We start from the raw sequence: 236,533 nt of genomic DNA on the forward strand, positions 1-236,533 counted from the left end.
ATGCAAGCTTCAAACAGGTGGAAACTATGCATTAACAGCAGGGCACAAGGCACAGTGATCAAGCTTGGCTATTTGAATGGTTAAAGGGATCAAATTTGGAGATCTTCCTGTTTTCTTACTTGTCATGTTTCATCTTTGATCCTCGTTTAAGAGATTGAATTAGAAATAGTCCTTGAGGTTTCGTAGTACACACGGTCTGTTGTAAACTGCATCAATGAACTGAATGATACTTTTAATGACCAACAAAGTGACTTTTTTTCTGGGGAGAGGGAGTATCAGTGGTGAGCTACATGGTTTTGGTTGGTGAAACTGTAACCCTAAAGCATACTCTGTGGTCCCCAAGACTTGGCTCTCCACAACCTGCCCATAATGCTCTCTGGAATTAGGTAAGCAAGATGAGAGAGTGCGCATTTCCATTCCAACATAGGGATATTTCTGTCTGGTTTACATACTCTTAAGTGATAGGGTTCTGCATGTGTCAGACATGCAGCAGATTTAACGACTGAGACTTTTTCTCCTTTCGTGGATGATCTTGTGTCACATAAATGTCTTTGTATTTTAGTGTCAGGGAAATGCGTTTAAGTGCTCCAAGATATTACCCACGTGAAGGGCGTTATATGGTATTGTTGTTATTGTTGTTATTGTTGTTTAAAGAGGTAAACTTAATAAACTTAATAGTAAAGTCCATTTGACATGCTGAATCCAGTTGCTCCTTTTCTTATTTGCCATTTTACACATTGTGTCTGAAAGATCAAGAACAAAATTCCACAGTTGAAACTATTTTGACAGGTTTGATATTGCCATTCCTATTGTTGTGAACTATTCTGGAATTAAAATCTGTTGGTGAGTCAGTCCCATAGAATTCAGGCAATTGCCAAGTAAAGGGTAAGGAAAAGTTTGGAGTATATTTCTTACATTGTGTTGTGAGGACCTGGAATGCACTACCTAGACTGACTCTTGGTTGAGGCAGGATCTGTATTAGCTTTAAAGAAGGAATTAGGTAGATAATAGTTGCTAAGATGTCTCAAAGTGTTTCACAAGATATACTTTAAAGTGAATTGACCTTTTTTGTGGGTGAAATGCAGCAGCCAATTGCGCACAGCAATGTCCCACAAACAGTTGAAGAATGAGTGACCAAATTATTATTATTGTTTTTTAAGGGATTATTACCCCTGGAAAACGGGTTTTGCCCCGCACAGTAATCGAACTCGGGTCCTCTCACTTGCGAGGTGAGTGCTCTAACCAATACACTACAGAAAAAATATAAAGGGGAAAGAACAGGAGAATGGGACTTAGCGGATGTCTCTGTCAGAGATCCAACACAGGCACGATAATCATAACAATAATCTTTGCATTTGATATAGTGCCTTATTTCGTCATTGAGATGGGGGCTGAATGGCTTCATTCTGTGCTGTAACTTTCTATGGTTCGAATTCCAGCTGGCGTTGCCCATAGTAGTATTGGCGATGTCAGCTGCTAATGGAATTTCTTCATTATAATCATAGCACCACCTAGAATTTCAGCCCCTAGCAGAGCTTGGGATGGCTAGTGCACTGTAAATGGCCTTGGTATTTGAGTGGATTAACGAAAGGTCAGTAATGAAACAAATCTAAGGTTAAGCACTGGCAATGGTCAGGCCAACATGAGAATTTGTTCCCATACAATTTTGCCAGAAATGTAGATGTAATGTAGAGGGAGAGGGAGCAGGAGGAGTAAACACCAGATCTGCCCAGCGTCCCTTATTTCTTGGATACAGTACTCTCTTTATCTCTGCAGGAAGAATGTGCACAACTCTATTCGTTCCAAGTTTTGCAATCGATCTCAATGCTTTGCATCCAGAGAAAATCACACTGATGGCAAAACTCTGACCCTGGCAGGCGTAGCCATGGACCCTACTAATGACTTGGCTCTAACTGGCAGGAAATGCCTGAGGCTCTCTAGTCTCAGTGGACTACCTCTGAAAGAAATAGTTTCACAAACACAAAGTCTTAAGTGCACATTGCAGGCTTTTCTCCTACTCTGCTCACTGCCCTTAAAGCGACAGCACTCGCATACCGTTGTTCTGCCTTCGTTCTCTACAACTCCATCCGTCGCAGAGTCCATCTGACTCACCTCCTCCTTCCCCTCATTCAAAGTATATTTCAAAACATACCTCTCTAACTGTGCTTTTGATCATCTTTCCCTCCCCCAGTTCAAGTGCCCATCCAGCACTATGAAGTACTTTGAGATGTCCTCCCGACATGAAAGGAGCTGTAAAAATGTAAACCGTATTGTATGTGAACTAACTCTATTCAGTGACCTAAGAGTGTGGCCCAGGCTATAGAAGCAAATAGAGAGGAAAGCAACAAGGATGATCCTAATTGTTAGAGGGAATGAGGTTCAGATGAAGAAGGCCCTTCGGTCCTTTTGATCTCATCCACCCACAGGGTCTCCAGCCTTGAAAAGAGAGAACCAAAATGATACCTTATAAAGCCCTGCAAGATGTTACATGGAATTTTGGAAATAAAAGTAGAACAATACTTTCATGGCAACATGATAAGAGGGCACAGGTTGTCAAGGGCAATTTCATAACAGACACAAGAAAATAACTTTTTACACAGAGGGTAGTTAACAACGACAACAACAAATTACATTTGCATAGCGCCTTTCATTGTTATTCCCGGAAAGCGATCCAACAATCGACTAATAACCTGGTTCCTACTTAATGCTGAGTAAACAGAAGCTTGTGGAATAAGGAAACTTGACTGCGGTTCGACCCAGCCTGGGAACCTCGAAGTTGAACCTTGAATTTGAACCGGTTTCCATTGTCCAGGGCGTGTGAAGTAGTAAATGTGTGGTGGGGAAACATTCACCTCCACAACTCTTTACTAAAGAGGGTGCTTCCAGCCAACCTTAAATTATCTGCACATGGTGCACTTCACCTGACAGGAAATCAAATGTGTATCTCGGATCAGGAAGTTTAGTCACGGATGCGTATTTTACAGAGATCGTAACAGTTGCATTTTTTCCCCCCCAAAAAAGACAGATTGTGAAACAATTACCGTAACAAGGAATTCTTCACTCATTTCTGGCCAGGCTCGCTATTTGGTTGCCTGTCTGTTAATTGTATTGTATTAATTGAAGGGGTGTTTTCAGCTGCAGGTTTGACCTGAAGGAGAGAAAGTTAGAATGATCGACGATAGCCTTTGGGTTCAGCAGCAGAAAGAGAATTGCTTTTATCCCATTCGGCCCCACAAAATACATAGTCACTACACTTTACGGATTTTCCTCTGAAGCGCTTTGAGATGTCCTCTCGAGCTGAAAAACAACAGCAACTTTATGCACCTCTCATTCAGGGTAGCGTCTCAGAGCGCTTGACAGTGGAGGAAAATTACGCTAAACTGGGAGGAGGGGGAGGTAACCGTAGGTACGGTCAAAGAGAAACCATTTGAAAAGACAAAGTTTGTTGGATAGTAAAAGCGCTATATCAAATGCAAGGATTATTTACAGTACCTCCACTCTGGCTTAACTTGTCACTACTGTGAAAATCATCATGCTGTCAATATCCCGGCTGCATTTATTTATGTATTTATACATATGCCTAAATCGCCACTCCTGATGACTCATCACTGAGCCCATTGCCCTTGGAGTGATGAGTTATCAGGAGTTTCCTGTATTTATATAACTGCACACGCCTCTGTTTACATAGCAATAAATAGGAACCGGTTGTTAGTGGATTGGCAGATAGCTTTCCGGGTGTAATAATCCCTTTTTGAAAAAAATATAATAATTTGGTCACTCAATCCATGGCTGTTTGTGGGACACTGCTGTGAGCAATTGGCTGCCGTGTATTGCTTCCAACAAAGTGTACAGTCAATTCACTTTACAATATATTCTGTGAAGTGCTTTGAGACGTCTGGACGACGTGATAAGGCTCTATATTAAATGCAAGGATCATTATTATTATGATAATCTTATAGCGATAGGACAAGCATACCACGGGTTCATACTGAATGGACTCAGGGTCTGCAAGGTAACTGCAACCTGCTCTGAACCGATGGTTGGGGTGGGAGAGCATCTCTCACTTGGTCAACCACAAACCACCTATGGTATAACTTTTTAAAACTCTTAACAGAGTTTAACAACTTCAGCTTAGCTCAAGTGGGCTGCTGCACAGTCTTTAGGCATTTAATATTATAAGTTTGATATTTAATACTGAGAGGCAGCTGTGCCCCCCCCCCCCCCCCCCCCGACCCCATCCTCGCCCTCCCCTCCTCAAAGTACTCACTAAGTTATAAAAAGGTTCAGCTGAAGTGTGTCTGGGCAGCGCTCCACTTCACTTAAGGAAAGTACACACATAGCAATGTGATCACAAGATCACAAGGTTGGTTTGGATGAAGAAGGCCTTTCAGCCCATCTGATCCCATCCTTCCAGAACATCCATCCTACTACCATCTTCCCATGAACGCATCAAACTGCTTTTCAATTAGTCCAATGTCCTGGCCTCAACCAACCTTCCTGGCAACCTGTTCCATTCTTTGATTAACCTCTGAGGAAAGCAAACATTTCTGGTGTCTGTTCTGAAATTGCCCTTTACAACTCGACCCTTAATTCCTCTTCTACTGTTGTTTTGTTTATCGTGTGAAGGACGCTATATGAATGCAAGTTGTTGTATTCATCTGGTCTTCATTTTTCAAACCCATTTAAAATTTGTACACCTTTATGAGGTCCCCTCTGAGTCATCTTCTCCCAAGACTAAAGAGCCCTAGCTTGTCTAATTGTTGCACAAAGCTCATTCCTGTGGACCACCCTAGTTGCTCTCCTCTGCAGCACCTCTGGGGCTGGGCAGCCCCTTATGTAGTGTGACAGGAACTGTATGCGGTATGTAAAGTGTAGTCTGACCAGAGAGCATTGTACAACCTGAGTATGATGTCTGGGGATCTAAACTCAACTGATTCAGCAATATAACCAGGCATATCTTGTTTATTGCTGCTCACATTGTTTTGACACAGTGTTTGACACAAGTTAACTAACACCTTTATATCTCTTTCAGCATTCCCCTTGCCAAATTCTATCCCATCCATGGAGTACTTGCGTTTCCTATTTGTGCATCCTCTATGTAGCACTTTGCATTTATTTGTAGTAAACTTCATTTGCCAGTGATCAGTCCATGTTCTCTTTGTAGTAGGTGCCTCCGATTCCACAGTACCCCCAACTTGGTGTCATCTGCAAATGTAACCATCTGCAGATTTAACCATCGTGCCCTGGCTGGGTCTGCGAATCCAGAGGAATGGATGGAGTCCCAGTAGAGATCTCTGAGGCACACCGCTTTATACCTCTCTTCATTTTGCTCCAGATCCCCTAACAAAGACCATCTGTTTCCTTTGTTTAAACCAATTCTGAATACATGGTAACGCCATACACCACTCAAACGATAATTTATGTACAGTATACTGAGAACAAGAGTGGAGCTTCCATCATGGAGCCTGAGTCAATCAAGAAATATTCAATAAAGAAAAACCTAGAAACACACCACCGATGGAACACGGACTTACCTAGACTAGTGTAAATGTTAGGGGGGCTTGCTTTTGATGGGCTGTAGTTTGGCCGGCACTGACCTAGCCACTAATCAACGTCGATCCAAAATAATAATTTGACACTGCGCCTTGAAATTGGGAGGACGTTTCAAGTATATCAATTATCAATTTTCTGTGAATCTTTCCTACTTTCAGTGAAGTTCAGATCAGATGGTTATTACTCAGAAATTCTGCGCTGGTCAGGATGAGAGTTATACAATCTTTGAATGTGATATAGCATCTTGTTATGTCATTCAGATGGCACAAAACACTTCACAGGATTTAATGTAAAGTGTAGAGACTGAATTTTGTGGGCGAACGCAACAATTTTACAAACAGTAATGTCTCCTAAACAGCCATGAAGTGAATTATGCCAACAACAACTTGCATTTGTATAGCAAACCTTCAAGGATTATTGCAAGGATGCAAGGATTATTGTTGTTAATATTATTATTACTATTATGCATCTCAAAGTGTTGAATGATCAATTTTAGCTGGTCAGCGCTTGGGAACAGAACCCTTTTCCAGTGTGTAGACTCTGTAGCTTTGACTCCAGCTTTATAAAGTATACTCTGTAATGTAACCCACTTCCCTACGTGGTATTCCACAAGTGAAGCAGGCAGGAGAGTCACTTGGGAAAATGTATCTGGACTAAGTGCACAGTTCACAGATCCTGGCAGAGAATCAACCCATTGCCATCAGCGGTAGAACAGTCTACGGAGAATAAGAGGAACAACATCAATTTGACAATAAAATTGATGGTGCGCACATGTTCAAGATTACAGACCTTTAGAGTAAATCTCCAGCCGAAATTGCCAAGCGTTTTAAATTCTGACAAGTCATAGATTCCTCACCACAATTGAAATGATTAAACAATGGGCTTAAAAGGAGAGGCATTCTTCAGCTCGCAAAGCAGCAGGAGTGGATTCGTGTTGTGAATCTATTGCTGTTAATCTGCCGAATGAACCAATTTGATGTCTGAAAAATATAATATTTTCTTTTAGAACAAGTCTTTCGGATGAGACTTTAAACCGAGGTCCCGTCTGCCTGTTCAGGTGGATGTTAAAGATCCAACGCGCTATTCGAAAAGAGTAGGGAGTTTCTCCGGGTGTCCAGTCCAACAATCAGATAAAATTGCTCATTGACTTCAAGGCTGTTTGTGGAACATCACTGCGTGCAAATTGATTGCCTTGTTTGCCAAGAAAATACATTTACAGTAAAATTCTGTGAAGGCCATTGAGATGTCCACTTGACGTAAAAGGCGCTATATCAAATTCAAGGATTATTATTATTGTTATACCAGTGTCCTAAGAGAGAGACCTTTCCACCTCTCAGGATTTTCATGTCAAGCTTATTCATCTTGGATGGAAAATTTCTCATGCTCTTAGCCTTTTTTGTGCTTTTCAATGCTGTCTCTTGCATGAAATAAGTTTAGCCACTTTGTAAAGAATATCTTAATTCTTGTATTTGATACAGAGCCTTATCATGTCTTCGAAACATCTCAAAGCACTTCACCGAATGTACTGTAAAGTGGAGAGACTGTGTATTTTATAAGGAAACGTAGAACTGCAATGACTCACAAACAGCTATGAAGTCAATGACCAATTTAACTGGGGGATTGTTGGCCAGGACGTCAGGAGAAACTCCTTTCCGTTTTTGAGTTCCATCGTGGAATATTTAACGTCCACCTGGACAGGCACGTGGGATCTCAAGTTTAACGCCTCATGTGATGCATGACACCTCTGACATTGCAGTACTGCTTCCTTGCACTGCACTGGAGCATCAGTTTAGAATGTGAGTGCAAAGTCTTGAACCCACAACCTTCTGAGGCGAGGCTCTCAGAGGTGAAAGCGCCTTCGACTGAGTCAGGCTGACAACTTAGCAAAAGAAGTGGCAGCGTTTAATTTTTCTTAAGTTTTCAATGGAAACAAATTGATCCCAAACCTTTGCTTATCTGGCAATGAGGGACCTCTGAACCCTAACGCCTTCTCTTGCAACTCACAAAATACAGATCCTATTGTTCATGATGACAGATTATTCTGTAGCACCGTGATACCCGATATTATGATTAGTACAATATAGTGAAAGCCAAGAAACGTGAACTCAAAGAACCGGCTCAAATGCTTGAACTTTGTTCTATTTCTCATTGACGTTCCAGAAAGGCAGCTGTGCAGCTCAGACAGCTACAGATGTTTGGTGTGGCTGCTTTTGCAGTTCAGGTTTTGACTCCCAGCCAGAGGTTCGTGAAGTTTCAGTTCCAGATTGGCCTCTGCCATGAACCCGGTTACCTCGATTGGCGAAGTTTCTTCCCTCCTCATCAGAGACAATTGACTCCATTCTTGAGTCATCTCGATGACTAGCGTGGGAGATGTTCAAAACACAGACTCTTCACAGCATATTTTGTATGACAGTGGTAGCATGCTCGCCTCTGAGTCAGAGGTTGTGGGTTCAAGCCCCACCTCGGGACTTGGAATTGCATTGTCTAAGCTGACACTCCAATGCAGTGCTGTGGGTGTTTTGCATTGTCGGAGGTAACGTTCTTCGGTTGAGAATTTAAACCGAGCTCCCGTCTGCCTGTTCAGGTGAATGTTAAAGATCACATGGCACTATTCGAAAAGAGAAGGAAGTTTCTTCCACTATCCCCTAAATAAAAAAAACTGGTGACTCACTCCATAGCTGTTTGTAGGACATTGCTCTGGGCAACTGGCTAACACATTTCGTCCACAAAATACAAAGTCAATCCGCTTTACAGTATATCGGTAAAGTGCTTTGAGAGATCTCAATGATGTGATAAGGCACTATATCAAATGAAAGATTTTTAATACTGACAATAGAAGCGAGGCTGAATCCTGCATGCTTTCTCTACCTCCCCCTTCAGCCCCTCTCACTCACTCAGCTTAATGTGACACTCATCAGCTTCACTGACTTCATGTAAATTGTGTAGTTTAATAGTTTCCTCTCTACGTTGCTGGCAAAAGTCAGTCTTTTTGACATGAAACCAATGTCGCCCACTTGACTTAAGTGGTTCTCCTGTTTATTGGTTCCCTGGTTTAATAGTATATTGTACAAGCTGTTTGCTGTAGGTAACATTCTCTTTGCGAAGCTCTTGAGTGGGTGTGATTTGGTGATCAAGGTCAGCAATGTACACATCAGATGTGCCTGTTGATTTCCTATTGACATCTCCCACAGAATGGCGTTCTGTCCATTGCGTCACAATTAATCAAAGGCGATCTTACGTGGCATGGGATGAAAATGTGTGTAATTGTGACTAATGACGAGGAATTTTTGGGGAATAAACAAAATGCGGGAGGGGAGGTTTGCACATCTGGATGGGCTGGGGAATCTGACGTCACATGTGGATGATTTTAGTGTGATACTGTAGGTTTGGATGCGCAAAATTCTGATTTATGCTTCTTTACTAATTCTTTGGACCTCTTGCTCTCAGCAGCGCAGGATTCTGATACTCTGTGATATGCCGTTCAATGTTTGATCCTGTTAGTTGTAACCTTCTTTTTTTCCTATTTATCCTCCATGCTCACCTGCCCACACAGTAGAGGGTTGTTCTACAATTCATCCATCAGTAGTGTGAACAATGGGGAGCCCTTGGCCAGACCAATGACTTACTAGATTTGATCAAGAAGAGTTGGGAGCTCAAGGAAGGTGATGGTAATCCTTCAGGTCAATGCCCGCCACCTCCGCTCAGCAAACACATGCCTGCTGTGGTTCCCTCGCCCCTTCCTTGCCACTATCAGTGGCCGAGACATAAACCACAATCTCCGAACATCCCTGTCACTATCATTCCACCTCGCTCCCTTTTTATCTATCTTTAAATCCCATCTGAAAGCCTCCCTTTTCAATCGCTCCTAGGTGTCAGTCTCTACTGTGAATTCAGAGTTTTGACATGAGGTCTGAACTCACAATCTTCTGACTCAGAGGCGAGAGTGCTACAACTGAGCCATACTGACAGACTCGGCTGCTCCCTCTTGAAGTCATTGAAAGTTTGGTCTGTGGTGTCCTAACATCTCCGCAGTCCTAATTCTCACAGACCCAACTGTCACCACTCTCTCCAAGTCCATTCCACTTCAGTTGATCTCAACAGACTTCAGTTAATCTGAGGAGTCCTGTAGCTCAGTGGTTAGAACATTCGCCTCGCAAGCGAAACCTTGGGCAAATTTCCTTACTCCGCATGCCTGATAATAATTCCTCAAGAAAAAAAACAAAATAATTTGGTCACTCAATCCAAGACTGGGGACCTTTTCATAATAATAATCATCATCATCCTTGCATTTGATACAGCACCTTATCACATCATTGAGACATCTCAAAGCACTTCATAGAATATGCAGTAAAGTGAATTGCGGGCTTGACAGGGTTCATCCTTGGTCCCTGTCCTGCACTGTGGCCTTTTGGTTCCTGACCTGCAGAACATCTCTCAAATTGAAGAAAGTGATATTCTCCAACAATTTTGTAGCGCCTGTTCTTATATTTTTTAAAAAGTCTCTGTAAAAGCATGCTTTTACACTTACATAGAACGTTCCATTGAATGACTCGTGAACGAGAGCAAGGCTGAGTTTATGGCTCGGCGAGACTAAGCGATCACCAAAGGAGGCCTTGAGTTAAAACTCATTGGACCATCACTGAACAAGGTAAACCACGAAGCAGAAATAAGTTTCACAGCGCAAAAATTTGAGCAGCCAACCATATGTGTGTCTTGGCAGGGGAGGGAGGGAGGGAGAGAGGTGGGTGGGGAGGGCAGGATGGGAATCGTTTCCTGGGGCTGTTGGCCACAAACTCATCATGTGCATAGCAGAAGTGACCACACATGTGCTCTAAAAATTGTTCAAGTGTGGTTTTTGCATTGAGCTTTGGGTTCAGGTCCTGGTTAAGTCAATTGCTTAAAATGCGTCGGAGGTGGCAGATACTTTGCAAGACTTTCTGCAAATGAAAGCCATATCCTCACAGCAATCCAGCAACTACAGGGATTCTTGGGGACAATGTGATGANTTTTTTTTACTGTCAAGTTAAGGTTTTTTTCCCCTTCTTGAACATGTTAAGCCTACCAGCTTGACAATGGGGTGTCAGCCTGGCTTGATTGGTAACATTCTTGCCTCTGGGTCAGACGGTTGTGGTGTCAATAATAATAATAAATGATAATAACGCCCTGCATCTGGACATCAGCGCATCGTAGAGAGCTCCATCCAGGCTGACAGTCTGGATGGAAGGTTTTAGGTGTTATTCTTTGGATGAGACTTTGAATTTAAACTGGCTGCCTGTTCAGATCCCATTTGAAACTTGAAGGGAGTTTCTCCAACCGTCCTGGCCAATAATCCTCCAGATAAACTGGTTGCGGCAAACACTGGCCTGCTTCATGTGCCTCGCCTGTTCCACCACAACTTTGATGGATGAGCTTTCAGCTACTTTGCCCCCTGCTCTCTGGAACTCCCTTCTGGAGTTTCTCTGTCTCGACCACTCCCTCCCCACTTTTAAAGCCCATCTCAAGATCTATCCCTTTGACTGCACTTTCAGTCATCTTTCCTTTGAGGCCACCTCCCAACTGTGAAATGTGCTGTATAAATGTAAACTGCATTATATTGACTGCGGGACATGACATTGTTCTGCTGCAAATTGGTGTGCCTGAAAACACAGTCACTACACTTGACAATAATTCATTTTGAAGCAATTGGTGCCATATCAAAAGCAAGGATCTTTATTATCATTTAGATTTTCTTGAAGGAGATGGGGCGAGAGGAGGTGGGGGGAAGGTTGGTTAAAGGGAAAGTTTTCACACCCCACCTGACCATCTAAGAGTGTTGTCACTTAGTGGCGCAGGAGGTTGGAGTTTACTCTGCAGGCTCTGTGGCAATGTTATTTGGGGCGCTGGGAGATTGCTGATCTCATCTGAAGTATAATTGTCCACTTTAGCTGACACACAGGAGAGCCTGAGATTCAGCAGTTGTGCAGCTGTTGAAATTTAAGAAGCCGCTTGGAAACCACACGCCAAATTAAGTTAAGTGTCTCTCAGTTGGAGCTCCTTTTCCCCTTTTCATAAAATCCAATGCAGTTTATGGTTAGAGTGCTTCAACGGTTTAGAAGAGTTTTTCCAAAGGCCTGCGTTGGGGAGGGGGGGCTAGACAGAGAAAATGGACAGTGATTAATGTCATTCTATTTTGGAGGCTCTGCATTTGAGCAGATGAGATCTTCTTTCACTTAAATAGTTAAGGCCTGTTGTAGCATTCATGTATGGCTTATGATTGATGATTGAATCATGGCATTGCAGATAGGGTGTGTGTCTCTAATTCCACTTGGGTGTACAGTGCTGACTTGAAAAACAAAAAAAACAAGCAAATTCCGCCCCTCACTCCTACTCACTGGTTAAGGTTATCGAAAAGCAACAGATTTGCAATTCCTTCCTGATTGACTTTGTATCCTCCGAGGCCCAAAGGTTGGCAGCAGAAGTGTTTAATTGAGTACTAATGATTAGTCTTGCCTTGAAGAAGCTATTTAAGTCAGCCGGGTTAGCTAACTGTCAACATGCTATACTGATGGAGCCTTGCTTTTAATTCGTATTGGAAACATAATAATTCTAAACATTGATTCCAGCAAGGTGACTGATCACTTGAATTTGTTAATAAATAATAAGCCATGAATGCCTCTCACCTCGGGAGGACATCTCAAAGTGCTTCACAAAATTTACTGTAAAGCGTGATGACTGTGGTGAATGTGGCAAACAGTTTGCGGACAGCAAAGTCCCACAAATAAGATGAATCATCAGTATTATCTGTAGCATTGTTGGGCAGGATCACAATTTTGAGTTGATTTTTGAAATGTGTTCCAGGGTCCTGACCTCTACAGGCCTTCGTTGTAACCCTTTTCAGTCATTAATTACCCTCTGAGTAAAGAAAATCTTCCTGGTATCAGTCCTGAGATTGCCCTTTACAGCTCCAAACCTGTGTCCTCCAGTTCTATTGTCTTAGTACATTACTGTTTATTAGTTACAATGGGCTGAGTTCAATGAAAGAACGGTAAAAAGAAAATCTACCTGGCTCTAGATTTACTCTATTTTCATTACATTTCAGATTGGTCTGCATTTTTACAAATTCTTAACATCAGCCTTCAGTTTTTTTTTAAGATTTTTTTTGTTAACTATGACAGTGGGGATTCACCGAGCAGGGAGAAAGGGAGAGGGAACGTAAGGGTGTTGACCACAGGCACGGCCAAAGGGATCATTTTTAAAGGCAGGAAGAGAAACCCTGGGTAATGGGATTTGAAGAAGTCGTGTAGAGTATTGGTTAGAGCACTTGCCTCGCAAGCGAGAAGACCTGGGTTTGATTCCTGACCAGGTTAAAACCTTACACAAGTTTCCTTACTCCACACACACACCTCTAGCAGTAATTAGGAACCTGGTTGTTAGTCAATTGGAGGTTATAATCCCTCAAAATCTTTTTTTTTTTAAATGTGGTCACTCCTTCCACTGCTGTTTGTGCGACATTACTCTATGCAATTAGCTGCCGCGATTCACCCACAAAATTCAGTCAATCCAGTTTGCAATATATTCTGTGAAGCACTTTGAGACCTTTCAATGATATGGTAAAGCGCTATATGAATTGCAAGGATTATTATTATTATGAGCGCATGTCAATGATTGCGAGAGGGGTTCGGTTTAGAGCCCTGGTGTTCTTGTTTATCTGCAGCTATTGGATGGGAACTGGTGAAAAAAGAAACCATTTGTAATGCAATAACATTTAGAAAAATGAGTTCAACGGGAATCCCTACTTCAGGGCTATCATCCACAAGGGTATGAACTGTTCGGGGATATCCAGCTGTTTCTCCACACAAACGATCTCCAGTCCAGTCTTTGCAATGATCTTCCTTAAAATCTCGATCTCCCGGATCATGCTGCTGTCCATTTGGTCGAGGATGCAGCCCTTTCTAGCAACATTATCTTTAATGATCACAACCCCATTGTCCTTCAGACTGTTCTTGCATTTTGCTAAGAACTCCATCAGGTCTCTGTCAGTCAGGTGTCCTGCAATGAAGATAGAATTTGAACTTTATTAGCAAACCTTTACAGTACTCTTTGTAAAGTGTAGTGACTTTTTTGTAGGTAAATTCACCTGTCAGATACACAGCACTACACTTTAAAGTATCTCCTGTGAAGTACGGTGAGATGTCCTCCTTATATGAAAGCACTATATCAAATGTAAGGATTATTATTAATAGGAAATGTGACAGCCACATGCATCAACAAAGAGCTCCAAACAGCCATGAGATGTGTGACCAATTAAGTTGGAGGATTGTTGGCCCGGACACCAGGAGAAACTCCCTTCTCTTTTCAGTGGTCTCATGGAAAAAATAACGTCCAACATCAAAAACCTGGATAACATTCCCTTGCTTTATCCCACATGGCAGCAGAAGTGAATCCCAGCTCTGGCTGGGCAAGGCTAACCAAAAAAGCAGTAACAAACCTTTAAACCTGTGTACTGTGCACTGCATGCTCTTGCACCTCCCTATCTATCCGATTTGCTTACCCCCCACTGCCTCCGCTCGGCCGGCTCTGGCCACTTGTTTGTCCCTTGCTCACTCCGCTCCACCACTAGAGGCCGTACTTTCAGCCACTATGCCCTGAAGCTCTGGAACTCCCTCCCTCAATCCCTACGCCTTGCCCCCGTCTCCCTTCTTTCAAATCCCTCCTTTAAACCTTCCTTTTGATCGTGCTCACAGTCACCTGCCCCCTCCCTCTCCCCCTGGTTTGGGGTCAGATTCGGCCACTGTCAAACACTCCAGGACGCTACCCCACGTGAAGGGAGCTATATAAATGCAAGTTGTTATTGCTGTACTGTGGAATCCAAGAGCAGGTTCGAAGCAGTGTGATGTCATTTGAGCTCCTCCACTTGTCACGACACCTACAAATACACAAAGATATTCCTGACCACGGCAGAGTATTTTGATGTTGTATGATTGGGAGATGTCAGGTTTTGAAGCTTTCAAAGTAGTATGGATCCTCAGTGTTGGGTTTTGTGGCCAGATTGATTGCTTGAATTGCAAAATTACATGACTTTAAACCACCACGTAAGAGGCTTTTGGAGGTAAGGACGAGGAGTGAGGAGAACAATCACGTGCGGTAACCTAAGCTGATTGTCTCCTCTCTTCACCTACAAGATGCTGAGGCCAATTTACACTGTCAACATAAATAAGAAGTGACGCCAATCAGCGTAGAGAAACGTGATCTCAAAATGTCTTAGTTTGTAAGCCGCCATTAGTCGCTTGTGCTGCTTTCAACAAGAACATTTATTGAATGATTTTATTGATATTTACCAGGCCGAATAAAACATAAAACCTGCCCTATAAATGGGTAGTGTTGAATCTGTGGGACACTGCTGCCTCTTTTGCCCACAAAATTTACAAGTAATTCACTTTACAGTACATTCTTTGAAGTACTTTGAGAAGTTACTATGACGTGAAAAGGCACTATATGCAAATGCAAGGATTATTATAATTATTATAATTGCGTTGACTTGACTGCTGGGCAATCCGACTGGGACTCACCGGTTACCCACTGGATCCAGATAACATCGTACATCCCAGTGGCGGGAGTGAATTCCTGTAAGGTAGAACAGTGGTAGTTCTTCACCTGGCTCGCCCCCATTCCCAGGTAAGAAGGAGCTGCAAACAAGAAGTTGTCAATCATGTCCACCATGTCCACCGAGGAGAAGACGGGCAGGAGGACCTGTCGGGAGACTCTTCCGATCCCGCAGCCACAGTCCAGGGCGAATTCTGTGTCAGCCTTTCCTGGGCCCTGACAGAATTGAAGACACAATGATGGCCATTGCGGATATCACTGCACAATCATCACTGATGTGCAGCACCTTACCTGTACTGCATCTTCCAACTCTTCCCAACACTATATAAATATAGTGGTTGGACTTTCAGCTCCTTCCCTCCTCCCACCCCCAACACACTTTCTGGAACTCCATTCGCAGACTGACTTTGCTTTGCCCCCTCCCTCGCCTCCTTTGAGGTCCATCTCAAGACCTTCCTCTTTGACTGTGTCTTTGGTTATCTTCCCCCCCGGCCCTGTCTTTCAAATTCCAACCTCCAGCGTGGGTACAAACTCTCAACGACCCAGTGCTTCGTGACGTCCCCCGCTATGAAAAGCACTATATAAATCCAATCTTGTTGTTATTTACTGATCGCAGAGCATGGACTACTAATGTGCAACACCTTAGCTGCACCAACAGCACTAATGTACAACACTTTGCCTGTACTGACACACACCACATAGCTACTTATATTGACAGAGCACTGCACTTACTGAATGTCAATAAACTATTTTGGACACGACACCTGAAAGGACCCATTATGGGAACAACTGACATGAATGTGCACATGGTTGAACCACATTGAATTTGCCCCAGCGTAACCACAAGGATAATTTTCTAAATGTCGAATAACCATCAGAAAGCCAAATGTGCTGCAAGTCCTGGTCAATGACAAACGCTGAGTTAACAGGCGAGTCTGCACTGTACATCCCAACCAACTCAGCATGACTCTGACACAATTTCCTGTCATTATCGAGTGAGTGGTCACTTTATACAGTGTCAATATCTGCAGCTCCTGGACTCCGCTACTGTCATTTGGGTAGTGGAGGTTGCAGAAATACCTTCCTAATGACTTCTCGTCTGTAAAGCATTGTCTTGCACGAAGTTATCAGATCTTCTTGGGTGAGCAGAAAAATGTTTTTCTGCAATTCTTGAAAGTGTAATCCATATCTAGCCCATATTACACTGACCTGGAAGAGGCTGATGACAACATTGGGAGCTCAATAGTGGAAAAGTCTTCCATTCGTCAACATTGGCATTGCCTAACTTGTGCACAAAATTCAGAATCATTTGAAAAGTAAATGAAATGCACTAGCTCCCGCAATGAGACCTAGAGCTAAGTGACACTTTCTTCTACGTTAAGAGCAGTATTGATTTTAACGTAGGGTCCAGACATTTAGCGCCAATACAATGAATGTTGGCTACCTGGCTGTAAACCATTGCATTGGACTTACTCCTACAAACTTCTTCAGGAATGCCCTGGAGGCCTCCACGTCTAAGCTGTTCAGTTCCACAAAGTCTCCCATCATCCCCTCCTCTGTCGCTGGTACCTCTTCATAGAAACGTTTCGCTTTGGCGTAAAACTGCATTTCACCCCGAATCACTTCACTGGTCAAAGTGAACAGTTTCACTGGAAAAAGGAATTAGGAAAAAAAATACAAATAAAAATACAGTCTAACCTATTTACCAAGTTAGTCACTTAACATTTTCATTCTTTGTTCCTTGCTGTCTTGCTATCTTTCCCACCCTCTCTATCTTTCACTTTTCCTTTCTCATTCTCTCCCTTTCAGTCTCCTTGTTGTCTCTTTTCTTGAATGAGGTGAGGGAAGGAGTCAGATGGACTATCACAAGCCTGTGTTCTGGTCTCTCTAAATCTCTATAACAAATTCTCTATAATTATGTTTTCCTTTGAAAATGCTTAGAAAATGAAGCCCCACATCAGGACTTTGAGCTCACAATCTAGACTGACACTGCAGTGCAGCACGACAGTGGAGCTCTGCAGAATTTGCTTCCTTCAGATGAGATGGTAAACTGAGGATCAGATTGTTCAGGTGGATGTTAAAGATCCCGTGACACTATTGGAAAAGAGAAGAGAGTTTCACCCTTTGTGCTGGCCAACAATCTTTCAGATAAATTGATTATTTCTCACCTGGTCCTCACCTTCAAGGCCCTCCACGGCCTTGCTCCCCACTACCTCTGTGACCCCCTAACCCCCTACCATCCTGCCCACTCTCTCCGCTCAGTGGGCTCTGGCCTCCTTCACGTCCCCCGCCTTGCCCGCCCCACCATTGGCTGGCTGGCCTTCTGCCACTCTGCCCCACCCTTTGGAACTGCATCCTGCAGTCCCTCTGCCTCACCTCTTCCTGGCCTCCCTCAAGACCAATCTCAAGATCCTCCTCTTCGATCACCCTGCTTCCCCCCTTGCTCTCCACCATCCCCAATCCCGACCCCCAGCTCGGGTTCGAAACACTGACTGTCCAGCACCTTGGGATGTCCTCCCAACGTGAAAGGCGCTATACAAATGTAATTTTGTTGTTGTGTTTACATCCCGACTGTTTGGGACCTTGTGGTATGTAAATTACCTGCTATATTTGCCTAAAAAATATATAGTCGTTACACTTGACAGCAATTACTCATGACACATTTTGACATTGTTATAGGCGCTACATCAAGTGCACAGATTATTATTTTCCTCAGTATACTGGGTGCTGGTAAGCAATCCAATGATTACTGGACTTTTCACTGAAATAAAAATGAACCTGACCTTTAAAAAGGAGATGGGAAAGTTGAGTGCTTGGCAAGTTGGTTGGCATTGATTCATCGCTCGGGTTCTCCAGCTCTGCATGGTTGTTTTTCCAAGGAAAGTGTTTTATAAACTCATTTTTGAACCCTTTGCTTTACTCTCCCCATGTGAGCAGACAGAATCTGCCATCGAAATGGAAGTGCTCCATCAATCCACACAGCAAAACCACATGAGGCTGCCCAGTGGTGCTGGCCTGCAAAGTAGATCTTCTTGTGTAATGTTTCAGTTTTTGGATCTTTATTGAACACACTTCTTTACTGCATTATTTTCCGTTGTGCCTCTTATTGCAGAACATCACAGTCAATTCAGTGTAAGTGAGTTGTTCCACAGGGCAATAGCTCAAAAGAACCTTAACGTAGCTAGCTGATGGGACAGGGTGTTGGTGCTTAAGTGTTTACCAAGTAAACTAATAATTCTTTTGTTTGATATAGAGCCTTCTAAAGTCATCAAAATGTCTCAAAGCGCTTCAAAGGATTTATTGTAAAGAGTAGTGATTATGTATTTGTAGGCAAACACAACAGTCAATTGCACATATCAATGCCCCACAAACAGCCATGAAGTGAACGACCAAGGAATTGCTGGTCAGGACACCAAGAGAAACTTCCTTCTCTTTTTGAATCGTGCTGTGGGATCTTTAACATCCACCTGGGGGACAGGACCTCACTTTAACATTTCATCTAAAGAACAGTACCGTCCATAACACTCCCCAGCACTGAACTGAAGTGTCATCCTAGACTACGAGTTCAAAGTCCTGATTTGGGACTTAAACCCACAGGATTTGCTAGTTCCTATACCCCAGGGCAGCCCATGTAACATCTGAAGGCTATGGTCATGGGCATGAACGTAGATGGTGTGTGCAACCACAATAATGGCATCACTGTCAGTGGAGTGGATTCCCGTAGCGTAGTGGTTAGAGTACTCGGTTCACAAGTAACAGGATCCAAGCTCGATTTCCAAGCAATCAAGACCTTAGGTTAGTGAGCTTACTTATGCATTTGGATCACCAAAGTCCCACAAACAGCAATCGGGTGAGTGATACATTATTTTGGAGCATTAGGACACTGGGAAAAACTGATTTCTTAAATAATGTCACAAGTATTTTTAAGAGCCACCTGAAAAAGAGGCAGACCTCAGTTTAACATCTTATTCAAAGGACAGTACTGTACCTCTGACAAAGCATTATTCACCGAGTAATGCACAACCTTAACAATTAATTCATGTCCTATGTAGCCCTTAAACCCACAATCTTTAGACCAAGAAATGAGTCTTTACCAACTGAGCCAAGCTGACAAAAACATTTCTGTGATGATTTTGTTGGCCATCTAAAAAAAGTTGACCACCTTTTTAAAGACAAATGGAGAGGTGGCAAGGAGGAGGATAGAAGTAGGGAATTCCAGAGGTGAAGGACATTATGACTGAAGGATCGGCCACCGATAGTGGTGCAGAGGGGTTGGGAAAGGGTTGTGTTTCCCAGTAATCCACAAACTTGATTCCCTTCTGCACACCTTCTTCGTAACCAGTTTTCGAAGCTGACTATCTTGTTCATTTTTTCCACAATCCCAGATTATACATGTGTGAGTGAATTGCCTTGAGCAGGAGCTGTATTTAATGCTGAGTTTTTTGAGACTATAAGTCTATTATCCTCACAGGTTAGATAACAACAACAAAAAAATTACATTTATAGAGTGCCTTTCATGTCGGGAGGACATCCCAAAGCACTGAAGTTAGGTGTCAGGGATAGATAAGAAAAATGCAGGAGCTTTAAGAATCCCAGTTACTATCTTTAACTGTGGAATTACTCTGTCTCTTCTGCAGATTCCTGCTAGTTTAATATTTTAAATAAGAGGTGTTGCAGAATTAATGTTTGGAAACTATTCTAACAACAACAACTTACACTTGTAAGAACGGTCAAAGAGGAAAGTCATCGGTTGTGATCTAAAAGAGGGGAAAGAGTGGGCAAGGTGGAGGGATTGAGGGAGATAATTCAAAGCATTGTGGCATAGTGGCTGAAAGAGTGGCTGCCGATGGTGAAGCCAAGGGGCTGATCAACCAGGGAGAGCGGATGTGTATCTCCTTAACCTTGAGATATGATGATGGCATTGAAGCATCTTCACTGCATCTTTCACTGTGCTATACAGAGTGCACTCAATGACCGAAACATGTGCTCAAGGCATTGCCTTGGATTGTCAGCCAGCCAAGTGTGTGGGATGCATTCACATTTCAGTCACTGGGCATATACGCAGCTCATAATGGCTCCCAGATTTTGCTTGTGAGTACCTACGATTGCCAACAATAAATATTTTGCTCTTGTCTTGTCAAAAATCATGGAAAAATAGCATCACTAACTCAATGGTAATAGCAGCATTGTACGAGTTACCGTGAGTGAAGCAAGAACATTAATGTACGACAGCTGAAAAACAGTTGTGATGACATTCACAGAAGGATTTAACACCTGATTGTGATGTATCAGCAAAGAAAAAGATATACATTATGTCAAATGCAATACTCTTCTTCTGGGATTTAATTTGGTCAGCCGGGTGCCTGACACATGCAGAAATCCATTACCATGCTTAAGAGTATCCGAACCAGATTAAGAATTCCACATATGTGTACCACCAACACATGGAAATTTCCTTGTGTCTGGAAAGGAATGTGCCCGCTCTCCCCAGAGGAACGGACTCTTCTGCAGATACCTGCTAGTTTAATATTTTAAATAAGAGGTGTTGCAGAACTAATGTTTGGAAAGTATGCTAACAATAACAACTGCACTGATATAGCACTCTTCAGGTGGAGCAGAATCACAGAGCACTTAGCAGTAGCGGAGCCTGATGCCGAATGGGGAGAGGGAGAAGCTGAACGTAAGCACATTCAGAGAGGAAAGTCTTTGGTCGTGATCTAAGAGGGGGAATGAGAGGGCAAGGCGGAGGGATTGAGGGAGAGAGTTCCAAAGCATCGGGGGTGTAGTGGGTGAAACAGTGGCCAGCAATGGTGGAGTGGAAGGGTTTAACACCTGATTGCGATGAACCAGCAAAGAAAACGGTATTCGTTATGTCAATTACCGTCCCTCTGGGTTTTATTTTTGGTCGGCCGGGTATCTGACACATGGAGAAATCCATCACCATGTTTAAGAGAATCCAAACCAGATTAAGAAGTCCACATATGCGTAGCACCAACACATGGAAGTTTCCTTGCGTGTAGAACGGAATGTGCCCGCTCTCCCCAGCGGAACCTACTTTGCTTACTTGATTCTGGAGAGAATTGGGCTCAGGTTGGCGAGAGCCAAGGCTTGGGGAACCCCACACTGTGGTATTGGGCAAATGCTGGAATTCAACCAGTTGAACTGAATATTATCATTAAAAGCAGTGTCTGGCAGCCTTCCCGTTGCTTGCCTAGCTAAAAATATCCTGCTCCTTAGGGCTTTGGCTTTCAGGGTTAACTGGAGCCAAGTGGGAAAAATCTCTGTTCCCAGTTTGCTTCACGTAACATCCAAAGAAGTGAGTGGGTACATGGCTGTGATACAACATACTACAATAACTCTGTGCTAAGAGACATAGTCAATAGAGCAGTTTGGGATATGATACAGTTATAGTGTCTGCTTTTTGTGGATCTTAAAGCTCAGTGCTGCTATCTATTTGTACACCCTCTATTTTATCTGCCTAGTGATCTATGATGCTGAAATATTGGTGCCTTGAGAGATTCAGGCAATGTTCATTTCAAAAACATGTATATCCATTTGTGATCTAGCACTACCAATATGGCAAAAAGTCTCACAGAAATTTACAGTGCAGAAATAAGCCATTTGGCCCATAAGGGATAAAAATTCCACCCAGGTCTAGATTTAAATTCTTAGCTTTTCAGAGCATCTAGAATTTGTCAAATCTTTAAATACAGACTTAATTTTGAAATCGCTTTTCTGAATCTTCTTTTAAGACTTGCAGAAAAATATCTTCAAAACTAAGAGTAAATGTAATAAGTCTTATCCTATATCTTACCTAATCCTTGCCTTTGATATAGTATCTTTCACATCGGGAGAACATCTAAAAGTGTTTCACAGAATCCACTGCAAATGTAGGGATTGTGCATTTTGCAGGCAAACACAACAACCAATTTGCACACACAGCAATGACTCACAAACAGTCATGAAGTGAATTGACCAATTTTATTTGGGGGATTTTGGAAGAAACTTCCTTCTCTTTTCAAATAGTACTATGGGATCTTTAGCACCCATCCGAACAGGCAGACGGGGCTTCTATTTAACATCTCAACCAAAGCACGGCACCTCCAACAATGTAGTGCTTTCCATCACTGCACTGGATTGTTGGCTTAAACTGTGAGTTCAAAGTCCTAAAGTGTGGCATTTTTACTCACAATTTTCTGATTCAGAGGCGACAGTGCTATCAAATGAGCCAGGCTGACAGACTGAATTCATAGTCACTTTACAGTATATTCTGTGAAGCGCTTTGAGACGTCTCGAAGACGTGATAAAGCGCTATATCACATGCAAGGATTATTATTTTCCAAATTTTGTCAGCCTGGTGCAGTGGTAGCACTCTCATCTCTGAATCAGAAGGTTGTGGATTCAAGCCCCACATTGGGACTTGGAAACACATAGTCTAAGATGACACTCCATTGCGGTGCTGGGGATGTGCTGAATCGTCAGAGGTGACGTCCTTCAGATGAAACGTTAAACCGAGGTCCAGTCTGCACATTCAAGTGGACGTTAAAGATCACATGGCATTATTTGAAAAGAGAAGGGCGTTTCACCCTGTGTGCTGGTCAACAATCCCCCAAATAAAATAGATCACTCACTCCACGGAAGTTTGTAGGACACTGCTGTGCGCAATTGGCTGCCTCATTGGGCGCGCAAAATACACAGTCAATCCACTTTACAATCTAGCGTGTGAAGCGCTTTGAGACGTCTCAATGACATGAAAGGTGCTGCATCAAATGCAAGGATTATTATTATTATCAAGTGGAATTTCCCCCCCATAGCCATATATGCCTGTGCTTGCTCTCCCAATCAATTCCCCTGCACTTCCATTATCATTTCAAAATAATTTTCCCTGCAGTATTTGTTCCATTTTGTAAAAAAAGAGAATTCTGTTATCAGAAACACATTTGACCTTATTGTGAATATTATTATTATTTCTGGATAAGCTTACAATAAAACGGAAACTCTGCATTCCCTAATCAGCTCACCCCCATGGATGTAACCAGACCCCGAAGGTCCCCAGTCGGGAACTCACCCAAAGGCAGGTTCTCCAGCAAAAAGAGGTAGCTCTCAAAGAAGTCACTCCTGATGGTTTTGTGGAGATCGAAAGACATGCTGTAGCGGCACAACTCGTCGTATGTCGCACCCCATCGCGACTTGAAAGCGTAATGGGCTCCTTTCCACTCCTCTGTGGTTTCCCCCATGTTGTGCCTGACTTTCCCAGATCGCAGATGCACTCTCTCTCTCTCTGTGTGTGTGTGTGTCTGTCTGTCTCTGTCTGTGCACCCGGGTTCCCAGCACCTTGTCCAGGCAATCACACAGCCCAGCTCAGCCCAGCACAGTACAGCTCAGCCCAGTACAGCCCAGCACAGCTCAGCCCAGCTCAGCCCAGTACAGCTCAGCCCAGTACAGCCCAGCACAGCTCAGCCCAGCTCAGCACAGCCCAGTACAGCTCAGCCCAGTACAGCCCAGCACAGCCCAGCTCAGCACAGCCCAGTACAGCTCAGCCCAGTACAGCTCAGCACAGCTCAGCCCAGCACAGCTCAGCCCAGCACAGCTCAGCACAACCCAGCTCAGCACAGCCCAGTACAGCCCAGCACAGCTTAGCCCAGCACAGCTCAGCACAGCTCAGCCCAGCACAGCTCAGCCCAGCTCAGCTCAGCACAAGCTCAGCACAGCTCAGCCCAGCACAGCCCAGCCCAGCACAGCCCAGCCCAGCCCAGCCCAGCCAGCACAGCCCAGCACAGCTCAGCCCAGCCCAGCTCAGCACAGCACAGCACAGCGCCTCTCTGCTCTGCCGCTGCAGTGCGGAGCGCCGATGTTGACCACCAGCCTGTTCTCCCCCCCACGCAGGTGCTGAAACCTCTCCTGCCTCTCGCCTCGCGATTTATCCACTCCCGAATCGCANTTTTTTTAGCCCGGGCTTTTTTTTACGCTTCATGCAATGCAATGAATGGCACTTGTGTGGTTCTGCGTTGCATTTGATCCCAAGTGCAGGGCAGGATTAAAGGAATTGTCGCTCGTGGCGACTATCCTACGTCCAGGAGCATTAAAAACAGATTTCTACAGATGAAGCATTGCTTCACGTACAGTATTTGTTTCAGGGATGATTGAAATAACATGAAATAATATGATTGAGTGACTCCTTTTTTTTTAATAGAGGAGAAATACAGTAGATATCCGACATCTGGAGTGCACAGAGGCATTTGGAAATCTCAACTGATAAGGTATTCTGAGAATGAAAATGAAGTGTTTGACAAAGTGATGGGCAAGAAGTGGCAAGAAAAGGCAGAGCGAGGGAGAAAAGATATTTCAGTGTAGTTCTCCATATGCTGTTACATTTTAGAGTGAATAGAATGGATCAGTCCTTTTCTCTATGAGTCAGTACATCCGTAATGTCATCCTAGACCTCTTTCTACAATACAATACAAAATTACATGTGTATTAGCGCCTTTCACATCAGGAGGACGTCCCAAGGCGCTGATAGGGCTTGTGATCTAGATAATTGCAACCAGCGAAAAACCATCATTGACACCATTTCAGACTGGGAGTTCCATGTATGTCAACCACACGTCGAAATTTCCCATTTGTCGAGAGTGGAAAGCCCACTCTCTCTCTCTCTGGAGGGTTGATTCCTGTTGACATAGTTTGGAGAGTTTTGGACGTAGGTTGGCAAGAGCCAAGGCTTGGGGTCCCCAGATTGCGTATTGGGGTACTACTGGAGTTTAACCCACTAAAATTGCATAGCTTTCCATTGTGAACACTGTCTGGTAAGCTTCCTGTTGTTTGTCCTACTGGACCCAACCTACCCGTTAGGGTTTTGTGACTCTTTGTGAGTCCAGATCACATATTTGGCCAGTATGCTTGGTCAACCTTTGATCTGAAAGTCTCTCCACTTCTTCAGTGGAGAGATCTTGCTCTCTGCCTGATCTTCCCCTGAAAACTATATGACCCAAATAAAAGGGAAGACATTATCATGCATAAAGGTTATGGGTAGGTTGGAGTCCTGTAGCTCAGTAGTTAGAGCACTCGCTTTCAAGCGAGAGACCTGAGTTCAATTCCAGCCAGGACGAAACCTTGGGCAAGTTTCCTTACTCCACATGCCTAATAATAATCCCTCCAAAACCAAAAACAATAATAAATTGGTCATTTTCAATCTATGACTGTTTGTGGGACATTGCTGTGCGCAATTGGCTGCCACGTTCGCCCACAAGTATAGTCAATTCAATTTACAGTGTGTTCTGTGAAGCACTTTGGGACGTCCTCCTGACGTGAAAAGCGCTATATCAAATGCAAGGATTATTATTATTATTATTATAAAACATTGCTAGAATGTAGAATACTTCAGCACAAATGGTAGTACAGTAAAGTACCTAATATAATATAAAAAACAATTTGATGAATATTTGAGAAAAAATATTAAAGGGATTGGGGAAAGAGGATAGGATTGCTAAATCAAATGCAAGGATTATTATTATTATGTGCAGCGCGCCAAGACGGAACTTCGCCTGCATGAAGGGGAGCTGTACAAGTGCAAGGTGTTGTTGCACCTGCCAAAGGATGGGTGGGGGGTGGGTGGGGTGATCTGGAGCTGGGTGGAGGATGGGATTACCAGAAATTAAAATATTGTTTGTAGCCCAAAAACAATCAAATACTAGGCACAAAAGTAGCCAAATATTATGTCTTGCCTCCTATGGGTAGCAGAGTGGTCAATTTACGTTAGTGCTTCTGAAACTCATAATAATAATCCTTGCATTTGATATAGTGCCTTATCGTGTCATTGAGAAGTCTCAAAGCGCTTCACATCATATATTGTAATGTGAGTTGACTGTATACATTGGGGGCAAAACATAGCAACCAAATTGCGCACAAACAGTCGTCGACTGAATGACCAAATTATTGTGTAAGGAAAGGTCTTCAAGAAAAAAAAATGTTTGGCACGTTTCAATAAGAAAAATCAGGCACCCATCCAAAGCCGTTTTCCACGCACAGAAACAACAACAACAACAAAAAAGCCCAACTGGGCGTGAAACCCGATCACCCAATCACCCCCATTCTCGTCCGACCTCCACACAAAGGAGATCCTTTTCAATTTCAAATTCAAGATCCTGGTCCTCACCTTCAAAGCCCCCCATGGCCTTAGCTTCCCTTTACCCTTGCGACTTCCTAACCCCCCCCCCCCCCCGCACCGCCCTGCCCGCTCCCTCCGCTCGGCGGGCTCCGGGCCTGCTTCACGTTCCCCGCCTTGCCCGCCCCACCCTTTGCGGGCGGGCGGGCGGGACTTCTGCCACTCTGCCCCCACCCTGTGGCAGTCCCTCCGCCTCGTCCCCTCCCTCACCACCTTCAAGACCCATCTCAAGACCCTCCTCTTCCACAGTGCCTTCGGTCACCCTCCTTCCCCCCACCACCACCCCACCCCACCCACCCACCCCACTCCAACCTCCCTGAACCCGATCCCCACCCCCCTCCCACCCCCACAGCTCGGGTCCGAAACACTGACTGCCTCTGAGCCGTCCTCCCGACGCGAAAGGCGCTCTAACGCAAACGTCGTTCTGTCGGTGGAGGCGAGAAGGTGGTGGTGGCGGCGGTGGCGGTGAGCAGAGAGCAGTGGCGGCCGGGAGCCGGGCAGGGGGCGCTGTGGGTGGAGCAGCGCCGCTCCTCTCGGGTCTCGCGTCTCGGTCGGCGCCGCGCAGTATTGTGGGACGTGTACACTTGCCCGTAGTAACGGGCGGCGCCGACACAACAAAGCCAGTGCCCGGCCCCCGGCCCCCGGCCCTGCCCTGTGCTCAGCCCCGGCCCCCCCCCCACCCCAGCACCGACCCCGCAGACATGCAGACCGAGGACGCCCGCTATTTGAAGAGGTCGGTGTCGCGGCGCTGAGTGACTCCTGTGGGTTTGGGGGTGAGGGGTTGTTGTGGGGAGGGGGGGTGGGGGGAGAGAGGGTGTTGTTGTCATGTCAACGGGAACCCCCACCAGGACTCGTTGCTGTCTGTCTGCGAGTCCCTTTGGCTGCTGATAGCTAATAGGCTCTTGCTTTCTGCCTTTCATCCCCTCTCCATCTCTCCTCTCTCACCATCACTATCTCTCCTCCTTCCTTCCATCACTCCCATCTTTCCTCCTCGCTCTCCCTCTTCCTCCCTTTTTGTTGCAGTTGTTGTTCCATCACTCCTCCTCCCTCTCTATCCCCCTCTCTATCCTCCCCACTCTCCATCACTCCACCTCCCTTTTTGTTGCAGTTGTTGTTCCATCACTCCTCCTCCCTCTCTATCCCCCTCTCTATCTTCCCCACTCTCCATCACTCCACCTCTCCTCTCTAGCCATCTCTCTATCTCTCCTCCCTCTCCCATCACTCCATCTCTGCCCCTACTCCATCACTCCATCTCTCCCCACCCATCACTCCCCACCCCCATCACTTCATCTCTCTATCTCTCCCCTTTCTCCCTCAACCTCTCCCTCCACCTCATCTCTATTTCTCCTCATTCTTCTTTTCATTGATCCTCCTCTCCACCCATCCCGCACCCACATGGTTTTGCTGTTACTTGTTCAGTTCCTTGCACCAAGCCTGGAGGTTTGCACTAAGATGCACTTTCACCTCTCTTTCCCTTCCAGACACACGCCTTTCCCTCCATCCCTTCCCTCTCCACCTGTCAATTCACTCCTCCTGAAGACTCATGCTGGATACAGTTCCTGCAAGCACCACATTCCCTCTGGTACTTCACTCCAACACTCCGGTGGAAAGTGTTGCTTTATCAGATTTACTGTCCTTCAAAAGAGACTTCAAATTGTCTGGCTGCCCACCCTATGTGGACATTATTAGCATCACATAACCTTGTGTGAAAATCAAATGATTTCTCCCTCTGTCTTGGCCTCTGTAGTCGGTCATTCACACCATGGCTGTGGGATCTTGCTTTGCTCAAATGGCTGCTCCATTTGCCTGCACATGAGTGAATAAATAGAACAGCAATTACTTTTTAAAGTGCTTTGTTACAGTTTGACATTGAAGATTCTGTAGAAATCGCAACCCAATGGCCAATCTTAATGTGTGAGCCCAAACTGAGTGTCAGTATCTGTAAATATTCAACAGCTGGAAGGCATCCTATCTGATGATCGCGTAGTGATCTGCAGTGACAACTCTGATCTGCAGTTTCTGCCTCTTCCTGCCTCCAAAGCTGTGGTACTGATCCTGCTCTTGGTAATATCAGCTATCTCAGCACAGCCTCAGTACATTCAAGTGAGCCCATGGTATAGAAATGGTGCCTGTGATCTTGTTTCTCACTAGACTATGTTGTAAAATTTAGAGGTTTACTATTATAATGTATAATTTTGTCTGTGAAACCAGGTACTGTACCCATGCAGTATTTAAAGGCCAGGATTGTTGACTGTTTCTCAGCACTTATTTTATTGATGGTGTTGTTCATGGATATTGCGATTATAGTTTCACATCTTTGAGACTCTTTTGAGCATCACAAGAAATGGGTTGAATGTACCAAAGAGATGCAGATGCTGATGTAGACGTTCAAACCTAGTAACACAGACATGGATCATCTTACACTGCAGTGATCCCGTCCGTGCCTTATATTTTATAGTTGTTGCAGAAAGTGGCAATATTTTCCATTTACTGGTGAAAAAGAAGGAAAAGCTGGGTAAGGATGACAATTCCCTCAGCTGAATTTCTTGTTAAATATCTCTTACCCATCTATTTAATCATCATATTAATGTGGAGTTCCTTAGCATAGTGATCAGCACGCTTGGCTCCCAAGCAAGAGGTCCGGGTTCAATTTCTGGACAGCGTGAAACCCTAGACAAATTTCCATACTCCACACACCTCTATTTATCTTGCAGTAAGTAGGAACCCGGTTGTTAGTTGATTATTATCCGAGCATAATAATCTCTCCAAAAAAAAAATTTGGTCATTCAATGCATGACTGTTTGTGGGACGCTGCTGTGCGCAATTGGCTGGCATCTTTTCCCCACAAAATATACAGTCAATTTATTTTACAATATATTCTGTGAAGTACTTTGAGACGTACAACTTGATAAAGCGCAATAGCAAATGCAAGGATTATTATTATTATTACATAATGTTACAGCCAATGCAAGGAGAGACTCCAAATCAACCTGCAGTCAACTTAATCTTATTAGCACAATTTTCCTGTTTGCTTTTCGTTTGAAAATGTTTTTTTAATTGGTCAGCGAGATTAGGCCTGCTCACACCCATTAACTGAATTAGAACGAATGCGTTCCACTTAGGGAAAGAGGGCTGTCTGCTCGGACAAGCCTCAATACGCTCCAACTCTTCTAGGCCCCAAATTGTCAAAAGACGATGCAGACCTGAAACCCGTCTTCACAACCACCCGAGCAAGTCTGGCTCTCCAGCAGGGCATGCCCGAACCAAGTGGTCAAGTGCTCAAGTGAACTCAGCATTCCAGTATATCCACTTCCCTTTTAAAAATGGGTTTACTTTGCCCTCTCTTCTTTTCCCTCCTTCCACTCCCATCCCCTCACCAAAGCTCAAAGCTTTTCCTTTTTTGAGTTATGGTAACCTTTCATTTCTGGTGCATTTGTAACCAAGGAGCAAATGTTGTACCTTATGCCACGTCTTTTATAGTAATTGTTACTAGTGAAGAAACCAATGATAATGTGTTCCTGTCTGCCTGCTCTCCAAAAAAGAAACAACAACAGCTTCCATTTGTTCCAATCATTGCTGTTGTGCCTTGTTGATTGCTCTGATACCTTGGTTCCTGCCTGGGCTTATATAATTATACAATTTTACAGTGCAGAAGGAGGCCATTCCTTTCTGGGGATAACAATCCCTTCAGGAAAAAAATATTTTTGACACTCAGTCCACTCTGGGACACTGCTGTGTGCAATTAGCTGCTGCATTTTGCCCACAAAACATACAATCTATTCATTTTACAGTATATCCTGTGAAGCACTTTGAGAGTTTCAACGATGTGATAAGATGCTATATCAAATGCAAAATTTATTATTATTACTCCCCCCATCCTCGTCTCCTAAGATCTTGTGCTAGTTCTCAGAAAGAACGAACCACTCCCTTTCTTGTTCCCTGTAACCTTTTATATTTTTCCTTTTCAAATATTTGTCTGATTTCCTTTTAAAGCTGTTGCCTGCTTTTTTAATGCCATTTTTAATAGGGCATTCCATGTCATAATATCCCTCTGTTTAAATAAAAAATTTTCAAGCTCTGCTCTTGTTTTTTTAGTAATGATCTTAAATTTATGCCCTTATTTTCACCTGTAGCCTTTCTTCCTTTTGTTCTGTTTCTTCCATTGTTATTTTTGGCAACATTTTCCCAGATGCCTTTTTAATCGTTTCTGGTCACTAGATTCTTTCCCCCTGCTGTTTCCAATTACTACAGCATCTGTGTCCCTTCTCCTCGTCTCCTAAGATCTTTTCCTGGCTCAAGTTCACTCACCATGTCATCTCCAATACCTGTCCAGGTAGAGAGGGAAATAAATGAACAGGAAAAGAGGGGGAAGGGGAGGAAATTACAAAATAATCTGGATCTGAAACACACTTTCATAAAAAAACCTTCCATTTTAATGTGTGTGGGCAAAGTGATTCCTAATGAAAACAGTGCTTGAGAATTACCTTGCCAGATTTGGGAGTGGAATTATGATTTATTGGCAATATTCTGCTTTAAGTATTTGAGTTACATTGGCTTATTTCCAGGATGATCAAGTTCCAAACACGAACAAAAATGCAGTGAGAGTAATGATGGGCAAGTAATAGACATGAGTTCAGCTTCATGAAGACCTTGAACACAGATTTGCTTTGACTACAGTAATGGATGAAACACGGCCTTAATTGGCTTAATAATGTATACCAGATATATAGCTTAATCTCTGTCCAAGAACTGAGAAATTCATATTGCTGCAGTTTGGTGCCATATTTTTGACATTTGGGGCAATTTGTGCACTCTTCAATGTGTTTCTCATCTGTCTAAAAGAGGACATATGAAAAGTTAATACTCAGCTACTTCTACAACTTTTTTTCAATTAATAAAAGTACTTCATATGTGTAAAGGAGCTAATACATTTCGTGGTTCAAAATATTAAACAGACTTATGCTTTCCTCTCCAGGTGGGTAACATCTGAGCAATTCTATTACTGTTTTTTGATGTGCTCCCAGCTATCGAATGTTTTATATGTGGCAAGAATATATACTCCAGGTATCCTCACCTTCCTCATCCTCACCTTCGAATTCAAGATCCTCATCCTCACCTACAAGGCCATTCACGGCCTTGCTCCCTCCTACCTCTCCGACCTACTGTCCCCCTACCTACCTGCCCGTACCCTCCGTTCCTCTGGCTCCGGTCTGCTCCACATCCCCTGCCCCAACCGCCCTACCATCGGTGGCCGGGCCTTCAGCCTCTCAGCCCCGAGGCTCTGGAACTCTATCCCCCAGCGCCTTCGTCTTGCCTCCTCCCTTTCCTCCTTCAAGGCCCGTCTCAAGACCTTTCTCTTTGACCGTGCCTTCAGCTCCCCTCTCGACTCTCTACCCCCTCCTCGCTCCCTCCCTTCCCTCCACTCACCCTGACCATTTCCCCCTTGCTCGGGTCCTGACCCAACTGTACAGCGCCTTGGGATGTCCTTCCGACGTGAAAGGCGCTCTATAAATGGAATCTTGTTGTTGTTGTTGTACTGGAATCAATGCATTTGGAAAGTAGTACTGATGTTGGATAATGGAATTAAGAAATAAACCAGTTATTTCTGTTCAGAATCTGTCCATTCCCTTTTAAGAAACTCAATCTAGGTAATACTTTTAATGTTGCCTTCCAATGCATTAACTGCACCAAAATACTACTACAACAACAAATTATATTTGTAGAGTGCCTTTTACGTCAGGAGGACGTCTCAAGGCGCTGGACAGTCGGGGGTCTGGGCCTGAGCTGGTGGTTGAGATCAGGAGGGGTGGAGGGAGGTTAGGGTTAGGAGGGTGACTGAAGGCATGGTGGAAGATGAGGGTCTTGAGATGGGTGCTGAAGGAGGCAAGGGATGAGGCGAGGGGGAGTAACTGGGATGGAGTTCTACTTTGATCTAGAACTAATATGATTCCAGAATGGTGGCAAATGAATTCCACTGATCTTTAACTCTGGTCACATATTCTATGTAATCAGGGCAGGTTTTGCATGATTTGTTCAGGAATGTGTTTTGTTATATTTTTTCTAACAACTGCAATAACTTGCAGTTGGAGTCCTGTAGCTCAGTGGTTAGAGCACTCGCTTTGCAAGCGAGAGACCTGAGTTCAATTCCCGGCAGGGCGAAAACTTGGGCAAGTTTCCTTACTCCACACGCCTAATAATAATCCCTCCAAAAACCCAAAACAATAATAAATTGGTCATTTTCAATCTACGACTGTTTGTGGGACATTGCTGTGCGCAATTGGCTGCCGCGTTCGCCCACAAATATACAGTCAATTCACTTTACAGTGTGTTCTGTGAAGCGCTTTGGGACGTCCTCCCGACGTGAAAAGCGCTATATCAAATGCAAGGATTATTATTATTATTATTTGTTTAGTGCCCTTCATACAGGAGAGCATATTGGGCAGTGGAAAATGAAATGCATTATTTTGAATGATAGCTCAGTGTTTTACAAGCAATTATCTTTTACCACGGATTTGTGGAGATTGGAAAGATCACTGAAAAGTAGTAGGCTTACAAGACCAACCATCAAGCTTGTCCCTACGAGAAATTGTAAGAGAATGGAATGTTTTCTTAACTTTATGCGGTTTGTGTGTGTTGAGTTCTGTCTAAACAACTACCCAACTGTCTTTTCCCTCTAGGCAGAACGGGAGAGGGGAAAGATATGCACAGAGTTGGGAAGAAATTGCCTTGTATCGTAAGAACACAAATGAGAGGACATTTTATCCATTAAGTTCATTCTGTTCAGGCAATAAATAACAACAACAACTTGCATTATATTGCAACTTTACACGGGTAGCTTCTTGGAGCACTTAACAGCAGCGTGGGCTTGAAGTCAAGCCAGAAAGGTGGTGAGAGAGAGGTGACCGAAAGCAAGGTTGAAGAGTGTGGTTTGAGAGTGTTATTAACTATACATTAACTTGTCCGATTGTGTTTTTCCATTTGCTTGGCTGAAGCTTAAGCCAGTTTTCAATCTACCCAGCACAATTACCACTACTACCTTTAGACGACTTATGGAATTTTGTCTTATGCTTTCAATCCAAGTAAATTATATCCACTGGATCCAATTACATCCTCATTTAGTTGCTTAGGTCCTCAAAACATTCTGCAGATTTGTGAGAGGTTGATCTATTGCTTCTAAATTTGGTACTTCTTAACCGCCTCTAAGCTCTTCAGATGAGTGTTGATAATATTTAGTATAATACTCTCAAACATTTCTTCAAGCTATAGATATTTGATTCCTTTGAAAAGAAAATATTTGTTTTCTACCAGTCAAATTATTTCATTTGTAGTTTGATCTCAACTCAGCTTAGCACTGTTCCAAGTGATACATTTAACATAAAGCCAGAAGAAATGTTCAGCAGATCTATCGGTATCTGAAGGAGAAAGATAGTCTAAAGCTTCAGGTTGTGACCTGCTTTTGTGATTTCTCCTTTGATCTCTTGTCAAAACAAATTCATTTCATACAACCACAACTTTTGATACAAATTCAAAAATAATTCCTTCCTCTCGACGTATCACCTGGGGAAAATATTCATTAATGGAATGAATATCGCAAACAGTTAAATTATCCCAGAAATCCCAATTAATTGCACTATGTGAATATAGTCCAATTTTGTTTAATTTGCTTTGACTGCATTCCAGGAGATCTTGCAGTTCAGTACACTTTTAGGACTTGAGAGAAGAGTTCCAATTTGCGAAAGGTCCCAAAATAAATCCTGAGCACTTGAGCTCTCTGTTATCCTGCACGCTCGGTTACAACATACTGCTTCTTATCCGCTTGTAGAGCACTATTTTGAAACCTGGATAAAGTCACTCTCCCCTGGATTTTCTTAGTATTACCCTAACAAAAAATGAAACACTTTCTTCTGATTGAAAAAAAATCTGCATTGCGCATAGAAATGCTCATAACAAATCTGAACTTTAGGTCCTTGAAAAAGGAAAACCTGCTAAGAGGTAGATGTGGAGTCCTGTAGGGTGTTGGTTGGAGAACTCACCTTGAGTGCAAGCGAGAGGACTCGTGCTTGATTCCTGGGCAGGGCAAAACCTTAGGCAAGTTTCCTTACTTCACATGCCTCTGTTTACCTAGCAACAAGTAGGAACCTGGTTGCTAGTCGATTGGCAGATCGCTTCCCAGGGATAATAAACCCTTCAAAAATAAAATAATAATTGGTCACTCAATCCATGACTATTTGGGCACACTGCTTGTTGTAATTGGCTGCTGTGTTTCCTCCACAAAATATGCAGTCAATTCACTTTACATTCTGTGAAGCACTTTTAAGACGTTTCAACAACAACAACAAGATTCCATTTATAGAGCGCCTTTCACGTCAGGAGGACGTCCCAAGGCGCTGTACCGTTGGGTCAGGACCCGAGCAGGGGGGAAATGGTCAGGGTGAAGGGAGGGAGCGAGGAGGGGTAGAGAGTCGAGAGGGGAGCTGAAGGCACGGTTAAAGAGAAAGGTCTTGAGACCGGCCTTGAAGGAGGAAAGGGAGGAAGCGGCAAAGGCACTGGGGGATAGAGTTCCAGAGCTTAGAGGCTGATTGGCTGAAGGCCCGGCCACCGATGGTAGGGCGGTTGGGGCGGGGGATGTGGAGCAGACCGGAGCCAGAGGAACGGAGGGTACGGGCAGGTAGGTAGGGGGATAGTAGGTCGGAGAGGTAGGAGGGAGCAAGGACGTGAATGGCCTTGTAGGTGAGGATGAGGATCTTGAATTCGATCCTCTGGGGGATGGGGAGCCAGTGGAGGCGAGCGAGGGTGGGAGTGATGTGGTCGCGGTGACTGGTGCGGGACAGTACACGAGCTGCAGAGTTCTGAATGACCTGCAGTGTGGAGGGAGGTGGCGGGAAGGCCGGCGAGGAGAGAGTTCCCATAGTCCAGCCTTGAGGTGATAAAGGTGTGGACCAGAGTTTCAGCAGCGTGAGGGGTGAGGTAGTGCCGTAGTCTGGCGATATTTCGGAGGTGATGGAAGGCGGTGCCAGTTGTGGCGCGGATATGAGGAAGAAAGGACAGCTCAGGGTCGAACAGAACACCGAGGTTCCTGACCGGCTTTGAGAGGTGGAGAGTGCAGCCTTGGATGCTGATGCTGTCAGCGCCAGAGGTGCGGAGGCGCTGACGTGAGCCAATCAGGAGGGCCTCAGTTTTGCGCACGTTGAGCTGGAGAAAGTTATATCTCGTCCAGGACTCAATGTCAGACAGGTAGGCTGTCAGGACATCGGTGGTCGTGGAGTTGAGGGTAGAGGAGGAAAGGTAGAGTTGGCTGTCATCCGCATACATGTGGAAGTTAACCCCATGTCTGCGGATGATGTTACCAAGGGGGAGCACATAGAGGGTGAAGAGGAGGGGACCGAGGACAGAGCCCTGAGGGACACCGCACGAGACAGTGCGGGGGGTGGAGGAAAAGCCATTTGTGGAAACAAAATGAAGACGGTGGGAGAGGTAGGACCTAAACCACTCAAGGACAGGGCCTTGAAGGTTGAGGTGGGAGGACAATGACGTGATAAGGAGCTATATCAAATGCAAGGATTATTGTGATTCTAACTTCAATCATCTGTTGTTCCTGTACGGTGGGTCCATTTCTTTTGTGTTGCAAAGATTTCTACGATCAGCAGGGCGTGTGAGCCTATTGAGAACTTTCAGCATTGATTATGAAGTGCTATAGTTCATTTTCAAATGGTTACACTATGCTGTACTCAAATGATACTTAGTTCTAGGATATCACTAATCATGCGTATCATGAGGCCTTAATTGTAACCCCCTACTTACTTGTTATGTTTTGAAAAAACATTTCTCTTGTTTTTGTACTGCAAATGTTATTCATCTGTGCAGAAAAAAGTTTAAAAGGAATTGAAACCAGAATAAGCAATTGATTTAATGAAGCTAGGTTTCTACAGCATACTATTAATGAGAGAATATTACCATGTGTATGGTAGACATTGAGCAGGGAGGAGCGACTCTGGATGAGCAAGAAATGCCCAAATCCAGGTTGAACTGTCAGATCACTAGCTATTAGCTAATGGTTTTAATGGAGGAAGACCTTTCTCTTCGACCCTGGTCACCTCCCGCCGGCTTGGTGTTGTGCTCCGCCACTGACAAGTACTCTGGGATACTATCCTGCTTGAAGGGTGTTATATAAATGCAAGTTGTTGTTTCAAATAGAAAATCTTTCTTGAAACCCTATAGCATTGTCTAAGGAGCATTTAGCTTTGTTTAAAATTCCTTGTACATTTCAGATAATGTTTCCTTTCACTGTAGGAGGCAACTATTCCAGTAACTAATATTGCCCCTCACCCTCCCTCATCACTTTTTGCGTTTGTTTTTAGGAAGAATACTAAACTGTATTTCCTTTGTGTGACTCCCCAAAATACTGAGATTATTCTTGGCATCTTGGTAATCATTTTCTGAGCATAGTTTTTAAAATAAGACAGAACAAAATAATACATTAGCGTTGACTTGGATGGTGCTACAATAATCAAACTGAACAAATTGGTTATGGCTATATGTGGAGAGGCATATGTATTGCATATATATTGCAGGTGTTTTGGAAATGTTAGTATATCAAAGATTTTTAAAAAGGGTTTGAGCCATTCATGGTTGATTTGGAAGTTACTCTTCATGCTGTGTTTTCCTGATTAAAATCTCTTCAGTACAGTAGTAAATGTCTTCAGTATATTGCATTAGTAGGCCAATTCACTGGGGACTGCAGGGTACAGCCTGTTTGGAGCTCCAGTCCAATAAGGAACTTGCAGCAAAGATGATGCTGCAGCTATCACTGAGCATTCAGCTGAGAGCTTGTTCACGCAGGATGTTGATTGTGGGCTAAGAATCCGGCCGCAGGTCTGAAATGGAATACAGGTTGAGGTATGTTTTGTGGCGGATCATTTACTGTCAAAAATGTCTCACTGGGGTGCGCAAGCACATTTCTGCAATATCAGGAAGGGTAGCAAAGGTGATTTTTTTGTAAAAACTGTTATCTGTAAAGCATCAGACTAAAAAAAACTGGATTCTCAGTCATATAAGGAGTCCTTGATATATTACTACTCGATGAATTTCCATGTCACTGTAAAATGTGCCAGTAACATTTGATGTTTGCTGCCACCCTCATCCACAGGCCCTTTGTTCCTCAATGACAAGGTCATTTTTCTTTATAGCTTTAACTCTCTGTAATCCAAGGCTCATACCAGGGGAAAAAAGGCTTTGTCAGGCTAACCTTGCAACCATTTGCAGTTGTAGTTCATTCTTTGTAACGGATGGGCTTCTCATCACTGAATTATTTTGTTTCTGTTTTTATTGAAGAAACATTTGCCCACAATAAGGGATAATTAATTCAAGGCACCAGAGCTAAGGCCTTTTAAACTAAGATTGCAGCCAAATAAAATTCATTGGGACATTTCTGTGGAAATTAGTCCCTTTGCCTCGCTTCCTCCTTCGAGGCCTGTTTCAAGACCTTCCTCTTCAACCATGCCTTCGGTCATCCTCCTACCCCCACCCTCCCTGCCTTCCACCCTTTCTAAATCACAATCCCCAGCTCGGGTACAAATCTTGACTGTCCAGCACCTTAGGAAATCCTAATGTGAAAGGCGCTATACAAATGTAATTTGTTGTATGTCGCTTGTGAATGAGAAACTCTACATTCCTTAGAGTATGTGCTGAGCATCGACTCTTAAAATCTACCTGATCTAGACTTAGCGCCTCTCTTGTCGGGAGAACGTCCCAATGAGCCTGACAATTCCGTCTGGGCACTGGAGCTGAGGGCGGAGTGTGTGTGTGTGTGTGTGTGTGCGTGCATGTGTGTATGTTGGGGGGGGGGGGGGGGTGCGGGGGGAGTGGGATAAAGAGGTACTAAATTGTCGTGGAATTCCACCTTATCAGTGCCTTCCTGGTCTGCTTTCTAAACCAAGGGTCTGCTACCTCATCCATTGTACTACAAAACGGAATCAGATACCGGACGGTAGCTGGAGTTTTCCCAGCTACACTATCAATTGGTCCATGGCACCTTTGATCCATCCATCCGTACATCCCAAATGTACAGACATTCTAAATAGCATGGAAAAAGCTTTTATTTTCAACAATAAAACCCGCATATATCATGTAAAGTAGGATTGCAAAGTGCTTGCCAAATATAGTGGTGGTCATGGAGCAGCAAATAGAAGATTTAAGGTCGTTGACCAAAGACACATTTGGAGAGGTATGGTTTTAGGAGGTATCGTTCTCATTCTGGTAGACCACACCCGATTTGTGTAAGGTCTTATAATCCCGATAGACCCCATTAATGCCCTGCCTTCTTCGTCCACTTCCCCCTTCTTATTTGACATCTTAACTGCCTTTTACCTTTTCCAGCTGGTAAGTCGGCAACCTTCCCCATTTATAGTATCCAGCTGCTGGTTCTAAAGATCCTTCAAGAATGGCAGGGAAACTAATTTTTATTTTTTTTAAAACTAAAGCTGTGATGATTGAGACTTCTTTTAAGTAATGACTGTGAAATCCCAGCATGCATAAGGCAGTAAAATGGCTCCTGTACACTGAATTAATAGCTGACTAGCTGAAGCATTTATAGGGCTGGAGGAAGCACTTTGTCAACAATGTGTTGTGATTCCTATGTTTTTGACTGTTTGCTGTCCATTACTTGAGGTGAAGTCGAAACTATAACAGAATAAAAATTTTAGAAGCTTGTTGTTTTTAAATCTTGAGGGTGTGTGTAATCGTGTCGCTGACAAGTATCCTATTCAGTGTCCTAAGCGTATCAGCCTAGCTCAATTGGTAACCAAGGGTCAGAAGGTTGTGGGTTCAAGTCCTAAATCAGGACTTGGAACTCATATAATCTAGACTGATATAGTTCAATGCAGTGTTGGGGCTGTGCTACATTTTTAGACGCCTCATCCTTTGGATGAGATGGTAAACCAAGGTTCCTGTTCAGGTGGACCATCCAGCATTGTGAATGCACTGTGACAACAACAATAACAAATTACATTTGTACAACACCTTTCACATCAGGAGGATGTGTCAAGGCGCTGGACACCATAAACCATGATCTGTTATACCGAACAGGAAGCATTAGTTTGGGAAACTACCTTTCATTGTAGGTATGGTGAAGGTTATCACTTAAACCATGATCTGTTATACCGAACAGGAAGCATTAGTTTGGGAAACTACCTTTCATTGTAGGTATGGTGAAGGTTATCACTTAAAACTATAACCAGCCAGGTATTAATCAACTTACTGTGCATTTTCTAGCCTTTTCCATTTGATCAGAATTGTAGAAATTGCAATAAAGGAGGAAGCCATCAAGCTACAGTAAAAAAATGGCTACATTTTTACTCTTTGATTTATTCCAGGCAAGAAACCAACTGAAACAATCATTGATGGAAGTTTGATGTGATTTGATGTCCAATAAACTCAATAAGATTACCACAGTACTTTGTAATCGCTCCCGTTTATCTTTCATTTCAGAGCCTTGGGAGGTCTTCGCAACGTGAAGTGTGCTTTATAAATGTAAATTGTTGGGAGTTTATTAGCAATATTATTTCCTGGTAACGAACAGCAAGCTAATTATGTCCTTACAATGTTGGGCAATATTGAGCTTTTTGTACACCAAATATTTGATTTAGTTCTCTATGATTTAAATTGCTAATAATAATCCTTGCATTTGATATGGTGCCTTATCACGTCATTGAGACATCTCAAAGCGCTTCACAGAATATATTGCAAAGTGAATTGACTGTGTATTTTGTAGGCGAAAAGCGGCAGCCAATTGTGCATAGGCAGTGTCCCACAAACAGTTGTGAATTGAGTAAACACANTTTTTTAAGGGATCTTTTTATAATGCCACTTTTTAAATTTCTTCTTAGAAAAGTGAAAGGAGGGAACATCGATGTCCATCCAACAGAGAAGGCTCTGGTGGTACACTATGAGGTGGAAGCTACAATTTTGGGTGAGATGGGTGATGCCATGCTGGGAGAGCGAAAGGAGTGTCAGAAAATGTGAGTAAAGGCCATGATGGTTGTCTGTTTGCTCTAGTACCTACAGTATTTCTTCACCATTTATTTTATTAACTGAGGGACAAACAGGAATGCTGTTTTTTTACTATATCGAACAAGTCCCTCAAAAAAGAGGAAAATGTCAAATGAAGTGCAAAGTGAATGGTGGTTTCTCCATATCCTGTCAATTTAAAGTCCATAAGTAAAGAAAGATAATCTTCTTTCCAATGAAAATTCTCCTGGATTCTAGGATGAAATTCATTATCCGTGCTTAACACAGAACAGTACTTTTTTTTCCTGTTTTCCTCTCCAGAAATGCATGCCTTGTGTTCATGGGATGTTGTTAGTACTGATTCTTAGTGTAGATGGAAATCATAGAATCCTACAGCTCACAAGGAGGCCATTTGGCCCATTGTGCTTGTGCTGCCTCTTTGAAAGAGCTATCCAATTAGTCCCACTCTTTTCCGATAGTATATATCCAATTCCCTTTTGATAAAATGATCAGAAAATGCCATCAGAACATGACAATTAACATTGTCCTCTGGGATCATGGAAACTTCATTTTTGAAAAGCGCGAGATGAAGAATTGATGTCTATTTTAGCATAACCTTTTGCTAGTTGGGGAGAAATTAAGCATGTAGGGCAGATCGTGCCTGATCTCTGGAAGGAGCAGGCTTGATGGAGTAATGGCTTTGTTTGCTATTTTGCTTTTCTTTCTGAAGGAGGACTTTTTTTTGCCAATAATGGGATCCAGTTGCTGATATTTGCAAATCAGAGGCTTGATGATCTTTTTTGTCTTACATTTTGAGACCATGATCTTAAATCTAAGACTAAGCAAAATTTGGGAAAAAAATAAAAATTTAGTCATAATTTTGAAACAAGTTTTTGGCAGTTTTATTAAAAAGAACTGCAGTTAACCACAATTTAAAAATGCACATAAGATTTTTCCAAAATGCTGCACAGATGTAAATATTAAGATAGTGGTCTTGAGGCTAAGATCATCACGAATTTCAGGTCTCAGATTTGTTGTGTTAATTGTAACTTTGAGTTTATGGATCTCGGAAACCCGTTGATTACTCGATTTTTGCTTTAACCATTTGATAAAGTGAAATTATTTTTGTACTGTCGCTCACTGTTTTGATACTAAGTGATTGTGTTGACTCTGTACAGTGCTTTGATGAGCTGTTTATATTCAGTGAAGTTTTTTTTAGAAAAAACCTCAATATAAATACTCTTTGAAAACTCACAAAGTTGAGTGTTAATGCATGTATGACCGACAGCAGATGTGGCTCTTGTGTTTGATGTGGCCAGAGCCCCAAATCAAACTTAAACATTGTGGTCACAGCATCTACTCTTGTGGGCTGCATCATATCTGGTCCCTGACCCGTAGCAGTTTCAGGGAAATATGCTTAAATTGCAAGCAGGGCCCATGTTCATTGTAACTCTTGTACTCTATTGGAATTGTATGTTCTTTTTTAAGGGACCTTTTTTGGTGGAAGCATTAAATATAGGCATCTGCCTACAAAATGCACAGTCACTGCACTATTAGTAAATACTATGAAGTACTTTGAAACGTCTCAATAATGTGAAAGGTGCTAGATTTTTAATATCTAGTAATTTGTTTTGTGCTGCCGTGTTTTGCCCATAAATTGGCTGCCGTGTTTTGCCCATAAATACAGTCTCTCCACTTTACTGTGAAATATATTCTGTGAGGTGCTTTGAGAAATATATTTTTGGAAGGCTTTGAAATGTCTTAAATAAATAAATAAATAAAATAAATGCAAGGATTATTATTATAGATCTAATGTAATTATTACTTTGTTGTTGCTGTTGCCAGCTGGATACCACAATCTATTATATACAGTATTAATATATATATTTTTAAAAGAATATATACAAAAGCTTTGTTCATTGCTGAAAGACCGCTTTCCAGATATTCTGCTTTACTTCTTGCTACTGGCATGCCTGGCTTCTGACATAGGTTTCTGGTAACATTTGGTAAGAGTGAAGGAAGTTGGCTGGCTCCGTTAATGTTCTAATACAGAATAACCCTCCGGGCTAACAAACGCAGCGCGTACAGACATTTCTTTATTAATGCTAATTGAGTTGAAGTGGTATCACAAAGGAGACATTGTCTTCCCCTGCCATCAGATTTATTAGGTCTGAAAGATCAAGGACTTCCTTAAGGAGTTTGAGCCACAGTGACCAGGACGAACCCGATTTTAATTTTAACAGTACATATGTTCTTAACCGAGTTGATTTTGAACATAATAATGAATCTGATTTCTGGAAGTCAGAGTTCTTCTTTGTTTTTGTACCTTTTTGCCTCAGCTAATTGTGTTAAAGTAAAGGGCTTCTCTTTAATATTAGGTTGTCCAATTAACCTAGTGGCTGCGGGCTTGACTGGCAGCCATTGGGGGCTGGTTAGCTTTTCAAATCCACATTCCAGACCAAGCAATTTTTTATTAAATGAAAGCTGCCTCTGATCAGTGTGATACAATGGGGTTGAAGTCCATTTCAGTGTAGTAATTGTGTGCCACCCTACATCCTGGGGCAATGTTATCTTTTTGGACAAGTATTAATATATAATATTATATATTATATAAGTATTCATGTTCAAATTTATGAAATTTTGTGAATGTTTAGAAGGTGTTACCTAGGCTTTCCGGGGGTAATAATCCCTCCAACAACAACAAAAAATTATAAATTTGGTCACTCAGTCCACGACTGTTTCTGGGACACTGCTGTGAGCAATTGACTGCTGCAATTCGCCCACAAAATATACAGTAGATTTACTTTACACTATATTCTGTGAAGCCCTTTGAGACATCTCAATGGATTATTATTATTACATTCTCGTTGCCTGGTGTCCAGCAAGATAATTTGACAAGTGGTTGGTTGTAAGTCTGTTCCTGGCCTAGACCAGCTGAAAATAAGCCAATGGAGCATGCTTTGAAATCATCTGAGGCCAATTGGTCTTAAAAGTTGAGACTTGTGTGCCTAAGAGAAAGAAAAAATGATGTAAATAAAAAAACTTTTAGGAAAGAGGATTTTTTTTACAAATTAATATAGATTAGAGTATTTTAGAAATATTTAAATAGGAATGAGTCAGGGTAAGGAAGGTAGGACAAGCAGAAGGGAAATCTTTGAAATGCAAGCTATTTTGTGCTATAGGTTTAATATTAATAAATAGTCCTAGTTTTGGGGTAGCAGCTTGTATCGATGTCTCAGTGCGATTCACAGTTTTTTGTAAAGCCATTGATTGTATTTATGGATACAGTAATGTATTACAATAATATAATGCCACTTTTGACATTTAAATTAAAACATTCTTATTTGTTTAACCTAAGTGTTTAACATCCCAGAGTGCTAACTAAATGTTGTTCTGAAATTTCCCTATGTCTTGTGGTAGGTCTGTCAATAGAGTTCAATTCAAATCAGTATGATTATACCAAGTTTTCACAACTCATTGAACTTTGAGAGGGGATGTATTTCGAACAGTTAACATATGTTATAATGGGCTAGCTTTAACGTTGCTCTATTATGCTGTGTAAATTGGGAAGGGATGTAATGAAGAGTTGAAATTACCATGTCACCAAGTTTAAGCCTGTTTCCTTTTGCTAAATTGTACAGGACCTGTCCCTACTATCTTCTTCTACTCGAAAGATATTCAGCGTTGAGAATTTAGATTATTTTTGGCAATTGGCTATTTCATGAAATGTTCTGGTTCCTACACTGTTTTTTTAAAAACAATGATGCGCTGCCTTTAATTACCATTGTGGAATATTTGATAATAAACAATAATCCCCAGATTTGCTAGCACGTCAGAAGGACATCTCATCTCAAATTGCTTCACAGGATTTCTGCAAAGTATAGTGTAGTTATAGGCAAACACAGCAGCTAATTTGCACGCAGCAATGTCCCACAAAAAGCCAAGAAGTGAATGAACATTTGGGGGACTGTTTGTCAGAACACAGGAGTAACTCCTCTTATTAGTAGTGCCGTGGAATCTTTAACATTTACCTGAGCAGGTAGATGGGGCCTCAGTTAAGTCTTATCTTATCAGCGCACCCCCAGCACTGCATTGGAGTGTCAGCCGAGATGGTATGATTTCCCTTGTTCATTACTATCTGACATGGGTGGTTGTTAAATAGGCTTAACAACTTTACAGTTGTGGTTTTGTTCTCCTTTCCAGCACATCACTCACCCCAGGTTTTTCCTGGAGGGAGGGAGAGTATGAGAGGGAAAATGGATGAAACATGATTCAGTATTACAATGATTTAACACTGAGACGTTAAGCACTCTTGAGATGCTACCCTGGGTGGAGGGCACCAGATAAGTGCAAGCTGTTGTTGTTTTTGATTTATGTGGTCTCCTGTAGCGTATTGCTTAAAGCACTTGCCTCACAAGCAAGAGGAACCGGGTTCAATTCCTGGGTGGGTTGGAACCTTAGGCAGGTTTCCTTTTCCCCCATCTATCTCGCACAAATACTGCCGAAATCCTCATTCAAACACTTGGGAAATAATAATAATTTGGTCACTCAATTCACGACTGTTTGTGAGACACTGTTGTGTGGAATTAGCTGCTGTGTTTCACCCACACAATATACAGTTATTTCACTTTACAGTACATTCTGTGAAACATTTTGAGACTTGACAAAATGACAAGGTGCTATATCAAATGCAAGGATTATTATTATTTCTTGACTGAGATTATGATCTCAGATGGACTATATTGGGAAGGTAGAGAACAGAATTGACGTGCTTCGCCAGTGAAAGGAATAAAAAGTTGGAGGTTGAGCAAACTCAACCCGCTGTCATGCAACACTGCCTTACAGCAAGGAATGAGACAGCGTTGTTGTGAGATTTGCAACTCCAGCTCTGGGAATTGTGCTTGGCGTGAGGAAATAGTATAAAATAATTGTAGTAAATTTTTAGTAAATGTGGGAGTAGGGGGGTTGGGGGGGCAGGAGTGGGAAGGTGGAAGTAGAGCATTTTTTGTGGGGATTGTGACTTTTTTTCCCAAAAATCACATGCTAAGATATCTGGACAAGGACACCCATGCATAACAGCAAAGGCAGTGTACCCAGATGACCCAGCACCAAAACCCAGCACTTCACAAGAGCGTGAGTCTGGGTGGGAATGGAACGGCATTGCATCTCACACACATACACAAACACATACGCACGCACACACACACACATACTCACACACCTCTTAGTGCAGGAAAATCTTTCAAAGAATCTTTTAGAATCCTTCAGGGGTTCAGAAGGAAATGAACTGTTGACCAACCACAAGGGGCCTTTAAGTAAAAGCTTAACTCGCTGTTGACAGATGAACACAGGGAGTTCTTTCACAGTTGGTTGATACTGTATTTGTAAATCTGTGTAACTTATTTTGCTGAAACATTCTGTCCACATCAGGGTGATTAATCATAAGAGAAAGAAGTCTTATGGGGCTAATCTAATACCATTAATCTCTCATCATCTCTCAGCACCTAATCAAATAGACCAGGTACCCTCCACCTATAAGCAGTCCTATAAACTGAAACCTCTTGACCTTGACCATTTTGTGGTTTACACAGTGGGAAATGTTTGTATACAAAATGTAAAATGTAGAACCATTCTACAGTTTCAATAAATAACACTAATAAAGTGCTGTAAACCTTCTCATGTTTTTAAGTTTACTTTAGACTTTGTCTGCAACATATATAGGAGTTATTTGCAGGTGGAAGAGAAATCTAATATTGTGCAGAATATCTTGTTCCTTGTCAGTTCTGATATTTGAGGAAAAGTCGAACATTTGATAGCAGTTTCAAATCTGAAACAATGGATTATTTTCTAATTTCATTCCACAGCAGCATGGACCTAATAAAATCCCCTCATTGGGAACTGGTTTACTTTGTTATTGATCATCCTGAAATAGGTACTAAGTTCATTTTTTCTGAGTAGTCACTTCAAATTTGACACTTTGAAGGTGAGAGGCGGTCACTGGTGTTTGCAAATCTTTTAATGATTAATAATAATCCTTGCATTTGATATAGCACCTTATCACGTCGTTGAAACATCTCAAAGTGTTTCACAGAATATATTGTAAAGTGGATTGTTTGTGCATTTTGTGCTTGTGAAGATTGTTCACTGAGGACATGTGAACTTAAGCCAGTTGCTGAATGCAGAATAGAATTCAAATAGGGTTGAATGAATTCACGAGATTGTCTATGGGGAAGAAACTGAGTGAGAGATTGAAATGGAATCCTGAGCTGATGTATGGACGTGGATGAACAGTACAGTGCAGAATGCAATTTGGATAAAAACAGGCTAGCAAAGAGCATATGCTTTGAGTAGAATGTCCTCTGCACAACTACATAATCCACATTACACAATGAGCTCATGCCATCTACCGTAAGATGTAGTAAGTGGCCATATGATGGGATGGTAACCCTAGGTTTGAGGTCCTGACCACCTTCATATGTTGGCAATCATCAAGGCCTTCAGTCTCGCATTTACCCACTCAGAGTACAGTAGCTAGTTGTTGGGATGCTATTTGACTTCAAAGGTACAATTTTTTTTATTTGTAATTTTTGAAAACCTCAATTAAGATGCAGGGATGTTTGGTGTATTTTAACAGGTGGTATAAAATTATGCTTTGACGTAAATGGCAAGCTGAGTTGAATATCCTGAAAGTTAGAAAAACATGTTTAAGTGCATCCTGGTTGTGTAATAGAAAAGAATTCTTTCCGTTGGATAAGCAAACATTTTCCATTCAATTTCAGTGCTTCATTCTTGTGATGTTCTCTGAAGACTTTAGTTTGATAACTATATCTTGAAGACCAAATTATTTTCACCATTATTCTTCCTCCAACATGAAGTATCAAAGATGCATCTAGACATGCACTTACAAGAGGTCATAACTGCGATATAGTAATTTTCAGGGATTACTCTTATAGATAATCAACTTAAAATACAAGACGTTTTGATTTGCTAATCACTGATATGCCAATCGGTACAGGAGAACACAGCACAATGGAGATCATTTCAAAAATGACTAATTTTTAAACTAATACTCAACACTTTCACAAGGTCACGAGAGAAGTATAGACAAAAAACATGCTTTGGTCCATTTGATCTCATCATTCCAGAATACGAGCTCTACTGCCTTTCCATTGAATTCAAGACAATGAATGATATTAAGGGAATTGATGTGGGGATTGAAGGGAATCTGTAACATTGGTGTAAGTGGAATCAGTCTATTGGTGTTGTTTAAAGTGTATTCCTTGACATTCTTTTATTTTCACTCTTTCAAAATATCTTTTTACTTCAGGGAAGGTGGATTGCTATTGTACATAAATATCTTGTCGGTAATGATCCTTAATGAAACTAGAATTATTCACTACTGAGAACCAAACTATGGCAATAGCAAACCCCCCTCCCCCAAATGTTGTAGTTCTCTAAGTATGTTAAGAGAAAGCACAACTCACAAGCTGCCTGCAGGTTCTACTGTCAACTTGGTGAACCTTACCAATGTTCAATATATTGCCCCTTTTTCCTGATCAAAAAAAGCTGAGTAAAATGTGATGCACTGTTTCAGTATTCGCCTGAAGAGCCTGAATTCTAACACAGACATTGGGTCTCTGGCACGGAAGGTGGTTGAGGAATGCAAACTCATCCATCCGAGTAAACTTGCCGAGGTGGAGCAGCTTCTTTATTATCTTCAGAATCGCAGGGAGAGTCCTCCAGGAAGAGGTAAGAACCAGTCTGCACGACTGTTGATTTATTATCAGATCAGTGGTTCAGGTAATTAACCGGCTCACATTCTGCACTGACATTAACATAAGAAACACAATACTACTGTATTATTAGACAGTGATTTGCAAAATATTGCAACTTCTGCTTTTTATTCAATAGAAGAGATTTAAAATCTAGCTTGTTATATCAATATGTGGAAGCCACAATGCTGTTCTTAAAGATTGATAGATCTTAACATCATCTTTGTTCATATCAGCTTCTGTTTGTGTGAAATGTGAGTGCTCGTGGAAACTGGCTCGGAACAGTAACTAATCTTGAAGAAATCACTAAGCTTAACTGGCGTTTAGCTCACTCATATACATTTATTTATTCTAAGGACCTAATCTCTTAGTGCTTAGATTTTTAAGTCTGTCTGTACGTGCCCATTTCCACATTGTCTTTCTTTCACTTCTCCCTTTTCTCTCCTAATTCTTTGGCTGGCTGAATGGATGAACAAGTAGCCTACTTTAAGACTTTTTTTTCAAACTTGCTAGTAGGTATGAGTGTTTGTTGATGGCATATGGTATCCTACTGTACCTCCTAATAGAGAGGCTTATTGCTTCTGCTCAACACTGACTACTGAACTGAAATTGTAAACTGATATAGGATGTCATTAGATGGCTAACTTCACCAAGATGCGTTAATGTTCCAAGACACCCATGAGCCACTCTCTGAGAAGCTCAGCTATAAAGCAAATTGAAAACTGTGTGTACTGGTTTTAAGGCAGGGTGGTCCAACTGGCAGACCGCGGCTTGCATCCAGCCAGGGAGATGATTGCATCCGGCCCATGAACCATTTCTGCACCTAGTACCCGCAGCTCCGTTACCTGTGTTCCCCAACCCCTGTTGTCCGAGCTGTCTGTTATCATTGTAACTAAAATATAGTGAAATTAAGTAATAGTCACACAATTTAAAAACTAGGATTGCTGCATGATTCTTACTGACTATGTTTCTGGAAGTTTATGTGGTCCATGGACGTTTCTCAAATCTGTCATCCAGTCCTCAATAGCCAAAAGGTTGAACCACCCTGTTATAAAGCGTTGCAAACTGAGGCCCCAATTACTACTTGCAACCAGAATAATTTGAAAAACAAAATACTGACTGTTGGAAAAGGATTGTGAGGCGATGTGATGTAGTTAAGCGTTTTTCCTTATTTTAAGATGTTTACAAGAAGGAATCTTTTAGCTTTGAAACTATGTATTTTGTTTTAAGTGGGGAGAAGGACTGAATGGAACATTAAGAAGGAACTTGGAGGTTTGTATAATTCCTTTCAAAAGTAGTTTAGTTTTTAAGCCTGTGCTTTAGCTCCTCTCTTTAATATTTCCAAACTGCAGCTGAAGCAGACTGACTAGACGCTATTTAGTTTTGCACGCATGGCAGCTGCCTGATCGATTTACATAATTGTGCTTTTACATGAGCTGCTGTTTGTTTGAAGTAACTGGCTGACTTACTAAGACAAGGTGGCACATTCAGCATGAAACACTGTGGAAAGTGGCCTGGTATTTCTCAATGTGTAATGATGGCGCAGGTAATGATTGTAATTCACTTTAGTATTTCCACCGTACCTTAAGGCAAACGAGTAAAAACCGATGGCCATTGCAGTGAATACGAGTTCACATGACTTCAAACTGCACATGGAAATGTGTGTTGTCAGAAACGTTGCTTGCTGGTCGTAATCAATTAATATGTTTAGCTTGAAGTACTTGAATGTAATTTATAACGCATAGGTCCAAATTAATTTATCAAGTGATTGACACTCCTCACCCTCATTATAATGCTCTTATATTGCTGCAGTAATTGGATTCCCAGCTTACTATGTTGTGCACTATGCAAGATTGGGCACTTTTGCTGCATTAAGCACAACGTGCTTGTTTACCAGGGACCATGTCTACAAAAAGGATAGCAGTTACTCATAGTTTGAGCCGTTGGGTTATATATGCTTGTAAGGAAGAGGGTCAGTCAGTTGGGGGGCAGGGTGGGAATTCATTTCAGATATCCATTTCTTTCACCCCAAGAAGCACTGAATTTTGTTTTTCAATTTCAGAAAAGAAAGAAAAGAAGTCAAGCAAACCCAAGGACCCACCTCCATTTGAAGGAATGGAAGTAAGTCAATAAAATAACAATTTGGTCACTGAATCCACGATGGCTGTGTGCTATGCAATTGTTTGTCGAGCTAGAACTCTTTTATATTTGGAAACTCAGCTGAAATGAGTTTTATTTGTTACTCTGGAACTCCTTATCATGCGTATTAAGAGTATTAGTTTCTACCAAAACTAGCAGAAACATCTTATGTCCTGTTATCTGTACCTGGAGAACACAGTTTTAGAATATAAAAAACTAACACATTACAGGCACTGCAGGAACTATAGGAATTTAACCAGATAAAACGATAATTTGAGGCACTGGTGATTTTCCCACTGTTTATTCATCTAGAATCTCTGTGCTTGTTAAGCTATTGACTTGCAGGGTTATCAGAATTTCAGTGGGACGAATCCCAATCCTTAGTGACATGCCTATCGCTCAAGATCCCACTGAAGAACCAATACTATGGAATATTTTCTTGGAGATCCTTTCTCAATTCACCATGTGTGTCATGTTGGACTCTGTTCAACTCCAGAGAGTCCAGATACCTCACCTACCCCAACTTTGGAAGTAAGAGCAGCGTTCCCTTTGAATGTCTGTTTGGTAAAACAATGGACTTTTTTAGCCAGACAGATACGACTGGGTCAATCTTTGATGAGTTTTTGGCACATAAAGCCAGAAAAAATAATTGCCGAACACTCAGAGAGCCTAATGAGGAAAATCAGCCATGCTGCTGGATGTATTAATTTAATTAATAGCTATTAGTTTGGAGTGAATCAAAATTGACTGCATTTTATACCTGGCATCAGCGTCTTTGTGGTCTGTTACCAATTGGCAATACCTATGCTGGTAAAACTTTGCAAAGCATGTGTGAGAGGGTTGTATCCTATTTAGGCATTGCTGTAAAAATTATAATGTATTGTTAAATACAACTGACTAATCATGTTAAATAACTTAACACTTTGGTCGGATGCGAAGAGAAAGCTTTTAAATTGACATCTTCGTAAAAACAGTGCTGGAATCAAATGCATGCAGAACGCAGTGTAAGGAATACAGTGCAAAACAGATGAGATATTAATGATTGCAAATCAGTTCCAAATTGAGGTTTAATTTTAAACCAGATTATAAACCACCACAACTAATTTCCTGCATAACACTAATGAACACCAGTGGCTGCTAATATGTTCTTTGATCTGAAACTCTGCTATGGCTTCTCCTCTCAGACCAGTGCCAGTACTTACTTTCTTCAATTAGCAAACTGAGCCACTTTTGGCTAGCACAAGCACATTAGCAACTCTCCGAATTCAAACACTGGATTGGTGACAAAAGTTTGCTGGACTGGTAACAAAGTCCAAACTTTGGCTGTAATATGGGCCATTTTCGTATCATACAATATTTTTTTCTCTAATTTTCTCCCCACATCTCTTCCCGGGGTGGCACCGACTCTCGCTGATATGTGGCTCCATGCATGTCTGCTGCCCACCATCCGCTTGTTCAAGTGGCCATTCTTTGTGTGTGAACCGTTGTGTGTGATGAGTGTATGAGACTATTCTGACATGGAAGGCAGCACAGTCAAGAGCAGTGCTGTACTGAACCATTGATTACATGTGTATTTTCAGGTGAGGTCATTCCGATTAAGAGCCGAAACCCTGGTTGATTTTAATTCAATGATTACCCTCACCCCCACCCCTCCAGCTCAATAGTCCTCAAGCTAATTGTACCGTCCCACCTCCCTTGTTGAAATTGGGTAACTTGGCATAGTGTGGGAATTGAACCGTTGGCCTGCATGGCTCAGTGCAATGCTGTTCATATTAGATTGTGTATCTACTCACTGGAGTTTTTGAGAAGCTTCTTGTGCTGTATATGAAATTATGCTGAAATTAGTCACGAGTGTATTTCTGAATTACAAGCTAGTCACAAACTTATCAAATAACTCAATGACTCAACGATCATTGAACATGGCTTGAGTTACATTTCCTGAAGTGTTAACTGGGTTGTCCTGCATGATTCTTGTGCTCCTTTCCACAGATTGATGAGATAGCAAATATCAATGATATCGATGACTACATAGAACTGTTGTATGAGGATATTCCTGACAAAGTGCGAGGTTCAGCACTCATTCTGCAGCTGGCACGCAATCCTGACAATTTGGAAGAATTGTTACAAAATGGTAAGATTAAAAATTCCCCGACCCTCTTAAAATTTCATCCCCATTGCCAACTTGTGTTGCCTTTACTCTCAACCTTCCTCCTTCTCTGCAAGGAGCTAAATTGCTTCTCATTGTCATGTCATCCTTTGTCTCCTCTCTTCATGCTTTATCTATCTGCAATGTTCCACCTTTTGTAAATGAAATACGATTACTTTGCTTTTTCCACAATATTTCTCCCAGAAACATTTAAGTGCTCTGAGGCACTGCCCCGTTGAAGGGAGATGTAGAAATGCAAATCGTTGTTAAAGCAAAAGGATTTCAGTTGATCACATCAGACCTTAACCCCTTGCATGTTAATGGGTTCAATCAAGCCCTGTACCACTTGGAATTTTTTTGAATTTTCACTCAACCAGTGACTTCTTCTCAAATCCATTCAAACAAGAGACCTGCAAGGAGCTGTCAGTACATTGTACGTCAGTCCATAAGCATTCTGTCTCCTCCAGAACACAGGAAAATGCGAGCATTCTCCAGCTGTGTTTGGCATTTATTTTTACAGTGAAATTTTTTGTATCTATATACTTATGTGATATTTTGACTGTTTTTCTAACAATTCCCAGAGCTTTTGCACAAGTTGATTGTTGCTTTACCTTCATTGGTTTTGATTTGATTTGCTTCTCAACATGCTCGGGGCAGCTGGACTGTAGTTTAAGTCGAATAAAAGTTTCTAACATTTTCCAGATGCAAATAATGTTTTGAATACTAATAATAGTGCCCATCTGATAAACAAAATTAATCCAAGTGTTTAATGCGTGCTGGAGGATTGAGTTTTCCCACTGTGATTAATACAAATTAAAATGTATTTTTACAGAGACTGCACTGGGAGCTTTGGCCAGAGTGTTGAGGGAAGATTGGAAACAAAGTGCGGAGCTTGCTACAAACATTATATACATATTTTTCTGCTTCTCAAGGTGAGATGAACTTTGAAAGTATGACCTGCTTTGCTGTGTACCACCAGAGAGCCCTTTTGCTACTTCATATCTTTTGGATTAGAGCATTAGCCTGGCTCAGTGCTCAGGTAGTAGCATTCTCACATCTGATTTAGAAGGTTGTCGGTTCAAGCCCAAATTGTTGAGTTTATAGTCCAGGCTGACAGTCCAATGTTCTTCTGATCTGATGTTCCGTCTGCTTGTTTAGGTGGATCCAGCATCTTATGACGTGAAAAGCGCAATATAAATGCAATTTGTTGTTGTTCAAAAAGAGAAGTGAATTTCTCCCAGTGTCCAGGCCAACAATCCCTCCAATACAGAATAGGTCATTAACTTCATGGGATGTTTGTGGGATTAACTTAATTGGCTGCTGTGTTTGCCAACAAATACGGTACAATCATGAAGCGTTACAGAAAAACTCTTCAAAGTGATTAATACAAGGATTATTATTGCAGGAAATACATCATACTTATTTTTTGATGAATGTCAATTTTAGTTGAATTGCATCAGAAGATTGTGTTTAAGCCCCAAGTTGATATTTGAGCTCATTGTCTAGGTTGCCCCAACAGTGCAGTGCTGGGGGAATGATGTCCATCTGTTCAAGATGTCAAGGATTACTTGACACTATTTAAAAAGAAAGGTAGTTTCTCTCAGTGTCCTGGCCAGCAATCCTCTTGCTTTCTTGTTTGTGGGACTTTGATAGTGTAATTGGCTTCGGTGTTTGCTTCCATAATAGTCTTGTTAGTAATTACTTGTGAAGATCTTTCAAGACAGTTTGACCTAATAAATCCTGTAAAACTGCATATTCTTTCTTTCTAATTCCAAATCATATAAAGTTGATGAATGTCAAGAATTGTTCCAGTATTACAATATTGGTGACATGAAACTTAGTATGTTTGTTAGAGGAGTACTCCAGAATGAAGCTCTGAAGCGGCCCATCAGTACCTGCAATTTGTATATCTCTTCCTATCTTGTTTCTTGCAGTTTTACTCAGTTTCATGGATTAATTACTCACTACAAAATTGGTGCGCTGTGTATGAACATTATTGACCATGAGCTGAAGAGACATGAACTATGGCAAGATGAACTGCAGAAGAAGAAGAAAGCCGATATCCTTTGTCATGTGGAAGAAAGTACAATCAATTCAACAAGCTACAGTTTCAGCTAGTTTCCCGTCCTTCGGATGAGACGTTAAACTGAGTTCCCGTCTGCCTGTTCAGGTGGATGTTAAAGATCGCACAGCACTATTCAAACAGAGAAGGGAGTTTCTCCCGGTGTCCTGGCCAACAATCCCCCAAATAAAATTGGTCATTCATTTCATGGCTGTTTTGTGGGATGTTGCTCTGTGTAATTGGGCTGCCGCGTTTCACCCAAAAAATACACAGTCAATCCAGTTTCACAGTAAATCCTGCGAAGCGCTTCAAGACATTCTTCCGACTTGATAAGGCGCTATACAAATGTAAGGATTATATTATAAATTCTGCTAAAAGTCACCAATATTTTCATCCTTGTGGGCTCTTGTGAACTACGAGCTGTTGTGTTTCTGTCTTGTATAAAATATTCAAAGTTGCAAATTAAATTAGGTCAGACTAGACTACGCCATTACCTCACCCCTCACGCTGCTGAAACCCTGGTCCACGCCTTTGTCACCTCAAGGCTGGACAATGGGAACTCTCTCCTCGCCGGCCTTCCCGCCACCTCCCTCCACAAGCTGCAGGTCATTCAGAACTCTGCAGCTCGTGTACTGTCCCGCACCAGGCTTCGGGACCACATCACTCCCACCCTCGCTCGCCTCCACTGGCTCCCCATCCCCCAGAGGATTGATTTCAAGATCCTCATCCTCACCTACAAGGCCATTCACGGCCTTGCTCCCTCCTATCTCTCCAACCTACTATCCCCCTACCTACCTGCCCGTACCCTCCGTTCCTCTGGCTCCGGTCTGCTCCACGTCCCCCGCCCCAACCGCCCTACCATCGGTGGTCGGGCCTTCAGCCTCTCAGCCCCCAGGCTCTGGAACTCCATCCCCCAGTGCCTTCGCCGCCTCCTCCCTTTCCTCCTTCAAGGCCGGTCTCAAAACCTTTCTCTTTGACCGTGCCTTCAGCTCCCCTCTCGACTCTCTTCCCCCTCCTCGCTCCCTCCCTTCCCTCCCCTCACCCTGACCATTTCCCCCCTGCTCGGGTCATGACCCAACTGTGCAGCGCCTTGGGACGTCCTCCTGACGTGAAAGGCGCTTTATAAATGGAATCTTGTTGTTGTTGTTGTTGTAGGTCAGCAGGTGCCACACTTTGAAAGCACTTTCTCATGTAGTTACGTTTTGAGAACTTGGCTTTGCTATTTTTTGGTAGAATTCGTAGTTATTTCGGTAAACACAGTTCGGCCTTGGCATAACTAATAAACTAATATCCTGTGCATGTTTTCTCACACTCCTGTGGACAGCTATCTACAGATGATACAACAAGAATTAATGGATGTAAAGTGCTATGAGCAGTTGATATACATTAGTGTTTTTTTCTCAAATGTACACAAATCTGAATGTAATTCAAATGCTTTAATTAATGGAAATTGTTTTATTTGTAAGTAATATTTTCCACATTTAAGATGGAAAAATGTACTTAATGGCAGTGGTTGAATCCAATTGCTTTCAGAACCTCTAGATTCCTTGACTTTTAGTTGTTCACCTGACGATGAGGCTGAAAACCAAATGCTGAAGAAAGAGTATGAGAAGACGTGCAAGAAATACCAAGGTTTAGTCATCAAACAGGAGCAACTGTTGAGAGGTAAGCATTGCCGGTATGTTTAGATGTTCTGCAAAACGTGAGTGCATTGCATCTGTTTCCCTTTCCTCCAATGTTGTCTACTTATGAGGCTCAGAATTCCACCTAGTCTTAACATGCATATAAAGACAATTTTCTCTTAAAATGTAAGATTGTGCAGAATTAAGGATAAGTCTTAAATTCAGTTTTAATTTAGAAACCAGTCTTTTTCTGCAGAAAAGCAGCTTTGAAATTTGTGAAGTTAAGAATTTAGAATGAATCTGACTGACTGACTAATGTTGCTGACTTGTACATTTCTATGGGAGCTATCTTTTTTAAAAAACTGAATCAAGCCTCATTTGCCACTTAAGCATGGATGTATGCAGTTCTGTTATATTAATTATAGCAATAAGCATGTTTATTTATGATCCAGCATTAGTACCAGCATGTTAGTTTATTAAAGAAACCTTGTGTTTCCTCTTTTTTTAACTTGTGCGTACTCTCCATCAGTGGCGTTCTATCTGCTATTGAATCTGGCTGAAGACACAAGGACTGAACTGAAAATGAGGAACAAGAACATTGTCCACATGCTCGTGAAGTCCTTGGACCGAGAGAACTCTGAGCTGCTGATCTTGGTGGTGTCATTCCTGAAGAAACTCAGTGTCTTTGTGGAAAATAAAAATGACATGGTAGGCTAACTCTCCTCGGAAGCTCTCCTATAGCAATTCCTAACATTAAAACCAAGCATTTTATGTAGGATTACACTGAATTTGTAATGCGTTCGTGAAGTTAAGCTAACATGAATATCAAATATGTTATTTACACTTCTAGGCTCCTAAAGAAGCGAATCTCGTATGGTCTTCAGTTTGCTGTGAGCTTGGTTATGATTTTCAGTAGTTTTAAAACAGAATTACGAGGTTATGATAATTCTTTTGGGTAAATGAATGCACTTCACCTTATATTAGCGAAATTGTGTATCAATTTGTGGCCTTCTCTTGGCTGCTCGAAGGATGGTATGATGAAGTGGGAAGATTTAACAAACAAAATTTAATGGGCCATTGTACAGATCATAGTTAGGAAAACTTTATTTAAAAAAAAATTCGCTGATTTTTTCCTTTAATGCTCTCCCTTTTACATCTCTTATAAAGACAAATGTGGTTTGATGGTTTCTCAAAACCTCCCAAACCTCACCCAAGTGTTGACTTCATGAGTATCACATATAATTGGGCATTGAGTGTTGGGAGGGGTAGGCCTATTGACTGAGCGTATGTCATTGTGTGGGTGCATATTCCAGTGCTGTATTCCCAAACAGATAATCAAATATGGGATCTACCTGGTTTGCCCAATACAATGGTTCAGGACTACATTACATAGTGTATTTATTCACTGGGCTTTAGGGCATTCTGCGTAGAATATTTTATTCTACATTATTCAATACATTATTTAGTGCTACATGTATGGAGTGTGCGGGCAGAGGTTGTGAAGGGGAGAGTTACAGCTCCAGATCAGCTTCTAGACAACTGGGGCCCACTGGACCTTTTCCTGTCTCAAGCAGACATACTAGTTTTCAGGATTAAGAGCTTTTGTACAGGACTGTAACATTTTTCCTGTGTACATGGAGAATAATGTCACCTTCATTTCTTGGACATTATTTAAATGCAAGTGAAATGTTATAGTTTTTAGTGCGCAGGGGGGAGGACATATCATGTTAATGTAACTCATAAATTTTCCAGCCATTTCAAACTTTTTTCTAATCAGCTTTGGAAGTTTTTGAAAAGTCACACCTGGAAGTAATCCCTACGTGTGTACCTCAAACATTCATCAAAGCTGAACCGTGAACAGTTGTTTCAAATCTTGCCACTTCACTCAATGCAGGTTTGTTTAGTGTTGAATTATGGCGAACTTCTTAACTGTTTACAAGCCATGATTTGTGCATTTCACCATGACCCTCCAAAGGAGCCATGCTGTTTGCTTGTATTTTGGACCGAAATTTGGTCAAAAATGATTAATGGCTGCGGATATCGATAAGGCATTTTTGCTTGAAAGCATGAGTTGAAAATAAAACCTTGGGGAAAATGTTAATTCTGTACAAATAGTTTTTAATGAAGTTGCTCATTTTAGGTTTCATGCATTTAACTGCATGTTGGTGTCAAGGGAAGTCTTTATTCGTTTTGTTCGTTGGCACGTTGGCAACCGAGCTGGCTGTACTTTGACTGAAAGCTGATTAATCAGCTTCATATTTTATAATTAACAATAGTGGAGCCTCATGTGCAGTGCTTGCCAAATGGAGCATATATACTGGGCATAACTAGGAGATGAGAGACGAGAGATTTAAGTTTTTCACTGTGCCGGAGTTTAATTTCAGGCCACTGAGGATTGTAAAACAAATGGGAGTTTCTATTATGCTTCCCATATGTTTTATGTTAACCAAAGTTTTAAATGCAGTTTACTTATTAAACATTAATAACCTTGAGCATTAAAAGTACATTAAGAGTAATTGTCACATGCTTTCTAATTTTTTGTTCCTGGGGGGCATTAAAATGTAAAACATTTTATTACACATTTGGATTACACAGGACTATTTTGAACACCCTAAATGTTTTGCAATGATGTGCTGAATCTTAACTCAAATGTAATTAAATCCAGCTTTTCCTCAATGGGTCTTGTCATTAGCCTAATGATTTTGCACCAAGAAAAACCTGTAAAGGCATTAAACACTGTTTAGCGCTGAAATTGAGTTGTAGGAGAAGTGATTTGGACACGCAGATGTTTCAGGTTAGACCCAGATGATCTGTACATGGACCCTAGCATGTGGGGCATCCTTGCAAGTTCTGAATTTGCTTTTCAATGCACCTGTGAACTCGTGATGCAGAATTCACTGCTGTAGATTGAGATTGAACAAAGTAAAAACTTGTAATTGAATTAAAGTGGGGAATGGTGAATAGCTGAGTACTGGCAATTTACTGCATTCAGCCTCAGGCTTACCGATTTAAAAACAACTGCTTTCCTTTAAACTCTTATTGGTCCATAAGTTTAACTAGGTAAATTCCCAATTTTTTTATATATGCATCAGCAAATATTGTTCTGCAGGTAAATAAGTGCATTACTCTAGACCCACGGGTTTAATACAGCACACGAAAATGAAAGTTACAGTATGTTCAATTTTAACCCATCTTAGTCAAAAGTTGGTTTTAATAGAGTAGTTTTTAATGTGGTGAATGTATGTACAGCATTCCTTTAAGAATGGAGCAGAATTACAAAGCCAGTCTGTTTCTCTGCAGTGTGTATTTGTTGGAGAAGATTCCGCAGGTTGTTCTGACTCAGAACAGCTGCCTTGCAATCTTTTTCTATCTGGTCCTGAGTTAGATTTGCACATAGTGTATAACAATGCAGTAAATTAAAAATTACATCTGGTGCGAATTTGGTTCTGGCTATTGAACAGAGTATGTGACAGTAGTGTTTTTCTCCAGGTCAGAGCTATTCAGCTATAAAAGAAGCTGCTTTTGTCGTGCACATTTAAGATGACAATGAAAAGAGCTAATTCATGTTACTGAAAGAATGATGGCAATGTAATGATGAATGAACTTGCAGGTTTGGTTTCTTTACCTGTCCAGCAAAGTATAAATCAGAACCTTGGCGGGACAGTTCAGAAGTATATTTTTTAGAGTTGGCATTTGAGTGTTTCACATTTTAATTAATTCAGCGGAAGGTACAAGGATTATCACTACTTGTGGCATTCTTGCAAGAGATACAACCCTTGAGCAGGAAGAGAGCTGCTAGCATACACTTTGAAATTAGTGCTTGATGTAAATTGCACTGTCCATTTCCCACTAACTAGTCAGCACCATGTATTTGCCCTTTGAACAAGCTGGAGAATTATTTTTATTTGCTTTGTTCTACGCATTAGGCCTTTCGGAAAAGTTATGTTTGGATTTTATTTGGTATAAAAAAAACATTTTGCTTCTGAGTATTTTTGAAAATATTGAATAAATAGAAGATGATAAAGGATAAGTAAAGTACGGCTGGAGTGTGGTCTTGCATTGATGTTTGTGGAATACCCAGTGCGAATTCCTGTTGTCATGCAGTTCATTTAGTTCTTAAAAACTGAGTGCTATTTAATAATAATAAACCTTGCATGTGATATAGCACTTTTCACGTCTTCTAGACATCCCAAAGCACTTCACAGAATATACTGTAAAGTGAATTGACTGTATATTTGTGGGCGAACGCGGCAGCCAATTGCGCACAGCAATGTCCCACAAACAGTCGTAGATTGAGAATGACCAATTTATTATTGTTTTTGTTATTTTGGAGGGATTATTATTATTAGACGTATGGAGTAAGGAAACTTGCCCAAGGTTTCGCCCTCTGCCTGGAATTGAACTCAGGTCTCTCACTTGCAAAGCGAGTGCTCTAACCACTGAGCTACAGGACTCGTGCGTTACTTTCTCAGTTCTTCTGAAGTGCATGTCGCCCTCTATCAGTTCTTGACTTTTTAATTTCTTTCAGTATTTCTCTTATACCTCGACCAAATGACGAGGGCTGGGACTGTCGGCAGTGTTGGCTAACAATACAACCAATCTCAACCCTGCCCATGCACACAAGCCGTTTTTCCTAGTGTTCATCTGAAGCCCATTAAAGTTCCCCAGCTACAAAGCTAGAATAAGCCACTTAAGAGTTCTAGCAGTGAACAGGATTTGAACCTGGGACCTTCGTAGACTGTATGTCTCCACTCTTAAGCGATGGCTGGACCAATTGAGTCATCGAGGAAGTCCACTATTGATTATACTTGTCTGTTTTTATTTTATGCAATTAAAAATGCTGCCTCTTAATAAACTATTATTTTGCAATCCATTGAAATATCCTGGTTATAAACAATTTTGATAACAAATGTATTAGTTCTTGTTTGTGAATTTTGACTATGATTTAAGATAACCCTCAGGGAAGGTGTGTGCTCTGGGAGGATTTTTAGGGGAAAAGATTTTTCCCCTAACGTATGCTTGCTCTACACTTTTGCTTTTGAGGAAAAGCAAATTCAGATGTACTTTAGCTGCTCATTTATTGTTACCAAATCCTGGCATCATTTAACAAGTATATTGTACAATATACAGTGTATTTTTTTCACAATCATAAAAAAGCGTTTGATCTTTCTCCTGCAAAGACTTGATCAAACTCCTGTTGTGAAAACTATATTTTTAGCCACCTTAACCCTCGCCACAGAACATTTGCTTTTCAGGTGTCTGAATCCTCAACTGTTTGTGTGGCACTGAATTAGATGATGTGGCGCTTTTTAACCCTTTGAAGGCTGTAGGAAAATAAACCTACAATCGCAGTGAGTAAAGAAATGCAAGGTGCCAGGTGTTTTCCTTTAGTCTGCACAATGACTGTTCAGAATTCTCAGTCATTTACACAGATGTATGACAAAGTATTTATTTCTTGAACTCTGCAATGAAACTCTTGAGTACTTTGAGGATTGTATTACACCACCATTTTCTTGGCTTTGCAAGATCAAAATTCTATCACTCCTAGCAGGAGAACAAATGTGAAGTGGGAAGCCTGGCTTATACTTGCCACTCTTCATCTCATTAATTGGTAGCTGTCAAACTAATGTGCGCAGAACTCTGATAATGGGTCTTTATTTAAAAGTAAATAGTGGTGAACCCCACTACTTGGTGAACCCTCCTCCTCGGTTGTTGAGGGAATGTGCGCCATTGCTGAGCCACGCCACTCAATGCGCAGAAAAGATTTCCAGTCTTATTAATATTGTACTTTTTTTCCCCTAGAGAATCTTATCCATAAGAAAACTATGTTCATTATCTTGGTCCTGTTTACCCACAGGTGGAGCTGAACATCATTGACAAGTTGGCCAAGTTGGTGCCTTGCGAACATGAAGACCTTTTGAACATTGCCCTTCGCTTACTGCTGAACCTGTCATTTGACACCGGCCTTAGGAACAAGATGGTACAAGTGGGGCTGCTGCCCAAACTGACAGCTTTATTAGGTACTGTTTTGTTTTAAAAGTGATAAGTGACAGACTATCTTTTTAACTTTACATCTGAACTTTAAAATTGTGTTAAATTTGATCTGCACTCTTAAAGTAGAATGGATTTTCCTTTAAAGGGACTATTTTTGAAATGCAGTATTTGACAACATAAGCAAAATAATGATGGGACATTCTAGCTTGATTACAGAGGTTCTGGCCATTCTGCTGAGTCTTCGAAGGAGGACCTTATACAGCTACATAAAATTTCAAATGGGATTGAAAAAGTAAATCCAGAACAATGTATTAGACAGCAGAAGTTTAGAGTTGTAAAAGGCAATTTCAGTTCAGACACCAGGGTATTTTTCTTTTCTCAGAGGCTAATTAGGGCTGCCAAGAAGTATAGTTGAGGCCAGGGCATTGGACTCAAAGTAGCTTGATGGGAAGAATGTAGAGTGGGTTTTGTTTTGTTTCAACCCGCCCCCCCTTTTGTTGTACGCCACTATCACATCTTTAACCCATCAACTAACACATTCTCTCCTTTGTCTTTTTTGTCGTCTTTGTCTTCCTTGTCCTAACTCCCCCTCTCAACTTGTCCTTAAAAACCACTCCCTCCCAACATGCCCCAGTTCTGACGAAGGGTTGTGGACCCAAAACGTTGATTCATCTTCCTTTCTCCATAGATGCTGACTGATCTGCTGAGTTTTCCCAGCTCTCTCTGTTTTCGTCAAACATTTATTCCTCTTTGCAATAATCTGAAAGCAGGGTGATACTGCTGGAGAATAGTGCCAACCGATAAAGCTAATGTTTTTGGGACATTTTGTTATTTTAACCCATTGAAAATTGTGGAATATAGAAAATGAGCAAATCTTTTGTTGCAGTTTTCAATAATATTGTGTGGAAGTGAAAAATAACTTTGTGAATGCGAAGTTCAGGGCAAATCTTGCAGTGTTTGTTTGACAAGATTGAAGTGTTGATTTTTAAACTCTGTCTCTCTCCTTCAGTAAGATATGCTGGCAAGTTCTTGCTGTAGCCTGCTTGTTGACGCAAGTACTAGCTGAAATTGACCAATTTCCCAATGGGATTGAACAGTGCCCTCTCGTGGCAAACCACGCATACCACTGCTTCATTCCTGTGGGTATTACTTCACTCGCTAAAGACCAGCTGTCACAGATTGCGTAATATGTTAATTGCTGGACTGTTGAGTGCATCATAACCACAAGCCTGACTATTAAAACCAGTATAGTTTTTGGCACGTGAAATGAAACTAAAATTATAACCTTCCTGGCGATGGCGTTGTGAACATTTCCAGACCTAGGGGTAGCTAATTGGAAGCTGTGACAAATACTTTTAGTTCACTATAGGTTCAAGCTTTATTTTTGTCACAAGGGTGCCAATTTGCTGACTTGACATTGGCTTTAAAAGGAAGATTCATAAGCTTGACTAATTGGAACTCGAGTCAGTAAACAAGGACTCATTTGTTGCAGTTCATACTACACGAGCCACTAACCCGTCTTTAGCTCATTTCAAGGCAAAAGAGCGTTTTAGGCTCAGTAACTAAAGCCTCTAATTGGAGTGATCAAGGCCATGACTAATGGGGCAGGTTTAAATGGCTGCAATGTGAGTGCTGCTGTATGATGGCAGCCGGTTTGGGAATAGGATTTTGATGCATTCGGATACTGTTGGAAATACTTTAGCAACTTTAACTCCCGCTTTACAAGGTCAAAGGGATATTTTTTGAGATTCATTGCTTTGACCCACTGGTCTCCACGATGCATTGAATTGAGCTCATGGCTCAGTGAAATAGCTGCTGGTAACTGCTGTCCACTCCACGGACTTAAGTAGGTAGAAACCCATTGTCTAGTGTGAAACAGCTGTACAGATCTAAATAGTACCAGTGTCCAGCCATGGTTTATGCTGATCCCAGCTAGGACGTAAGAGCAGCTATACTTTTGCTTCTCTATCCCTGAGCCAGGACTTCAAATATTAATCACTTTTTGATAAAGTAATGGAGAAGGTGGATGAAGGTAGTACAGTTGATGTAGTTTATATGGATTTTCCAAAGGAGTTTGATAAAGTGCCACATAAGAGACTTGTAAGCAAAATAGAAGCCCACAGTATTAAAGGGACAGTGGCACCATGGATACAGAACTGGCTCGGAGACAGAAAGCAGAGAGTGGTGGTGAAAGGTTGTTTTTCTGACTGGAGGGAACTATGCAGTGGTGTCCCCCAGGGGTCGGTATTGGAACCACTGCTGTTTTTGATCTATGTAAATGACCTGCACTTGGCTATAGAGAGTACAATTTCCAAGTTTGCAGATTGCAGATACTAAGCTAGGAAAAGTAGTAAACAGTGAGGAGGATAGTAGCAGACTATGAGAGGACATAGACAGACTGGTAAAATGGGCAGATATGTGGCAGATGAAGTTTAATGTGGAGAAATGTGAAGTGATGCATTTGGGAGGAAGAATGAGGAGAGGCAATATAAGCTGATGGTGCAATCTTAAAGGGGGTGAAGGAGCAGAGACCTGGGGGTTCATATAAGTAAATCTTTGAAGGTGACAGGACAGGTAGATAAAGCTGTTTAAAAAAGCATACAGGATACTAGGCTTTATAAGTAGGGGCATAAAATACAAAAGTCAGGAAGTTATGACAAACCTTTTAAAACACTGGTTAGGCCTCAGCCAGAGTACTGGGTTCAGTACTGGAAACCACACTTTAGGAAGGATGTCAAGGCATTGGGGAAGGTGCGAAGGAGATTTACCAGGATGGTACCAGGAATGAATGACTTCAGTTATCAGGAGAGACTAGAGAAGCTGGGATTATTATCCTTGGAGCAGAGAAGGTTAAGAGGAGACTTAATAAAAGTTTTCAAAATTATGAGGGGATTCGATAGGATGAACAAGGAGAAACTATTTCCACTGGCTGGTGGGTCAGTAACCCGAGAACACTGATTTAAAATAGTTGTGAAAGAAATAGAGGGGAGGGGAGGAGAAATTTTTTCACGCATTGAGTTGTTCGGATCTGGAATACATTACCTGAAATGATGGTGGAAGCCTATTTGATAACAAATTTTAAGAGAGAAGTAGATAATTAATTGGGGAGGACAAGCTTGCAAGGCTATGGGGAGAGAGCAGGGAATTGATTTGGATAGCTCTTTTCAAGGAACCGGCGCATACACAATGGGCCGAATGCCCTCGTTCTGCGCTATATGATTCTGTGATCCCTACATTAACTTGGCAGCAGTGCAGTACTTCTGGAAAGTGTGCAGACCTCTGTGGAGAATTGGATTGGGCTCAGTTCTGTTGCTTCACAGTCACCTAGGTGGATAACAATCCTTGTCTGGCCTCCCACATAAAGAATGGAAAGTTAAACGTCTCTGAGCCAATCCCCTGCAATCTCCACATGCACCAAAATGAAAGAGGGACATCTCAGTTCTCCACTACATGTACCTCGCCCAAGCCGATCGATACTGGTGTAAGTGCAGCCAGCAGGGCATACTTCACATAGCTCTAGGCAAAGATCATAAAAGCCAAGGATACCATAATTGGTCTTGCTCTTCCTTTCGACCCTCTGGATCCAACCCCATTCACATTCAGCTACTGCCAACTGGGCAATGATCCCTTGCCATTTGTGTGTTCAGGCAGGACACATTCTTAGTAGAGAGAAGCTGAATCCCATGGAAGAGCTCTGGGTGCTATATAAATACAAGCTGTTGTTGTTTGATGAGCTAAAGTTCAGCACCCAGTCTCTTCATCTTACCAGGAACGTGGGCCAAACATCTTCCAGGCAGATCAGATGGTACATAGGCTGTTGTGCCTGTTGTAAGACAGCAGCAGGAGATATGGGCCTCCTTTCTATGTGCTCACTCTCTCAATCCTGCACTTCAGCATCCTCCACCAGTGTTCCATGTAATTGCAAAGGACTAATGATCAACCAATTCCCCAAAGTCTACCTCTTTTCCAAACTACTTGGGCACTACAGTCCACCCAGATCCTTTGGCTCCCCTCAGTAACCAAATCAGCCTAAGAATGACCACAGCCTTGCCAATGAGCAATGATGCCCTAATATACTGAACAGTTACGACCAAAGTCCTCACCTTTGGGTGGCATGCTGAAGAAGTGAAAAAGTACTGTATAAATTTCCAGTGTTGGAAATTTCCCATCATTAGCTTTTCTGTGACTTTAGAAACATGACAGTCAATTGACGCAGGGTTCATGCCTTTGGTTGTGTTCTTAAACAGTCACTCCACTATATAGTATATCCTGTGAAGCGCTTCGAGACGTCTCATTAATGTGATAAGGTGCTATATTAAATGCAAGGGTTATCATTATTATTCTGCTTTTCCTAACACCTAACGAGCAATATAACATTTGCAGCCTCATCCCATTGCCCTCAAGAAGCCTAAAAATTCTACCTAGTCTGAACCTTCCAGACCATTTTGTCTTAAAAATTTAAGATTGCCCAACATTGTGAACAAATCTTAAATTCAGTCTTAATTTGGTATCTGGCTTTTCTCTGAGCTTTAAGAAAAAAGGGCTTCTGGGATGAGACACAATTTGAGAATTGAGCTCAGTTCTGTGCTGTCTTAAATTCTAACACAGAATGGTTACACGCTCAAAGTAAGTGGAATTTCAGGCCTCTAATCCTACAGTGTGCTGCTGTATAACCAGGACACAATTTTCTACACAGTTCCAGCCCATTTTATGACCTAATTAGAGCTCAAGTTTTATCTGCATTTTTCTCTAAATTACAGTGAATTTGACAATTAGATTAAAGACCCATTTTATTGTCGGTTTTTAGATACTAGATGAGCTAAACTCATATAATCTGGTTGACAAAGTCAAGTCCACATCAAGGGGTCATGGTCTCAAGCTCAGGAGAGGGAAGGTGAACAGACAGTTTAAGTTTAACAGCCTATGCACAGGATGATGAGTCTGGAGATTAGTTCAAGGAAGCCAGTAGAAATGAGTACTGTTGATGATTTTAAGAGTGAATTAGATGGGTATGGGATAGGGAGAGTGGGAGGAGAGAGAGTTAACAAGTGGTATTTTATAAAATGCAACTAGGTAGCTTTTCGGTTCTGCCTGTTTATGATATGATTTGTTTCTGGCTGAGTGGCTAGTTTTTAATAGTCTTTTAATCTATTAATATCTAATAATTTCACCTATTTGCTTCCTGACTCATTGCTATTGCCTGCCTACCAACTGTTTTCTATAACACTCAGCAGGTTACCAAAGTCTTCACCTCCTATATCAAACCTGCAGTGTTTAATGCAGCAGTTGACCATCATGTCTAAACTGAATTGATGGTTGCATGTGATATTAGGCATTGGTCTTCCCACTGTGAGCACATTTTATAAAGGCCACGAGCATTTGTTTCTCAAGTGTGTTATTGCATATCTGTGTCTTCTGCACCTCAATATTATTTTCTTTTTCATAGAGTGGGTATGTTACAGTACAGCAACTTGCACTAATATAGTGCCTTCCATATAGGGTAAATGTCTCAAGGGCTTCATAAAAAGGCGATGGGGAGGAAACAAGGAGGAATTTAGGAGGATTGACCGGGGGGCAGCCCCGATGGTGTAGTGGATAGAGTTGAAGTTTACAGACTGGGAGCTTGCTGATTTTAATCCATACTGTTTGCTGGTCTCAGTTGTAAATGGTTCAGTATAGGGCATCTATTGTCAGTTGGCATTAATGCTCGGCGAAATCTGTGACACAACCATCCTAACCTTGTGACTGAAGAAGGCTGCAGAAAGGCTGTGCTATGGGGGGGAGGGGGGGAAATCAGACTTTTATTTTAAAAAAGCATCAAATGTTATAACTCTAATCTAGTCCATTACTGGATGTGGTGTTAAAATCTGTCAATTCCTAAGGATCAATATCTGTTTATCTAGGATACTACTAGTCTATCTAATTTAGTTCATGTAAGTATTGCCAAAATGGGTTTAAGTGCCTCACCAGACGTATGGGGATAATTAATCTTGCAGATTACTATAAAAGAGACCCTTATTGCTACTGTAGTTCTTCTTTAGTTTTAATAGACCATTGCTTGTTATTTTTAGGGTCCAATCTTTTACTATTCGGCTTATAAACAATCATACATTTTTCCTGCAAATGAAGTGAGGTAATAGCAGGGGTCAGATGTGGCAAAAACCCTAACTAAAACCATCTGCCACAGCCGGTGGGGGTGCAGTAAAGTTGTTTCGGGATTGCTTGAAGTTATTGATGGCAGTAAAATTTATGCTTCCTCCTGTTTTCTCAATTAAATGGAGATGCATTTTTTTTCTCCTGGTGTTGGGCTGGGCACAGATGGTTTCAATAGATTGTGTGCAAATATTGCCTGAGTCTCTCTCTTTCTCTCTCCACAGTCACAGATTACTTAAAAAGCATACGTTTTACTAATAGGCTGTTAATATGAAGTGTGTATGAAACCAGCATTTAAACCAGAGTATCCCTTTCCAATGACTTAACTCATCCAATTCAGTATGGACTTGCTAACTATGTTCAGTGAACCTCAGTTGAATTGGAAACTGCAATCAAATAAATGACTTGAGAGTGAGAATTAATTTAAAATAGTGCTTTTTAAATAGTCTTTCACGTAATAAAATCCCATCTTGCTTTATTTACACCCAAAGCACATTGTGCTAAACTTTAAAAAAAAGTGAAAATAGTTCTAGGAGGAGAGAAAGTGAAGCTATCTTATTGCCCAGTTATTGCCCAGTTGCTGATTTCTCCCCAGTAGAGGGGTGGGTATCTATTGTAGTACATGTTAGAAATAATAATAATAATCTTGCATTTGCAATAGTGCCTTATCATGTTGTTGCCATCTCAAAGTACTTCACAGAATATACTGTAAAATGAGTTGATTGTATATTTTGTGAGCAAAAATGAATTATCAGTATGAATATAAAAATAACATATCAATATAAATACAAAAATAAAATGTAAACGTCAGTGTTGATAATGTGACTGTCCTACTGATTTCTCATTGAGCAACAATATCTTTTGGATACATATGTAAAGCTCAAGTGTAAAAGTATAACAAGAATGCCAGTAAGCACATATTGCACATGGTTTTTTTTAGGTTTTTAGTGGAATAGATCAGAAACAACTCCGACAAGTAAGCAAATGGCTTTGTTTTGATTTGCTTATACATGAAAATTCATTGTTTTAAATGTTATACCTTTTAGTTTTATCACTCTTACTTTCGATGAACCAAGCTAGGTTGACCTAGACACTGATCTTTCAACAACAACAGCAACTGCATTTATATAACACTCTTTATGTAGCATAGAATCTTAGGGCACTTTACACAGACCAGGTTGGAGGCCGAATAAGGGAGATGGGAGAGGTGTGCTATGCTAGAGGCCATCTGCCCAGCTCCTTTTAACCTAATGGTTGTCTTCATGCACACAAACTTAAAACACCACAGAATACTCTGCACACCAATTTTGCTGTTTGTATTCTGTTCCTAATGTATGCTAGAATGGATGGGATAAATACAGCACTGAGATGGAAGGCCTTTTACTTGCAGACCAATAATTCAAAATAAATTGGCAAATAACCTTAATCAACAGCAATCATCTGCATAATTACTGATTCTGACCTCTCGCACTGTAAATTCCTATTATTCTATGATTCCTCATGCTTGTGTGTTCGGCTGGCCACTGTTAACTGCTGGTTATGGTGTGCTAGGTCAGTGTGTTTTTTAAGCCCAATTGTTCCATCAAAGCTTGAAAACAGCAACCTGGGTTATGAGCTGTGTAAAGTGGTCCAAGATGCTATCTCACATAAAGGGTGTTTTATAAATGCAAGTTGCTGTTGTTGTTGAAAGATCAACATCTGGTTCAACCAAGCTTGGTTCATCGAGAGTAAGAGAGCGATAAAACTGAAAAAGATAAAATTGAAAACAATGAATATTCGTCTGTTAATAAATCAAGCCAAAGACTACTTAATGAATGGCAGTTCATTAAGAATTGTCAATGAACATGAGGCTGTTCTTTGGCAATTCTTAAAGTATTCAACTTGGCAGGCAAGAAACACGCTCTTCTCGCTAAGTGTAACTCCTTTGGCTATAAGCATGTAAATTAGAAAATCTAAGCACTGCTTTCAGTGGAGCACTGGAGGAATTGGGGAGTCCAGTCTGATCACTGAAACATCATGTTTTAGTACCGACCCTTGAAAGCATGAACACAGCACCCTGTGTTATGAGCTGGTTAGGTTTAACACGATTATTCTTGTGGAGAAGAGTTGATGGCACGAGAGTTTTAAAGCTGCGCATCTGTATTTTTAATTGGAAACAGAGAACCTAGATTTAAATATTTCAACTATTACACTTTATTTGTGGATTGACTGAAACCTGCCTTAATTGAAATGAAGAAACTTTCTTGTGGGAGGGTGAATAAGAGCTGATTGAGGAGACAGACAATTCTGTTTTGAAAGGTGACCCTTCAGCACATAAACACTTCATCTCAATCAGCTTGCCATCTGTGATTCCTGAGGTGAAGCCTTTTTTGGTCATGCCCGTCTCCGTCCATTGATGACCCAAATAAAACTTGATTGTATGCTTTTGATTTGTTGAATCTTTGCAGCCTGCATTTTTGATGCTGTGAAATAACCTGGTGTTTCAACACACGGTGCTGAAATTGAATGCAAAACCTTAACGTTTTGCAGGGGGTTCTAAACAAAAATGATGAATTGAGTTTGAAAACAGGACAAAGGCAATTTGTCTTCCTCCCCACCCTTCCTATAGAATGATTCTTCGTGATTTCAGTGAGTGAGTGGAAGCAGAGATTGCCTTATACTGCTCGTCCAGTATTGTATTGCACTGAGATCGCTATCTTTTACTACCTCAGTTCAGGAGATAGCAAACACAATGAGTTTTTCTGATGGGGAGAGTTCTGTATTTCTGTCTGATCCACTGTTGAGTGTTGAAGGTACATACTGTATTTTAATCTTTGGTTTTACAGTGGTGTACAAATAGATGTGGTTTACAAAGGCCCTATTATAAGTTGTATTGTAAATTTCAGTAAAAAATTTTAAAAATTGCACTTCATGTGATTTCTTGCAATGAAAAATGCATTTTCACTAAATTATATGATAATAAAAATAGTTGCATTTAACATAACGCATGTTGGGAGGACATCTCAAAGTGCTTCACAGGAATATTGTAAAGTGTAGTTATTGTGTATTTTGTAGGTCAATGGGATGCCTTTTAAATGTGTCTGTTTGCACATCTCTATTGGGGTGAAGGAAAGTTCAGATTTTTTTGAAGTCCAGATGAAGTTGTGACATAATTAATACTAATCACATTTGATATATTGCCTGATCATGCCATCAAGATGTTTCCAAGTGCTTCACAGGATTTTACTGTGAAGTGTAGTGACTGTAATTCAGTTTTATGCTTATTGAGTGCACATAAGGAATGTTTGTAATATGTGAATTGGATAAGTGTGGCTTATTTAGATGTAATTAGCACGCTCTTTATTGCATGGTTCTAAATCATGTAAATGACATTACAAGTTGTATACTTTCCTGGCCATTCGCCTGGTTTCTGCGGTCACTGGCGAGTCTGTAGATTGGATGTTGTTGCCAATTCTTTGGCTCTATTTGCGCAACTGATTGCCGCGTTTCGCCCACAGAATACACAGTCAATCCACATTACAGTATATCCTGTGAAGCGGTTTGAGATGTATCAATAACATGATGTGGTGCTATATCAAATGCAAATGTTAATATTTGTGGGCGTTCGCCCACAAATATACAGTCAATTCACTTTACAGTATATTCTGTGAAGCGCTTTGGGACGTCCTCCTGACGTGAAAAGCGCTATATCAAATGCAAGGATTATTATTATTATTAATATTATCTGTTCCACACGGGTAATAATAATAATAATCCTTGCATTTGATATAGTGCTTTTCAGTTCTTCTAGACGTCTCCAAGCTCTTCACCGAATATGCTGTAAAGTGAATTGACTATATTTGTGGGCAAAATGTGGCAGCCAATTGCGCACAGCAGTGTCCCACAAACAGTCGTGGATTGAAAATGAACAATTTATTATTGTTTTTATTTTTTGGAGGGATTATTATTAGGCGTGTGGAGTAAGGAAACTTGCCCTGGAATTGAACCCAGGTGTCTCGCTTGCAAGGCGAGTGCTCTTAACCACTGAGCTACAGGACTCCTAAACAGGGTATTCACTAAGATGTAGGAATCCATGTAGAGATGGGAGCAATGATTCATTCAGGAGTACACACTACACGTTAATTGGAATGCAAGATTATTCCAGCTGCAGTGAACACTTGAGCAGACATGGCATGAAGGACAAGTGTCAACTGATTAACACTGTATTTCTGTTTCTTTGCCATGTGTTAACATTGAGTCAAATGTCCATTGCTAATCCCTGGGGATTGAACAACGCTGTTTTCTTCTATACCAAGACCTCATCCCTTGAAACAAAACCCAGAAAATGCTTCAAGTGCACTGCAAGTCGATCAGTATCTGAGGGAGAAACTAGGTTAAAGTTTGGTGTGCAACACTGGGTTTTGATGAAGAATGGCCTTCGAAATGCTAACTTGACTTTTTCTTTTACCTGCTGTGCATTTTGGTTTGGATTTCCAGCAACTGCAGCTTTTCTAAGGTGTACAAGCACATTTAGCTGGGACAAAGGAAACGTTTCTAACAGGATATTTGTAATGAGGTTTGACTATAATAAATCGTATGTAATATTCATTCTGACCTTTTCATTGTAGCCAGTATTCAACATTTTCTCTTTGTTCGGTTTCCAATTATTATTCACTTTTCTCTCATTTCAATCTCGTTTCCTTTTTTTCTCCTCTTTTATGCAGTATTTCGTCCACAAAACGTGCAGTCAATTCACTTCACAGTATATTCTGTGAAGTGATTTGATGTCTCGAAGACGTGAAAAGGTGCTATATCAAATGCAAGGACTTATTATTTGGAGTCTGAGATAGCTGCAGTATAGCTAATATATAGCTAACTATATTCTTTGGACTTTTTTGCCAACTGTACATTGCATCCAATCTTGATATCAAAGCTCATAGAATAAGCACTGTCGGGGGCTGGGGGTGGTGGGGGATTTGTCTCTTCATTTTCTTACTTGAGAATCCTATGAAACTAAAGGTGGGAGCACTGAGGTCATTCAGGAGCCTGAATTTCACATGCATCACATTGCTTTGTGAATAAAACATAATCCAGTTTGCTTTGTTCTTAGAGAGATAGTTGGATTGGTGCGCTTTGGATACCAGTGTGAAATCAGTATGGAAAGTTCATAAGGATATTGTAGTGACAACATTATATTGGTATTTGTCCTTTACAGCAGCTGAATGGATGCCTGCAGATCTTAGCAGGGCCGTATTTCTTTGAGAACTGGCTCTCCTCTATAAACTTTAACAGGACTTTAGCAGGCACTGGGGAGAACTGCAATGGTCCATTACAATGACTTAATACAGTATAAATATATTCTGGGTGCATTCTGCACTTTTCACATGAAGGTTAGTGATGTACTCTTTTTAGGAGAGTGTTTTATGGGCCTGATTAGTTTTGCAGAATGTTTGAAAAAGCTTGCTTCTCCTAAGGGTTAAATGAAACCAAATGTAGCAGATCAGGGTTTAATGTAGCAGAAGTAGTTATTTTTATATAAAACAAAAGGTGGAAGGACTGATTCCCATCATGTTCCACCGCCCTCACAAGTTTTTGGTGGAGTGTTAAGTTTGGCATTGAATCTGATAAAGAATGGAACTGGAGAGTCAAACTAGACAGGACCATAATAAAATTTGTATTTGTAAGTAACTATTTGGATACAAGTTTTGCTGGGAGGGATAAAAAAAATAATTTGATCACTTAATTTAGAACTATAAATTATTCCAAAACGATTAGTGGGCAGAGGGACACTTCTGTTCGCAATTGGCTGCCCCGTTTCGCCCACAAAAATATACAGTCAATTCACTTTATAGAATATTCTGTGAAGCGCTTTGAGACACTTTGATATAGTGCCTTAGTGATAAGGCACTATATCAAATGCAAGGATTATTATTATAGATGTAGGAACTCTTGTGTTGAGTTGGATAGATAGCTTCAGCAAAGAAGACCTTTTTCAAATATAAATGCTTAATTTGTTGATGTCTATGGGTGTAGGGAAGGCAGGACCTTTAATGTGGGAGATATTTAATCTTATCTCTTCTATTTCAGGAATTGAAAACCACAGGCAGATAATCATGTGTATTCTGTATCACATCACCATGGATGACCGCTTCAAATCCATGTTTGCATACACTGACTGCATCCCACAGGTACAGAATCTATCTGCATGAGTGATTCAATCAGACACTTTGGCTGTTGCGTGGCTCGCAGTGGTTGGAGAATAATGCATCAAAAATACATCTTGATCCAGAATGTTTGAAAGGAGAGCAGCTTTGCGGAAGAAATTCCTGCCAGGAGTTTTTTTTAAGCTCCCTCGGTTATTTCAGGCTTAGTGGGGAAAAAAAGTTGTATGTTTCTAAGTTTTTCTGTCAAATATAACAGACGATGTTACAAAGTGCAAGTGGGGAATGCAAAACGTTTGTGGTCTTGGAACTTTACCCAAAGGGTATTTATTTATCAGCACTGATCAAAAGTAATACCCATACAGTGATGTAATGGTGTTATTTAAAGCCAGATGCATTATAATAGAGTATCTACTCCTCTGCTGGATATCTAGGTTTTATAGAACTATTGTTTCAACGCTTCCTTTTGATCTTTCCTTTCTCTCTCGCTAATGGAATGCTGCTGAAAGTCCTCTCTTACAGCACCCTTTGCTCTTTGAAGTCATTATCTGCCGAACTTCATAAACCAGTCGATCAGATCAAACGGTAGGCCCGGGAGTCATTGGTCAGTGTAGAGATTTTGGAGGAAAGCAAGTTTTCTGGCGTAATCATTCAAAGATGTTGGAGGGGAAGGTGTGTGGATGTGGGGAGTGCAGGGTTGGCCTCTGGTTGCTGGTAAATAAGTGAAGTCAGGTGCCAGAGAGTCTAGACGGAGTGATTTCAGCCTGGGACTGTGGTATCTGATACTCAATATGGGAATTGTCTGAAGGAATACCACTGCTTCTTCACTCCAGATTCAACATCTAAGTACCTTCCTGCTAAATCAGTGACTGACGACAATAACCACATTTTAGACTGGGAGCGCTTTCTTTTTGGTATAATTTACTGCTAGTGTCGTGCTTAGTCTCTCCCTGATAATAATAGGAATAATCAGCAGAGTTTTAGTAGTGTTTGCAGGTAAGTTGTGGCCTTGTCTTTGCATTAATTTGCAGCTGATTTGTAGAAATATAAAGAATGCAGAATCTTACTCCAGAGTTGGTTTGAAGTGCAAACACCCAAACGCTTGTCAGAGTTGAATTCTGGCCAACAGAGGAGATTCACGTCAGAACAGAACAATTTCTCCGGTAAAAAGAAAATTTATTTGGAGAATCTGAGAACAAAAACTGCATAAATCACTCCTCTTGTTTAACTGTTAATCTGTAATCACAATTCAGGTTGAATGTTTGCTTTATTGCCTGATGCTGCTCTCTCTATTTTTTTCAAACAAATCCTGTCTGCTGCTTTCTTCGTAGAATCGTAGAATGTTCACAGCAATTGAAGGAGACTATTCGTCCCATCTTTCATCTGCTGGCACGCAAAACAGTTGTATTCTCTTAATTCAAAACATTGAAGGTGGTTTATGTTTTTGCCCCTGCCAGTTTTCCTAGGCTGTTTGCAGTCGCATGTGCTTCTCCGGAGAATCCAACTGAGCCACAGATAATTCCCTGAGAGCCCAGCGTGTCACTCAGCGGTTAGCTAGTAGGATGTAAAGAATGGGTAACAAAGCCGATCAGGGATCTATTTCTGTCATCCCAGGAAATCCCTCCTCCACATTCCCAACCCTGGAAGGGAATTTCGTTTGTTACTTCCACATGGCTTTGTGCCCACTAGTCCAAGTAGAAGAGATAACGGCCAAGATCCCCAAGCTTGACAGTGCCATCTAATGGGTTTAGTTAGAACTCTATATATTTTTCCATAGTTTGAACCTATCAGGCTCAGTTCAAATGGCCCCCAGCACCCAGGTCCCAGGATGAATAGTTTGTTCACAATCAAACTAAGCTAGCATATGAAGATTTGTACAATATCAACAAAAGATTTATACTTTTGTCAAAACTGCTTGTTTGTTCTCTGAATTTTCGAGTATGATTGTACATGTAGAACATCCTGAAAGATCCATCAGGCTTGTACAGCTGGTTAGTTCCTGTGAATGGCTTCCTAGTGTAACACAGTAACCTAGGAGAGATGCAGTAACATTTGAAAGCAATTGCAGAGCTTGACGTCTGAGTGCTGCTCTTTTGACAGCTAATGAAGATGTTGTTTGAATGTTCAGAAGAGCACATCGATATGGAATTAATATCCTTCAGTATCAACTTGGCTTCCAACAAGAGAAACGCACAACTGATCTGCAAAGGTAAGAAACCCATCTGTCTGACACCCTCAGAACAATCTGGTCACATAGCGGCAGATTATCACATTTGTAATCCAAGTGGAAGAGATTTGTATTTGTGAAATACTTCACTATTCTTAAATGTCTTTTTAAAAATATAAGGAGTAATACTTTTATATAGTGTTATGCATCCTGTGGCATGGACATTAGGACTGAGGTAGATGTGCTGACTGTTCAATGCTGCCTTTTCTTTGCCTCCATACTTCCATGGGATGCACGTGGCACGGTGATTCACTGAACACATGACATGATTGCCTAAGCTGTGCAATAACACAAACTGTACTACGGGTGAAGGCTGAGAGATGCACCTGAATATCACAAGACTTTTTTTTTGCCCTGTGGCAGTTGCAAAAATAAGCATTGATGTTTCGAGCCAAAATCGCTGCCATTGCGTGATGACACCATACAATTCCTCACATATCCTGTTGCTGTGGTAGCAATTTGTTTTACTGAAATAAAAGCAAATTTATAGAGGAAGCAACTGATCTAACTCCAAAAAGGCTTCTGGCAAGTGCAGCCCACAGAAATGTGGCTGCTTTTCATTGCAGGTGGAAGCAGGCTTCCAGGGCAACTCACAATATTAAAAAGTGGTGTGTGTTTATATATATATATATATATATATATATAATATATACACGCACACACATTTGTTCTGAAGTTCTCAATCCCATGTTGGAACTTGCAGTAAAATTGTAATGGTCACACGCAGGCGTGAAAAATGCTGCAATTGCGTTTCAGCTGCCACGTATTTGAGAATAATTTGAGAAAGACGTGTCTGTTCACTTGAGCTGATAAAAGGAAGAATAACAGATTTGAACACTTGCAAGCAACTTGCAGAGTCTTTTCAATCTACTGTACTTCACTGAATGTTTGAAGTCCAGAGGAGCACTTAACGTTGATTAACCTCCTGTTTGTATATCACCCAGACCTTTGGATGTCTGTCTTGGTTGTCGCAAGTAATATCTGGTTTTGCCAGAAAACTACAAAGACCCTTTATTTCAGGTGTGACTATTTTAAATTTACCAATGTTTGTTCTGCCTGATTTATAAAGGATTTTTATTTGAAGTCAAAAGAGGGTTACTATGTTGTCACCAAAAGTTAACAGGTGCTTGCTTATAAGTGAAGATTTTAAAGTTGACACCAAGTAAAACATTCCTGTTGGGGAGTGATCAATAAAGTAGATACCCCCCAACACACCCACTGTTTCACCTGAAAATTGGCAAATGGCCAACCTGCTTCTGGATGTCTGAAGTAGTGCAATCTAAACCTTTTAAAATGTCTGTTCCTTAGAGCTGTTTAAACCCAGGAAAGTAGATTACTACCTGGGTATAAGTTGAATTCACTCCACCATCGAACATTCCCGAAGTGGAGTTACCTCGAATTAGCTCTTGGCTGTTTCAAAGCTTTAATCCTCGCAAAAGTTAATGGAGCTTTAGATGGCTTTCTTCCACAATTCTCCCCTCCCCCCTCCCCACAACAGACAGCTTTTAATGTAGGAGGAAGCAGTGCCAGATAATTTATTAAAGGCAGAATTCCTTGATTTGGGGAATTAATTGAAACATAAGAGGTTTCCTTCGAAGAGGACTTGGAACAAAATGTCCTCCCTCTAGTATATTTTCCTTTTAATGTGGTAACAATGTTTGTGTCTTTCTGATTTGTATGACAGCAACCGTTTGAAGTGGTGAGGTTGACTAGAGGAATCTAGTATTTATGGTGATCGTGTTTATAATGCTATTTATAATCTAGTAAATTTGAAGCATGGGCTCATTCAATTTAACTTCAACACTATTGAACACAAACACAGATTAACAGGAACAGATTAGATTAGGTGACTAGCTTAGATTAGTATCTTTTTCCCAGACGGCTCAATTGACCATTCGATTGCCTTGCTAATGATTGGAGATGCTATTCGCTCCTTTGGTCATGCAGTGGAAAGTTGTGGTCTCCTCAAGGATAGGATCTGATTGAGAAAGTGAACTAACTGGATGTTAACACTAAACCAGCTGGACTGATGTAACTTAATTTTTATCAAATGTTAAATATGCCCATTTGTATTTAACATTTGAACCGGCCTCCCGTTATTAAATTATATTGACAAAATTAATTACAATTTGTATTAATAATAATTTAATGAAATTAATTACAAACCAGAAACATTCTTACTTTATGTGCTTGCTTGTGGCAAAATCCCACTTGTATTCTTCAGGTGCAAACTCTATGCCAGGTGCGTGCATCCACGACTAACCAGGTCTTCAGGCAACCACACTAGTTGAGTGTGATTTTCTGCGTTGTGCAGAGGGGCATTCAGTATTGCTTTCAATGGAAGTTCCTGAAAACTGCAGGTTGCAAATGCCAACTAGCGTTATCGGTTATTGAAAACTGCTGTGAACCCAGTGTAATTTTTTCAAGAAACCTAAGGTTGTTAGAATATCTCCCCCACGTCCCCCCTAAAACAAACCACCCATATCACTGTGGCAGCTGCTGCTGTAATATAATAGATGGGTGAGCTTATTAAACACATTTGTGGATTTAACACTCACATTTTCTTGGTAGTTCACCTATAACCTATATTATTAACTTATCGCACCAGTAATTTTATAATGTTCCACCAAACACCTTTTGCCTTTAAATTTCCAGTATGGAGGTTCTTTTTTGCTAATCCTTGCTGATATTTCTTTGCGGTTCACATGATTTGGGACACAAGGAGTTACCATGTTACCTGGTGTCTGCTTTTGGAGGAACATGTGGAGTTCTCAAACACTGGTGTCACAGCCCTAACTGAGTTTAAACGCACCAATACTAGACTACTTTTCAACAATAATCTATGGAGTAACTTTCGATTTTTCGGGTTTATATTTTTTAAGTCCTTTATATTCTCTGAATATACATACTTTTCATGCTTATAATCTTTGTTGAATTTTTACTATTGTACTGAAGCAATGTGCAGTTTCGTTTTGTAAACAAATGTGATATCTCATTCCAAGGTAACTTCATATTTTTAAATAGTTTCCATGTTAACTTTCCTTAAGTGTGTATTTTTCCAATTTTTTTTTAAATTGACCAAATGAACGTTTGTAATCCCTTGATTTAAAATGTAGTTATTCCTGTTTACTTACAATAGCAAATAATTGACGTGGAACATGCTTAATCAGGAAACTGCTGAAATCGGTACATGCCTAATCATATTATTTTGCTGAGAAAATTGACTCAAGATGGCTAACTTTGAACATTATACATTTTAGGAAATGGGCTGAGAATGCTAATGAAAAGAGCCTTCAAATTCAAAGATTCACTACTGATGAAAATGATCAGGAACATTTCTCAGCACGAAGGTCAAACCAAAAATTTATTCATTGTAAGTATGGGGGAACGTATTTACTTGCAAGTAATCAGGAGCTCGTGTAGGGCTGTGTTTTTATTCCGTGTGCACGCATATGTGGTTAACTAAAACTAACTTGATAACGAGTGGTTGTTGCAACATCTCTTCCTTCCCTTCCCCCACCCTCAAGATGATCAGCATGCAAATGGATTGCTTTTTAAACCAGTACAATTAGTCTTTCACGGTCTGCACAATTTAGGAGACTGGCAGTCGCAATCTCCTATGGTATGAATTGTTAGTGTCTGTGCCCTGCTCCTTTTAGATCATGATAAACTTATATATGGAACATTCCAAGAGTTCTTCAACTGAAATGATCAAATAAGGTATTCAGTAGAGCACAGGTTCACAATAAGATTCTAATTTTGGAAAGAATTGAGATCCTGCAACAGCAAAATGTGCCTCATTAATAGTATCTAAGTCCCCAGGTTTGTGCTTCTTTATGTTTAAGCCACATTTAATCAGGCTCAAAGGATTCAAAGAACATGATTTGTTAATGTTAAGAATGCTAGAATTCTTAAGCATTTATCTGTAGATAAATGCAAAAGGTGCGTCAATATTGCTGATGTACTGTACGTAATATTAGTAATAATCCTTGTATTTGATGTAGCACCTGTAACGTTTAGCGTCTAAAAGTGATTCACTAGTAAGTACTGTTAAGTGTAGTGACGATTTGTAGGTGTACGTGCAGCCAATTTACACATAGCAAAGTCTTCAAATATTATTTTAATTTCAATGTCCTGTGATCGAGTGGATATCATTTGCCTGCAATGCAGCATGTTTTTCCTGTGTTATTTATTAACAAAGGGGAAATATATCCAGGTCTCTGGTAAACATTTTGCGATTCCAATCTAGCTCAGTCCTTTATATTTGAGATTACTGAATCCACTTGTTATTAACAAAAGTTTTCTTATTTAGTTTTATTGTTGCCTGCCATCTATGTTAATTTCTTTACAAACCTCCATTTCGAATGTGCAGATCCTTACCTTGTGCAACGCCCTCCAGCAACAAAAATGTATCCAATGTTTTAAAAATTAGTCCAATGATAATTACATCACCACACATCAGTATATTCCATTAAACATCCCCTTAAGGAAGAAATTATGTTCAATTTACTTTTGACGTTTATTTTTCAAATTATTTTTTCTATGTTTCCATTTCTATTGAAATTAGATTTCCAGTTTTAATCAATTCCTCTCACCAGTTTAAATACTTGTATTTCCTCAAGAATATTGGGGTCTGACAATTTATCTTGGTATCATTTCCAGGCCAGCTAATATTACTGTGGTCTTAACCAGACGCGTGTAGCCCACTCAACATCCGTCAATGGGTCACAGTGAAGGGAGTTATCAACAGCTTGTTTGTCTTGTAACTAGATTTGTTGGTAAACTCTGGTGATTTGATCTGTTTCATGCTTTGGCTTGTCTGGGAAGTCACTGATGAATATCAGGAACTTATTGGGCTCCAGGACACTAATACTGGACGCTGTTTTATTTTGCATTCATTCTTAGCATTGCGACCACCCTTCAAATAAGTTTAATCAGGAAACCAGATCAGCAGTTCAGCAATTTACTATTGATGTCGTAAGTGACAAGTTTACAAACTCAGTATCTGATGGAGGGCTATCAAATGTCTGGTTTATATCAGGGGCACCAGGCAACTCTTCCCAGATGGATGCATTGCATCAAGCTCTTTTGGTCGCTTGTGAAATGCAGTGGTTGTAACCCAAATTGTCCCAGAGAGAGAGAGAGGCCCTCTGCTGCTTACTTCTCGCTTCACGGCCACTCATTGATCGTTTATTATTATTATTTCTCCTATTTTCCCAGCAATGAGGATGAGCGAGTGAAAATTGGCTAATCAGAAATTGGTCTGGATCAGATCTGGATCCTCAGGATCATCTTCACCAACAGTGCAATACAAAGTTACATTTATATAGGGCCTATCACATCAGGAGGACATCCCGAGTCACTTACTTGTCTCTGTACCTCATGTTACCTGACATTGGCTCAAACTGATGTGATATTAGGGAGACAGTCACAGTTGAATTTAGCATATAATAATAATAATAATAATCCTTGCATTTGATATAGCGCTTTTCACGTCGGGAGGACGTCCCAAAGTGCTTTATATAGCATTAAAGCCATTTGCCACTTCTCTGCCAAGTGTTCTTTCCATGTGTAAACACTGCGTCATCCAGACAACTGCTCAAATATTTAAAGCAGAGAACCTAGGATCAGTAATCTCTGTTGACTATCTGTTGGGAGCAGGAGATTATCATTTGAATTGGTGGAAAAAAGAAAAGATGTATTTTCCGATCCCAAAATAAGTTCCCACGAGTTTTCCCCACCAGGAGATCTTTAACGTAAACCTCCAGTCTGAATAAACCAGAGTTTAATATGGTCAGAACAATAGATACTTCTGTAGAACTCTTAACTTAAAAGTTTTTTGAACTTTATTATGGACCTGCCATTGTTACAGCATAAAGTGCTTAAGACACTGTGGTGTCTTGTCTTAGTTTTTCAGAAGTACTTAGTCTAAGTAGACCAATTGTTTCAAAGACAGTGTAGTATAAACACATTTGCTTCCCTGTCCCTGTTTTTCACCTTTCTCCCTCCGCCGCCCACCAATTTGTGCATTTGCCTTTAAGCCAAAAACTCATTGCTGTAAGAATCTGTACTCATAAAGCAAGATTGGAAAGTTATCTGTTAATCTTGCAGTCATAAATTGTAGAAACATGACCTGAGTTATGAAGAGCTAAGCAGTAAAACCTTCAGTGTAACTCAGTGCTTCAGATTACCACCTGAAACAATGTGGTCCACACACTCGTCCAGCAATCAACAAGGAAAGTAACTGGCATTTAATCACAAACTATAAAAGGGAATGTTACACAAGCTGATGTAAAAGAAAGATGCAGTTATTAAAAATCTGAGAGGTTCCTGTGATATAATTAAGTTGTCTGTGTTTTTGTTAAAAGAATATAAAGATGGGTAGCTCTATTCTGTTTGGCTGTGATCATGAGTAGACCATATTATCTGGATACATGCGAGTTTCGGGCCACACTGGGTGCCCAGACCTGCACATTATGAAATCTTGATATTGTGCTTAGACAATCTGATTCTACAAAGTTCTGAAATTTGCTGATGGTGGTTATGGCTTTGTTTTTAAAATTCCATTTACCTGAAGTTGCAACATAACTTACGTTTATATTTTGTTTCATGTTTATTTGTGTGGCTGTGTGCATATTGGCTGCTGTGTTTACCCACAAAACAGTCACTACACCTTACAGTATATCCTGTGAAGGGTTTTGAGACATCCTTTTGATGTGAAAGGTGCTGTACCAAATGCAAGTATTACTATTATTTATTATTATTATAATTGTATAGCACCCTTCATGTAGGATAATGTCTCAGAGCGCTGTTTAAAACTCATAGGTTCACAAACTTCAGTTTTGACTTGAACTTGTGTCCAGTAAGTAGATTTGCATTCCGACACCACATTTCATAAAATAAATTTATAAAATGTTAGGAATTATAAGATGTGGTTGTCTAAATTGACATCTCGTTTCATAAATGTGATCAATGGAGCACTTTGTTACTCAAAAGAATTAAGGGTTCTTCTGGTTAATTTCTTTTTTATTGTCACTGCATTTTCAAATACTTATCATAAATGATCTTTTTTTTCTTTCAGGACTATGTTGGGGACCTGGCAGCGCAGATCACTAAAGATGAAAATGAAGAGTTTGTTATTGAGTGTCTTGGAACACTTGCTAATCTTACAATCACAGATCTGGATTGGGAGCTTGTACTGAAGGAGTATAATTTGGTTCCCTACTTCAAAGACAAGTTAAAACCAGGTTTGTTGAGTCATAATCTAATAAAAGAAAAGAAATTGAAAGGAGAGACTACCCTGGAAAGAAAATAAAACATTTTTATCACAAGTTCAGTTGAGCATACAGAATCAGTCCAAGTAACGTGTTATTCTTATTCAATATCCTGAAAAATAGAATGCTGCGCAGCGCTTTTTCAGACGTTACATGACATTACATTGTTTTTAAGTCCTCTTATTCTATTGCCCTTTACTATAAGTTTGGGAAAAATCTAAGCCTTTTGCTTCGAATTGTACTCAGCCTCTTGTGTTTGTATCAAAGACAAGAGGCTGAGTATACAACTCTCCAGGCAGTGAACAAGCTTCAATCTTAAAAGGCTGGTAACTCATCCAATCTCTTTTTAACTTCGGCTCTGGCTGGATTTGCACATCTGCTAGTGAGAAGGCAAGTGGGTATGTTGTCTTGCTTGCCCTCCAGGAGATGCAGTTTTCCACTCAGGCAGAAAATCTTTCATTCTGCCTTTCCTTCTCTGTGGAGAGATGACAACCTTTGCCCCATACAGCTCAGAATGAGAACTGATTCGCGTTTTGGGGGAAAATCAGGCTGTGACCTTACTATTTGGCAATGCTGCGCTCTGATTGCTAACTTGTTATCCTTTAAAGTGGGTAGGTTTGCATGGACAATGAGCACTATCTGCATTGCAACACTTGCAAAAAATAATAGAAACGTCTGGCAGTGAGTTTCAAGGCAGTAAAAAGTTATGGATTTTGATTTTAAATCCCTGAGCGCTCCACTCTTGTGACTTGACATTATCCGAACCTCTTGATTCAATTACCTTGTTGTATCTTGGTGTCAGATCTGTATGTATGCTGGATGTCCATTTCAGTACAGAGCTCCAGGAGAAGTAATCTTTCAAAACACTTATTTGTATCTGGTTTCAACATGTTTGGCTATTCAGTGTGTTATTTTTAGCGATTAAAATGGTTATTAAGTATTTTTAAACTTTGAATATATTTGGCATTCGTCTTTCTCATTCATTGTTCATGGCTCGATTTTTATGATACCCTAAATATTGTTTTTAAAATGTTTAATGGTGTTTTTATATGTTTTGATCACTTAAATTAGATGTGTTGACTTTTATTATTACGGATGACTTGCTTGATTTATATTTTTTTGCTGAGTGCATTTATTTCCCCCTGAATCTATCAGTGTATTATTTACGGTTTCTCTATCCCCAAACACCAACAAATATTAACTGGGGAGATGTTAGGTAAAAAATCATGTTAAAGACATAATCCACATTATTTGTATTCTGAAACTATAAATAAAATCAAACAATTGTGAAGTGCAGCTCTTCCAATCTTTTCCCTCCCAAAATGGCTAACTGATTTCTTCCCATCCCTCTTTCTCCCATGGTGAGAAATCTCCCTTTTGCTGTGGGTTTTGGTGAGGTGCAGTGTTCAGGAGGACGGAAGAGATACACATCACAATTATGTGATTTTTGTTTATGTTTTCAGGATACACATAATGTAGATTATCATCAATGCGATTTTCTACCCCAAAACAACAACAACTTACACGTATACAGCACCCACCTCGTGGGGTAGCGTCTCAGAACTACCCTGCAGTGGCAGAGCCTGGTTCTGAGCTGAGAGAGGGGGGTGGGGTGGTGGGGGGTAGAGGTGACTGTAAGCACAGTTGAAAAGGTTTTCAGGCGGAACAAGAAAAAGGAGGAAGAGAGGGCAAAGATTGAGGGCGCGTGTTCCACAGTTTCGGAGCGTAGTGCTGAAAACGCGAACTCCAATGGTGGAGCAGAGGGTGTGAGGCACAAGTAAAAAAACATCAAATTACATTTTATGAAGCCAAGCGTAAGTTTTTTTTTGACAGAACAACTGAAATACAAAATATCAATATAAAATGTATTAACGCATGTGGTTTGTTGTGTATTGTAACAGCTTTTATACCTGATCAATCAGGTGTGACAGAAGATGACCTAGTCCTGGAAGTGGTGATAATGATTGGCACCGTGTCAATGGACGATTCATGTGCTGCAATGTTAGCCAAATCAGGAATTATCCCGGCTCTCATTGAACTTCTAAATGGTAAGGATGTCTACCACCATTTGTGGTTAGTGTGTATGATTATGGGTTTAATTGGGCACAAGTGTCCAGAAATGTACTCTCCAAGCTATAAATGTCAAACTAAGATGAAATGTAATCAGATAATCTTTCATATCTGTATTGCATCACATATTGGTCAAGACACTTTCCAGCCAAACAAACTATTAACTCTCCATCAAAAACATCTGGTATAAAGTTAGCTGCACTGTACTTACTCATATAAGTTTCTGGAGGCAATTATACAACAATCGCTACAGCACCAAAGGATTAAGTTAGATCTGCATTCAGAATAAATGCTCTCTAGCTACCCTCTTTACTAACTCCCCCCCACCACCCCCCAACATGCACACACATATACACTTATGCCACGTCCTAATTTACTCACTTATTTTTAAGTACTTGTCATGATTTGCAGTGAAATCAGTTTGATCGTTACAAAATCACAGGTATCAGCATTTTGTGATTAGAGTACAAAGGAATAAAAAGTCAAAGCGAAGCCCTGGTGTAAAGTTTGAAGCTGTCAGTTATTGGAGTTCTGGATATAAATCTTATCGGGTTTTCAGGAAGGTATAAATGCAACTTAAAAGGAGGAGGGAAAAACTTCAAAAGAGTAGAAAGGAAGTTTTCCTGCAGTAGAAATGGGCTGAACTATGTTTCAAGGTAAGTAGCAATGTGATACTTTGTCAAAAATGTGGCTAAGTTCAGGCACACAAGCAATCACTTCTTGGGGTATGAGAACTCCTTAAATGGATATAGTCATACAGTATCATTACATTCATTACAAGCCTTTTGCATGACGATTGAGGGAATTTGACAAGATTTGTGTTGCTTTCTTTCCTATAATAAAGCAACATGGTATTGAATGGCACAAACACTATGTCTTGACTTTTCTCACCACTGTTATATTGCGCACCATTTGTGAGTGACCTTTTAGGTATTTTTCTGTGGTGTTGTGCAAGAGTTGCCAGTATTCTGTGGCCACATTCCTTAGCTAAACATGAACAAAATGTTGCTGTGAGTGTGTGTAGATAGATACTTCTGTAGCTTGGCAAAATGCCCGGGTGTTGATTCAAGTCAGGGCTTACCTTCCACCATCCTTTTTGTTGGTACATTTAGTATCTGCCTCACACATTTGGCAATGATCCTTTGAAGCGCAAAAGTTTTAGCGTTTTTTTCACATGCTTTGAACTTGCAGTTTAATTGCAGGCTGCAGTGATAAGTGAAGTGCCATTTTGTGCTTTTTGTTTTGTCTTAAAAGCGAGCTAAGATCAGTGCAACTTGTCAGCTAATGCAAAATGATCATTGTCACAATACTTACAAACAGGAAGTGTCTCACTATTAAAGCATGTTTTTATAGAGTACAGCTGTAGTGCCTGCGGTGGTGTTTTGTGAGTAGCCCTAAATGAGTACGAGATGAATAGCGTGGCTTGGTATGCTCATTGTCTTTGTGTTGAGAAAGTTAGCACTGATGTAAGTGCAGCAACACAGTTTATAATAATAATAATCCTTGCATTTGATGTAGGCCTTATCACGTCATCAAGACCTCTCAAAGCATTTCACAGGATTTACTGTCTTTTGTGGGCGAAATGCGCAGCCAATTGCACACAAAAATGTCGAACAATCAATCAGCCATGGAGTGAATGATCATTTTTTCTTTATTTGGGGGATTGTTGGCCACGACAGCAGGAGAAACTCTCTTCTCTTTTCAAATAGTGCCCTGGGATCTTTTTCGCCCACTCAATAGGCAGACAGGACTTACATGGTTCAGTGGCTCCACTTATTGAAGGAAAAATCTGTTAAGCATACAGTTGGACAGGGAAAGGTAAACTGGTCGATCAGCAAAGCAGACAAGCAACAGACAAGGTAAAGAATAGCAAATACTTGGGTAAAAGGTGCTTTGGTGGATCCTATCATTGAGGTGGATTTTATTTTAGCCAGGGCAGGTATGGAGTTTTGCTCTTCAGATTGTTTTAGGGACAAGTCTGACTTCCTTTTGGAAAGCCTTTGTCTTGATTTACCAATCTGCAACAGAGCAATGGTCTGTCCATTACCTATGTCAGGGTGATCCAACCTTTTGGCTGCTGAGGGCTGGATGCCCAATTTAACAAATGTCCGTGGGCCGCATGAGTGATATTTTTGTGTTTCCCTTCCAGAAACATAACATAACATTTACGAATTATGGAGGGAATGGGTGGTCAGATGAAATGAAGGAGGGGTGGGGCGCGCGGGCGGATGAAATCCGCCAGCGGGTCGCCAGTTAGACCACCCTGATCTACGTTATAGCAACCGAATAAATCATTTTCGGATTCAATATCTATCACTGGTAGTTCTTATTCTCATTCTTTGTATTACTCAGAATACCAGCTCTTACTGTCTTCTCTTTGTAGCACCAAGCTGTTTCTTAAATTCACCTGATCATGTCCACGTGCACACATTCTAGCGGGCGTCACTGAAGTGAGGGATCAGGGGCAAGAATCAGCTGATTTCTCCTCTTCTAGCCTCCGCCACCCCCACCCTTCCCCAGCCCAGGGATGCTGGTGCCAGTGGTAATACTCCACACCATCCAGACTGAGATCACCTATCTCTCAACATTTGCCAAGGATCAATCATGGGCACTTTCTGATCTACATGGCTCAGAACCACACCACATGTCGTGTGATGTGATCTAAGGAAGCAAAGTGTGAAATATGTAATTCCTCACAGATGTCTGATCACAAATGCATTGAACACATGAAGAAGCAGAACTTGTGAAAATAACTGGGGATTATTTGGAGTATTTTCAAGTCCCTAATAGGTTGCAATCCTTCAAGGAAATGTATAAATCTGAAAGTAGTCAGAGGGTGATGAAACGTACAGAGTGTGGAGTGCTAAAAAGCAATGCTGAATTAATCTTTCCATTAGATTGAACTACTCCCTCTGGTGGTTTAGAAGTCCTTTCAGTAGACAGTGAGAGGACTTGTACCATTAATATATTTGGAAAGTTGAATGTAGTTACAATTGGATGAAGGTCATTTCAATAAATTGAAACTTAATAATGCAAAGAGCCCATTATCTGCACTAATTGGAACAGGGCGCGTTGTGAATATGGAAAGCAGATTACGGGTCTTCACACAAAATACAAATTGGCTGCAGTGCTAACCTAAAGTTTCTTCCTTCAAATGTTATACTGTAATTATATCTGTCTTTTGGATGCGATGCTAAGCTGAGGTCATATCTGCCTGTTCACATGAACATTTAAGATCACATGACACTATTCGAAAAGAAAGGGAGTTTTTCCCAGTGTCCAGGCAACAATCCCCTAGATAGTATTAGTTGTTCACTTCATGGCTGCTTAACTGCATTATTATTGTGCACATGTTGGCTGCTGTATTTCCTGTAGATACGCAGTCAGTACACTTCACACTAAGTCCCATGTTGTGCTTTGAGACGTGTTGACGATGAAGTGAGATACTAAATCAATGCAAGGATTTTTATTAATTATAATAATACTTGCATTTGATATAGTGCCTTATCACACATCGAGACATCTCAAAGCGCTTCACAGGACATATTGTAAAGTGCAATGACTGTATTTTGTGGACAAAATATAGCACTACTTATTGCCAACCTTTTGTCCCTTCTCTTCTCTCCTTTCTCTAGACCTGAAATTCCACCTAGTCTTAGTCTGTAAAACCATTAAAATTTGAGAAATGAAGAGAAATTGCAGAAGATTCTTAAATTCAGTCTTAATTTAGAAAGTGTTCTGTTTCGAGAACTGTAGAATCTGGTTTCCAAATTAAAATTGAATTAAACCATTTTCCACAATTTTAAGATCTGGAAATAGATCCATGTTTGTGGAGGATCTTTTTGGCTCTTACAGGATACAAGAATAGGCATCTGTTCTCTGTTCCTCTTCTAGTCTTTGTTTGGTGATACCACTACGCTCATTGCTATTCTGAATTTTTCTTCTTGTCCTATCCTTGAAATACATTGTATTGCACACTCTTAAATCCCCACTGTAACTATCAAAACTCCTCACACAGTCTTCTCATTCATTTTTTTCTCAGGACCACATGACCTGGAATTCTATACGGCCCTCTGTTTTCCTTTCCTCCTGCAAACTACAGGCTTTGAAAATCTAACGTTGGCATCACTTAACCAATTTGTGACTATTATCTGCATGTTTAGATTGATGCTAACGATCCCCTGGCATTATTTGGAGNAAAAAACTATTTACATTTATATAGCGACTTTCTCACTGGGAGGAAATGTCAAAGCACTTCTCACAACTGACTGGGAGTCCAAGCTTGGGTGGGAGCAAATGGAGAAGGGAGTTTCTCACGGTTTGCTGGCCAACAATCCTCTGGATAAATTAGTCATTCACCTCATGTTTCTTTGTGGGACTTTGCTGTGCACAAAATGACTGTTTTTGTTGCTCTTTTCATAGCATCGCACTGAACTGCCAGCCTTTGCCATTTACATAGGCTTTCACTCTGTTGTGTTCAGCGTTTCAGAAATAAACATGTTTTAATGTAGCTTGATTCTCAACTTTTCTGTGATTCAAAACAAAATATACACGAAGGTTATTATTTTTCCAGCGGTTGCAACTTAGAATAGCCATGTCTTTTGGAAACTACAAAGAGCACTGAATAATTATAAGGTTCATGGAATTTCTACCCTTCCCCTCTCATGCATACCATCTCTTTATTCCACATCAATAATACTTCGGAATTAACTATTTGATGATCGCTGGAAGAATTAATATTTTATGATTTTAAAGTAAATTATTTGCAGCACAGTTTCTTGTGTTAAATTGTTTTAAGAACTATTCTGCAACTTGATTTCTTCACAACTGAGAGTAAAAGGTGCTTTTATTGTATCATTGTAGAATTATCCTATGCATCTAACTTATGATTCCGAGTGGACAGTGATCGTCAGGCAGGTTAAAATAGAAAGTTGCATGAAGAATGCTAGACCGCTCATACTTCAGCTGTCTCATTCAGTGACTGTCTCTCCTCACCTTTAACAATTGAGTTGAAAACACTATTGAGAATAAAATTGGAGGGCAGATGTGTAACATCTGTTATTTCATTGTGAGATCAGATCCTAACCAGGCATTAAGGTGTTCACCATAATTCTTTCCCCTCTTTTATATTCTCAACTCTGTTCGAATGGACTACTTTCAAAACAAAATTGCTAGATCTTTTTGAGGTTTCTGCACATTTAGACTGTTGAGTATTTTGTTGACAGGACATTTAAACATAATGGTCTCAGGATCCTAACCAAAGACTAACTACACAGAACAGTGTAAACTGCTAGACAAAATGTATTATAAAGTTCCCTCATTATAACACAGTCTCTGTTTTCACATACAGTACTCCCAGAAACCATGTTATGGATGTTGCTATTGACTGCTGCTTTTTGTCCACAAAATACACAGTGAATCCACTTTATTTTGTGAAGAGCTATGAGATGTCTAAACAACATAATAAGGCGCTATATCGAATGCAAGGATTATTATTATGCTTATGATGTTGAATATCGTTTTACAAATCTTAATCCTTTTTGGTTAGTTTTATCTCTCCCCCTCTTCTCCACAGCTAAACAAGAGGATGACGAGTTTGTTTGCCAGATTGTGTACGTCTTCTACCAGATGGTTTTCCACCAAGCTACCAGAGATGTGATTATAAAGGAAACCCGTATCCTTTTCATGACATTGACTGACTGGGATTCCCTCTCCCCATTCTGTTTACATGTACATGTACATTTACATGTACAAGCCTACATTGATTTGCCAGAGAAAGGAGTATGTACAACCGTTAAATTGAAACCTTAGATAAATTGGGATGTAGAAATTCACAGCAGTTCTCAAAAACAATCACAAGATAAGTGCAGAAAACCGCTTGGCTCCATCGGGCATAGTGCTTCAAGCATGATGTCGTGCTTCAAAGTGGAGCTTCTTGGCTCTGCACGGTAACCTTGCATGTCGCATGATCAGTTACGTCACCAAGCGATGGCAGGCAATTTAGCCCCATTATAAAGTCGCTTGGGATTTCATGGACCCCTAGATCACCCTATTACAACAGGTTTTTACTGAAGCTGGCATTTAAGACCAATGGACGTCTTATATATAACAATTTTGCACTTCCCGGCTGTTTGTGGGACATTGTTGTGTACAAATTGGCTGGTGCTTTCAACAACTCTAAAAGCCACAAAGTCATTCCACTTTGCACTATATTCTGTGAAGCACTTTGAGGTGTCCACCCAACATGAAAGGTGCTATATCAAATGTAAAAATTGTCGTTATATTTTTGTTTAAACCCTGTTAGTTCTAAAGTATGTGAATGAGCCATCAGCTGCCTCTTCCGATGGCAACGTAAGGTGGTATATCAATGGATTTGAATGTTTTGGCTTCTTCCTATTGTTCGTTTTCTTGACTTGCCCCAACTTTTGGACATTCTGTCTGCCTGTTAAGATGGAGATTACAAACTCCACTTTTCAGAGAGGGGACATTCCTGATGACTTAGGCATTCACCAATACTGCAAGGTTGCTCTTTAAAAGAGCCAGCAGAGACACAATGGACCAGTGGATGTCTTACCATACATAGCATTCAACATTTTAGAATCATTCACTTCTTGGCTGGCCTTCTGTCCTGTAAATGTCTATGGTTCACCAAACGGCAAATGGTTGCCTACAAATAGCAGTCACTACACTTGACAGCAATTATCTGAGTACATTCGGCACTGTGATAAGCCACCATTAGATGCTAATTCTTTTTACTTGTGCTTCTAATCCTATAAACAATATAAAAGGTTTTCCGGCCCAGTTCTAATTCTGATGAAGGCTCAAACTTAAGAGCATTGATCTTTCTAATCCTGATGAGGTCTGCTGCACAGCTCCACGTTTTTCTATTTAATTATTTCAGATTTCGAGCATTTTGTAGTTTTTTTTCATTTTAAAAAATGCTTCAATTTATTTAAATGTCCTGTTAATATTCACAGAGAGAAAGAAACACTGTAGAAGTTAATAACATATTTTCAAGTTAATTTCTTACAGATGAATATACAATAATGATGAAAGGAATACATATGTATTTAGTTAATACACCAGGCAAATGCTTCAATTAAACAGTGACTGAACATGATTATTTTGAAATTGTTCATTATAGTTAGATTATATTAAATATCAACTTAGCCCATTAATAAAACCAAGGAGATGGGTGGGGGGTGGGGTGGGGGTAGATGTGTGGCCCATGATCTTGTTTTTTAAAAAAAAGGGATTTATTTAGACACAATCTTAACCTTTTTTTGCATAAGAATTTCAGGAATTTCTGTTTTTTAATGGCAATGTTAGATTTTCGCCTGTGCAAAAGTGTGGCCTCTCAGTTACTTCAAATTGTATTAACAGAATTCCATGTAATCCCCTGCCAATAGGTATTTCACCAAAAGAGAAATATAAATTTAGAAGCTCTGTCTGCTGTCTCCTGTTGTGCTTTCAGCTGTTTATTTACTGTCAAAAACTGTAGGTTATGTATTCTTATATGAGTTTCCAAGATGCCCATTCTGCACTGATGTCCGTGCACTCGCTCTGTCTGTCTGTCTGTCTGTCTGTCTGTCTGTCTGTCTGTCTGTCTGTCTGTCTGTCTGTCTGTCTGTCTGTCTGTCTACGTACACGCACTAGCTTCTGATTTCTGAAGCATTTATCTTCTTGACAGAAATGCTTGATCATACCCATCTGTAAGGACAAATTAACACTACCTACCTGAGTATGCTTACCGCAACCATGGAAGTGGGAAATTGACTCACATCTCAAGGATATTTCCAGCAGCTGATTTTCCTTGATTTTTGTTCCATTGGAAGCTTTAAATACAAATCACTTATAGATTACCTTCATTCGCTATCTTGTCCCACCTGTTAGACCAAAACCTGAAGACTGTCTAATTAGAGAGCCTGAAGAATTCATTCCTTATCCCTCTTTCAGAGGTTGGGTTTTCTCTAAAGTTTAGTTTAACTTTCCACTATCTGTGGACGTTGGGACCATCCTTGTGAGTGAATTTTAAGTGTAGTGGATACATTATTTCAGATATTCCAGATGTTTGGAGTGAGGAGGGGGAGTTCACTCATATACTTTAGTGATCATACCATTTCCTAAGTAGTGTTTGGGGAATCTACTGGTAAGTTCTTTATAAAAGACCTAATCTGAAGTGGAAGAAAAGGTCAAAATTGATTCAAATCCCTATTTCACTCAGATTATTTTCCATTTAAAACTCACTCGGGTTCCTTATACTATTTCTGCATTGTACTTGTCCTGCTGTGTATCCCCCACACCCTCCACACCAGCATCGGTGGCTGAGCTTTTAATAATTAGACCCCAACCTCTGGAACTCCATGCCTGTATCCCTCTGCCTTGCCTCATCTCTAACTTTGAATCCCACTTTAAAATCTCGCTGGACAAAGAGCGGGATATCTTGCCAAACAGTACTCGCAATGGCAAGCTATGAGGTTTTTGCTGGTTAGACTCCAGCAGTACCTCAACATCACCAAACTTTGGCTCTTGCTAACCTGCGCTGAATATTTTCTGGAATCAGGTCAGCAGGATGTATCCCTCCAGGGAGAGAGTGCACATTCCATTCCAACAAATATCTCAGCAATTTCCATGTAGAAGTTGGATGCATGGAATTCTCAGTTTGGTTTAGATACTCTTAAGCTTGGTGATGGGTTTCTGCATGTGTCAGACACCCATCCGACCCCCCAAAAAACTTAAAATTTGCCTCTTTAATTGCTCATCCAGTCACCTCGCCTGCCCCTTCTTTGCTTGGCGTCCAACTTCACCATTGTAAAAATGCTATGCCACGTTATCATAACATAACATAATATATACATACATACAAATTCTTATTGTTTTACCTTGGCAGTTTTAAAAATTGGTTTCTATATGCATGTAATACATATAGGCAGGGTGCTTTAGTAGTTGTACATGTGGCCTTCAAACATCTGGTCTGCAGAACATAGATGAAGTTCATTGTGATATAAAGTCTGTTCTGTGGAAGGCTACATAATATTTCCTTTTACCTATGGAGAAATGCCTGGCTATTGTATAGGAAAAGATTGATAAGATCAGGAATTGATGGGAATCATTGGTGTGAATCAGTATGTGAGGCTAATGCTGTACCTAGAGGGTTACCTTATGTGTTTCATTTCAATTTTAAACAACTTCTTTGTCATAAGTAGTTATTTTTTCCAGAAATGAGATAAAGGGGGCAAACTATGAGAAAAGATTGACCATAAAATCTTGTACTTCAGCTCCAATGTGTCCAGGAAGAAAATGAAGTAGCGAAGGAAAGTCTGATATTCCCAGTACTCACTCACTTACAAGGTTCTCCATTATAGCACTCTTGAAGTTGTAAGACTACTGGAGCTTTGTCTGTCAACTTTTCTTGTATTACATTTTATTCTGTATTATGGGACAGTTACTGCAGCATGCACCTGGTAATAAAACTCAGGGTTTTACTCCCAATAGTCCTTTGTTTAATGAAGGGGAAATGCACTGACAGCACATTGCTCTCCCTTAACATACTGCTTACAGAGGCTCCAGCCTACTTGATTGACCTGATGCATGACAAGAATGCAGAGATACGGAAAGTCTGTGACAATACATTGGACATCATTGCAGTAAGGCTTTACTCATTTCACATTTTGTTGTGTGTTTAGAATAAATGAAATAGTTGCATGGATTTGTAAACTAGGACCAGACCTGCTGTGAAAGAAGGACCTATTTAATCTGGGCAAAAATAGAATATTTTTTGAGATTCACAAACTGTGGTTTGTGGATCAAAGAACTCCATTTCTGTTAGCAGTTTGTTTTCCTTCCCTTATTACCCCTCTCGCAAAAGTGGTGTTTGGTGGAGTATTCATTTCTGAGGGTGCTTCATAGCTGACCTTAATTTGTGAGATTAACAAAGGCAAATTTTGAGGATTGCTGCAAATTGTACATAACCTCCTTAAAAAATGTATGGGAAGAATTCCAAGATTGAATGAAGCCAGCAGAATGAAGAAACAGGCTAAACTCTAGGTGGAACGATCACATCTTGTAAATAAAGCAATCAACAAAAGGCAAAATACTTCAGGTGCAGATCCCCCACTTCCAACAGTCCCCAGTTCTGACAAAAGGTCATCCACCTGAAACATTAACTCAGTTTCCTCTCTCCATAGATGCTGCCTAAGCTACTGAGTGTTCCCAGCGACTTTTGTGTTTATTTCAGTAAATCAGTAGTCTGTATCACTGACATTTAGTATAAGTGTCAATTTCTAACTAAATTCTTGCTAATTATGCTGCATTATATATTTAATATTGCCCTTGATAGGCTGGTTCAGATCTCTTGCCTCCTCCCCCATTCCTACAGTAAATGTAGTTTGTTGCATGTTAATTTTTCCATTTTTTTTCTCAATTAACATCCGATAGAAAATTTGCTGTTTCATTCCAAATCCTGGATAATTTGCCAATCTCTAGGATGGTTTTTACTGAATGCAAACGCCTGTATGTTAATTGAGACTGGCTTCTTTCCAGCAGATAATTTAGTTACAGAAACATTCTGCAATGTTATTGGTATTTCTGTGTTTTGATTTGCTTGAGCAGTATACTTGAGAGCAAACCAAGATTACTAACGAAACAGTATCAAAAATCAAACTTTGGAAAAATACTGCTCTGATAACAGGGTGCTTTCTTTTTGATGAATTTACTTTCCCTTATCAAATAATACTAAATACACTATCATACTGTTTTGGAGTGACTAAAAATTAATGTCCCTGGACTTGATTTCAGCAATGCATGAAGTACAGTAGTTAGATAGTCACAAAAGTCAAACCACAATGAAATGTTCATTCGAAATATTGATTTTAAAATGCTACATGTTTAAATGTGCATACATGTTTGATATGTTATATATTTTCAATGCAGAAATAGTTTAGAAATCATTGGTGCTGTATTTACTGACTGGGTCGCTGAGCAATACAACTATGTCCTATGAGTTGAGGAACTACAGTAGTTATTTAATAGATTGTGAAGTGTAGAAATATTGGATTCAGCCAGAAAACAACAACAAAAAATTATACTTGTGTAGCACCCTTCACGTCGGAAAGACATCCCAGGGCCCTGGACAATCAGGGGTTTTGATTGTCAATCAGGGAATCAGACATTCCTAGATTGGGAATTACTAACTTAGGAACAAACTGAACAAAAGACATAGTCTTTTCTCCTTTTCTGTTTTAACATGTCCGTGACCAGTCATTAACTTTGGTTTCATTTTATTTTCCTCGAATGTCAAATCTGGTTCGCTTGAATCAACACTATGTATGTGACGCATCTGATTCCAGGATATCTATTCCCTCCCTTCGAAGAAATGTAAACGTTAGTTGGCAGCATTCATCAAGTTGGGCAGCCAGCTGAAAATTCCAGCTTCAATTTCAACCACTTGATTGCTCTTTGTCACTGAAGCAATGTGCCGCTTTTCCGTTTCAAACCGTTCGATCTCACATGGTGAAAATGAGCTGACAAGGCCGCATTGTTGCTGTGCGGAGTTGCGAGCAACCCGTTCAACTTAGAGAGATCAAACTAAATACCAACATGTTCTTTTTATCAAGAGGAGCGAAAGCTTTAGATTATTAAGGAACAGCAGGAATTCCCCCCTTAAGTCCTCTGGTCTGTTTTTGTTAGAGGCAGAATTCTTGCCTCTCGCCAATTATGTGCCTGCTCAGACTTACCTTTAGATCCACCCTCAGCTAACCCTGCCCCCAACAGTGAATAATTCTATTGCATAGTGAACCAAAACTAAAATGTTTAGACATTCAACCCAGTTGTACATTTGTCACACAAAGCAGTCATTTGTGGTTAAAGGCAACTTTAATAATAGGGTATTGGTTTCAGGCAGAAGTACAGCATTGATCTATCTTGCCTAGCCATCCAGCATTCCAAAATATTCTTTCCATGTGGCTATGTCAACATCTAATGGCCCTGCATCCATTTAATTTCCAGGAATATCAAATAATGCCCTAAATCCTTCACATTTCCAGAAACATTACTTTTAATTTTAACGCAAGATGCATTGAGCTCATAGTCTATGCTGACACCTCAATGCAGTCTTGGAGAAGCGAGCACTGCATTGTCAGAGGTGTCATCCTTCTGATGAGATGTTAAACCGAGGTCTCGTCTGCCTGTTCAGATGCTTTTTAAACATCCCATGGTACTATTCGAGCAACCCCTCAGATAAAAATAATTGTTCTGGCTGCTTGTGTGAAATTGCTGTGTGCAAATTAGCTGCAGCCTTCACCCACAAGTTCACATTTTACGGAAAAACTCTGAAGCGCTTTGAGACATTTCAACAATATATGGTGCAACGCAAATGCAAGGTTTATTATAATAATTTTTGATGCTAAAATATAGATGGCTTGGTGTAACGAGCCTTCTGAGCCATAGAGTGGTGTGGTTGACCAGTATCCAGTTCTCAGCCAGCTCTCAGACTCAGCGGCTAGAGTTTGTTAATTTCTCCTTTTGATTCATACAATGACCCTCGTGGTCACAGAATGTTTGCACAAAACATTTGTCATTTTGTTGTGGAAGCACTGCCAACCATTAATGAGGTTAGATGTTTGAATTATGATTATCATTTTTATCATTTGCTGAAATAGATTGAATTGGGTTAGCTGTATGTACTCAAGTGTTTTGTTGATGTGGGAATACAATTCCCCTTACCTCAAGTGTACTGAACTCCAGATGTAAGAAAGCAAAAGAAAGACCTGTTTCTCATCAGTTGATATAGAGGAGAAGCAGAGGGGGGGCATTTTGTCTGTATTACAACATGTTAATCAGATAGGTATGATTCAAACCAGTGACGTGAAGACAGAGGTGTTGGAGAGAGGAAACAGACAAAAACAATACAGAAAGTTTACGATTATCATAACAGATGTGGCAGAGTATTAGTGCCTGACTCGTGTTGCCGTTTGGCCTACCCTAATTGTGCTGGTGAGTGATGATTCCTTTGGAACTGCAAACCCATTCCCTGTCCTGACTTCTCTACGAAGCTGTGGATTTGTTCGAGTATTAATTTGCTCATGTGTGTTTTCACCCACAAAATACACAGTCAATTAAATTTACAATATATCCTGTGAAGGGCTTTTGGACGTCTCGACGACGTGATAAGCCGCTATATCAAATGAAAGGATTATTATTTATTATTATAAGGATTATTATTAATTCCCCTTATTTTGATTCAGTAACTAACTGGATAATTTTTCCTCCTTTATATGCGAGTGAAAATATGCAGAACTATTTCCCTCCGAAAAAGATCCTCACTGCTTTATCTGAAAAGCACAAATCATTGCTGAATTTTATCTTTTCGTGCCTGCTACTTCACTGTCAAGAGTTGACATTTTTGAAGCAGGCATGTTTGTAGCTTCCTTCCTCCAGTGATGGGTTGCAGCCGCTTGCGAGCTGGCTATCTGTAATTAACATCTGCTCATCCAAGTCAAGCTAGCTCTCAATTCTAGATAGACTCTTTAGACTCTCAGCGCCTTGGGACGTCCTCCCAACGTCAAAGGCACTATATACATATCATTTGTTGTGGTTGATGAGGACTCTCTTGTATCTCAGGGCTTTAAAGTGTTTGTTTTAGGTCTATAACCAATAGCTTTATGAGGTTTTAAATTGGATCCAAAACAATTTCCTACCTCCCTTGACTCCGACCCCCAGCTCAGTGCCCAGCCAGCAGTATCGAGTGATATGGGAAGCCTTTCTGACGTGAAAAGCACTGTGTAAATATAAATTTATATTGAATGAAATCCAACAAGAAAGAAAATTGTAACCACACATAGAGGCTGGTGTTCAGAAAGTTGTTTCTGCTGCTGAAAATATTATATTCTCTTCCTCCCTTTACTTGATATTCACTTCTGAATAGGTTTAATTAACAAATAGAATTGTTTTCTTCCATAAAACAAGAGAATCTGTATTTTTATGTACCTTAGAATACGACATTTAAAGAAAAGCTAAGGCATACAACCTAATAAAACTCCTCAATATCAGCTCCTTCAAGACTCTTTGTCTGGAAACCACACAGTCCTTCCTACTGTGTCTTTTAAGAATATTTCCCCATGTGCTGCACTATGGAATAGTAGTTATACAAATTAGTAATGGCAAATTGGCCCCAAAAAACAGTATATCTTGTGAAGAGCTTTGAGTTGTTCTCCAGATGTAAAAGGCACTATACCAAATATAAGCATTATTTTTTTCTTCCATATGTACATTATATATACGCACAAAAGTGGATTATTGCTACCAAAAGTACAATTGCTGGAGTTAAAATAGAGGCAGTTCACCATAGGATTTACTAATAACGAGTGAAGAATCTTTTTGCTAAGTTTAGTAAGTCACATTTCACCTCTGAAGTTTCAGGTGGTGGGTACCCGGAAGTAGGCCATGATGTAGTACCAATTCCTTGTTAGGGTTGCTAGTGTGAATCCCTATGCAAATCTCCACCTGTTTTGACGCTGTTGCATTTCAAGAGCAAAGACTATTCATATAATTTATATAAGCTACTTTTATATGTACTAAGATGACCTAGAACCAAGCCGAGCCACATGCTGGTGAGAAATAATGTTGACTACCTGAGGAAGACTTGTACAAGAAGGTCTTGTGGGCTCTTTGAGACAAATTTCATGTCTTGCTTTCAGGGTTTGGAATACAGAACAAAACTTATTACTGCAGATAAAGGTGAATTTTGCTTGATTAATTATGTTTTTCTGTGCTAAACAACAACACAAATTGCATTTATATAGCACCTTTCACGTCAGGAGCAAGCAGACATTCTTGGAAAAATCACCTTCCCTTTCTGAGACTATTTTTGGAGTCTCATAAGTGGCAAGACTTTGCTTTCCCACACAATAAACAGTCGTCCCAAAGCACTCACTTTGCATCCTATTATTCTGGCTATCATGCCTCTAACCGACCAACCTATTCCCCAGTAACGCCATTATGTGTATGCTTGGTCTTTTGTCTGATTTAATGATTTTTGCGTTGTATTTTGACTGCTGAACAACCACATGCTGAGTGAGCATCAATTTATTTATAAGACAGGAAACTTGACTAACTGCCAATAACAGCCATGTCCATTATCTTAAGTGCCTCACTAATTAAAAATGCCCTTGTCTTATACAAGTTCCGGCAAAAATTTTAACAGAGACTTTGTTTGATCATCCAGGTTAATATGAGTACTCAGGAAGAAATCCTTCAAACTGACCAGGAGAAGGAGAGTTGATTTGCAGAATAGGTATTCCCATACCTCACCCTCCTCAGTTCCAACCTCAAAGGATAATATTTTGGGAGAAACTTTTTGAAAAACTTGTTTCTTGTGAGATATGCCAGAAATCCATATCCAAAGATCATGCCATCTCTAAACAATGGCAGTAGCTGTACAAACTCATAGCCTCAATGGTGATGCAGCATTTCACGTTTAGTGTGGCGTGCTTTTAGCTTTGAAGCAATCAGCTCATCATTTAGCTGGACACAACATAAGTGCACCTCATGTAGGGAAAGGCTGCTTCTTTGCAAGAGCACTCTGGCATTTATTGCTGTGTCCATAATGCTTAATTGCCAAAACTTGTACAAAGATATGTCAGTTTATTCCAAAAGAGAATGTCCAGTCTAACTAGTATATTGTTCCAGTGCCTTTTGCTTTTTAAACTTATGTTGTTTTTTCCAGTGCTGTGCTCAAAACCATTATATACAAATTTATGGTTTTTACCTGCTAGATCTGTCGAGGTCTTTATGCTCCTGATTCTCTGGAGTATTTTTTTTTTAAGTACTGCATTTTTCAGAATTTCAGACTTACAGAAATTTACACAAGTTTCTGTGAGTAAACACAGCAAGTAGAGTATTGAGCTATCCTGGGACACTGAGGTTTTAACAGTCGAATTGGTGAATCTTATGCTGTTGGCTACTTGTTAGAATATCTAGAGATGTATAACTGTCTGGGGTTGCCCTTATATTGTGCAGGAAGCAATGGGCACTTGATTCCAGCTAAAAAGAGTTGCAGTGGATTGCAATTCCAGTCATTTGGTTCTCCCAGTTGGTTGGTTAACTCACCCACATGTAAGGGTATACCTTTATTCATTCTCCCACTACACCTTAAATTGAGTAATCTGCACATTACAAATCTCTAGTCATTTGTATTTCAGGGAGAATTTGAAATTTTGAAGCCACTTTTGTTTTTTAAATAGTTGCATTAATTTCATACCATTTTTCATTCCTATTCAAAGCACTTCTGAACCCGTCACAGCTCTGCATTTTTTTCTTATCTTACTGAATGCCATCAGAGACTTGACTAGCTGGTTAAAATGGGTTTGGCGTTCTTGATCGAGGAGTAGTTGCAGGTTTTTTCCCAAATCCCGCTAAACTGAACTTTTTTTTTATTGATCTTTAATTGTTGTGTGCATGGTAGGGTATTGTGAAAATGGTCCCATGTTGGTTGGACCATTTAGACTCCCAGAGCATCCTGCAGACTGAGGGGTATAGCTGCCTTGTCCCATGGTGTGCAAAGGTGGTGCGAATGAGCAATAAAGTTACAGTATTGATGTCACAAATGCCCATAAAGGCATATTTGAAATGAAAAACAACTGCCTGCTGTGGTAGGAAGACAGCGCCAGGTGTTCTGGAAGGATGAGATCAAATGGACCAAGGACCTTCCTTATTGAAGCCAGTGCTGTGATCTTGTGACTTCTGTTAAGTATAGTGCAAAATTGTGTCTTTGTTAGTGAGTTACCTATTTAGACTCCAGATATATTTGCTTAATTCACATCTCCATTTGGGTTTTGACAGTATGCACAATGCGCCCAGTATTGACTCCTATAAATCAAGAAAAAAAACCTTAAGATAGGTTAATACAACACGCAGTGAGCTCGGTTAAATCCTTTTTCTTTTTAGTAAAGATTTTTTTTCCCTGAAAGCAGTTCATATAGAAAAGAGGCAAAGTAATGATTAGTGAGTTCTCTAAAGTATTGGCTTTCAGACCCTGTTCGTTTGATTTATATTAAGTATGACGGTTCACAAGAGTTGGTTTTGCTAATTGATGAAAAGTTGCTGAAATTCGCATATTTTACTATTGTTATGGAGTTCTGACGAAAGTTCATTGACCTGAAACGTTAACTCACTTTGTTCTCTCCATTGATGCTGCCTGACCTGCTGAGTGTTCCCAGCAACTTCTGTTTTTATTTACGATTTCTAGCATCTGCAATATTTTGCCTTTTGTTTCACATATTTTACTATTGTCAGGCTGTGCAGTACTTTGTAGCATAGTGGCATGTCTAGTAGAGTTGAACTGAGGGCAGGGAATATTGGAAGAAAGATAATTTGCACTTGGGGTAGAAAAGAGGCAAAGTAATGATTAGTGAGTTCTCTAAAGTATTGGCCTTCAGACCCTGTTCGTTTGATTTATATTTTAAAAATGAAGCCAAATAGGACTGGGAGTCTTTTTTAGGAGAACAAATGGTGAACAATTCTGCCAAATGAAACTGTATGAAACCTGATTCGTTCTTAATAAAGTTGCAGTGCAGATCATGAGATACCCAAGCTCATTACATTCCTGGAAGGTTCAAGAGGTTAAGTGTTTGTGTTTACGTAGACAGTCTGCTGGGAGGAAGTTTTCCCTGCAGGATGTGGTATGTCAGTCCACTGTCTGAGGATTCCCACCTCATTCGTCAGACCGTCTAACATGCTTGCAACTTTGACAGGAATATGATGAAGAATGGGCCAAAAAAATTCAAAGCGAGAAGTTTCGTTGGCACAACTCTCAGTGGCTGGAAATGGTTGAGAACCGCCAGATGGATGAAAGCGAGCCCTATATATACGGTGATGATGGGATCGAGACATTCATCCATGAAGGAGACATTCTTGAACGGCCCGACCTGTTTTATAATGCAGGTGAGGAAACTTTGCCTATAATTTCTCTTCACTGCACCCTGTGCTAAGCATGATTAGCTTGGATGATCCTTGCCCAGGGTTCAATCCCACCATGGCCTCACCCCACCCTACCTCTGCGACCTCCTGGAAACTAGCTGCTCACTCCACTCAGCAATTCATGTCCCCCCAAAATCTGTGCTCACGTTCTTTTCGCACTTTTAGTCACATTCCTCCCCCCCCCACCGCCGCAACTCGAGCTCCTGGTTAGCTTTGACACGAAAGACGCTTTTATAAATGTCAATTGTTGTTGACCAGCAACCATATGGTTATAGCTTGTAATTCTGAATCATATAAATTTACTCAAAATTACTGAGGCATAAACAGTATATAGTTTGGGACATATGCAATATATAGGTTGGGATATGACATGCATGCAACTGCCAGGAAAGCGAACTGGATGGACCTTGGTCTTCTTTCGTCCAGCAATACTTATTTTCTAATCTTATGAATTGGATTTAAAGAGAAGATCATAAATTGTATATGTTAAAATGAGTAAAAAAAAAACTTACTGAGAGAAGTTTCTTGGCAGAATAATTGCTAAGCCCTGAGCTGAATTAGAACCAGCCGAGATATGATCACCTAACTGAGGATCTTTGACCAAACCTGTAATTTCACTGGTTAGCTTCCTCAAATTGCTTGGCAATATGAGTAACTCATCCCAGCTAATTTCCCCCAATTATCATCAGTACACACTGTTTAAACAAAGTAGGGCATATTAAAAAGATTTAATTGTTTTGTGGTTGAAAGTTTTGCTGCTGGTGAGATCCTTTTTCAAATCAATGGGATCCTTTGAATTTTCTTCCTCAGCTATGGGGATGGTGGGGTAGATCTTCATCATGCTGCTGGTTAGTAAAGTTGGCAGATCGATGAGGGAAATCACTGGAGATAATCCCTTTTCAGAGCTCATAGCTCTGTGTTTTGCCTCCACGTTTTCAGTGTTTTTTTCTTCCTACTATTGGAATACATTGCAGTTACGTTGCTCCCATAAGCAAGAAATCCTTTTTACTGGACCACAACTGCATCTGTCTCTTTTGGCCAAGTTCAAAGAAAAAGAGTCTCCAGTTATTCAAACAGTCAGTCCATTTGAGACATGGTCTCACAAGGATAAAGCATCATAAAACAGGAAGCTGAGTCATTAGGATTTGATGAATCAGGCAAAAGACATCCAAGTTAACATGGATGTTAGACTGTTGGGAAGGGAAGGCGCCTGGAGTAATCTAAACCCCATCCTTGATCATGGTTCAAATCCTACTCCTTTTGCTGATTGATTTTCATATTTAAAAACTTACCGTATCAATGTAGCAACACTTTGTGGCGTGAGAAACTTTAATCAATATAAAGACAACTGATACTGGATTCTTTGCTGTTTTCTCTTATCCTTTACTTGCCATGTTTCTTGTGGCCAAAGAAAATAGGCGCAGCCCATAATTGAGAGTGTTTGCATCCGCTGTGGGCTTCCTCGTCGTAGCATTAGCCTTACTGCATGATATGTGGGCCTCAGTTAAAAACTAAAGGGCACCTTATTTAAAAGAATTATGAGGTGAAATAGCTCAAAAATTTTAATAATATTGGATGCAGATTCAGAAGCTGCAACCACAATTTTGATTTGATGATCAGGCTGTTGGGCCATTGAATAAAGAAACAGGGTAACCTCCTTTATATCCCAGACCCCAAGTTTATAAAGGGGTGCCATAAAGTGGCCGACTGCCAGATCATCTGGGATCCACTGTCATCACTTCCTGCCATGTTGGTGAGACTTCCTGCGCGTTGCCATTATTTAGAAAATCACATAGGCAGCAACTTGACATCCCAAACATCAGCCGTGGTGCACATTTTTATTTTCAGGTAAGGAAATGCTGGCGGCCACAATCCACTTGATTTTTACGTGAGGTGCATTATAATGGGGTTATCCTGTATTTCTTTCTACAGACCCTCAATTCTGCAAGAGCTCAGTTTTACTGAAAGAACCAATAACCTGAAATTAGAAAAAAAAATCTTGGTTTATAATTTTCATTTGAGTTTTACAATACAGTTTACATTTATGCAGTGCTTTTCACATCGAGAGGATGTGTCTTAGTGCTTAACAGTGTCAGATAGGCACTGGGCTGGGGGTATTTAAAGGGCTATTGTCACTCTGAAAATAAAGTATCTGTCGATTTGCCAGCAAGTTATTTGCAGGATGGAAAGTTGGGGAGACAGACAATCCTTCTTAGGCCCCTTAAAGAAATTCACCTACTGATACCCACCCAAAACAGTGTTGGAGACACCCCCAAAATTCTTGTTTGACATCAGACGTCACTCCCAAGAGGCTATTTTGTTGCTCAAATTGTGCAATCTGTTCAATTATAAGTGTCCATGGCAACCAGTGTAATGGATGAATGTACTGTATGTTATTTCAGATGCAATGTATAACCAACAACATATAAGCCAGTTTTAAAAGGCTGTTTTTTCTTAAAAAAAAGTCAGATCTGATCAGTGTTGAGCTTTTGTTGTGTGTTTGTTTATACATAGATGGGCTGTTACCCCCTGATGGAGCAGTTAGTCCAGATTTCTTTAATGACTTCCATTTGCAAAACGGTGACCTTGTTGGACAGCATCCCTTTAGCAGGTATGATTACTCACTGTGATTTATACTACGGCTTAATAGAAGTCATATTGATGTAAATTAATTTTCCAATTATCCTATACTTTTGCTGTTGAATATGATTTTAGTCAACTTTTAACGCAGCACTGAAGCATTATGTCAAAAGTAACGGCTATAACTCCTTCAAAATGCTANTTTTCTTTCAATTTTTTCAACCCAGAGAGGTTTAAACAATGCATGTGCTGTTGCTGGAAAGCGTCCAATTATGATCAGTGACGGCTTCGAAAGGCAATGACTAAAAGTTGTGCTTGTTTAGATTGCTGGCAGTTTATTCTCCAGGTGTAATTGTTGAAAGGTTTGATACTTCAAGTACAATCTCTTTGTTTCCAATCTGCTGTTATTGCTTAGGACCTGAGATTACTCAGTGACTATAGTACTGACAGTAAGTGCTAAAAGGGTAGCAATTGAAGCTTTGGTTGGACTTGATGACATAAAGTTTGAAATGGTTATGGCTTTCCATATGTGGAAAATCATTTGGCTGAAAGAAACTGTGAAGTTCACTTTTATGGAATTAATTGTTGGAGTTTGTAATGGGGCAGAGGTTATCCTGTATCTGCTAGCACAGATCTAAAGATACTCTTACCTTTTAGCAGTATTTCTCATGGCCCATAGCTCCACTCACCTCCACTGTTAGTCTCTTGGTTTATTTTTCTGTGGTCCGAATTTCCTTGTGACATTATCTATAATACTATTGGCTTTCAAGATCCAATTGAAAATGTTAGCCTTAATCTGACTCCCTGCCTTTAGCCTTGACATAAAGGCCAACAATGAGTGGTGCTTGTCCGCAGAGAGGGAAGAGAAATTTAAAGACTCATCTTCCTGGACTGCACTTCCACACCTCCCAGCTGTTGGCACCAGCAATGTGAGAATGGGATATACAGTGGTTAATCCACTGACCCTCTAATGCATAAACAGGCCAAGCACCCCCCAGATGCCCCCCACATTTCGGAGTTGCTTGAATAGATTACCATGTGCACAGTCAAGTTGAGAACCAGTTAAACGACGAGTGCAATAAAAGTAACCATTGCCAGGAACGTTCTGTAGAAATGTCTTGAGCAAGAATGGACTAGGTGTGAAAATGCCAGAAATAAAGCTGTCAGTCCTGCGTTTTGAAGCATAATTGTTGTTAAATTGCCATCAGGAATGATTCTTTTGAACCCAGATCTGCAAATGTTTCCTGACGTGTTTAGTGCATTTGAAGCATTAACATCTGCAAATGCTAGATGTCCCCTAACACGAACGTGTGAAACCATAGGCATGGTTATTAGGCTGAGTTTCCTCATGCTAAATGTGAGTTTGGGTAAAGTATTTTCAGACAGAATTTTTAAAACTTGGCAAATTATTGCAACAGAAATAAGCTGCATGCAGCTCACAATTTTCTAATTTAGCTTCCTTTACAAGAGAAATCTAATAGCTTCTCACTTCAATTTGTTCTGTTTGTACAGCTAACCCTGTGGGAGAAGTGTCTGCTTCTGCTGCTGTTTTTAGGTTATTAAACACGACACCAAGAACAAAAATCGTCAAGCTTTCGCACACTTTAATCTGCACATAATATTGATTTAAGTCTTGTTGATGATTTTACATCAACCGGGTTACTACATCGAGATAATTGACTCGTTCTGGTTAGACATCTTACAATCACTTGCTGAAAAGTTGCATAAGCAGAGTTTTGTTCCCATTACAGTTACAGATGGTGGGCTTGGTATGTCTCTGTAGCTGTGCTCTCCTTCATTTGGTGAAGTCACATCCAAACAATGAAGGATCATTTCCCCACAAATAAACTTTGTGTTGACTGCTGCTAAAATTATTCCAACAATAACTTTCATTTATATAGCACCCTTCACTCAGGTTAGCTTCTTGGAGTGCTCGAATAGGAATTTAGACAAATGGACTCGGTTATTGTGATAAGATGTGAGTCACTGGCTTTGCCACTTGTACTAGGTAGTTATATGGTTAGCACCATTTGTGGAGAGGTGCAGGAGATTAGTTGGAGGAAACCTAGCTTTTACCCATATACTTAACTGAAGGGAACTGTTGCTATTATTATTAAGTAGCGAAAAATTTGGACAATACTGTCCTGGACCAGTGCCTTGCTTGATAAACCTAATGCTGGAATAAAATGCCTTGCCACCTTCTCACCATAAGACATGTCCATTACTGTCCCTGCTGTCAAGTAGCTTCACTAAGCTGATAACACCCACTAGCCTAAGCCACTCTTGTGTATAGGGAGAAATGTGGGCTCTGCCACTTCAAAGTCCATGGAGCACAGTCACCCCTTTTGTGCAACCATAATAATAATAATAATCCTTGCATTTGATATAGCGCTTTTCACGTCTTCTCGACGTCTCAAAGCGTTTCACAGAATATACTGTAAAGTGAATTGACTCTATATTTGTAGGCGAACGCGGCAGCCAATTGCGCACAGCAATGTCCCACAAACAGTCATGGATTGAAAATGACCAATTTATTATTGTTTTGTTTTTTTGGAGGGATTATTATTAGGCTCTGTGTGGAGTAAGGAAACTTGCCCAAGGTTTCGCCCTCTGCCTGGAATTGAACTCAGGTCTCTCACTTGCAAAGCGAGTGCTTTAACCACTGAGCTACAGGACTCCATCGCCACCATAACAATCATCTGAAGCTTTGATGGCTTCAAACCTTAGTGTGAAATGGGCATCTCATACCTCATTTGAAGATTGAGCCTTTAAATCCTTCAGTACCCATCAATGGTCACTTGAGCGAGCTCATGCTGAGAATCTGCATCCATGGAATCACACCCCTCTAAAAAGGAAAAAGGAGACAAACACATTCAGGACAAGGGATAAATTTGGAGAAGAAAAATACATGTAAAAAAAAAACACCACTTCTCCCTAACTCAAGATACGCAGCAGAAAGATGGAGGTAGATAAATATTTGTTAGGTCAGGGTATTAAGGGATTTGGGGCAAGGGCAGGTAAAGGACAGCTGAGGGTCAAACAAGATGTCTAGGTTCCTGACCAGCTCAGTGAAGCAGGGGATCAGTATCTGAAGCGTAGGAGTAAATATGGAAAGGTGAATTTTAACAGGAATAGTTATCTGTGCTGGGGTAGGTCAGGACAGTGCAAACATACCAAATGTTTATTTGGGCCAAGATAGGGTTAGAATTAGGTACGAGAGTTTTTTGTAAGATGAGTTAACTGGATATTTGCTTCAAATGGAACAACTTGTTGGCTGGTTTCTTTTCCCTTTCCCTCGCTGCCGAACTTCAGCTGAGGTTGATGCAGCGAAAAAAGAAACAAATACATATTAGTTTGTTGGGAGTCTCTGGTGGATCATTAATTATAACTTTTTTAAAAAAGTTGTGGTGATATTAATCAAAATATTCACATTACAAAATGATGCACTAGGTTCATCAGATGTTTAACCTTTTGAGTGAGTCATCACTTCCTGGTGGTGTACTCTACAGTATCAGTGTCAGTGCCTTCGGGCTGGGTTGCATTGCTAGATCATGTTCATGCGTTCAGTGTTCCAGGACTGAGCATCACCAAGTACTGTACAGACTGAAGAAATGATCCAAATGCCTTTTCAAACATAAGTGTTTGTGTATTTAATATATTAGAACTCAATTCCCAAACCATCGCATTTCACCTTATGCAGAGCTTGTTCTTTTTAGATCAAGAATTCTACTGCTTTGAAGTGTAAATCCACTAGCTCATTTTTTCTGCCCCCGCATTTGATGTATATTGACAGGAACTATTATTTAGAAGCTTATTCTGGGGCATCATGTGACAGCATGATGTGCCTTAGCTTTGATTTGTATTGAAGTCATCCGCATCCGTGTCTCAACATTGAAATTCACAAGCATTTATTTGGATCAATCTCATTTGGTACGTCACAGGGCTTTTTGGAACTTTAGGTGCACTAACTTAATATGGTTTCCAGTTTTGTTTACTGACTAGCAAATTGGTACCACTGGTGTTCACTAAACCAATAAAGACCAGAAAGGTTACAAGTTTGATTCCTATCATGTCCTCAGCTGATCTCAACCGAATCAGCGGTAGTCTATTATTGTTGTAGGGAAGTGTATTTGTATGGAGAGTGGGTAAAAACAAGATTAGATTTGGCTTTGATACCCTCTAAAGTCAATCAGCTTGGCTGACACTTAATGTCCAGATTCGTTTGAGGCAAATGGTCCCTTGGGCAACAGACTGGATTGTGCTAATGGAACGGTACATCAGCATGAGTCTTCTGTGTCCTGAAGACACAGACATCAGCATGAGTCTGTGTCTTCAGGAGTGTGGGAGAGAGAACATTGGCAGAATCAAAATTGCTGTAGGTAAGACAGCAAACATTATGCTGGAGTGCTACAGTAAAACTGTTTGTTTTGAGCTCATGGCACTGAATGCAAGTCTTGCTGAGTTCAGTGACAACTCGCATCAACAGTCCTCATTAATGTACTGCTACTTCTTATTATTAGACGAGTGAAGTTAGCTTTGAGAATGCTTTCATTTGTTTACCGCTGGAAGAATGAGCAGTAAAGGTGTAAGGCATTTTGCCCCATGTGTGCCGACAATATTAAATATGTTTCATTTTTGTTAGGTCGTATAACCAATACTTAATTTTCTCTCAAGAATGTAACCACTCAGGACCAAATATAAGGAGGTTGAGTGAAACCTATCTAGATAAAGAAATCTGCAGTACAGCCTTTCATATTAAACTTTATTTTAATTAAAAAAACCTTGGAGTTAATAAAATAATAATAATCCTTGCATTTGATAAAGCGCCTTATCACATCTTCTAGACGTCTCAAAGTGCTTCACAGAATATACTGTAAAGTGAATTGACTGTATATTTTGTAGGTGAAACATGGCAGCCAATTGCGTACAGCAGTGTCCCACAAACAGTCGTGGATTGAGTGACCAAATTATTATTATACAGTATATATATTTGTATTTTTTGTTTTGAAGGGATTATTTCCCCCAGAAAACTGATCCGCCAATTGACTAACAATTGGGTTTCTACTTACCTCTAGGTGAACAGAGTACGGAAACTTTCCCCACTTTTCACCCTGCTCGGGAAGCGCTTTATCATGTCTTCGAGACTTCTCAAAGCACTTCACAGGATATATCGTAAAGTGAATTGGCTGTATATTGTGGGTGAATTAACAATAACAATAATCCTTTCAAACAAAACCTATAAATTATAGCACTATCCTATAAATTAAATGTTAATGTTGGTACTGCAACTAATAGACTTTAATGGGCCATAGTTTTTAATGTCACTTTTTTACACTCACTTTGTTGAAGTAAACTTGTGAGAAGGAATAGAATGCCGGCATTTGAAAAGGTGACCTGGATGGTTCATGTACTTTATATCAGAGGAACTGTGCTTAATGTTTGTTACTCAGAAACAAAAGTACAGTTTTAGTGTTTAATATGAGTAATGCACTGGCAAAAGTTGATTATTCCTAACATTTTTAAACAAGAGCATTTCATTCATGCCACAGAAATTGACCTCAATCTTGCTTTCTGAGTATGTAAAATTAATCCGCTATATTGCAAGCAATTTTTGTCCAAGTGGCAGAAGATTTATTTTGAACATGAACAATTTAAAAAAAAGTATATCATGCACTGTCGTTTTTTAATTGTTCGATTTATAGCCGAGGAAGGCACCCAAAAAGAATACAAGCTCTTAAAACATTTGGCATTTCTCCTTTGTTCAACAGTTGCATATAAATTGAATGTGACTATTAAGTGCTCTGGAGGGAGGTAAGGATATGAGCTAGTTTGATATTTTAGGAAAAGGCATATGTTGCCAAGATTTTCCTGGCTTAGCAGAGGTATTAAGCTGCTGATGATTAATTTTTGCAGGGCCGTGTACTGCATATTCGTAGGTAACACGTAGGTGACAAGTAAAATTGAACTCGTTGTATTCAGTGCTGTTGAGACATTGTCAGAGTATTAATATTGACGCTATGCAATTTCCCATTCTCTTAATTCTCTTTCTTTCTCCTTTCCCCCCCACCCACCCCCACGCCAAAAAAAAATCTTTTAGATATTGCTTCAAAGCAGAAATTATTTGATTTTAAAAAGATTGTTACTTGGAATCTAAATCGGGTGTCATGCATAAATGTGAATCACCCCTAGGCTGCTGGCAGGTCTACAGAACTCTGGTCTCTATGGGCTGACCTGTTGTGTACATTTCAGCACGTGCAGCATGACATTGAAGAAAACATTATTTCAGTGAACTTAACCATCAGGATGGTTTATTACTGTCCCTCTTAACCCCTACAAAATACACAGTCAATTCACTTTATAGTAACTGACTGGGCACTGTGAAGCACTTTGAGACATGTCAACGATGTGATACCAAATGTAAGGATTATTATTAGTAGTAGTATAATCCATTAAAATCCCAAGGACAAAACAATCAATAATAATATTTTACATATATTACCTATCACTTATTTTCTCAATTCGCACTCTCAGTTTCTCTCACCTTTTTTTAAAATGAGAACTTAATTTCAATGGTATCTATCTCCTGTGCTGCTAAGACCAAGGAATTCTCATCTGTGAAAAGCATCTAACCAGGGATTGAGAATGGAGATGTTCTTAACAGAAGCGTACTGGAGATGTGATACTTTTTACAGCAGAATTTTTTCCAGGCTAAACTTGAAACTTTAATAATGAAACCTGAAGGAGCTAAGAAGAGATATTGAGGTAGGACGTTCCAGAGGGTCAGTGCATTTTGTTAAAGTAGCAGCAGAGAAATTTGAAATTTTTAACATAGCTGATAATTTTCAGTTAGTAATGCTATGTTGGTCTGGGTCATATATTTACTGTGACATTTTTTTTGAAGGACTATCAAAATAGCACAGACGCCTTCGCGAGTCACCAGCGGAAAGGAATAAATGCAACTCAGTCGCACATTACTCTTTTGATTTCTTACCCATCAAGGGCCTTTAACGGGGGGAAGGGGGAATTTAATCATCTTAATACTGCAAAACAGTGTGTTTACTGCAATAGGCACAGAACACTCAACAGGGCAGACCGATTAACTGGAAGGTGTTCTTCCCTCTTTGGGTAATTCGCAGTTTTAGCTTGTATTTCTCCCAGATGAGATTTGAAGCAGATTCAAGAGTACGGGGGCGAAGGGGGTGGGGAGGGGAGGAAATATGTTGCTACAAGAATCGTAGCCGCTTTTGAAAAGGAAATCTACAGCTGGCAGTGGTGCCCTGAACAGCATGTGATCATTTGAAAGGAATTTTTTTTAAAAATCAAATGGAATTACCAGCTAACCACTTGATATTTACTGCATTTTGAAAGGACTGTAACCTGAGAAGTGACAGGCAAGGCAGATCAAAGACGTGGTTTAGTGAATGAGTAAAACCCCAGAAACTTCCTGGAAGGAAAACTCGGCTTACTATGGTAAAAACCTAGTTTTGTTTAAAGTCTAGGTTTATATGCTGTCATTATTTTTGCTTGTGGTTTAGGACAGACCGAAAGTGGTCACACAGTGTTCCTTTGTATTTCTACATTTGAAGAGTTTAAGAAATAGATTGACCATTCATGCAAGCTCTAACTCAATTAGCAAGAACAGAGTGCGTACACATTGCTATCAGCAGTACAGAGATGCCTCAAAATATCGGTGCATCTTAGGAACCTAATTCATTATGATTTAGTATTTCTTTTAAATATTATGGTATCTGTCATTGCAGAATTCATTGCTTTTGTGATCATCAGAAGTACAATAGAAAGCAATACGGTGGAAGTGAACAATATTTTGTCCTGCCTGGAGCCACAGTAACTCAGACTTGATAGTATGATTACTTACATACAATATGCAGTGTTTATATGTTGAGTGGGAGGAATCTAGAGAGAGGGCTGCCTAAAAATAGATTTATGGTACATCGCTGACAAAAATTGTAATCTCGCAAAATTTGAGCAGGCGGTAGAAGAGAAAAGCCCTAAATGTTAACACTGGCTGAAAAAGTTCATTAAAGTTACTGCTGTAAACTTGATTGAGCTATTTACTTGTCTGGATTGTTTGCCTCTGCTCTGTGGCTGGTAGACTTGAGCTGTACACAATCCTGAAATTAGCAGACGTCCTCTCATTGAGAATCAAGTGTCTCTTTGATGTGCCTGAGCCAGGAGCTGACTCATGAGTTAGGAAAGTGTGAACGTTACAGATAAACTCCCGCTTATCTGAGTAAATAGCGTTCATAGCCAGCTTCAGCCACTCAGTTTCAAACATCTAAAATTAATTTCAATTGATTTTTTCCCTCTCTGTCCAGTGCAGAAAAAATAGTTAATAGTTTTAACCTAGAACTGTAAAAAACCATCAAGAGAGCTGTGGCCTGTTTTAAAAGGAGTCTCGGATAGAGTTTGTAAAATTTCAAGAAAATGGCTATATAGTATTTCAGGATCTGAACCTTGACAGATGATACAGAGACTTGGACAAAGTCTAAAAAAACAAATTAATTCTTGCAATTTTTAACAAAGGATCTGATCTGAAATCTGACATTTGCTGAGCGATTTGCAAGGATTGCAAGCCAATTTTAAGAAAAAGCTGTCAGCTTTGATGGGATAGGGATCAAGCACCCAAGCCACTTGCATAGCCCAAAGGGCTTTCATTTCTGTGGAATGGAATTCCATCTGACAGGATTGGCAAGGCACTCGGAAAAATTATAATTCTGTGCGCTCAAAAAAAAAAGCAGCAGTTATAAATGACGACTGGAAATGATTTAATTAATCAGTTGAATGACTGCCTAGTGGTAAAACACTTCATATCCTGAATCGTTGCTCGTTGAGAATATAGTTTGAAGTCACGATTGGACTTCAGGTTGGGTGTGCTTGAATAAGATTTAACTCTTTGCCCACAACAGACTACATTCAATTAAGATTGCTACACTAAAGTGGATGGGAAGGAGTAAAAAAAGATTTACACAGCTCATCTGTACAAATGGCCAGTGTTTTTTGCCTGTAACTACATAACATACAGTAACAATGCACTGGTGAGTTTCACAGTGATTGACCAGTTGGGACCACCCTTCCTGTTAAGGCTTTGAGTTTCCAAGTCTCATTGATGAGCCAGACAGGCTGGCAACTATTAATAATGCCTCAGGTTATAATAGACCCAGTTTAGAACACACACTACCTCCTCCAGCTCATCACCTTCCCCTTATTCCCAAGCAAGAACAGCGGTTAGCATACTGTTCCTTCATTCTTGGAAATAATATTCTTAGTTTTGAAACTTCACAAGTGATGAATCATCATGGCTTTCTGTCTTCATTTGTTATTCGTCATTACTTTTTGAATGATGGAAACTTCTTAATAGAAAAACAGACCTTTACTAAACAAAACTGAGCAGAAATCTATCTTTATTCTTTATCTGTCACTTGGGTTTTGCCTGGATTAATGCATTTGTTGAAATGTCCTTGTTCGGTTCCAGTAAAAAGATCTTTATTATTGTTAAATAGGATAAATTATCATTCCCAGTAACAATGATAATAACCACATTTTGTCAGGTCAATAGTGTATTAACTTCAAACTCATGTATTTCTGCTCCCTTGACCAGCATGAAGGAGGCATTGGAGGCTGAGCCTATGAAAATCATTTGCACGTGTTTCCCGATAGCCACAGGGTAGCTTTGGCAGATATCCAGGTAACCAAAAAGGATGGTAGAGACTTGGATACAGTTCAACTATAATAATATAATAATACTCCTTGCATTTGATATAGCGCCTTATCACGTTGTTGTGACGTCTCAAAGTGTTTTGCGGAATATACTGTAAAGTAAATTGACTGTATATTTTGTGGGCAAATGTGATAAGTCACCTGAGGAATGCACCCACTCAGATGACTGTGCTCGGCATTACACTTGAATATCCAGCAGAGAAGGGAGGAGAAAGAGAGAACCAAATACATTTTTAGCTTCAAATTTCAGCTGTGGTAAGTTACGTCCCTCGGGAGATTGAACGGGTTTGGTAAGGTCCACAGCTGGGGAAACTGTGCTTAATCTGTGGAGCCTTGATGGACCCTTCAAAATTTGTTTCATAAACTCAGTTTAAGATACAAGAACATTATTTCACTGAGGACCTTACTGCTAATGGAGAGTGTACAATTTCATCCCAATAGTCTGCTGTATTCAAATCGAGGCCCTAGGGTTGAAAGGATAGTCTTGTAGCCCACTGCTGTGGACCACAACTGTTGAAATATTAAGCCATGCATTTCTTTGCCGCCGCCCCCAATGTATTTTGGGCATTTTTCAACTAATAGCTAGGTGCTTTACCCTTAGTTGATACTTTTCCGCGTTGTTGGAACTCTTTGTGTTTTGTGATACTATTAAATTGCCAAGTTGTTACGCAGAAGTTAAATTTCGCATTTGTCGGGGGGAAAAAAGAATCAAGGAGATTTTTATTTTGGCGTATCCCATGCTTTCATGACTTTAGAATGTTCTGTTCACATATACAGTTCAGCGTAATAAAGCAATCCTACGTGTGCTCGTTTGCATTCTGAAACCTGCAGATCCTCTCAAACCACCAATGTGCAACAAGCACCATCAAGTGGGCAAGAATTGAACTGCAGTAGGGTATACACATACGCTTCCAAATGAAATCCTTCGACGTTCAATTTAAAATTACTAGCTTATTCAAAGATTGTTATTTTAAAAGCTATGAGAATGGAAACTTAATCATTTGCTTCAGCTTTCAATGTGGCAGTGTCAGTTTGGCTTAATTGGGAGCACTATTCCAAGTAAGAGTTGGAAGGTGCAGTCAGAGAGCTAGATTATATTGTGGTCCCTCACAAAGGATGGATATATGTTCAGTGAGATGTTGGTGTGCAGATGTCAATGTGTGAGCCCTATTTTGTTTGCAGGAATAATTCCTGCAATTAGTTCCATGGCTGTGATTTAGATAGTTGCGACTCAATGTACTTTACGGAAAGGTAATACAGAGGTTTCAGTGATGGGACAGTAACAGTGACAGAAGAATATTATTACTTTTCTAAATGCTTAGTGACTGTGTGAACGTCACTAAACTTTTTGTGACTTTTCGCTGGTCACATTTCTGCCAATTTTCAACACTATTTTTGTAGCTCAAAGAGGACTGCTGTCAATGTGATTCTGAATCCATACCTTTTGCAATAAATTTAGGTAGTGTGATTGCTAAAAGTCATTGCATTCAACAACAATTACCTGAGAATTACTTTGAACCATTTCCACATGTTAAGACACCATAAACACAAGCTGTTTTTCTTTCCTGTAATTGAAATGATATTCAAGTTCCAGAAATCATCTGCATTTGTGACAGTTTCAGATAGATTAGACAAGTAGGCTATTATCTACATTGTTACTGGTGGGTGGGTTGGTAACCAGAGCGCACAGATTTAAGGTGATTGGCAAAAAAAACAACGGGGAGATGAGAATTTTTTTTACACGGTGAGTTGTTAAGTTTCACCCACAAAATATGTAGTCAATTCATTTTACAGTATATACTGTGAAGCTCTTTGAGAAGTCTAAAAAACATGATAAGGCACTATATCAAATGCAAGGATTATTAGTTTTTATCTGGAATGCAATACCTGAAAGGGTGGTGAAAGTAGATTCAATAATAACTTTCAAAAGAAATTGAATATATACTTGAAAAGAAAAAAAATTGCAAAGCTATGGGGAATAAGCGGGGAAGTGGGAATGATTTAATAATAAATAATAATTCTTGCATTTAATATAGCGCTTTTCACGTCTTCTAGACGTCTCAAAGCGCTTCACAAAATATACTGTAAAGTGAATTGACTATATTTGTGGGCGAAATGCGGCAGTCAGTTGCGAACAGCAGTATCCCACAAACAGTCATGGATTGAAGTTATCAATTTTATTATTATTTTCTTTTCTTGAGGGATTATCAGGCCTTTGAAGTAAGGAAACTTGTCTAAGGTTTCGCCTTGCCACGAATCGAACCCAGGTCTCTCGCTTGCGAGGCGAGTGCTCTAACCACTGAGCTACAGGATTCTTCAAGATGGGTAGCTCTTTCACAGGCACAGGCACGATGGGCCGAATGGCCTCCTTCTGTGTTGTAGGATTCTATGATTCTGTTTGCCAAGAAACACAACATTTGGTTGGTTGTATGCAAGAACAATCTCCGACCAAGTGCTCTTCACTATATAGGATGCGCTGCTGTCCTGTAGTGAAATCCATTAAATAACGGTGACTTCTTTGTTCCTTACCATGCTATTTTTCCTCCTTCCTGTAACAGTGCTTCCTAGTAACCACAATATCAGGTGGGCTATTTTGTCTAGATTGCATGTCCCACTAATAAATTCAAGGGAAGAATTTTTCCCTCAGTGGATCTTGCTTGGAACTTTAATTACTGGCATCTTTTCCTGCAGGTAATATCACCATCAACACCACAGACCCAGAGCACTTGTACTTAGACTCTGTTTTCGAGTAAAGGATTGAACGCTGTGCATGAGATAGTGACCAAAATGCAGTTTAGACTAATGCACTAATCAAATTCAGACGCTTTTAATTTTGTAAATAACCAATGAAAAAAAATGCAGAAATTGCCTTGTATTAAGTTCCTTTTAAATGCCTGTCTACTTTTTATGGCATGCACGATAAAATATTGATTTGGTATTTTGGTTCCCTTTAGAGTATACTCTCTAACTCATTCTTCATCGATAGATACCAAAGGAAATATTGAATGCAAAGGAAATTACTCCCAACACTTTCCCACTTTTACATAAGTGTGAAATATGGTCAGGGAAGCAAAGGGATCTCTTGAGTTAGATTAAGTGCAGAATGTTTTTTCTCACCCATGTCCCCTAACTCCACAGAGTGCCTCCTCTTGTACCAATCTGGCATTTACATTTCCTTTGGCAGCTATCGTATCCTTAAGATGTATTAAAGCTGGACAGTGATTTCCTAATTTCTTGCGTTTCTGACCCTTTTTACGAGCTATCAGTGTTTGGACTGAAGCCCAGGTTTCAGAATTCAGTTTAAGCCATTGAGAGTGTTCTTGTAAACTGAGAGAAGTAGCCTGCAATTATCAAAATATGCACAGAGCAAGCACAATGTAATGGTGCTGTAGTGGCTTTGATGAGTGGTTATTACTAAGTCCCCGCACTGTAACAACAACAACTTGGATTTATATAGCGCCCTCCATGCCAGACGGCGTCTCAGAGCGCTTCACAGTAATGAATCCCGGGGCTGTAATGGCTCATGGTAAACATTTGGGAAAAGGCTTTATTATACCTGATTAATAACCCATTTTTTACAACCCGTAATGTGGTCACTACCACTCCGGAGTCACCGTACTTATTTATTTTTGTTCAACGTGGGTGTATAAAAATGGGCTTCAAATTCAGTCACTCTGAAGCATAACTATCAAATTGGAATTGTTTTCTCAGATAAATTCAATGAAAATTGTTCACCTGTAAAGGTTAATTTGTAAAACGTAGTATTGGCTGTAACTACAGCTCTGATTGTGACATTCACACTCTATCCTTTAGATATTCATGTTTAACTCTCTTTCCTGTTTCAGTCTGACTGCTGAAGGGTATGGCCAGCCAGTTGGCATCCCTGGACGCCCAGCTACAGCTTACGGCTACCGCCCAGATGATCCTTATTTCTATGCATTCGGAGGCAGATAAACGCAACAAGGAATATTTATTATCACTTTTATAACACTCCTTGTATATAATTTGATCTGTTGTGGGATCCTTGTCATTATTGCATGCCATGTTAACTAGTTTCAGGTTCAGGTTATTTGATTTTGTATACTATATTTATGCAGCAGAACGATGTCTTGACTTCAGTAAATAATATGAACTGGATTTTATTTTAATGTATGTGGTCTTTTTTCCTATTGGACAACTGGTTGACTATTAGGAATTTCAATGGAGGGTATTGGTGTAAAAGCACTAATTTTACAAAGGTGGACCTAAACACTGGTCTTATAAAGGTGGACACTAATACAATAGCTATTTAATCTGCTAACTAAATTATGGGATTGGATTTTTGTTAACTTCATGAAATGCTTAATATCTGAGCATTTTATATTGTCTATCTTTCAATTTGCTTACTGTGATGAACACAGTATTCAAGTAAATTTAATTCATTCATTCACTCAAATAAATTCACAAGATATAGCAACACATCCTATCTCTAAACCACTTGAATTTTCCTGTTTGTTGGCATCTTGTTATTCCTGGTCTCTTCTGTGTTTCAGATTGTTAATATGTTTCTGTGATAAGTAACTGTGAACTTTATTAGCTTTGATGCTGGTTCTATATTATTAAATGCACTGTAAATTTCTTTTGCATTTTATGAACATGCTTAATGTAAATATGAAAACTTCAAATAAACACGCTGTGTTCACTTGTGCTGTTACACTACACTTGTGGTTTACCTGCAACACCATCAACTACTGTACTCCAATTTGGGCTAACCTGTTAAAAACATGGCTACACATCGTTAGATTAAGGTAGAGAGAGATTAGTTCTGTACCAGAATCTCACAATTCTTAAATGCAAGTTATTTCATTAGCAACAATTGAACTCATTTACCGAGGATCCAAACCAGACCTTATCTGCTAAGGAATGATCTGATTTTTTTTCAATAATTTAAATATTTAAATGAATAAAGGCCAAAGTGGCAACAGAGGTGATATCGTGAGGAAACTAACAACAGAAACCAGACTTTTTTCTCAAATACAACAGCAAAAATTCATGGGGCTCCATACTTAAATTGTAGGGGAAGGGAGAGAGTGAAGGTCGGATAGTACCTAATGTAAAGAACAGAGTTATATTTAGGAATTCTCGCCTGCACACATGGTGGGAGAGCTGCACGCACGCATGCAGTCCTCCCTCCTCTCACAAACACGCTTCACCAGACACGCCTGTGCACACGGAGGAAAGGCGGAGAGTAGGACGCTGCTTGCCTGGAGCAAGAGAAAACCTCACCTTGGAGTTGAATAACCATTTCTGATGTTCTTTCGGTGTTTATTATTAATAGTAAGAATATTGATTCTTGCATTTGATATAGCGCCTGATCATGTCGTTGAGATGTCTCAAAGCGCTTCATAGGATATATTGTAAACTGAATTGATTGTAGTTAGTGGATAAATACTGATTTCATTTTTTTGTATGGAGCGTGTTTTAACGGTATTAATTCAAAATTAAAAATCCAAAACCTGAGTTATACTTTAATCGGCCACGGAGGAAATTTTAACTTTTGGCTTTGTGACGAAGTGAAAATGTTTGGCGATATAGCAGATCAATTATAAAATAAATAACCATTTCAAGGTCTTATGTAAAATGATCCCCTTTGTGTCCTGCTCTGGAACAGAATCTTCCACTGGAGTGTTTGTGTGGGCTGCACGAGGGAGCAATCTTCGCAGGGGTACTAAATGCATTATGTCGTTTGGAGATATCCTGCTGTGACAAAGTCAACATTGTGAAACTTGAGGGGGAAAAAATCATCTCACGTCTAAAAGATCTGAACACCCAAAGAAAATGTCTGGAGTCATAGGTTAAAACAATCATATTTCCGTCAGGAATTAACCTGGCGATCTACCACTACCATCTTAAAAAGATTGGATTTGCTGTTATAACAGCGAGCGAGAACTCCAGAAATCACAACGTTCAATCCAATTTTCATTATTGATGTATTCCGTGAACTTCATTTAACATTTCGTCAAAAAGTAGATGCATCAAAAATCAAAGATATTAAAACCAATCATTTCTGTAAGTGTTTTGCGGGGGTTATTGGAGTTTTGCTGTGGAGAGGTATTGGGGTATTACTGTGGGGGCTATTGGGGTATTATTGTGGGAGGTATTGGGGTATTACTGTGGGGGGTATTGGGGTATTATTGTGGGGTATTACTGTAGGGGGTATTGGGGTATTACTGTGGGGGGTATTGGGGTATTACTGTGGGGGGTATTGGGGTATTACTGTGGGGGAGGGGGCTATTATTGTGGGGGGTATTGGGGTATTATTGTGGGGTATTGGGGTATTACTGTGAGGGATATTGGGGTATTACTGTGGGGGGTATTGGGGTATTACTGTGGGGGGTATTGGGGTATTACTGTGGGGGTATTGGGGTATTACTGTGGGGTGTATTGGGGTATTTCTGTGGGGGGTATTGGGGTATTACTGTGGGGTATTGGGGTATTACTGGGGGGGTATTACTGTGGGGGGTATTGGGGTATTACTGGGGGGTAGTACTGGGGGGTATTGGGGTATTACTGGGGGTGTATTACTGTGGGGGGTATTACTGGGGGGTATTGGGGTATTACTGGGGGGGTATTACTGGGGCATATTACTGTGGGTGGTATTGGGGTATTACTGGGGGGGGTATTACCGCGAGGGGTATTACTGGGGGAGTATTGAGGTATTACTGGGGGGTATTGGGGTATTACTGGGGGGGTATTACTGTGGGGGTATTGGGGTATTACTGGGGGGTATTACTGGGGAGGTATTGGGGTATTACTGGGGGGGTATTACTGTGGGGGTATTGGGGTATTACTGGGGGGGTATTACTGGGGGGTATTGGGGTATTACTGGGGGGGGTATTGGGGTATTACTGGGGGGTATTACTGGGGGATATTACTGTGGGGGGTATTGGGGTATTACTGGGGGGGGGGGGGTATTACCGTGAGGGGTATTACTGGGGGGTATTGAGGTATTACTGGGGTGGTATTGGGGTATTACTGTGGGGTATTACTGGGGGGGTATTGGGGTATTACTGGGGGTATTACTGGGGAGGTATTGGGGTATTACTGGGGGGTATTACTGGAGGGTATTGGGGTATTACTGGGGGTATTGGGGTATTACTGGGGGGTATTGGGGTATTACTGGGGGGGTATTACTGGGGAGGTATTGGGGTATTACTGGGGGGGTATTACTGGAGGATATTGGGGTATTACGGGGGGGGTATTACTGGGGGGGTATTGGGGTATTACTGGGGGGGTATTGGGGTATTACTGGGGGGGTATTGGGGTATTACATGGGGGGGTATTGGGGTATTACTGGGGGGGTATTGGGGTATTACAGGGGGGGTATTGGGGTATTACTGGGGGGGTATTGGGGTATTACTGGGGGGGTATTGGGGTATTACTGGGGGGTTATTACTGGGGGGGTATTGGGGTATTACTGGGGGGGTATTGGGGTATTACTGGGGCTGTTGAGCCACTGTTTGAATTTAAACCCGCGCTCGAGACCTTGGCAGTTGAGAGTGGGGTCTCGGCTGCGCACGCAGTAGGCAGTTGAGCGACACGTCATCCGCGCTGCCCGTGCGGCGCTGATTGGCTGAGGGACGGGAGGCGAAGAGAGTGGGAGTGGGGGAGAGAGGGGCTGCGAGCGGACAGAGAGGTAAGAGCCTCACACCGACACCACAGCCCTGGGGGAGGGCAGACAGACAGACAGACAGACCCGCTGTACAGTACAGAGCAGCGACAGGGACCGCGGGGAGAAGAGGCGGATTAGAGTTGGTGGATGCAGTGGAGGGATTGGCACCAGTTCAGGCCCCGATAGGCCTCCCGGTGCACGTGCGTTTGTTTATGTCTGTCTATGATTGTCTGGTTGGTTGTGGCTGTGGTTGTGAGTGTGTCGGTGTCTGATAGTGTTCTGTCTGTGATTGTTTGTGTCTGTGTTGTGTGTGTCTGTGATTGTGTGTCTGTGATTGTGTGTGTCTGTGATTGTGTGTGTCTGTGTTGTTTGTGTCTGTGTTGTGTGTGTCTGTGTTATTTGTGTCTGTGTTGTTTGTGTCTGTGTTGTTTGTGTCTGTGATTGTGTGTGTCTGTGTTGTGTGTGTCTGTGATTGTGTGTCTGTGATTGTGTGTGTCTGTGTTGTGTGTGTCTGTGATTGTGTGTGTCTGTGATTGTGTGTGTCTGTGTTGTTTGTGTCTGTGATTGTGTGTGTCTGTGATTGTGTGTGTCTGTGTTGTTTGTGTCTGTGATTGTTTGTGTCTGTGATTGTGTGTGTCTGTGTTGTTTGTGTCTGTGATTGTGTGTGTCTGTGATTGTGTGTGTCTGTGATTGTGTGTGTCTGTGATTGTGTGTGTCTGTGTTATTTGTGTCTGTGTTGTTTGTGTCTGTGTTGTTTGTGTCTGTGATTGTGTGTGTCTGTGATTGTGTGTGTCTGTGTTGTGTGTGTCTGTGTTGTGTGTCTGTGATTGTGTGTGTCTGTGTTGTGTGTGTCTGTGATTGTGTGTGTCTGTGATTGTGTGTGTCTGTGTTGTGTGTGTCTGTGATTGTGTGTGTCTGTGATTGTGTGTGTCTGATTGTGTGTGTCTGTGTTGTTTGTGTCTGTGTTGTGTGTGTCTGTGATTGTGTGTGTCTGTGTTGTTTGTGTCTGTCTGATTGTCTGTGTCTGTGATTGTGTGTGTCTGTGTTGTTTGTGTCTGTCTGATTGTCTGTGTCTGTCTGTGATTGATTGTGACTGTTTTGGTCGGTGATTAGGTTTGATTCCATGATTCACCCGAAGTGAAATGGTCACTTAAGGGAACCACGAGCCCCACAATCCTGTGCCATTGGGTAAGAGGGCATGTGCTATCATTTGATTGTCCATCCTTTTTCACAAGTTTATTGCCAATATTTAAGGTCCCAGTTTGTGAATAGCGTCCGCCTTCTGATGGCACAGCATAGGAATGGATATCACAAGTGAGATCACAAAGTTGGTCAGTTGGTCATTTCATAATAATACCTTACTGCCTTTCATGTAAAGTAAACCTCTCTCGAGTGCTTTGTACATTAAAATATTTAATAATCCCTATAACAATCCTCATTTAATATCGCGTCTTGTCATGCTGTTGAAACATCTCAAAAACGCTCCACGGGGGGTGTAGAATTGTTTTTGCAGTATAGAAGAAGGACATTCGGCCCATTTATATGTGAAATGAAACATCCTGTGTCATTGGGAGGAGCGTGTGCCATAATTAGATTTTTCTCTTGCATTTGGTGTTGAGAGCCAGGAAAAGTGGGGGAGGGGGTTCAGCACTTTGGATCAGAAAAGTGCTACATAAATATAATGTCGTTCAACGCCGCCCTACGTTGGACAGTAATTACCTGTGAAGCCTTTTAAGATGTTTCAGCATTGATATCAAACGCAAGGATTATTTTACCTACGGCTACATTCAGTCAATCGGTCAGGGAGCAGAAATGTCCCCAATTACATGTGACATCATGAGTGGAGCCTACGCAGTGCTTCCCATTCATGATGTCACCTGAGCTGAGCTTTATAATGTCACAGTGCGATAACAATGTAAAATGTCTCCTTCCACCTGCCTGTGGTGAGCAGGTTTGAAGGATAACGGTGGGTCTCAAAGGGTGACTTGAGTCAGTGGTAAGTGTACAGAATTGTCGCATTCAGAATTATAAGGGGCATTTGAGTAGATGCAGCTTCCTCTTTAAACCAAAAGGAGCAAACTACGTCGAGGGTCCCAATATTTCTGATTTGTTGATTAGTGCTGCCAACAACAAAACCAAACTATTTAACATTAATTCAATCCCTACCCAAAATGGAAAATCTTAAAAACTACTCATGACCAACCACAGGGTGTCTGTGAGTTGAGTGGGTTCAGGTGACATCACAAACCACCAGCTAATCAAACATTACATAAATTTACCTGGAAGTTTTCGCCATAGCAATAAACCGAAAACAGTTGGAACATAGCGAAGCAGTTCGCAACAGTCCTTGTTTGATTCACAATTCACTACGATGGATTACACCTTCCATTCGTAATAAGTGCTGCTAAATTAGTGAAGGTGCCAATGCTGACTCCTCCTCCTCCACCCTTTCACCCATAAGATACTTCAATTTCCAGGCCAAAGAGACTCCTTTGTGTTACTGCAAGTATGGGGCAAGGCACTTTTCTCTTACAGACGTATCTGTTCTATAATGTGCAACGTGTTCAATTCTTTCTGTAGTTGGGTTAGATTCTTATTTAATATAGTTGCATTATTTGTGAAACAATATAGAATTGGAGCTTTGATCAGTGTTAATAATAAATAACACTTGCATTTGATATAGGTCTTATCACGTCTTTGAGATCTCACAAAGTGCTTCACAGAATATACTGTAACGTGAATTGATTGTATATGTTATGGGCGAACATGACAGCCAATTGCGCACAGCAATGTCCCACAAACATTCATGGAATGAGTGACCAAATTATTATTTTTGAATACAGTAACTACCCTTTACAGTAAAAGTCCTGTGAAGCACTTTGAGATGTTGCATCAACATGATAAAGCACAATATCAAATGCAGAGATTATAATATATTATCTCCCTCTGATTACTCTCCTCTCCTGGTGCATTCATGGTGGGCATACCTCCAGCTGAGAGGATGGCAGGAGCCACGATTCAGAAAGCATATTTTGCTTGTAAATATTCGTACTTCTAGATTCCTCAGTTTTGTCTGCTTACTTTAATTGGCATAACATTCTGTGGAGCAGCAAAGTGTCAGACACCTGGTGCAGCTGGATTATGAATTTGCTTGGTGCTGGAAATGCTACTTATTATTTTTAAAAGTTTCAACATGTCCACAGGGCAAGATCAACAAAGTGTTTGGTTGTTTTCTGGGTGCCTTATGTCATTTATAAGCTATAATTCCTAGGAATTTCCACGATTTGTTTTATAGCCCTATATGATAGCATTAGAGATTATCTAGGATAGCTGCAAAGTAAGTTTGGCTACATTATGCTTTATACAAAGTAAAAGATATTTGAATAAGCAATTATATTGTTTTGGTATTTTTGTTATGCAAACTTATCTTCCCATAGAGAAATGCCTTTTCTCTGGTACTTTTCCACGTTGGTGAAATGATGAACTGAGCTAGGTGCATTGGGTTCATTCCTAAACTTCTCCTCTCACTGAATTTTCGATCTCAGCAGTATTCTGCTCCGTTTCTATAAGTAATCAAAAAATACATGTTGCATTGTATTAAACGTGGCATAGTGCAATGTCCTTGTGTGGAGAATATTGTGATTAATTAAGATAGCTGCGGGTGAAGTAAAAGACATACCTTTAATTTAGTTGTTGTAGACTCGGGGAGAATTTTTTTTAATAATGCTATAAATATGATGTTTCTTTTAAAAAGGAAGAGTGAAGACTTCTTTCTTTGTGCATGATCTGGACCAGATCACTAGGGACATCTCAGTATGGGAAGAAGTTATGTTCTTGGGGAGTACAGCGAGAGATATCTTAAGAAGCTGAAGGCAGAAGAGAAGTATGGGACAACTGGTATTTTACTAGGACAGGTAAGCAAAATGCTGTGATATTTTACTGGCAAAAATTCTTGCCAGCTTTCGGTCATCTTTCCCCTCCCCAGCCCTTTAACTACTGTATTTAATCATACAAAAGTTGCGTCAGTGCATACAATAAAACTTGCAGAAGTCTAATTTGTATAAATCGTATGATTGCCAAAGATGTACATCTGACCAAATTCTGTTCAAGAGTTTATATTTGATGCAAGTTTGACATAACTCATACTTTTCAAAAGTCATATTAAATGTATGGTCCCAATTGATGTGATTTATATGAGATGTACTGTAATGTGTTGGTTTTTTTAACTAATACTATAGGTCCTCACTTCCCCAAACAGCTGAAAGAATTGTACCCCTTTATGAATTTATGGGAAACTCGTGGGTTTAAAAATCCTGATGATCAGATCGAATTTCATTGTTCTTTGTGTGAGGACTTTGTACATTTCTTTCACATTATTCAAGTACCGTGCAAATGAGAAAATGTGAATCTCAGTGCTGCTGCATTGCAGTACTGAAATTGAATCTCTGATTGTTCATTATGAAAGAGAAATCTGATGGATCATTCTTCCTTAGGCCATCTAGGCAGACAACAGCTGCAGTTGAATTAAGTGACATACCTTTAATTTAGTATATGGAACTACCAGATCAAAGTGCTACCATTTACAGTGACCTCTCCCTTTGGATGTTCCTGAGACTCCATGCTTACAGATATCTAGGCAACCTGTTAATGGTTTGTCTCTGGGAGAGACTTGCACAGTGTTATCTCTTCAGTTTAATATTATCATCAACTGGGAGAATCCCAAGTTCAGTCATCTAAGAGATAACAAAGAAAAAGTGAAAATGCAGCGAATCTAAAATATCTACCTGAAGTGTGTCTACTATTTTTGCAGATTACTTCAACAAAAACCTATATTATTTTTGCTGCTCGAACCCCACCTAAAGAACCACAGGCGAGTGCAGGTGATTCGCCCAGTACGAATGAATTGGAAGCGACTGACGTTGATTGGGTTTGTGAGCATGCTCGACAGGTCAGTGTTTGCATGAAATTAAATGCTATTAAACAATGGTGGGAAAGACATCTTGCTGTGAATTATGCACTCTGAGACACTATCCTGCGTGAAAGTCACTATATAAATCCAACTTGTTGTTGCTATTACGATTGTGTCTTACTACTCTCTTTTATTCAAGGGATTCATTGTGCATTATACAGTAAACTCCTGGCTTACAATAAGAGCCTGCACTTTGCTTTCTTACGTGTGTTTAAAAATAAAACTGGTTTGCAAAGATCTAGCATTTCTAAGAGATTTATGATGATTGTTCGAAAGATTGGACATATTCAATTTCAAAGTTTGTCCTTTTCCCAGAATCTCATTCCTTAAATTGTATTGTCAGATTCAACATTCCTGAATATGTTCCTTTGTTTGAGGAATATACAGGACTGGAAGTGCATATGTAGTATGTCTGGGCAGCTTCAAAAGCATACAATATGATTTTTGTCAGCATCTAGTCTCCATAGTCATTCTGTTCCTGTATTCATTCACAGTAGTAATTAATCTGTAACTATTTGATCATCTTCTGTCTTCTGAATATAGTCTTTGTTGCAGAGTTTGAATTATTTATTATTATTTGAATTATGTTGCTACCTCGATATAATGTTAAGAACTAATAAGATCTTGGGTTTAAACATTCCCACTTATTACCCGCTCAACGGGCTCTGACCTGCTCCATGTCCCCCGACCTGCCCGCCCCACCATCAGCCTTTCTGCCCCCCACCCTTTGGAACGCCATCCCACAGTCCCTTCACCTCGCCCCTTCCTTTGCCTTCTTCAAGGCCCGTCTCAAGACCTTTCTTTTCGACCATGCCTTCAGTCATCCTCCTACTCTTCCTACCCTCCACCCCTCCTAATCCCAACCTCATCTTGGGTGCAATTACTTGACTGTCCAGTGCCTGGGGACGTCCTCCCGAAGTGAAAGACGCTATACAAACGTAATTTCTTGTATTTATTCAGTTACTGTTGGTCGCTACCTCAGAACCTAAGCTATAACTCAGCCAGTAAAAGGGAGTTGCTGCATTTTGTTTCAGATCAGGTGTGAAACCGGGTTTTGTCTGCTTGTTGAAATGGACTTCAAAGATTCCATTACTCTATTTGAAAAGAGAGGAGTTTCTTCCATTGAGCTGGCTGACAGTACTTCAAATTAATTGGACATAACTGTTTGTGGGGTGTAAATAGCTGCCATTTATGCCTACAAAAATGATTGCAACTTGACAGTAATTACTCGTCAAGCACTTTAGACTGCTTCAAAAATTCAAGTTAACTTAATTTTTTTCTTTGTCCCTGAAGCTTGTTATTTCAGTATTTATCAACCGTATTTACACATTGTCTGTCTTGTGTGATTTGGACAAAGTTGCTTTGCGGCAGTTCAGCTAGATTTGATTTGTCAAATCTAAGGCCTTTCTGTTAGAACTCAATTCCAGCTCTTGTCAGTGTCTGATTCAACCGGCCTCCGCTCCAGTTTCTCCCACCCCATCTCTTCCACCTCTCCTAACATTGCTCAGGCACGTTGGTGAATGGTTCCATGGGCGCCATTTATCCCCAGGTGCCTTACTTAAGTAGTCAAATGTAATGTGAGTGTTTCAGAGTATAGATAGACTATTCGACTGTAAGGAGCACCAGAACGAAGACCAGTTCCTATCCTCACCTCACTTCCTCACATCGAGTGATCAGGAGTGGAACCCTAACTAATCTTGTTCCAGCTCTTCCACACCTCATATTGTGACTATCAATCTCTCCAGCTGTTCACTTCAGCTCATGGAGTCAGTGCACACACAGCCTTGGCGTTTATTCAACCATCATTCCTTAATCCAGTTCTTGACCAAGTCATATCGCTGTGCCTTTGTCACTTCCAAACTTGAACTTCCTAATGATCTCCGTGGGGCCTTCTCAGCTTGACCCTCCATAAACCGAGCTTATTCAGGACTCTGCAGCAATATTGTTCCCCACACCAGGCTTTGCTTATCACAACTGCGCTTGCCAGGCTCCACTGGCTTCCTATTCACTAGCAAATTAACTTCAATATCCTTGTTATGACTTTCGAATTGCTCATGCCTTTACACCACCCTAGCTCTGCGTTCTCCTGCAATTAGACTCCCCCATACTTCACTACCTTTAGCCTCTTGCATGTCACCTGCTCGTTCACCCATCACTGCCGACCGCGCTTTCAGCAACTGTGGCCCTGCTTTGGAACTCCCCAAATCCTTCTGGTATGCACCTTTCCCCTCTTTCAAATCCCTTCTGAAAACCTACTGGAACTGCACTTTTGGTCATCTCTTTCCTCACCCATTATCTTCTACCTCTGGTTTCCATTCTATCCCTGTGTTTGATGACGATATCCTATGTGAAAGGCACTATATAAGTGCAATTTATTGTTTCCCTACATTCTCCAGGTTTCCAGGATGCTACCAGGTGGAGTGGTAATTATTGGAGTCTTTCTCATCAGACCACCAAATATGACAAAGGAAGAGGCTCAGGACATTTTTCGGAAAGTGAGTACAAACCTTAGAGAGTTCCCTTTGTGTTCAGTAGACAGCAATATTGTGTTACGTATAGTGAAATGTTAGATAAAATGCAAGATCCACAATAGAAATTACCTAGGAAGCTTAATGTGCCATACAAAAGTTTTATTTTTGAACAGAATCAAAATATAATGGCATGAAGCTTGTGCAATCTTTTCATACCATTTAAAAGTTTGTTTCAGCTGAAAGTCCCTTGCTTCCTTCATGCATTTTCATTGCTTTCTGATTTTCTTGTGTAAAAAATTACTGCTAAAATACATCTTTCTAAACCATGCATAAATGGAGCATAATAGACTCCAGTGTCTTGACCAAAAGAAAATCTCCTGCATTGTACACCTACCTCTCCAGGGGTATGCGTAGCTTAGAATGGTTCTAGGATTGAATAAACAGATACAGACAATTTGTTCCACATTGCATGATGTAATCCTAATCAGCTTGCCAAATAGTGGAACTCACCCAAAAACTCACTGATATCCTGCAGACTCTCAGCTGACCTTGTGAACTAATAGCCTAATTTGTTGGTTAATATTTTTCTTTGAATAGTCAAAAGATGCAGTGTTTATTTTAACGTTATGGCTTCTTTTCCACTGCAGTTGGCAACTGGTGTAGAGAATTCCATTGTGAAGGAAAGAATTTGGAGTTTAATGGCAGAAGAGTCAACGGAACGAATAGTTCTCCAAATCTACGCTGATTCAAAAATGTATCTTTTAATCGAGAGGAGCAATACTTGGTACAAAATTGAGAGGAGTATTCTCCGCCGGCCTGAAATGTTAGGAGTATCGTGAAATGGTAATAGGGATTCGCTCTCATATGGTATGCTTTCCTTTCAAAATTAAGCCGTTTATAACACAAGTGGAGTCCTGTAGCTCAGTGGTTAGAGCACTTGCCTCGCAAACGAGGGACCTGGGTTCTATTTTCGGCATGGCAAAATGTTGCACAAGTTTCTTTACTCCACACCCCTCTGTTTAACTAGCAGTAAGTAACTTACCTAGCAGTAAGTAGGAACCCGATTGTTAGTCGATTGGCGGATCGCTTATCCGGGATAATAGATTGACATTGCTGTCACAATAAGATGGTTTGATGATTTTTGTTGCTCCTTTGAGTGTTAGAAACCCTTGAATTTATTTTTCCGTCGTTCTTTGCATTCCTTACTCGGGGAGGGGGCAAGAGAGGATATTAGATTTCACGTTCTCTCTGGCATTCTGAAAGAAAGGAGCATATTCAATTCAGAGCTATAGAACAAATGCTATGTGAAAGGATCGGATGCTTTTATGTTTGTTTTACTTCTCCAGGTATTTTCTGCTGATGGGAGAGAGAAAGTATTCAGGCATACTTTAGATCTGAGATGACAAATTGATCAGTGAGATGACTGATAATTCTCTCCTCAGTGAGAGCTGAATTAAAATATTGCCTAAGCTGTTCCTTTGGAGGAAACAACCTATTAAAAAATCTGAATTATAGATTAATTGTCTGCCTTTATCAAATGATAAATCAATAGGAAACCAGTGAAGATAAATAAATTATAATTTTGTAAAGTCTATTCTACTTTAACAAAAAAGGACTGAACTTTTCCTGAGTTCAATATTTACAGATTGAAATTACGAACCTATGATGTTCAAAACCCAGAGGTGAGAAGACATATAATAAGGCTTAAGATAAATTTTGCTTAGAACTGTCTGATGTTTTAATTTTGTTCTGTAACAGGTTTGTACCTTGGCTCTGGTGTGTGATGTAGAACGATCAAGACTTGAAATGTGAATCTCTACATTAATACGATTATTTGTGGGACACTGCTATGCGCAATTGGTTGCCCATAAAATGTACAGTCAATTCTCTTTACAGTATATTCTGTTATGCGCTTTGAGACATCTCAACGAAGTGATAAGGCGCTATAATCAAATGCAAGGATTATTATTAGCGGACCCACACCTACTGACTAAGTGTAAAAACATCAAAGTATAAAAGATTTTTTTATATGACAGATCGTTGTTTAATTCTTTATATAATGAAGTAACGTTCAAAGATTCCATTGTGTATTCTAGCATTGGGACTTTAATAAAAAGACAATATAATAATAAGATTTTAAAACAATGAGTGTGCTTGAACCTGTGATCTTGGAATAACAAATAATATATTAATAATAAATAGGAACTTTCTGGCTTAGTGTCAAACTACACAATTGTTAAGCGCTCCGTGGTGCTAACCCGGTGAAGGTTGCTATATAAATACAAGTTGTTGTTGCAGTAAATAAGTCAAATGTGGTAGGTGGTCAGAGAATTAAAGCATGCTTTTTCTAAACTAGATTTTGTTTCCTTGCATTTTTAAGTCTGCTATTAAGACTCTAGAGGTGAAACCGAGCCCCTTAACATCTACCTGGCCACAAGTGGAAGGTTCCCTCAGCGTAGATGTTCGCATCCCTCTACCAACTACCAACGTCAGTCACCTTGACAAGGATACAATGGTATGAGCAGGCTAAGTTGTGTTTTGTTCACATCTACTAGGGACATCAAAGGTTCTTCTGGGTTACAGGCCCCAGATCAGTGTGTATTGAAATGTGGCGATCACGACTTAACATGTAGGAGCAGGAGGAGGCCATTCGGCCCTTCGATCCTGCCCCGCCATTCAATCATGGCTGATCTTCTAATCTAACTCCAGCTGATAACCTGACCCTGCCTTATCCCCATATCCCTTAATCCCTGTTGCAATTAGAAACATATCTATCTCAGTCTTGAATATGTTCAAGGACTGAGTGTCAACAGCCTTTTGGGGTAGTGAGTTCCATACATTCACCACCCTTTGAGTGAAGAAGTTCTTCCTCAACTCAGTGCGAAAGGGCTGGCCTCTGATTTTAAGGTTGTGACCCCTGGTTTTAGTTTCTCCAACCAGGGGAAACAATCTCCCACTATCCACTCTATCAAGCCCTTTGGTGATCTTATAGGTTTATAAGATCCCCTCTAATTCTTCTATATTCTAGAGAATATAGGCCCAAATTAGTCAGCCTATCCTCGTAACTCAACCCCTTTATCCCTGGTACTAACCTAGTAAATCTACACTGCACCCCCTCCAAGGCAAGTACATCCTTCTTTAAATAAGGAGACCAAAACTTCAGGTCCCAGCATCTTGGGACTTCCTCCCGACGTGAAAGGCGCTCCATAAATCCAATCTTGTTGTTGTTGTTAGGTGGCTATCAAAAGCTTTTTTCTTTAATCATTTTTATGAAAGTTTAATTTTATTTTCTCACCTTGTATTGTGATCTTCCCATATATATGTTTTCTCTATTAATTTCAAGCATGTACACACAGGAAATGATTACTCCCCTGGGAAGTAATCTCTTATCTTTGTTTAAAAGACTGCCACACTTCTGAAAGCATTCCCGTACTGAACAGCTCAGGTGCAAAGACCCAAAGGCTTGCAACTTAATTTGATAATCTTGGAAAAAGCTGTCCTGGAACTATTTGGGACCAATAGCTACAACGTGGCAAAGCACTGATGTCTTCCAGGAAGGTTTTATTCCCTCTTGAAAGCCCACAGGGCCAAATTGAAGTGTGATGGCCTGCTGATTAGAGCAACACTTGAATCCTGTAGAGTGTGGTGTATTGTAGTTGCATGTTTCAGAATAGAACCTTGTGTTGTGTTTGTTCATATCCCTGCTGCATCTTTATCTGTCTGAACATTTTTACTTGGTGTATTCCTTTAGATGTAGTACAAAGTACCCTCTTTTTAAGATAATTGAGTTTTGTTTGTATTGAGATGAGAATACTGTGTGTGCATATTAAAAAAGGGACATTTTAAAAGCTAAAGACAAAATAAAGGATCTTGAACAAAATGGGCTGGATAGTTTAAATGCAATTGTATAATTAATATTTTACATTCTATGTTCATTTTGTTAACCTCCGCTAGAGTGGTCTGTCTACCTGGGCACAACAAATTCTTCACAGCTCTTATCTAGTAAATGGACGCTTGAGAGATCAAGATACTGAGCTAGTTGAAGGACAGGTATGAAGCTTTGGTTCGTTCCCTTCACAAAAAAAAGTTACTTATAAACTTTGGATTGAGTAATTATTCTGAACCACTCTGAAGTAAGTCTCTGTACCATTTCCCACCTCTACCACTTACCTGCATTGTTCGAGGTGCTAAACCGAGGTCTGTCCCATCTTTCTGTTCAGGTAATATTAAAGATCCCATGGTACAAGGGAAAGAGAAGGGAGTTTTGAATTGAATAAAAGATCCTCATTCTTTAACTTAATTTGCGGGAATTAATTCCTTTAATTGCCTCCACGCCATCCCTTTGTGACCTCCTGCAGCCTTACAAATCCAGCCACTCCCTTCATTCAGTGGCCTTCACTGGTTGCTTCATGTCCCCTACTCTTTCTGTCGCACTTTTGGTGAGTGAGCTTTCAGCCATCTTACCCCTGCTCTGTGGAATTCCATCCTGGACTCCCTGTGACTCACTCCCTCCCTTCCCACGTTCAATGCCCACCTCAACACTCACCTCTTTGCCTGAGTTTTCAGTCATCTTTGCCCTCCCCGTTATCGGATACCCAGCCAGGAGTGTGAGATGCCTTGAGATGTCCTCGATGTGAAAGGCACTATAAATCTCAATTGCAGTGTACAGAAATGTAGAAACATTGCACTAATTTTCAAGAAGTAACTTTCAACAAGTTATTTGTAGTTTACGTACTATGTTATTTAGTAGTTTATTAAAATGCATGTCAAATACTCTGTAATCCATACATTTGTCATTTCTTTTGGAGTCATGTGGAGTCCTATAGCTCAGTGGTTAGAGCACTCGCTTTGCAAGTGAGAGACCTGAGTTCAATTCCAGGCAGAGGGCGAAACCTTGGGCAAGTTTCCTTACTCCACACGCCTAATAATAATCCCTCCAAAAAAAACAATAATAAATTGGTCATTTTCAATCCACGACTGTGGGACATTGCTGTGCGCAATTGGCTGCTGCGTTTTCACACAAATATACAGTCAATTCACTTTACAGTATATTCTGTGAAGCGCTTTGGGACGTCTAGAAGACGTGAAAAGCGCTATATCAAATGCAAGGATTATTATTATTTGTGTATTACAATGCTTATCAAATCCATGTATTCTCTTTTTATTTGTACTGAATTTGTTTATTTTTCTGTTATTTCCACAGAAAAAGAAAACATCATTGAAAGTCCAGTTCCTGTTACCTCCTGTTAGCTATTTTACTGCTAATTTCTACAAGTCTCGTTCTTTCTTTCTTTAAAGTTAGATATTTTGAATGAAATGTGAAGTTATTTACATAAACGCATTGTATATATTTATAGCTATATTTAATTATTTTAAGTTTTCAAAGGCAACGATTTACACCAGCGTAGTCCAACTGGTGGCCCGCAGGCCGCAACCGGCCCAACAGGTGATTTTATCTGACCCAAGGCCATTTCCAACTTCCACTCCCTCCCTCCCTCCCTCGTGAACATTCTCCCATGGCAGCGGCAGGAGCTGGCGTTTGGGAAGACGTAGCGCTGAGAGCCAAAACAATGCCGGCCGCTACTGCAATCTGTCAGGAAGGCAATCGCGTCTCCTTATCCATCACGTCCTTAGCAACTGCGGGAGATGCATTGTCGGAGGTGCTGCCCTGCGAATGAGACGTTAAACTGCTTGTTCAGGTGGACGTTAAACATCCCTTGACCTGTTCGAAATCAGAAGAGAATTTCTCCCAGTGTCCTGGTCAACAATTCCCCAAAATAAAATTGGTCTGTTTGTGGAACATTGCTGTATGCACCTGGCTGCTGCATTTCGCCCACAAAATGCACAGTCATTTTACAGTATATCTTGTAAAGCACTTTGAGACATCTTGACGATGTGATAAGACGCTATATCAAATGCAAGAATTATTATTAATATTAGTTTACAACTGTGATGCTGTGCTTTACGTTCTAAACAACTGTTTTTGTTTAAAGGGCTTCAACCCTGCGAGTCAGACTACGGCTGTGATCCAAACTTGCGCAAGCTCAATCACTGTGAAGGGAGTTATACACTGCAGGGCTTATTTGCATGGTAGTAAAACAAAAGTAAAAGATGCCATTCTGGTACAGTATTTGCAGTCAACATAATTCATTCGTTTGTCAAGGCAAATATTAAGTCAATTGTTAAAATATAAATCCTTTTAAGCTCTTGTGTATTTTGAGCATGTTTATATGTGGAGACCTGTTACGTATTGGTTAGAGCACTCGCCTCACAAGCGAGCGGATCTGGGTTCGATTCTCAGGCAGGGCAAAACCTTAGGCAAGTTTCCTTACTCCATACATCTGTTTAACTGTTTGTGGGACACTGCTGTGCGCAATTGGCTGCCATGTTTCACCCACAAAATGTATAGTCAATTCACTTTACAGTATATTCTGTAAAGCGCTTTGATGCCTGAACAACATAAGGCGCTACATCAAATGCAAGGAATATTATTGTTATATATACCTTTAATTGACAAATACATGTCAGATGTAGGTGTGCTCTGCGGCACCATTTGAGATGTACTTGTCTCAGTTCTGGATGAATTGCTCCAAATGCCCTGAGTGTAATTCCTAAATGAACAGCAGTAAACCTTCTAATGTTTGTAAAACAATTTCAGAGCTTCTAAAAAAAAATTAACCTCGCCTATTTGATTTTGCTTACCAGGCATTAAAAAGAGATGCACTGAACACTGTGTCAGTGCGCTGTCAAATGGTCTTTGAGGATCAAATTATGAATAAGGGAGCACGTGCTGGTAAGCCACTGCCATACTTCACTGTATGCTTTTCCATTTTTTTTGGTGTTGGATGTTTAGGTTAGATTCTGGCCTGTTGCTCTTAGTTGCCGATCAGAGAGGAGAAATTCTCAATAATCAAGAGGAGTCCTTAAAAATTCTCAGTTCTTCCCCAAGTGTGTGACAGCGTGGCTCAGTTGGTATCACTCTTGAGTCAGGAGGTTCATATAATGCAGTCTGAATAACACAGTTTGGAGTGTGATGCATTGTTGGAAGTGCTGTCCTTTAGGAAAGATGTTAAATCAAAATCCTGTCTGTCTGTGCAGTTGGGTGTTAAAGATCCCGGGGCACTATTGGAAAAGAGAAGGGAGTTCTCGGTGTCTTGGCCGACAATCCCCCAAATAACATTGTTCTTTCACTTTCTGGCTGTTTGTGGGATATTGCTATAGGCAAATTGGTTTATCTATTGCCATCTGTGGGTGCAGCACTGAAGGACTACTTGTGATATTGTTCTCTATAGATATTTGTTTGGCGTTTAAATGAATTCCATAAAATCTATTGAAGTTGAAGGCTCAGCTGGTAAGAATGCATTAACTGAACAGCACCCCTACTATTGCCCCAGCTGACGTCAAATAACTCACCACAGACAAGTGATTCACATGTGACTTTCCTGAAATGTGTGGCTGGTTTCACACTTAAATATGTGTGCATTCTTACTTTCACACTTTGTCACTTCCCTGTATTTAGTCCTATATTCATATAGGAGTGCTCCCTTTGCATGTTCTCTGTCCTAAATGTTAAGTACAATGTTGAACCCACTCTTTATTTTTTATTTTTTTTTGTTGAGTGTATACTCCTATTCGGAACATGGAACAGGAGGAGGCCATTCAGCCCTTCGAGCCTGTTCCGACATTTAATTAGATCATGGCTGATCTGGACCTCAACTAATCCTTTCAATTCCAATTTCCCGCTTTCTCCCCATATTCCTGAATACCCTGACCTACAAAAAATCTATCAACCTCACTTTTGAAGGTGTGAAAGGATCCAGCATCCACGGCCTTTTGGGGGAGAGAATTCCAGATTTCTACCACCCTTTGAGTGAAAAAATGCTTCCTGATTTCACTCATAAATGGCCTGGTTCTAATTTTAAGACTATGCCCCCTTGTTTTGGATTCCCCCACCAGAGGAAATAGCTTCTCTGTATCTCTTACGTCATGCATCCTCTCCCTCTCGTCCACGCATGCTTTTTCCCATTATACATTCTCTGCTTAGTGGGGATTCACTGTCTCTTGTATGAGCATCATTCTCCTTAATAGTTTAGCTGTCTCCCTTCAATCCATCCTCCATTGTCTCTTTTTGTATTTGAGTATTCACACACTGTTTGCTGCATGGACTCACTTTCTGTTGCTTTGAACATGCAAAATGTCTCCTGCACATTATTGATACTCGCTTTCTCTGTCACTCACACTTTCTGTTCCTTGTATGTCTTGCTTTCTGCAAGCTGTCTGCAGGTTCAGTCTTGCATTACTGTGCACTACTTTGTGTATGGGCTCTCTTGTGTTTGATGGCTTAGCCCTTCATACACATTCATTCCCATGTGTATGCTTTCTTTCTCTCTCTTATGTGTACTGTCACCTGGACATCAATACCTTGGTCTTCCAATGAGATGTTAAATCGAGGTCCCGTCTGCCTGTTCAGGTTGTTCAGGAGGATTTTATAAATCATATTTCGAAGAAGAGCAGGGAGTTCTCTCAGTGCCTTGAACAATATTCCTCCATCATTTAAATTCACCAGATTAACTGCTACATTTGCCTAAGTAACAATAGTCACTACATTTCAAAATAACTCATTGGGACGCAATTTGGGATATTCCAATGTGATAAGGCACTATATCAAATGCAAGTATCATTACATTATTTTTGGTTTGGAGCAATTCAAAAGCAAAATTAATCATTGCTTGCCAAATTCGGGTTGCTGATGCATGCCTTAAATTATGGGAATGTGTTTTGCAGCAACTGTCCCGAGTATTGTCTACATGTGAAGGTATACCAATATTTCTAGTCAGAAACAAATTTTGTGCTCTATTCCTTCCTAGGAAGTGATGCAGCAGGCCTCAAAGCTCCACGTAGAGTGTTTGCCTCAATTTTGCCCTCTAATGTTGCCATGTGTGATTACATGTTTGATGATGAGGGCGATAAGGAGCTACAAGAACGCTTTAAGGAACTTCTAGACTTTGAGATACAATTGACACAAGTGGATAAAGCAGAAGAAATATTGTTGGGTAAGTATATACCCATAAACACATTAAGTCTTCCCCTCATTGGTACAAGATAGTTACCAATGGGCTTATGAACCTCAGTATGAGTAGTGCATGCATCCAATGATTACTGACAAGAACCTACTTGCAATGGAAGTTGGAATGTGTTGGCTAAAGTTGTCTGGATAAGAATACTATAAGGGGTCTAGGCCCTGGCTTGTGGAAATCTGTGTGTATTCCTCAGAAGCTATATGGTACTGAGAACCAGAGGACCCTATTAATCTTGAGAAGCTCTTATGAAGAAGCTGGAAGCTTTTAGAAGTCATGGCTAAATCTTGGATTTTATCCAGGATCTGTGTTCCAGCTATAAGATCTATGTCAGGGTCGATGAGAGATACACAAGGCCTATACCTCTGGAAAGAAGAGTGCGGTAAGGTTATCTACTGTCACCCACCCTGTTCAGATGGATGACATTGAGAGGAAGTGAATTTAGAGTGCCTATTCTAGGCATCTCTGATAGAATTGAAGTGTATCTGTTTGCAAGTAATATGTCGGCAGAGTCACCTGCGGATTTTATGCAATAGACTCATCATCTTGAAGGTGAGACATGGTGCTGAGTATGCTCCGTGTGGCATTATGGCTTTGCGTGGCTTGAGAGGTATTAATTGATAATTACAAGCAGCAACCGCCTCAATTGATTTCTATTGGAGCGTGGGGATTGTAGTAAACTCCACCTTTTGCTTTGCGCACTGTTCTTCGGTCCTCTGCTGAACGTGAGCAAAGGACGCTGGTGGATCTTGTCTCTCTTCAGTGATAGTAAAATCTCAGTGCAGGTTAAGTAACGTATGCCAAAATCAGAGCATACAACAGAATATATAGAAACTGGGTTATTTTCTGTGCAGAAGACACCCAAATCTACCTCTCTACTTCTACCCTTAATTCCAAGTCTGCTAGTTTTCTGACCACCTGCCTGTCAGACATCAAGTCCTGGATACGTTCTTCAGCTAAATGTGGACAAGAAGCATCCCTTCTCAATTCCTTCTGACAACTCCTTGCTTCTGGCTTTGACATCCTCCAATTTTCAGCCCTCTCTCCAGCTCACTGAAACAGTGAGCAACCTTGATATTCAGTCCGACCTTCAGCTCTCTTTCCTCTCTCACATCCAGTCCCTGGCCAAGACTGGCTTTCTTCACCACGATATGCCCGCTTCACTAATGCTGCACTAACTCCCATTCACACTTTCATCATCTCTACACTCAACTATTCAAATGCACTCCTCACCGCCTCCCCAGCTCCACCATTCACAACTCCAGCTCATCCAAACTCTGCTGTCCTCACCCTTACCTGCATGAAAAATTGCAGCTTCATGACTTCCATCCTCACCAGGCTCAATTGGCTCCCTGGCTCCCTGTCAGTAGATTGACGTAAAGATTCTCACTCTGACCTACAAATCCCTTCCGCCTCCCTATCTTTGTGATCTTGTCCAGACTAACTCTTCGGCTCATGCTCTCCACTAGGCAAACTGAGGCCTGCAGTGCATTACTCAACCCTCCATCCCACCAATGGCAGCTGAGCTTTCAGCCACTTTCAGTCCTGCACTCTAGAACTCCTTGCCTCAATCCCCCCTGTCTTATCCTTTATCTGTTATCAAAGCCACCAAACACCACTGACCTCCCCTACAGTTATCCCTCTCCTACCTCCTCTCCCTCCCACTCTGTGCCTGGCACTGTTTCTAATTCTCTCAGAACCATGGCTCTACATGAAGGGTACAATATAAACGCAAGTTATTGCAATGCATGAAATACGTTTTAGGTTTCAGATGTCAGCAGATTGTGTCCTGCTATTCCATGACCTAACTATTTAATGTCTTTTGTTTTGCTTCCCAATCGACGAATGTAGAAGAGCAAGAATCACTAACGAAGTCTTTGCAAGGTAAAGGCGCAGGCGAAGCTAAACCAGTGGGAGAATGTAGGTACATGGTTACACAGTAAGGAATTGTTTTCGCAGAGAATGTTGGATTTTGCGGTCGTGATTTTCTATTGGTCCAGCGTATTACCTAAAAGAACTGCAGGCACCACACAGATGCATCTGTTCTTCAGAACACGTCTGGTTGCATATTATTTATGAGCATTCCTCATTATTTTGAAATCCTCCTCCATATTCTATAAGATAAGCTCCATCCAGGTCCTGACGTTTGGGGATTTCAAAGTGACAAAGTGGAAAGCTTGCCAGAGAGCGATATCAATGGCAAGCTATGCGGTTTTAGTTCGTTAGATGCCAGCAGTTACCCCTACGCACACTCAGAGGTCTCTAAGCGTAAGCTCTTGCCAATCTGAGCTTAATACTTTACAGAATTAGGGAAGTAAAATGTGACCCTCCAGGGAGAGTGCACATTCCATTCCAACAATTTATCTCTGGAATTTTAAAATGTAGGTGGGATGCATGAAATTCTCAATGTGATTTGGATACTCTTAAGCACGGTGATCACAAAGAAAGTGACACTCACCCCCCCCCCCCCTTTAAGAAATTCCTGTGTCCCTATGTGACAGTCCCATGATTTGCTTTATGAAGTGAGTTTGCACTGTCTGCTTGGAGTTATTCGTTACCCCAATAGAAGGTTAACATCAGATGTGCTGTACCCTTAGCTTTTGTTGGAGGCATTTCTTTTCATTTGGTCCATCTCCTTCCAACAGAAGATTGTGAGTTCAAGGTCTACATTGTGACAATAACTCATATAGTCTAAACTGATAATCCAATGCAGTGCTGAGAATGTGTTGCATTGTCAGAGGTGCCATTATTCAGAGGAAATGTTAAACCGAGGTCCCATCTGCCTGTTCAGGTGTACGTTAATAATCCCATGGCATTATTCGAAAAGAGAAGGGAGTTTCTCCTGATGTCCTAGCCAGCAATCCCCCAAATTGGTCATTTGTTTCATGGCTGTTTCTGGGATATTGCTGGGCACAAATCGTCTGCTGCTTTTCACCCATAAAACACAGTCACTGCACTTTACAGTATATCCAGTAAATTCCTTTGAGACATCTTCCCGACGTGAAAGGCGCTATTACCAAATGTAACGATATTATTTTATCATTATATTCCAATCCTGGCACAGATATAGTACCCAAAGAGATGTACAATTAATGAGGTTTGTGTAGGGGATAAAACTAACTTTGGCTAATTTGAATTTTTTTTTGCCTAAAGGAGTGGAATATACACCGAAAGCCAGGCTCCCAGAGGCTGCTGGTCAGTTTAATTACAAGGGTAGGTTTCTGCAGAATGTCCAGAATGCATGATTAATCAAGCCGAGGTTGGTGATGCAGAATCCCACTTATACATTGGTATGATTCAGTTGTTTTTGAACCTCTCAATCAAATTGTTGCTCATCCCCGGATATCTTATTCTCCTGATGTTTAAAGTTATTCAAGACCATAATATAAATACAGCCTTCCACATATGCTTCTCCACCTGACCCTTACGTTATTACCCATGAAAATCTGTAGGTGCTATACTGTGTTAATCGCTAAAATGTGCTGTGTGCCTCCACTCTCTGGAGCTCCATCCTTGAGACCCTTTGCCTTGCCCCATTCCTTGCCTCCTTCAAGGTCAATCTGAAAACCTTCCTCTCTGACCACACCTTCAGTCATCTCTCCACCCTCCCCCCCCCAAATCTAATCCACCAGTGCCTTGGGTTGTCCTCCCGACGTGAAAGGTACTATATAAACGCAATTTGTTGTTGTATTTTAGGTGTGGTGATTGCAGTAGGAGTTGGCGTACTTGCAATAGCAGTCTCCTTGATTTATTTTGGCAACTTTGTTGGGGTAAGAGTAAGATCTATAAAGTGAAAATGGATTGAAGAAACAAGCGTATGTTATAGACAATCTCTTTCTTTATATGTATCATGTGGTTTACATAGTTTTATGATCTATATTTTGATATGTTTTCCGGGGCTATGAGTATAGAAGATAGCTGCTTCTTTGATTTATAGATCTATGATTTCCTTCCTTGGTTCAATGTCTCATCCTTCAGATGAGACATTAAATTGAGGTCTTGTTTGCCTGTTCAGGTGGATATTGAAGATCCCGTGGCCTTTTCGAAACGAGAGGGAGTTTCTCCCGGTATCCTGGCTGACAATCTCTCAGATAAAAAAAACTGGCAGTATTTTATTTCTATGAGTCAGTTCCACACTTATTACTTCTCTGTATAAGGTCTCTGAACTTTTTTTTAAAACAAAGAACTGAGTAGGACCAAACAAATTAGTTGTTGCCTGTGTAGTACTGTGCAGGTGATGTAAACTACCTGTAAACAGTTGTGTTGCACTGAGCTTCAAAATCCATTCTTTGGGACCTTTGTTTACTGGGAGGCCATACTGAATTGGTCACTCAGGTTTTATTCTAGTCAATCTGGTTTTATTCTTGTCACCGACCAGTTTGAAAGCATTCTCACATGTTGAGGTTTTCCAAGTGGACATTGAAGACGGAGACACCTATTTCAGAGAAGGTGTCGATCTCCCAGTGTCTTGACCAGTGTTCCTCTCCCCCACCCAAATGTTTCCAATAAACAGATTAATGGCCGTGCTTTCAGTCATTACGCCATGAAACTCTGGAACAGTTTCCCTCAATCCCTCCACCTTGCCTCTTCCTTCCCATCTTCAGATTGTGCCTGAAGACCTTCCTCTTCAACTGTGTTTACGAGCACCTCCCTCCGGCTCGGCGTCGTGCTCAGCCACTGTCGAGGGCTCTGGGACACTACCCTGCATGAGATGTGCTATATAAATTCAAGTGTTTTGTTGTAATGCTCCCTTTGGGACATTGCTGAGACAGATTAATAGCCACTTTTGCTTACATAACAGTCACTATGCTCCAAAGTAATTTACTATGTTATATTGTGGTGTGTTGAAGCATGATTGAAATGCCAGTGTTATGTTCAGGGCGGAAACACTAGAATTATCTTAATGTTTGAGATGTTTGCAGTTAATTTTAATGGAGCACTTTAACCAATCTCCTTATTTTTTTGCAGCCTTGAGCAGTGATACACAGCCATCCCACTCTGATTTCAAGGAATGCATAATATCCAGTTCCAGTTTGTTTGCTTGAACCTGTATTCTCAATTTTCATTGAATAAAACCATTACACACAGAAAGACAATAGATTTTTGCTGCAATTTGTAGTATTATTATGACCAGGAAAAATTTATGACTTTCACCTAATATAGTCAGTCACTCTACATTAAAGCGCTCTGATACGTCCTCCCAACATGAAAGGCACTGTATCAAATGCAATAATGTGAGAGAATTCAGGATTGTAATAACACGAGATCTGGTTCATTATGTCTCAGCCTTATCTGCCCACCACAATCAGTTGTTGGGCTCTCAGCATTTTGCCACCCGCTCTCTGGAACACCATCCCTCACTCATTCACGGCACGTCTCGAGACTTGCCTCTCTTCGGGTCGTGTTTCCTCTCCCTAAGCCCATCAGCTCCCACTCCCAGCTTGGGTGCTCAGACAATAGTGTTAAGCACTTTCAAATGTCCTGACATTAAAGGCCATATGTAAATGTCATTGTATTGCATTTGGTCGCTCAATCCACAATTGTTTGTTGGACACTGCTGTGCGCAATTCGCTGCCACGTTTACCCGACATAATATACAGTATATTCTGTGAAGCGCTTTGAGACATCTTGAAGATGCTATATCAAATGCAAGGTTTATATTGCTCGATTCAGTGGTTTCAAGTTTGGGTTTCAAAATAAGAAAAAAATTGCAATATTTGAAAGTGGCCACAGAGCAGCGCCAAAGAGCTGCAAAAATATTTTTGTGTGAATTCAATTGCTTCATGTGCTACAAAGGCTTGAATCGAGAAAATTGGCTTCAGAGGTGCTTTTAGATTGTGTGTCTGTCAAGTATGAATCATTCAGGTTCTTGGCTAGTAGATAGACCATTTGGGCTGGGAAGTGAGGGAGACAAATGCTGAAGTAATAACTTGCGAGCAGTAGCAGACGCAAGGAGCTCGGCATTCAACCTAGTCTAAACTTGTCTTATAAGATTCTGTCTTATAAGTTGAGATCACTCGTAGAGTTGTGGAAAACCTAAATTAAGCAGGTTTTCCACAGCTCTTAGAAAGAGACCAGTTTCCAAATTCAGACTGATTTAAGGATTTTCCACAACAATTCTGCGCAATCTTAAAACTTAAGACAAAGTGGTCTTGTGGGTTAAAACAAGCTGGGATGTCGAGTGGCACACTTTACACAGCATCCTAGTAATAGTTGTTTGAATGAATATTGAGCTTTGGAAACCTGTACAACAGGAAAAGGCAAGTGCTTATGAAATTACTAAGTTTTCCTCTTGTCAGCCCTGGGGCTGTGTTTCAGGCTGATTTAGAAACTGCGAGGCATTTTAACTCTTCAGTCAAACTTTTGCTCTGTTTGTTAAATATGCAGAAGGGCGAATTGCAATGTTACTCTTTGCTGGTACTGTATGTAGTGCTGGTAACCGCAGATCCAGTCATAACCGCCTTTGGCTGGACATTAGACACTCCTTATCAGCCATGAGTTTTGTTGCAGTAAAAAAGTCACGAAAATATTGGGTTGATGGCTCATTGTTTTGACTTTATTTCATTTCCGTTTACGGTCAGGGGCTCTTGAAGCTCCCAAAAAAACATCAAATATATCAATCACAAAGACTCCTCCGCACACACACATATCAAAGCAAATAGTTTCAGAATAATGCAGCAAACTGACCAGCATTAATGATAAAAAAATGATACGGCCACAGAAGGTTTTAGATAGATATATCACACTTCCAGTCACTGAGGGCGGGGAGTCATCCTGTTCACCCTGCAAACCAAGTCCTAATGGGTAGGGTGGTCCCAGCTGGACAAGCAGCGGTAAAGCTTGCCAGACAGTGCCATCAATGGCAAGCTGTGCAGTTTTAGCTGGTTAGACTCCAGCAGTTATCCCAAACCACACTGGAGTCCCCAAACCTTGGATCTTGCCAACCTGGGCCAAATTTTTTCCGAAATTAGGTAAGGAGGATGCATCCCTCCAGGGAGAGGGTGCGTATTCCATTCCAACATTAAATTTATCTCTGAAATTTGGAATTTCCATGTGTAGGTGAGATGCACCGAATTCTCAGTTTGGTTGGGATACTCTTAAGCCTGGTGATCGGTTTCCCCATGTGTCCGACACTCGGCTGACCACCAAAAAAGACATTAGTATAGATCTGAAAGGATTCATATTTCATCTTTTGTTTCAATTTGAGTGAGAATGGACCTGTTAAAAAGCAGCTAGCCCCAAGAGAGGATTGTCTGGAAATTATACAATACCCAAAGTAGGGATTGACTATTGTCCCCGAATCATTTGACTTTGGTTTCATTTTGTTTCGGCTAAAACACAGATATTGAAAGCATGTTCTGTTAAGCCACACCTACCTCAGAAAAGCATTAAAGTTAAAATAAATAATTTCAAATCCATCACACACGCACCGGATACACAATTCTGTAAAAGTGACATAACACGGACTATATTTCTGCGACGCTAACAGATTTGCTCAGAAAGAAATAAAAACGTAGACTGCACTGAAAGAAATTCAGTGACAAGTACTATGAACCCACTTAAGATCAACTCCGAGTCCTCTGTATTTTTTTAAGTGTTCGAACTTGCCATTCGCTTATTGAATTGAACTATGTTACATAGATTCCTTTGAATGTTTTGGTTCTCTTATGCTGGTCCTTACAGCTGTATCTGTGCTGGTATCATTTGGGACAGTTTACCCATTCTGTGTGCTCTGCAGTGTACAGTAATACATCCACAATAACTTGCTTTTTTTATAGCCCCCTGCACATGGGGTAGTGTCTCGGAGCCCATCTGGCAAAAGTGTGTGGGAGTATTCCCGTTAAGTATAAAGTCACCTGCCTGCTTCATAAGAATTGTTGGATGAAAGAAAACCAAGGTCCATCCAGTTCGCCTTCCACCATCCTGGTGGTCGCATGCACATGACATGTCCCAAACGATATCCCAAAATATTAATAAGAACATAAGATCTCTGCTGCAGTTTCAATCGCATGAGATGTGTCTACTGTAGTTGCCTTTGAAAAATGCAAACATTTTACTTTAGGGGATTGTTGCTATACAAACTATTTTTGTGTTAGTTGAAACAACAGCTTGCAATCAAACGCTATCCAAGATTACTCTGTCGCCCGCCCCCTCTCCTCTGTACACCCCACCCCCCTCCCTCTCGCCCCAGGAAACTGGAGTTGATCTGAGTTAGACTCCTCTGCACTCGCCCCTCACTCAATGTCCACATCGCTCCCCTCGCTGCCGCTCTTGTACGCAGAGAACTCCTTTTCCGGCAAAAGGCCGTACTCGTTTAGGAAGGATTCGACGTCCACGGCGAAGAACTCCTGGCTCAGCTTCTCCGTGATGTGAATGAAGTTTCCGATCAGCTCACCCGCCTTGTACACCAGTAAGGTGGGAAGGATACTGTCAGAAAAGCGCTCCCTAGCACCAGTGGCGCTGGCCTTGATTTTACAGAACTTGACCAGCGGGTACTCCAGAGCCAGGCACGTCAAGCTATTGTTCAGGGAGTCGCAGCCATCCACGCTGTCCTCGTAGATGTGGACCACCACCGTGGTCTGCTTCATCTCCTTCTCAATCACCTCCAGGAACTGCTCTCCACTCTCCAGGTCATAAACCATCCCGAACTGTGGCCCGAAGCTCAGGCTCTGGTGCATCTCCTGCATGCATTGCCTACGGTACTTACGCAGGCAGGTCTCATCCTCTTTGTCTTGAATCAGTTCGTACTCTTGCACACTCATCTTTTTTTTCAAAGGGAGAGGGAAGGAGGGAGAGACAGAAAGAGAGAGAAGGGAAGGGATATGTGGATGGGTGGTTTGGAAGAATAAGCCGGTTGAGAGCTTGCATTTAGCACAGAAATAATTTATAATCTTTGCATTTGAAACACTTTACCGTATATTCTGTGAAGCGCTTTGAGATGGCTCAACGACGTGATAAGGCGCGATATCAAATACAAGAATTATTATTCGGGTCGTGTGGTCATGATGCGTCAAAGTGCTTTGTGGGTCATTTGTGCTAAGTGTAGACTCTGCTTATTTGGAAGCAAAATAATAACCTGTAACTAATCTGAGGGAGATGGCTTGTCAACCACGATTACCAGGGGTGAAGTTGTTAGAGGTCCCAGAGTGTATCTCTTCCCTGAACCTTCTGCAAGGTCAAAACAACTGCACACTGGACTCATCAGCTTGACGCTGGGATGCAAAGCAGTAGGAGTGGTATTGTGGGCAGTCGAGATCAAACATCTCTTTGTAATCGTAACTATTAATGCTGGTGTCCTCCCATCACAGCATTTGGATACTCTTAAGCATGGTGTTGGATTTCCACATGTGACCCAAAAAAACAAGTTTTTTTTTTAAATGACTGCAACTTAAGCCCTCTATCCACTTGAGTGTAACATACCTTCCTGGTAAACTTCTCCCGCGTATCTTTGTCATCTTTGTTGACGGTGCGGTGAGGAGATGAGATTTGCCTGAGGAGCTCTCTTTTACTGGGAGGAGCAGTTTCAAAATCCTCACTCTCCAGCTTAAACTTTCTCCAGTCATTGATCACCCCTTTTGGACCTGGAAAAAAGACAGACAGGTTGTCATCCAGGACGTCTGCGATCTCTCGTGTATTGATAACCACTTGATATTGGATGTGGGAGGGTCATCCCTCCTCTTCCCTATTTCCCACCGTTTTCCTTTGAATTCATGTATCATTCACATTTCCTAACCGAGAGCATTGGGCGATGACCTGGTCATGGTTCTCTCCCTGGGTCACTGTAATGAGGAGACGAGAGGTAGGCCAGGGTGGCCTGACGGACTCCCAGTGGCACTTTCGTCCCTCCTGTGTGTGTGTGTCTGTGTTGGGGAAGCCACTTGTTCCTGTTACATTGTGGAGTCCTACAGCTCAGTGGTTAGAGCACTAGGGTTGCAATTGAGAGGACCTGGGTTTGATTCCTGGGCAGGGCGAAATGTTGGGCAAATTTCCTTACTCCACACACCTCTGTTTACCTAGCAGTAAGTAGGAATCTGGTCGATTGGCAGATGCTTTTCCGGGGGTAATAATCCCTTCAAAAATAAGTAAATAAATAATAATTTGGTCAATCAATCCACGACTGTTTGTGGTACACTGCTGTGCACAATTGACTACTGCGTTTCACCCACAAAATATAGTCAATTCACTTTACAGTTCGTTCTCTGAAGCGCTTTGAGACGTCTCGAAGATGTGATAAAGTGCCATATCAAACGCAAGATTATTCGTATTATTATCTGAAACAAAGTCCTGCTTCTCTGCGTTGTGGCTAAGATCAAGTGTATCCTCCTGCGGGGTAAGAGGGGTCTCCTTAGAGCTGAACTGGCTCCTGGTGACATGTTTGACAACAGAATGTCAGAATCGAGCCAACCCTCTGTTGCGGTCTCAGTTACAATAGTCAGCCTCTCTGTCCCCTGGTAGGTAGGTTGGCAGTAGCTTTATTAACTGGAGCTTTGATCATTTTGCTGGACTTTTGTCTGAGAAGCTGATCTAAGATGTTGCCTTACCTAAACCATTTTTGCTAAATGTTTATACAGGGAAGGTGGGTGGGAGGTGGAGGGGAAAAGAAAAAAAAAGTTCCTTCTCCCAATTCCTTTGCTCTTTACCCATCTCGCAAATGATGGACCTTCCTAACGCAAATTGGAGCCACCTGCTAATGGCTTGTTAGTTACACCAACACCTGGTGGGAATCAGCGCGTGGTGTTGCCTCCATTACCTGTGTTGGTAGCCGGTAGATCAGACTCCACATCGTCATCACAGCTGTGTCTGGTGTTCATGTTTGACAGCTGTGCAACAAAAAGTATCTGTAAGGAGGAAAATCGAACAGGGGGAGAGAAGGTAAACAACAGAGTTGCCTTGATGGGTTATTAACAACCTGCAGTGTTACAAAGGGTGACATTGTAGCAGCTTATCAATCAATTAATGTGTTTCCTCTTTGCAGTGTGAACGCTAATGGATCTAATTCAATAATACGATAATCGAATATAAGTTAATTCTGGGCAGTGTAGGTTCAGTGGTGGGGCAGGCATCCTTGATGTCAGTGCAGAATAGCGTACGCAGGGCAGTTTCATGAGCACATCATAATCGGGTGGATTATGACACAAAACTGTAGTGGAATTGAAAGCCTATTATGTATGCAGGTGAGATCGTCATTCAGCAAGGCAGTCAGGTACCTAATTCTATTGCTGTTGTTTTGAAGGACCAAATTACAACTCCAGGGAAGAGCGTCCCATGTTTTGTGGGACGGGATCGGTGGCAAGTAGTCGGGAAAAGTACTTGTTGATTCAGTTCATCACATCCCAATAATAATCCATATAAGAGGAGAAATTTGCCATGTACTGTCAGTGTGTTGTGTCCAGCACTGACGTGTGTAATCAGCCCAGCTCTATTTCTGGTTTACCAAATTTAAATTACATGGTGCTTTACGATGCAACTTTCAAATGTTTTAGTTGCAAAGCATCTCACTGAGTGGTCACACTATCTCGCTCTGTGTGGAGACTCCTGCATTTGCATGTTAGTGACCTGACATTGTTTTTTTTGGCCAGCTAGGTGAACAGGAGCTGAATAGGAGGATTCCCTGCCCCTAATGACTGGTCTGCCCTTCGAAGTCCTGCCGATGAGCCAGGCTGTGTTGTGCTGTCATCAGCAGTGCCTGACAATGTGTGCCAGGGTGTGATAGGAGATGGGTTCCGTGTCAGGTCAAGTGATAGTAGAATGTAATGTTAGAGTAAATGGGTTGTGCGCCAGATTAATGCAGTCAGTGGGATCTACCCTGGGATTTTCCTAGATGGTGGGTGCCTTATTTCTGATGATGGGCTAGACTGGTGGCAGGGGGCAGGAAGGGAAGACAACCTTCAAAGATTTACAAAGAATAAACAGCATGAAAACAGGCCACTCAGCCCAACCAGTCCATGCTGATGTTTATACTTCACACAAGTCAAACCTGATTTAGCAAGAGAAGTTGATTCAAATGGATGCCCATCAGAACTGCCACTTCTTTTTTGGAACACAAGGAGGGCTATTAATAGTTGATGACCAGTGATGATTATCACATCACACCCTGTAAATGTTTCCATCTCCATTTGAGTTTGTAATCTTGGTGTTGGGGTTAAAAATCTGACAGCTCCTTCAATCACAACTGGACATCGAATTGTAGACACAGATCTGGAATGGGATTGATGTTGATTTGTTCTTATTGAGGGATTCATTCTCTCACTCCCTGTCCACCACCACCCTTACCCATCTCAGTACATCTCCTGTTCATTGTCGTCGTTTCCAAGTGCCACCCCTTTCCTATTACCCCATGAATCCATGTCTCCTGCCAGGTATAAAATAAACAAGTCTCTGTGGTTGCCAGTTTCCAGGCAACAGAAAGGCAAATAGAGCTGGAAACATTCCTGTATTTTTAATGCTGGTTCAAAACAAGTTCAGCGTTATCACTCCTGTTTGGCAAAAAGACTCATGTTTACAATCGGGTTAGATTTCGTGTCTGCATGGCTTCAGCTCACGTGGTCGGTTGGTACCACAGGTTAGAGATAGAGAGCAAGAAACAATGGCATGAGGTGCTCCTGAACCCCTTTAAGCTGCCAGCAGTGCTGGTAGCCTCAAAAACTGAGCACCACCTCTCACCTAGGCCTGCTAAGATCCTCATACATGCCTTCAGCCCCACATAGCCCAGGGACACAGAGGCTAACATTGCCCTTTGAGATCATCTCACTCAGGCTTTTACTTAAACTGATCCTTCCTTCCATATTGTACGATATTCATTTTTTTAAAACTAAAAATACTCAGCTCACCAACACCCCCCCCCCACCCACCCAATAAACATGATGGATTTCAGAGGGAAAGTTTTCTAAGTCACCGAGTGAGGGCACATACAGGTAAAAGGATTACTTTGATTCAGCCACAGTGAGGACTTTAGTGAGGACACATATGTAAGTGTTTCAAACTTGCCGGTAATCCTCGCGGAGTGATCTTCTGATCAGAGGGGATAAAGTGAAGTGTTGTAAGATAGCTAGCATTGACTGACGTATGTACCTGTCAGATGTGTTGGAGTCTATGTAGGTTGATGGGGCATTAATAGATTAGCAGCAAATCCAATTTATTTCTACTATCTAGAAAGAAAGCCCAAGCTTAGATGACACCAGATCCAATGAAGCTAATCCCGGTCACAGTTTACAGGGGGAAAAAAAATGTGTATTTTTGATGTGAAAAGGCTCTATACCCAATATAAGAATTATTATTATTACTACAATGGTTTGGGTCCATAAACATAGTCCTCACATTTCAATCACCCTCCCACCTCTCTGCCTTCCCTCACCCCTACACTACCCCTCCCCCATGCTCGGGTCCCGCCCCCTGACTGTTCAGCGCTTTGGGACATCCTCCCGATGTGAACGGCGCTCTATATATCTAATTTTGTTGTTGTTGTATAACCAGCTTCCAAAGGTGGATGTGTACTCCCTCCTAACCCCCGTAGCTGGATTTACAATAAGCTAGTGCATGTTATAACAAGGTTCGCTTGTATTAATGTTCGATGTGAACCAGGAACACATTGATGCTCCTGTTTTATGACACTTTTATCTTAGTGATGGGCTTGGGGGCTACACCATTCATGTCTGAGATCAGGGAGTTCTGGCCTGTGTCCGTCCAACTGCTGTGTTAAATCCAACGGAGGCAGACACCTGCTATGAGAGTAGGGCTGCAGTTTCTTTTGAGGAGCAAAACTCTCACACAGAAGCAGTGGTGAGTGCAAATGCAATGAATGATTGACTCACAAAAGCCACTGCTCATTTGGAAAAACAGTCCAAAAATGGGTGGCTTAGTCCCAGGTTCTGTGTTGGAGCAAAGATAAAAGTATAAAGTGTGCGCTGGTGGTAGCCTGATTAAAGGAGCTATTAATAACCCATCACCACACAGTGAGAGCTTGTGTTAACATCTTGTGTGGTTTAAGGGTGATGTGCCACTTACTTAGGCAAAAATGCTATACTTGTGCCTCAGATTGTAGCCAGTTTCACTGAGAGAATTTTGACTTCTCTGTGTTATGCAGGGTCTTCCATTTATAATATTAATAATCATAATCCTTGCATTTGATATAGTGCCTTATCACATCATCAAGATGCTTATTCTTAAGAATTTACCGAAAACCGTCCTGAAAATACATTTCCAAAACTGGGATTATTTGCAGCCTCTCGAATTACTGCAACCAAATCTCAATCTCTTCGATAAATTGATAGCCATCAGTTGCGATTTTCCTTAAACAAGGTACTGCCTAGGAAGAGTACTGCAGAACATTGGAGACACAACCAAAATTCTTCATTCTTCTCATTTCCCTCCCCACATCACCCCCCATTAAAGGGAGGTGGCTGATGTCCTGGCCAACAATCCCCAAATAAAATTGGTCACTCCCTCCACTGGCTGTTTTGGGGACATTTCTGTATGTAAATTGGCTACTGCATTTGCCCACAAAATACATAGTAAATCCACTTTATCCTGTGAAGCACTTTGAGAAGTCCCAACGTAAGGATTAATATAATTATTATTGCTTTACAGTACATCCCGTGAAGCTGTTTGAAAAGTCTTAACAATGCCATAAGGAGCAATATCAAATGTAAGAATTATTATTATTATAAACTCCCTTCTTGAATAGTGCCAAGGGATCTTAAACGTCCACTAAACAGGGAGACGCGACCTCAGTTTAACGGCCCATCTGAAGCACATAATGTCCTTGTGATATTGAGGAGCAGGAATAGTAGGTTGGTCCATTCTTACCAGTATTCCTCTATAAATGTACCACTCAGTACAGCATTGATCCATCAAGTATGTACATTGCTGTGTGCAATTGGCTGCCGTGTTTTGCCCACAAATATACAGTCAATTCACTTTACAGTATATTCTGTGAAGCGCTTTGAGACGTCTAGAAGACGTGAAAAGTGCTATATCAAATGCAAGGATTGTTTTTATTATTATTATACACATGAGGATGTTTGTGGAGTCCCATAGCATAGTGGTTAGCGAGCCCGCCTCGCAAGCGAGAGAACCTGGGTTCGATTTGCTGCAGGGCAATACTATAGGCAAGTTTCCTTATTGCACGCATCTGTTTACCCTAAATAAATAATAATAATAATAATTTGGCCACTTAATCCACAGTTTGGGTGACACTGCTGTGCACAATTGGCTGCCACATTTCGCCTACAAAATACAGTCAATCCACTTTACAATATATTCTGTGAAGTACCACAGAGTGTGATGAAAGTTAACAAGCCTTCCAAAGCTGCACGGGAGGGAACCTGATAGTTTTACTTTCCAATCGTTTTTTTACTACTTTAAAAAAATAGTCTTGAGGGCTTTTCAGAAGAAATACAGAGCTAAGGTAGAGCTCACCATTTAACCCTGCTTTCAGATACTCCTACCTGTAAAATTCTCAGGACTCCTATGTGGTAGAATTGCCTTGCCGAAACCTTTTTTGATTCAACCCCACAGTCTCCTTTCTGAATACCGGCATGAAAAAACGATGCGAGAAGTTGATGAACTTCAGGATGATACAAAACCCTTGCACGAATTTAACATCTGGGATCAAAAACCTTCCTTGCCTCAGTGGTTAAACCTCTCTCTGGATTGGATTATTAACAGGGTCACTGCTATTTCAAGTAATAGTAATCCTTGTGTTTGACATAGCACGAACAGAACCAGAACCACCTCCCCATCCAGTCTGTAGCAAAACTATCTTATCATTGAGACCTCCAGACATTTTTTCAACATGGCACATAGGTGGGTTCTTCGGAGGCTCCTGCAGCTTTCACTGTGTGTCAGGGTGAGGTGTGCATTGTTTTCCTAATGTATGTCTTGTGCTATGTAACTCAAAGCACATTACACTTAAGGTCATTCACTTCTGGGCTGTTTGTGGGGCATTGCTGTATGCAAATTGGCTGCCACATTTACCCACAAAACACACCAAGTCATCACATTTCAGTATAAGAATAATAACCCTTGCATTTGATATAGCGCCTTATCGTGTCATTAGATGTCTCAAAGCTCTTCACAGAATATATTGTAAAATGGAGTGACTATATTTTGTGGGTGAAACGCACAAAGTATACAGTCACTTTGTGGAGTGCTTTGGAATGTCCTCCTGACCTGAACTGTACCAAATGTGAGGATTATTATAATAATGATAATAATAATAATATAATCCTTGGATTTTATCTTATTATTTATTATTATGCAATGACACTGAGTTTACCTATTTTGGTTAGAAACATGCAGAAAATATATTTTGCAATGTGATCTTCACTCTCAGAGAGCAGTGGAATTCTAACTCAGAATAATGATTAAGAAAAACGGTAAACCTCAATATTGTGTGACAAGGACATTTTACTACAAATTAAGTAAAATGGCATTCGGCCAGTTGCTCAGAGTGACCCCGAAGAACTTTCTCCCTTTAATGACCCAAGGTTCAGTAGTGCTAGAGAAAACAGCTACAAGGCTTGTGTAACAGTGCCTTGGTGATATAGATCATGATAATGTGTGGGAGACACCCCCCCCGTAAAATCAGGACCACACATGTTCCCAGTCTGTACAGGTTCAGTGCTCGAGAGCACAAACAGAACTAGAACAGGCCATTACTATCTCTCCAGCCAGTCTGTAGCAACACCATCTTACAAAAATTGCAGCCTCTCCTCTCCAACTTTAACATACATATGCATTGCCTCAATTATCTTTCATTTATAAATACGTCTTTTGCTCACATTTGTAATTGAGCAACCGATGTGCATTATTACTCAGGCAGCAATCATCGCCTCTTGTTTTACCATCTTCTGGAACACCATTCCACGGTCCCTTCACACCCCCTCCCTTACCGCCTTCAAGGCCTGTCTCACGACCCTCCTCTTCGACCACAACTTAGGTCACCACACTACCCCTACACTCCCTGCCTCCACCCCTCCTGCTCCCAGCCCCGAAGTCAGGTTCCAATTCCTTGATTGTCCAGCACTTTGGGACATCCTCCTGACATGAAAGGTTCTTATACAAATGTAATTTGTTGTTGTTTACCTAATACACAAGGTGACAAATCGGTTTAGTGATTCGAGAAATGATAGTCCAATTCCACTGCTGATCAGTGTTCCAATCCTCGTGTCAGACAATCCCTTGACAATAGGCATAAGAGCGCTAAACATACAGGATACAAAGGAACCCAACAGTGAGGAGCTGTAAATTGCTTACCTGCTGTGAATAGCTCCAATGTTTATGCTTTGTGACAGTGCCCTTGAAGGTATCAGACAGTGAGGATTCAACCACAGGATTGCTGGTCCGTGCAGACTTTGCCTGAGATTTGCATTTCCAGATCAGGTTGATGTTCCCTGAAATAGGGATAAGAAGATTGGGCTGGGAGATTTAGAAGCTAGGATTCATTAGCCTACTCCAATCGCACGACAGTAGCACAGCCATTCGCCAAGATTTTAACCCTTAGATTATTGGAAAGACTTGCAATCCAATTGAAGAGGGCAAGGCCATTTGCAATACGTGAACCAATAAGGACGAGAATATTGAGAAAACTGGGAATAGCTCAAGTATTTTACTAACCACTGACAGTCCTTTCTAAATGGTGCTCTCTAATAATAATATAATAATCTTTGCATTTGACATCACATTGTCGAGAGCTCTCGAAGCACTTCATAGAATTTTACTGCAAAGTGTAGTGAGTGACTGTATATCTGTAGGTAAATGCAGCAGCCAATCTACAGACAGCAATGTCCCACAAGCAGCTATATGTTAGAATATGGTAAAATGTCTGTGGCACGCATAGGGTTAAGTGTAGTAATGGCAGAAAACATCACATGCTGTAAGCTATTCTCTGTGGCCTTGTAGATGAGCAGGAAGTTACGCAGGATGGAGCAGAACTCCCTCAAATCCTTTAATTAAAAGTCCAATGTATAAGGACACTGCTGACAACATTGCTCGGAAACATATGCTATCTTACAGTATAGTTTTAGTAAAAACAACTCCATATTAGACGTCTCCAGCTGACAACGTGGGCATCCACCCGGTAGTATTGTTCTGTCTTTGCTTAAGCGTAATATAATAAAGTGTATGTGATGTAACCTACACCTCTGCCTATTGGTTTTTACTGAATCTGAACCTTTGAAGGGAAGCTGCAAATTCCCGACATAGGAAGTGAGTAAAAAAATTTATTTAGGGGATAGTTCACCAGGATACCAGGACACACTCCCTTCTCTTTTCCAATAAGTATGTTTTTACGTCATCTTGCAGATCTAGGCTGGAATTTGCATTTTTTAATGAATCCAAATTCCGAATCAGAAGGATGTTGGTTGGAGCCTCACGTCGGGACATTGAGACTCATAATCTGGGCTGACCCTTCTATGCGATACTGGAGGTGCACTATGTTATTGGAGGTGCTGACCTTGATGAAGCAATAAACCAGGGTCCCTTCTGTTGAAGTGGATGTTAAAGTGGCACCATTTGGTAAAGAGAAGGCAGTTTCTCCTGATGTTCTGGCCAACAATCCCCCAAATAAAATTGGTCACTCACTTCGTGGTTGTTTGTGGAACACTGCTGTGTGCAATTGGCTGTCGGGTTTCACCCACAATATATATGGTCAACCCGCTTTACAGTTTATCCTGGGAAGCACTTTGAGTCATCTTAACAACATGAAAAAGCACTATATGAAATGTGGATGAGGTGGGTCATGTCCAACTTTGATCACCGTGGCTTTCAAAATATTATAGAGCATTGGAAAGAATTCAAAGTAAAAGAACGAAGCTTAGAGGTGACTTGTGTCTTTAAAGCAAAATGCTGCTTTGCACATGCTCAGTGCCTCTTTTAAGATGCCATTTCAGTCCAGCCAGTTTGCCCATGCTTACTCCAATCTTAACACAAAATTGTCCCAGCTGTTGCAAGCATGCAAGTCCATATATACATAGTTTTTGCTTAATTTACTCTACTGTTAGGCCTCACCTGGAGTGTTGTGTCCAATTCTGGGCACCACACTTTAGGAAGGATATCAAGGCCTTGGAGAAGGTGCAGAGGAGATTTACTGGAATGGAACCAGGGATGAGGACTTTAGTTATGTGGAGAGACTAGAGAAGCTGGGATTGTTCTACTCAGAGCAGAGAAGGTTAAGTGGATTGTAATATAGGTGTTCAAAAATATGAGGGGTTTCGATAGAGTAGATAGGGAGAAACTGTTTCTACTGGCAGGTGCAAAGGGCCTAGATTTAAGATAATTGGCTAAAGAACCAGAGAGGAGATGAAGAGAATTTTTTTTCACACAGAGGATAGTTATAGTCTGGAATGCAGTGCCTGAAAGGGTGGTGGAAACAGATTCAATAACCACTTTCAAAACGGAATTGGATGGGTCTTGAAAAGAAAAAAATTGTAAGGATATGGGGAAAGAGCGGGACTGATTGGGTAGCTCTTCAAAAGAGCTGGCACAGGCACGATGGGCCAAATGGCCTCCTTCTTTGCTGCAATATTCTATGATTCTATGAAGTGTCAGAGCTCTAGGTGGAAACACCTGTGCTTGATGCCATAAATGCACAACTAGAAGGAACAAATCTCTCTCTGTCTGAACAATGCCCCTTTGCTTAGAACAGTGATACTATTTTCTATGCTAAATGTTCCAGTCTCTAAGGAAAGTGGGATATCTCTGTGGGTCCGAAAGTGATGTGTAAAGGTAGGTTTGGTTGAATTGTCTTTATTATTCATGAAACTTTGATAGCAGTTTTGCCTTGGGTTCTTTCTCTCAGTGCTTTGCACCAATGCCAGTGCATTAACAATCCATTATCCTCCGGGGGGGAGGTAAGTGGGTTCTCCTTGGAACTGAACTGGCACCAAGGTGACATGCTAGGCAATGGAATGTCATTATTGAGCCAGTCCTCTGTGCCGGTCTCAGTCGTCCAGTTCCTGAGTATTCCATGGCACTGCTAATAACAGCACAGACAGCCTGCCTCATCAGCAGGACCAGTCATTGGGGGCAGGGAATTCTCCCACCCAGCTGCTGTTAATCCTGCAAGCCAAAGCTCTAATGGGCAGGATGGTCCTAGCTGGACAAGCAGCTAGAAAGCTTGCCGGACAGCAATATCAATAGCAAGCTATGCGGTTTTAGCTGGTTAGACTCCTGCAATACCCCAACTCACACTCTGGGGTCCCGAAGCAGCAGCTCTTGCCAACCTGTGCCTAATACTCTCTGGAATTAGCTAAGCAGGATGCATCCCTCCAATGCGCATTCCATTCCAACAATCTTCTCTGGGATTTCCATGTGTAGGTGGGATGCATGGGAATCTCAGCTTGGATTAGATACTATTAAGCATGGTGATGGGTTTCCGCATTGGAGTTTTGTAGCTCAGTGGTTAGAGCCCTCGTTTTGCAAGCAAGACACCTGGGTTCAATTCCAGGCAGGGCGAAACCTTGGGCAAGTTTCCTTACTCCACACGCCTAATAATAATCCCTCCAAAAACAAAACAAAAAATATATATATATATTGGCAATCCACTTGATGTGGCCACAATCTCCTGAAGGAAAAATAGCCAGCAGTTACACAGTTAGAACATTAATAAAGCAAATCAAATATATATAGAGAGAATTGGGATCTGTGCATGGCTATTTTCCACGTTTACAAATATTTGCTTGGATAATATTGGCAGACATTTGTGTGAAGTGAAGTGTGAGAAAGCCAACAGGAAAATACAGTCCATTATCTCTATGTAAACGAATTTCCACCCTTTGTGATTTGACTGAAACTATTTATGATGCTACAGTACTATTCTTTTTGTAACCTGACACTCCCAAATACTTATCTGTCTGCCTGTTTATTAACTTAATAACAATATGTGGAAGTGGCTTGACCTTGAGTAAAAACTTGCTCAAACCCTCCTATGAATTGCATCTACTTTACTGTTTATTCTGGTTTCCTGAATGAGTGGCCAAATGGTTTAATGAGAAACAGAGCACTCTTTTTGAAGAATTGTACCAGTAATTCATTCACATAGCTTAGACAGTAATTGATTCCAAAGATCTTGGTCTACTCAGGAAATAAAAAAATTGTTCAGATTTTTTTATATAGAGGGTGAAATATGAACTGTTTCACATAAAGATTAAACTGAAGTTCACGCATTGCGGAAGTTTAGTTTCATAGGAATAACAATAATAGTCCTAATATTATATAGCACATTTGATATAGCGCCTTATCATATTATCAATGTCTCAAAGCGCTTTACAGGACATACTGTTAAGTAATTATGTTTTGTGGGCAAACACGGCAGCCAATTTGCAAACAGCAATGGAGCTATGGAGTGAGTGCTCAATTTTATTTGGGGGATTGTGGTCAGGTCACCGAGAGAAACTCTCTTCTCCTTTCGAATAGCGCCACAGGGATCTTTAACGACAACCTGAACAGGCAGACAGGACCTCAGTTTAATGTCTCATCCAGCATTCGAGTGTCAGCATAGATTACGAGCATGTCAGCGTGGCTCAGGTAATTGCACTCTTGTTTTTGAATTGATCAGATATTAAACCAAGGACTCGTCTGCCTAAAGGTCCAGTGGCACTATTTAAAAAGGGAAGACAGTTTGTCCTGTTTACTGGCCAACAATCCTCCTGATAAAATTGGTCATTTACTTCATGCTTGTGGTAATTGCTGTGCACAAATTGGCTGCTTCAATCGCCTATAAATACAGTCCCTGCACCTTTAGTGTAAATCCTGTGAAGCCCATTGAGACATTTATGTCATAAGGCATGCAGATCAAATGCAAGGATTATTATCATTTATTATGAACTGAATGGATCTCACAGTTATGAAGTGTGTTCAGTGCTGTTAGGCATTCTCTCTGTGTGTTATTGTGTAAAAGATTGTTTCACATGCCCTTGGGGATGTTCGGTAATTTAAGCAAGATAAATGATGGGATTAAGGTTTTATCCACTGTAGATTTTCTATGACACACATTTTCTTAACTAGTTGAATTTCTTTGTCAGATCAGATGACAGTGAAAATTCACATTGAATTGTGTCTTTTTCACTTGCGTGTGATTTGATTCTGATGGTTGAAATTGATACTTTATTTTCTACCCCAGGGATTTAAAAAAGCACTGTCCTTTAAATTAAACTGCCCAACTTTAGGCACTTTTAGGTCTTTCTCTCCCACCCACCCCTATTATTTTCAGCCTCAAAGTACACAGTCGCTTTAAAGTGAATCCTATGAAGCACTTTGCGATGGCCTCCTGATGTAAAAAATGTTAAGATTATTATTTTCTAATGATGTATTGTGGATTCCAGTGGGAATCAGCACTTTTAAAAATGTAGAAATTTGCAGGAATGCAGTGGGATGTTGCTCTGCGCAAATCGTTCGCCTACAAATACACAATCGCTACGCGTCACAGAAAACCTTGTGAACCACTTTGAGACATTTCACGGAGGTTGTGCCACTGCAACCTTTATCACTATTTCAACCATTCGTATTATAAATCTCGTTTTCCAGCTCTTTCCTCATATCAACTAATGTTTATACCACCCACATTTTCATCTCTGCAGTCTGATCTATTTTGAAAAAAATGAACTAATTCTTTACTTTGCCTAAATATTGCCTTTATTGAAAGACCATTAATTCTTGTAGCAGATTTACTTATGTCTTATGTGAATGCAGAGCTATTGGAGCCAAGTCAAACTGATAATTGCCATGTTTGGCTACTTTGCTTAAGCACATTTATCTTTCTTTGGCAGGTCATTTCAGAGAAATGAAGGTCAATGCACTCTTAGTGGATAAAATAGAGCTATGTGTCAGCCCGGCTTAGTTGGTAGCACTTTTGCCTTTGAGTCAGGAGGTTGTGAGTTCAAGTCCCATGTTGGGACTGTTAACTCATGTAACCTAGAGACTAGACTCCTGCTCTGGTGCTGCATTTTCGGAGGTTCCGTCCTTTGGATGAGGTGTTAAACTGAGTGAAATTGTGGGTGTGAGATATCCAGGCAGAGCGAAACCTTGGGCACGTTTCCTTACTCCACACGCCTAATAATAATCTCTCCAAAACAATACTAAAATTGGTCATTTTCAATCCACGACTGTTTGTGAGACACTGCTGTGCGCAATTGGCTGCCGCATTTCGCCCACAAATATACAGTCAATTCACTTTACAGTATATTCTGTGAAGCGCTTTGAGACTTCGAGAAGACGTGAAAAGCGTTATACCAAAATGCAAGGATTATTATTATTATTATTATCCTGTATTGTAACTGCATTGTGCGTGTAGGAGGAAGCTTGGGGAGGGAAAGACAAAGATATTCAATATTGGACCTGTGCCTATCTTTGAGTGGTTATTTAATTATTAGATGAAGGATATTGCAACAGGAAATGGAAAATACGTATACGTTATAGAGATGACCCTCAGTGGGATAGAAGGAAATGGAATTAGGTGTAACTAAATATAAATCACCAAGTCTCCAGGCAGTACTGAACTTTCATCAACAATACCTGATTGAATACTCGGATAAGTCTCTCTTGCAAAAGCTGAAAATAATTATTTATGATTCATGATTTATTTAAACATAAACGTTCTACAAATGTCGTCAAAATGTCTCGAAGCACTTCAGGGTTTACAATAAAGTGTACAGTCATTTTGGTCAATTTTGAGCAGAACAACACCTCACAAACAGACAAAATGTTTAGCTTGGAAATCTCTGTCTTTAGGGAAGCTGAGTGTGACTTCACTCATTGGTGGAGTTTCAAAGCACGACATTGAAATGGAATGAGAAGGTTAAATCAGGCCAATTTCACACAAAGTTATCTTTAGAAAACATGAAAATTGATTTGCCTTTGGGAATAACTTGAGATTGTTGTGCCAAGGTGTGAAGTACACGATCCAAGTGAGATCGGGCCAAGAAAAGCAATTGTTTTTCCCAGTTGACTATTATCATGCAGCCATCTCAAGGAGGAACTCGAGCATGGGTGATGTTGAGAAATTGATCACGGAGTTTGGCTTTTGTGGATTTAGACTGGAGATAAGCCTGTCTCACACGTACTCCTGTAGCAACAACAACAACAAATTACATTTGTATAGAGCCTTTCAGGTCAGGAGGACGTCCCATCGACAGTCAGAGATCCACGCCTGAGCTGGTGGTTGCGATCAGGATGTGGGGGTAGGGGTAGCACCATGATCAAAGACACAGTCAAAGGGTAGAATCTTGAGATGGGTCTTGAAGGAGGAAAGGCTATTGGTTGGGCGGCCAAGGCGGGGGTATGTGAAGCAGGCCGGAGCCCGCTGAGCAGAGGGAGTGGGCAGCTTAGTAGGGAGTTAGGAAGTTACAGACGTAGGGAGGAGAAAGGACTTGAAGGTGAGGACCAGGATCTTGAACTGTATCCTTTGTGTGATGGGAAGCGGGGATGGGGGTGATAGAGTCACGGAGCCTGGTGTGGGAGAGGACCCGGGCTTCATAGTTCTGGATGATCTGCAGCCTGTGGAGGGAGGAGTTAGGGAGGCTAAAAAGCATGAAGTTACATTAGTCAAGCCTGGATGTGATGAACATATGGATGGGGGTCTCGACTGCTTGCAGTGAGAGACAGTGGCAGAGCCGGGCAATATTGCGGAGATGGGAAAAGGCGGAGCAGATCATAGCATGGATGTGGGGGATGAAGGACAGTTGAGGGTAAAACAGGACCCTGAAGTTCTGTATTGGCTCCATGAGGTGTAAAGTGAATCCATGAAGGGTGAATCTGAGCGCCTGAGGTATGGAGACAGTGACCGGAGCCAAGCAGGAAGGCCTTGGTCTTGTTGACATTCAACTGGAGAAAGTTAGCTCTCTCATCCAGGACTTGATGTCCGACAGGCAAACCATATCCTGAGGGGGAAGAGCTATCTCTGAGCTTTGAGATTCTGTAGACCTGTTTTATCTACTTTACACCTTATCTATATTAGGATCCTCACCACTTTTACTTTGCTGTTACAAATAATAATAATAATAATCCTTGCATTCAAGATAATGTCATTGAGACATCTCAAAGTGCTTCTCAAGATTTTACTGTGAAGGGTAGTGACTGTACATTTGTAGGTGAATGTGGCAGCAGCAATGTTCCATAAACAGCCATGAGGTGAATGATCAACTTTATTTCACGGATTATTGGCCAGGTCACCGGGAGAAAGAAACTTCCTTCTCCTTTTGAATGATGTCAGAGGATCATTAGCATTCACATGACCAGGCAGATGGTATTTCAGTTCAATGTCTTGTCTGAAGGATGGCATGTGTGACAATGTAGCACAGCCTCAAGCACTGGATCGGAACGTCATCCTCGAATGTGTAAATTCAAAGTCCCAACACGAGGTTTGAACTTACAAATTTCTGATTCAGAGGCGAGTGTGCTGCCAACTAACCAGGCGGAAACGCCATGGTGTTCAAAGAATTGCGTAAGTCTAGTTTAACATTTTGTGAAACAGAGCTATAATCTTCCATTACTAAACACATTTAGAATTTATACGTTAATGGCTTTGAAGGCAGAGCAGATGTTTCTCCAACTTTGACTCGAACATACCCCCTTTAGTCATTGTTGCTCTCTGTTTGGTGAATTGCTGCATTTTATTTTAAAAATACTTTTATATTATTACTTTGTTTTATAAAATTATTTTATTTTATCCCAGTTGCTTCAGAACATTATGGATTCAAGCCTTATGTCAGATTGACTTACACTCAGTTCTGTGTTGGGTGAGCACTGTATTGTTGGAGGTGTCACTTTTGAATGAGATGTTAAACCCTGAGCCTGCCTTTCCGGTAAATTGAATGAAGTGACAATCCAAAAAGACGCAAGAATTTCTATTGGTGCCCTGGCCAACAATCCCCCAGAACAACTGATCATTCACTTGATGCTTATAAGACCTTGCTGTACAGAAATTGGCCACACATGTACAGATACAGTCACTAGACTCGGTAGCGTTTCCCTGTTAATTGCAAAGTTCCATGAACAACCAGAACAGGCGAAAGCTCCTGTATTCAAGAGAAGATGGAAAAACTCATTGGCTTGTATGTTTGGACTGGGTTCACCAGTAGATGTCAGTGTTCACCAGTGAAGAAACAACACAATCAACTGCAGGCCCCAGCGCAGGCGGCAAAGTGGCTGCAAGTTGCTTCCTAGAGAGCACATGAGCATTTGCTCCCAACGCACACTGATCAGAAACCTGTGGGATCAGTGTTGGCCCACCTGCCAAATTTATATAGGATTTGTTTCAACCACATTTCTGTCCGGACCCTAAACAGTTTCTCACAGAACGCATTTAGGATATTCCACTTTGTCGTATAGAAATATGAAGAATATTAAACAGTGTCAAGTGCCTTGAGACGACATTCTCACAAATTATTATAATCCTAAAATAATCCAATAATGTGCTACAAACAGACAGGAAGTGAATAACTAATTTTAATTGGGGGGATTGTTGGCCAGGACACCGGGAGGAACTCCCTTATCTCTTGAATAGTGCCATGGGATCGCTTAATGCCCACCTGAACAGACAGACGGGACCTCGGTTTAACATCTCAAGGGCGGCACCTCTAGCAACGCAGCACACCCTCAACACTGCATTGGAGCGTCAGCTTAGACATATGAGTTCAAAGTGCTGATGTGAGGCTTGAACCCACACCTTCTGACTCAGAGAACTACCAACTTAGCCAGGCCGACACATGTCTATCTGTGAGCTGACCTGCTTATGAAGAACATTTGGCATTATCTTTTCATAGGGTTTAATATCTGTGGCATGACAAGTGTGTGATTATTGGGAAAGGAGAGAGAGGGGATAGGATAGGGTAGGGCTCAATTGCTGAATCTCATTCATCTGAAACGACTGGCAATACTTTGCGTCACATCTCACATGTTGATGGGAAAGTTTGTCGGCATCTGCAAGATGAACAAAAGAAGTTTAAAAATACCTTTGGGAGGGGAGATCCCTCAGAGATAATGGACCTGGGACAAAAAAAGCTTTTAAAAGCCACAAAAATGCTAGTTATTGTGAAAGCTACTTCACACACTGTTGCTGTGTTATTTTGCCCAAACCGCAATCCAGCATAGCTGATATATTACCTGCAGAGCGTAGGGTAGTGTGTTTCAACCATAAATACCTTCACAGTATCATTATACCTCCTCCCCCCCCCCACCCACACACATATACACCTTCATCAGTCATTCAATCCAGAATTGACCAGAAGTCAGCATTGCAGTGTTGTGGTTGTGTATTTTTGTGTATAAATCAAGCCCTGTCTACATGCAGGTGTCAGCCTAACTGGGCTGGTAGCACTCTCTTCTTTGGGTCAGTGTGTTGGGGGTTCAAGATTCGCATCGGAACATTGAGCTGATATTCCAGGCTGACACTCGAGTGCAGTGCTGGGGAGGGAGTGAGGGCTAAATTGTTGACGATGTGACATTAAACCCTTCTGCTTGTTCAGGTGAATGTTTTTGTAAACACTGCACTCTATACCGCAGGTCCCTCTGAAGCTCTTTGACGTGTTTCAATATTAACAGTGCTGTATCAAATGCGAGCATTGTTATTAGTATAACTTTCAACATGAAAAATCAGTCATTCATTTTGATCACTGGCAGGTTTTCACATTGGCAGGATCACTTGAATGATGGAAGGGTGCTTACCGAGGCTTTGTAAAGAGAGGGTTATTTATTCATAAAACGCATACCTTTCCCTATTATGGTAAAGGATTGGTTTGAGAGCACACAAATCATCATCACTGCAGCGTAGCGGTAAGTGCTGAGAACAGTGAAAGTACTCGGATAGCAGTCCGCTTGGTGCACTTCAACAAGGTCTTAAAATAAGGATCTGGTCCACTTCTAAAATGGGGATAGAGCGGGGCAGTGGGATTGAATGGACATCTTGCACTGTGGACCAGTGCAGACTTGATGGGCTGAATGGTTTCCTTCTGTGCTGTAAATGTCTGAATCTATGAAATGACTCCACATTGTCAGCATACAAAGTGAGCCACACTTACTCCCAACAGCATTGATTAAAGTTGGTGTCTGGATAATAAAAGAAATACCATAAGGTTCAGTTACAGACACGTTACTTGAATGTTTCTCACAGCTGTCTGTGGGATATTGTTGTGTGCAAATTGGCAGTCACATTCACTTATAAAATACTTGCAACAGTCATTACAGTTTATGGTTTACAGTAATTCCTGCGAATATTAAATTAAATATATTAAATGCAAGGATAATGATTATTATTATGATGATGATGATTCTGTATATACGCAAGCTGACACGGTTATTATGTTGTACAAATATTTGTTTCAACTCAAGACTTTTATGAGGACAAAGCTACAATCACAGCCTTTTTATTGGGTGAGGTTTCACTGCGCTCTGAAACCATGTGGAATGTTGCGTTTAACTGTTGCAGTCTGCTGGACTGCAGTTTATTGTAAGGATATATTTAAAAATGAACTGTATTAAATTGCACAATTCTCAGAACACTGAGGAACCATAGGGATTTACAAATAAATCAATTGCAATTATATACTGTACTGCCTTTCACGTCGGAAAGGCATCCCAAGGCGCGGCCTACAGCACCACAGAAGGCCATTTCAGCCCATTGAGTCTGTGAAAGAGCAGCAATGTGGATTTACAATGATGTGTCAGTCTGGTGCAGTGGTAGCACTCTCGCCTCCGAGTCAGAAGGGACTTGGAATGACGTAGTCTAAGCTGACACTCCAATGCAGTGGCGGGGAAGTGGGAGTGAGCGTTTTTGGGGGTGCTGTCTTTTGCATGAGATGTTAAAACCAAGGTCTCATCTGCTTGGGACCTCGCCTATGCCCCTCTGAGGCAATATCCCGAAAAAAAAGCCAACTGATCGATTTTATCTGGAGGAATGTTGGCCGTAACAACAAGAGAAACTCCCTTCTCTTCCACCTGAATAGGCAGACCAAACCTCGGTTTAAAGTTTCATCCAAAGGGTGGCTCCTCTGACAACGCTGTTCTCCCTCAGCATTGCAGTGGAGTGTCAGCCTAGTCTTGTAGTTCAAAGCCGTGATGTGGGGCTTTGAACCCGCAACCTTTTGATGTAAAGGTGAGAGTGCTACCACTGCACCAGGCTGACAAGCCCAGTTTTTCTGCTGCTGGGCTGCTGTTTGATGGCTAGCGATGTTTACTGCAGTTATGAGATATCATGGACATGCTTATTAAGATGGCGACAGTAGCAAAGTGCTGCTTAGTACGGAGGTGGCATGATACATTTTGAATTTGTTTTCATGAGAACTGTTTATATTTAGCTCTAGATTAGTATAAACTGGCACTACTTAGTTGTTTATTATTCAGAAATAAACATGTGTCACCAATAGATACTGGTACTGCAGGCCTGATTTGATTTGTATAATTTAAGCATATTGTTTAAAAAATACACTCTATCTCTTTCTCTTTGTTTGGGAAGTGAAATTCTGAGTGTGGTAACCCTCTTGCCTCTACGTCAAAAGATTGTGAGTTCAAGTCGGGACTTTGACCTCAGAGTCTAGGTTGACTACAATGTCAGCGCAGGGGGTGTCCTGTAATGGTGGAGGTGACATCCTTCAGATGAGATATTAACCCGAGGTCCTGTCTGCCTGTTCAGGTGGACGTTAAATCCAACTGCACAATTGTAACAGCGACGTATGACATCTTCCGATGTGTCTCAAAGTCCAGGTTTCAGCACCTTGAGATGTCCTCCTGAGGTGAAAGGGGTTATACAAATGTAATTTGTTCTTGTTGTTTTACCGTGAAGTGTAGAGACTGTAGTTTTTAAAAATTATTTAACGATTATTTTGTTCCTTCTTGCAGTAAATCCATCCTCCCAGGTCGGTCTTGCTGTGTTTTAGCACCATTTGAAGGCCGTGGCACAAATTACTCAGGCGACTTTGCTTCAAACCCATTTGTGAAACAAAGAAGATCAGTGTATGTTCCCCACATGGTGGTTTCTGCATCACTGTGGTTTATAACTTGATATCTTAATCAGAACTGTGTCGCAAATAGAGACTCTGTCTGGGAACCATAAAGTAAGTTGTGCCAAATTTTAATGCCACTTGTTTCAGCTTCCAGGTTGGACAAGCCGTTCAGGTGCCGATTGGTGTTGGGGGTATAGCAGGACTCTCTGTTTTACCAGGCTTAAATAACTATGAGCTTGTGGGACCAGCCGCCTTGATTATGTGGGGGGGGGAGTGGAAGGGAATCATAGCTCAGCCCAAACAGATCCTTTATACACACATATACACTTTTGTTTCATTTGTACATATACACACACCCTCTTAGACACTTAAACACACACACACAACAACTTGCATTTTTACCGCGCTCTTCATGCAGGATTGTGTCTTTGAGCCCTGCACACTTACGCACACACACACACACACACAAAATCGCATGCATGCTCTGCTTTGCCCTCTTTCTTTCTCTCTTTCACTGCCTTCCCCTGTTTTGCTAGCTCTACTGTTTTTAGTTGGGGTCAGGCAGAGTGCTTTCCTGTACTTCTCTGTATTTATTATAAGACACTCCTAGTTCTTTAAAAAGAGGATTTTTTAAAGAACTATTAGAGTGCAAGATGGTTTGCACATTCCTACTTGCTGAGTTTTAATCTTTCTAGTTCCACTAAAAGTTTAATGTTCCCCTTTTTAAATTTCACTCTTGCACAAACTAAAATGTATGAGATGCGCGTAGCATAACCTTGAATGCCTCACAGCTCTTGCAATGGTACATTTGATACTGTTTGGTGACAGGGTGGTGTACAGTTTGATTCTCCCCCCACCCATGGAATCTGAATCTCTGTACATCGAAGTGACCAGACCTGAAACTCAATATTTTTAGAACTCTTGTCAGTTCTTTCATCACGCGTTCCTCCCTCTCCCACTTCCACTCAACCCCGATCCCCACCAGGCTCTGTGTATGCAGAGGACAGACAAGAAAGTAAGATAGCGTCACTTGCTTCACTATTTGGGCCTATTAATAATCCCTCCAAAACCCAAAACAATAATAAATTGGTCATTTTCAATCCACGACTGTTTGTGGGACATTGCTGTGCGCAATTGGCTGCTGCGTTCGCCCACAAATATACAATCAATTCACTTTACAGTATGTTCTGTGAAGCGCTTTGGGACGTCCTCCCGACGTGAAAATCGCTATATCAAATGCAAGAATTATTATTATTATTATTATTTTAACCTGAATTGTCTAAACCTATTGCTCTGTCACAGAGGAGACTGGGGAATGGCCTAGTGGATTGTGCGTCAGCCTAGCTCAGTTGATAGGGTTCTCTCTGCGAAGTCAGAAGGTTCAATCCCCACGTTAGTGACGTTAAACTGAGATTGTCCTCTGCCTATTCAGGTAGTTGTTAAAGATCCCATTGGTACTATTCAAGAGGAGAAGGGAATTTCTGCCAGTGTCCTGGCCAACAGATAAAGTTGGTCATTCACTTCATAGCTATTTGTGAGACATTACTGTGTGCCTACAAAATAAAAAGTCACTCTATTTTACAGTAAATCCTGTCATGTGTTTTGATACATCCTCCCAACGTGAAATGTGCTATATCGATCTAGACCAGGGTGGAATTTGTTCCTCATTTGTGAGTGGAAACTGCACTCACAGTCACAAGTCGTTGAGACGTCTCAAAGCGCTTCGCAGAATATATTGTAAAGTGGATTGACTGTGTATTTTGTGGGCGAAACAAGGCAGCCAATTGATTTTAGTTGACATGCAGCTACCAGACTAAATCCCTATCTTTAACCGGGCGTACAGACCCTGCAGTCATGCCTGATGAATGGGTTTATAATCTCCACCCGCGGCAGACACACCTGCTTCATATCGCGTGCAACCCTTGGGAAACCCAGTGACTGGGATTGATTTTGGATGTCTTAAGTAGATTAAAATATTCTGATACCTTTACACATTACATATGTGCAGATGGGGCGTGTTGGCTCTTGCTTAAGGCACACCTTAGTAAAAGAGGAAGGAGAAAGGCTTGTCCTTTTGAATTCTCAACATCTTTTATGCTAGGTCAGTCACTGGGAAGGGCTGCAAAGCTCGCAGTTAAATGATGTGGGTGGGCGGTGGGATCGACGGAAGAGCCTCCGTTATCAGTGTTTGGTAATGTATGAACAATTCCTCCACTTTCTGATGTTGGTGTGGATGAAGAAGGCCCTTCGGCCCATCTGATCTCATCATTCTACCATTCTACTGTTGGAGCATCAAAGATTTTTTGTCAGACAGCTCGCCATAGCCATCAATGGCAAGCTATACAGTTTTAGCTGATTAGATTCCAGCAGTACCCCACACTCTGGGATCCCCAAGCCCGGGCTCTTGCCAACCTGCACCTAATACAGTCCGGAATTAGGTAAGCAAGGCGTTTCGCTCCAGGGAGAGAGTGTGCATTCCAACAATCTATACCTGGAATTTCCATGTGTAGTTGGGATGAATGGAATTCTTAGTTTGGTTTGGAGACTCTTAAGCATGGCGATGGGTTTCCGCATTTTCAGACGCCTGGCTGCCCCCCCCCAACTAAAAATAAATTTTCTTTTTAAAAATGACTCCAGTATCCTGGCCTCAATCTACCATCCTTCCTGACAGCCTGTATTGCTGAATGTAGATCTAAGCAGCTGTTTACTTCTAATAAAGACATTATTAACTGATTAAATGGTGGCACTTGGAACCAGAGAGGAATAAACCATTTGTGGAGCATTAATTGTGGAGTTCAGTGGTTAGAGCATTCGCCTCACAAGAGAGAGACCTGGGTTTGATTCCCGGCAGGGTGAAACCTTGGGCAAGTTTCCTTACTCCACATGCCTGATAATAATCCCTCAAGAAAAAAAATTGGTCATTTCAATCCACGACTGTTTGTGGAACACTGCTGTGCGCAATTGGCTGTTGCATTTCGCCTACAAATATACAATCAATTCACTCTACTGTATGAGACATCTAGAAGACGTGAAAGCACTATATCAAATGCAAGGATTATTATTATTAAAACCAATGCAAGTCCTCTCAACTTTGTATCTCAGAGATTTATTGCACCAATTTAGGAGGATAAAGAGTTTCTCAGTGAGTTAGCAGGAGGTCTCCACACATATTCCTGGTCTCCATTCAGGAGGTTGTTCAATGTTGTTGTGTCATGTTTTCTAGCCTTTAGTGCATTCCACATTCTGGCAGGTCTTCTGATCTCACTTCTAACCAATTTGGCTCCAATTCTGGTACAACAACTGGTTTTGTCAGTAAATGGTTGATTGAAAGCAGTGATGGGAAGGTGTTCCATTTCGGAATCTGGGTTTTTTGGATTGGGTTCTGCTAAACTGCATAAGGTTGTATGTCATGTGAGTGGGAGGATGGGAGGATTGTTCGCCATGGTTTGATTTCACATGAAGGGAAGCGCCAGCACCGGCAATGCTGTATGCATGCCTTGGAAAAGGTTGGAAGGAAGATGGGGAAGAGAGATAGAAACGAGAAGGAGGGAGTAGGGAGGTGCACATGGATTAGTGGGGAGATGGTTCCAGAGAGGAAAGAGGTGCTGAAGAGCAGACAGGAGGAAGAAGGTGTAGGATGATACACTTGAAGCATACAAGAAGTGATGCTGTCAACATATATCCAGTGAGCTGGTCCTATAGACGACCATGGTGGGGTGGGGTGGAGGTCTGTGGTGGAGACCCCATTATGTACACCAAAGGGCTGAGAGGGCATCTGTACCCATAATTCCTGGCACAGTTTCTCACTGTGACCCAGCTCATTCGAGCGAAAAATCTGAATGAATTGACGCACATACCAATTGCCAACACTAACAATGAACAATTGAACAATGTTTTCAAATCCAGGCACCTACGTACAGCGGGGGATAATCAAAAGTGAGAGATTTCCTATCTGAATGATGTATAGGTCATATGTAAACTCATGTAGGTCATATGTAAACATGTCATTATAGCTTGGGTTCATAACATTTATGACTTCCTCGTCTTTTGTATTGGTTATATGTAGAGCTTGTAATTTTCAAGGGGCAATTAATTTCATTTCTTGAGGTTTCTTTTTATAGCAATTTTATAGTGCTTATAAATCAAGGGGTTTGGGGGATTTCATTACTGTAATGAGAAGGCAGTACTATACCGTATATAGTCAAACTATACAGTATATAGTTCGGGACATGACATGTGCATGCTGCTGCCAGGATGGTGGAAGGCGAACTGCATGGACCTTGGTCTTCTTTTGTCCACCAATTGCTATGTTCTTAAGACATGCCTGCACAGACTGAGGGGAGAGTGATGAACACTTGGGGGTGCAGTCTGATCAGACTGTGTACAGAGAGTAGAGGGCGATGACACATAGTTGGCACATCACGGAGCTGAGTGACGAATTTCAGTGTTTATTGGTTAAATACCTTTTTTTGTATCGAGGTGCGCTTTTTCAGTTTTGATCAGCTAAAACCGAAAATCAGAAGTCCTAATTATATTGTACAGCAGATTGTATTTTATACAGAAGTCCTTTTTTTTTCCCCTTCCACTACTTTCTATGTAAACTTTCTTAATGTAAGATCACTCCATACTGATGTGGAAAAATTATGACAGGGAACTGTGAAGTGAAAGTCTAAATGGCCTCATTTTGTTACAATGGTGTGTTTAAAATGATTCTTGCTCTAGAAAGTCTAAAGTAATTATAAAAATTCTACACATCGCAACGCTTTCAACTAGTCACCAGTAATCATCTTAAATTGAGTCAATCTCTTTCTCCTCGCTGCCTTCATTCAGTAAGGATTGCTGTGAATCCACATAGCTGTTAATTCTGATGCCTTTTCCTGGGCCTAAGATCAGAGTGTTCTGATTGCTGTAAATATTTCTAATTTTAACCATTCTTGGGCTGACTCTGAGGTACCTTTTTAATAGAGCTCACAGCTAATATCAGGCTGCATAAAGAGTTATTCACCACTAAAAAAAAATAATAATCCTTGCATTTAATATATCGCTTTTCACATAGGGAGGAACATCTCAAAGAGCTTTACAGGATACTGTAAATAGTAAAGAATAGTGGACGACTTTGGGTAATTTGTCGGCAGCCAAATTGTGCACACAGCAAAGTCCTGCCAACAGCTATGAATGTTAAAATGGGAAAGTGCCAAGTACTATACTGGGTTTCAACATGAACATGAACCATACCAGTCAGAGTGATTTTATGAAATGAAATCTGAATGTGTAGAGGTGTGCCCACCTTAACACACAATGACACTTGTGAAGTCAGCAGACAGGAATGCTAAGAGACAGGTGTTCCCAGGTGAATGACAGCAGGTCTGTTTCTAGGTAAGCGGTGGAGTGTGAAATGCCTTGTTGCTAACAACATGCAGGAAAAGTTTTCTGCCTAAACATGTGAACTTGTATTTTAGCATCAGCTTAAAAATAAATGTCTTGGGACCCAGGGTAAAAGCAATAAGGAACATTGTTCACCTCACAGAGTACTGTGGGTGGGGTGGCTGATTGTAAAATAAATCAAATCAGCTATTCCCCCCACCCACCCCACAATCATAGTATAATTTACTATAGGATTCCTCCTGAGGCTGGTCCACCCAGTCTTAGCCTGGAAGACTTTTTTTGTCTTATAAGCTCGCCCGGAATTGTGGAATATTTTAGTGTTAATTTGGATGCTATTCATTTTTAAGAGTTGCTGAAAATAGATTCCTTCGAGATTAAGCCTTAATTTTTCCCTATTCTGTAGGATCTTACAAGGCGTCCCTAGCGCCTCCTTATCCTTCTGCTCGCCCACCTCTTTGCTTAGCTAACTTGGAAGCGTTATGTGTTACTCACATCCTTAGTGACCAAGCCTTTAGCCACTTCACCCTTGATCTCTGAAACTCTCTCTCCTCCCTTTGTGTCTTCCCCACCCTCCCCCATCTCTAGCCATCTTTAAAGCCCACTTGAAAACCAACCTCTTGAACTGCAGGGCACCTCTCGTTTACTCCCCTTTACCCCTTGCTTAATTGCCTCACAAGCGAGAGGACCCTGGTATGATTCCCAGGCAGGGCAAAACCTTAGGCAAGTTTCCTTACTCCACACAACTCTGTATACCTAGCAATAAGTACGTACCCAGTTGTTAGTTGATTGCCGGATCACTTTTCTGGGGGTAATAATTGCTTCAAAAAAAAACTTGGTCACTCAATCCAAAAGCATTTGTGGGACACTACTGTGCGCAATTGACTGTTATGTTTCGCCCACAAAATATACAGTCAATTCACTTTACACTATATTCTGTGAAGGGCTTTGAGATGTCTTGAAGATGTGATGAGTGGCTATATCAAATGCAAGGATTATTATTATTATAAATGCGAGTTATTGTGTGTAAGTGCTTGTTGGGTGAAACAGGCTTGTCTTGGGCCACTGATGCCCTTGATGCCCACATGGTGACAATCTTCGGATGTTAATCCCTGAAGCTCCTATTGCTTGTGGTCAAATGAAAGGGGGAAAGGAATGCTGTTTGTTTGGATTGGGGGGAAGGGTGGGAGTGAGAGAGAGAGAGAAATCTATTGCAAGGAAAAACTATCTATCTTTGTTCTATATGCGGCGGTCATTTTTGGGAACGAAGTGTGTTGAGAAAAACATTGAGTAAGTAAGATAATATGACTCTGGGGATTTTAACCAGCATAACTGGGCTGTTTATTGAGCTGTTGGGGTCAGCTTTTATACAGTGCAGTGTTTGTTTCTCCTGCTTTAATGATTTTGTAATTGTGTAGTGTATGTGCCAGGAAGGAGATGAGAGCTCGGAAGGAGACTGAAAAGGCTCAGTCAGAGATTTCCTATGAGTGTATAATATTGACCGAGCTCCAATGTGATATGATGCCAATTCCATAATTTTTCTGCAGACACAAAGTGCCGTGCTGTTGGTGTGCAAGCTACAGGCAAAGTGCCCAGAACAAAATAAATCAGCTTGGTGTAAGCTGCCTGGGATAAGGGTGGACTCAGCTGTTTGGTGGCTTTGCTTTGTAAATTTCTGCCCTAGGTCAGAAAGCTGCAGTTTGAGCCTCACATCAGGACTTGAGCTCAATCATTCGGGAAACTGTGCAAGTGGTACGATCCTTCATTTTAACACACATTATGTGGAAGGTGGGAGGCTTTGCAACACCTCCACGACTCAATCGCTCTAGTGATTATCTATGATTAAGAGATGGGGCCTTCGACAGAAGGACCATGTGGATATATTTCTGGGTGCATGAGTCCCCTGATGTCAGCAGTGTCCCTGATGATTGGAACTTGACAGTAGAGTGGGAGGCAATCTGCATCTGTAGATCTGACCTGCTTGCTCAGCTGTGCTCATGTACAATAAATGGGGTCCATGTACCATTCGTGTTCAAAGCTAATCAGTGACGAAATGCATTCGTACAGATCTGTATCTTACTTGAAAATGGGGTTTCTTCCGGTGTTCTGACTCCCAATAACCTGCTCATTCACTCCATAGCTGTTTGTGCGATGTTAATTAATAATAATAATACTTGCATTTGATATGGTGCCTTATCACATTGTTAAGATGTCGCAAAGCTCTTCACAGAATATATTGTAAAGTGAATTAACTTTATTTTTGTGGACGAAATGCAGCAGCCAATTGCCCAAAGCAATGTCCTACAAACAGTCATGGATTGAGTGACCCAAAACATTTTCTTAGCCATAAACTCAGTCACTTCACTTGATGACAATTTTCTGTTGAGTGCTTTGACATATTTCATTGATTGTAGAGGTCTTTGACTGTTGATGCAAGCAAGCCTGGCTGACATATCCCCCTTCATGTCTAGCTTCAGTGCTTCCAATTCAGTAAAATACTTTTACAATTCTATTCTGTATTCATAAATAACAAGGGAAGTGTACAGCTGCCAACCTATGAATGTGGCTGTGAGAGCTATTGAGCACAGCTGGAAGAGATGGAATGACTTCTACAATACGATTTGGCGCTGAATTATATTTTTACTGCATAATAATAATAATTCTTTTGATATAGTGCCTCATCACATCTTCCAGACAACTCTAAGTGCTTTACAGAATATACTGTAAATATATTGAATTGACTGTATGTTTTGTGGGTGAAACTCGGCAGCCAATTGCGCACAGCAGTGTCCCACAAACAGTCGTAGATCGAGTGACCATATTATTATTATTTTTTTTTGAAGGAATTATTTCCTCCAGAAAAGCGATCCGCCATTCAACTAACCGGGTTCGTACTTGCTGCTAGGTAACAGAGACATGTTTAAGGAAACTTGCCTAAAGTTTTGAACCTGCTCTCGCTTGTGACACGAGTGCTCTAATGAATACACAACAAGATTCCTCTAAAATGAAGACTTTTTGTTCCTCCGCTCCTGGCAAACTGTCCTACAGTCTCCAGTAGCTCATGAACAACTTAACATTTGTTGCAGTTACAAATCATGGTAACTTTGTAAAGATTTGACTTTTTAAAACATTTGTTTAAAATAGATGAAGTATTTTAATCAAATGGTTTGTTTAAGATTTCAAAGGAATTTCTTGAGGTTTGACAACCTTAACATTTTTCAATTGTATTATCTGCCCAGATTGCTCCAAGGCACTGCTTCTCTTTCATTTCCTTGGTCGACATGTGTTTTCTATCCAATACTAAGCTATCCATCATTGTCATGACACATCCCTTCAGTTTCTGCTGAGTCTCTGAGCTCAAGTGCCAAAGTGGGGCTTGACCCTATAATCTGCTGACTCAGTGGTGAGAGTGATAACCACTGAGCTAAATGGACAGTAGAGGTGCTCTACAGTAGTGGTCATAGAAACCATCCCCCACATCTCCCACCCCACACCCATCTGGTCATAGAATGACGTGTCTGGAACCTAAAACAAGAATTAAAAAAACGTTACAAATTTGTTTTTGAGTTCCTTATGATGTATTACAACGAGGCTGACCAGCATTCCTCAGAATGTTGTTAGTACTTTAATACAATCAAAGCAACATCGATAAACCGTCATGCTATACATACAACCGAGACGTGTAGTTCGAATTCAAGGATGATCAAATCCTTCCTCTGGGAGAGATGGTAACCACTTAGCGGTACTCTTTCTGTCAGGAGACAGTAAGTGTGAGCACAAACCGCACCTAGCAAAAATCACCAGCGTACATTAGTTATCTTAAAGCTTTGTAATGTCAAGTAGTGTCAGTCTCCCTCCCTCAGTTGATCATACTCTCATCTATGAATCAGAAGGTTGTGGGTTCAACCGAAGCTCAGGACTTTGAGCTCATAGTCTGGACTGACACTCCAAGGCAGGGCTGGATATGTGTTGCATTGTCAGAGGGGTCATCCTTCAGATGAGACATTAAACCGAGGTCCCGTCTGCATGTTCAAGTGGATGTTAAAAATTCCCACGAAAATAGAAGGAGTTTTTCCTGGTGCCCTGGCCAACAATCTCCAAAATAAAATTGGTCAGTCACTCCATGGCTGATTGTAGGTCATTACTATAGGTAATTTGGGCTACCACGTTCATCCACAAAATGCATTCAATAATATCACTTTACAGCGTATCCTGTGAAGTGCTTTGAGGTGTCTTAACGATGTGGTAAGGCACTACATCAAATGCAAATATCATTATTATTATAATTCCATTGTATACTAGTGATCATGGAATGATTTCTCACCAAAGGATTTGATCTGGACCCTCTCTTTGCTTCAGTTGCCCTGAAGCACCTCTCCTTGGTATCTTGTATGGAAGTCGTTTTGATGGATATTCATTCATTGTTCCTCCAATGCAATGTGACCTGGCCCTGAACTGGGAAATTCCCACATTGCCTCAATCATTTGAACAAGCACGTAGCACACGGCAGGGTTCAGACCTGAATGTGTTGTCAGTGCAGAGATGTGAGTTTGCGCATTACCAGAGGCTGCCCTAGGAAGATATATTTGCAGTCGACCTGTTGCAAAGTATTCCAATGATCCTTAACATTTAGGCAAGTGGGGGACGATTGTGATAGCTTGCTTTTCGAAACCTGGCCTCCAGCATTGGTATATTAAATTACTTTGCGACTGACAATTTTCACCCCAGGGCACCTTGGTTGCTTCAGTTACCAATAACAACAATAAAATTATATGTTTATAGCGCCTTTTACATCAAGAGGATGTCCCAAGGCACTGGCACCATCTGTAAAACTTATCTGTGCAATTCTGGAATGGACCACTTTTTTTTATTTAAAAAAACAATCCTATAATTTTCCTGCATGATTCAGGGGAAACAATTACGATCTTTCTACATGGTGGCTTTCCACTGCATTCACTCTCCCTTTGTTAGTCAACTGACACTAATGTTTTGCTGTGATGGTGGAAATGCCGTTATGTGGTAAATAGGGAAAGAGAGAGTGAGTTGTACTGTGGCTTGGGCCTCTGGGGACAAGTGGAATAACCCAATGCTCACTTCTGCATCACTCTGTCAATAGTACAGCAAACTCACAATAGGAGTGCAAGGGCCCAGAGACCACACAGTGACCAGTTAGTGAGTCACACAGCATGGTCATATCCTGACATTGCCCAGGTATTATTTTCTTGTACGTATTATTACGTAGCAGGCAGTCTGACCACTGGTGGAATATAGTCTACGTATATAGCTGCGAGAGCCAAAAACAGCTCATTATACAGGCAGCTTTTTGCATCACTTTTTAAAAATGTTCAACAACTTTTTTTTTTGACCGAATTGGCCGTTTGCAGTCATGTATTTCTTTCTAGTTTGTTTTATTTTCCTTTCCAAAGGAAAATCTGGAATTGTGCAAAAAAAAAACATCTCCAGTTTCTTTCCTGTCCTGGAACGACTGAAGGCGGTCATGTGACTTGGAGTCTGGCGCAGAAACAACAACATTCAGCCAGCTGCTATCCCATCGGGCATAGTCCAAAAGAAAACAGACTCACTCATAGCACTGTGTTGTCCAGTACGTAATAGAACGATTACTTGCTCCTCGTCACGTAATGTATCATTAGCATGTGTTCATTTGCGGTTTATTCATTTTTACACCATTTACGTGTCTTTTTTTTATGGGCAAAGCTTTTTTTTTAAAATTGTCTTGCCAATATCTCCCTTCATCCCTCCCTCCTGTCCTGAAGGTACTTTAACTCCTTCCTTCTTATTGTTGGGGCAGAATCCACATTAGCTAGGATGATCCCCAGTTTTGAAGGAATGGGCTGTAAGCATCGCATAGACGAGAAAACAATCTTGTAGAGATGTGTGTCACTTCAAATGGGATTGAAAAATTAAACCCAGATCAATACTTCAGGATAATCATCAAAATAACCCCTTACGTCAAGGGCGCTATATAAATGCAAGTTGTTATTGTTGAAATAACAAAACAGCACTGATTTATGTCATAAATCAAGAAATATTCAATTAAGAAACATTTATTTTGTTCTCCAATCTCTTTAGTTGTGCTCTAGGTTGGTTGTATCCATCAGAACAAGGGGTTTAGAGTTAGAAAGGGCAATTTCAGGACAGATACCAGGAAATGTTTCTTTACACAGACGGCAATTAAGGACTGGAATAGGTTGCCAGGAAAGGTGGTAGAGGCCAGGATACTGGACTCAGTAAAAAGCAGCTTGGTGCAGTGATGGGACAGTAGGGTGGGGTTCTGGAGGCATGAGATTGAACTTTGACCAATCTTGTGATCTGATGAGCTTTCAAAAGCAAACATGATAAATACTTAAAAAGGGGTTTGGGTAAAGGAAAGGCCAATGAAACTCAAAGCATTGCTCTCAAAAGAGCCAGCACAGTTACAATGGGTCATATTGCTGCCTTGTGGGAAAGTGGAGCCAGACAAAAAATTCTGGGACTGACGGGGATGAGCTGTAGATAAATTCAACCCTTTACATTAAATCCTGTGAAGTTTTTTGAGGCGTCCTCCTGACGTGAAAGGCTCTGTATGACATGTCAGGGCTATTTTTTATTCCTATTGTTAACATGTTTGGACTTCATGTGATTCTGCACATTTGGTTTCAGGAGTAAGGGTTCATCACTTTAAAGGTTGATTCTGGATGCAGTTGTAAAGTTATCTCTCTCTACCCTTCAAAGTAGCTGAGATACGTTGATAGCCTAGCCTCCTGGCTCGGCAGAAAGATCCATTGCATTTCTATGGAGTGTTTACCTACTGGTTTTTCAACTTGATCTGCGATTTTCACTTCTCTGCTTTCAAAACCCATTCATAAGAAAACGTCTCTCGAACTATGTCTCTTCAAGTTTCCTCCACCTCTTTCCTCCCTCCCCCACCACTCCCAGCTCCATCGCCCACCTTCAAAATACCAAGCTGGCTGGCACGTCTCACGCTGTCCTGTAAAGATCCTCCCAATATGCTGACAGCGGATGTCTGCCTGATAGCTGATGAGGAAACTCAGAGGCTTGGGGCAACAGCTGCTGGAAGCTGTCACCTGGAGTTGGCATTTGTAAACACTCGTTCGTACCTCCAGGCGTTGAATCCATTTTGATTGAGCACCTACTTTTTAAACTCGGCACCTCCAACTATTTGAATTATCGCTCAATGGGAAGGGATGTGTGCCCGAGCTTTGGACAGGAAGATGGTGGTAATGCTCTCACGCATTAAATGCTGCCCTGTGGTGCCCATCGGGAAGCTCCTGGTACCTTACTATACACCTAGTGAACACTCAAACCCGCTGAACTGGCTCCAAAGTGACATGTTTGGAATCAGACCAGCCCTCTGTGGCGGTCTCAGTAGTCCGATTCCTGAACCAGACAGGTCCACAGAATTCCAGGGCATTGCTGATGACTGTCTTGATCATCGGCAGACCAGTCACTGGAGGCAGGAAACCATTCTACTCAGCTCCTGTTAACCCTGCAAGCCAATGCCCTAATGGGTAGGGTGGTCCTAGCTGGATAAGCAATGGGACAGCTTGACAGATAGTGACATCAATGGCAAGATATGCGGTTCCAGCTGGCTAGACTCCAGCAGTTACCCCAATACACACTCTGGAATCCCCAAGCCTTGGCTCTTGCCAACCACTGCCCAATACTTACCGGAATTAAGTAAGCAGGATGCATTCCCTCAGGGAGAGAGAGTGCATTCCATTACAACAACCAATCTCAACATGGTGATGGGTATTTGTATTCTGTATTGCCTTCTCTTTGCTGTGCTATTGCGTTTCAACCTTACAAGGCTGTGGTCCCAACCAGTGTCACATCCAGAGCATGGTTTTCCTTTGAGTCTTTACTCTTTGCAATTCGGATCTTGTAATATGTTGGGCATGATCAAGCATCTGATAGCAATGATTCTAACCAGGGATATTCCTCACGGATGCCTGTTTTGAAGTGTTCCCATTCCAAGAGCAGTGATTTCATGATTTATTGTTGTTGTTATAGTTTTTGAGGTCATTGTAACCTCAAGTGAATGTGGGGATATTGGACATTTCTCAATTCTGGCCATTATGCAATACTCTTTCAGGCTCTGATGCATGTATTTAAATTTTTTTATAATGTTATAATGTGTGTGTGTGATCTCACAAAATTATCATACTATTATGCTATGTATCAGACTCTCTGAGTCAGAAGGTTGTGGGTTCAATCCCAGGTCAGGACTTGAAATCACATAGTCCAAGCCGGCGCTCCATTAGGGTGCTGGTTGTCCCATCTTTTGGATGAAACGTTTAACTGAGGTTCTGTCTGTCTGTTCAGGTGGACGTTAAAGATCCTAAAGGCACTATTTGAAAAGAGAAGGGAATTTCTCCAGGTGTCCTGGCCAACAATCTCCCAAATAAAATTAGTTGCTCACTGCATGGCTGTTTGTGGGATACAGCTGTGTGGAACTGGCTGCTGCATTTCGCCAACAAAATACAGTCAATCCACTTTACAGTATATCCTGTGAAGCTCTTTGAGGCATCTCAACAATGTGATATGGCTCTATATCAAATACAAGTATTATTATTATTATGTGTCTGGAGTCTCCATTGACCACTCATACTGGGATTTAGCAAACATTGATCACTATTAGTATTAATACCGGCACAGACTAGTTGGGCCAAATGGCCTGTTTCAATCCCTTATCACTCAATGTAACTCTGTTTAGAACAATGACTGTCCTTATCTTAATGATGCCTAATAATAATCCCTCCAAAAAACAAAACAATAATGAATTGGTCATTTTCAATCCATGACTGTTTGTGGGACACTGCTGTGCGCAATTGGCTGCTGCGTTCGCAGTCAATACAGTCAATTCACTTTACAGTATATTCTGTGAAGCGCTTTGGGAAGTCTAGAAGACGTGAAAAGCGCTATATCAAATGCAAGGATTATTATTATTATTATCTTCTATCTTCTTCTATACTAATCAATCTATTCTAATAAAATGACAATGTCTGTCTGCTTCAAGAAGGATCTCAATAACCAATTGACGTAGAGACATGATTTATATTTCATCGGAAAGGTCTTGCATCTGGGAGTGACATGAACATGCTTGTTTTCTCTTATCTTTCTTTGCTTTCTACGATAGTTATCTTCTATCGTTCATGAGTTATTTTCAGTTTTGCGTTTTTCGCTGCAGTTAAACCTGGTGGTCGGCGAGTCAAGGTGGTGCTGTGGCATTGTGTGTCACACAGCACGAGCACGTACGTATGTATATACACACTGCTGTTACACCTGGTGGCCACGCCGGCTGACAGTGTTGCTGTGGCATCCTACGTCACAGAGCACGCACATAGCCAAGCGGTGGGAACAAAATAAAGAACACAAGCGAAACTAAGCCATAGCAACAACAAAATAAAATTTTTAAAGTGCTGAGTCCTCCCACTGAGTCCTCCCACAAGCGATCCTCCCACATATTGGATCCTATAATAATAATAATAATCCTTGCATTTTGATATAGCGCTTTTCACGTCGGGAGGACGTCCCAAAGCGCTTCACAGAATAGACTGTAAAGTGAATTGACTGTATATTTGTGGGCGAACGCGGCAGCCAATTGCGCACAGCAATGTCCCACAAACAGTCGTAGATTGAAAATGACCAATTTATTATTGTTTTGTTTTGGAGGGATTATTATTAGGCGTGTGGAGTAAGGAAACTTGCCCAAGGTTTCGCCCTGACCTGCCTGGAATTGAACTCAGGTCTCTCATTTGCAAAGCGAGTGCTCTAACCACTGAGCTACAGGACTCCACTATGGTTGCAAGTGTAGCTGCAACGGGTACAGCTAGTTGTAGATATGCTCATTCCTCACCCTGCTTCTGCTGAAATCTTTATTTATTTGTTTTTTTTATAAATGTATCTATTTGTTATTTATTTATCACCTCAAGAATTGACCAGTCCAATGCTCTTCTCATCTGCCTTTCCAGCTCCACTCTCCAGAGTTATGATTTTTGGGGTCAGCTGGGTGTTTAAAACCCATCACCATGCTTAAGAGTATCCAAACCATACTGAAAGCTCTATGAATCCCACTGCATGGAAATTCCAGAGATGTTTATTGGAAGGATTATTATTGTTACTACATTGTTTAGAACTGTTACCTAATTTGTGTTATGTTAAGATGAAAATAATAAAATTTTAAAAAAATATGGATTACACAAATAAAGGTGATCAAACTCTGGAGGATAAGTGAGATGTAACCAAACTATCAATATCTATCTTGACTTGCAACTGACCAAAGCCAACAGGCGTCTCTCTTTAAGAGTTGTAATACTATCATTCTGTCACTGGGTGTTGGTAGCATGCTATGAATCTGGGTCCAGTTTTCTGTTTTCTTAGCATTTCAGAGCACATTTTGGCAATTTCTTAAATGCTTATTTTGAAGCCGTTTTTCTGTGAGGTCTTTTAAGATGGCAAGAACTGCAAGTTCTGTACGACTTCAAACTTAAGTTGATTTGCCAAATCCTAGATTTGCTGAGAAGCTAAGAAAATAGTCAATCTGTATTCAGGTGAAATTTCTCTGCCTATAAGGCCCAATATTCTATCCTAAGATCGTTTTCCAACACCCTGCAAAATTGTGGAAAATTCTTAAATTCAATCTTAATTTGGAAGCCATGTTTCTCTATTTCTTAAAAAGAAGAGACTTCGTAATTACGTTGAATTTTTCTGCATGATTGTAAGTCTTAAGTTTCAAGACAACATAGCCTCGGAGGTTCACACTAGGGGGATCTTTTGACGATAAGATGGCAGTCGTGATAAGAAACAGAACTTTGCTAATGACATTGCTAATATTTCAGCTTTGCCTTACGTAAGCAACCTAGTCAACGTGCATGTAATGCAATCTGCCAATGTTTAGATGTATGTGGGAGTTCCGATGAGTGTTTGAGGCCATTAACAATGATATCAGCAACCACTTGAATCTATACAGCTCCATGCACATAAAATAAACAATCTGGAAAGTTTAGCAGACTAAAATTTAGAAATGGAGTGCATAATATGTAGGCAAACATGACAGCTCATTTGCGTAAGTAACATTCCAGGTGAAAACCGTGAGATGAGTAGCGGGTTAATTTGAGTTAACATTAATTACTGGGTTACAGATTACAATTATATATTATCCAGACCACTGCAAACACCAGTCTTAATCACCCACACCAGTCTTAATAACCCCCTATTCACCCTCGTTGGCTCGTCTACCTCTCTATTTGCCCAGCGGATCTAATTCAAAATCCCCGTTCTCGCATTCAAATCCTGCCATGGCCTCACCTCACCTTACCTCTGTGAGCTGTCTGACCAAACTGTTTTGGTTGCTCAATGACCACTGGCCTGCTTCATGTCCCGTGCCCTATCCGTGAGCAGACTTTAAGACTTTAATTGCTTTGCAGAACACGGTTGCTGTTCGATCCCTGACTCGGTTTCGTCTTGGATCATTCCTTGCAAAATCATAAAATATTTCAGTAACAGTAACAAACAGACCATCAAATCTTCACTGGTGTCTCTCTACCTAGAGATAAAATCATAGAAACTTACAGCACAGGAGGACATTGAGCCCATCGAGTATTCACTGGCTCTCAGAGCAAGATGTTCGTTCAATTCCACCGCATTGTCTTTTTTCCATGCCCCTTCAAAGCCTCTGTCCTTCTAATAATAATAATCCTTGCATTTGACATAGTGCCTTATCAAATCATTGAGACTCCTCAAAGTGCTCTTGTACCCTAAAGTGAATTGGCTAAACTCGGTAGCCAATTACGCACAGCAATGTCCCACAAACATTCATGGATTGAGTGACCAAATTATAACTTTTATTTTGAAGGGATTATTACCCTCGTAAATTCAATCCACCAATCGAATAATAACTGGGCTCCTACTTAGCTCCTAGTTAAACAGAGGTATGTGGAGTAAGGAAATTTGTCTAAGGTTTCGCCTTGCCAGGGAATGAATCCGGGTCCTCTCACTTGCGAGGTGAGTGCTCTAACCACTAAAGTACTTGACTCCACAACCTATTTACTACCCTCTTGGAAAGATCAGGCTAAGGCTCCTCTGGGGCACAGGAATTGAAGATTAAGGTCAATTATTTAATTCCAAACAGCCCCCTCTGAGCAACAGGATACCGTTTCTTCAAAGGAATTGAATGGGGACAAAAGGTTGTTTTCGCAATAAATTTCTTGTTCATTACAACAACAACAACAAGATTCCATTTATTGAGCGCCTTTCACGTCGGGAGGACGTCCCAAGGCACTGTACAGTTGGGTCAGGACCCGAGCAAGGGGGAAATGGTCAGGGTGAGGGGAGGGAAGGGAGGGAGTGAGGAGGGGGTAGAGAGTCAAGAGGGGAGCTGAAGGCACGGTCAACGAGAAAGGTCTTGAGACCGGCCTTGAAGGAGGAAAGGGAGGAGGCAAGGTGAAGGCACTGGGGGATAGAGTTCCAGAGCCTAGGGGCTGAGAGGCTGAAGGCCCGGCCATCGATGGTAGGGCGGTTGGGGCGGGGGATGTGGAGCAGACCGGAGCCAGAGGAACGGAGGGTACGGGCAGGTAGGTAGGGGGATAGTAGGTCGGAGAGGTAGGAGGGAGCAAGGCCGTGAATGGCCTTGTAGGTGAGGGTGAGGATCTTGAATCTTGAATTATTTCAGTAGAATGATGAAATTTCATCAATAAATTTTGTGAAACAATGTGCACACATTGTGTGGGCTTCCCTAATGCCAGGCAAGACTAAGGAAGGAAAATCCAACTTTGCAAAATTGTTTCAGCATTTGAATGAAATCTAAATTTATCACTCCATTGTAATCCAGCTGCTTTACATGTGATGTTACATATGCTGTGAGCATTAGTTTATAGTAGCTCTAATTAATAATGATGATGATAATAATCCTTCCATTTGATACAGTGCTTCATCACATATCAAGACGCCTCAAAGCGCTTCACAGGATATACTGTAAAGTGGATTGACTGTGTATTTTGTGGGCAAAATGCGGCAACCAGTTTTGAACTCAGCAATATCACACAAATAGCTATTTATTATTTGGGGGATTATTGGTCAGCACAGCAGGAGAAACGCTCCTCTTTTCGAATAGCACCGTGGGATCTTTAAACTCCAAATGAACAAGCAGACAGGACCTTGGTTTAACATCTCATCTGAAGGACAGCACTTCTGGCAATGCAACACACCAGTTGCCTCAGCTCGACTCGCTCTGGCCTCCTGAATGTCCCTTGTCCCTCCGTTTCACCATCAGTGGCTGCGTTTTTAGCAACTATGCCCTGAAACTCTGCAACACTCTTCCTCTATCCCTCTGCCTTGCCCCTTCCTTCCCCATCTTCTGATTGCGCTTGAAGACCTTCCTCTTTGACTGTGCCTACGGTCACCTCTCCCCGTCCCATGGCTCAGCATTGTGCTCTGGCACTCTGGGATGCTACCCTGTGTGAGGAACACTATATAAGTGTAAGTTGTTGCTGTTGCACTGCATGGGAGTGTTATCTTAGACGATGTTATTGCAAGTCCTGACGTGAGGCCTGAACCCACAACTTTCTGACTTGGAGGCGAGAGAGCAATGACTGAGTCAGACTGACAGAGTGATGTGACATTGAACAACAACTACAACCACTGCTACTACTTGCATCTATATAGTGCCTTCACACAGGATAGCATCTTGGAGCCTTGCACTGTGCCACAGTTGGACACTACACCACATGAGCAAGGGGAAAGGTGACTGTAGGCACTGTAAAAAAAATGCAGAGAGACCTGTGTTAGCTGTGCAAAGGGAGTGGACAGAGCAGTAGGTGAGAGCAGGTCAGAAAGGTAGGGAAGTGCAGGGTGGGAAGGGAGTTATTTGAGGATCTTGGAGTTGATCCTTCCAGAGATTTGGAGCCTGGCAAGGTAATTGGGCCTACCAGCCCAATATATGGCATATTTTTAAATTATGTAATAAAAGGCTGTGGATGCTGGATCCATTCAAATTTTCAAGACTGAGGCGGATAAATTTTTATTAACTAAGGGTATCAAGGATTATATGGCAAAGACGAATATAGGACAAAATTGGAGTTGAGGTACAGATCAGCCATGATCTACTAGAATGGCAGAACAGAACTGAGGGGCTGAATGGCCCACTCCTGTTCCTACGTTTCTTTATGCTGCTAAACTATATTGTGCTGTACAGTTCAATATTGAAATAAGCAAAGTGGAATTTTGTTTGGGATGAGCCCAGGGACCCAGCTTTGGATTTGGAATGCTAACATTGAAAGATCTTGTGAGCCAGGGTAGTAGTGAGGAGTTTCCCTAAAATCCCAGTGATTCTGGCAGTGTTTCAAATGTGGGGTCTAATTTGCAAGTTGCGTTAACCAAGTACAAATCTGTTAATTATGTGATTAGCGCCTGGTAACAAGGATTGCAGATTTGATCCTCCTACAAGCCGTTTTTATTAGCTGTTATTACATAATTAAAGGCACCTATAATGCCCTCAACACATAGGTTTGCACATGGTTAACCCAGTTCACAAATTTTATCCCATTCTTTTGTAAACGTATGCTTTTTCCTCCTCTTTCTTTCTTACCTCACCCACCCACACACGCACACACCAAATACAGATGTCTGACGTGATATTTCAGTCTAGTGGTTCATCTAGTTTCCTGGCAGTGGAATATTGGAATTGAATCAATCCTCTGAGGCGGTCTCGTGTTTGAGCCAGCATCTGAGTACTCCAGGGCACGGTTGACAAATCAGATTGGACAAACCTGGCCAAGAATTCTCAACGTAAATTGGTTATTTACTCTTTATTGTGGGACTCACCTTGGTGTGAGCAAAATTGCTGTCAGATTTACTTACAAATCTGGTCACAATCCTTGACAGCAAATGCTGGTGAAATGCCTTGGAAGACATTTTGATGCTATAGATGCTAAATTAAATGCAAAGGTTATAGATACAGCATACTTCTGATGGAGTACAGTAAATTTGAATACTGTTGTTAAAATTAATTTAAAAAAATTCCCACCACATTTCCCCCCCACCAGTTCCCCCCCCTAGTTATCCCCCCAGTTTTTCCCCCACCTCAGTTTCCCCCCCATTCCCCTCCCCCATTCTCCCCCAGTTTGTCAGATTTCTGTCAAAAGAGAGATAGAATCCTTGGGTTGTTTTCATTACGGTTGGTTCCATGAAGCTCTGCTTCATATTCAACAAGCTTATTAAAGTTGCTCCTAGCCTAAGAGTTTAAGTACGTGTTCTCCTGGGTTTAGGGAATGGAGCCAAACGTGTAATGTGCCATAATAGCTTGATACATCTCCAACTGTTGCTACTGCAATGAGTCTTTTGGCTGAAATCAAGTGCTGGAAATAGGATTCTTCCAATGTTTAAGGCTTTAAGAAATGTTTGGAAGCTGCTGAGACTGTTTTTTCAATCTGCCTGGGCCTGTTATCCAAAGAAAGATTCTAGTTCCAGTCTCTCAGCCATTTCTCACCATATTTCACATGCTAGTCTAGATAACAGGCTATTGACCAAGCTGAAAGGACCCCAGTTGACCCCAACTTGCTTGATCCTGGCTTTCCAGCAGGTGTCAGTAGATAGCAATGAGGAGCCTTTATTTCTTGATACAACAACAACAACTTGGATTTATATAGCGCCTTCCACGCCGAATGGCATCTCAGAGCACTTCACAGCAACGGATCCCGGGACCGAGCCGGGGGGAGGGGGAGGAAGATGACCAAAGGCCCGGTCGAAAAGAAAGGTCTTCAGCAGAGGCCTGAAAATAGGAAGGGAGGGAGCGAGGCGAAGGGAGTGAGGAAGGGAGTCACGGTGGCTGAAGACAAGGCCACTGAGGGTGGAGCGGAGGATTCGGGGGACGAGGAGGAGGCCAGACCCGGAGGAATGAAGGCAACAGGTACTGTTTTGAGGAGAGAGGAGGTCAGAGAGGTAGGGGGATGCAGAGGAGTGCAGGGACTTGAATGCAAGGGTGAGGATCTTGAAATCGATACCCCCAGTTACTTACCTGGGACACTGAAGTCAATTGTAATATTGCAACAGTTGCCGCTGCTGATTTCAGCTCACTCACCAGAAATTGGGATTCAGTTTATAGATACACCTAGGCTAATTTTTTGGTCAGCTCGGAGCACCCTACGCATTAGGGCATTGGCTTACAAGGTTTGGCAACAGAAGAAACAGTCACAAGGTTGGAAAGGGCACCAGGAAGTATTTCTTTACAAAGAGAACAATCAACAACTGGAACTGGCTTACTGGTAAAGGTAGTAGAGGCCAAGATACTTAACCCTCTGTTTGATGCTATAATGGGAAGGCAGAATGGTTGATAATTGGACAGATGAAATCAAATGAGCCACAGGACCTTCTTCAATTGAAAGCCTCTTGTAAATTTTATCAGTTGTCACCCCAAACCAGTGGACAATGGAGTTGTGTTGACTGCTTATGACCTGCTTGTCCCTTGTGCTCTCCATTCCATCATCAGTGGCCGCGCTTTCAGCCACTGCACCCCAAAATACTAAAACACTCTCCCTCAATCCCTTTTCCTTGCTGCATCCTTTCTCATCTTCAGGTAGCACTTGAAGACCTTTCTCTTCAACCGTGCTTAAGGTTATCCTCCTCCCGGCTCAGTATTGTGTTCAGTCACTGTCAAGCACTTGGGATGCTACCCTATATAAATATATAACTATATGTGTCACTATATAAATGCAAGTTGTTGTTGTATTAATGTGGGAAGTGGACCTAGCATGTCACCATGTAAAACTGGCAGAAGATCTCAAAAGCGTTGCTCGGAGCATGGTCTGAGGAAATCCATTGTGACCATAAACAAAAGTATTTCCAATTTTGTCTCTGAGTGAAACCTACCCACGCCTGTCTCTGTTTCATGTGCAACCTTTCAAATAAGCATCCAGCTCGCCTATCCTGGAAAATATAGCATGTCGTGGACCCATCTAATGACTTCACTCTACGACATGAAGTGCCAGAAGTTCTTAAATTCCTAATGGGTTCCTCATGAGTGAAATCCTTTCACAATCCCAATATGTAAGATTCTTGACATATTGCCCTCAAGGGTTCAGCAACGAACAGCTGCTGTCTTTGTCAAAATCTAACCTGATTAATGGAGCAACCATTGATCCAATCCAACATGATGGCTCACAGGCAGGTTTGTGTGTCTGTGGGGGGGAGGGGGGAATAGACCAATTGATCTAGTTGAAGTGGTCCACCACTCTTGCATTCCACTCTTGTGACCAAATCACCATTACAGCAATTGAGAAATTAGAGAAATTTAACAAGAGTCACCAGGAAGTAGTACAACAACAAAGTTACATTTATAGAGCGCATTTCACATCGAGAGGATGTCCCAAAGCGCTGAACAGTCAGGTGTTGGGGCCCGAGCATGTGGAGGGGTTGTGTAGGGGTAAGGGAAGGCAGAGAGGTGGGAGGGTAACCAAAGGCACAATTGAAGAGAAGGGTCTTGAGACCAGCCTTGAAGGAGGCAAGGGAGGAAGTGAGGCAAAGAGACCGTGGGATGGAGTTCCAGAGTGTGGGGGCAGAGAGGCTGAAAGCCCGGCAACCGATGATAGGGCAGGTCGGGAGGGACACATGGAGCAGACCAGAGCCCGCTGAACGGAGGGAGCGGGCAGATTGGTAGGGAGTCAGCTAGTCAGAGAGGTAGGAGAGGGCAAGGCCATGGATGGCCTTGAAAGTGAGGACGAGGATCTTGAACTCGATCCTCTGGGCGATGGGGAGCCAGTGGAGTCGGGTGAAGGTGGGAGTGATGGCATCACGGAGACTGGTGCACGAGAGTACACGCGGCTGCAGAGTTTGGGATGATCTGCAGCCTGTGAAGGGAAGAGTTGGGAAGGCTGACGAGGAGGGAGTTTCCGTAATCGAGCCTTAATGTGACAAATGTATGGATTTCGGCAGTCTGATGGGTAAGGCAGTGGTGGAGTCTGGCAATGTTGCGGAGGTGGTGCTAAGCAGTGCCGGTCATGGCGCGGATGTGGGAGAGAAAGGACAGTTCAGGATCAAACACGACACCCAGGTTCCTGACTGGCTTCGTGAGATTGAGTGTGCAGCCATGGAGGCTGATGCTGCCAGTGCCCGAGGTGCGGAGGAGCTGGCTCGAGCCAATCAGGAGGGCCTCGGTCTTGCTGACGTTGAGTTGGAGAAAGTTATCCCGCATCCAGGACTTGACGTCCAGGACTTGATGACAGACAGGCAGTCGGTCAGGACGCCAGTAGTCCTGGAGTTCAGGGTGGAGGCAGAGAGATAGAGTTGGGTGTCATCCGCATACATGTGGAAATTTACCCCATGTCTGCGGATGATGTCACCATGGGGGAGCATGTAGAGGGTGAAGAGGAGGGGACCAGGACAGAGCCCTGAGGAACACTGCACGAGATGTTGCGGCGGCTGGAGGAGAAGCCGTTTGCTGCGACTTACTTTACATAGAGAGTGATTAACAGCTGGAATAGTTTACCAGGAAGGGTTATTGAAGTCAGTACAATGAACTCCTTTAAAATGTGATGATGGGAGCATCATAAATGGAGCAAATTTCCTTCCTGATCCACACCTCTTGCAAATATAATTCCAGCAGTAAACAAGAACAAATCATTTTGTTTATCATAGTACCTTTCATGACGGGAGGAAGTCTCAAAGCACTTCATTGGATTTTACTGTAAAGTGTAATGACTATATTTTGTAAGCGAATGCAACAGTCCATTTGCGCACGGCAATGCCCAATGAACAGTCGTAAAGCGAATGTTCAATTTTATCAGGGGGATTGTTGGCCAGACATCAGGAGAAACTCTTCTTTTTTCATGTAGTGCAATGGGATCTTTAACATCCACCTGAACAGCCAGGCGGAACCTCAGTTTAATGTCTCACCTAAAGTATGGTACCTCCTGCAATGCAGCACTTTCCTTCCTTCAAAGGAGACCATTGGAGTGTCAGCCTGCACTGGGAGCTCAAAGTCTTGGTTGTGGGGCTTGAACCCATCTTTTACTCAGGTGAGAATCCTACCAACTGAGGCAGGTTGTCACCTTAACCAGTACCAGTACACCAAAGGTGCTGATCAAAGCTTTATTCCATTTTACCAGAAATACAAGAGAGATGCACAACACATTGTGTAAAAAATTGGGGAAAAATGACAATTATTGTGGCACAGCTTTTACATATAGTAGGACATGGGAGGGAGTAAAGGTGGAAACTTGTGTGGAATGTAGATGCTGGTGTGGATTTGTTCAGTAAGTGGCCTGTTTCTGTGTAAATATTTTGTAAATGTATGAGGCTGTCTCATCACCTTGTGATGGTAGATGTTCATCTGTCCTATATTTCGCAAGTTAATTTAGAATGAAACTTGATCGATGTTTAGTGAAATGAATGTAATAGGGTGGTGAGTGAGGTAATAAGTAAACTCTTTGGAATTTCTCCACTGAAAATCTGACTTTGCTGTTAGATATTAACTAAAGATTCCAAGTGATGGAATGGAGCAATAGAGGAAAGTGAAACTAGTTTATTTGCGAAATGGCTCATTCAATGATTGTAGTAATTTACTGTAAAGCGCACAACAGTTAACTGTTTGTGATTTGCTTCCCTCCGATAATTTATTCCTGCTAACTTTTATAGTGAGAAGAGTATCGAAGCATGGAGGAGTTTAGGATTTTCACCCAACTTTGTACAAAATTCTCACAGCAAAGATCAAATGTATTGGTTGTTTATCACAACCTCAAACTTCTAATGCTGCATATCTCTGCTTTTTCCCTAAGCGAATGAGCTCAACTTCATATCTTCTTAACTTTAAATTCTTGGGACCCGGGGTCATTTTAGTTCCCTGGACCACTCCCTCAACATTAGTAATTTACTTCCTAGGTTAGAGTGACCAATATTTTGGGTTGCAGTCTAAAACAATGCCTTAAACAATTGGAGTGACATCTCGTTATTTATAGCCTGCCCCACGTACCACCAATAAAAATATCTTACATTGTTTTGGCATTTTTCACTGATCCCAGAAACTGACCTGAGGGTTACAGTAATTTTGCACAGTCCCACAAATCTTTTCTTTATCAATGCATTGCAGGGCTTTGCCAACAGAAACACAAAGGGCTGAATCTTCTGTGCTGTAAACTTCTGTGGTTCTGTTTGCTCACATTGATACCCATTTGCCATTTATGCGCTTCAAACCCTAGAGGTTGGTCCTAGCTGGGTCTCAGACTAAGCGAGAGAAGCGGTTTTGTAACAGTTAACTGTCCAAGCTTCTAAAGATCCCATGGTACTATTCAAAAGAGAAGGGACTTTCTCCCAGTGTCGTGGCCAACAAATCACCCAAAGTAAAATTAGTTATTTACTTCCTAGCTATTTGTGGAACATTGTTGTGCACAAAATTGCTGTTTGTCCACAAAATCTCACTGCACTTCATAATATGGGTCAATCCTAACCATTGGAACTTCCGTCTGAGAGATTCTGAGCATTAGAGCACGGTATTACGCTAAAAAAAATTAATAATAACAAGCCTTGCATTTCACATGGACATTTCACATTGTGAGGATGTCTCAAAGTGCTTCACAAGATTTACTGCAAAGTGAAGTGTGTGTTTTGTAGGGTGTGGAATGATTTTTCCTGAGTTACCATTGAAACCGAGTCATGAGATGGACTTGAATGAAAATTTGAAGAATGAAGTAACAAAGGAATTATGTGCTGAGAACCAGGAATGGGATCAGAGGCGTTGCTTGATTCAGTGGAGACAAGCACCAGCATGGATACGATGGGCTGTTGTGAAATTTTAAATGTAGCTACACTTCAGAACTCTTAAATCGGGATGGCTTGTTGTGGCAGAAGGACTTTCCCCAATCCTGACAAAAAAAGGATTTAACAACATAAAGCAAATATCACCAGGCTCCGCTCTGCCCATTCGTTTTCTATACTCTGCTCAGCAGTGCCTGTTTGACCCTTACTATCACACTTCAACTTAACGCTGAGCTGCAGGTGACCATGACAAGGCATTCACCAGGTATGTTTGGAACCGTGTCTGCACATGCACCTATATCCACACCCTGATGCTCACCCGTGATTTAATAATTATTTAATGTATGGTTATGCCTGATGAGCTATATTTAATCTCTTTTCTTGGTCTCACCTAGTGGGTATGCCACTGTCCACTAAGCACTTCATAATTACCTTACAATGTTACTCACTTTCTGGGTGTGCACCTAACTGTTAAATCCTTAACCTGCTCCCTACACTAATACCTGAGCACACCCATTAAGTTCCACTTTCTAAATACTATAAGGATTACAGCGCACTGCCTTTCATTGTAACAATGTGGACATGAGGTAGATTTTAAGACTCAAGGAAATGTTTTTAGAAAAACGGTGGTAACCCATTCAAAAATTGGGCTCCCAATGAACGTAGGCCAATTAAATGGAATCTTGTTGTTGTTGTTGTGGGATACTGCTGTGTGCAATTGGCTGCCACTTTTCGCCCACAAAATATACAGTCAATTCACTTTACGGTATATTTCGTGACATGTTTTGAGACGCCTCAGAGACATGATAAGGTGCTACATCAAATGCAAGGATTATTATTATTAATATGGTCTGAAACTGTTGTCTGAACAGACCAGATGGAAACTCAGTTTAGCACCTTCATCTGAAGAATGGCACCTCCAATAATGCAGTGCTCCCCCCCTCCACACTGCACTGGCATGTCAGCCTGAGATAAATGCATTCATAGAATCATAGAATCGTACAGCACAAAAAGAGGCCATTCGGCCCATCGAGTTTGTGCCGGCTCTTTGAAAAGAGCAATGTAATGTCAATCCCACTCCCCAGCCCCTTCCCCATAACTCTGCAAACCCATCCTCCTCAAATACCGGTCCACCGCGTTTTTAAAAGTAGTTATCGAATCGGCCTCGACCACCGTTTCAGGCAATGCGTTCCAGATTCAAACAACTCGCTGCATGAAAAAATTTCTTCTCAGCTCCCCTCTATTTTGAATCTGTGACCTCGAGTCACCGACACACCCACCAGTGGAAACAGTTTTTCCCTTTCTAACCTCTCAATTCCCCTCATGATTTTGAAGACCTCTATTAGGTCTCTTCGTAACCTTGTCTGCTCCAATGTGAATAATCCCAGCCTCTCTAGCCTTTCCTCATAATCAAGGTCCCTCATTCCTGGTATCATTCTTGTAAATCTCCTCTGCACCCTTTCCAATGTCTTAACATCCTTCCTATCGTGTGGTGTCTAGAACTGGGCGCAATATTCTAACTGAGACCTAACCAGTGTTTTATATAGGTTAATCATAACCTCCTAACTATGCCCCTATTTATAAAGCCTAGTATCCCATATGCCCTTTTTACAGCTTTATCTACCTGTCCTGCCACCTTCAAGGATTCATTTACCTGAACCCCCAGGTCTCTCTGTTCTTTCACCACCCTTAAGATTGTATTACCAGCCTATATTGCCTCCCCTCATTCTTTGTACCAAAATGCATTCTGTTTGTCTTCCTGCAGTTGGCTACTATCCATCTCACTGTTTACCACCCTACCTAACTTGGTGTCGTCCGCAAACTTGGAAATGGTACTTGCTGTACCCAAGTCCAGATCATTTATGTATATTAAGAAGAGCAGTGGTCCTATTACCGATCCCTGGGGGACGCCACTGTACACTTCCCTCCAGTCAGAAAAGCAACCATTCACCACAACTCTCTGCTTTCTGTCTCCCAGCCAGTTCTGGATCCATGCTGCCACTGTCTCTTTTATACCATGGGCTTCTATCTTTCTTTCTATCAAGTCTTTCATGTGGCACTTTGTCAAATGCCTTTTGAAAGTCCATATAAATATTGATTGGATCTTTGTTTGATGATCCAGATTGATCAAATCTACACTTTTACAGAAAGCTTTGTGGTATTTTGAAATGGTTTAGTGATAATAAGGCACTATGCCCAATTCAAGGATAAATAACTTCTGCATTTTCCTTCAGAATCAATTACTACACAGTAACTGAAGCACTTTGAGATGCTTTTTCATGATTAGGTACTACAAAAATAATAACAATAACTCTTGTATTTAATATAGAACCTTGTCACATTCGTTGAGATGTCTCAAAGTCCTTCACAGAATAAATATTAACTGTGTATTTTGTGGGGAAAACACAGCAGTCAATTATGCCCAGTAGTATCCCACAGACAGTCATGGATTGAGTGACCAAATTTTTTAAAAAAATTTGAAAGGATGNTTTTTTTTATTGTGGATGCATCCAGAGAAATATCTTCTGATCTTTGTGAAAAAGTCAGTTTACTTGTAAGTTTCAATTTGGTTTCTGTGGCAAAATTATTGAATTTTTACATAAATATTTGGTACAAGAGAAACACTGCGCTCTCAGAAAAAGGAATCGAGAGACATTTCAGGCACTCTGAAACTGTGAAGTCTGCCAAAACATGTACAAGTATTAACCTATCTGAATATTTTGAATATTTGTGGTTACAAAATTAAAGTTTCAGAACAACATTTTTATTAAACCAATGAAAGCTACGCTCTCTGACTAGTTTTATTAACTCATCCTTGCATTTGACATAATGTCATTCATGCTGTGAGAACGAGTCAAAGCTTCACACAATATACTCTAAAGTGTAGTGAATGTCTGTTTTGTAAACAAATGTAATACCTCATTTGCACACAGCAATGTCCCACAAACAGCCTTGAAACGAATGACCAATTTTATCTGAAGGATTGTTGACCAGGACATCGGGAGAAACTCCCTTCTCTTTTTGAATAGAGCCATGGGATCATTGTGTCGTGTACTATTACTATTGTGAGGATTCTTACTCCCCCATCTTCAGGTCACTCCTGAACAGGCAGATGGGACCTTGGGTTAACCTCTCATCTAAAGGAACGCACCTCTGTCAATACAGCATATCACCAGTACAGCATTGCATTGGAGTGTCATCTTGAACCCACAACCTCTGACTTAGAGGCAAGAGTACTACCAACTGAGCCAGGTCTGTCACAGTCTGAATTGCCAACATTTTCAGGTGATCAAGGAAAGACAAAACTGAACACACCAACCTCAGCCTTTACTGAACACTTAAGGAAGTTACCGAAACAAAAACTGAGCAACAGAAAACAAGAGATAGGCATAACTATTTTGTTTAATGTGACATTGTGAATTGGGAGTTGTTAGTTAGAATATAATGAGAAAACTCGGTACAGTACTGACAGAATAGTAGGCAGTTCAGCACCTGCGGCTAGCATTAACAAAAGGTGTTTATTTTAGTTGCAGAGGTTATTCAACTATTTCAACAGGTTGTCCAAACACTGTGTGTGCCCATTAGAATAAGTATCGACATTTCTTTTTTGTTGCTCATGTACCTACCTCTTTAGACTCTAACTTTGCAAACTGTTCAGGGCCTGGGGACAAGATTGCACTCACCGGAAGATAATAGTGTTGAGAATTTATTAATTAACGGTCAGTCATGTGATAAAGACATGGTCATTTTGTCCTGCGCTATTGAAGAGCATTTTTTTTCACCTCCTCCCTTTGCATCGTGCTCCGCCACTGTCAAGCACTCTGGGATGATGTTCTGCATGAGGGGAGCTGTATAAATGCACAATATTGTTGCCCGTTTCATTTATTTGCATGGATAACTGTCGGCCTGGATCATAGGTAGCACTCTCTCCTGAGACCTGGGCCTTTGAGTCGAAGCTTATTCAACTATTTCAACTGACTACATCATGTTCCAATTCTGTACATAAAGTGAATGACTGGTTGGGGGATTGTTGGCCAGGACAATAAAAACAACAAAATTACATTTGTATAGCCACTGGGAGACATCCCTTCCCTTTCAATTTATAGAGCAGTTGTAGCATAACAAGGTCAGTAACTGGTTTCTTCCAATGAAGCAGATTATTCAGTTGTATGGTTTTAAGGACACGAAAAGCACTTCTACTGCACCAAATGTGACATTTCCAAATTGCACACCTTTGATGATGATTTTTTTTTGCAATTGATATCACGCCTTATCACATTTGGAGTCTTGTAACTCAGTGGTTAGTACCACCACCTCGCAAGCAAGAGGACCTGGGTTTGATTCCCCAGGCAGGACGAAATGTTAGGCAAGTTTCCTTACTCCACATGCTTCTGTTTACCTAGCAGTAAGTAGGAATCCAGTTGTCAGTTGATTGGTGGATCCCTTTCCAGGGTTAATAATCCCTTCAAAATAAATAAATAAAATAATAATAATTTGGTCACTCAATCCATAAAATTTGTAGAACAGCACAGTTGGTTGCCCCAATTTGCCCACAAAATATAAATCAATTCACTTTACAGGATATTCTGTGAAGTGCTTTGAGACATCTCAAAGATATGATAAGGCACTATATCAAATACAAGGATTATTATTATATTCTCATCGAGATGCCTCAAACCACTTCACAGGATTTACTGTAAAATGGAGTGATTGTGTACTGAGTAGGCAAACACAGCAGCCAATTTTACACACCGCAATGCCCTGTAAACAGCCATGAAGAGAATGCTCATTTTTTATCTAGGGAATTGCTGGGAATGGGAGAAACTCCCTTCTCTTTTCAAATAGTGATAGAGGATCATTGCAAAGTTGAGTGTAGTTTTGTGCTGTGTCCATGCCTGCTACAAATTGGGTTGTGTTAGTCAACTTATTTCACATAGTTATTATAGTTATTGGGATTGAATGAACAGCTTGCTCTGACAGCCAGTGGAGACTCGATGGGCTGAATGGCCTCCTTCTGCACTGCAAATTTCTACAATTCTATGATAGAAGCTGAAATTGCCCTTATAGTCAGAGGAGATATCTCAACTCATCAGCTTGGGCTAGATTTGAATCCAAGGTCAGTGGATTAAAAAAGGCCAGTGTACGAATTTCCTGAACCTGATTATTAAACACTGAGGGCATTAGAAATAAACTGGATCATTGCTAACTAATATGATATTCACTTTGTGGACCACCCACAGAGCACTTAATATGCTTTGGGATTATGGTTTGTTTAGCAAGGGAACTTCCTTGCTGTCGTTGGAAACTCATAGCACGCAAGGGAACTTTTTACTTTGAACTCCAGTCATCTTTTCAACATCATTGATGTAAACTTTTTCTATGAAAGAGTGAAGATTCATTCCTTTGGCGTTTCCTCAGTGAAATTGTGTATCATATCATCAAACAAAAACAACTGGCAAGCAGAAGCCAGCAGGCTGAAACCATGGTCAACGTCACTATTATTTTTAGCCAAACCTCTTAGAATGATTTATCGTCCACCTCCGTTATAGCATATGTACGCGTGAGTGTTTTACGTTAGACTGGATTGACTCACAGTCACAGATTTATACAGGGATTTAGTGGACCAAGGCTTTGTATATCTGACTCTCTGCTGTTTGTGCAGGTTGAGATACGATGTGATTTACAGGTTTCACTAGGTCACGAGTTTACCCAATGAAATGTCACCCACACATTCTTGACATTTTTGTCCTATTTAGATTATGCATTGCAATGTTTTAATTGATAGGAAACCTGAATCTTGGCTGAATTCATGTTTCCTTTCCAAATATTTCTCCCTGTTGTCATTGTTGGGATGTGGGGTGCTTCGCCAAGTAAAGTGACAGCAGCGGAGTCCATTGTGGGTTTCAAGAGGGAAGTAGACTGATATCTGAAGGATAGAGGCTTGAAGCGACATGGGAATATGGCAGGTCAGTGGGATTGAATGAACACCTTGCTCTGAAAGCCTTTCCTGACTCGATGGGCCGAATAGCCCCCTTTTATGCTGTAAATTAACTTAAGTCTATGATGAGTAAAGTGTCAGAGATCACCCGGAAACATTCCGATTTAGGAGAAAAGGTAAAAAGAGGTTTGTATATAATAGTAAATAATAATACTACAGTACTTGCATTTGATATAGCACCTTATTACAGTATCGAGACGTCTCAAAGCATTTCACAGAATATATCGTAAAGTGAATTGATTGTATTTTGTGGGTGAAATGTGGCAGCCAATTGCCCACAGCAGTGACCCGCAAACAGTCTTGTAGATTGAATGACCAAACTTTTTTTTAGGGATTTTTACCGCTGGAAAGCAATCTGCCGATCAACTAACAAGCGGGTTCCTACTTACTACTGGGTAAACAGGCATGTGAAGTAAGAAAACTTGCCTAAAGTTTTGCCCTGCCCAGAAAAACTCATAAGATTGTAAGAGACATTCCAATGAAAAAGGTCCGTTTCTATGAGACCGATAAACATTGAATTCTCCATGGGGGAGAAGGTGAAGATTAACTCTCTGCCAGGCATGTTTGTGGCTTGTCCTCTCTGAACCTGTAGCTGGGAAATGAGGCGTTTCCTCATAAAAAGTAGTATAAAACTTCAAAAATCCAATGTAGCTCAATAGCTAAGTGTCTACCAGCGATGACTGTGTCCCGCAGTATGGGGCCTTCCCCTTTATTTCCTTCAAAGCCAAAGAATCCATAATTCCCATCGGTCTTTTGGTCATTACCACCATATGGTTTTCCCATCACAGCTGTGGAGAGCAGATGCATACCTCAGCCATTGACATCCCACCATCAGCACGTAGCGACTGTGCCGAGCGGATGCAAATCCGCCTCATTTGTCTTAATTCTTATTAAATTAATTTCAACAGCAAATTCCTGACGAGTGAGAGTTTAACCCTGCCCCCTCCCACCTCCCACTATCTTATCTCCATCTGTAGATTTCCATTCCGACCATCCTGGTGTCTCGCCTTTCTCTTCTCCCCCAAAAAGGAATTGGATATACATTGAAAAAGAAAATAATTGCAAGGCTATGGAGAGAGAGCGGAGGAGTGGGACTAATTGGATAGTTCTTTCAAAAAGCTGGCACAGGCACAATGGGCTGAATGGCCTTCTTCTGCACTGTAAGCTTCTATGATTCTACGATCTGTCCTGAAATTGACCTTTACAACTCTTAACCTATATCTTCTTGTTCTACTGTTTTAGTGCATCCTAAATTATTCTAAGTTTACTTTTTCATTCCCATTAAAAAATGTTGCACATCTTTATGAGGTCCCCTCTGAATGGTCTCTCAAGACTGAATAACCCTAGCTTGTCTGATCATTGCTCAAACTTCACAGAAATGAATGCAACAGCAATATTTCCATTTCATTAATGGAGAGGCTCCAAAGCAGCTCTCCAGGTCTCGTGGAGGAGAACATTTGAATTCCAAAAACGAGTGAAGGTTGGAAGTGAAATATTGAATGGGGGGGCAATGATGGCACAGTTTCCCAGCCTTGGTTAGTTAGGGTTATTGTTCTTCAGACTGTGAATGAAGCTGATAAGGCTGAGAAATTTGTGTAAGCTTCCTTTGATGTATGTGAGATATATCAACCTGCAGCAGCTTGCCCAGCTCAAGGTATCACTGACATATGTTCATAATAACCTGGTATTAGGCAACCGTTTACACATTGAATGACAGCACTTCTAACAGACATTGCTCATTCGAACAGATACTGTCAAGTACAATGCAGCCCTCTGGGCATTTCAACTTTGGTTCAGGTCTGAACTCATCATTCCCTTAAATTCAGAGACCTTGCAGCTGGGTTGAAAAATTCCATTCTCCGACAAGCCAAGGAATGAGATAATTGAGAGCATTACAATGGATATTACAATGGATATGCAATTGGTTCACCGGAAGAACCCAGAGGGTGGTGGGACAGAGAATGTCATCAGGTGGAGAAAATGTTACCAGTGGAGCTCCATGAGGATCTGTTTTGGGACCTCTTTTGTTTAATATTTTTATAAATGATCTGGAACTAGGAGTTGCAAGCACAGTGGTAGATTGTGTAGATTGTGAACAAGATAGGTTACAGGAGGATTTGAACATTCTTGGGAATTGGGCAGATCAGTGGTAGATGAAATTCAATGTGGAGAAATATAATGACAAAAAAAAGACAAAAAATCCTGGAAGGAACTATTATTTGAATGGAAGGAAAAAATAATATGCATGGAAAATGAAAAGGACCTGGGGGTCCTGATTGGTAATAAATTGAAGCTCTCACAACAATATTCTGTGGCAGTGAGTAAAGCAAACCAGATGTTCGAATGTATCAAAAGATCAATCGCAGTCAAAATAATGGAGTAATCCTGCCACTGTATAAATCATTGGTGAAACCATATTTAGAGTACTGTGTATAGTTCTGGTCACCGCAGCACAAAACGGATATTGGAGAAATCGAGAAGATACAGAGGAGGGCAACCAAAATGATTGAGGGAATGGAAGGACTGGCCTATGAGGAGCGGCTAAGTAATTGGGCATGTTCACGCTAGAAAAGAGAAGAATGAGAGGCAACATTATTGCTGTCTTTAAGATTCTAAAGGGGCAAGACGATATATATCATAATAGGTTTCAACTTGTCCAGAATAGTAAAACCAGAGGACATGGCCTGCGATTGAAGGGGGTAAATTCAGAACCAATCTACGCACACACGATTTCAGTAAGTGAATAGTGAACCTGTGAAACAGCCTCCCTAGGAAAACAGTTGAAGCAGGAAGTGTTGATTCTTTCAAACACAGATTAGAGAGTTTTCTTTTAGGAAATAACATATGGGATATGGTACATAGGTAGTTTGGGACATATGTGCATGCGACCACCAAGAAGGTGGAAGGTGAACTAGATGGACCTTGGTGTTTTTTCGTCTAGCACTTCTTAAGTTCTTATATTCTTAGAGCTTTGGCAAGCTACAATGCAAAGCGCATTCCCTAGAGGCCTGGAGAGTATCAGTTACTTTATTTGTTTGTCTTTTACTTCCTTAATGTAGGCAAATCTCCAAGTACAGCTTGCACTGAAATCTCAAGACCCTGTAAGGCTGAGTCCGCAAATCCAAGAAAGAATCCTTTGCCTTAGATCAGCTATAAATTTGGTTCAAAATACTAGACCATTAAAGGGAAGAGAAACAAAACCACTAAGCCCTTAAGGTTAACCTCAGAACTGTTTTACTAATACTATTCAACCATCATTCCTTGGTAAAGCATAACTATCGCATTTAGTGTGCTGCTCTGTTAATCCAAAAGTGATGATTATTATGTTGAGTTAACATCAGCGGTGGTGAAGCAAAAGTTTGTTTATAAGCTTGTACTTCATTATAATAATAATATAATGATCATCGCATTTGACATCACACCTTATCTCGTCATTAAGATGCCACTAAGCACAAGCAAAAGCTTACTGTGAAGTGCAGTGGCTCTGTATTTTTAGGCGAGCACGGTAGCCAATTTGCGCAAAGCAAAGTCCCACCCACAGCTATGAACTGACTGACCAGTTTTACCTTGCCGATAGTTGGCCAAGACAACGGGAGAAACTCCCATTTCTTTCCGAGTAGTGCCATAGAATCTTTAATGTCCACTTAATCAGATAGAGGGGACCTTGGTTTAACAATTCCTCCATAGGGTGACATCTTCGTCAATGCGGCATTGCGTCAAATACACTCTATATTGGAGTATTGCCTAACTCGAATGGACATGGGTGCAGAATTCCCAACAAGTATAGAAGTGGCACCCAAGCTACAATGAACTAACATTGTACCATTTATATGGTTCTGAAAAGGATATGGGGGAAAGATGAGATTATTGGTGTAAATGGATAACTCTGAGAGAGCAAGCAGAGGCATGATAGGCCAAATGGCCCACTTTCGTGCTGTAAGTTTCTGATACAGATGGAGCTTCTTGTTATAATAATAATCCTTGCATTTGATATAGAGCCTTATCACATCTTCTAGACATCTCAAAGCGCTTCATAGAATACACTGTAAAGTGAATTGACTGCATGTTTTGCGGGCGAAACGTGGAAACCAATTCCACACAGCAGTGTCCCAGAAACAGTCATGGAATAAATGTCCCAATTTTTTAAAAGGGATTATTACACCTGGAAATGCGATCCACCAATCGACTAACAACCGGGTTCCTACTTACTGCTAGGTAAACAGGTGTGTGGAGTAAGGAAACTTGCCCAATGTTTTGCCCATCCTGGAATCAAACCCAGGTTCTCTCACTTATGAGGTGACTGTTCTAACCACTAAGCTACAGGACTTCACTTGAACAACACTTCCTTGGCTTTTGTTTCAGTTCAGGCCTCCCTGATTTACTGGTTGCCATTTTAATTGATTTGATTCTGGGTTTTTAAGAGGAAGTGACACATATATGAGAGAGAAAGAATTAGAATGATCTGTGAGGAGAGATTAAAATGGTTGGAGGCACATGTGGGGTATGAATAGTTATCACTGTACAATATATGTAAATTCTCCGTAACATCATCATAAAATGGTTCATCATAAACAATTCAACATAAATAAAACAATTCTTCCCTGTGTCTATCCCGAAATTGCCTTTGCAACTCCATACCTGTAAATACTTGTTCTATTGGGGTTTACTTTTTCAATCCCATTCAAAATGTTATACAACTCCCTAAGGCGTCTCCTTTTGAAATTGAAATTAGTTCATCCGTCCAGAATACCCACCCAACCATCCTTCGATTACAGCATCAACCTGTTTCACAATGAGCCCAACATCAAGCATAACATCCCTTCCTGCGGTCCCATTTAAAGTTGTTAATTGCTCTTTGAGTAAAGAAATGTATCTCGGTGCCTGTCTCAAATTATCCTCGACCAAACTGGCTGTGTGCCCTCTTGTCCTGCTGGGTATCTGGAAGTATTTGATTTGTCTGTTGGCGGATTGCTTTTCTGGGAGTAATAATGCCTTAAAAAAAATTAAAATAATAATTTAGTCTCTCAATCCACGACTGTGTGTATAACACTGCTGTGCACAATTGGCATTTCACCCACACAATATATAAATTTACAGCATATTCTGTGAAGCGTTTTGAGGCGTCTCAACAACATGATAAGGCACTTTATAAAATGCAAGGATTATTATTATACTCAATTTACTTTCCCAATCCTATCAAGGCAAGGCAGTACTAACACTAATGACAACAGGCCAACCTTTCAGGAATAATTAAGCCCATCTAATTCTCAATGGAATAATATTAAGTAAATTGTCATAGACTTGTTGCATTATTAGGAAATTGTGCAACACCTTTTTTGACTGATCAGCCATCACAGTTCTGGGAAGTGGTGGTTGCTCAGAATATTTAAAGTTATATGGGAAGCAGAAGAATGGATTAATCCAGTTGGAAAGGTTAATTGTTGGAAAGCATCTCCAAATGCTTTCAAGCCACAATCTCCAAAAGCCCACGCACTGACTCATTATATTAATTATAATGTAATGGAGTTTGTGCGTTTTATAGGAAGGTGCAAATGCTGCAACCTGAATGAACCATTCTGTTTATGTATCTGTGTCGTCACAGCTCACACTGTTGCTGATTTACCAATTGATGTGTGGTAGTCGCAGCAAGGGAAAGATGACGAAAGCTTGTTTAATCTCGTGTTTCTAGAATAACCGCTTTATGGTCTTTTCAACGCAGCTTTTTCTTAAATTAATTAACCACCCTTCCGGGTAGCCCTGTTCCAAATTTTCTTTCTGTGTGAAGAAATGCTTTCTGGTGTCTGTCCTGAAACTCTCCCTTATATCCCTGAACCTGTGTCCTCTGGTCCTGCTGCCTGGATGCATCTGAAAGCATTGTTCTGGGATTACTTTCTCCTTTGACTTTCTACCTCTGTCGAAATGCACAGCACAATTATTATTAGGATAATTATTGTGATTATTAGAGCACCCAAGTTTCGCATCGCGAGTTTCTACAAATAGCCATGTAGAGAATGACCAATTTTATTTGGGGGATTGTTGGCCAAGACACCAGAAGAAGAGGACCACGGGCTCTTTAATATTCACCTGAACAGGCAGACAGTATCTCAGTTTAACATCCCATCCAAAGGATGGCACCTTTGACAATGTAGCACCTTCCAAGCATTGTATTTGGAGTACACCATGTTCTTAGGCTCAAGGTCATTCATTGCCTCAACATTTTAAGAGTGTGTGGAATTTTGGAATACAAGTCTTAAACTCAGGACTTTGGTTTGGAAGCCTATGTCCTGAAGGAATTTTACACTGACTTCTTGTAAGAACTGTGGAATCTAGCTTCCTCTGCACAGTGTTAAGATTGAATACGATGGTCTTGAATCTAATACTGTGAACATTTGGAGCTCTGACTCAAGGGCTTTCTGAGAATAAGTGAATGCACACTATTTAGCAGCCACTTCCCTGGTACTCAAACTTCATTCCCCCACCCCCTCATCTCCCCCCACTCCTCATCTCCAGCCCCTCCTCATCTCCCCCACTCCTCGTCTCCCCCCCGCTTCATCTCTCCCCACCATCCTCATTCCAGTGACACTCCAGTGCAGTACTGGGATGTGCTGCATTGTCAGAGGTGCTGTCCTTCTGCATGACATGTTAAACCTAACGTCTGCCTCTAAGGGGGCATGTTAAGATCCTGTGGCACTACTGAAAAAGAGAAGGGAATTTCTCCAAGCGTCCTGGCCAACAGATGCCCAAATAAAATCGATCAATCACTCCATGGCTATTTCTGTGCTGTGCACAATTGTCTGCTGTGTTTGCTCACAAAATACACACAACATTTTACAGTATATTCTCTGAAGTCCTTTGAGATGTTTTGATGATGTGATAAAATACAAGGATTATTATTTTATATTAACACAGCATTGCAGAGCATCAGATTGTTGAATTCATTTGTAACTTTAAATCCTGTTTTCTGCAGCTCTTAAAAAAGAAACCTAAGGAATGTGGAATGTGCAAAAGGGAAATGCTTTGCTCCAATACAGAGGCCCAGGGAAAGGGTCAACATGCCAGCAGAACAAGCTCGATGGATTTTTCCATTTCTAAATGCTCTTGTTGGAGACAAGACAGTATTGTCATTCAATTGGTGGTGGTGTATTGGTCAATGCTGTATGAATTGCTCAGTTTAAGTCTCATCGGGTTGAAAATATACCGTTTCACAGACAATCTAACGAATATACATCTTCCCGATGTGAAAGGAGCTATATAAATGTAATTTGTTGTTTAAACCAATTTGCCAGATATAACAGATGACTGATGCAATATATTAAGATTGTTTAATTGAGGACTTCAGTTGACGTCCAAAAGTACAATCTGCGGAATCCTGGTATTACAATTAAAGGCATTTATCATGTGTCATTTTTCTTTATAATGGATCATGGGAGCTCCGTGAAATGAGAGTGACATTTGATCCATACGTGATGGTTAAAAGTGGTGTTGAAACTTTGATTGAAGCTCTGTGAGACGTTAATGGGATGTTTGAAGTAATGAGGGTGTAATGGAAAACATCCTTCAGAGACGGGGGGAGAAAAATGATAGTCTGCTGAAAAGGTTGTGTAAACATAACGGAGAATTATTCATGATGTAGTAGACTGAGTAATAAGTCTACAATTTAATCATGCAGCTCAAAGGACTATCTTCAACCTTGAGAGTGAAGCTCAAGTGTATGTTAAAGGTTTCATTGCTCAAGTCTGGAAATCAAATGATAGGTTGGGCCACCAGTAAAAGCTATCTTTTTGATGACTTACTTACATTGTGGCTTCAGTAAATTGGAAGAAACAAAATGACCAATAACAGTTTAGCAGGAAGTGTGCAGCAATTGAAGAGCATCAGAGTACAGCATATTAAAATGCAACAGTAGGAATAACACTCAGTGATTCACATGAGGGTAACTAAGGTATTTATTCCAAAATGATGGGGTCTGCTCAGACCACACTATGTATTATGGTGTGTCTACCAGTCATTCGGGATCAGTCATGAAGGAGGTTATAATTTTGTCAGAAATTTTTTTCTAAAGTTGAAAACTTCCACTTCTTCACACTGAAATTGATCCAAGACTTAAGCACGATCTTTCCATCCAGTTTACAGTCACCTCCCCCCTCCCCCTGGCTCCGCCACTCTTAAGCGCTCATACACTGCCCCACGTGAAAGGCGCTGTATAAATGCAAGTTGTTGTTTTGGTATTGTGTAAAATCGCCTGAATAATGAAGGGAATTGAGAGGAAACTGGAAACAGGGAAACACTGACCCAACTGTCCAGCACCTTGGGACGTCCTCCCGATGTGAAAGGCGCTCTATAAATGGAATCTTGTTGTTGTTTTTGTTGTTGTTGATAGGGGTCGAGTCTTCCCTCTGGGAAAGGGATCTGCAGTGAGGGCATAAATTTAGAGATTGGTGCTAACCTGGCTAGAAGTGAGATCAGGAATTTCTTCACGTGATTGTGAGAATGTGGAATGCACTGGGCCAGACATGCACAGAGCCTGAATTGATTAGGATATTAAGAGCGATGGGTAATAATAATAATCGTAATAATAATAATCCTTGCATTTGATATAGCATCTTATCACATCGTCGAGACGTCTCAAAGAGTTCACAGAATATGCTGTAAATTGATTTGACTGTATTTTGTGGGTGAAACATGTGTACATGGGTACCTGGGAATGAAGGGTCTAAAGGAAAAGGCAGAGAAATGGGATTAAAATATATGTCAAGATAAATATTTAACTTCACCCATTTTGTTTTATACACAGGAGTAAATGTTACACTGAACTCGCCGACAAAACTCACAGTCACTACACTTTGTATTAAATCCTGTGGAGACGTCCTCCTTAAGTGAAAATCTCAATATAAAAGGTAAGGATTATGTATCAAAATTATATTTATTTTTATTTTGAACACTATGTCCAAAAGGGGCATGAGATGTGATTACATTGAACACACATTTGCGGCTGCCTCTAATTCTAATTTCACATAAACAAGACCCAAAGGTAAAGCAGCGCATTCTGAAATGTTCACAGAGCAACCAGCAAGGCATTTATTGCACAGTCTGTTATCACTGCCTCCAGTTTCGGGCTGGAATGTCCTAATGTGTAACACACAGTTTTTATCCTTTCTGATAATGAGCAGACTTGACAGTACATGCATGACGAGTGACTGTTGAAATATTTGGGTTCAATAATTGCGTAAGTGCTGTTTGTACACGTCCACAGATTCTTGGCCAGGTTGAATTGGGAAAGAGGTCACAAACCAGCCTCTCTGCAAAGCTTGAGTGAGGGTTGACTAGAGAAGAAAGATTCCCCATTGCAGTACAGCTTAAGGAATTGATCAGCCACGCAGCCTTTGACCCTTGGATGGCTGAACACAATTATAGACTGTAGGTGTGTGTTCTCCTCCCCACAGGTTGACCTCATTACACAAACTGCCGAATGAGTAATGACAGATCACATCCGGTGGGGAAACCAGACAAGCTAGGTTCGAGCTATTCGCAAGCACAAACATCAAATACTAGTGGAATACTCTTTCTCTTAATCTTCCTTTTGGCAAGAGGAACGTATCGTATATATTATTATTTATTGATATATATTATTTATAACTATAACAAAACAAGAAAAACTTGCATCTATATAGCGCACCTCCCGCAGGATAGCGTACGAGAGCGCTTCATGTTTACCATACATGAAATCGCATGCATATACAACAATAATTTACATTTGTAAACCACTTTTCACGTTGGGTGAAGACACTGGACAGTCAGGGATTTGGACCCGAGCAGGGGGTTGGGATCAGTGGGGGGTGGAGGGCAGCAAGGGTAGGGGTAGAAGGGTGGCCGAAGGCGTGGTCCAAGACGAGGGCCTTTAGGCATGCCTTAAAGGAGGTAAGGGAGGGAGTAAGGCAAAGGGACTGTGGAATGTTCCAAAGGGTGGGGGCAGAGAGGCTGAAAGCTCCACCACCAATGGTGGGGCAGGCCGGGTGGGGAATGCAGAGCATGCCAGAAGGTGCAGACAGGTTGATATGGGGTTAGCAGATCGCAGAGGTAGGAAAATGTAAAATACAAATTTACATTTATATAGTGGTTTCCACGTCGGGAGGATGTCCCAAGGTGCTTCACAATCGTGGCTTGTCACCTGAGCTGGGATTGGGAGCCAAGTGGATGGGGAGGGAAAAGATGCAGTCAAAAAGGTCTTGAGACCGACCTTGAAAGAGGTGAGGGAGGGAGTTGGAGGTACTCTGCGATGCAGTTTCAGAGAGTGACGGCAGATAGATTGAAAGTACAATGTATTAAACTGAGAGGCTATGATCAAGCTTAACTGATCTAGGAAAGAAGTTCCCATCTGGTTCTAGACTTTATGCTATTTTCGTAGCACTTCTGAGTGTGCAGAAGTTATAAATATAACCTAAATCTTGCATCGGATGATGTGTATCGGATGAACTTATTTATTATTATGTGAGCCTCCTATGATAAAACATTGCCTAAGATAAATAGGAACAGAAAGGAATCTCTCTCTTGGAGTTTATGGACTGTTTACTGTGGAGGATGACAAATGAGGAATCTATGTCTCCCACCTCGGCACACTCTGAAATGCTAAGAAGATGCTATGAGATAATTAATAATAATAGTAATAATAATCCTTGCATTTGATCTAGCACCTTATCATTGTTGTTGACACCTCGGGATTGAACCCACAACCTTCTCATTTAGAAGCGAGAGTGTTGCCAATTGAGCCAGGCTGACTCCTAATTACTTTAACATTGGGATCATTGGGAATGGGACCTTAGTCTTTCACCCTGACCAACAGAACTAGCATTTTTGCTGCTTCTTTCAACATCTCCGAAGGATGACACCTCCTCCTGTTCTCTAAGAGCAGCATCAGAGTGTCAGCCTAGTTTTTGAGTTTAAGTGTTGGGTGGGACCCTTGAACCCTTAATCCTTGGGCAATCGCTATTGTATTACCAATCTGGTTGGTTTACAGCAATGTAACATCATCTCATCAAGCACACGGATGTTCAGCAGTAAATTAGGCCACTTGATCAACTTTGTGGTGTGCTTGCTTTTGTTGAGCTTGCAGAGTTGCGAGAGGCAGAGCGCAGATTAGAAAACATCAGCACAAGTCGCTCCTCAGATCAGCAACCACAAAGATTGGATCAATTTGTTTGTTCCAGCTGTAGGCAGTTCACTGAGGTGCAAGAGTTTGAGTGTTAGCAGAAATGTCCGGTCCACTGCGGTTTTGGGAAATGTGTAAGAGATCAGGCTGCAACGTACATTTTGTTTGATCAAGACATGGTGTCCTTGTTGCTGACATATTTTACTCTCTCACATCTCCCTTCCTAAGCAATATCATGGAGATTAAGCTCCTTATAATCAAACAAATTCCCAAGATTCTTTCTTCAGGGATGCAAACAATATTTGAATGCTATGAAGGTTCCTGCTGTAAAAGACCATAGCCATGAATAAAATGCAGATAATCTCTGTGGAGTCCTGTAGCATATTAGTTAGAGGACTCGCCTTGCAAGTGAGGGGACCCGGGTTCGATTCCCGGGCAGGGTGAAACCTTAGGCAAGTTTCTTATATATTATGTTTCCTTTATATTATTATACATCCATTTGGGATACTCTCAGTGTGACACAATTTAATTATCACATACAGATGGGCCTGGCTCATGTCCCGTGCAACTTTATTCCCACCTCCTGACTAGTATTCTTTGCCATTGGCTATACGTCTCACTCGGTATCTCGTTTGTTTCTGTCGCTGCTGCCACTCACTGCTTTGAAGTCAGGCTTTGAATCAGCGAACATCTTCATTAACTCAACAGGAATTGGCATCCTTTTCCTTTCTGGCTATTGTGAGGAATTTTGATCTCAATCTGAGAAGGAGTGATGATCTCTGCTGAGTCAACGGAAGTGTTCACTAACTGAGACGGTGGGGCCCATTAGCTCAGCATGAATGGGCCTGTACTCAACTTGAAATCTCAGGTGTGGCCAAACCTGGTTATAATAATAATAATAATAATAATAATAATAATAATTGTGCACAGCAGTAATGGATTGAGTGACGAGTTCTTAGTAGTATCTTTTATTCAATTTTGTTTTGAAGGAAGGTTTTGTTATTACTCCCGGAAAAGTGATCTGCCAATCAACTAACAACCGGGTTCCTACTCACTGCCAGATAAACAGAGGTGTGTGGAGTAATGAAACTTGTCTAAGGCTTTGCCCCACCCTGGAATCAAACTCAGGTCCTCTCGCTTGCAAGGTGAGTTCTCTAACCATTAAGCTGTGTTTTTTTTCAAGGAATTCTCTGAAGAAATCTTTGCTGTAGATGGCCTTTCTCTTCAAGTTATTCATTAACCATTAATTAACCATTAACCTGAATACCTGACTGAGGCATTTCTGGGAACATTTACTAAGTCGTCATGTTTCTTTTACTCATCTCCGGATGTTGACGTCATTGCTCAGCCTTGGTTAACCTGAGATAATGGTGATGGTGTTGGCCTTCTCCTCCAAAAACATAACAACTCTTTACATATGAATGGCTGTTACTTTTCTTAATATATTTGAGCTTCCAAAAATAGCTGCTTTTTGGAGGAACTTAATATTTTGTTCACTAGGTATTTTGATAATTATAGGAACTATGTTTTACATTGCCACACACATTATATTTCCTAACATCGCCCGACTCCGCCACTACCTCACCCCTCAGGCCGCTCAAACTCTTGTTCATGTCTTCATCACCTCCAGTCTTGACTATGCAAACACCCTGCTTGTCGGCCTTTCCAACTCCTCCCTCCACAGTCTGCAGATAATCCAGAACTCTGCAGCCCGTGTCCTCTCCTGCACCAAACTCCATGACCCCATCTCCCCCACTCTCGCCTGTCTCCATTGGCTTCCTATCCTTCAGAGGATCCAGTTCAAGATCCTGGTCCTCACATACAAAGCCCTCCATGGCCTCGCCCCACCCTACCTCTGTGACCTCCTAACCCCCTACCAACCCGCCCGTTCCCTCCACTCAGTCGGCTCTGGCCTGCTCCACGTCCCCTGACCCACCCGCCCCACCATTGGCAGGAGAGCCTTCAGCCACTCTGCTCCCAACCTTTGGAATTTCATCCCCCAGTCACTCCGCCTCGCCCCCTCCTTAGCCTCCTTCAAGTCCCGCCTCAAGACCCTCCTCTTCGACCATGCCATCGCCCCCCCCCCCTCCCTTCTCCCCCCAACCCCAGCTCGGATCTGAAACGCTGTACTCTGTCCAGTGCCTTGGGACATCCTCCCGACGTGAAAGGCGCTGTACAAATGTAATCTTGTTGTTATTGATTTTTTCCAATTCCTCATTTTTCACATTGTAATCGCTTGAAATAGCCACATCAATAATACTAAATAATAAATAATGTTACTATTTGATTCTTTATGATAATATCCTCTCTGTTGTAGCTGATTTCAGCACCTTGGGACGTCCTCCCGACGTGAAAGACGCTCTATAAATGGAATCTTGTTGTTGTTGTTGATTGATCTATCCGCATGTTCATACTTGTGAATCCCAGATTATTGAGATGTAATTTCTCAATGTCACTTTTGCCTGTTGATGTTCATATCAGTTGGTTTTCACATCAATATCAAAGTGTTTACACATTATCCAGTGAATATATCTAGTTGCATTGTTATGTCTAAACAGACACTCTGATTGTGCTAGGGCTGAACATGAAGACAATTTATTGTCATTACTATTATGGCAGAGGTGGCAGGGCTGGGAAATGCTTTTGAAGCAAGGTTGATATGTTGCTGTGGATGGAAAGCACAAAGTGGAGTCCTGTAGCTCAGTGGTTAGAGCACTCGCTTTGCAAGTGAGAGACCCGAGTTCAATTCCAGGCAGAGGGCGAAACCTTGGGCAAGTTTCCTTACTCCACACAGAGCCTAATAATAGTCCCTCCAAAAACAATACAATAATAGATTGGTCATTTTCAATCCACGACTGTTTGTAGGACATTGCTGTGCGCAATTGGCTGCCGCGTTTGCCCACAAATATACAGTCAATTCACTTTACAGTGTGTTCTGTGAAGCGCTTTGGGACGTCCTCCCGACGTGAAAAGCGCTATATCAAATGCAAGGATTATTATTATTAAGGATTATTATTAAAGTCAGTAAGAGGAGGACTGAATCACTGGCAATTAGCACTGTACACAGTAAACATGTCCCATTGATAATTCACATTTTGTTAGCTTTGTTAAACTGGGTCACAGCCTGGTTCTAAAAACGGCTTTGACCCTGCCAGAAGCCAACACTTAAAAACAGGAACATCGCAATGTTAACATTTGATTCCGAGGTGAGAGTTACTTACTGAGCTAAGCATACATCTCCTTTGTAAATCTCTCTTGTACTTTCGAATAGTGTCAAAGCAGCTTTAATGTCTGCTTAAACAGGCAGACAGGATCTTGTTTAACATCTGATTTAATGGGTACATTGACCCTATACTTTAAGCCTCCCGAAGAGAATGTGGGCAATGTGAGGACTGATGTACAAGAGTATTCTATTGTTAGAGGAAGATTTTGAATTGTAAATTCTACATTCGGACTGCAGTTCCCCTTTTAAGCTAGCTGAGTTTAGTTAAATTAGTTTCATCTGCACTCTGTGAGTAGAGTGGGTATGTATAATTATAGGTGCATAAGGGTAGTTTAACACCATCCATAGGATGGTAAATGTTAATAATACTAATAATTCTTACATTTTATATAGGTCTTTCATGTTCAGGTGGATATTTCAAAGTACTTCACACATCAACTGTGAAGTGTAGTGACTCTGTATGTTGTAGGCAAACAAATGTTGTAGTGCACCCTCAGAATTGCATTCAGTGTTGCTCCAGACTATATGAGTTCACAGTCCTTACCTGAACTCACAATCTAACTGAGGCAGGGGTATTACCAAATAAGCCAGGCTGACACACAAATACCCTCACACCCTTCCATTAACGTGTGCTAATTTTGTAAATCCCAAATATCAAGTCTAAGGAAAACCATTTCAAAGAAACTATTTGAATCTCTGGCATCATTATGGAAATCTGTTGCTTATTGTTTTTATCAATGCCTCTTGTGGATCTGCAAGTCTTTGAAATTTGCTTTGCATCAAATTCATTTATGCCACTTTATAGACGTCTCAGTGGTTTCAAACACAGAATGTTGATTTTGTAGTTAGGCATTAGGCAAATTCTGTGAGTTTGAATCATACTTTTCTTACTCCACCTGCCACTGTTTACTTAGTAGTAACTAGGAACTCGGTTGCTAGTCGATTGGCAGTTCTCTTTTCCAGGTATAATAATCCTTTTAAAAAATAATCATTTGGTCAATCAACCACGACTGTCTGTGGAACACTGCCATATTTTGCCCACGAACTACACAGTGGAGTCCTGAAGCTCAGTGGTTAGAGCACTCGCTTTGCAAGCGAGAGACCTGAGCTCAATTCCAGGCAGCGCGAAACCTTGGGCAGGTTTCCTTACTCCACACGCCTAATAATAATCCCTCCAAAAACCAAAAATAATAATAAATTGGTCATTTTCAATCTACGACTGTTTGTGGGACATTGCTGTGCGCAATTGGCTGCCGTGTTCGCCGACAAATATACAGTCAATTCACTTTACAGTGTGTTCTGTGAAGCGCTTTGGGACGTCCTCCTGACGTGAAAAGCGCTATATCAAATGCAAGGATTATTATTATTATTAATCATTTCATTTGACAGTATATTATGTGAAGCGATTTAAGACGTCTCCAAAGCATGATAAGGTGCTTTATCAAATGCAAGGTTTATTATTATTATTATTATTATTATATGTATCGACTTGTGAAAGGTAAGTATTGTTGTACTTGTTCTCAAAGTCTAAAATAATATAACATCCTCTATTTTCCCAATATCAAACATGCTTCACAAAGTTTCTGTAAAGACAGGACCTTGATTCAACAATTTTACTTCTAATAAAAATACTCTGTAGCCTAGTGAGAGAGGTGTCATAGAGAGTGCCATTTAACATTTGATATAGGTGCTATTTTTACATATGATATGGAGCATTTCACATCAGGTGGACTTCTCAAAGCACTTCACAGGATATACTATAAAGTGTAGTGACTTTGTATTTTATAGTGACTGGCTATTTATGCACAGGTAGAGATGTCTCAAAGCGCTTCACAGAATATACTGCAAAGTGTAAAGCGATTGCATATTTTATGGGTGAAACATGGCAGACAATTGCACACAGCAGTGTCCCAGAAACAGTTGTGGATTGCATGACCAATTTAATTTTTTTTGAAAGAATTATTAAAAATGCTACCAACTAAGCCAGGCTGACACCTCTGTGTAGGTTCTTTATGTCATATGCACATTTACCAATATTTTTGTGACATTGCAACCAAATATTTTGCCTAATTTAATTGTTCCTTCCACCGTTCCAATTTTGTAGCCTGGTGAGAGTGGTATCACAGAGATATTTAATCATTGGGGAAGGGAAAATACAAGTCTAAACTTGTCCTTGTATATAGGAGGCAATGGACAAGTTACTGTTCAGCTATTGGGCTGGATTGGAAAAACAGTGCATGCATTGTTAGCGGAAACAACCTCTGTAGGATGGACAGAAGCCAGCAGCCAACAACGTAGATAAACAAAGTAGCACAAGACCGCAAAAGCTGGTTGTTTTTCTCTTTAACAGATCGAGTAATTTGTTCCACAAAAGAGCATTTTTTTTACACAATTACGTGCTGTCCATCAGCTACTAAACAATCCATAATACATCTACTGAGTTGCAATTTATCGTACATGTAGGCAGAATACCAGCTTGGCTCAGTTGGAAGGTTAAAGATTCAAATCCCATGACACAGGCTCACAGTCTGAGCTTACACCCCAGTGCTGTACTGTGTGTTAAACCAAGTTCTCAGCTGCTTGTTCAGGTGGACATTAAAGATCCCCTGGCAATATTTGAAAATAGAAGGGAGTTTCCGTCTGTTTCCAGGCCAACAATCCCCCAGATATCATTGCTGGTTCACTTCATTGCTATAACAACAACAACTTGGATTTATATATCGCCCTCCAACCGGACGGCATCTCAGAGAGCTTCACAGTTTCGGATCCCGGGACCGAGCCAGGGGGAGGGGGGGGAAGGTGACCAAAGGCGCGGTCGAAAAGAAAGGTCTTCAGCAGAGACCTGAAAATGGGAAGGGAGGGAGCGAGACGAAGGGAGTGAGGAAGGCAGTTCCAGAGCCTCGGGGCATAGTGACTGAAGGCACGGCCGCCGAAGGTGGAATGGAGGACTCAGGGGATAAGGTGGAGGCCAGACCCGGAGGAACGAAGGCAACGGGTATAATTGATATAATGATATCAATCCATGCTGTAGCAAAGCATGATAGTGGATTTTACTATGCATGGCTGCACGCAGGAAGTACGAAGCATGCCAGATAATTCCCGTTGAAAAGTAAAAATGACCGAATCCCTGGTCGAAGGTTTGCCCTAACATCATTTCCTGTTTTCTGCACATTTTCAAAGTGGGAAGGGTGTCAGCTGTGACCTTATGAAGCAGAAATTGATCATTTCAGTGTGAAAAGGAGCCCAACTGGTGGGAACCTAGCAACGTGCTCTAACATAGATGCTACATCAAATGAAAGTGNTTTTTATTATGGCTTTTTCATGTTGGTGAGTCTAAAACAAGGGGACAAATCATATCAGACAGCCAGTAGCAGATCCTAAAGATAGTTTAGGAGAAAAACCTTTTCACAGAGCACCACATTTCAAACCATTTGCCTACAGAATACACTGTTACTGCTCTGTACAGTAAACCCTATGCAGTTCTTTGAGATGTCCACCCAGTGTGAAAGGTCCTATTTCAAATGCTAGACTTTAATTTTTATGCTATTGCAGCTTCGATCACTCTGTAGAGGTAGTTTCGAAGAGGTTTTCAGTGATGGGTCAGCCAGACCAATAACACTGCCTGCCTTGTTAAACTTTAATGAATGTTACTTTTCTTTGTGTATTTGAACTTCTCAAAATAGCTACTTTCTGCAGGAAGTGGACATTTTGTGCACTGGGCGTTTTGTCAAGCTATTTCTGAATTGTCTTATTAACAGTCCCAGTTGCATTAATGATTAGAGGAACTATGCTTGTCTTTTACTGCCACATGGGTCCACGTTCAATTTGTAGGTCAATATACTTCCTTATCTTCTCTAATTTCTTATTTTGTATGTTGTACATACAATGGAATGGCCACATCAATAATACTGCATGTACAATCTAGTTATTTTTTAATGATGATGTTTGGTCTGTTCCAGATTACTGTTCCCAAAGTGAACTATATAAATACATGTTGTTGTTCTATCTCTATGCACTTGTGAGTCCCAGATTATTGTGATGTTACCATTTGATATAACTTTTGCGGGTTGATGTTCATATCAGTTGTTTTTTACATCAATATTACATCATCATAATAATAAATAATATAGTTGACATGTTCTTAACCTTTTGTTGTATTACAATGCTTATTAACAATCAATAGAGCTCTATGTATAAATGATATAATAACATCTATTCTAACTACGATGTCCAAGATGTCTTATTTGCGAATAAGGAATCCTATTAGGATTCCTTTCATCACTTGAACTTAGGAAGCAGATCAGATCGGAATAATGTTCTGGGCTAGCTCGTGATGTGAGTGACCAACTTTATTTGGGGGGATTGTTAGCAGGACACTGGGAGAAACTTTCTTCTCTTTTTGAATAGTGCCATGGGATTTTTAATGTCCACCTGAACCTTGGTTTAATGGCTTATCTGAAGCATGGCACCTCCGACAATGTGGCACACCCCAGATCCTCACTGGAATGTCAGCCCTAAATTATATGATTTCAAAATTCTGATTAGAGCTTGAATTCACACCCTTCTGATTTGAGTTGAGAGCTCTACAAACTAAGCCAGGTTAATACCCTTGATAGAGAATCTAAAAGTACATTGCGCCAACTCATAGGGACTCCAATGAAATCAACTTTCAGGGTCCTCATTTGCTTGAATGAGTTTGAAATAGATGTGATTTAAATCCCACCAAGTCACTGCGCAAACCTCTTTGATTAGCATGATTTGCTTGTTACATGAAGAGTATATCACTGAGTACCTGCGATTCCATGTAAGAGTATCAATGGATATGGAACAAAGGCGGGTAATTGGATTTGAGGTATAGATCAGCCACAATCTAATAGAATGACGCAACAGGCTCAATCGGCTGAGTGCCTACTCCTGTTCCTATGACATTTAATGGTAAGGTCAACAGTGAATTTGCTTGCTCATTCATGCATATTATAAACATTTTAATGCAGGGAACCTGCCAAATCTATTAGAGCTCAGGTATCAAATTGCTCAACATTCTCACACAGGCTGAATCCAATAGTTTATCTTTAAAATTGTAAGCCATCAGTGATAACAATAATAACAGCCTGTTAAAGAAACAGATTTACATTTTCTTCATCTCTTCCCAAGAAACATGGGATGTTCAGATCGCAGTGATGTATTTTCCATGCAACAAGCCGATCGTGTCAATCAAAGACTTCGAGCACAGCACTGGAGTATCAGCCAAGGTCTCCATATAATAATAATACTGATAATGCTGATAATAATGATAATAATAGTTAAGTATCAACCTGCCTCAGCTGGTTGTTCTACCCTCATTCCCAATTAACATCCTGAGTTCAATTCCAGGCAGGGCGAAACCTTGGGCAAGTTTCCTTACTCCACACGCCTAATAATAATCCCTCCAAAACCAAAAACAATAATAAAATTGGCATTTTCAATCTACGACTGTTTGTGGGACATTGCTGTGCGCAATTGGCTGCCGCATTCGCCGACAAATATACAGTCAATTCACTTTACAGTGTGTTCTGTGAAGCGCTTTGGGACATCCTTCCGACGTGAAAAGCGCTATATCAAATGCAAGGATTATTATTATTATTATATTATAATGAAGTAGGGATAAATAAAGGTTGGAGTCAGCGCCTCTTTTGCAGTGCAAAAAATTCACTGAGATTTGGTTCATTCAGAATTGCAAGAAGGGAATAATAATACAAATAATAATCTTTGCATCATTGAGATGTCTCAAAGTGTTTCACAGAATAAGTAAAGTGGAGTGACTGTGTATTTTGTGGGTGAAAATAGCTCAAAAGAATCCATTAAGCTTCATTAATCCATAAAGCTTTGAGACGTCCTCCTGACATGAAAGGTGCTATATCAAATGTAAGTATTATTATTATACGTATTATACAAATTTATTATTATTATTGGCCGCCAGTGCTGAGTAACTGTTTAGGCAAGGCTGGTAAAAAAAAAAAATATTTTCTGGTAAGCTTTGGTCTCATCCTGCAGTTTCTCAAAACATTTCAGTTTACAAGTTGTGCCCCACTTCCTTTCCACAAAATGACTCTGTTGTTTTGTTTGATTGAAATCGAAACCTCTGGAACCAAACAGCAATGAGTATCGATTCAGATCTCAACTGGTTCCCATTTTGTGAATTCAGTTTGAAGATATTGAAGTTATAGATTGACCCACATTGACGGTAAGAAGCCTGACCTCTTTTTCAAACTTTGAGTTTTGTGGGCAAACACGGAAGCCAATTTGTGCATAGCAGTGACCCATAAACAGCCATGGGGTGAAAGAGCTATCAGACCAAATGAGTTTCTTCCTCTGCACTTCTCTAGTGATTTTGCATCAACTATTGTACTTTCCCAGACCATTATTGCAAATGAAGAGAAATAATATTTGCTGAAGAAAGCAGATGAAATAGATTATATTAAGTAATGTTGCAAGCTATCTGCAGTTCACTTAACCAAACTATTGACAAGGTGTTATCATTAAAGATTAAAGGTTAAAGATTAAAGATCTCAGTTCCTGTAATTGTAAACTTTTGAATGGGAAATTACGCAAAGCATAAAATTCTAAACCATACCTAGAAAACAAACCAGATTTTGCATCAATAGTTGGTTCAATAGTCTTTGCCCTTAAAATACATATTTGAGATTGCCTTTAGACTACCGTTTCTGGATATTAGTGCTGTTACAGTGGGGGTAAATCCATGTCAGCCATGTGTGGATCAATGTATCTGGTTCATGCATGAGTCAAACTGTAATGACAAATAAATTAAGTAAAATTGCCTAACGTCACAAGGTTAAACCAAGGTTCCTTCTACCTGTTTAGGTGGAAGTCAAAGCTTATCAGTAGGACTTAGAGGGGCATGGAATCATCCCATTCAGATACTGTTAACCTTACAAACTAAAGCCCTATTGGTAGGGTAGTCCTAGTTGGACAAGTAACGGAAAAGCTTGCCTGAGAATATTCTTAATGGCAAGAACATTTGAAAGGGGAAATGGATGTGTATTTGAAGGAAACAAAAAAAGTTATTGAGAAGTTAGTATGAAATTATGAGTACAGTTTTTAACTATAGCTTTAGTGGGAAAACTAGCACTAACATAGGCTTTCTGAGCCAAATGGCCTCTGTCTGTGTTGTATGCATGATTAAACTTGATATGTCCAGTGCCGAAATAAGCCTTCTATTTGATATAGTGCCTTATCACATCATCGCAAAATCTCAAAACACTTCAAAGGATTTGCCTGTAAAGTGTAGTGACTGTGTATTTGTCGGCAAACAGGGCAGGCAATTTGAACAGCAGTGTCCCCACTCGCTTGTGAGTGCTCTAACCATGCCCAGATAGTAGAATTTGGAGTGGAGTCCTGTAGCTCAGTGGTTAGAGCACTCGCTTTGCAAGCGAGAGACCCGAGTTCAATTCCAGGCAGAGGGCGAAACCTTGGGCAAGTTTCCTTACTCCACACGCCTAATAATAATCCCTCCAAAACCATAAACAATAATAAATTGGTCATTTTCAATCTACGACTGTTTGTGGGACATTGCTGTGCGCAATTGGCTGCCGCGTTTGCCCACAAATATATAGTCAATTCACTTTACAGTGTGTTCTGTGAAGCGCTTTGAGACGTCCTCCCGATGTGAAAAGCGCTATATCAAATGCAAGAATTATTATTATTATTAATTTGCACCCCAAATCGCTTCGGAATGAGACTGAGATTCCATTTTGCTTTAAACATCGTTTTTTATTTATTCTACACAGCAATACAGTAGTCAAACAATACCTTTTTACAGTAAGAAAATCTGAAAATCTTTAATAATTACAATAATGAAATATCAATGACTTTGCATTGCATTTGTCAAAGAAGGGGGCAGAGATACAATGCCCCTTCCCTTAAGTAGGAAACCATTGCATTCATATTACTGAGGCACACCTCTGTGTCCCCTACATCTCAGTATCCTTTTTGGTAACAGAGTACTCATGAATACCCATGTGATGCCTGGGCCTTGCACAGTACTCAGGAGTCTTTATGTGATGAATTCTCTTTTCCTATCTATTACCCTCACGGGCATCTACAGTACAAACTTGAGACTCTCTCTACTCACACCCAATACAAATGGGCTGTAAATATTACATACAATTTCAGTGCAACAAGCAGTGGTTCACACTGCACAATACACAGCACAGTGTAGTTCAAAATGGGACCCAATGCTGGATTCCCCTCAAAACACAAAGAGTTGACAGAATGGGATTTTCTTTAAATTGCTTTGAAACAAAAGGGCAACTGTTCAACAAAGGATCCTCCAACAAAGGATCAGTCTAGCTTGGTGCACCACATTAACAGTATATAACACCTCTTTAACCCATCATCCCTCTACCCCATTTTTTACTTTGCCTTCCTTGCCCTGCAGCCCCCCCCACTCTCTGTTAGCCCTCAAAAGCCTCTTCCTCCCAACAAGCCCCAATTCTGACGAAAGATTGTGGACCCGAAACGTTGACCCACTTTCCTTTCTCCATAGATGCTGCCTGACCTGCTGAGTGTTCCCAGACACTTCTGTTTTTATAGCAGTCTATAAATTGCTCAAGCGTTGCTTAAAAGGTTTCAAGCCAAAACCATGCTCCACAAAGGTATCTATCCCCTGGATGGGAGGATAGAAAAAGGTATCTATCCCACCCCCCACTCATCTCTGCACAAAGCCCATTTCAGAATACTTCCAGCTCATGATCAATGATGATGCTGAAAGATTTGCTATTATTACAGCAACAAGACTATTGAAGCGTCTGGAGAGCTTTGTAATATTAATGCTTAATTCCTTAAATCATTAAAACGTATAAATAAATAAAAAAAGTTGTCCAGTGCTGTCCATTCCCACTTTTTTTGCAATTTTTTTTCAAAATATCAATTTATAAAAATTAAGTGATACTGATTCAAAACTAAGCTTGATGATGCCAATGAAAAGATTGTAGAACAATAACTTTCAGAAGGATCCTACAGTGCTCAGACATCTGTGTCCGCTACTCTTTACAAAAACAACTTGTACTTATTCAGCAACATTTGAAACCTCCAAATATAAAAAATCCTGAGCTTTGCAACAGGTACACTATATAGAATAATGTCTCAAAGGGGTAGTTTTTCTTTACAGAAAAAGGATCCTTTTTTAGGTAGAGCAACTACATTTTGCCCACCCCATAACCATAAATAAATAATATACTTTAGTGCATAATTATAGCAGATAGATAAATAAAGGTTTAAATAAATAAATAATAAACATTTTACATACATGTGAAAAAAACTATTTCGTGCAAACCTTATAGAGAGAGAATAGGTTTGTCAATCTAAGACGCAACAATAGATCCAGTGGTTTCTGACCATTTAATTGCTCCTGAACATTTGGCCCTGGATGTTGAATTTGAAATGTTATTTAAATGCGAGAGATCATCAGGGCTTGATCCTACACTCATCAGAGCTCCACAGAAGAACAGGGATCTTAGGAAAATGATCACAAGTTGGAAGCCAGACTGAGCTTTCCCTTGCCTAGCCTAGAGACGTTGAGACAAATTGTGATATCTTCTGTGATCTGAAGGTGTGATTGGGAGGGAGTAGCATTGGAGGCTCTAGGGATCGAGAGGTTATAGGGATATGGACGGAATAGAATTGGAAGGTCATAGAGATAAGTACAGACTAAGAGGGTGAAAGTCTGCAAGGAGTTGTATAATTCCTGTGTGGGGCCAGGTCTTCTGGGAAGGGAAAATAGTCTTGAAGGTCCTTTCTAAGCTTCTGATAACAAGAAATATTTATAAGTTTAACCACAGGATAGCAAATATATTGTACATGGTCGGTAGAAGGTTCAGGTCTAACCTGATGACCATTTCCAGTTCATGCTTCCCTATAAGAATATCTCTCTAAATCTGGTGTCTCTATTGTCTCTACAGCTTTGGAATCCACACTAATGGTGAATTTATCCACTTTAAAGTTCCACTGATCGTTCTTTCAGCAGTACATGACCCTGTGGATTAACATCTTCCAGACCTGTGTTGGACGAATCGGAGCTGGGAGAACCTGAATTGCTGGCTGTAGATTCAGGAACGCTGAATGTGACGAATGGGCAAGGACCCTTCACATTGTTGCAGATCAGCTTCTGCAGTGAAAAGGTGTTCACGATGTCAAAGCCGACATTCCCACCAAAAGTGCTGGGTTTCCAGTATTGAGGCGAGCAGATAGGGTTTCCCATTAAACCCTTCAAAGAGAAAGGGGCGCCCATCTCGACCATGGTTTCTCCAAAAATGGCTCCAGGTCTTGGTTTCTCTATCATCAGACCAGGGTACAACTCCATTGCATCAATATCTCCATACAGTTCCCTCAGCTCAGCTGCCATTTCTTTCTCACCTGTAAAATAAGAGAGTTGTTATGCACAAAATGGTCACCAGCATTATACTTCAATGCAAATCTAGAAACAAAGATTTTCTGAACAGGTGTTGGCTTTCACTGGAGATTGATGAACCAGGCTATTCCATTTTGACCTTGGGGAAAACCCAATAGCTACAGGGCAATAATGCTGCACCTATGGTTTAACCAACCAGTGGAAGACAACGACAGAAGTCTTTAGATCTCTCCCAAGACCAAGGATGAAAGAACTCAACCCAGAGCAGAGCAGCCAACACTAAATTACAACTGTATTTTTTGAGACTCCACAAGCTAGGTGCATGTCGAACCCTTGTTATTTTCAATCTCGCCAATTTGGGTTAGGGTAGCACAGGCATCGAAGGTCAAGCGAACAATGTTAGACCCAACTACCTGTGGCCTGCATTTTGCTTTATCATTGTTAACAGATTTAACAGCCCGAATTATAGATTTCTTACCTGTGAGGTCTTCAAAAGACACGTAAGGCTTCATTAAAAAGCGCTTCCTGTATTCGTTCATAGACTGGTAGCGAAGCTCGCGGCTGTGTTTGATGTTTGCGATGGCCACATTGAGCAATGCTGGATTCATGTTCCTGCCGCCAGCAACCTGCAGAAAGACCGCGGACCATTAATTCGCAAATAACTAACCAGATCGCCAAAGGAGACACACTTCGGACCCTTAACTGACTCTTAGATACATTCCAACATCTTCATATCGGTCTTATAACATATCCAACATGTTCAATTAAATATCGAAGGGTAGCTGACTCAGTAGGAAGTGGTGCTATGTTAAATTACAATCTGTTACTTAACAGAATGAGTATACGAGATAGTAATTAATTGATAGTAATTGCTTGAAAGTTGGCAGTTGATAGGTTATTTCACTTCTGCTGTTAAGAGCGCAAGCAAGGTGCTTCCTGTTTTTGCAGCGTGACATGGAAAAGGGCATAGAAAACACAGTATCCCTTACCCTTCCAGCAATCTGCTTGGAGAACGAAGAAACCATATTGGAGATGCCGTGTTCCAGCAGAACTGTGTTGTTAAAGAGGAATTCCCGGTAGCTGTATGCCTTATTCTGAATATCAAAGGTGTCCGGCATCAGGGGGTGCCAGTGGTAGAGCATGTTGAACTCTGAGGCAATGCGGTTGCTGTATTGGAAGTGTTGGTTAAAGAGAAGCTCGGGATCAAATTTCAGCTTGAAGTTATAGCCACTCAGATGCTGCACATAATCTTCAATGACTATTTTGATGGTCTCTCCTGCGTGCGTTTAAAAAAAAATTTTGTTCAAATGCAAAAAAAAGTACATTGCATTCAATATTACACTTCCAAGAACTGTACAATAGTATTCTGGGACCTTGCCAAATGTACAAAAGGCTGTTACATTGCTTACAAAAAGACTACCCTAACACTTATTTGATAGTAATTACTTGAAAAGTCCCTTCTGACCCACGTTTTGACTTTACTTGAGGTGAGGTACTACCAATATAATAATCCTTACATTTGATATAACGTCTCATAAGGTCAGGAACACGTCTCAAAGCGCTTCATAGGACAGTGTAAAGTGTAATGGCTATTTTATTCGTGAACGAGTCAGCCAATTTGTGCACAGCAAATGTTTGTACAAACAGCCATGGAGGAAAATCCCTGAACATTAATTCTTTTTCTCTTTTGCGACTGAATTTGTACCACTCACTCTGGATCAACTAAACTATTATGCCAAAAGTGACCTGAGATTTTGTTTGCTTTACAGCAATATATTTGGAGCAGCTCAATTCACTCACCTATCAGGATGAGTCGGCTGGTCTGGAAGAGCTGCTCATCCTCCCAGTCGGGGTGCTCGACTTTCAAGATGTCACACACTCGGTTGTGCTCCCGCAGCCAGATCGTTGCGTACATCATCAGGCCTGGAACCAGACCAAAGAATTCCTGGCCCACAGCAAAGCGCAAGTGCTCCGGCACATGAGGAGGGTAGGTCATGTCTACGGGGGCTTCCTTTACGATGGGAGGATAAACGTCTCCATTGATAACCTGCGGGCAAGTATCGCTTGTTAAGATTTGTTTTAAGGTTAGAAATTCATGCAGACACTCAAGATCTGAACTTACAGTTTTCTGTAGACTGTTCTATGCAATTTAACTGGAGATGGGGTGGGTGGGGTGGTGGTGGGGGGTACAATAGCAAAGAGCCTTTTATAAAAGGAACAGTTATTTTGTAGGATATTGATTTTGTGCCTTGATGTTTACCCTTTACACAGTTCAATGAATTCAGGAACATGCCTACCTGGTACTTGAGTTTCCCGTCTTTAAACAGTCTCAGCTTGTATTGTTCGACTAACGTTTCTCCGTACACATGACTTAGGTCAACCTGTATTGTTTAAAGAACAATGTAAAATGTCAGTGGACTCCAGAACTTTCTGGCTTAGAAATACTAGTTATAGAAGAAATATACTCATCAGGCCTGGACCTAGACATTAAGTGCTGCACTTACCCCATGACCTAACCCTTTAGTGAAGGCTGCTCCTCGGCTCTGGTCTGTCTTAAAAAACTGATGGGTGAAATGCTGTGCGAAGAAGGCAAACATCATGTTGGTCTTCTGAGGATCAGGGATGAACTTCTTCCTCATAAGGAACCGCTCCGCTAAATACTTGGGATCGGGCAGAACTTTCTTTCCTGTGAAATAAAAAGGTGATTACTAAACCTTTGAACTGGAATAAGATAATACCAATCTCCCAGTTGAACTGCATTGAACAATGTTTCACCCACAAAATATATAGTCAATTCACTCTCTGTAAAGCGCTTTGAGACATCTCGACGACCTGATAAGGCGCTGTATCAAATGCAAGCATTATTATTATGATCATTTGATATGCCCGTTCACCAACAATATTCACAGTCACTGCATTTCATAGTACCTCTGTGAAGCACTCCTGACGTGAAAGGTGCCCTATCAAATGCAATCATTATTAATTATTATTATTATTTTTATACTAAATCCAATGACTTGTGGGAGAACTATTCCAATTATTACAATGTAGCTTTGAATCAACAGAGAAGAACTCAGTTAATTTTCTCCTTAGATTTCTAGCTGTGGCATGTTGAGTATTTCAAGGCTCTGACATCAGTGCGCTTTATAACAGCTCTAATGGTATCAACTCACCAACTACTCCCATTGGAGTCGGGCAGTCTTCGGGGATTGGGGGCAGGGTTCTGGTGAAGTAGCTGATATTGGCATAAGCTTCCCAGCTTTTGTAACCATATTTTGCGTTGTAGGTAGGTGGACTGTCGATCAAATGAGATCGGGCTGTTTTGAGAAAAAACATCAATGTTACATTCATGTTGAAACACTGCATACTGTCTATTAGAAATGTTATATCTTTGAGTGCGATACAGAGGTAATAATATTAATCCTTGTGTTTCATATAGTGCCTTAAGCGTGAAATATCAGAGCACTTGATAGTTTTCTGCAAAGTGTAGTAACTTTAGATAAACACAGCAGCCAAATGTTTGTAGTGAGAGGTGAGGCCAAGATAACTAAGAAGTCTTAGGTTAGATTAACTTTTCTCTTGTAAACTTCCAACACCTGAAGTCTCCAGAACTAAATATTGGCATTAAACATTCAGTCTTTGTCCAAGTGTACCTACTTAGTGTAACATGAAAATATATCATATAATATAATATATATAAAAAATATATATATAAATGAGTTCAAGCTCAGAAGACCTCAACAGGTTATGGGTTCAAGGCCCCACATGAGGATACGAGTTTGTAAAGCAGACTGACTAACGTTCCACTCCAGTGAGGTGTTGTGAGAGCACTACATTGTTGGAGGGATGCCACCCTTTGGCTGAGATATTAAACCGCAGATCCTCCCGCCTGCCTGTTCCACTGGTTCGGGTGGTGACAAAGGACCCACTGATTGGAGGAAAAGAAGGGGAAATCCCTTTTCCATTTATTTCCTCTTCCTCCAGACGACAGATCATTTGATATCCTGTCGTTGGTGGAGGAGGGTTGAAGAAACTGACACTTTTGCATTTGACTACGTAATAACTAAATAAACAATCAATTCACTTTGCAGTATATCCTGTGAAGCGCTTTAAGACATCCTAACAATGTGATAAGACACTATATCAAATACAAAGATTATTATATTAGTATTAATTCATATTATTACACTCAGATCTCACTCATTGAGTGAATCTCTCAGATGTTTCAAGGCAGTGAGGTGCTGGATCAAATACAGCTATATTTATTACAAATTACTCTATGCTTTAAAGAGAACAGAGTCTCAGAGGACAGGAAGAACAAAGGGAAGTGCAACAGGCATTTTACTTACACGTTAGCACATAACGCATGATGGCGTCCCTCAGGAAAGATATGCTGTTTATAAAGTTCCACAATCCAGAATAGTGGGTGAGGATGTAATGCACAGTGTTGGGAGAAGGCTTCAAGGACAATTTCACCCAAGTCCAGAATTCAGCTGTTTGAGAAGAGAGGAAAAACAATCGTCACTCAATCCGTTGCTGTTTGTGGGGACGCTGCTGTACGTAATTTGCTGCCCCTTTTCGCCCACAAAATACATAGTCAATCTACTTTATAATATATTCTGTGAAGCTCTTTGAGACGGCTCAATGACGTGATAAGGCACCATATTCAAATGAAGGATAATTACGACTAATAATAATTATCAACTGCTAATTATTATTATTATTTATTATTATTAGCTGTTAACGCATCAAATGAGCGCATTTTTTTTCTTGTTCAACCAACTTAACTTGGCGCAGATCTGAAATAAATGCCAAACCAGAACGTTGCTTACGATTGGTGCAGTTCTCGCCGTAAAATCCGGTCCGTGTGCAATCGCATTCATAGCCATCGAAGCCCACCGTGGTGCAGACCCCTTGGTTCTGGCAGGGATGAGAGCAGCAAGGATTCGCTGTCGGGGGGGGAAAAAAAACAAATAAATACTCTTTACAAAACAGGAGGGAGTTCCAGAGACCAAAACAAAAACCAAATGGCTCAGTTGCCAGCCAATAATCTGCTGTATCAGCCGCAGATCGAAGCTGATCCATTAGAAATATCGATCCATATATATATATATTTTTTATTTTTTTTTTATTTTTTTTTTTAAAAATTACCAATCACAAAACCTGTTTTAAAACGATCGATTCCTGAACTGCACCCAATGCCAGGGTGCCAAGGCTGGACTGGAGCTGCCAGCAGACTGCAAAGCCATCTATAAACCTACAGACACCAAGATCCCAGGAGCTGGGGAGCTGGTTAGTTAGTGTAGTTAGTTAGGTAGTTGGCTACTACACCAAGTACGTTTGCAAACCAACCCCGGTCAGGTTAGCGATGTGCAACCGAAAAGCCAGCGATTGATCGATCAAGCAAGAGGTCCATCCATTGATCTCACACTCACTCACTCACAGTCACTCACTCACTCACAGTCACTCACTCACTCACAGTCACTCACTCACTCACAGTCACTCACTCACTCACAGTCACTCACTCACTCACAGTCACTCACTCACTCACAGTCACTCACTCACAGTCACTCACAGTCACTCACTCACTCACTCACAGTCACTCACTCACTCACTCACAGTCACTCACTCACTCACAGTCACTCACTCACTCACTCACAGTCACTCACTCACTCAATCACAATCACTCACTCACTCACAGTCACTCACTCACTCACAGTCACTCACTCACAGTCACTCACTCACTCACTCACAGTCACTCACTCACTCACAGTCACTCACAATCACTCACAATCACTCACTCACTCACAATCACTCGCAATCACTCAAGTCACAATCACTCAATCACTCAAGACTCAATCACTCACAATCACTCACTCACAATCACTCAAGTCACACTCACTCACTCTCACAATCACACTCACTCACTCACAATCACTCACTCACAATCACAATCACTCACTCACAATCACTCACTCACTCACAATCACTCAAGTCACACTCACTCACTCACAATCACTCACTCACAATCACAATCAATCACTCACTCACAATCACTCAAGTCACACTCACTCACTCACTCACCTGCTTGATTCACTGAGAGTAGAGCAGCCAGGAAGAGAGAGGCTGCTAAATACATGGTTGAGCGTCTGGAATCTGCGTCTGCTTTTGTTTCTTTCGACTTGTGGAAGAACTTCTCTGTGACTTGCACTGCGATCCACTTCAACTCAGCTTCTGCCTCTGCTGGTTCCCAAAGCCCCTGCTTTATGCAGTTCAGCATTCAGCTGTGACTCACCCAGTGTGGGGGCGTGTGGGGCGTCACTGGCTGCAGTCACTTGCTTTCTTTAATCGATGCTATCTATCCCTTGGCTGGAAGACAATTATTATTATTAATAATAATCCCTGCATTTGATACAGTGATCACATTGCTGAGAAGTGGCAGCCAATCGCACACAGCGGCATCTCACCAACAGTCGTGGAATTGACTGACCAAATTTGAATTTAAAATTTTTTTTTGGGTGTGTGTGGGGGGGGGGTTATTACGCCTAAGGATTCCGCTAATTGACTAACAACCAGGTCCCCACTTACTGCTCGATAAGAACGGGTGAGCGGAGTAAGGAAACCTGCCTGAAGTTTCACCCTACGTGGGAATTGAACCCGGGTCCTCTCGCTTGCGAGGCGAGTGCACTATCCACTACACTGCAGGACTCCAAAATTGTCGGACTTAAAGTAATTTGTAATGAAAGGGATGGACAAATGTAAAATGTAATTAAAAGGATAGAATATCTACTGGATTTGCAGTCGAGGTTTTATTAAGCTCTTTAGCGAAGAGTTGAATATGTTTCCATTAAAACATGAGTGTTTGTTAAAACAATTGATTAAATCACATTGCAGATGGATATGATTTTGTGCCCTAAATAATTTAGTATTTAGTTGGAACTCTGCCTCAATCACACCGCCAGGCCCCTCCTGGTCTGCGACTGCGCCTGTGGTTATCTCCACCTCTCCCCGGCTCCGAGTCAAGCTCGCCACTGTTAAGCATTAATGCAAGTTGTTCTAGGTGTTAGTATTGTTAGGATCGCTGGCTATTTGCCTGCTTAGTTTATTTCTGATATCACCAGGAAATAGCATATCGGCTTGCATGCCATTTATACACATGTTGGTTTCCTAAGCAGTTCAAACTTATTTTGCTACAGTTTTGTTTAAAACACGCAAAAGACTGAATAAATTTATGTTTTGGTCCCGTTGATACTAATGTCGATAAAAAAGGACACATCTTTGCCCAGCTTTGCAATGAGTTTTACCCAGTCGGAGCCATACAGACCAGTTCCATGGATGGTGCTGTGCTGTTAGCTGATCTGAGAGGAAGGCAGTGATAATAATAATATAATAATAATAATAATCCTTGAATTTGATATAGCGCCTTATCATGTAAATTTTTACAATTGGCTCATTGCCACCAGTTAAAAAGAGAAAATGCTCCAGGGTTCATTAGTGTGCAGGCAATTTATACACATGTTGTTTCCTAAGCAATTTCCTAGTCCCTTTTCATTGCTGGAATTGTACATGTATGATCATTAGTTAAGAACAAGATGAGTTGAACAAGGTGATTATTACATTGTATAATAATAATCTACGCATTTGATATGGCGGTTTATCACATTATTGAAAAATCTCAAAATTTTTCACATATTCTGTGAATTTTGTATATATATGTATACCCTGTGAAGCGGTTTGGGACATCCTCCTGATGTGAAAGGCGCTTTATAAATGGAATCTTGTTGTTGTTGTTGTGAAAGGAGCTATATCAAATGTAAGGATTATTATTATTTACATGATTTTTATCATCATCATTTGTTCATTGCTTCCCATACCCTTCATCTTAAAGACTCTCTAAAAGTTACCTCCTTCCTGACCTCCTTTACTGAGTCTGTATTAGAAATGTAAGGAATTCATGTTAGTTATTAATAATGAATAATGAAAAATGCTGATTATGCTTAAAGGTCACTTTTATTCTCTGTGAAGTCCCATCAGTTTCTCTCTGACAATTCTATCAATTGTCATTAGCAGCTCTCCCCCACCCCCCACCCTGGCACTCTTTTTTTCGCAAATGTATGAAAGCAAATACCCCACGCTGACAAAAATGTTTTGTGCGTAAATTGACCTGTTTCCACTTGGGAATTATGACATAAAGCATAGGGAGCTATGTCTGGGAAGGGGGCCAAAAATATGTGATTCAAACAAGCAATCGTTAATTTTTCTTACAAAGAAAACTCATCCCACTTCTATCTTGCTTTTAAAAACGTGCGTAAGGAGCAATCCACCCACAAGAGGAAAAAATTCTCTTCTGCAACATTGAGCAAGAAGGCTCCATGAGCAGGAAGTGAACGTACACAGAATTGAATAACTTAAAGCTGGAGTGTGGAGTGTGGAATGGTATGAGACTGGCCTGAGGGGGGAGAAGGAAGGGGTTGGGACGTCCTCCCGACGTGAAAAGCGCTATATCAAATGCAAGGATTATTATTATTATTATTATTGGCCGGATTCAGCCTCGATAGCAATGGACATAGAGATCAAACTGCAATCTGTCTTTCTGATTGTGATCTACATTCAGAGGAAATTTAGTACGACCGTTTTCACACGTCTCTGATGCTGTGGTAAAGCTTGTTAAAGCCAAACCCTGTTTTTTTAAAAGGCGTCTCAACAATGTGATAAGGCGCTATATAAAATGCAAGGATTAATATTAATAAAACAAGTTTAAATGATAATAATAATAAATAATTATAATAAATAATAATAAATTATTATTATTATTATTGTTTAAATCAGACTTTCTATGCTCCCAGGCAAATGGCACAGGGCAAAGCCAGGGAAAACAATAACTATTTGTCAGGCACTGTCTTATTACTATACTAACTTGAAAAGAGAAGGAAGTCCACTCTCTACACCCCCCTCTCANCCCCCCCACTCCAGCCTGGCGATTTATTATTGTTATAACAATCCCCCAAATAACGTTGGTCATTCACTGCGTGCCTGTTTGTGGGGCATTGCTGTATGCAAATTAGCATTTGCTGGCAAAATTCATGGTCACTGCACTTTATGATCTATCCTGTGAATGTGCAAGGACTTGAAAGACATTATATCAAATGCAAGATTATTATTATATTATAATTATTATTATTGTTATAGTCCTCTGTAATCGCTTGGCACAGGCAAGCCTCTGGATCACATTAAAACTTGAGCTCATATTCTAGGCTGACTACCAGTTTATGCGGTTTTAGCTGGTTGGACTCCAGCAGGACCCCAAAGCACACTCAGG

The 236,533-nt window shown here is 41.0% G+C and overlaps 5 protein-coding genes across 8 annotated transcripts; 2 read left to right on the top strand and 3 right to left on the bottom strand.

Annotated features, from left to right (window-relative positions):
• Window positions 1-11,239: 11,239 nt before the first annotated feature.
• Window positions 11,240-23,519, bottom strand: ntmt2 (N-terminal Xaa-Pro-Lys N-methyltransferase). The gene is made up of 5 exons (XM_007895552.2): window positions 23,204-23,519; window positions 16,609-16,784; window positions 15,102-15,351; window positions 13,329-13,581; window positions 11,240-11,682 (listed from the first exon to the last, which is right to left on the bottom strand). Exons 1-5 carry the CDS (start codon window positions 23,370-23,372, stop codon window positions 11,634-11,636), a joined length of 897 nt encoding a protein of 298 aa, XP_007893743.2. The 5' UTR covers window positions 23,373-23,519; the 3' UTR covers window positions 11,240-11,633.
• Window positions 23,520-26,979: 3,460 nt separating this feature from the next.
• kifap3a (kinesin-associated protein 3a) lies at window positions 26,980-120,886 on the top strand. 3 transcript variants are annotated; one of them, XM_042335401.1, is made up of 21 exons: window positions 26,980-27,029; window positions 40,180-40,311; window positions 47,895-48,049; window positions 49,303-49,344; window positions 50,135-50,193; window positions 52,201-52,342; window positions 53,190-53,289; window positions 54,292-54,416; window positions 55,986-56,084; window positions 56,571-56,749; window positions 61,899-62,061; window positions 74,255-74,355; window positions 76,429-76,537; window positions 79,816-79,928; window positions 83,637-83,802; window positions 85,731-85,877; window positions 91,475-91,573; window positions 95,461-95,546; window positions 103,650-103,839; window positions 106,390-106,486; window positions 120,039-120,886. In XM_042335401.1, the coding sequence occupies exons 1-21, from the start codon at window positions 26,998-27,000 to the stop codon at window positions 120,145-120,147; spliced, it is 2,445 nt and encodes an 814-aa protein (XP_042191335.1). In that variant the 5' UTR covers window positions 26,980-26,997; the 3' UTR covers window positions 120,148-120,886. The 3 variants fall into 3 exon arrangements, with proteins under 3 accessions (XP_042191335.1, XP_042191336.1, XP_007893744.2); XM_042335402.1 differs by having other exon boundaries at window positions 85,752-85,877; XM_007895553.2 differs by lacking the exon at window positions 26,980-27,029 and adding an exon at window positions 37,086-37,192.
• Window positions 120,887-123,790: 2,904 nt separating this feature from the next.
• odr4 (odr-4 GPCR localization factor homolog) lies at window positions 123,791-145,461 on the top strand. The gene is made up of 16 exons (XM_007895555.2): window positions 123,791-123,868; window positions 127,599-127,758; window positions 128,655-128,792; window positions 131,210-131,308; window positions 131,932-132,038; window positions 132,930-132,966; window positions 133,665-133,799; window positions 135,239-135,334; window positions 136,488-136,529; window positions 137,278-137,406; window positions 137,990-138,077; window positions 140,152-140,337; window positions 142,213-142,245; window positions 143,515-143,574; window positions 144,058-144,131; window positions 145,330-145,461. The coding sequence occupies exons 2-16, from the start codon at window positions 127,660-127,662 to the stop codon at window positions 145,333-145,335; spliced, it is 1,329 nt and encodes a 442-aa protein (XP_007893746.1). The 5' UTR covers window positions 123,791-123,868; window positions 127,599-127,659; the 3' UTR covers window positions 145,336-145,461.
• Window positions 145,462-148,595: 3,134 nt separating this feature from the next.
• On the bottom strand, window positions 148,596-157,628 carry LOC103179982 (phosducin). Of its 2 annotated transcripts, XM_007895556.1 has the most exons (4): window positions 157,618-157,628; window positions 151,112-151,199; window positions 149,782-149,942; window positions 148,596-149,123 (listed from the first exon to the last, which is right to left on the bottom strand). In XM_007895556.1, the coding sequence occupies exons 2-4, from the start codon at window positions 151,170-151,172 to the stop codon at window positions 148,596-148,598; spliced, it is 750 nt and encodes a 249-aa protein (XP_007893747.1). In that variant the 5' UTR covers window positions 151,173-151,199; window positions 157,618-157,628. The 2 variants fall into 2 exon arrangements, with proteins under 2 accessions (XP_007893747.1, XP_007893748.1); XM_007895557.1 differs by lacking the exons at window positions 151,112-151,199; window positions 157,618-157,628 and adding an exon at window positions 150,055-150,101.
• Window positions 157,629-226,406: 68,778 nt separating this feature from the next.
• On the bottom strand, window positions 226,407-233,470 carry ptgs2b (prostaglandin-endoperoxide synthase 2b). The gene is made up of 10 exons (XM_007895558.2): window positions 233,299-233,470; window positions 232,047-232,163; window positions 231,564-231,707; window positions 230,388-230,531; window positions 229,719-229,900; window positions 229,512-229,595; window positions 229,015-229,261; window positions 228,204-228,490; window positions 227,693-227,840; window positions 226,407-227,219 (listed from the first exon to the last, which is right to left on the bottom strand). Exons 1-10 carry the CDS (start codon window positions 233,351-233,353, stop codon window positions 226,801-226,803), a joined length of 1,827 nt encoding a protein of 608 aa, XP_007893749.2. The 5' UTR covers window positions 233,354-233,470; the 3' UTR covers window positions 226,407-226,800.
• Between the last annotated feature and the right edge of the window lie 3,063 nt (window positions 233,471-236,533).

The sequence above is a fragment of the Callorhinchus milii genome, unplaced genomic scaffold, assembly GCF_018977255.1.
Source record: "Callorhinchus milii isolate IMCB2004 unplaced genomic scaffold, IMCB_Cmil_1.0 Scaffold5, whole genome shotgun sequence".
Taxonomy (NCBI): domain Eukaryota; kingdom Metazoa; phylum Chordata; class Chondrichthyes; order Chimaeriformes; family Callorhinchidae; genus Callorhinchus; species Callorhinchus milii.

What these genes read in the sequence shown, in the direction of transcription:
- ntmt2 (XM_007895552.2), bottom strand. Translation starts at nt 23,372, where the DNA reads ATGGGGGAAACCACAGAGGAGTGGAAAGGAGCCCATTACGCTTTCAAG. An exon ending in TCCTGAAGAAGTTTGTAGGA is followed by an intron (nt 15,352 to 16,608) that starts GTAAGTCCAATG and finishes CAATTCTGTCAG; the next exon opens with GGCCCAGGAAAGGCTGACAC. An exon ending in CTGGATCCAGTGGGTAACCG is followed by an intron (nt 13,582 to 15,101) that starts GTGAGTCCCAGT and finishes TCTTCATTGCAG; the next exon opens with GACACCTGACTGACAGAGAC.
- kifap3a (XM_042335401.1), top strand. Translation starts at nt 26,998, where the DNA reads ATGCAGACCGAGGACGCCCGCTATTTGAAGAG. An exon ending in ACACTGACTGCATCCCACAG is followed by an intron (nt 74,356 to 76,428) that starts GTACAGAATCTA and finishes CTCTTTTGACAG; the next exon opens with CTAATGAAGATGTTGTTTGA. An exon ending in GGACAGCATCCCTTTAGCAG is followed by an intron (nt 106,487 to 120,038) that starts GTATGATTACTC and finishes TTCCTGTTTCAG; the next exon opens with TCTGACTGCTGAAGGGTATG.
- odr4 (XM_007895555.2), top strand. Translation starts at nt 127,660, where the DNA reads ATGGGAAGAAGTTATGTTCTTGGGGAGTACAGCGAGAGATATCTTAAG. An exon ending in ATCTACGCTGATTCAAAAAT is followed by an intron (nt 132,039 to 132,929) that starts GTATCTTTTAAT and finishes CAATATTTACAG; the next exon opens with ATTGAAATTACGAACCTATG. An exon ending in AGCAGAAGAAATATTGTTGG is followed by an intron (nt 140,338 to 142,212) that starts GTAAGTATATAC and finishes CGACGAATGTAG; the next exon opens with AAGAGCAAGAATCACTAACG.
- LOC103179982 (XM_007895556.1), bottom strand. Translation starts at nt 151,172, where the DNA reads ATGAACACCAGACACAGCTGTGATGACGATGTGGAGTCTGATCTACCG. An exon ending in TCTACCGGCTACCAACACAG is followed by an intron (nt 149,943 to 151,111) that starts GTAATGGAGGCA and finishes TCTTTTTTCCAG; the next exon opens with GTCCAAAAGGGGTGATCAAT. An exon ending in GGGAGAAGTTTACCAGGAAG is followed by an intron (nt 149,124 to 149,781) that starts GTATGTTACACT and finishes TTGAAAAAAAAG; the next exon opens with ATGAGTGTGCAAGAGTACGA.
- ptgs2b (XM_007895558.2), bottom strand. Translation starts at nt 233,353, where the DNA reads ATGTATTTAGCAGCCTCTCTCTTCCTGGCTGCTCTACTCTCAGTGAAT. An exon ending in CATGCGTTATGTGCTAACGT is followed by an intron (nt 230,532 to 231,563) that starts GTAAGTAAAATG and finishes TTCTCAAAACAG; the next exon opens with CCCGATCTCATTTGATCGAC. An exon ending in CTAAAGGGTTAGGTCATGGG is followed by an intron (nt 229,596 to 229,718) that starts GTAAGTGCAGCA and finishes TAAACAATACAG; the next exon opens with GTTGACCTAAGTCATGTGTA.